This window comes from Pseudonaja textilis, chromosome 2, assembly GCF_049901715.1.
Source record: "Pseudonaja textilis isolate UNSWEBS1 chromosome 2, rPseTex1.2, whole genome shotgun sequence".
NCBI lineage: Eukaryota > Metazoa > Chordata > Lepidosauria > Squamata > Elapidae > Pseudonaja > Pseudonaja textilis.
Genome location: NC_141991.1, coordinates 106,284,093 through 106,533,403, shown reverse-complemented (window position 1 = coordinate 106,533,403; position 249,311 = coordinate 106,284,093). Strand labels below are relative to the sequence as shown.

Genomic DNA, 249,311 nt, shown 5'->3' with positions numbered 1-249,311 from the left:
AACCTGAAGGGGAGATATATTTGTATGAGCTGTCCTAGGCACAGTGTGCCACTAAGTATTTTTTTTTTTGAAGTTCATTTCCTGTTCCAAATTCATGGAACACACACACACACACACACACACACACACACACACACGTTCTATAAAGTTCCATATGTACTAATGAGCTGTCCAAAACTTCAAAACAGATGGGATGAAATGAATGGCCAGTATCTCTCCTGTTATTTTCAATAAAGAGTGAACATTATTTGGATTTTTCTCTTATGTTTGTGATTTTGAAACAGCTAATTAACGTTACTCGTGGCAGTACAAATTTTTGCAATGCATCACATTTTTCACAAATGAGCTGTTTCTTCCAGTTCTTCTGATACTGCAAATCAAATCACGGGATTTTTTTGTTTACAAATTCTTTAATTACCCTTGTCCATCACATTTCAATCCAAATCTTGGGATAAATACTTAATGCTGTTACTACTTTGTACGTATCCTAATTTGTAGAGAATTTTGTTTTGTTATTCACAAAATAATTGTCAGATAAGTGTCAGATAAAAGTGAAACAGCTTATTTTTCAATTTTATGCATATGCTTTTGAAGATAATTATGCTAAATCCATGTCAGAATATTATACAACATGCAACGTTTGCTAGCTTTTTCCTATTTGTCAAGTACTAATGAGCCAATAAAGAATCTTGCCTGCAGTTTTTATTTTAAAAATATATATAGATTTGGGGGATTATGTTTTAGCAGGACAAACCTGCTAATTTCTATGATATAATGCAAAAGCCATATGAAACAGTAAAATGAAACTGTTAAGAAATCTGGGTGTGACAGCAGTGCACCCTAGTGGTAAAATGTATCCAAAATGAAAATAGCAAAATGTTATAATAATCCAGAGCCATGTTTCTTAAATGTTTTTCCCTTAGAACTCTTCCCACGTTTATAAATTATGGACAACCCCCAAAGAAGTTTTTATGGGTTATACGTATCAATATTTACTGTATTAAAAATTAAAATCTTTCAGTGCTGCTAGCATTTCTCACAATTGCTTGATGGGGCTTTAATAATGTATTATTTTTCAACATAAGCTGGCAAATAATTTTTGTTTGTGATAGAATAATTTTCGTTTGGGTGTGTGTTTATAAGTTTAAAAACATACACACTCTCCCACACTGGTGTCCAAAGAGAAACTATAAAGTATGCATAGTGTAAGATACCATCCTGTCTGGCCTCAAAGTCTTGTGGGAATCTGGGGAGATAGTTGTTGCCACTATGAAGTCCAACAAGATTGTTTGATAGAAGAGATCGAGGGCATGACTTCTCCCCTAGAATTTGGTGAGATGGGCAAAAACTGCCTAGAAGAAAGGCAGTCCTGCAAGGAGGAGGGAACAATGTGAAAACTATAGTATAGTCTAAAATATGCTTTTCAGAAAGAAAAGGGGAAAAAACCCTGAAAACTTAACTATGTTCCCCAATCCATCTATTTTCTGGCTTTCAAGAATGTTGTAAGAATACACTTGGACATCTAGTGTTCCTCACTGTATGTATTCTGTGTCTCCAAATTTCATATAGTTTCATATACTTTGGAATTGGTCACTCTTGCTGAGAGACTTCTATAAGCATAATACAGGTAGTCCTCAATGTATGACCACAATTGAGCCCAAAATTTATGTTTTTAAGTGAGACATTTGAGTTTGCTCCATTTTACGACTTTTCTTGCCACAGTTAAGGGAATCACTGCACTTGATTAGTAACATAGTTGTTAAGTGAATCTGGCTTCCCCATTGATTTTGTTGACAAAAGACTGCAAAAGGTGATCACAAGACCTTTGGACACAGCAACTGTTATAAGTTTGAACCAGTTGCCAAGTATCTGAATTTTGATCACATGATAATGGGGATGCGTCAAGGGTCATGTGAAAAATAGCCATGTTACTTTTTTCAGTGCTGTTGTAACTTTGAATGATCATTAAGTGAACTGTTGTAAGTCGAGGACTACCTGTAATAGCCTATTTACCAGTCAGAGAAGTCAGTTTCCTACCACTAAAGCAGATTAAAGGATTAACAGAAGGCTCAACTTGAACTAGATCTTAACTTTTAGCCACAACTGCATTAAAACTTTATCTCTATTTACATGGGGACTTGCCTGGATATTAAGATCATCTCCACTGGATCACTTTAAAGAATTTGAAGCAGAAAATAGGAATACATGGACAATTCTTGCAATGAAGCTTTAAGTACAATACAGCCTTTCAAGAATCTGCACTGAGAATCGTTATGAACATAACGATCATAAATGATGTGGAATTTTCAGTTTGAGGTGCGTTGTTTATTGATGGCACACCTCCTTCACATTCTATACAATTGAATTGAAGACCCGTTGTTGCCTTGCAGGATTAAATAAACCGCGATCGGGCGGGGGGGGGAGACTTTGATGTCACAATAAAAAAGCAAACTTTTATGCTATCACCAGGTTCTTTGTGGGATTTTTTGCAACATATTAACAGAGATGCCCCCACCCCCAGCCCACCCGTGACAAATCTTAAAGAACACGCGCCACTCTAAAAAGAGGAACGTCTGCCGAAGACGAAGCGACCACATTCCTGCAGCGACCCCTACGTTAGAAAGGCCCGCCGCTTTCCAAGGTTTGCAGAACATTTGGTCGAAATACCCCTCCCCGTTGACTGAAGGAGCCACGCGTTTGCCGGGAGTTTTTGGAGTCGCGCGCGAGAGAACGAGACTTCCATTCCGGCACCGGAGGACGTAGAGATCCATTTTGCGCAGGCGCGAGTTCATTTTCTCCCGCTGGAGTGGTTCGGCGTGGCGTGATGGCGGGTGAGGCATTAACTCTGGCTGGATCCAGTGCAATCCTTCGCGGAGTTTTGTTTCTAAGGGGATGCGGGCCCGAAGTGAGGACGGGGGATGGGGAGGGAAGAGAAGAGAGAGAGAGAGAAAGTGAATTGGCTCCGATGGCTCCGTCTGCCTCTTCGTTATTTTTTACGGTTCGAAGAGTTTCGCTTCTAGGAGCTGGAAACCTCGGCCACGCGGGCGTTTTCTGATGGTGGCATGATGCGTTCGGGGTGACAGATCTCGATTGCAAAGATCCCGACGGTCATTAGACGGCAGGAGTCAGAGACGGAATGGCCTTTGCTGCTGCTTCGTAGTCGCCCTGGAACGCGCAGGTCCGGTCCATAATAGCCCCCCTTGGTCTCCAAAAGCGAAATGGAGGGCAGACCTCTGTATTGATAAAATGCAAAGTTAAAGGTTTCTTTAACTTGAAAAAAAACGGTTTCACTGGTTATCTTTTCTGTAACTATGGACTTCCCTTTAACTGAAACCGGTATTGGGGAAACTATCATTCCTCAAAGCTTAAGGAACATGGTTTGTTTGTTTTTGAAGAAAAAGGGAGGAGGAGGATTGATTACACAGCATAGGTGACCGGCTTTTGTTCATCTTGGGAATAGTTTTATAATTTGTACACTTTTCTACATTAATATGTGGATTCTTCAGTTTAACTCTATCCTCACCCCCTTGTGTGATAAGACTAATTCCATAATTTCTATGTACCTGAAGGGAATTAATTTGGAAAAGCCTTGTTGAGGGTATCTGTGTTTCCCAGCATGTCTTGGGTATCTGTTCACAAGTATGAATAATATAATTTATTTCCTAACATTATAGCATTATCATACAACATGGAAACATCTCAAGTCTCTGTGGATTGGAAGACATAACTCCATCAGCTTGCATGCATGAGGTATGTTTAAAATTCACTAGGGGTCAGTATTAGGATTTCTTTGCTGCTCAAAAAAACAGATTGGGGTTGGTTTAGTAACTTTCATCAAAGTTATAAAAAACTGAGCTACTGATGATACAAAGTTATCCCTGTCTGAAAAGAGAAAGTTATTCTTTTTGTGGAATTGTGGATTCTGAAGCTCAGTCCTGGAAAATTTAAAAGCAAATGTTGTCAAAATAAAGCTGTCTCTGATAATATGTCTTAACTGATCCTCAGGTTGCATTTATTTGTCATGGGAGTCAACCCAGGCAGGAATGCAGGACTTAACTTCATTGTAAGCTCTAATCCCAAGAAAATCCTTTTGAAGAAAGGGGTGTTAGTGATGCATCTCTTCTGATCTACATTCCAAGGTAGGTGTGCGCTTGGATGCTCTTGAGGGCTGCAGTTATGAAAGTCGGACACTTAAAGCAAAGAATTGCCATTTTCAAATATTTGAAAAATGTGAGTGATGCTCCATGCTTCTGGTAAAAAAAAATCCAATGGCCAATTGCTCCAAACAAGATTTTCTTTTTGGCCTGACATGTAGAAGTCTAGTCTGAGCTCAGTGGACTTAACTCTGGTCAAGAGAACTCTTGAACTTTTCCACTTAGTCAGTTAGTTACCCAGTAACCTTTCCATTTGTAACACTTGGTAGTCCTTCTGAAGATAACAAATAGTGAAGTATTAATCAGAAGCAAGAAATAGTGTTTTATGTGAGCAAATGTGCTTGAATATTCTTTAAACACATCCAATGTGATGCATTCTTTTTGTTTGGAGAGTCAATAAGGTGTAGATATTACTTTGCTGCTTGAGGATTAAGAGCTCTTAATTTGCTCCTGAATTACACTTGCGTGATTTTGAGTGACTTACTGGCAGCTTGTTCGGGGCCATGTATTTTAGTCGTTAGTTGATCAAATAGAATTGAAGGTTTATACAATCCTTATAAAATCATGATTTGTAAACCAAGTAAGTTGGGTTTAAAAATTACATCGAGACAAAGCAAAAGGCATCCATTTGGGATTTCCTGGTCCCTCATGCAAATATAGGTAGTCCTCATTTAACAACCACTTGTTCAGTGAGTGTTCAAGGTTAACGATGTGCTGAATGAGTGGGACTTAACAACCCATGCTCATAGTCGCAGCAATTCCAGTGTCAGTGTGATCATGTGATTGTGATTCCGGCATTTGGCAACTGGCTTTGCGATTAATGATAAGCACGTGATCATCATTTTTAACATTCACTGCCAGTTTCCAACAAAGTCAAAAGAGTAAGCTGAAAGGAGTTCATAAATGGCAGTCGCGTAACTCAGAGACGCTGTAACTAAATGGAATTCACCCAATAGCAAGTGAACTTGCTGGAGTGGTTATAAATCTGGTCATGTGACATCCTGTTTTATGACCATCTGACTTAGGGAAGTTCCTGGCCCCAGGTACCGTTGGTAGATGTCCTCAGTTGTTTGTACAAAGTAAGTTGACCCTGCCTTAGTTTTTCCGAGATCAGCCAGTGTTAAGAATTCTTATTTCTCCAGCTGGATCTTCACTGCTTTTCAGTTCTCTTGATACTCATTCACTCAAGCCTGTGATGTGATGTTATCCCTGTCTGAAAATTCAGCTGTGAGGGAAAATTAATATCAGCTGAGGCTATCCACCAGGGAGTAGTGTTCTGTAGCAGTTGCTTTGCAAATGATTAAATTGACTTCTCAAGATAAACACAGCAATTATATTTTTTCCCTTTAGAACGATATCAGCATTTAAGGGTAATAAAAGCAGTCCAAACCACCTCTGAAATTTTTCCCTGGAAGCAGAGTTCCATGTATACCTGCTGGGAATGGGAGAGACAAGATTATACCTGGATGTGAGTAGCACTTTGACATGTTTCAAATATTAACTATGCTAAATTGTGGTTGACTAGCTTGAGGACCAGTGTCTTGTGCGATTCAAACAAATAATCCGGTTGTGGGGGTGAGCATGTGATGGTAATACAGGAATAATGTCATAAGATTATACATTACCATTTATTGAAATAAAGGAAGACATTTATACTTAGGGTCCTTCTATTCTACCTAATCCAGTGAAAATGTGGAATTAAATTCAGTAAGTAAGGTTTCAATTATCTGGGTGTCAGCAGCATCACTCTCTAAAACCAGAGCCAAGCCAAATTTGGCCTCTGGATGTGGCAGGCAAAAGAAAAATTGGATTTAACAGTAGATCCAGTCCAGCTAGGGTGTGTGGAGGAAACCAAATGCAACCTTACGGAAGAAATCATTGGAAGCAGCGGCTTGGACTGTTGCCAGCTCTTCCGTTCTAAGCCCTTCCCATCTTGGTCATGTGACCCAGAGAGGAACATAGGTTTCCCAGAGTATCTGTTTGCGCAAACATGTCATTTGATTACACAGAAATTCTCCATAGTTTTTCCTACCTTGGTAATTCGTTCCATCTCAAGGAGACATAGAAAACAAATGTAAAAGGTCTTTCAAGGCTCGGTCTGTTGGTTGAATAGTTCCAAAACAGGGCAGGATCACTTTAGGAGGGATAGTTGAAGCTGGCATCAGAAAAAAACTGGGAATGGGACAAATCTGGGCTAGATCTGTGAAGAAAAACATTCCTAAACCAAGTTTCCTCAATGTATCTCAGTGGCAATAGGGCAGTAGCTCAGAATGCCACTGGCCGCTCCAATTTATGTTGCTCTCGGTGTCAAATGATCAGGGTCAAAATACATGCTGCCAGTTCTGTGCTTCCCAACACACACATACAGGCAAACATAGCGGCAATATAAGGGGAGTACACATACATACCCAGAAGAAGTATTTAGGCAGCCATTTGACTCAGAGGAAGGCAATTACCTCAGTCTGAGGCCAGTTCAATATCATGACAATCTGCCAGTACTGAGCCCTCCAGAGAAAAGGAGCTTAGATGAAACAGACAAAGATGCTGCAATGCACCAGTCAGTCACAGACAATGATAACGATCCAGATTTTGAACTGGGTATGTCTGGTGAGCCTCATCTCATAGCACAGTCAAAATTAAATGATCTGGTCAGAGACTAGATTTGTCAAAACCGAAGCAGAACTACTAAGTTCAAGACTGCAAGGATGGTGTTTGCTATCTCCAGGTGCGATATACACTGAGACGCATTTGATTCAGATTCTTTTGTTGGTGTCTTTTTTCCAGCCATGGTGAAGAAGTGGGGAAAGGGTGAGGAACGCCTTTCTACCACCACAGCTTTTTTTTCTACCCTTCCAAAGAGGAAAAATTGAAAATAAAAACAAGGCAACTAAGGAATGAAGTTAACTCCCTAGGGTTCTCTAGAGGGAGGAGTATTTATTCTCTTTTGTTTTTAAAAGGAATGTTTTAAGAATGTTCCGTGTCTTTCTCTACTTTCCAAAAGTATAGGAAAAGAAGGCATGGTCACTTCCCACCCACCCGAAAAATCAAAAAGCCATTTCCTCAAGCTTTGTATGGAGTATTTTAAAAAATGCATGGCTGGGTGTGCTTCTAATGAATACATTTTCACAGCAAATGTTGTATAAGCAAATTCCATGTTTGATACACGTACCTTACAAGCACCATAATTGCTTTTGTTGCATTACCTGTGTTTTAAAGGCCACAGGCATTTTTCAAGACAAAAATGTAAGGGTTATGCCAGCAAATACAGCTGAACATTTCTTTAGTGTAGGTTCTTAATTTGTGATTCTGAGGTTTGACGATCCTCTGGAGATGAGACGCATTTGGGGTCTGCAAGATCACACGAAAGGGAAACTCCAGTACTAACTGTCCCGAAACTTTTGGCTTTCAAGATTTGATCAGCAACACTTGCCTTGATTTTATATTCCAGGACTGCAGCCTCTCTTTGCATTTTTGTAGTTAGCAGGGGTAGCTTGGTAGTGTTGCAGAGCATCCAGCCACACTGACTTGGTAGCATGTTCTCAGGTTGTCAGAGTGGGCGATGAGTGAAATTCATGTGTTAACTGTATTTTTTACCCCTTAATTTCTTACAGCTTAGGTATAAATTGCCTGTTTAAAGAAAAGCTCTGTGAATATGACTTTGGAGCGGATGACACCAGACATGCACCTGGAAGGCAAAATCGCAAAACTGTGTCTCACTTATTTTGGCCATGGTATCTGGGGGAATTCACTGAAGAAAGTAGTTATGCTTGGAAGAATTAAGAGGTAAAAGGAAATCAAGCCACCCAAGACCACTTGTTGGATACTATCAAGGCTGACACCAGCCAGACCATAAAATAACTCAAGGAAGCAGCCCAGGATTGGATGATGTGGGAGACCTGGCCCACAGAATCACCAAGAATTGAACACGATTGAATGGATAACATCATCATCAACAGATCTATAAGGCTTTAATATGTTTATTAAAAGGTTTAGGGAAAGCTGTTTTTTATGACTAGAATACAGCAGGATACATTTCAGCAATATTTGTTGGTTTTAAAATGCCTGACTCCTTTTCTCTTATTGAAAAAAGGTTTCAAGTCTTTAAGCTAGCTGGAGGCCATTAAAAGATTACACAAGATCTCTCTTGTCCTGTAGTTTGTTACCAATCAGGTCCATCAAGGAAGCCCTCAAGCTCGGCCCACTTCATGTTCTCAGATAACTAGGATTCAAGAGATGCGCTGCCCCTGACCTAGAGGTGAGATAGCCAAGTGAATTAGTGTCACATCCCATTGTTCAGTGTTTTACATAATTAATTGTAGGAGATGGCCATTCTTTCAATAATTCCTTTATTCAGTGCTTGCCATCCATAGGCAGAAAGAATCTGGGCCCTATTTTGCAATGCAATTCTGGAGCACACTGGGCATTAGCCATGTTGATGTTGCTACTCAACTCTACAGCACAGCTTTTCATAAAACAACAGATGTGTCTGCTATTCTACCTAAGCTTTCTGCAAGTTGAATATTTTTGTATTACAGACTGGAGGGGGCAATGAATTATTACTTTCATGAACCAAGGTTGGAACCAGTAATTTTCTCAGTGAAGACTCAGTCTTGTTAGACAATGCCTGAGGGTCTTCCAGACAAGCTTGAGAGCCTTGTGTTTGTGATAATGAGGGCAGTGGCTATGGTATTCTGTGCTGGCTTGAAAGTGCTCTCTTATTGCTTGCTCTTATCTTAGTAGCAGGACTCGCAGAAACAGCTAATGGGCAGGACTGAGTGCCTTTTCTGAGTAGGGTCTGCTCATTCTTTTTACAATAATGAGTGGAAAACAAGTTTTTCTCCTCTTTTCTTCAGCTAGGCCTTTTTTATTTAATTCAGTCAGAAGGACAATTTTCTTCTATTCTCTCCCACCCTCCACCCCATGAAAAGAAAAGCACAAAGATCATTCAACATTTATGCAATTATACAAAGTGGGGAAATGTTTCAGGTTACATCTACCTATTCCCCTTATGTGCTTGCAACCCTGTGCCACTAAGCCATTACTTTTCAGCAGAACAAAGACGTGATTCTGATCTTCTCATTTGCTGTTTACACTTCTCTAACCAAACACCAGCGTGAGGTGTTTGCAAGGTTACTTGTGTCAACAATACCCTTTTCTTTTGCTTCTTGGAACCTAGTGGTTGTTTAATTAGCTAGAGAAGAAATGTTGGCCCATGAGGACAACCGCTAGGTTCCAAAAAGAACAGTGAGAACAAAAGAAAGATTACAGTTGTTTGTTGTATCACAATTATTGGCAATTTGCAATCCCAGCATCCCAATCGCTCATGCGACCTTGGGTCTCCAATTGAGATTGTGTGAAATTGGCAACAGTATTTATTGCCATTTCATGGCAAGGAACATGACTACAGGCAAAAGACACAATCCAAACTCCTGCCAAAAATTTAGAAAATGTAAATCCTAGTCTTGTTAGCAATTCTCATGAGGTGGTTAAGTGCATTATAAGCAGGGCCCCCAACTCCCGCTGTTGGGAACTGGGCTGTGCATGCGGGAGCATGTGAATCTTCATTTGTACTTGGGTGGGATTACATTACATGTATGAAACTATTCCCTCCACTGCCAATATGGAGCCAAAAAGGTTGGGAACAGCTGCATTATAGTATTCCAGAACTGAGCTAGTTGACCCAGCCAACTGACCCTGTCAGACCTGGTCTAAGACAGTAACCCTAGTCAGCCAGCTCCTTCCTACTGTGATCTCCCTTTGAGGGTTCCTATTGGGCTTTCAAAGATTTCCATCTGAGATGGGAGTCCTAGACTGGTCTTATTTTCACCCCTATGAGTGCAAGAAGTGATACGCTGGAACTTGTGTTGTGATGGGCAGTAGGAATAATATTGAGGAATAGGAGAAAAAGCCACTGCCAAGGCCAGTCAGATAAATGAACTCTTGAGTTTAGGGCAGAAAAGTAATTTAAGAAAGTATCTTAGACAACTCTGGTTCTCATTAAGGAGGAATGGGGAGGCACTTCCAGACTTGCAAGATTCTATTACTGTAACCTTATAACACCGTACTAATACAGACATTCCTAACACAGATCAGCTGAAGGGCTGATAGGTGCCAACCTCCAAAGTAAGGAAAAATTAAAGACCAGAAAAGTGAGAAACTTCCGACTTTCTTTACAATATCTGGTAGGGCTAGTTATAATAGCCATTGGCAGAGGGCTAAGATAGCCCTACTCTGGTGCTGCCATCTAAAAAGGCAAGTAGGTTGCTTGGAACAAAGGATAACTAACAGGCCATATTGTGAAAATAACCATGTGCCACAGTCCCACAATGCTTTGCTGTAATACTCTGCCTCCTGATCCTTTAGTCTCTTTGTTTATCCGTTTTTTCTTCCTTGTGTTTTCTCCCAAATGCAGGGTCAATTTTTTTATTTTTAAGATCATTGAGTGTTGATCCATTGATTATGACAGGGATTGACCAGCTTGTTGTCGGAGTCTTGATATTGTGGGCTGAAAGTGACTGGCCCAAGGTCACCCAGCTAGCTTTCGTGATTAAGGTGGAACTAGACCTCACAGCTTTCTGCTTTTAGCCTGGTGCCTTAATCACTAGACTAAACTGGATGTTTTTAATTATTCATTGGAAGGCTAGTTTGCTTTTTGATATTCCAGTGATGTCAAAACATGTGTTCTCCACCTCTTAAAATAAAATTAATCATTTGAGTAACAGTAACACACTCAAATTTATTGCTACTTTATATATATAAATACATTTAATAAGAACACTTGAATTGGTTCGGTTTGCATCTGCAACTATCCCTTTTCCCAAGCCATAATTCATCTTTAGAGAATTCCAGGCTACTGAAACATTTACAGAGGTATTGCCCACAACGTCCTTAGCACAGATTGATTTTGAATTTTATAGTATTTAGTAGTCTTACAACATCCAGTTAGAAGGCTGGTATCTCCTACTGTGGAGATGGAAGAATTACTCAGTACCATGGCAGCTGATTGTGAAAAAAGAAGGGGGCCAATATTTGTACGCCTCAAAGGATCCCCGAGTTCAAATTTGTGATGGATGAGAGATCTATATAGTCCAAGACAGATTGGCGAAGATGTCCCTTCCTACTAAAACAACTATTAGATTCACTTTACTGGAACTTACTCACCTTCAATAAAGCCATTTTCCCTGGATGCAGGCCATGCAGAGTTTGTGAATAGGAGCCCTATTGAGTTTGTGAATAGGAGCCACAACCACCTATCCAATGGTTGTGGACTTCTGCATTTAAGACTGTATAATGATAGTTATGAGCACAGTTCTGTGGTCCTCAGCACTGATTAGCTGGATGCGTCCTAAATGGAGGATAGTGGACTGACGCCCAAATCTGCATAATGTATGCAAGCATAGGAGAATCCTTGCCTACAATAAATAAAACAAAACCGTATTTGAGATGCTCCTGTACAGCAGTAATGTGATTGCATCTCCTGGCTGCACCGTTGTTAACAGCAGATGGATCGGTCTTTACCAAATCCAGTGGGAATGATTCCCAGAGTCCTTTTATGTCCAATGTGCTTGGAGTGTGCTGCTGATCAGTTTCATTTTTGGAGACAAAAAAAGGGGCTCCTCTTCATGAGAAGAGCTCTCACACAAAGAGAGTTAAGGGAAGATGCACCCTTTGTTTCCCCTCACCACAGAACAGCTTATCTTCATCGCTGGAAGAGCTTAATGATGCCAACTCGATTCAAGCTCTTCCATAGCTCGGCTTCTAGTAACATATCATGATTGGCATAGAACACCAAGGGCTTTTTTTCCTGCTCATAGTAATGATCCGAAAACAACTTGTAATTCTCCGTGATGAATCCATAGGCACTGACCTAACGAAGGAGAAGAAGTGAAAGGATGAATGAGGGACAGGCAAGGACCAAGAGATCAAGTCCTTCATGCTGGTTTGCTTTACACGGCCAGGAATTCCCTTGGAGAAACAAAATGTCAGATGAAATGTCAGCCAGCATGAAGCAGATGCCCAAATGGCACAGGATTGGAATAAAAAACAAACAAGCAACTTTCCCATTTCCTCCAAAGCATACAAATGGAATTAGTGCACCTTGTAAGCAAAAGATAGGGCTGCCATTTGTTGTTTCACTGTTTTTCGTAAAGTACCAATTCACCCCACCAGTATTTTTTAAATCCTCACGGTCTGTTAGCTAGCAAAAATTGGAAAAGTTGTCACTATGGGAACTATTACCTGATCACAAGTGTGTAGCGCTGTTAAAAGCATAAGTGCTCCAGTGCTGGGTATGTAGAGATGACCAAACTGAGAATTAATAATTTCTGACTTTAAAAACCTGGGAAGAGAAAGAGGCAGGTTCAGCAGAATTTTTGATTGGAAAAATCAGAATACTTTGATTTTTCCTTGGTTTCCATGTTAGAAACTGGCAAATAGAAAGGTTTCACATATCTCCTTGACATGCTAGGTTTCCAAACTGACAAAATCTGATATGGAGCGCCTTCAAATGCCTGCTTTCATGTTTGTTTTATTGGGGAAACACTCTTCAAATATCATTAGAGTTTCCAGGTCAAAAAGAGTAGGAATGTTGAACAAAACCCAAATATTGGAAACCTAAAGGATGAACTGGTATATAGTATACATGCTTCTATGCTGCTGTTGCTTCTATGCTGTTGTTTGCACCAGTCAACAAAATATTTACATCCCCTTCTCAGCCTTGCCCCTGCCCTAAGTATGTGAAAGGTACCATTCACACATAAATGGCTACTCAGTAAATAATCAACTGCTCTTAACAGCAAGTTTTGTTGCAGGAATAAAAAACTGAAAAACGTCACCTTTCCTTAAGATAATGCATGAATTCTGGGTGCAGCAACTTGAATTTCCCCGCAGATGTCTCAGATCCAAAATATTTCCAAGGGCTATAGAAAGAAACAAAAGGGGGAAAAAGCTTTAGTAACATTTCTGTGATTAAGCTATTCAATTAACCCCATATCTGGAAAGAAATTTGAGCAATTAAACAATAGCACTCTTGGTAAAATCTGAAACAGTAGGTGTTCACATGAAAAGAAAACTATGACTAAATATTCAGGACATGGTTTGCCTAATAGTATCAAAATGTTAAAGGGGACCTCCGATGCTGCCCATGGAGGCCTTCACTCTGACCTATCAGGACACCAAGCTTGCCCAGTCTAGCTAAATTTTTGTCGACATCATCTTCAATAATCACACTTTTTTTCCAGCTCAAGAAAGAGGCACAAAAGAGAGGATAGCATGGCATGCAAGGAGAGTTATCCTCTTGCACCTTTCTTTCTATAAATTGTGCTGTCAGCAAGAAGGTTTATAAGGGATGTAGGGGAGTTGTGCATGTTACATAGGCATGTGTTGTGCTATTATTATATGTGAATCAAAGACAGAAATATCCATTTCAGCAACTGTCTCTGTGATGCACTTTCCAGTTATGTTAGTATATGTGACACTGTTGTATAGAAAACATTCTATCTAAAAAAATGTAGTGGGTTGCCTACAGTTTAATCTGCTTTATAGATGGAAACTTTTTTAATATAGTTGAGGTTTCTGAAAAGGGAGAGGAACATAACACAAGGTGCAGATTAGGATTAGCATAATCCAATCCCCAAATGTGAGAAGGTGTTGTGGGTGAGGGTTTATTTTTTGAGCTTGTGGGTTGGTTTCCAAATGTTTCGTTACCAGGCTAGGTAACATCTTCAGTGGAGTTTAGCGGGTTTCAGTCTTCTTCTGTTTATAGGGGATTTGTGTAGTCAGTAGGTCTTGGTGAGGTCACATGCTGAACCAGAAGTTTAAAAACATTAAAATAACATTGTATGTGGTTCATAACCATGAGGTAGAGGAACAAGAATCACGCAAACAGAATTACTTACATATCACCCTTGTCATAGCCCTCTGGGACAGGACTGCCCAAAATGGCAGATCGAAGCATGATGTAGTCTCGTATGTTTGATGGAATGAATATGTACTGTACATCCTACAACCAACATAGAAGGAAATGTAAGCATGAGGTTTGACAAGGGAAAATATGTTGCAGTTTAAGCATGTATAATTTCAGCCATTTATGTATACCTTTTCCCAGATAAACCATTTTGTATCTCTGTTCCCAGTTCTTACTCCTTCTACAATAAATATTTAGTGGGCACTGTATAGCTATAATCTTGATTGTTTTCGAAAGCTTTAACATATGCTTAAATAGTTGACTTAATTCAGGAAATCTTCGTATTGATGCTGTTTTAGCATCAAACCTACCACTGAAGATCATACAAGATTTTTAAAAGTGAAGCTGGAAAGACTCTTATAAAGCATTTGTTCTGGCTTCAACCTTCCTGAACTGAAAAGTATTCTACGGGCAATAATCTGCAAAACCACCTACTCATGTTAAAGCAAATGTGACTTTAAGTTAATAATATCTTAGTCTAAGCCTGCAATTAAGGAGAATATTTGTAGCTCAGGGTTAAAATTTAGGGGTCCTTGGTGCTCTCTGAGCTTGCTTGTTTTCTTGCAGGTATTTCATTGCAGAAACTAACAAACAGCCATCAGTAAACAGCCCAACCCCCAAATCCCTAAGATCACCCTCACCCACACAGACAGAATATAAACTGACAGCAAACCGCACTCCTTACTAGCACTGATGATGTAACCTAGTTAGGGTTATAAAACGGCTGCAAGAAAACAAGCAAACTCAGAGAGCACCAAGGACTCCTCAATCCTGCAATTGGAAAGAGTGTAGCTGTGCTTTTACTTTTCCCTGTGGGATCTGTGTAAAGCCATATTCCGCATAAGCAACAAGAGAATTCTTCATAGTGTTCACTGTAAAGCCATAGAAGGAAGTCCTAGTCCCAACGTCTTCCTCAAAACCTTTGGTGACTGCCCCGTTAAGCCTGCAAGGAACAACAGAAGCAAAGCCTTAAGAATTGATAGTTGTCAACGAGCCACAACTAAGTAAATAACTCAAATGTCGGAGATTTTATTCTGAAAGTTTAAGAGCATGGATCTTGTGGGTTTTTAAAATCTCTATAACCACCCAGAAATGGTGTCTTTCTACCTTTCAAAGGAAGAGGGTTTCTACCTGAAGACAAAGTCATGAGCATCTATCTTCTTCCCTTGGCGAGACCCGTTCAAAATTCCTCCATTCCCAACCACGGCACAGCAGATGCAACAGTTAAGGAACTTGGTTTCATCGACTAGCTGACTGTGGACAGACTCGGTGAGAAGCTGCAACGTGGATGCAATAACTGCAGATTAAAACAATGCAATGAGGCAAGTTAGGAAAAAGTTCCAGCGAGAGAATGAAAACACTACAGATTCAAGGCAGCAAGAGAAGCAAGCAGAGGGAACACTACACTGAGGTTAATTGTCATGAGACAAGCAAAACACTCAATTTAATAGCTGGGTACAAGCTGTTCAGAGGACTCCATACCTTTCATCTCATTTGGAAATGGGACATTTTAGGCTAAATCTGAAGGAGAGAAAGACCATTTTGTGGTTATGTACTGTACTGAGCTCTATAAGGTAATTCTCAATCTATGATCATTTATCCAGAAACCATTTGAAATTGCAATGGCAGTGAACATTATGACTGGTCCTTGGAGTTCTGTCATGTCAGCATCCTGAATCATATGTTTGTGATCTGTGTGCTTGGCAACTGGTTCCCATGCTGTCGTGTTCTTCAATCACAGTTTGTAACCTTTCCTGCCGGCTTCCCCAGAAAGTCAGTGGGGGAATTAGCAGGGGAGGTTGTGCAAGTCACTGAGATAAGTCTCCCCTCACCTGCATAACCTCCCACAGTCCCTCTATGCTTGCGCACCAGCTAAACAGCCCCATGTACCCTCTCTGGCCTGTGCCACACCTTCACTGACCTAGGATTCTTTTGCACATCCTCTCCGACCCACAATGCACCTCTAGTGCTCCACCATGCTCCCTATCCCACCTCGAAGCAGTCATTTATCTGCCTGCCAGCCAGCCCGGGATTTGAAATGTTCTGCTTGCTTGTCCACTGATTTGGTTGTAAGAAGCCCGCATAAAATTGCCTTACCTAACAACCATAGGATTCAGTTAATGACAACAGCCAAAACTACAGGGATTGCTGTTGTTAAGCAAGGTAGTTGTGCTTTACGACTGCACTGATAAAGCTGTGGTGGTGCAGTGGTTAAAATGCAGTACTGCAGACTAATTGTGCCAACTGCCAGCAGTTCGATTCTCACCGGCTCAAGCTTGACTCAGCATTCCATCCTTCTGAGGTCAGTAAAATGATTGTTGGGGGTAATATGTTGACTCTGTAAACTGTTTATAGAGGGCTGTAAAACACTGTGAAGCAGTATGTAAGTTTAAGTGCTATTACTTAGTCACAGAAATTCCAGTCCCAATTGCCATTATAAACTGAGGACTACTTAGATCAAAGGCAGAACCTTGAACTGAGCCATTGCAACCAATGCAGTGTCTGCAAGATAGAACTATCCCTCTCTGTTTGTAGTTGAGATTGTTGCATGGATCGTCAAAAACTGACCATTGCAATCTTACTGCATTCTTTGACAAAATAACTAAATTAATAGATCAGAGAAATGCTGTGGACAAAGTATACTTGGACTTCAGTAAGCAGATCACAACCTACTTCTTGATAAGATAGAAAATCATGGGATAGACAGCATCACAACCAGATGGATTCATAACTGGCTGACAAACCACACTCAATGTGTAGTCCTTACGGAATTACATCTACATGAAGGGAAATATGCAGAAAAGGTTTACACTTAGGCAAGAAAACACAAATGTCCAGATATGGAATAGATGGTACATGGCTCAACAGCAGTAATGGTGAAAGGGATCCAGGAGTCCTAGTGAACAATCATTTAAATATGAGCCAGCAGTGTGCTATAGCCGCCAAAAAAGCCAATTCATTCCTAGGCTACATCCAGTTTTGGTCACCTTTTTTGTATTGTGGTGACAAAAACTGGATGTAATATTCCAAGTATGGCTTTACCAAGGCATTATAAAGTGGCATTAACACTTCCCGTGATCTTGATTCTATCCCTCTGTTAATGCAGCCTAGGATTCAATTGGCTTTTTTGGCAGCTGCCAAAACTAATCAAGGAGAGAACCAACCTAGAGCTAAGGAGAAATTTCCTGACAAAACAATTAGTCAGTGGAACAGCTTGCCTCTAGAAGTTGTGGGTGCCCCATCGCTGGAGATTTTTAAGAAGAAATTGGGCAGCCATTTGTTTGAAAGAGTATGAGCAGGGTTGGATTAGAAAACCTCCAAGGTCCCTTCCAACTCTGTTATTTTGTTATATTGAAGTAGTTAAGCAACGATGGTGTGAGTAATGGTTGAAATGAACACTTAATTCCGATGTGACCCTTGAAGACATCCATGAATCTATACAATACAGATACATCTATGTTGTAGACTGAACAATACAGTTTGAGCATATTTAATGAAGGTAACACTATTTCTACTAAACAAAAGATATACTGATACTGATGTCCACTATGAACAGCCTTTTTGTGTCAGAAATATTTTTAGGACTGAGTAACAATCTTTGATGAATTATATGTCTCAAAAATGATTAATGGTTTCAGTCCTGCTTCTAAAATGTCAGACGCTGAACTTTAGCTTTACTGCTTTAATAATTCCTTTTGAATTAGCATGAGGTCCTGCAAGGAGTGGTGGTGAAAAGAATTTGTTTTTTTTTTTACTCTTTCTTGGCACTGGAGCTAGCTCTTTTTCTTGTACATCAGTCACAAATAACTTTTACACAAGAAATGTCTGGGAAAGTAGCAACCTTGCAACTGATCCTTTACCAAGTTCTAAGTCCAGACACACTGCGGATTCTCACATGGTCTTCCTAAAACTCTCTACAGCCAGTTTAATCCTACTCTGCTTCACTTCTCCTTCATTCAAAGTATGTCCCTTGCTCACTCCCCTCTAAGAGATGCACGGCATCAGCCAGAGATATTTGACAAGTGACTAAGACTGGGCATGGGGCAGGAAGCAAGATAATTCCCAGAAGTCACTGGGAAGAGGCAACAATAGAGTGGGTTGTGTCAAAGCCTTTTTCTTCAAGCTAGTCATCAGAAAGACACTGGGACCTTTGATACAGGCAAATATCACAAGACATGGATAGTACCAGCATTTCCAATTGTGATATCTCCCCTCCCAGATCTCAGCTTTTAAAGAAAAACAACCAGATTGCATGAACATTATAAAAATGGTGCTAAGCAATCCAATATGTTAAAGCTTTTGGATGCTGCAACTAGATAGATAAAGAGGTTTTTCCAGTCAAATGAATTTACAGAGTAACGTTATAAACAAAATATGTTTCCCCTTGGGCACAGAAACTACAGCGATCACGCTCCAAAGGTACGGTGTATTCCTAACCATAGTGCTCTTCTTATCTATTTGGGTCAAACTGGCACATCAGGATATTCGAAAATGGCTGCAAAACTTGCTCAGTTGGGTACTTCTTTTGTGCATCTTCACAATGGGCTATTGAGGCACTGCAATCCCTCTGTGATATATAGATTTAAAATGTATCAAACGCAATGTGTTTATTTCTTGCCTAAGCCTAATAACTAAATCTATCCACGTGTCAGAGATGTTGAGCACATTATTTTCTCATTTTAGGGAATCATAAATAGATGGTTTGAGAGTCGTCCCCCCACCCCACCCCCCGCAATTTCTTGTCTATGGATGTATAAGTAGCAGCATCCACAGGGAGATTAAAACAGGCAAGGGGATGTCCACATTACCCATCAACACATCAACGTGTACAAAAGGTGCAGAGGTTCAATTGTATGCTACAACCAGCCACCAGCCATCTGATTTGACAAGCTACATTCACCCACCCCAGACAATAATGCCTGCTATTCTACAATTCCCAGAATCCAATGACCAATACATCAACAGAGCATCAGGTCGAGATACACTTGGCCACCTTCTTTTGATCCTTAGTTGGGGGCACAAGCTGTATGAATGCAAGTCTACCTTGCCCCACTACTATTTAATCTACAAGACGTTCCACGGAACATATTTAACTCACTGTTCACAAGTTTTAAAAAGTTGCAAGGTGATTGAATCTGAATTTGTACACCCCAGGATGCTAAACCTTATCCTTTATACTGCAGTCCTTAAGGACTCAAGCTGCAACTTTTATTGAGAGAGGGATTTTTGGTTAAGGGCAATGGGGCCCTTAATACAAAAAGTATTAACCACCTTTTCCTGCTGTCTTAATCATGGACCTTTATGCAGTTCTTCTTGACAACTTTGAGATGTGAATAATGCTGACCGGGAAATTCTGGGAATTGTCATCCACTCAGCTTAAATTTGCCAAGGTTGAGAAACACTGCCCCTATGACTTCTCTTTTGAGAGAAAACTACATCCATATGCAGACACAGATGATGACAGACTTCATCTTTAATACAAAGAGCAATTTAAATCTTTAATGTAGTATCTGATGCATAGTAGGAGTGGAAGTCCACTGTGATCTATCTAATTTCAAATGAAAATATCAGTTCTGATAAGCATCAATTTCTTTTAAAAAAAAAAACACACGGTTGTTCAAGGCAAGGTACTTCTGTGTTAAAATCTGTAAAAGGGAATGGGGGTGCCCTGAAGGAGCCATATTGTAATATGCAACTCCTGGCCCTGTATCTTGTAAGTTTGGAAAGTTTAAAACTCTCAGAACATTTATATGAATCATGAACACTGGTTTGTCTGCTAAGCATTTTGACATCTGTTGCAGCAATAAGGTTAGGCCAACTATCAAACAATTTGGTCCAACTGCATGCATCCAACAAGATGCAACGTTCATCAAAGCCTCATCTTCTACCACTGAAGCGCTATATGATTCTTATACCTGGATATGGCACATCACGCCAACCATATGGAACACTGCGATCCTTCAGTCTCCCCCAAGTCTCAGGAGTGAAGTGCTGCTCCCACATAAACACAGGGATATCAAAATCAAACTGCTTCTCAAAGGTGGGATTGTGTTTCACTCTGGATTTTACTGACGAGAGGCATGATCTAGACTGAGAGAGATTAGAAGTAAGTAAATTTCAAAGGCAGGAAACACTACAATTTACCTATAGTTTTTTTTGGAAAGAATACTTTTCACTGACCATTCAGAGCAATGTGAATCCAACAAACCTAAATATAGCATAGCATATCTATATTACCAAAATACAGGTAGTCCTCAATTTACAACAGTTCATTTAGTGACCGTTTAAAATTACAACGGCATTGAAAAAAGTGACTTGTGACTGCTTTTCACACTTATGACCATTACAGCATCCCCATAGCCATGTAAGCAACATTCAGACACTAGGCAACTGACTCATTTTTATGACGATTGCAGAGTCCCAAGGTCCTGTGATCCCCTTTTGCGACTTTCTGACAAGCAAAGTCATTGGGGAAACCAGATTCCCTTGGCAACTGTGTAATGAATTTAACAATGGCAGTGATTCACTTAACATGTGTCAAGAAAAGTTGTAAAATGGGGCAAAAGGCACTTAGTAAATGTCTCACTTAGCAACATCAATTTGGGGCTCGATTCTGGTTGTTAACTCAAGGATTATCTGTACCCCAAATGTAATTTGTTGTAATTTGTAGAAAATCCAACTCTTGATTCAGAATAAAATAATGCAATATTTGAAAGATAGATTCCATTTCGACACATTCAGAGTATTAGAGATTGTCCAGGAGTTTGTTTCTTAATCTCTGGAAATCTCTTACTGCACTTAAAGTAGAGTACACCAAGTGCTACAGTAGAATATTCCAAATGTGCTTAAATCATGTAAAAATGTACAGGAACAGTGGCACTAGTTTATTAACTGTTTATCTAGATTCACTGTGCTCTAGTTGTTCTGAACCATACTTTTTGAATAAATCAACACTGAAAAAAATCAATTCAACACACTGAGTCATCACCCAATGAACCATTTCACCTTGGTATGAAGTAAGAAGGCAGTACCTACTGCTACTTGGAAAGTTTTCTTATATGTGACAAGTAATCACTGATCTTTACTGTCTGTTAAAATCTAAAGGGCAGTAGTTGTCAAGGCTAGGCCAGGCCTTACCCATACTTAAAGTTAATTAATCTGCTTAATTAATTCATAGATAAGACTGATATTATTCAACTGTAAACAATAAACTTAATCCCAGTTCCTTCAATCTTGAAAGTACTGAATTAACTGTGGCAAAAAAAGACACTTTTTTTCAAGCTTGATACCTCTATTCCCAAGAACTGGGAAATAACCAATGTGACTTTGATTTTTGAAAAGGGATAGCCGTTAAGTAAGCATCTCATCCATGTAAAATGGAGAAGAGTATTGTTAAAGATACTCTTGCCAGCAAAAGTGCGTATAGTCAAGGCTATGGTTTTCCAGTTGCAATGTATGGCTGTGAAAGTTGGACCATAAGGAAGGCTGAGCACCAAAGAATTGAGGCCTTTGAACTATGGTGCTGGAGAAGACTCCTGCGAGTCCCTTGGATGGCAAGGCGATCAAACCGGTCAGTTCTAGAGGAGATCAATCCTGACTGCTGTTCAGAATGCCAGATCCTGAAGCTGAAACTCAAATACTTTGGCCACCTAATGAGAAGGAAGGACTCACTGGAGAAGAGCCTAATGCTGGGAAAGATTAAGGGCAAAAGAAGGGAACGACAGAGAATGAGGTGGCTGGACGGAGTCACTGAAGTAATCGGTGTGAGCTTAAATGGACTCCAGGGGATGGTAGAGGACAGGAAGGAGTGGAGGAATGTTGTTCATGGGGTCGCGATGGGTCGGACATAACTTTGCCACTAATAACAAGAAATCATTAAAGAACATAAGAAAAAGTTACCTGAAAATGAACTCTTGCTTTAAAATATTGTCACATTAAACTTTGGATATTAAAAATAAAGAACTCCTTGACTAATTATTTCATGCAGGGCTCCTGAACAAATTTAGCAGTACAAAGGTACATTCTGTCCCAATGTCTATAGCAAACCTGTGGACTTCAACTCCCAGAATTCTCCAGCCAGATGGAGATTCTCAGTCATCCAGATCATAGTTGTCCCAAAGGTGTTTTTTCAAGAGGCAACTGGATTTCTTGTTTTTTTTCATTGATGTCATTGTGGCCACCTGGAGATTTATCTGTGTCGTCAGGGTCACCTGAGTAGTACAAATGGGCATGGAGCCTTCTTGGAACTGCTGAAAGGACTGTGTTGTAGACTGGAGATAGATATCCCTCTCCACTGTTGAGAGAGAGCTGCTCAGTTTTGACATAGATGGCTTCTTTGACCCCTCTCTCAAACCAGCCATCCTCTCTGTCCAAAATATGGACTTTACTGTCTTCAAAAGAACTGGGCTTTGTCTTTTAAATGCAGATGGACTGCTGAATCTTGTCCTGATACATTTTTCAAAGTACAAGTACATCTGTATGCAGCCCTATACACAAGGGGCTGAGAGGACCTAAGTCCTTCATTTCTTCAATAAGGGTACTTAGTAAAGGAGGTATAGCAGAGAATCCAAAAGTGGTTACTAACGCATCAAAATGGTCATTTGAGCATTATCACTGAAATAATAGGCTGACAAGTAAGATATTTAATATGCATGATATGCTTGTTACCTTCTCCTTTGGGCTAGACACATCTTTGGTTGAATTTCTCCTGAAAATAAAGTAACAAGAAAAAGGAGTAAAACTTGCATTCCATTGTTCAAAAACTATGGATTTTGTATTCATAGACACAATAACATTTTCTTGCTACAATTCAAATCAAGAGACTTGCATGTAAATAGCAATATTAGATTTAACTCTCAGACCTGTTTGTCTCCCCACTGACGCCAGGGTAGTTAAGAGTCTCCCATTTTTATTGTGATATGCTTTCTGAAAGTCTAATTAATTGATTAGCAGAAAGTTCATCTATTTTCTCTGTTTGGTTGGCTGGTTTGTGGTACATATTTTTAGCAATGTCATTCCTTTTATATTAACCCAAATGCATTCATGAAGGTTTTCATCCTTTTTTGCATTTCTATAGAGGTATAGATATCTCTTACATATAATGCAGCTCCCCTTACTCTTTTGTTAAGCCTGTTTCTTTTGAACAATTTAAATCCTTCTAGCAGTACGTTCCAGACATGGGTTTCACCAAGTTTGGGTAATGGCAACAATGTCACATCTGCCCTCATGTACAAGGACTTCAAATTTGCCCTGTTTGTTCCTCATATTTTGAGCGATAATGGATTGGCATATGAGTCCTTTTTGACTGACCCCTATGTTCACTTCCTACATCTCCTGCTTCGTAGTTGAGTTTCCCTTCTTTCTTATCAGTTGGTTGATTGCCATGGGGTTTATGCTTTGGATTAGGTCCTAAAAACTGCCTTTTATCCTCCTCCTCCAGCTTTAATCTGTTAGTTTGTTTAGTTTAATTTAAACTGGAAACTGGTCTGTGGCTTCAGCCTTTAAAAATGTCCAGAGCATTCTGAGAGTAAATATGAAATACAATTGAGTAATTTAGCATAATACTGCAGCTTTCTATCAGATCAGCTACGGGGCACTGAAAGCAGGCCTTGCCTCCATAATGGATGTTGTGTATTTACTTCAGCAGGCACTATTGTTGATCACCAATTTCTAAGGACAAACCTGGGTCACTCTTGGCAACAGAAACAGCAGCAGATAATTGTGTAGGAAGACCACAAAAAAGATCACATGCAATGTTGATTTTAGCTAACAAAATCAGTTAGCTGCAGGCTCCTCTGGAATGATATGGTTGAAACACCAAGGTATTTTATCAGAAGAAAACTACACTTCTATGAGAAGCCTAACCTCTTCATGATGGCTCTTCTGATCAAGTCGTGATTTCTTACATCTTGCAATATTTCTGTATCTTCTAGGTCCCATGTTTCTTGCTGCTGTGTTCTGGAAAATAACAGGCAAGTGGGAAATTTTAAGTAAAGCAAGCTATGATGTATGTTAGTAGTCATTTCACAGTGAAGAATAATGGAGTATAGCTGTACCCCCTTGGAATTGGTGCATGGATTAAATTAAGAGAGGCAGTAATTTTAAAACAAACACTGGATAAGCATATTGTTTAAATTTCTAGAAAAATAGCCATATTATTCTGTGACCTCACATTTTACAATCCCCTTCTCAAATTATGTTTGTCTGTATCTCCTCCCTCCAAACTATCCACCAATGTAATTTAGAATAACAATCTGATAGTGGCTAACAACCCATGAAAGTATACCAAAACTTATTACACTTTGTTTATATCTACCACACCTGACTGTGTCAACTTCACCTTTACCGTGGCTCCCTAAAGACAGTTGATATGGTCTATAAAGTGATTTGGCTAAGAAGGGAAATTGAATTAGCCAGGTCAAAACAAAATACAAGGTGCTTCCATGCCAGTTCTTGTTGCAGTTCTTCAGATCCTCTATTCCAGAGCTGTGTTTCCATGCTACTATCTCTGATTAGCAGCCAAGCTAATTAATTTTGGCTCAGCTATGGGGCAGCTGAAATCACCTCTCTCTTACCAACACACCTTTCCATGTGTAACGAGGCTCTGCAGCATTTGTGAGCTCTTTGTTGTTACCACTGGCAACTTTCCTCATTGCCAACAGATGCAGCATCCTGCAGAAGGCTCTGTAAAGATTGCTTGATAGCTTCACAAGTCTCCCTTCCTGTTAACTTCTTAAAATTTACTTTGGAAAGAACCAGGCAAATGTAGACCATGCTTGCTGGTTTCATATCAAAATGCAGCCAGGATTGATTTTGAGTGCCTGACTCTTTGATGATGATCCTTGCAACTGTTCCTCAATGTGCCATTAGCCTATGTAAAGTTGGAACGAATTTTGCATGGGGTCTTTTTATTCCTTTCTTTGTCTCTGCCAGGAACCTGCTGACTGCACAGTCCCAAGCTGCCTTTAAAAACAAAAAAGCACAACTGCCTCAGAGGTGGTATTCAGCAGGTTCTGACCAGTTCTAAAGAACTGGTAGAGGAAATTTTGAGCAGAGAACCAGCAAATACTGACTGTCCCCAACCCAACTACTCTGTGTCTCCCAAGTCCCAGCTGATTGGCTGGGTCTTCTTTTTTTTTAAAAAAAAACAAGTTTTATTGATTTTACAAACAAACAAAACAAAACAAAACATCATTAAACATTAAAAACATAAAACCTCTTTCCATTGTAAATCTTTACAAGGCAGATAACACATTGCTTTATATCACATACTTATAATTTATCCCATTTCCATATAAACACATAAATTCCCTTTACCAAATTCCACATTGTTTCTCTTTAATCATTATTCAATCATATTTCCTTTCTAATTTATCTGCTATTCAATCATCACATTTATATTTTCCTCTGGCTTGTTTATAATTGTTCTCATCTAGTCTTCCTCCGAGATTTTATTTTTTAATTCTTAATTGAACACACACACATAAGACATAAACATAAAAACATAAAACTTTCTTTTAGAAAGTAACTTGGCCCCAGATTACCTCTTTTTGTATGGACTTCAATTGAATTCATGCTCTTCTTATATACCATTACCTATCTTGTTTACCATTCTATATCTATTATATAACTCCTCTCCACTTTTGCCTCATCTTAATTCTGTTTTATATATTTAATCTTGCTTTAAAGAAAAATATTTTTATATCTTTTGTCCATTTCTCCATTTACATCTGTCTCATTTCCAATATAAAAAGAATAGTTTCCCCTGGAATCACTAATCGGAGTATGATGCCTTTCTATCATTCCCCTAAATTAAAATTTAAAATAACACCTAAATCCCAATCAGATTCTGCTTAGTACATTCTACTATTTCAGAAACCAATACTACAATAATAAATCCATAACAGTCAACACATTAATCCGGGGGACGAGCGGTCTGCCACCTCCAAGTGGTGTCCCTGGATGCGCCGAAGCCGCCAAACGCTGACCGTAACTGAGAGCAGACCCTCCGACGACAGGCCCACGCGACAGGCCGGCTGGAGTACTCAAATGCCGCATCAACATGATGGAAACGCCCACTACAAAACACACGTCCAATGCTACCGCTCGGGGAACCGACGGGCGCAGGAGACCATTGGCCTGCGCCAAAAATCAACGAAATGGTCCACACGGAAAGCACGGCCGTGTGAAAAAACGCAAGTGGGGAACAGAGGACTGCCAGACGCCAAGGTGGCCACCTGGAACGTGGATTCGCTGACTGGACGCCGACCGAGATCGCCAGGGCCATGCGGGACAGGAAGCTGGACATCTGCTGCCTCCAGGAAACTCGCTGGAAGGGCAACAAGGCTACGACTATAGACGGCTACAAGATCATATACACCAGCTGTAAGGAAAACCGCGGCGGTGTAGCTGTGGTTGTCAGTCCAAGCTGGCAAAGTTCCGTCGCAGAAGTTAAGCGCCTCACAGAACGACTGATGATAATCGTCGTAGCGACCGAGAGGCAGCGCCTACACATCTTGTCCGCCACGCCCTCAGACCGGATGTCACGAGGAGGAGAAGGATACCTTCTGGGAACTGCTCGACATCCAACTCAGGCAGATCCCACACGAAGACGACATCATCATCTCGGGTGACCTGAATGGTCATGTAGGGCGGGACAAAAACGGACACCAGTGCCACGGTGGGCACGGCACAGGCGATACGAATGAGAATGGCCAGAGGATCCTGGACTTTGCCGACTCCCATGATATGACCATCACGAATACCTGCTTCATTAGGCGAGAATCTCAACTCCTCACCTACCATAGCAGAAACGGGAGCCACCACACACAGATCGACTACATCATCGCACGACGAAGAGCCGCTAAAAACGTGCTCAACGCCAAGGCGTACCCGCACGAATCGAGCAGTCAGCACAGGCCGCTGATGGCGAAGATCAGGATCAGCAAGCCCAAGACCAGGATTGACAAAAGAAATGCAGACCAGCCACGAATCAAGTGGTGGAACCAGAAGAAGATGGCGGGACCCCTCATCAAACCGGAGCAGTTCCCGCAGATGGTCGACGGGCCACAGGAAGCGTGGTCCATGCTGAAGAGCACTGTTCACACTGCCGGTTGCCAACAGCTTGGTTGCACCAAGCCAGGACGGAGACGCATCGAACGAGATACATGGCTCTGGACACCGGAAGTACAAGATGCCGTACACCTGAAGAAACGGCTCTACAAGGCCTTTCTTCAGGACAAGACCAGCGAGAAGCTCTGCATGGTACAAGGCGGCCAAAAAGGCAGCCAAGAAAGCAGTAGCGACAGCCAGAAGCTCCCACTACGATGACATCTACGAGAAGCTGAACACGCGAGAAGGCGAGAATGAGATCTACCGCCTAGCCAAAAGCAGACACAGGAAGACCCTGGACATTGACCAGTTTCATGGGATCAACGACGAAAGGGGAAATTTGATCGTCAACCCCAGAGACGCTGCGGAGAGGTGGCGGCAATACTTCGAGAAGATCTCCACCGAGGAGTTCCCACACCCACGAACCCCGCGAGGTGACCCAGTTGAAGGCCCAGTCTCAGGCATTTATGCCAGCGAGGTCGCCGACGCCATCAAGGCCATGAAAAACGGTAAGGCAACAGGACCAGACGACATCCCTGCCGACTTCTGGAAAAAGGCACTACCGGGCTCGGCATTGTGGCTGTGCGAGCTGTTCAACAACATCGCTCCACGGAAAAGTGCCACACGACTGGTACCGCAGCACCACTGTTCCGATCTGAAGGGAAAGGGCAGCCCAGCGGACTGCTCCAACTACAGACCGGTCAGGTTACTGTCACACACTATGAAGATCTTTGATCCTTGATAAGCGCATTCGGGACACCGTCGACATCAGCGTCAACCAGGCTGGATTCATCAAGAACTGCGGCACCACCGACGCCATCTTCGGTGTGCGGATGCTGATGGAGGCTCACAGAGAGAAGAAAATCCCGCCCACACCGCCTTCCTAGACTTGGAAAAGGCCTTCGACCGAGTCCCGCACGATCTCATCTGGTACGCACTGCGAGACCACGGCGTGCCTGAGCTGCTCGTACAATGGGTCCAACTCCTATACAGATGTCACAAAAGCCGTGTAAAAGCGGCAGCTGGGATATCAGAGGAGTTTAATATTACCGTCGGCGACACCAGGGCTCTGCTCTCTCACCACTGCTGTTCATTCTGGTGATGGACACAATTACACACGACCTGTACACGCCCGCCCCATGGACGCTGCTCTACGCCGATGATGTGTTCCTGGCCAACCTGTGCAAGGCTGAACTAGAGCACCGAGTCCAACAGTGGCACGACCGCCTCGAGCAGTTCGGGCCCGGCTGAACCTAAAGAAGTCCGAATACCTGACCACTGACAATGAAATGACAGGCTCCATCCACGTGAACGGGCAGGAGCTACCGCGCGCTCCACCTTCAAGTACCTGGGAACTACTCTTGGGGAAGAAGGCCTACTACAAACTGAGGTGGCAGCCAGGATCAATGCAGCGTGGGGCAAATGGAAGTCCGTCACGGGCGTCCTCTGTGACAAGAAGATGCCGATGCGCCTGAAGGCGAAAATCTATAACTCTGTGGTGCGCCCGTGGCCATATACGGCGCAGAGTGCTGGCCGACCACCAAAGAAGTCGAAAGCAGACTCCAGATAATGGAGATGCGAATGCTCCGATGGTCGGTAGGCCTCACCCTACTCGATCGCGTCAGGAACGAAGAAGTGCGAGACGGTTCAACGCCGTGCCCATCCCCACGGTCATGAGGCAGTCCCGGCTACGATGGTTCGCCACGTGAGCCGCGCCAAGGAAGAATCCATCATCAAATCTGTAATGAAGGTGACTGTCGGAGGAGCGAGACCGCGTGGTAGACCTAAACAACGCTGGATGGACACGATCAAGGCCGATCTAGAGATCGCGAAGGCAGACCCGACACACATGGCAGACAGAGAGGTGTGGAGCAGTACTCAAGGACATTAGCGGACCTCGCCCGAGCGCGAGACAAACGCTGAAGAAAAAGAAGAAGAAGAAGTCAACACATTAATCCATTAAACTCTGTATTTAAACTAATATTTTAAACATTCCCTTTAGTATTTTATTAAAACTTAATATCATTCATTATTAAACATTTTAAAGTTATACCTTAATATTTTAGTCTTTTATTAGATCTTAAAAAGTTCTGATTATCTACTTATAATACAAATACCACTATTACAATACTCATGTGTACTTTGCAGAATCCCCCTTTTTTTAAAAACAAACCCATACATTACCCATTATCCCTAAAAAAAATTTTCTTTTCTCCATTTTGTTTAATACCTTTGTAACTTTTTCCCCCTTTTCCCTTTCCTCCTTAGCCCGCCTAAACTTTTTACCCCCTCCTCTCCAAACCTCTGCCTTCTTGGTTTCCCCTTTCTGTTGCATTCCTCTTTCCTTTTGCTTTCTAGCATTCTGTTGTTTTTGCATCTTCTTTTTCTCTTTCATAAATATTTTTTTATTTCTTAAGTCCTTCCTTTTCGCTCCTCTCTTTCTCCTTTCTTTCTTAGTCACACCATTTAGTTCATTAAAAATGGCTTCTTCTTCCTCGGCTTCTTCCAGCTGTTGTTTAATTTGCTGACACATGACAAGCGCCATATCTAGGAAACAAAGGGCTTCTCCCATAACATCTTTGCCTTCTTTCCTTATTTTTAAATATTGTTTTTTTAGTTCATCAAGAGATAGAGCCATTTTAAACTGTTTCTTCTTCTTTTTCTGTATCCTCTTCTTATTATTAAGCCAATCAATTATTTCCAAACTTAAAACAGTTCCCAAAAGTCCCAAAATCCCGCAATCATCAAACAGTCCAGGCAGAGTACAAACTTCTTCTTTTTACAATTTCTCTTCTAGGGGTAAAGTCAAATTAGGGAAAATAAAAGCATCCAGTCTGTGCTTTAAATCTTTTTTAGAATTAATTTCTATTCTCTTTATCTTCAAGGCATCTCCTCCAGCAAAGTCTTAGAGTAAAAAAAATTTTTTTCCCAAGTCTCTCCCTTCTCGCTTATAACAAAGGAGTTTTACCTTCTGTTAAAAGGCAGGTTTCCCTTGTCCATTTGTTAATTCCATGAGGGAGGGAGAGTAACTTTCCCTTTTCATCACTTTTCTTCACCGCTGAAAACATCAATCGGGAACATTGTAACGTCCAGAAAAAAGCCAATACTTTCCCAGGTGTTGAATATGTCCTTAAGGTCCCAGTTCGACCAAGAAAAAACTTTCGTTTTAAAACTCCTTCTTCTTCCTCCTGCACATTCTTTATCCAGTTGCCAGCTTCTTTATGGCAGCCATTAAGACCGCCGCTCCACCGTCTTGAGAGAAGGGGGTTATTGCCGGCTGGGGAGGGGGTTTGCGATACCCCTCAACCCCTGTCCGGATCCCCCCTTTCTTCAGCTGCCCCAACAGGACAGCCTTAGCCTCCAAATCCGTCAGGATCGGAGGCACCAAGGAGGCTAGCACAGCAGGGATCGCGGAGAAAAGTGAATCCCTGCTGTCACCGAAGCCGACAAACTGGAAGAGGCTGGGTCTTCTTTTGTTGCTCTACACAGGAGAACTGAGCTGCAAAGCAGGTTAGTGGGGTGGGGAGGAAATGGGGATTTTATAGTATCCTTTCCCTGCCACACCCACCAAGCCACACCCACAGAACCGGTAGTAAAAAAATTTTGAATCCCATTACTGAACTGCCTCATGTGTGGGGTCCTTCTGTGTGGAGAGGATTTCAGTCTCTCCTAGGCAGTCTCTCCCGCTCCCTAGCAATATTTGGCGCCCTGCCTGTTGACATTATTTAGACCAAGCGCGTCCAACCTACGGCCCACCACATGTTGCCACTGACAGCCAGTAATGAGGCCCCACAAGAATGTAACCTTTAATATTAATATGTGATTTATATACATTAACTATTTTATATGTGGCCCAAGACAATTCCTCTTCATTGTGGCAAGCCGAAAGGCTGCTCATCCCTGATTTAGACTCTTATCTCCACTATAAAAAAAATGCAGCCCCTATTACAGTCACCGGGGAAAGCATTTCATTGTACAATTACCAGCATACTCTCTTTCATCATCACAACTTCCAGTAAGCTTTTAAGTGCAACGAAGGAATGGAAGCTTAACAGCCTCTCATTTATAGCAAGTGAACATAGGACATTTATAGACAAACCCCAAGTAGTACATTTTGGACATATAAGAGCAGCTAATTTATTTTCTTTCTAAATGAAGCAGGGAAAAAGGGATTGTGTTTTTGTAGCTCTGAGAACTGAACAGCTCGGGATGAGACATTCACTGAGTACCTTATTAGTGAGCTAGAAAGAGGCCACAGACAGGCTTGTGGCGTTGCTGGCCTACAGAGAGTCTTCAACTTGGAACAATTCAACAAGAAGGAACAAAGTGACAAGGTAATTGTCTTCACACTTACAACTGTAGCAGCATCTCCATGGGCACGTGATCAAAATATGGGTGCTTAGCAACCGGCATGCATTTATGACAGCTGCACTGTCCCGGGGTCATGTGATGACCATTTGCAACCTTCCCAGTTGGCTTCTGACGAAACCAATGGGGAAGCCAGATTTACGTAACAATTGCAGTGGTTTATTTAACAACCGTGGCAAAAAAAAGGTCATAAAGTCATTTAACAATTGTCTTACCTAAGAACAGAAATATGGGGCTCAATTATGGTCATAAGTCAAAGACTACCTGTAGTCCGTCTTTCTCTGTGTTAGACTAGACATACCCGGTTTCTACAACCATACTTCTTAACTTTTCCAGAAAAGGGGAGGACAGGAGATCGCCTACGAATACTCTGGTTGCTTCTTGCAAGCAGACTACAGGACAGCAGTTTTCTGTAGGTTTGAGTACTGGGAGATGAAGGGGTCAACCATCTTTCTTTATCTGTCTGTCTGTCTATCTATCTATCTATCATCTATCTATCCATCCATCCGTCCATCCATCCAATTTAATGGCTGCCCATCTTACCACAAGGGTAACTCTTTCTCAACATACCTTTCTTGCAAGCACAGCAATGCCCTTTAAAGAACATTAAGTTTACAAGTCTCCCTTTCTAATGTTGATTGGAACCTGCCAAGTACTCCGCAAGTTCACAAAAACTACATGCGCAACTGTTGAGAAACAATCTTAAACACATCCATTTTTTAATCATCTCAACAATTTACATTCAAATGTAAATCTCCCTGATGTTGCAGACATGACAGGAAAGAAGTACGTTACTGTTTTTTTTTTGACAAAAGTATTTATATGCTGCTTCTCATAGCACACATTCCTGAAGCAGTTTATAAAGCAGTATTGTGGAATAATTAAATCCATCTCTTAAAAGACAAGTCGTACAAAAATTAACATGGGAGGCTAACTTATAAGAGAGGTGTAGAATGTCAGTGATCCAGTCACCACAAAAAGACATTCTTTATGCCATCAGCCCTAAGTGAAATTTGCAAATCTATCAAACCATAGCTAACCAAGTTTTTTGTCCTGCACAATCACCTACTAATATGGGATAATACACATAAGTTGCAGAACTAAAAGCCTTGCACAACTTTTCACTCTTCGTCATGCTGAAAAAGGCTGGAAACAAAGGGGAGATGTCTATCCTGATTCAGGCCGTCTTGTACCCCACCACTGCTCTTCATCACCCAAATAATTAATATGCTCAGCTCAGGCATCATCACAGACCTTAGACACAGAACTGACAAAGCCGATAACTCTGTCTGACAGCACTATTGCGACACACAAACACAAAACACAATGAGAAGCAAGTCAGGTTCTCTGGATCTGAGATTTTGCATTCTCCAGAAACAATAAACCACAATGCATGTGAACAGAATTCTTATGTCCAGCTGCGCAACATTTCTAACTCTATAGTATTAGCCTGAAATAGTGTGTGTTAGCATTCAAGTCCTTTTCAGCTTTGGTGAGACCTGATTGCTAATAACAGTGTTAATTTATTATTCAATAGCCCATTCCCTGATTACAGACATCAGAGCCAGGGGCATCAGTAGAGAAAATTGACAGTGTCAAAGTGATTGGTAGAATCAAGAGATCAAAGCCTTTTTTAATGTGTGTTGCATGCATACCATCCAAAGAGGTGAGGCTTTGATAACCCTAGTTATGCCTACCAGTTTGTCATCACTGATTACCCCCTGCCCCCACTGATGACCCTGAACACAGCTGACCGGTCAGCAACAAAGACTACAATCCATATAGACATTCACATATTGCCACACGAAAGCTGTAAAATAATTCCGCTTGACAGATTTGATAAAAAATAAAGGGCATCTTAAAAATATTTTTCTCCACAAATATTTTACACTGTTACAGAATGATGAAATTACAGGTAGTCCTCGACTTACAACCACAATGCACCCAGAATTTATGTTGTTGAGAAATTTGTTAAGTGAGTTTTGCCCCATTTTGTCACTTTTCTTGCCACATTTGTTAAGTGAATCGGTGCAGTTGTTAAAATTAGGAACACAGTGGTTAATTGAATCTGGCTTCCCCACTGACTTTGCTTGTCAGAAAGTCACAAAAGGTGAGCACATGACCCCAGGACACTGCAACCGTCATAAATATAAGCCATTTGCTAAGCATCCGAATGTAAATCATGTGCCATGGGGAAGCTACAACATTCATAAGTATGAAAAATGGTTGTAAGTCACTTTTCTTCAGTGCCATTGTAACTTGGAACAGTCACTAAATGAACTATGTTGAGGACTACCTGTAATGAATAATGAAAATTGTATTTCATTTGATAAACACATAGAAGCTTCTGTCTTTCAAAACCCTGACCAGCGAGAGTTGGCTTCATCTATGATACTAATCCTGCAATTATACAGAGGTGTACTCAGATGTTAAGTCCAGTTATTTTTCAGTAGGGTTAACCCTCCAGAATCTGTAACAGATAACAGCACCTAACTAGTAAAATCTTATGAACATTTTGACTAATTTGCAGTCTTAAGTAGGAGCCAGCAGTAAATGGCTCTAAGAGAACAATTTCTACATCCTAACACAAACAACTGAGATAGTTTATAAACCTGTATGTGCTGGTTAACTGCTTTGGTGTTTTGACCCCAGTGATCTGGCAGCTGCCTTTCACACAAAAAACTTTCATCAATATGGTTCTTTTACAAGATAAGCCATGCCTAGCTGGATAACTGCACAGATTCTTCATATAAAGCTTCAAATATGATTAAGTTAGCATTTCAAGCTTTCAGTGCAGAAGCTAATGCAAATACATTTTTATATATTTGGTTTCTTAATGTACAATAATGTACAGATTTCCATCTGGGCATCAGAAAGGTTTTCTATGGTAGACAACTTGGTCTAGCTCTAGCCACAACATATTGGCATATGGTCAAGTCCTTAAGCTGTAATAGTTAGAATGGATTTCAAGAAACTCATCTCCACAGGTCTAGAGACCAGAAATATAGAAAAATTGAGAATTATTTCAAGTTAAGGATACATTAAAATTTGGTAGAGTCCCCTGGACCTAAGCAAGATAAAGCCAAGTGAATGAAAAATGAAGAATCAGGACTATAAACTAGGCTGCGAAGTTAAAAATATCCCACAGAAAGGCAGTGCCAAATCACATTCATGTGTAACCCACTTAGGCATTTATCTCAGCTAGAGGGAATATTTAAATGTTTTAGCTCTTGAATACAAATTCACTCTATTACCACTTAGATGGTATTTACAACCTCACTACAGCAGCAAAATTTATCCTGGAGATAAGACACAAGACAGACATGCAACCTATTAACAGATAATGGGTGAACCTGCAATAATTTTAGTTGGCTTTTTTACTAGTGAATCCAGCTACCTTGTATGTAACAACAGGCTGTTTATTTGAAAGACAATAAAGAATGCAAAAAACTCATTTTAATACCCAGAAAGAGACAATTAAAAAGGCAACAACAAGCCATTGTTTCTATCTGTATTTTTTTTTAAATCACAGCTTAAGACAATCCAATCAACCATTTCCAGGATTCAGGGGAGATGGGTTCATTAAAAACGGAATGATTAAATCTATTATTGAATCTAGTTGTTGAGTAATTGGCAATGAAATAGAGTAAATGGCAATATATTAAAACATGCTCCCTACAAAGGTTTTCTAATATCTCTGCTTCCAAGTCAGTGTTGTCTTCCCTGTAATTTTCTTGGCAAGGTTCAGGAAATGGTTTGCCCTTGCAAAAGTGACTGGCCCTGTTTCTAGTTTCATAACTTAACTTATTAGATTACACAGGGTCCCTTTTTAGTATCTAGGGCCAACCAAAACTGGCAAAAGGGTAGTTCTCAGCTGGGATTAAGCCTCCAAATTCTGGATTTGGATGAAGGGGGAGCTCTGCATAAATCACAGTGTTCTCAATCCAAAACCCAAGCATGTTTCCAGGCCAGTCATGACTCACAGGTAGTAGCAGCTCTGGAGAACAAGCATACATACACTTTCATTCAAGTTGACTATTACCAGTGTAAGCCACCTCGAGTCGTCATGGGTGAATAGGCGGCAATATTAATTAATTAAATAAATAAATGAATGAATGAATACTAAAAAAGACAGACCAGCTTAGATATCTGAACAGGCTAGAAGGATGGGGGAATTGGGAAGGAGGACAAATGTGAAGAAGGTGGACACACTGTTTAAAATTCTTAGCATCCACAAAATACCCTTTTTAAAACTGCAATATTTTCCCAGCAGGTCATAATTTGGAAGAACATAGGCTAGTGCTAATATAGTGTCAGCAATATAATTTTCAAATTTGTCCATATAAACATAGGATGAGTAATGTGGTATAAAAATTTACAGTAATCATAGATTTGAAGGGGGTGGATTGAAGTCGACTATTGCAGTCAGGAAATGAATAACATTAATCTAGGCTGTCAAATCTGTCAACAGATGAGGAAAAGGAGCAATTAGAAAGTCACACTACCCCAAAGTTTGAACTACTGGAATGAAGACAGTCCAATTATATATATTTTTTAAAAACCAAGATACTCAAAAGGCAGAGAGCAAATGATAAAATTTAACCAACCAGCTAAACTTGGACAGGCTTCCAAGCAAAGACTGTATCAGATACAAATCTGGTCCTTGAAGGAGAGCCCTAAGATTTAAAATGAACTCTCTTAAAGTTGGCAAAAGTGAAACATTGCTCTATCTGGACTCCCTAAAGAAACTGAGCTAGTGATTTAGTCACAAACAACTTTATAGCTGCTAGTAGAAAATCAACTCCTTTCAAGTGGAAAAAGTGCAGAACAGCTGCTGACTTCTCTTTGGCCAACAAGGTCACTTAATTGACTTGAGCTTTCTTGCTTCCTGCAGTATGAAATATTGCACCTGGGAGGTTTAAACATCTAACTAGATCAATAACCTTACCGTTGGTGCTGGGTTTACATATCCTTGGTCTTTTAGCAAAGACCATTATTTTTTACCTTTCGATAACTAATTCAAAGGTGGGTAGCGGCACAGTATTAAGAAACCTTAAGGTTTTCCTAAGGCCTGGAAGATACTGCGAGAGGTCATAACCTCAATAGCATACAATGGGTGGACAGGCATTTCCCAATTAATTGAGGGTTTGTAAAGTCCAAATCTTTAAGATGCTTAATAAATGAAGCACCTGAAAAAGTGTATTAATACACTAACCCGTTTAGCTTTCTTCTATGTGGAAAACTGATTATATAGCTTGTTTTGTGGGTCACATCAGAATTGTTGTATATTTCATATACAAAGTAATACATTTTTCTTCTCATAGGATTTTTCTTAAGATCAAAGCTAAAGTTGTCACTGAAATCAACAAAGTTCTGGGCTTTGTGGAATGTTTTTACCCAGATCCAGTTCCCCAGTCAATGGTGGTGGATTGATCAATTCTAAATCCAGCTTGCTTCTCTTCTATTTTCCTGATTCAATCCTGGAATTTCCAAGTTAATTGTCTAGCATAGAGCTAAATAATTATGTCGAAGAGATTAATGGGTCTATAGCTAGTGCTCAACACTGTCCCTTTTTAAAAAGGGGATAGCCATTTCCCTGAGAACTTGGCATTATTGTCAAAATATGCTAAAAGTAAAACAAGCACTCATCCCCACCAATATGCTTTAGTTTTCACTAATGGTTCTGGGGTATAATTATAACTTTGACATTTACCTCCTTTCAATGGTTCAGTTCTTTCTTTTTCAGAGACTGAAGCTGATAGCAAACAGATAATGAGCCAAAAGTTGTTTTTGTAAAAAAAATCACTATGCTTGTGTTGTGATGATAAATAGGCTTCAACAACTTTCACAGGGAATAAACAGACCACCAGAGGCATGTCTAGGCCAAGATGACCTGTAGTAATTTTCCAAAATTAGCTGTCTCCCTAAGTAGTAACAACCTGTTTTTGTCCTTCAAGAGAGTTTATTGTGTTATTTTAGATTCAGAAGCACCCGACTGGTACAGAGTACTTATAAAAATACATTGTTCTATACGCATGGTACAATAATTTTCCTCCTAGATGCTGGCACATTTTGTAACATTGGTATTCATTTAATTTTATATTTTTGTCAGAGTTGAAAATTCGGTTATTCACATCACGCTTCTCCTTATTATGGTACTTACCAAGTATATTGACCTACAGCTATGACTAACGGATGTGGGCTGCAAAAATCCTGATCATAATTAGAAGAACGTGAAGTAAAACAGGAAAGCCATCTCCCTCTTGCCGTTTAGCAGTCTTCTAGATTTCTGAAGAGCCTGGGGATTCAAAGATACGCTGGCCAATGCAGCTGAATGGCATCTGATTGCAGAAGGATAATATCCTTAATTAAGTTGTGGAATTCTTTAGTATGAGATACAGTGATGGTCACTAAAACTTGGGAGAACCATAAAGGGGACTGAATAAATTCACTGAGGATAAGTCCATCAACGGCAGTCAGTCTTAGAAACAATGGAATCTCCAAATTCCAGTTAAGGGGACATCTCCATCTCCATTGCCTGGAAAGCTCTCAAAAGACATACGATTGTCCCAGGGGAGAAATAAAATGCTACAATAATATAAGCCTTTACCTGATGCAGCAAAGCTATTCTTAATATAATTCATATAACCAATACAAGACTCTGGATAAATTGTTAGGAACAGAAGACTGATTGTTACATGTATCAGATAAATAATGAAATAGTCTGAATTTCCAAGAAACATACTTCTTTTCTAGCAGAGCCTCAATGACTGTGGTACATATTATATCTACAGCCAACTTCTCTGAAGCCTGACAGCCCTATTTCACTTAACTTCATTGTTGTAAATATGTACTTTGAATGTGTTAAAAATCAGTTGGGACCATAATACACCACATAGCAAAATACCAGCCTCTATGATAGCTTTAATTCCAAGAACATTTTTCAGTTCAACATAGGCCGTTAAACTTGATTATAAAATAATAATGGTGCTGGCTGCAGAAACAACTTTAGTTTCTTGTCTCTGAAATTGAGCACTTTTTTCAGATTAATTATACCCACTCTGGCAGCCATCTTCAGAGACTAGCTATAGTATACCGTCAAAACTCCAAATCTATGTTAGCACAAAAATATTCTCTTGATTTTAAGTAAGTAGCTTTCCAAATGGTATTGGCCAGTAATACATACCCATAAGGCTCAAGGTTGTTGGAAGTTTGGAATTCATCATCTGCGAAGTCAGACATTGCTTAGCCCTTCTCTTACGTATTTATATAGTTGCTATCTTATAATCAACTCTGGTTGGTTCCCAATCAATATTAAAGGAAATTATGGATTTTCTCTTATTTCCAAATGAGAACTACTACAAGCACATGTTTCATGCCGAGTTATTCAAAGGTGATGAATGATCCTCTGGCTTCTTGCATATGTGATATAGTTATTTCATGAATGGTACTGAGAGAAAGCCAGCCAAAATAAACAATGAAGTTGTTCCTTGATGTATATTTGCCTTGTTGCTGATTCTTATGAATGTAAGGAACCCTGCAGTATTCCCATTCATTGTCATGGAAAGATTAAAATAGTCTGCAGTAATTATTACAAGGTACACTGAAGTAGTTATTTTCCAATTAAGTATTTTCTAGTAGCTTTTGGTATGGCCAATAACAATGGTGGCTTGGAATCTGGAGAATTCCAGTCCCAAACACCGGACTGAATAAAAGCACCATGTGGCATTGTAGAAACAAATGTACTGTATATATAACCCTGATTTGTCACCAATAACATCCAAGAAAGATTTCATATTTGGAGTTAATAACTTAAATATTCTTGAAACACTGCAGTTATTTCCATCTGTTTCAATGGCATGCATCATTTTTATGCAAGTGTATAAAGAATGTTAATTACAATTAGTTGAAATATATAAATTGGAACACAGCCTCTGGATATTATGTGTTGCCAATGATTCTCAGAGTTGATCAAGTTTTTTCCTGGAAGAAAAAAAGTGAAGTAAATATTACTGCATAAGGGAATGTTTGAGAAATTTATTTAGGCTAGTAAACAGAGTTTAAAACAATTTGACTTGCTCAAGCATCTGCCGCATCATTTCCATGCTTTTAGAGGGAACTTAAAATTAACGAGAACTAAAATATAAGGTTTTAGCAGAATCTCCAGTAAGGAAAAATGTCCACCAATTTCTTATTCTGTTAAAACTTGACTTAGACATATTTCTTGACTGCATGTTGTTCTTAGCCTTCCCCAAAATATTTGCTTTGAATTAATCTTTAATGAGACACATATTCTACTTTAAGCTGCTGACTGATTTTAATGAGCACATTTGCAAAAATCATTCTGTGAATGAACTACTAAACTTTGATATAAATGCTTAGATCAACGTTTATTGTAAAATGAGATCAGAGTCTGGGGCAGATGGAAGGCTGGTATTCCTAATTAGGTTTGCTTAATCACAATCATTCTTAGAATTACACAGCAAATACAGACCAGGGATAAAATCATGGGTGATATACAGTATATCTGAAATCAACTTTTTCATATTTTTTGTAATCAGAAACAGGCTTAGTAGCTTCTAAAATGAGAATGGGGAAGAATGGTAATCTAATTACTTAATTATAGTAGGGCAGCATTTCACAACATGGTACTCTCCACATAATCAGCAACTTCAGCTAGTATATGGAAGCTTTTTCTCTTGCAGTATGGCATAAAAAGAGTCATTTGTGTTGTAAATCACATCCGTTTAATCAGCCAATAAAACCCAAGACATTCAGACAAGAATTACTGAGGAATAAATACAATTTCCAGCCCCTGAAGACAAAGAAAAGGGGGTCAACCTATTTTCCAAAGCACCTGAAGCCGGGACAAGAAGCAATGGATGGAAACTAATCAAGGAAAGAACCAACCTAGAACTATAGGCTAATATAGAGAATAATTAACCAGTGGAATGAAAAAAAAATGTCTGAAATGGTATGGGATTTCCTGCCTGGGCAGGGGTTCGGACTAGAAGACCTCCTAGGTCCCTTTCAATCTATTATTCTGTTACTTCGTCTGCTCCATTGAAGCCTTGGTAGAAATCTTAATCTTCTCCCAAAACATGAGAGTGGAATCTACGGAAATATTTGATTTTTCTCTCTCACTAAATTATTCGTATGCTCTGGGGAACATAGCTACTGTATTTCTCCCTGTAAGCCCAGAGAAAATATAAAACAGGTCTTATAACTATTTGTTTAGTGGCTAAGGATATAATAGCAGTGAAAAAAGTGACTTGGAAGTGAACCAGTCCTTGCATTTATGCCTGGTCTTTGCACTTACAACTGTCATAAGATCCCAGTCACCTGATCAAAATTCGGGCACTTGGCAACCAACATTACTTTACAATGGTTGCTATGTCACATGATCACCATTTGCAATCTTCTCATCCAGCTTCTGAAAAGCAAAATCAATGGGGAGGAAGTTGGGTTTGCTTAACAAATCTGTGATTCTCTTAACAGTGGGGAAAAAAAGTTGTAAAATTGGGTACGACTCATTTAACCACTGCCTTGCTTAGTAACAGATATTCTGGTGCCAACTGTGGTCATAAGTGAAGGACTATGTACAATGCAAGCAGGGGAGAAAGATATTGTATCTCTTCCTCCATGACTTCTTCCTAGATTTCTATGAATGATTTTCTATGAATGAAGGTGAATATGTGTATTCTAGGATAATGTTGCAGGATCCAATCTGGGTCAGTCCCCAGGACCACAGATTTTGTCTTCCAAGCTTTTGGACTCGTGCTGGAGCCCATCCTCTCTCTAGTTTCCAGTTTGGGCTCCAGCATGAGTCCAAACGCTTGGAAGAGAAAACCTCTGGTCCCGATAACTGATCCAGACTGGATTCTTTCTGTATTCTTCAAAGAAGAGTCCCACACCTGCATGTACTGCAAGGTAAACCTGAATGGTGTCTAAGTGAACGAAGGTGGTTGAGCCCTACCTACTAAGAGTTATGGACTTGGGCCACTAAATGATGCATTTCAGGGCACATTAAAACTCTTCATCTGTGCCATGCAGCATGCAATCAGATCTTCTGCAATGTGCTGAAGCGGTCCAACAGATAAGTATGATAGCCAACTAGAACCAATGTGCAAACTTCAGTAATTGCTGGTGAAATACTGTATATAAATAGAGCATCACAGAGACAGAAATTGATATTCACCAAAATGCGTAAAATCTGGTTTCTAGCTGACAGGAAGAAAGAGTGATTTGAAAACCAACAGTTTGGCTTGCAGTAATTGAATTAAGAAGTATAAACATGTGATTCCCAGATTAGGAGGTGTAGACAAAAGTTCCATTTCCAATTTAAATGGACCTCTTATATTGACAGAGTAAGATATCCATTGAAATTAGACTGTGGGAATTCTGTCTATATATTCTAATGGTTGGATGGATGAAAGACATTTTTGAAAATGGTCACTCTTCATGTTGCGTAATCTGGACTAGGGAAAAGACGTTGGAAGGTGAAGGAAAGTAGTAGTCCAAATTATCTGAGGATGTAAGGTTGAAGAATGCTGATATAAGTTACAGCACCAAGAAAAGTGACTTTTAACTCTCTTAAGTACTACAGGGCTTTTATTATTTTGCTGCAAGAGACTAAAGATATACCATGGCCAAAAGGGATTCTACAGTTCTTAACACTCTTCATTTTGGTTGTCAACATTTCAGAGACACATTTAAATGACTCACAAGAAGATAAGAAACACCACATCAAAGGCATTTACAACTTTTAAGAAACATTCTAGCCTCCCTTCTTACTCTCAAGACACTAGAAGCACATTTGTCGATGTTTTAATATTACCCTATTTTAGTTTGAATTCCCTCCAGGAACCTTATGTACCTCAGATCAAAAGATTGCCCTAAAACGTGCACTTCAATTATTACTTTAAAAATGGTTGGGGGGAGCTCTCTTCGTAAGAAGCCATGAGACCAAGAAACAAAAACTACCTCATTCATACACTTAGCATTTGTACAAACACATGCACACACACGCACAGCTTTGCATCCTTAAAAGTTCAGTCTAAACCCTTAACTGTCGTTTTTCTTGAGAACAGATTGTAACACTGCAAGCAGGTAGAAATTGTTAATTTTGGTGATGTCAGATGATAAAATGAAGTTCATGAAATAAATCTGTAAACAAGATGATATGCTAGAGATATTGCCTATTATTCTCTACAAAATATAGTAGCTGAGAAAAATTCCTGATTTCATATTAAAAGGGTCTGGAAGTGTCCATGAGAGCACATTTCCAAATGTGACTGAGTAAAGAGATGCAGGCAGATGTTGCTTTGTTACTTGAAGTACAACTCATTCCCAAATAGATGCAACATGGTGAGTTATTTCAGATAATAAGAATGTTACATGAGTCTGTAAGTTAGCTAGTTTCTGCCATATATCTTCAGCAAAATCAGAAAACCAGTATTTATTCATATTTCATCTAGGAGGGTCTGGATGTTTCATCTTGCAGTCTGCAGCCAATGAACTATGAACTCATCATCTTTCAATCCAAAACTTGAAATCCTTTCATCTCCTTCTCTTCAATGACCACCATTCACAGCCCTACATTTTCTCTGGAAAAAGAATTAAGTTTACTGTGTTCTTGCTGTCATAAAACAGAAATAATTTCTTTTTAAGTGTCTTGTCTTCTTCACTTCTCCAGCACTCTGCATCTTTATCAACAGTTGAGCCAAAGGAAGCAAAACTATACACCTCCTTCATTTCTTCCATTAACAATTAGTTGTGAATTCATTAAGCATCATACACACTTTCTTTTAAAGAATGGTGGCAGGGATGCTTCAAAGTGAAAGGTTGGCATCTAGCCACCTGCTATTTTACTCCCCAGATGAAACTAGGCCATTTTAGAAGCAAAGATGGTAGGTATCTGGAGGCGAGGCTTTGTTCTGAAGCATTTTCAACATGCAAAAAAGAAAGGGAAAGCTGGACAGGCAGATCTCATTACCACTACCTAATAAGGAAAGGTTCTGAGAATGGCAGTGAGGCAAGCAGGAGAGAGGTGGGGATGACTTGAGGCAACAAAAGCTGGGAGACCAAGATAGGGCTGTAATAGCTCAGGGAGTCTGCAAAAGCAATGGATAAGGAATGACATGCCTTGGCAAAGGGCCACGTGCTTGTTTCTGGGCACATGGAAGTTTTAGGAAATTTAAAAGTGGGAGAGAGGGCGGGGAAATCAATGATGGCTGGATCTAGTAAGCTGGGTGTAAGACAGACAAAGAGTGGGAGCCTAAGTAGACACACATAAGTGAGAGAAAGCACCATGTATTTAAAGCAATGAGATGTGTACTTAGCTAAGAGTTTGGGGAAATTGCTTATTAATTTCAGTCACTTATCTTTCTGTGAAAAAGACTTCCACAGGAGTATTTTTCTACTTCAAATCCGCTCTTCCTGTGGCTGCCTTTTGCTTTTGTAAGATTCTTTGTACTTTTATCTACAAAAATCCATGGGGAGGGGGGATGTTCAGAAAAAAATTGAAGTTGATCTTCCTCTCGGTAATTCCTCCAATAATTCAACTGCAGTACAGCAACCCATCTAATCTAGGATTCTGTAACATATAATTGCCAACCAGATGCTTTTAAGAAACTCACAAATAGGGACTGCTACTGAAGACCATTCTTCCTTGATTTGCCCTGCTACTTTTAAAACTATCTTGTCATCTGATAGCAGTGATTTCTATTTTAAGTATGCATTGTACAATGAAAAACACTTCTTTTTAGAACTAAGATGAAAAGCAGACCTTTTGTCAGCAAAGTGAAGAATTACTAATAAATCACTTCTTAGCAGACCTCAGGCAATTCTGAATTTCTGAGCCAAATTTATTTCATCCATCATGAATAGTTATGGTAAAAAAAAGTCATAAGACTTGAATAGGAAAGACCTGAAAGCCCTAGCGAAATCTGTATGGATTCTTCAGTTTAAAAGTTCAGACTAAAAAAAAAAAAGCAAAAAACAATTGACTTTCTTTGTTTTTCTCCCAATTCTTAACTTCACTATAAACTCTTAAACTTCAGTATAACATGTCAAATATATTATTTTACTGTGATCTTTTCAGCAATTGACTTTTTTAATATTACACTGAAAGGTAGAGAGGTGATAAGAGTAATTTATGTTTATATATTCTAATTATTAATTGAAATGACATGGTTGCCACTCACCAAATAACTCAAGGAAATTACAAGAAAGGCTTTAAAAAGGTGGGGTCCTTGGTCTCTCTAAACTCGATTGTTTCCTTGAAGACATTTGAACACCCAACTAAGCAATATCATCAGTACTAATAAGTATGGGATTTTCTCCATTTATATACAGTGGCTTGCCTTGCCACTCACTATTAGTAGGGCTATAGTCTTCTCCTTGGCAGTTCCTTGATTAGGGTATTGTTTTCTGCTTGATTGTCTGTCTGGTGTTAATCCCTGCTTATTTGTCTGCTTATCTATTAACCTGCTTTTTAATATAAGTCCCTTTAGATCAGTGTTTGCCAACTGGTGGGCTACGGCCCACTGGTGGACCATGATAAAATTTTGGTGGGCTGCAGAGAAATGTCACACCCAAAGCATTCCCCCCCAAAGCAATTAATCCAGGCTGCGCAGAAACACAAGGCTGTGCCGCCCACGTGGCCCGTGGGAACCCTCCTCGCCCACTTACTCCTTACCCGGCAAACTTGCTTGCTAAATTGCTATTTTTCTTTTTCCGACCATCATCTGTTCTGCTGTGCCTGGAGATTTAGATTAGCTAGGAAGCGGGAAATGGTTGAATTTCTTGCTTTCTAGCTAGTCTTTAGATCTTCGGCTCTGCTTTTAAGCACAGCTGAACCTCCCTTAGGACTGAAGGTTCTATTATTCAGTGCAGTCTCATGGCAAGCAAATTTTATGTGACAGACTGAGCTAGCCGATGGCAGATAGATCACTGAATGATTCTGTGAGCAACTCAATCTGCCTGCCTGTTTTGCCTGATTTGGGGTAACAGTTGCTCTCTTTTTTTATAAAAAATTCAATGTTTACATACATGATGTGTTGTGAGTTAATTTTGTGAGTTTGCTTGCAAGCAAATTTTATGTGACAGACTGAGCTAGCCAATGACAGATAGACAGATCTCTGAATGAACCTGTGATTCTGTGAGCAACTCAATCTGCCTGCCTGGCCTGATTTTGGGCAAAAGTTGTTCTTTTTTATTAAAAAAATTCAATATTTATATAAATATTTATATTTACACACAAGCCATGCCCAGCCAGTCACATGACCACCAACCCACACCCATAAATTAGGCCACACCCACAGAACCAGTTAGTGGTCCCTGGGATTTAAAATTATGAGTTTGGTGGTCCCTGAGGTCCTGCTTTAGATGAGACTGTTAAATTGATAGACCTGGAACACTCCAACCCTGCCAGATCTTGTAGGATGGGCAGAGATAATTGGAGACAAATGGTCCTGTAAATACATCCAAGTCCTCTGCCATGTAGGATTGGGAATAAGGTGAAGCAGATCCAAGTCCATACTTAACTAGGGAAAGTCAGTGATGAGTTTGAGCCATTCAGCCTGATTTATTTTGCAAGCTGTTTTAGTGGAATTAAGATTGTAATCTAAAAATGACAATTACTATGACCACTAACAAAATGAGAAGACTGTTAAATTAAGAAGGGTTTGAACATGGAATATTTAGCAGGATTTCCACCTATAAAACAACCTGCCTGTGCAACTTGCATTTTACATGACATGTTCCCACTTTAGATCTTGGATTAAGTTGTCCAACCTTGCTCTTAGCTTCAAGTCTTTCATTTTCCTGGAGAAAATAAACAAGCATTAGTCTCGCAGTAGTTCCTAAAAGATCTGCAAACTATCGTTTTCTCTCATTTTCCCATATTTAAAGAAGCATACCTCAAAGCTTAATAAAAGCAGAGTTGCTCACAAATACTGTGTCTGACTTTGCCACACTTCTGAGACATGTAATAAGGCTTCTCTGTAACTTTTTGATAAAGAGATAATGCAATACAGCCTTGAAATCCCATATCTCCTCAATAGTTTGTTTACTACTAAGACTTAAGAATAGTTTTTTAAAATGGAATGGTAGAAGAGTGAACCAAAGGTTCCAATATATTATGAGCTTAAATGACCTTTTAAAATATAAAATTCACTTTACATTGAAAAAAGAATCATGAATTCCTTTTAGTTCTACCAAACTATGATGATCTAGATAAATAATTTAATTATTCCCTTTAGTTTCACAGAGAGTTTATAGTATAGTCAAAAGTACTGATCCACTCAGACAAGATTATAAAGTATTTTTTTCTGATACTATAGCTTCTATATGCAAACATTATCAAAATATTAAGTTTCCCAATATGACTTTGAGTTTTTAAAGAATACACACATCTTTCCTAGATGTAATTGAACAACCAGTAAATCTCCAAAATTCTTCTGGAGTCCTGTAACAGTGCACTTTGTTTTACATTATTAGAATCAGTAATCCATACCCATTAGCATATACAAGAATATAAAAAGTTACATTTATCATAACCAGGGTCACATTATTTGATGACTTCTTGATTGCTGCCACAGAAAATTTGACCACAATTACAGATGCTATCATTAGAATCAGAACATAGAAATTGTGTGTGCCAAAGATCTCGCTGGGATCTGGGATGCTGTTGCAAGAAAGATAAGCATGATAAAGTTTTAAAGTTCAACTGCTCTCAAAGGTAGGTGCTTCCCAGCCTATCTTTAGGCCTACATAAAACTACACTAACTGTTTTTTTCCCATACAGCTCATGCATTTTTCATTCAGAATCCAGTCAGATATACTGTTTTGCAAGTTTATCTAGGATCAGACTGTTTTGTGCTGTTGTGGTTTTTGTAGTTATTCCCCTCCATTAGACAGGTTGAAACCACGTTTATAAGCGATTGGCACAACTGGAGTATAGCCAGGATGGATCTGACATAGGTTATGCTATAAGCATATTTTGTAAGAATGGGAACATTCTTCCCTTTCTGAATGTATTTTCAGGAGCCAGCAAACAGGTGCAGAAAGATTTTCTGAGATCTAGGAAATGAAAGGCTCAATTAAGGTTTACTTGTGGTTTTATTCATTTATGTATATAGTGTGTATCACAGCAAGCAAGAACTTTTCATTCTTAAAAATAACACTGTTCAGAATTATATCCTGCTTTGAAATGTGGTAAGAATCAGAGTGGACACTGCTCCCATACACTATCTTGGCAGGAAAGATTAGTTCATACATCTTTATGTGGATATGATAACATTTTAATCATTTCTTAATTTTACAAAAAATATTTTGAGCATGTGCGATATGGAGAATAGGTAAAGAAATGGCCACTGTCATTTACAAAGTTAAAAAAAAAACAATTGACATGACTTGTCCACAAGGAACCTCCATTCACGCCTCCCCACCCCTTAGTTATCTCTAAATATATTTCATTCATTTTAAAACTCTAAAAGTTCAAAATCTAGGAAGGCATGTATAAGAAGATACACAATGCAAGAATCTTAGAAGAAAGGGGACCTTCCCATATATTTTTTCATTAGCGGAAACTGCTTATCAGAAAATGCTTTTTACCCAATGTAGGCAAAACACTTTAAGGCCATTTAAACATTCATCCCTGTTGTGATTGGTTAATGGGTTTTGTGTGTTATTATCCAAAAGAACATACCTATTTTTACCCAATTTGGGGTAAGGTTTGGGAAGCATTGAACTGAATGTTTAAACTCTCCCTGGTTTATAAAATAGGTACCCTCCCCCCAAAAGTACATGTCTTAAGTAATCAATAATACACTGTGTGATTTCTCCTTTAAAACATAAGTCACATCCTATTAAATTTCTGCATCTTTTTTCCAATACCCAGGTAAAGATTTTTTAGCATTAAGTCTATTTGCAACTTCTCTACCTCCTACATGGATTCTTGATCACAAGCAAAGAAACCATGGAATGTACTACTCGCTCAGAGCTAGACCACAAATATGAAGTAACACAATTCTAACCCTTACAACAGCTTTCTTTTACCTGCTGCTCCTAGATAAGTTGTGATTACAATTGCTAGCGACCATGGGCTATTAGCCATGGTGGATGGGCATTCTGGGAGCTGTGTAGTCCACACAAGTGTGCAGGAGGCAGAGTTAGGGGAAAGCCGATTAGCAACTTACAATGTACTCAAACCCTTCAACTTAAAAGAAAAACACGAAAGAGGTCCTCTGAATTATGGCTCTGACTACTTTGAAACTTTTAACATCTTCCTTGGGAGGCTGGTGAAGAACACTAAGTAGTAGCTCCACCACCTTCCTGGCTGCTTTGAGCACTTTGTTCTTCCACAGGGTTGCAAAGTGCTACTTCAATGGCAAGCTTGTGCATTTGTTGGTTTTCACAAAAGAAAAAGGAAAAAAAGAATTACCACCTTGTTTTCCCACCGTCACTCCTCTTATCCAGCACAAGGGTGGCTGCCCTTGGCTTCCGAGCAAATCCCTATTCCCAACCACCAACAGTATTAAGAGGTTTTGGGTTCCCCCCCCCACTAGCCTTTGATTTTGAAAGATTCCCTTTTGAGCCTCTCCCAAGTCGTCTTACCTGGCTGCAGTCCCGGCGCAGAGGGGAGAATCCGCGGTGTAGTAATGTCCGAGGAAAATGACAGAGAGTCCTAATCCTATCAGGAACAAAAGGCAGAGCCTTTTCCTCCGGGGAGACCCCATTCAGGAAAAGGAGGACGCGCTGAGGGGAAACGCGCCGCCTGCGCCGCGGGGACTCGTCTAACTAGCTAGGCTGGAGCACCCTAACTCTGAGTAGGGAAGAAATCAAGTCACCTCCACCGTCCAGCGACGCCCCCCCCAAGCTTTAAACAGCGGAGGCTTTATCTCCTCCTCCCTCCTTCTCCTTCTCCTCCTCCTCTTCGCTCTTTGGAAAAGTTACGGAGCTCAGCCGAGAAAGCTCTTCCTCCGGAGCCCGGGTGTTGTGCCTTGTCGCCCCGCAATAAAGACTTTGGATTCGCCTAGCCTTTCCATCTGTTGCTCACTGCTTGATGTACCTTCATCCGGTTAGCTAAGAGAGCGAGAAAATGGGGGGCGGAGGTGGGAGAAACGCCGCGCCTGAGTAACTGGTTCGGACTCGCTTGCAATGGTGGAGAGGGGGTGACGCTCCTGTGAGCTGGCTTAAAACGTTCCCTTCGAAGCCCCTTCTCTTCTTTCATGTCGACCTTGAAAAGAAGTATCACACAATAAACCATCTCACGGAGATATACCGGGCGGTTTTTTCTAGAGTCACCTATTTACCCACACTTTGCACGGATCGGTGCAAAATGCAAGACTAGGGTACATCCGGAAAGGAAAAGCTGCGGCGTGAATTCTGCCAACTCCTACGGTGCATAAAAGTGAGATGGGGGGGGGGGGGGAGACAGTGGAGAAACTTCTTTGACAGCGTGCTTCGTGGCAGTCATTTAATAAATGATCCGATACTTCAATGCCGACTTGGCCAAACGAGCAGTCATTAGAAACCGACAAGCGAACGGTGGTCGCATAGGGAAGGCCTAAGGTCGAACGAGCAAATTGAGAGATTTTCTGCCAACTTCAACATGCTTAAAACACCCTATGAACCAATAAGTACCATATGCAGTTGACCAATAAGAGTGCAAAGAACATCATTCAATTTGCGCCAGTTGGGGTTATCACCTGTTTTGGAGAAAGAAAGAAAAGGAAAAAAAAAAAAACCACCCTTGCTCATGTCCTTTTTTTCCAACCCCGGTTTTTATTTCATGGGTGTATTTGGTAGGTTGCAAAAACCAAATTGCTGTCTCAAGTTGGTTTGAGTGGAAACTGGGTTCACAACTTTTATTTCCTTCTGCATTTATAAACGGTTTACAGTCTGCAAGGAAATGAAGGCATGGTAACCATTTTGCGAATGGGTGCATCCTCTACTGCTACAGCTATTGTCCTCATTTCTGAGTTTGGAGAAAGGAAGAATATCTTAGGCCAGGGAGGTGAATCTCAGTAGAAGGAGGTGTTGTCAGATCCAAAAGCAAGAATGAAATGTGGCAATTCTTCCAAGCTGAGTGCTTTATTGTTGACACCTATAGACAAAATTGTCTCAGATTAAAGACTGAATCTACAATATTAAATGAACTATTAAAAGTGGGGCTGCTGTTATCTTCTTAACTCTTATACATAATATATGGACTGGGTTACAGTATTTATTACTTCTCTGGAATGCACCTCTTCTCTCCTGGGGATCCAAATCTTCACTACCTTCTATCACAGGTGTAAATATAATCAATAAATGATTAAAATCCAAGGCTCAAGAGGCAGCATGAAGCCAACAGTTCCCACCAATTAGGAAAATGAGAGATGTGCAAAACACATTTCTGGAGACCTGAGATTCTGCATGTGTTTGGCAGATCATTAGGTGATAATACTATAAATTACAGAAAATCAGCAGAGCCAGCACATTAACAAAGAAAACACCAAATGAACTGTTTCAAATAAACTTCAGTAGATTCCCCACCTTTTAAAAATTGCTGTGTAATTGCACAGGGATAGAGTTGATTCCGAACCTGTGCCAAGGATGTAGTATGGAGGTGTTCTTAATATTGTCTGAGGGGTAGAATCAAACTGGAGCTGAACGCCTGTGTTCTATCCTCAATCAGAAATCAGATTGCTGATGGCATAGCACTCCAGATGATCATTCTTATTTTAGTTCTATCAGTCTTGCATTTAGAACTATTCCAGTAGTATAATAATCATAATTTATTAAACTTTTATGCCGCTTGACTCCCACTCTCTGGGTGGTTCTAATAATAGAACTGATATCATTATAGAGTTGTTTTGTTTCCTTGCTTCTAAATACATTTGCACTTTCCAAAAATTAGGGGAAGATAAAGTGTGTGTGTGTGTACCTATTATACAGGTAAGGTATTTCCTATATATTATGGCAGGGATATCAAACTCACATCACGGCAGCATGTGACATATCCAGACCTCTTTCCCCTTTGCTAAATTGGGCAGTGCTTGAGGCATCCAGCCTGTGGGCAAGGAGTTTGACAGCTCTGTATTATGGGGAGGGAAGCTACCAGTGCTCTAAAGATCAAATCCACCCTTCAATTCATCCTGAGGAAAGACTGAGTGCTTTGCCTTCTATTTGATGGTAAGAATTGCTGATGTTCTCAACTACAGTAAAGCATGGAGTCAGAATATAAAAAGCAGTCTCAGTACATTTGTCAAAAAGTTAATGGCAAAATAGTGTTCTGCAATTTGAAGGAAATAAGCAACTCTAGAGCTAGCTATATCTAGAACATACAAAATTAAGGAAAATACTGATTAAAAGGACTATGAGAGAGTAGAATGAGGGGTATTTTCATATGGGGCAGGCTGCAGGCACCATAGGTCTGAAAATAGGGTGCTCCCATATTTAGCGTTGATATTTTCTGGAATATCCTATACTTTCTAGAGCTGGGTATAAATATAGCAAATAAAGCTGCTATATTTAACATTTAGGTTTTTTTTAAATTTATGATTTTACTGGGCATATTATAGTCTGCTCTTTTTCATGAACTTCAAGGTAGTTTTGATGGAACCATGAAGGAGAGGAAGCCCCAATGTTAAAAGATATTAAAAGATATCTAGGGTTAAAAGGTATTCCAGCTTAAAGGCCATGCAGGGGAGGAAACTTATATCAGGCTTCCCCTAAGGAAGACGGACAATCTGGCCAGATTTTTATAAACTGGCAATCAACAATAAAGAAACCTACCTGATCCATTACGGAAACTGCTCTGGTTGCTTACACCTCTGACAGTAGTTCTGACGTGGCTCTCCCTTAATGTTATCTTTTTAAGATTCTGAGCCCAGCTAAACCTTCATATCTTTATAAGCCTATTAGATCTCCTTGCAAAGTTTATACAGCCTAATTCATGAAAATGTCAACATTAGCAAGAAGTCTGCTACCTGGCTGGATTTAGCTCCATTTGATTTGAGTTCTGCTCCATTCCTGATTCTTTCTCAGTTCATATATTGTTGAGTTACATTTATTGAATAAGCCATGGTTGGTCTTGCATAATGTTGAAATGAGAAAAGAATTTGTCACATTTATTTGGTTGCAGTGGCTCAGGCCTAGACTAGAAACCAGTGAGTTCAAGTCTTCCCTTGGGCATAAAAGTCAGCTGGAAGACTGGACCACTCACTCTGCCCAACCCACCTCACAGGATTGTTGCTATGGGCAAAATAGAAGATGGGCTTTCAGCCTTCAGTTACATAAAACAAAAGTAGGATATAAATCTAATATTAAATAATAGCTGAGTTTACACAATACAAGAAAACCAAACTTTATAAACAGTGTAACTGCTTACCACAGTAAGAGAATCCAGTTTAAGGTCCAGATAGTGAAACATTTTCTGCAGAGCGACAATTAAAATTGAATAATTTCTTTGTGTCTCAAGAGATAATTCTATAAATCTCTAGCGAAGTTAATATTTTGTTCTAGGGCTACTTATTTTAGTAGCTAATATAGAAAGAGGGGAAAACATTTAAGTGGGCAATTCAAATAACAATCTGCTGTATTTTTTACGCATTATGGTGGTTTTTAATTGTATTTTTATAGAATAGAATAGAATAGAATAGAATAGAATAGAATAGAATAGAATAGAATACTTTATTGGCCAAGTGTGATTGGACACACAAGGAATTTGTCTTGGTGCATATGCTCTCAGTGTACATAAAAGATACATTCGTCAAGAGTCAAGAATCATATGATTCTTTATTGTACCATACTTTATTGCTTTGTATTAACTTATATTGTTAGCCATCCAGAATTATTTGCTTAAGATAAGTGGCTTTATTCATTCCCAAATAAATAAAAAACTTTTCTTCATTCCTATCATCAGTTTGTTAGGTAAAAATCTTCATTCCAGGGAAACTTAACTGACCTAAAGTTTCTAGTTCAGAAGCTATCCAATAATTTAGCTTAAACCTCTCATCTGATTTTTATTTTTTATTTTTATGTTTTGCAAAACTGTCCCTCATTTGATTGGTTACAGCAGAATTTTTAGAAAGGTTTTAAAGGCTAATTAGCTCATAAATTAATAGATAGTATAGAAATTACTACCCTGTTTCTCCAACAATACGGCCTCCCCCAATTGGAAGTCCCAGCATGTTTTATAGGCATGAAATGAAATTAAGCCCCTCCCCCAAATTAAGGCCTATATTAAAACATGTGAAATGGGGGGAATGGTGTGGGGGGCTTGCCGTTAGGAAGTACTTTTGTTGCACACCTGGATATGGTGCTGCATGCGTTGACCCCGATACAAAGTGCCCCACCAACGTCGAGGTCAACATCCAAGTTGTCGCCGCCAGCCCGCCCTCCCAAAGATGCAAGGGAGGGGAATTAAGTCACCCCTGAAAAGACGGCCTAGCCATTTTTCTGGGGCTCAAAAAAAAATAAGACCCAGCCTTATTATATGAGAAACACAGTATAAATTGGTCAAAATGTTATTAAAGAGAAAATAACTCCTCAGAGAGATGAGCAATCTTACCAAAATAAAATCCATACTTTTACTATAAAGGAAACCTCTGCCTCAGTCACCATTTAAAGTTCTTGAGAGAGAATGAACCAACATGTGTGCACAACTGTACTTGCAGATGACTACTTCTATTTTCAATAGCCTTTTGGTGAAATTCTACACTAAAGTCACCCTGAAAAAGCCTTGGGAAGAATGAAGAAGCCCTCATATGGACTAGTGACTTTTTCATGAACTGGAAAGAGAAAATGGGCCCTCACAAAGAAATGCAAACAGTGGCATGAAATTAGCACTGAAACCAATTTTGTTAGGGATGACAGATATTCAGGAATACCGACAACACCAAATTATTTAGGAGAAATTAATCAAAATAATTTTGTAAAGAAGAATACAGTATTCTGTCATCTGAATTGAGTGGCAATACAAATCCTCCAAATAATAAAATAAAATAATGTCTTCAGATTTGGTAAGATTAAAATGGCAAACTTGGTGAGTTTAAAACATGTAAGTTTCAGATATATTTTATTTATTTATTGCTTTTAAAATAACAAAAAAAGGAACACAAAGGTAACTGTGATACATACCCTTCAAAGAAAAAGAAATACATAGACGCTGTTTGTGAAGAATTAAAAAGTGAAGAATTAAAATAAAGAAAAAATGGTATGATATAACAGTAAACAGTTACAATGCTATATAAACTTATCCAATGCAAATATTATTCATGTATGTATATATTTATAGTATACCTATACAATTCTTTTTTAACTATCTGTATTTTGTATAAATAAGTTCCATATTTCATTTTACTTTTCCATACAAAGTTTATGTCTATAGGCAATCTGCTCGTAGGTGGCAAATGCAATCAGGTCTTGACTCCATTGAATGAATGGAGCAATACATTTATCTTTCCAATGCTGCAGTATCAGTCTTGGCCATAGTAAGGGCACGTAGAATCCATTAACATTGTCTGGTTGTCAATACTAGATATGTAATTTCAGGAGAATGTTATCCTCTGAAAGTTTTAGCTCTTGTTACACAACCATATTTATATAATCCATTTTTTTCTGACAAAACTTAGTAAGTATAGGACATTGCAAAACATACTACAATATCGCACAGACAGAATTTATGTGGATATATTTATGACAAAGATATTGGGAGAAGAGTGAAAGACCTGGTAAAATTATGGCTAATCACTTAAAGCAAAAATAAATTAAAAAAATAAAAAATAGGGCACTGATTCCACTTATTAGAGATTAAATATATACCGTAAAACTTCACTGCATATAAATTGACAATTTTTATTTAGAATTATATAGCAAAAAAGAGAATACATTGAATAAAAATATATAAAGATCTTTTTTAAATAAGTTAATTTACCTCACTTAATTGATGCACAAAAACAACTTTTATTTGTACCTCTCTCTGAGGTAGAGAGTAAACAAATAATTTTAATCATGGGAAGTGGTAAAATACCAGGATTGGATGCATTCCCTATTCAGTGGTATAAAACATTTATAGATCTTTTGATGCCAAAACTTAGTTAATTGTATGATGAGATATTTGATAAGGGAATTTTATCAGCAGCATTTAACCAGGCTTATATTACAGTTATACCAAAGATCACACTCAGGTAAAGATCACACTTCAAGTGCTAATTATCATCCAATCTTATTGATTAATGTTGATACAAAAATATTAACAGCAGTATTAGCAAATATAACAAGTGATATTGTTTGTTGTTGATCAGGCAGGGTTTATAAAAATTCAGCAAGCAGCAGATAACATGAGGTTAATTATAGTCATAAGAGATTTGAATAAAGGTAAAGAACAACTTGTAATTTTATCATTAGTTGCTGAAAAAGCCTTTGACAAAATATATAAACAATACATGTTTACCATATTAGACAAGTTTGGATTTTCTTTGGAATGAATAAAAGTGGACATCCTTGTCTATTTGCTCTAAATAGTGAGAACATAGGAGAAAACATACCATTAACCTTCACTTTAGATGTAGGCGACTCATATAATATCTTGATCCATTTATGAATTCCAAAGGAAATCCAAACTATATTCAGTAGTTTTAAACTACTAGTAAGAGACTTGTGGAAATGTGGACTTGTAGAAAGAACAGAATAATTTAAGGCATGTGTGGTTCAGATGGGGAACTGGCCACTGAATAATGCTTATTTGTACCTTCAATGTTCAAATTCAAAAATATCTATTTGAGTATTTCAGAAAACTATGCCCTATTTTTCAGATTTCTCCACCTTTCAAGGATGGGGAATCTTCGATGCTCCAGTGTGCTGGTGTATAACAATTAATGGCACCTATTATCTTTGGTCATCCCAACTAAAAACAACTTTTCAAGTAACATCTGGAGAGGTATATTTTTCATTATTGTCATCTACTCGCCATATTGCCATTATATAATTACATCTATTATTAGTAGTAGCATTAAGAGCCTTGACTTTAAATGATAAAAGCCAATTATAGCAACCTTTTGGGTTTCTTTGTTGAGCTTAGCTCTGCTGTCCAGTGGAAATGTCCGTCTTTAGAATCAGAATGTCTTCCTTCCCTGCCTCTCTGTCCAATTTGGTCATGTGTTCTTTGCTATTTATAAAACCTGTTTTTCCTGCATTTTCATAATAAGCACTAGTAAAATACCCAGAATCAGAAAGGTCATCAAAGATCATCTAGAAGATCAAATATACAGTAGTGCAGGCAGTCTGCTGGTATATGCCAGCCTTTTCTTCAAACTCTGATGAGAATTCATCATCTCCCTGTGCAGTGGTCGGATTCATGCATCATGCTGAGGCATGTTGGGTTTAACTATGGTTTGTTCTGTTGCCCATGTTTGAGTTTTAATGGGTGTATGCTTCCTGAAACATGCTGACAAAAATTTAGGATATAGAATCCTTAAGAGGAAAACATGCCAAATATAAGAAAATTTTTCAAACTAGAGAGCACTTCTCCTTAGCTCCCATGCTCTCTGCTCTGAGTCAAGCCCCAAGTGAACAAATGTTCTTGGTCATGCGCTAGACTACCTATAAGTGGGTAATACCTGTATAGATTAGCCTAGAATATAAATAGAATATATTTTTTGCTGATTGTAAAAAAAAAAAAAGAGACCTGGCCTTGAAAGGGAGAAGAGAGCAATGAAACATTAATGGAGAAGAAATCACAAATTTAATAGCAAGAAAAAGCATGAGATAGAAACTCAAAATAACCCCACTCTGATTCTGTTTCATGGGGCAGAGAGAAACTCTGTCAGACTTTAAGATGCTGTCATTATACCCTACAACAATAAAATCCCCACTGCTTGTTTCTTGAGCTTGGCAACCTGGGAGGACTGAAACTGAGTAATGTATCTTCAATAATAAGTGATTTCTGCTGTACTCATTTCTATCTGTGCATTGTTGAAGGCCAGTAAGTATATGCAGTACATCTCAGATACCTGGAACAGGGGCCTTTTACACTAGACTGAAACAGATGAACAACCAATAGGAGGTGCAAAAAAATCCTGATTGAAAATCTCTGTACCCACTGCAGCCATTTGTAAACATGGCATGCAATTACATGTTTGGGTATGACCTCTTGGTAAATTCAGTTCACCTGTAATTATAAAATAAATCCAACTAGTCCTAATATCATCAGACTGTTTCTGATATAAAAATTTCAGAGTTGATCCAATTTCCAATTTTACCATAAGGATAAAATTTAGCTGATATTTTAACTGTTTCTGGATCTTATGAGATCATGATTTCTATTCCACTAGAACTACTATTATTGATCTCAAACCATCCATGTGATATTGTATGAAATAATATAGAGATAGTCTGGGCTATACAAATAATCTTTGCTCATGTTTCTGTATCCTTATTTATTCTAAGATTTGTAAATTACTTTCTAAAGGACTTTTCCACCATCTTCCATGTTGTGAAGGAGACTAAGATTAATGCCCTCTCTGCAACAAAAAAACACAAGGAGAAAGGGGCCTCTATAGAGAAAAACATTTGAAAAACAAAACTTATTGGGAATTGTAAAGGTCCTATTCAGGCTTGAAGAATACCAGGACAGAGTTGTCACTTAGCAACCTGGAGCACTGTGGCATGATTTGGATTCCAGAGTGGGAAGGAGAACAATAACTCCTTGCTACCCTACTGAGAACTCAAAAGCTGAGGCTCTGCTCTTTGAGAGCAAGCAACCGAGTGCGAAGGATGGGGAAACCTCTCTCTAGAGAAATAAATTTTACTTCTCTCTCCTTTCCAACATACCGGTAGGAGGGTCCCTTAATTTAGGTCAACTTGCTCAGTAGTGCCTACTCTGTTAACCAGCAGCTTTACAGGGAGTCATAAGGGAATTTTTCGTGGTCTCCTAAAACTCCAGGGATTCAGTGAGACCCTTTCGTGTGAGGGAGATGAGCGGTTAATAAGTTTGATTTATATATATAAATAAATATAATATCTGCTTTCACCATTTTTTTAGCTTGATTCTAGAGCAAAGAAAGAAAGAACACTCTTCATAATCTACATATGAAAAAAAAAACTTTTTTACTGTTAAACCAAGTCCATTTTCATATTAAAAGGTAATGGCTTCACATTAAAACTAAGTTATCATGATTCTTGTTTCTCTACTGATAAAGAAAAAAATGTTCACATGTATGCAGATAAAATTCAAGACTAGTATTTCAGGTAGGGCAAGTATATTGGGGGCTCCAATTATCGGAAGAGTCACTAGGTAGCACCTAAGAGTTATCTGCTCCTATTTAGTAGTTATTTGGATTCAGGTTTATTAGTTCTAACCTCAATATCAAAAATCTCTTTGTCTGAACATTTGGAAAAAAGTGGTCAGACATCATAAATTGTCTGTGACACTCCCTCTCTCCTTCGTGTAATCTCATACTCAGGATTTAATTATTCCTACATTAAATTATCCTCTTAAATTGAATAATCTTTTTGTATCTTTTTGTCCTAGATGGATAATAATGGTTCCTGGAATGGATATTTTTGGAAATATCTTAAATGTTATGGAATCATTCAGAAAAAAAAATACTAGTGCATCTTAGATAACAGCATGTCCCAATAACACCTCTGTTTTCAAAGTTTCTGCGCTATAGCAAAATAACCCACTCCAGTCGGGAGTTCATAATCTGGTTCCGTCAGGTTCGTTGATAGAGCTTCATAATATTTGCGTCATGAAGTCGTTTCCATACATTCCGTTCCAGATTGAAGTCATGGTTGGTATAAAAGATTAAACGCTTCCATTCTTTATCATAATAGTGATCTGAATACTTTTGGTAGCCTTCGGTGATATATCCATAAGCGCTCACCTGGGAAGGCAAAGGATTATCATTGGGGAGGGAAATAAATGTGGTTGGTTTGGGAAAAAAAACCTAGTTAGATACATGAAAGATACTTAATAAATAAACCCATGAGCTCATTGGATTTACAGACATAGCTTCTTTAATATCGTTATCTACCAATAGCTTCATGGGAAGACTGGGATAGTGGCGATTTGCTCTTTCCTCCGGGGTTAATGATGATGAAAAAGAAAAGGCAAAACTACATTAAATGCTACTCCTATGGGATTATGGGGGAAAGCATCAATCCTCTTCAGAGCACTGACTTCTCAATCTTAAAGGCAGCTCTTATAATACAATGGATAAATTGCAAGAGATGGTGAAGAGACATCAGACCTAACCAAGTATGCCAGACATTATCCACAGACTTTGAGAAAATGGAGAACAGTGCAAATCGATGATAACATACATAAAAGTATGCATGTTTGTTATCTAGATAAAACATGCATTCCTTAGACAATAAGAACTAGGAGCTATGACCAAAACACTGGGACCATTAAGATGTTGAGTTACGTATTCTTATATTTTGTCCAGGACACTGAGTAAATGTCTGTAAAGCTTAGATCTTAGTTGCTCAATGAATAACTAATCCATACCTTGTCTTTCCTCTGGAGAGCATTCCCATGAATAATGTGGAAACAGACAACTTCAAACCAGCTATGTGAAACTAGTGGGGAGAAAAATCTGTGCTAGTACAGCAGCCATTCTTCTGCAACTGAGAATTGTGGCTTTGGAAGATGAGGGGGAATGGTACTTAACAGTTGAAATTTGAATTAGAGAAATGGGAAGAGGAAGAAGGCAAGATTAATTGAAAGCCTTTTGGAAGAATGGGAAATGACTTTGCCCCTCTATGGATATGGTGAATTAACTCTGTGGAGATGTCAAAAGAAATCCAAGAATTTGCAAAGCTGTAGAGGAAGTTGAGGAAAGAAATGAGCTTATCTCATTAAAATCTGCTCTTCGGGAAGCCTTGGGGATGACAGGACTTTCAGAGTTTCTTCAAACATTTTTTTACTGAAATTAACTTCACTAAGAAAGACATGCAATAGAAAAGGTTTAGCCACAAGTTTAGCATTAGAACTGCATTATGTGGCTGGCATGCAGATGTGGCGTTCATGAAGTAAATCAGGGCCAGGATAACTCACTCAGGCAGAAAGGGTTTTAATTTGAGGTTTCTGTTGTTTTAAGTCAAGAAATGAAGGGTTGAAAGAATATGATTAAAGGAACAGCAGCACAGAAATGGTCATGCAAGCGGACAAGGGCTAAAAGCATCTATCCCTGCCCTGAGGCATTTCTCTAGTGAAGTAGAGAAAAAACACCAAATGTTGAAATAGCAGCAGATCCACTGATTGCTAAATAAGTTTTTCCTAAAGGATGGTGCAAGAGACAAATGTCCCTTAACTTTGTGACTCACCTTTAAATTCTATGCAGCATCTTTGAACCCTTACCTGATCACAGAGGTGGAGTGCAGTCAAAAGAAGGAAGGCACCTGTTGTAGGCCTATATATGCGCCAGTAGGGCTTTTCTAGAGTTTTGGACTTCAAAAACCTGGGGTGGGTTGTAAAAGGAGATTTCAAAAGGTAGTACAGGAAGACAATGAAATCTGAGCAGGTCCTCTCCTTGATGCCTTCTCAGAGAATGAGCTGGCGTTCAGCACTCAACAAACAGGTTGAAAGAGGCATTCTTAAAACTAACCATAGACATATGCTCACAATGAATTGTGTCTTGCCTTGGGTTCAATCTGATAAGGGATCCTCTCTACTTTTAAGGCTGTGAAGGAGGAATAGTTTCAGGAGACACACTAGTTTTCACAGCTACATTCCAGGCAAATCTTGCTTAATGCCAGCCTGATTACTCAAACTCCAAGAATCCCATCCTGAATTGAATCTGGAAGCTGGAGATAGCAAAAAGTCCCAACCTTGGAATATGCCAAGCACAAAAGAACTGTTTCAATGTTCTGAGTGTAGGTGCTTTGAGAAATTTATTCTGTGCATGCATGAAATAAAACTCCCACTATTTTATTCCAAGCACGAAAGAAAATTTGAGCAATTTCAAGAGGCCTGGTTTTGAGGATTCTGACTGCTCCAAATCCTGGGATGGAGCTGCTGTTTTGTGTTTGGGCTTCTTCCTTTAATGTTTCCTACTGACTAGTTCAGAAGCTGGAACTACTGCTACTGTTGTCTGAGAGTAGATGGAGCAATGTGGGTATAGAATATTAAGGGGGAAGAAAAAATAATGAAGGTAAATACATGGCAAAAGAAGGTGAAAATAATACAAAGGGAAGATTCAGGACTTTGTGTCATCTCCATAAGAGGTTTCAACTATACTGCTCCTGAGATTCAGATACAAAGATTAATAATAGAGGATTGGCATGCTGAACTATGTGTATGTATATGTCCTGTGTGTGCTCTCATATCTGACCATAACTTTATAGAATTATTCTTTCAGTTAGGAAATATCAACAACCTGCTGGCTCATCCCAGGGTGGAAACAAAACCATCAGAAAATCATAATGTTGCTTTTGTCAGGATTGCACCTGGCAAACAGGCTTAAAAATAAAATAAAGATCTGTGCCTTCAGAAATTTAGCTAAGGAAAGGTAAACCAAAACATAAACAAATTTTAAGAAAACAAATTAGTCACCAAAGACTGTAAGAAATGCTAGAGAGTTTAGTTGCTTTCTTTGTCTCCTAAAGTGTTGCGTAAGTGACCCTGAAGATTTACTTTTAAGAAACATTATCTGTTCTTTCTGTTGAGAATGAGGTAGGGGAATGGAAAAGGAGCTGATAACAGATGCTAATCTAAATATAACTTTCAGGTGTTTTTGAATTTTGTTTCTACTATTTTCAGCAGAGATTTGTTGTAATAGGTTGATGTTTTTAAAGTCACAAATTTGGTCAAATGTTCTTCCATTTGAGCATTGTGGCATTCTCTGTTGCAGCATCTGCCCTGTGGAACAGATTTCCTCAATTTAGTTTGTCGCCCTGATGGCAGAGCAGTTCTTCCCCCACTTGGCCAGGAAGTTAGAGGAGCTTGCTGTGCAACATGAACTATGTATCTGGTTGCTGGTATAGTGTGTTTCACATTAGATTTTAGATTTTATCATTTTCCTTCTCTTAGATATTTGTAATCCTTGTTTAGCCACCCAGAATCATTTAGCAAGAAGGCAACCATATAAATCTGGGTGGTAGTCCTGATTTACAACAGTTGACTTAGTGACCGTTTAAAGTTATAATGGCATTGAAAAAAGGGATTTATGACCGTTTTTCACTTATGACCATTGTAGCATCCCCATGGTCTCATGATCAAAATTCAGACACTTTGCAACTGACTCACATTTATGACCGTTGTAGTGTCATATGATTACTTTTTGCAACCTTCTGACAAACAAAGTCAATAGGAAAACCAGATTAATTTCACAACCATGTTACTAATTTAACATCTGCAGTGATTCACTTAACAACTATGCCAAAAAGAGCATAAAACAGGGCCAGATTCATTTAACAAATGTTTCACTTAGCAGAAAAGAATTGGAGCTCAATTCTGATCATAAGTTGAAGACTACCTGTAATTTAAAAAAATCAATGAAATGCCACCACCATCTAATTCTTATAATCCTAGAATGAAAATAAGGCAATAGCAGCTGGCTTCATGTTCTCATTGTTTCCTACAGTCGGAACAAAAAATATTTTGGGTTTTGTTTTGACCAGTTATTGAATGCTCAACCTGTTTTATGTTTCATTCCAATAGAAAACAGCCAGCTTGTAATAATTTTGATGGAATGTTTTGTACTTTGTTGCAAGTTTGAAACAAGACATTGTTTTGTACATCTATCCATACTGCCAATGCTGCTGATTTAAAATCTTGAAACTGTTCCTGAGGTTTGACCTTCACTTTACTTATGTCTTACCTGTTTTTAGTGTATCTGAGAAAGTCTGGATGAATCACAAAGTATTGATCCAAATTGAAATTGTCAAATTTATCCCGGGGCCTTGGTCTATAAAAACAAAAGTATATCTTTTAGGCAAACTATGTACAGTTCAAACCAAAGCTGGTTTGGCTAGCTTTTCTATAAGTTAGAGTGATGATGAAAGGTCTTATCTTTTTGCACACTGCATCTAAGATCGGAATGGGGAAAACTGAGGAGTCAAAGGTGTGTATATTTTTGAACTGTATTCTTCAGTTAAAGTCACCTTGACATAACAGCTATTATTAAAAGGAAAAGTGAGAAAAAAATAGTGGATCAACAGAGCTTTTTTTTTTTTTTTTTTGAAAAGAGAGAAGGTGGCAAAAATGTTAAGGAATGTGATTGTTTAAAAAGGGGCCAGAGGCATGTGGCAAAATGTGTGTGATATAAGACATATGTCAGGATACATGTACTTAACGGCAGTATTTGAAGGATACCTTTATGCACATTTTGGCTTCCCTCCGATTTGCTTAGAACTCTACCCAGCCTAACTGTGGGTTCATCTACATAGGTCTGAGAAGTTCATTTATCCTTTGTGGAGCACTTTTCTTTCCCTCAGTGTTTCCTCTATATTGCCATCCTGTTCCCGAGGCAGGCTGAAAACAGGTCAAGGAAAGTAACGTTTTCCATCAGAAAACGGAACAAAAGCATCTGTGTAAACATTCTGTATTCCTGGGAAACATTGGCAGCCTTCAGGGCTCCAAATGATAAGACCATGTTCTATCATTGGCAATGGGATTCTGTGCCTCCAAAGTCATCCCTTCTTTGGTTGCAAGAGAAAACAAAAATTCACTAAAATGTTCTCTTTTTTTTTTCAACTCAGGGAATATTGACCTTGTGGAATTCCTTCTCTGAGGTCAGACTTTCTGTTGCTGTAGCATCTTCTACCATGATGAAGGCCTTTGTGAAATGGGCAATGATACAAAAACTTATTTTGCTCGTCCTTCTCCTCTTTGGTCCTCCATCTTAGTCAATCATGGACGGAATATTACAGCAGTGCACAGGAAATATGTCAATCTGTTCAAGCTTTATTTGCAGTGCACAGGAAATACGTCAATCGAAATACGAAATACGTCAATTTGTGTGCTTTCCCCCCTCCTTTTTGGAATTATTAAAATGTTACTGGGATGGTGAATGTTATTTGATGTTAATTGATCTTTGACAGAAGTATGGGGGGCTGAAAATTGTAGACAAAGAAACTGGGCCATTCCGCAAAATAGAAATGGACAATTGAACACTCTACAAGTGTTCATTTCCAAGCATTTCACACCACAAGTCTTTAACAAGAAATGGAGAGGGCCACTGCAATGGTGAAAGTCAGCTGGGCAACCAACTTCAGAATACTCTTAAAATTGTTGGTCAAAGTGCCATGTAAGCCCCCAGTGAGGGAAGGAAAGGGCACTAGAGGGCAAGAAATTGGATGGTAGGTTTCAAAACAACACACTTCACTTCCATTGTAAGAACAGGAGAAAGCATATCATAACAAAGCTGAAGGGATAAGCCCTACGAAAAAGCCAATAGAAATTGTTATACTCAATTTTTTTTAATCTCTTAGCCATTTATTTTCATTAACAGGAAACTGATGGGCCACCAGAGATCCTTGAAAGCAGAACTCACAAAATTAATCTAAATTTTGTCTGGTTCATCACCTGATTATTCATTAAATTATTGAAGGTGGGGGGAATGTTTTCAGAGTTCTTATTTGAGAATGTTATTTTTCTGTTCTGCCAAATGAGATGTGGGCACAGTGTGCCAAAATGTTAATAAATTATGAAAATGCAGCCATTCTTATTCATTAACATTTTACACACTGGAGAAAGATCTTCAAAATATTTTCAAGGGGTCAGAAGTGCAGGATCAAGAAAAACTCTCCACACTGCCAAGGCAGAAAAATTGCAAGATAATAAAGACTGAAAGGCCTACTTTGTCCTGATCCAGATATACTTTGGATAAACCTCAGCATCTGGACCTGCTTTCAGTTGAAGATGTCTATTATGCTACGTTATTTGTATGCATTTCAATGGGCATTTTATGCCCATATTCTATTCATACGTATTTATTTCTGCATTTTCCTCCTCAGCAGTGTCCATAGCAAACCACACAGTGACATGCCAATGTCATCAGGCATATCCAATACCATTATGTACTGGCTTCCCAACACCTGAAGTTATGAGATTATGCAAATTACAACATTTGCATAATGACCTCTTGTCACTGCATATCTTACTATTTGCTCCCTCTTACCTTCCATTGTGGGAGCCCTTATCCAGAAAGCACAGCACTACTCACCCATAGTAGTCCAAAAATCCCTTCCTGACATTGATGTTCAGAAGAAGAGCTTTCAGCCATTCGTAATCTCTTGCCCCTTCCAGGAAGTGTAGATACTTGATCTCCTAGGAAACATGCCACAGATACACTCGGAGGGGGCACAGCAGATGGAGTGCCACAGTATAAAAGATAGGGCTGGGCACTCTCTGCTAGTCTTGAGTAAAAGAGGGATAAATCAGAGTTGGCTTGTGAACTTGAAGGAAAGTTTAGAGTTTTCTAATCTAAGTTGCTCTCACAACTACTGTTCAAAGTAGTAGTAGGAGAAATAAAAGGATATGTGCCTTTAAGTTGCTCTCACAACTAATGTTCAACTAGGAGGAGGAGAAATATAAGGATATCTGCCTTACTTTTCCTGCAGGGATCTTCTTGAATCCACGATTCCCCAGAATCATAATTGAAGTCATTAAGGAGTAAGCTGTGAATCCATAGAAAGAAGTTCTTGTTCCCACATCTTTTTCATAACCTTTGATCACAGCTCCACTCACTCTGGTAAAAGGGACCATATAAAATTACCAAGTTAGCTAAGTGGAGCTTCTTCAGATACATATACATAATTTACAAGATTCCAGGAGAATATTAAGATACATTCCATACATGCATACCCATCGGTTGATGAGTGAGAATTGCTCTCATAATTCCAATTGGACTTAGAGAATGTCTTAGCTTTAAGTTTTTGCAGAGCACCACTGTGGACTATTTTGTGTGTCCAACCACTAGCAACAGTTTTTTCCTACTGTCTAATTTCCACAGCACTGACTTCCAATAAGTCATTCTCTGATGCTTCCAGCTGGCCAACGGGAAAGTATAGAAAAGCAGCTAGACAGTTGTTCTTTCATGTGAAGAAGAAAAAAAAATCAAAGCCAGCCAGTCACTGTGGAGAAGTTGTCTGGGAAGAAGATGTGCCAGAAAATCTTAGGATGCAGGAAGAAGTTATAGGGACCAGGAAGTGGAACAAGATGAAAGTTTCCATCAATGGGAATCCATGTTCCTTGCTGCTCTAGAAGGATATTTGCAAAACTGCCTTCCTCCGGAAGAAGAACCGAGCTGATAGTTAATCAGCTCACTTTCCCAAGTTCCTTGCCCAAGCATAGATATGAAAGAAACCTCAATCTATCAAATGTGATGGTGATGGTGAACCTATGGCAGGCGTGCCACAGATGGCACGCAGAGCCATTTGTGGGGGCACAAGATGAGTCCCAGCCAAACTTACCTGCACTGCATATTTGTGTACCTCCCAGCTGATTTTCAGCCCCTTTGAGGCCATTTTCGCCCTCCCAAGGTTCAAGGGAAGCCTCTGCAGCCTCAGGAGGCCAAACAAATGGGCCTTCTGGAAATACCAGAAGTGCTGAAACAGGCCCGTTTTCAGCCTCCCGAGGCTCCTGAGGCCTCCAGAGGCTGAAAATGGACACTTCTGGTATTTCCGGAAGGTCCGTTTTTCAGCCTCCTTTTTTTAAAAAAATAAAGTTTTATTTGGGTTTTCACACATACAAAATACAAGTAAAACATCTTTTTTGAAAATAGCATGGTCCCAGGTTGAACTTCTTTATACAGACACAAAACTCAATTTCATGCTCGTTTTTGTATTCTATTCCATATCTTATACTATTTTACATTTTCTATATAGTTTTTCCCCTCTTTTAATTTTCTCAATTTTATTTTGATTATCTCATCTCAATTCAGATCATTATATTTATACTTTTGTCTGTTCTGTTTCAATTTCATATTATCTTTTCTCATTAAACAAATTTTCTCCTGTAGTTACTAATTGGAGTATGACACCTTTATATCTTTTAATTACATCCATTCAACTCTTATTTAAACTTCAATATATACCTTATGGTTATGACCTTCAATATAATACATAATACATAACTTCCAATCGAATTCTGCTTGGTACATTCTTATAATACACACTATATTCTTTTTTAAAAAAAATAAAGATTGTAAATATATGTAATTATAAACCCTCATTCCATTCCAGTTCAGTTCTATCATTAATAATCATTAAAATCTTAACATCTTTAACACTTCTTTTCAATTAAATATCATACTTCCTTAAAGACACATATAATCTCCATAATTAATTTTTCCCTTATTTCTCTTCACATATGTTTTATAAATCATTAAATATACCTTCTGTTACATTTTTATTGACAAGCATTCCACTGAATTACGATAGCTATTTTATCAGACATTTTAATCATACATTGTTTCATATTTTCTAAAATTATTTCTGTTTCTAATATAACAATACTATCTTATGTACCTTTGCAGAATTCCTTTTTCCATTAAGTTTTCACCCATTATCTCTAAATAGGCCCTGTTTCTCTATCTTTTGCTTCTGTCCTTTATAACTTCTTTTCCTTTCTTTCTTTCCTCTCATCTTCTCCCTCCCCTTTTTACCCCCTTGTCTCTCTAGTTCTAATTCTCTCTTCTGCATTTCCCTCTTCTATTGCTTTCTGATTTTATACTTATTTTTCACTCTATTTTTTTGAGTTGTTTTTCCCAATCTTAAACTTTCCATTCTCTTTCCCCCCTTTCCTTTTTCCCCCCATCTAAGATTACTTGTTCATTAAAGATGGCTTCTTCTTTGTCACAATCTTCTTGTTCCGCAGGCATTTCTTGTTGTTTCTCATAATTCCAAATCTCCATTTCTAAAAACTGAAATCCAAAGCCAAAAGAACCTCTCCCTTCTTGTGCATCTTCTTTGTATTTTTAAATTCCATTTTCAGTTCTTCTAAAAGTGGAGCCATTTTAAACAGTTTTAAACAACCACCCGATTGATTTTAGTCATTCAAAACAATAACCAAGAATCCAGAAATCATCAAGTAATCCAGATAGTCCTGAGTTATATCTTCTTATTTCTTTTTTGACTTTCTCTTCCTGGGGTTTTCGTTGTGATTTTTCAGTTAGAATGTGTCTTGTGGAAGTCTTGTTGAGATTTTGCTGTAAGTTCTTTTTTAATTCCAGGCAGTCTCCTCCCTTCCAGATCCTACCCTTTTATTCTTTTTCTCTCCTTTCCTGTTTTCAAAAGCTTTTAATTATCCAGAAATCTTTATTATCCCTTTGACTTTTTATTTTCAGCATTAAATGCCTATTGATGTCAAAGTGGATTTTTTTTTTCCAATTTCTTGCTTAAATCTCTTAGCTGTCAGTATAGGAAAAGGAGAAAACCCAAACTTTTCCCTTTTCTCTCTCCTTTGCAGCTTAAAAATCTTCTTAGGGAACAATGTTATTTAATTAATTAATTTTTAGTTTCAATTCCAGGGTACCTTATTTGTTGCTTTTGCTGTTTGACCCGGTCAACCAAAACTTTCTCTTCTTATCTTCCTCCTGCACATTCTTTTCCGGTCGAGTTCTTCTTTGTGGTGGCCATTTCTGACCACCACTGCAACTGCCTTTGGGAAAGGGAGTAATGGCCAGCCGGGGAGGAGAGATGCGGCTCTCCTCAACTCTGCTGGCAGTCTCCCCCCTCTTCACCACCTCTACGGGGTGGCTTAGCCCCGAAACCAGCTGGCTCAGGGCGCTCCAGCGGCGAGCACGGATCAAAGCCTCGCAGAGATGAGAAGAAGCTCAAACCGGAAGTCCTCCATTTTTCAGCCTTCTGAGGCTGCAGAGGCTTCCCTCAAGCCTTGGAAGGGCAAAAACGGCCTCAAGCGGGCCAAAAATCAGCTGGGAGGCATGCACATGCATAGTGCAGGTAAGAGGACAGGGTGGGGGTATTGCGAGCACATGTGCAGGGAGGCAGGGCGCATTGCATTGTGGGTGCCAGCAGGCATGCATGCTTTTGGCTCACCACATTAAAAAGGTTCACCATCACTGAAATATGATAATCAGAGTAATAATCACATTGTTTTCCAATAAACCTTAAGAAAATGTTTTATTAGCAGTATTATATTGGTATTGACAGAATAGAACTAAAGCTGGCTATTCCTGGCTTCTGTTTGGGTAAAATCAAGGAATCATCCAGACATCCTGCTTGCCATGGCATGAGGATATCTCATTGTTTGTGGAGAATGTGAACACACAATATTGTCCTCTATCTATTCTGGTCCACTGCAAAGGCACCCACTGCTTGTCTCTTCTTCAATTGCTTCAAGGTTATATTTTCCAGCTTCTTCCAGTAGTAGCCATGGATCTGGACTGTCACACAGAGCATCAGACTAAGATAAGATTAGAAGCAAGGTTAATTGGCCTACTGAAGCTGCTATAGACCTTTCTCTGATCTTTGATGTCTGATTTTCAGCTCCATCTGCTTTCTGGCACTGGGTGAATGACAGCTTCCACTCTGTGCTAAAAAAAAACAACAACAACCCTCCCCCATCTCTCTCACTTCTCTTAATAAAAAAACCTTTCCCATCTCTTTTAGTAATCAACAGATGACAAGAAAAGTAGCAAGAGGAGGAAGGAAGGAAGCAGCGGTGGGATTCCATTTTTTTTTACTACTGGTTCCGTGGGGGTGGCTTAGTGGGCGGGGCTTGGTGGGCATGGCAGGGGAAGGATACTGCAAAATCCCCATTCCCTCCCCATCCCACTAACCTGCTTTCCAGCTCTGTTCTCCTGGGCAGGGCAACAAAAGAAGACCCAGCCAATTGGTTGGGACTTGGGAGGCAGAGAATAGATTGGCCAGTCAGAGGTAATATTTGCTGGTTCTCTGAACTACTCAAAATTTCCACTACCATTTCTCCAGAACTGGTCAGAATCTGCTGAATACCACCTCTGGAAGTAAGTATATTTGGTACCAGTTCTCCAGATCCCAAAAAAGCTTACTTCTCTCTATGGAGTGGCAGCTGAAGAGTCATTTTCCAGTTCTGTTCCTCCAAATGGATGTAAGAAAAGTGGGGTGGAACTAGCCAGTGTCTGCAAATCTTGCCGTAGCACAGAATACAAAGAGGGCAAATATAGCTGCCTACTCCAGTACTCCAGTTTTTTTTTCCTGCATCCAGCAGTCTTCTGAAAGGTAGACTTACTACCCGGATAAAGAGTCCCTGCTGTAACGTAGATGATGCAGCAACTAAGCTGGAGAAGAGGAGGTAGCTATGCTTCAGGGATGACAGCAGAAGAATTGTGACTGTGCGGGTGGCATTTTAATAGATAACGCTGCATACAACCTCAGACTTTCTGCAGAACTCCTGTTCTTCTTACCGGAACACATAATCATGAGAGTCAATTTCCTTGCCCATTCTGGAATTATTCAGTATCCCTCCATTTCCTACTACTGCACAAGTGATGCACTTGGACGTCTGACTGCTGTTGCGTGCAAAGAGAATGTGCTGGTAGGGTTTATAAGGAAGCATGGATATCACTTCTTTTACCACTGGAAAGAAATGAGACACAATTATTCATAGGAAGAGGCTAGCAGGTTACATAAAATCAGACAAGTCCAAACAGGGTAGGACACAACAAATAATTCAGGCATAGCTGAAAAACTAAATTAGAATATATTACACTGACCATCTTGTCTTTGGCACTGAAAGTTCAGTTGTGCATAGAGCTTGTGATCTTCTCTGATACAAACTGAATCTGGAATTGTCAGTGCCATTACATAACCCTGACCAGGAAATAAAAAGCTAAAATGTTTTCCCGAAATCACTGGAGTATTGGAAGGAGAAAGAGATACCTGAAAGACTCTATTATTATATAGGCAGTCCTCAGTTTACGATTGCTCAAGAGCCATCCAAAGTTACAGTGGTGCTGCATGAGAGATACTTACGACCAGTCCTTTATATTCTGTGGTGATGTGATTATGATCTGAGCAACTGTCAACCAGCTTACACTTAAGATGGTTGCAGTGTCCCATGGTCACAGGATTGTCATTTGGGACCTTCCCTGCCAGCTTTCCACAAGAAAAGTCCATGGGGAAGCTGGCAGAGAAGATCGTAAATCACTCCCACTCCTACCGTTTTTTTCTCCCGAGGAGCCTGGTTATGGTGGACAGGATTCCAAGAGACTTGTACTTCCTAGCATGCATCCCCTTGTAGCAATCCCTCCACCTGCATTCTGTAGTATTTGCCCACAGATGCAATAGCAAAAAGTGAATCATTTGCCTGATATTATAATGTCCATAATTATATCATTACATTGCAATGAAATTTGGTCCCCTGCATGCCAAGTTTATTGCATGGCGGTATTGCTCTACTCTGAATGAAAGCCAATCACGTTCATTGACATGCTTCCTATGGAGCATGTTCCTGTTCCATAGTTCCAAAAGTTTACTTTCTAGCAGCAGGACCATCTTCAGATGATTTTTTTCCCCCAGCTAATCTAAGTAACCTGGTAGGTTCATAGCAGGAGAGGTGCTCCTGCAGATAATTGTGTTCTAAGACATTTATAGAGTTTTAAAAAGTAAATTATACCTAGTAGATAACTTGTAGCCAGGGCAAATCTTTTAGCAGGATTTTATTTATGTCCATCTTTCTCAGTATGAGAGTCTGGGCAACTAACAACAATTTAAAGCAGCAACAATACTGATAATAAATAAAATAACGGTACGGGTAATATCGATCAATACAGCACAATTCATCGGGGTTTAATTGAAAAAACCCTCCCAACGCTGAAATCATTGAGCTGTAGAGGCACAGTGGTTAGAGGGCAGTACTTCTGCTGACTGCTGGCTGACTGCAATTTGGCAGTTCGAATCTCACCGGGCTCAAGGTTGACTCAGCCTTCCATCCTTCCGAGGTTGGTAAAATCAGGATCCATGATTGTTGGGGCAATAAGCTGACTCAGTAAACCGTTCAGAGAGGGCTGTAAAAGCACTGTGAAGCGGTATATAAGTCTTTAAGTGCTATTGCTTTATGAATCATGCTCACTTAAGGTTTAGGGAATAGCCAGATCTTAAAGGCCTAGCGGAAGACCAAGAGAGTCTTTGGGGGTAGAGGTGGGGTGTTTTCATAAAGTAGAGACCACGAGAGAGAACACATGCTTTTGGGATCCCATTCCTCTGTTTCATAGAAGAGATGGGGAGCATGCCTGCTGTGTCAGATCAGGTGGGATGGGCAGAAATAATTGGAGATAAGGGGTCCCACAAATAACTTGGCTCTGTGCCATGATCATATGACCCTGTGGCTTGCTTTAGTCATCAAAGGAGAGGCTACCAGGGGTGGGATTCTACCAGTTTGCACCTATTCGCTAGAACCGGTTGTTAACATTCAAAGCAGTTCAAAGAACTGGCTGTTAGGAGAAATTACTGGCCTAATCCTGTAAGGAAGGCAGGAAGGAAACATTCTGGTGTTGCTTACAGAAACTGCCTCTCCGTTAACCCTTATTACATTCTTGGCAGGACTAGACTTCCTGTCTCAGGAACGTCTCTGGAGTTTTTTTTTCCCCCTCCTTTGCTGGTACTTTGCTTGTGTGGAATGACCATTCAAACTTACAATGGCGCTGGAAAAAGTGTCTTATGACCATTTTTCACGCTTACGACTGTTGCAGCATCCCCACAGTCTTGAGAGGCCAGGCGAGGAGATGCATGCCTCGATGTGAGTGATATTGAGTTGGCCATGCCCAGCTAATAACATGACTACCAAGCCACGCCCACCTAGTCACATGACCACCAAGTGACGCTCACGACCAAGCCACTCCCACAGAACCGGTTGTTAAAAATTTGAATCCCACCCCTGGAGGCTACTATTGGTTCTCATTGGCTTTCCTCACAATTTTTCTGTATGAAGGATCTATTTTCACTCATGTGTTTAATGGCATTGTATTTAGCCCTGTTTAAATTGCACCCAGGTTTTGAAGCAGAACACCACTGGGAGATAAGACAATTTAAGCCATAAAGGCTATAATTGTCGACATCGTCCTGTATAATTGTTGGCATCATCTTATGGTTACTATGGTAAACCAACCCTATTACTGCCAATAAATTTTGTAATAAATATTAATGCAATCACATGTCAATAATCTTATGACTATGCTTCTTCTTTTCTTAGGATCACGCTGAGAATATGGACTTTTCCCTTATCGCAAGATGGGGAAACATGAAGCAGGTTTTGGGTGGATGGACTGATAACTGGCTCAATATATGACTTCTAATACCTTCTACCAGAAGAGGTAGTGTTGCTTTTAACCCATACTATGTACCCCATGCTCACATGAGAAGTTTAGCTCCATGAAGCCAAACGGTGGAGCAAAATGGTCCATACGCTTCCATTCACTGTCACTGAAGTGACTCCTGTCCATGAAGACTGTGATGTTGGGTAGGAAAATATCACGTAACCAATCAGATTTGGCAGCCTTGTTCCTCAAAGAATCTGGGCAGGTCTAAGAAGTGGAAAAAGAAGGGAAGAAAAGTTACAAGACAACTGTTTAAAAAAACAGTATTGGCCAGTCACAGCAGCTTTCCAACCTTGTTGACTATCTTACAGGGTTCTGACAATAATTGATATGAATGTGATCTCAGAGTAAATATGATCTGCATGTTGTCAGGTATTCTAATAAATAGTCCAAAGGCTGTGTGGGTGTGTGTTTTTTTAAAGTAAACATACTCTTGCTGATTTTTCTCCTCTATGGAGTGTTCCTTTTCTTTTTCTTTTTGGTGATGGATGTATCCTTCCCCTACCACTCCCACCAAGCCATGCTCACAGAACTGGTAGTAAAAAAATTTGAAATCCTACCACTGTGCAATCTTATCCATTTAGCTAGATGGGCAGTGCCTAAATGTGATAAGTAAATAAAATAAATTCAGATTATGTGATTGAAGAGTTCAATCCCAAAGTTGGAACAACCATGCAGGCAAGCATGACATTTACTCTCACTGAATTCTGCTAGAAGCGAAGTTAAGCAGAAGTTGCCGCCAAGGACGGGCCTTCATAACATATGGTTTCCGAGAAAAATGAAGTGAAATGAAGTGAAGAGAACAGGAAGCATCAGGCATTGTAATAAAACCCACCCCTTGTTTTATTATATCATAAAATATAATTATTATGTATGTATATGTTGCAGCAAGCATATTTGGGGGGGGGGAAATTTATGGTAAAATCGCGCTATGGTACTTACTGACGGTGGCGTTGAATTATCCAAGAGGTAAATGTCATCAAACTCCCAGCGGGGTTCAGATTTAAAGTCAGCTGCTTTTAACCTTTTAGGGGTTGTTGCTAAAGGAGCCGGATGTGTGACCTGTTGAACATCAGATACAGATGCCTTGGCAGAGTGTTCTTTAATGAGGTTTGTTTTGTTGGATTGCTTTCTCCAGTGAGTTTGATTAGCTCTAGAGGGCAGTGTGGCATTTTTACCAAGAAGCTGTTGTTGTTTGGCTGCTTTTCCTACAGTCTGCTTTTTTATGGGTAGTGGTATCACCCGTTTAGCCTTTGCTTTCTCCTTTTCTTCATTTCCTGGTGCCATACTTTTATTTGTTTCTTCCTTTTTGTTGGAGGCCGGTGAATTATTCTTCCCATCTTTATTAAATGATCGTGTTTCAACCAAAATTTTGGCATGGTTTTGGCTTGCTGCAGGTATCTCCTTCCTCTCTTTAGCTTGCGTTTTGTTGAATGAAGGCCTTTCTTTCTTCTTGGCTGATTTTTGACCCGTTTCCACTATGACAAGCCTACTCCTGGTTTGCTTTTGAAGTGATATGGATGCATCTTGGACCTCTGCATGCTTCCCATGGCCATTGTTTCCCGATCTCTTCACAGGATCATTCTGCAGCGAAGAACTGCCTGGTCCCACTCTTGTATCTGGGAGCTCTAATGGCTTTGGGTTGGTAGCTACAACTTCTTGTACATCGTTTTGTATGTCAAACAGAGGCACTATTTTGACATACTGAAAACTAAAGAAATGGCTGAAATGCAGTTAAAAAGATAATTGCATTCAAAATGTATTTATTTAAAGATGTCCATATGTAAGACATTTAGAACGCAGATGCCTACATATGATAAAATAAAAAACCTAAGTAAGTCTCCTCAACCCACCTGGATCCTATTCAATTAAACTTCAGGAGTATTTTGGAATTGAAAGGTTTGTCTTTTAAACCATCTCCTTTTATCTTTTTAAAATGCTACACCTGATTACAAATTGCTATAGGTATATTTTTACTATCTAGTTAATTCGAGAAAAATTATTTAAGAAAAAATACTGATGAGTGGCATATAAAGCAAACTATCTTGGCTGATACATTTTACATTCTCTATTTAGGTCACTTGGAAGCACTTGGGTATCTCCTAAAGAGGCAGAATTATCTTGGCATTTATTGATCAAATATTAATTGTTCTCCCATTTTTTGTTCTGACTTCACCTATTCTTTCCTGGCCGTGCTCATATTTTGAGTAGTTGTACCTACCTCAACATGTTTCATAAGACTAAACATGGCCCCACAATAAGGAAAAAAAAATATCCAACTGTCAGCCCTTTGAGGCAATCCAGACAAAAATCACCAACAATGACCACCTACTCTACCTTTATTGTAAGGTTCCATTAATAGAATCTTCTAAGTCTGAAAGTACCTGTCTCTTATCTTACTTCTACTCTCCTGAAATCTAAGGAGGATTCCTTTCTGACATGTCTTTTCCACCCTTTCTTCAGGCTCAGATTTCATTTATCAGACCATTCTGTCTGCTGCTGCTCTTCCTTTCTCCTGATCATTCCCACATACCAGCCTTGTTACATGGCAGCTATATAAGTAATAGTTACTAGTAGCGATAGCACTTAAACGTATATGCTTTACTGCAATCTATGACAATTTACAATGTCAGCATATTACCCCCAAACAATCTGGGGCCTCATTTTACTGACTTCGAAGGGATTGGAAGGCTGAATCAACTTTGAGCCAGTCAGTATTGAACTCCAGGCAGTGGGCAGAGTCAGCCTGCAATATTGCATTCTAATTAGGAAGGGTTTAATTTCCCTAAGAACTCTGTGTGTGTGTGTGTGTGTGTGTGTGTCAGATAGTAAAGATGAGACAAGAAGAGGATTACAAAAGCTTTTCTTCATTCTTATTCTGACCCTTTCTTCAACTATCAGAATTTCAGTTTCATCCCTATTAACATTGCCCTCTAGACTTGACATATGAGTTGGATGAAATGAATTGTACCTCATTTTGTCTGTCTTAAGATATACCGTAAGACCTATTTAAGCTGGAGTGTATTGCAGAGGAATATTGTTGTGTGTATCTGCCACATTGACTTTATACCACACATCTACTGCTGAACATGTTCCCATTTCTCACACCACAGCAGAAGGAACTAGGGCCAGTAAAATGGCTAGCAGCCCAAAGCCCTGTTATGGACACACCAATTCATTCTCAGTCAGAAGTTGTAATTTGTTGAAAGCATTTACAAACCAGATGAATAAGGATAACAATGAAGAAAATCGGACTACACTTTCTGTTCATTGAAAATATCCAAACTGTTGCAATGAATGTCTTCTTAAGATTCCTTCCCTTCCATAAAGTTCTTTCCTTTCTAATCAGGAGGCTAGACCTATAAAGGAATTGAGAACTCACCTTGGGGAGATGGAAGATACGAGCAAGCGGTTACGGGAGAACTTTTAAAACATATTACACAGAAAAAAGGAAGTATGAGGGGGAACGCCCCACCCCCAACAAAATAACCTAACCTCGATTTTAGTATAGGATGGGGAGAAAGCAATATGAGGAGGCTTTCAATATCCTGTTATTCTACTGCCCTACAACAAATAGCAATTCCCCTGAACACATTACACACAGACCTACTTCTCTGGAGAAGGCTCTAATACTGGGGAAGATAGGAGGATTACCAGCAACAAGGTGGATTGATTCAATTACAGTGATAGCAATAGCACTTAGACTGCCTTATAGTGCTTTACAGCCCTCTCCAAGCAGTTTACAGAGTCAGCCTATTGCCCCCAACAATCTGGGCCCTCATTTTATCCACCTTGGAAGGATGGAAGGCTGAGTCAACCTTGAGCCGGGTGGGATTCGATCTGCCAAATTGCAGACAGCCAGCTGGCTGTCACAGTAGTAGTTTGCAGTACTGCACTCTAACCACTGCCCCAGTGAGGCTCTGGTGAATGTACCATTGGAAGGCTTGAAGGACCAAGTCAGGGACAGATCATCAGAGAGAAAAACTACCTATGTGGTCACTAAGTCCATAACATAATGATCGCATATAATTAATCACAAACAGCAATGAACATTCTTGGAATCCCTACAGTGCCTATTTTTTGACATGGCCAACCTCAAAGAGTTCACAAGACCACCCAATACTGCATTTTGTACTTGGCTTTAGGGTGCAAAGGTGAGGAGTATACCAAAAAGTGTGATAATGAGGACCCAAATTGTTGGGGACAATATGCTGACTCTGTAAACTGCTTAAAGAGGGCTGTAAAGCCCCTGTGAAGCGGTATATAAGTCTAAGTGCTATTGCTATTGCTGTAATGATAACTATCTTTTTTGGGTTCTCCACCATATTTTTAGACTGGATTTTCATTTAATTTTAAAAGTGGGAAAGAGAAGCAAAACTTCTATTTCTTTATAGTGACTATAAATTTGGTGCATCAGTATCTTGGCTGGTAGGAAAACATAATCAGTCCACCTCTCCAGATCCGTTTATATAAATATATTTAGATATAACGCAGTAAATTAATAAAAATAAATTTAAAAAAATCCCTGGTGTACAGATACTATACAGTGGATGGTTGAAAATGATTTATAAAAGCAGTTTTCCCTTCTTTTATAATTATCTAGGGTTGCTATTGCAGCTCATAAATTACATTTGAAAATATTTATTAGGTAGGCAAAAGGACAAAACCAGATCTTGGTGGAAAATAGTCTGCAATGATTGACATATTGATATGAAGTTAAAGAAAATCCAGTCTACAACAAACATGCATCAACTACCATGGTTTTGAAAAACGGGGTTATGATGATATACCCATTTATCATTCACAGAAGTCCAATGGAAATACTGAAAGGCTGAGGTGGCAGCCTTTTAAAAAGGATTGTTGGCTTCTCTCTGATTCACAACCCTGTGCTGGCCTACCATGGTTTTTTTTTTTTTTAACCTCCATTGCTTTGCTGCAGAAAAGCTATCTTGATAATACAAGAATCTAATGCTATGGGACAGACAAATCCATTCATGGTAGTTTTAGCTTTCACTGAACAGAAGAGTAGTGAATTTACAAGTAGACTTATAGAACCTAAAATATGCAAAACAGGAATTTTTCATGTGACAGTTTCCTCCTACATCTGCAAGAAATGGATGGAAATTGACTGCTGGGACCACAGCTTCAGTTTTTCTTTTCTTGGCAATTTGCTTCTGAGTTCAGAAATGCCACCCCATTTTTTCCTAAAAGAAAAGTATTCTGAAAGCAACGTTATTGCTTTCTTTTTTTAATTCTTCCTGTACATGTTCCATCTCAACCCCAAGATTAATACTAGAGAGAGAGCTATTTTCATGCCAAAATAGTACAGTAATAGTGGAAATGCTACTTTGATCCAAGAGCATTTCCTTTGTATTTTGTGGCAAATTCTCTAGAGGCTAGACTCTAGAACAGTGTTCCCCAACATTGCCAAATTTAAGGCGTATGGACTCCAACTTCCAGAATTCCCCAAACCAGCATGCTGAGTGGGGAATTCTGGGAGCTGAAATCCACATGTCTTAAAGTTGACAAAATTGGGAAACACTGCTGTAAATAACAATCAAGCTGTAGACATAAGAGTTTGAAAGAAGTATTATTTCTTTGCTCTTGAAGATTGTTCCAGCCTTCTTATGCCTTAAGAACACACATTTCAATCGCATACAAAGCCTTTCTAAATGAATGGAGAATCTTAGACATATTATTAACCAACTTCAACTTAGACATATTATTAACCAATTTCAAACTGAGATGCAGTGATTAGAATGCAGTACTGCAGGCTACTTCTAATGATCACTGGCTGCCAGCAGTTTGGCAGTTCGGGTCTCACTGGCTCAAGGTTGACTCAGCCTTCCATCCTTCCGAAGTCGGTAAAATGAAGATCCAGATTGTCGGAGGCAATAAACTGCTTGGAGAGGGCTGTGAAGCACTGTGAAATGGTATATAAGTCTAAGTGCTGTTGCTAGTGCCATTGCTAAAAGATGCCAACTTTTAAAAACAGGAAACAGGATACAGTTATAAAAGCTACTAGTTACACAGTTATATAGGCATGCCATTAATTGTTAAACACATCTGGAACATTGAGTACTGGTAAATATTGAAGCATCATTTAAGTAACACAAAAAGATTCAAGGAGGAGACAATGTATTCTTTGTGGCAGTCAGGTGAAAGAGCAAGTATTTCAGTCAAACTTTGCAAGAAATAACAGGCATGAATAACACTTCTTCCTCCTGTGAAGGCTAAAAAATAGACTGTTGTTTTCTTACAACAGTGGAAAAAGAACCGAAAGGAGTAGGAAAAGATTTTCTGTACATTTTAAGCCCTGTTTTATCTGGCATCACTGGGGGCAATATCTCTATCTCACACTTTTACCCCTCACATCCTGGACATAAACTGTTTCAACTACTCCCCTCAGGATGCCACTACAGGGCATTGTATGCCAAAACAACTAGACAAAAAAGACAGTTTTCCCCCCATGCCATCACTCTGCTAAACATCTAATTCCCACAGCATTGTCTTATGCTTAAGGATATGTAACCATCTAGTAGGGCTGTATTACTATTATTCTTCTCATCTTTTCTATTACCTACTCCTGTTGATACCTTATGACTATCACTTTGTTGTTATATCTTATGATTTATGACTTTGTTGCTTGTATGTACGTGGAGAGCTTATGCACCGAAGACAAATTCCTTGTGTGTCCAATCACACTTGCCAATAAATTATATTTCTATTCTTATTCTTATTATTTCTATTACTACAAATAACTCCAGGCAGTGAACATATCCAACACTACTTCCTCCTCCTATTTTTCCCACAACAACCCTATGAAAGTGGTTACTAGAGAGAGAATGACTAGAGCCAGACAGGTTACATGGCTAAAGCAGGACTAGAATTACGCCCAGGTTCATAATTCTTGACCTAATAGGAACATCAAAACATTTTCCTACTTTTTATCTAACAATCAAACCCCAGCTCATAACTTGGAAGAGTTAAACTTGTGCTCATTACTAGTTTCTGACTGAAAATAGTCACATCTGAAAGTGCTACACTTTTATTGTTAGGAAATGGCATCTTTTGGGGGGTGACTTAATACTATTTTAAAAAAATATTGGGATGTAACTAGAGTTCACTACCAACAGTCTATGAAAATTAAATGATCTTTCACTTCATCACTGCAAAACATATTTTTGGTAAATTATACTTGTTGCACTCCATTATCCATTCTTTTTTTGAAACAAAACTTACATCAGTTATTTACCTCAGCAGTCTGGTAAGGTACATAAATTATACCCTGTCACTATTGTTTAAGGAATATGTTACAAATAGATGAAAACTTTTCAATAAAACATGCATACACGCACACAGAACAGAGAGTGATATGTTTCTAGACCTAATCATTCATATACAAATTGGTAGGTATTTGTATACCCATACACAATTTTAATAAGTTTTTAGATTTCTGCTTTCTCTAGAATCATAATCGCTTTGCTTTTATATCTGTCCCAATAAAAAAAATTTCAGGCAGAACATAGAAGAGCAAAGCAAGAACTGAATTTCTCCAATCCCCCTTAAAAATGATCAAAAAATATGAATAATTGGAAGATGCCCACATTCAGTCTATGGGCAAAACAACATGATTTTTAGGGACTTACATGGGCTGAAAAAGACAAGGATGAGGTTGAAGCATACCTCTGGGAGAAGCATTATTTGTATTGATGTTTTATCTATAGTTATAATGCAGATTTGGGGAAAGGATTGCAAAAATTGGTTTTTAACCTTGGGAGCAAAATTAGTCACGTTGCTGGGACCAATCTTGATAATGCAAGAAACGTATCTTGCAAACAAAACAAAACTAAACCCTGACCCCATCCCAAAGCTATGGGAATGCTAATAATGGAACATATTTTCTAACTTGACATGTCACAAGTACTTGTCTGGAGAACATATTGCCATATCCACAAAGGAAAAGATATAGATAAGTACAACATATAGAGCATCTCAGTACTCAATCAAAGACCAGCTGATCATGTTAGAGCAAACAGTATCTAATTTTCATTTGAGAAGATGAATTTCTTCTTACCTGTATGGATATTTTTCAACAAAGCCAATGTAAGCAGCAAATGACAGGATGAGGAGCAAAAAGCCTAGGAGAAAGAGATGGGATGATGTAGGAAACTTTCTCCTTAATCTCATGGTGTTATTCTGAACATTCAGGATACCTCTACCTGTCCTGGCCCCAGATAAAGTGCAGATTGGCTCATCCCACAGCGTTATTCCTCTGATATCGCCTGCCTAGGGAGGGGGGGGGAGGGAGGGAGGGCAGGGCAGGAGCTCCTTGCAGAATTTCTAAACTCCATTCCTTTGCCAGAAAGTAGAGACTACTTCCTCCTGTTAAAATTACTGTTCTTGGAGGAAGACTGCCCAAATGGAAAGACTCCCACAAGTTAAACAAGTAAGTGCAAATACTTTCTGAATTCACAAATGTGTGTGGTTAAGATAAATGAGTTGTGAAAGGAACAGGGTTCCTTTATAAAGTTGCAGGAGGTACATTTTTTTTCCAAATCTGCTTAAATAAGAGGCACCTGCCCAAGTCCCCTCCCTTTTTCTGTTATAAGCAATGATTCCTTTCTGATTGCTAGATAAAATATGGGAAACTCAATTAAGGAGCTCATCAAGGCAATTGCCACAAGCCTGGAAGCTACTGAAACCCTCAATTATGCTGAAAACTACGAGCCATGTGTGTGGTTAAGGTAATCTTCTTGATGGCATAACACAACGCTATGTGTGGTGGTCTCTCATGAAAAGAAGACACTTCGCAAAGTTGTCTTGGGATGAGAGCACAGAGAGAACTCCAAAACCCTCTTTTATTAGAAGCAATCTTTGTTAACGTAGCAATTTTGTTAATGTCCTATCACAAACGCATTACATCACACAACATGCACTGATCATTCGCATAAAGCATACAAGGCTGCAGAGTTTAAGTTTGCTACAGTTCTGGTTAGGAAATGGTAACAATTTGTCTTTGCTCCTTGCTTCGTGTTCCAGCCAACTACCAGAAGGCTCTGTTGTCCTAGCACGTACACAAAGAACAAAGAATCATAGTTCCCACAGCTATGGAGGCAACAGCCAATTTCTTAGTTGTCACAGAAGAAAGAAGAGAAATTTTTGCCTATTGCTTCTTGCAAAATTTGGATGCAATTTTTGGCCATTCTGCTGATTTGCCCCAAGTACTGACTCCAAATGAGTATGTGAAAGAGGAGGAGGAAGACTACAGATTAACATTTAACCAAATATGCATAGGATTTTATTGCACATGCTATGACGCCATGCATATTCTTGTGGGGAATACTCTTTGACTCTTTCGAAGTAAACACAAACAGAAAGAACCAGGGAACACTTTCTACTTTTATGGAAAGAAATAACTTTCTATAAAATAACATATTGCCATTTTAATTAACAAAGATTATTTCCTGGGTTCATATTGTACACTGACTAATAAATGCATAAATGGATTGGGTTCATATAAATATGGCAGGTGCATTCAGTGTGTTCCAAGCTTCGTTTGCACTGAAGATAACTAGTTTTGAGATCGGGTTCATCACACAGAAGTTTCATATTAATGTACACTAGGGAAGCTTCCGTACACAGGCATGATAAGGAACAGATTTTACTTAAAAACATTCTTTAGTCTCATCATGATAAAACAAAACTATTACATCATTCAAAAAAGAAATTATAATGTAGACTTCAAGATGAGAAAAGCCAGTGAAGCTTCAGAACACTGATGAAAAGTGTAATGACAAGGCAAAACCAAGTCCCTGGCCATTTGCACGAATTTGTAGGTTTCCCACCCCTAACCACAGTCAATCTTAAATTCAGTGAGACACGGTATCTTCAAAGGTCTGGAGGAGACTATTGTTTTTCCTCCTGTAATGGAGCAAAGAACTAATAGGATTGCAATCCAAGCAAAATAAATCCAGGAGTGTGGGGGGGGGGGAATACAAATATTAAGGGAAAGATGTTAGCCGCATAAAAATCCCCAAAGCTGGCAATATCTATAGTAGATGGTGTTTGTAATTCCTATATCTATACAAAAGTGGTATTGAAGGAGAATGTATGAATAATATGAGATTGTAGGTTTCATGTTGATTGCTAAGTTATATTATTCATGTTAGTGTAATTAAAGGTGTTGGCCTACCAGTTTATTAATATATTATGGTAGCCCAGAACAGCTGATTTAAATGAAGTGCAACTTTTACAACAGTTTGCTCAAGTCACAAAACTTCCTGGGGATGCTCTCCTCAATTTTTCTTGGACATTCAGTTTGTACTTGCCTGACATGGTTACTCAGAGGCAATGTCCTGATTAAGGTATTGGGGCTAGGAGCAAAGTTCTACTGTTCCTTCAGCCATGGGAGCTCATTGGCTGATTCTGGACAAGCCCCTCTTTCACAGCCCCACCACATAGAGTTGTTAATATGGGAGAAAATTGAGGACTGTGTTCTAAATAAGCCCAGAGGTGGAATTCAGCAGGTTCTGACCAGTTCTGGAGAACCGGTAGCAGACATTTTTAGTAGTTCAGAGAACTGGCAAATACCACCTGTGACTGGCCCCGCCCCATCTATTCTCTGCCTCCCAAGTCCCAGTTGATGGGCTGGGTCTTCTTTGGTTGCCCTGCACAGGAGAACAGAGCTGGAAAGCAGGTTAGTAGGGTGGGGAGGGAATAGGGATTTTGCAGTAACCTTCTCCCAGGAGTGGGAAGGGAAAGGATTTTTTACAGTATCCTTCCCCTGTCACGCCCACCAAGCCACACCCACAGAACCAATAGTAAAAAAAAATTGAATCCCACCACTGAATAAGCCATTCTGAATTCCTGGACAAAAGGTGAGATCTAATGAAGATGTAAATAGTTAGTAAATATCTTCTGGATTTGCACACTACATTAAACCATATATTGACCATATGGGCTAAGGTTGTACAACCACTTAGGCCAAAATATGGCTGCTGACCAGTTCAGTTTCTGGCATGTCACTCAGACAGAAAGATTACGAGTTAAGAAGAGAGAGAGGGAACATTCTCTATGGAGGAAATCCATCTCCACTGAAGTGCAGTAGGGACTAATTTCATACTGTTTTCCACCCCAGATTAAAGCTTTATTTAACTGATCATAGTTAGTTAATCTTTTTGATTTTACTTCTTCCTAAATTACACACAGTAACTGTTCAGGGTTTTTTTTTGTTACTGTATTTTAGAAGAATCATAAAATGTCAGTGGAAATACGTTTATCAGTTGATAATTTTTGGATTAAAGCAGGGGAATAGAATTTAGAATAGAATAGAATAGAATAGAATAGAATAGAATAGAATAGAATAGAATAGAATAGAATAGAATACTTTATTGGCCAAGTGTGATTGGACACACAAGGAATTTGTCTTGGTGTAAATCTCTATTATTATTATTATTATTATTATTATTATTATTATTATTATTATTATTATTATTAAATAATCTAATAAGAATAGCACAGAAGCTGGAAGCTGGTTGAAAAAGGGATCATTTCTGTTTTTGCAAAGAATATATTTGGCTCCTTTCAAAATTACATTTTGCACCTTATTTTCTTTCAGTTTGGACAATAGATGTTCTACAGTGTTTTAGCAGGATGCATACATAAAAATGTTTACAGGGGAGCAGAGCAGGGCCAATGTTATTATTGAGTTGTTTTGTCCCAATTGCCATAAAGATGCTGTAGTCTTCGTAGTAGGAAATTGTTTTTCCTGCAGCAATTTGTTCCCCACTTTCTCTTTGCATAACTGGCTTCATTCCTAAAATTCTTTTGCTCTTCAGAAGTAATTCTTTTTATGAGCCTGAAAAATAAATTATGTCTCTGTCAAAGCAATCGAGCAGCATCCTTCCTTCTCCTGTGTGGAGATGTTCTCCCTATCTAAAGCTCTTGAACTGTGTTTGTCTTGTTGTGAAATGCTCTTGCTGAGCATGGTGGGCAGGATCAACAGCCTTCAGTAAGCTTGGCTGGTGATCAAAACTTGACAAGACAGACTTCACAGATTTCAGGAAGATCGCATGTCTGGGCTACTCATCCAGAAGGGTGTTGTTGACACCTGCAAGCATTATGAATTGGTCTTCATGCAACAACATCTCCTAGGTCTATATCAGAGGTGATATTCAGCAGGTTCTGACCAGTTCTGGAGAGCCGGTAGCAGAAACTTTGAGTAGTTCGGAGTACCGGCAAATACCACCTCTGACTGGAGATTTTACAGTATCCTTCCCCCTGCCACGCCCACCAAGCCACATCCACCAAGCCACGCCCACAGAACCAGTAGTAAAAAAATCTGAATCCCACTACTGGTCTATATTCAGAACTTTACCTACAGGCTGAGAGTAAAATAAGTGAGATGCTATGGGAATGTTGATTTTTCATCCATTTAAAAGGATGGAGATAAAATAAGGAGCTGTTCATGTCCATGGCAATTCCAGAAGGAACATTTTATCCATTGTTTTTATGCACGTCTTTGTGTTTCATTTCACAATCTAAAGAGCAACTTGGAATTATATGGTGTGCTTGTTTTGAAATACTTTAATACTTTTTTTAAATAATTTTTTTTATTAATTTTCTATAAACAAACATTCACAAACAAAACACAAAACATAAAAGCATAAAACTTCTTTTTGGAAAGCGGCTTAGTCCCGGATTACATCTTTTTATACAGACATAAATCAAATTCATGCTCACATTATATACCATTTCATATCTTATGTATCATTCTACATTTTCTATATAGCTTCTCCCCTCTTTTTACTCTCTTAATTCTATCTTATTTATTTCATCTCAATTTAAATCATTATGCTTGTATCATTTGTCTGTTCTATTTCAATTATCTATTATCTTTTCTCATTAACACAAAATTTCTCCTGTAATCACTGATTGAAATATGACGCCTTTATATTTTTCCCCTAAATTTAACACTTAAAATAATATATAGTTTCCATTCTGATTCTGCTTAGTACATTTTAAAGCTACATACTATATTTTAAAATAGGAAAATGATAAGTTTATAATATAATTAAAACAATAATCCATAGCAAACTAAACTCTATCATTAAATGTTAAGCATTTTACACATTTCTTTTAATATTTTATCCCATTTTATAATCATATAGTGTTCCAGTTTTCTAACATTATTTCAAATACAAATACAACAATACAGTCTTATGTACTTTTGCAGAATCTCTTTTAAAATTATATTTTTACCCATTATCTCTGAATAAATCCTGTTTCTTTACATCTTGTTTCAAACTTTTGTAACTTCTCTTCCTTTTTTCCCCTCCTTTCTTCTCGAATCTAGCTTTTTTACCCCCCCATCTCTTGATCTCCACTCTCTTAATCTCCCCTCTTCTGTATTCCTCTTTTCTGTTGCTTTCTGACATTGTATTGATTTTTCATCTTATTTTTCCCTTTTTTGGTTGTTTTTTTAAGTCTTAAATTCTCCATTCTCTTTCCCCACTTTCCCTTTTCTTCGCCAACTAAAGTTGTTTGTTCATTAAAGATGGCTTCTTCTTCTTCATCACAGCCTTCTTGTTCTTGTAATTGCTGATAGGTAGAAATCGCCATTTCTAAAAAATGAAAAACAGATCCAGAAGAGCCCTTCCCTTCTTGTTCCTCTTCTTTTAGCTTTTTGAATTCCATTTTCAATTCATCAACAAGCAATGCCATAATGAAAAAGTTTTTAAAACTACTCAAAAGTTTTTAGTCTTTCAAATAATAACTTCTAAAGGTCCCAAAGTCACCAAGCAGTCCAAATAGACACAAACTGTTTCATTTAGCACTTTCTTCTTTTTATACTTTCTCTTCCTGGGGTACAGTTCAATTGTAAAGTTCCAAAATGTATCTTTTAGAAGTCTTGTTACAATTTAACTCTAGTCTTATAAGTTCCAAGCAGCCTTCTCCAGCAAAAAATCTTAATGTTAATTCTTTTCCTCTCCCTTCCCACTTATAGCAAAGATTAAAAAAGAAATTTCTTTTTCAATGTTCAGAAATCTTTAATGTCCCCTTGGCTTTAACTTTCAAATGTAATTACCTGCTGGTGCCAGAACGGGTTTTTCCAATTTCCATCTGCTATCACCGTAAAGAAGGAGAGTGAGAAAAAACAAACTTTCCCTTTTAACTTTCATCCGCCACTTTTCCCAATCTTCTTTGGGAACGATGTATTTTTGACAAAATTAAAATTCCAGGATATTTAAATGGTATTTATTATCCAGTCAGCCAGAACTTTCACTTTTTCAGCTTCCTCCTGCACATTCTTATCTGGATGCAAGCTTCTTTGCTGACCGCCACTCCACCACCTTCGGAAAAGGGAGTTAAGCCAGCTGAGGAGGGGGGTTGCAATTCCCCTGGACCCCTGCTGCTTCTCCCCCTCGCTAACTGCTCCCGTCGCCCCATTGGCTCACCTTTAATCATCTTTGCATGTCTTGGAGCCTTCTTTTATGCACTCAGCTTTGCCACATGATCGGAGAGGTGGTTGGGACTTCCTGTTTGAGGTCAGGGAGGGGAGGGAGAGGGATTCTCACCTCTCTCTCTCTCTTTCCCCCCCCTCTCCCTTCCTCTCTCTCTCTCTCTCTTTCTCTTTCACTCCTTGCTCCCTCCCCCTTGCCCCGTTGTGGTCTCGCGCTGCCTGCCTGCCGGGGCTCTTGTCAGTTATTAACAAAATGGCTGCGGTGGCAGCAGCTCTGCTCCTGAAGCAGAGGACATAAGCGGTGGAGGCGACAGCGGCTGTTGCTGCTGCTGCTGCTGCTACTACTACTGCAAGGAGGGGTCTTCCAGTTTGTAAGGCTTCGGAGGTGACAGGAATCCACGATTGTGCGCGGTTTCTGCTGCGCTTGCCGCTGGAGTGCCCCTGATCCAGCCGGATGTGGGAGCTAATAGTTACCCTGTAGAGGTAACTGAAGATACGGGAGAACCAATACTTTAATACTTTTGTTGGAAGGAAAATCCATCTGGTTCAGGTCCAAGCCTGGAATGAAATAAAATAGAGGCTGATTGAAAAGAAAGTGTAATGATGAACAGAACCAACAGCAGTTCTGGGTCAACAGAACAATTGGTTTGATGGGTACATGGCTTTTTATAGGTTTCAGGGGTGCTGCAATGTAGTGAGTTCTGAATCTTCTGCTAAAATAAATGGTGGTGGGTTAATCCTAAAGTTCATGTCCTGTTCTTAGAATTTGGGTGGAGAAGAATGTAACTTTTAATCCCATCCTTGGAGGTGAAGTTCTTTTGTTTTATGAATAGGCTGGCCCAATCTTTCTTAATGGGCACAAAATATCTGCTGGGGCTATTGAGAAAGATTGAATCTGTTTTCTGCGTCTACAAACATGCCTCTCCATTTCTCCTTTAGGGAAATATAATATTCTACCTTTTTTTTAATACTATTTCCCAAAATATTTCATCCTTCAGGGGAGGGGAGCTTCCCACACTTTCTTGTTCACACATTGATACGATGTATCTGAAAAATAAATACTCCACATTTTAAAGGCTGAACCTCTGTGCTCTACATGTCATGATGTACCTCAGATACACAGAGTTTATTATTCACTCCATTCCCAGCGTCTGCTTTGGAAATTAATTCAGAGCACACAGCCATTTGTGTCAACTATTTGCTTTGTTATAATGTTTGATTAAGAGTCCCTGAGGCTTATAAGCAAGGATTCCAAACAATTGCAATTACAATTATAATCCAAACTCTCTTGTGTTACAGCTAATTGCACTGCCCATTTGTCTCCAGCTTTTCTTGTTTGCTTGCCTGTTTGCTGTTACATTGAATAAAAATAATTTAGCAGGGCATCCTTGACCCAGGAGAGAAAAAGGAGAGCGCTGCTGGTGGAAGCTTAAGAAAAACACGTTTCAATGCTCCAGAAACTGCTTAAAAAAGCTTTCCACGTTCTTCCTCTATGCCAGCAATGAGAGGCCCCTTTTGCTTGCTAAGCTCCTATAGATAGCAAGCTGATCCGAGAGCTCATAGATTATCCGATAATTCACATGCTAGAACAGGAGTCTATCACTTTGGGGGAGGGGTTGAGGAGTTGCACTTAGAAGAGTGAGGCCACAGCGAAAAAGGGGCTGGCAAGGATAAAAACTAGGCCTGTTTTAATTCAAATGTTTAGCTCAGTTAACATCAAATTGATCAAGTACTACTAATATAAGGATACCTAGCCCAGTTATTTCAAACTCAAATTCTTTATTACAGGCCAACAATCCAGACTAACCAGAACTTAACTAAATAAAACCAACAAAAGGGAACATACAAATAAGGCATAGAAGATAAAAATCTTTGCTATCATGTTTGCACTATTTTGCCAACAGCAATATATAAGTTTTACAAGTCCTTATCAGTTGCTAAACACTGAACATAAAATTCTCCAGTCAGTCCCAGAAATGGTATTGGAAGGGATTTTAGGAAGTCTTTGCATGCATCTCAATAAAAATGTTATATATAGCAGAATATGAATTTGTGTTTCAATGTCACTATCTTTAAAATAACCAAGCCTTCGGGATTTTGAATTTTACAGCTCTGCTGATTAACAATTGTAATATAATACTCCCTGAGATATGTTGTGTGCATAAGTAAATACACATTGGAAGGGTTTTGTTTTATTGATTAAAGCTAGCTGTGTCACACCTTGCGGTTGGAAGGTTGGAAACTTTAGCTGCTACTTAAATACACATAAACCATGTTGTGGTTTCAACTTTTGTTAACCCTGCCTTGTACTGCAAGGCAATATTTGGCATATGCCTTGTTACTTAGAATAGGGTTTTTTTTAGGAAATGTGACCATATCGTTTCAATGTCTGACAATTAATTCCTGCATTTAGTTGGGCTCTGTGACTTGGATAATGTCTTGGCTCTGAAAAGCTTGAAAGCAATTAGTATGCACTGGTCACTTCTTTAGGACACGAAAAAATGGATTGCTGTGGAACTCCTCTGGGTATTTGAGGCAACCTGAGCAGTGTCCATATGATGCTTCCCAGATATTTGAAATCAGCCTGCTCTATTTTCTGTCCTCCAAGAGTCCGATGCAATTTTTTAAAAAGCCTGTGTAAAATGCACAAACTTTATGTCTATGCAGATCCAGTCAAAACTGAAGAAACTTCTTTGATGACGTCTTTAAAAAAAAAAATTCCAGTTGCCTTTTGAAAAAGCGCCCTTGGGGCACAATCTTTGTTTCTTCATAATTGATCAGATAATAATAATAATAATAATAATAATAATAATAATAATAATAATAATAATAATAATAGTAGTAGTAGTAGTAGTAGTAGTAGTAATATCTGTAACACCATCAAACATCCAGATTTGCCTATTCTAGATCTTTGGTAAAGACTTGATAGGTAGACAAAAATGCCAAACCCAGTCTGAACATCTGGCTGACTGAGCGATTGATGATGATGATGATGATGATAGAAACAGCTAGAAAAAACAACAAAATATCATAATTTGTAAATTGAAGTTGAGCGATTGTGGAGGAAGAAATCAATGGTTGTACTAATAGTAATAGGGGGCCTTGGAGCAATACCCAAAGGGCTGCCTCGGTACATAGACATTTTGAATTTTATTAGACCTGAATATTTGGACTTTGCCAAAAAAACCCAACAACAACCATATTTGGAACTGCCTATGTACTCAGATGTTACCTTAATAGTTCTTAAGTCCTTGGTTAGGATTTGAACTGTTAATTTTTTACCAGTCCCAGACTGTGAATCGAATGGAAGATTAACCAATAATAATAATAATACTTTTACCAGCATAGAACTGCACTGTCTGCATAAAGCAGTACACATACAGATCTTTTGTCCAGTTTGGGAAGGATGAAAGTTGTCCTTGCAAAGGATACTAATCGTTGCATTCAGTGGCGGTATTCTATCGGTTCGGACCGGTTCCACCGAACCAGTAATAAAAAAAGCTGACAATCAGCTGAGAAAAGGAAAAAAACCCTCAATCAGCTGAGGGGAAAAAGAAGAGAAAAGCGTAGGATCGGCCTTCCCACCCACCCCTGTGCTTTTCTCTTCTTTCTCTTCTTAGCTGATTGCCACCGCAGGTCTTAGCTGGTATGGGGAAAGCTGCACACTGGCGTTAGGCAAAGCACGCCCACCAAGCCACACCCACCAAACTGATGGGAAAACAATTTGAATGCCTCCACTGGTTGTATTGATATAATAATTAAAGAGTAATGGGGTGAGAATAGACTCTTGTTCATTTCCCTTGGGATATCACTGAGTTTGAAAAATGCCTAACTGTGCTACATCCCACCTGATGATTGATGATAGGAGATTTCAATTTCACCCAGAGAATTTTCCTGGATATAGAATTAAATGTTTACTTAAAAACAACAAGTAGGCCATAAAGAACCACTTTTGTTGGCCAAATGTATTTCTCAGTCAAGTAGGAATAAGTCCTTGATCTCTTCCAGAGCAGCCTGCTTAGACTATTGTCTCTTCTTCAATCAGTCTAGAATTTCTAGTAGGAGAGTCTGGCATAGATCTACTTATTTACTGCTTGTAAAATAATGACAAAAAAGGAAAAACAAAACAAACCACACAGGCAATTATGGCATACACACACACACACACACACACACACACACACACACACATTTTATTCCTTTGACAATTTGTGTCTGGCATATATCTTACTGCTTAGACATAGAAGGCTCACTGGGTGATAATTTGTTGGTATATCCTTTCCAGATAGAGACAATAATGTCTTCGCTCCAGTCATTAGGAATAATTGCTATTTATTGATATGAATAAAGAGAGAGGCCAGCACCAGGGTCAATCAGTCAGAATATTCATCCCAGAGGTACTAAATCCCTACACTAGGCTTAATTGCCTAATTAATGTATGCATTTCTGACATAAAAAATGGGAAACAGTCTGGTAAATGTGTCTCTCTCACACACACCCCCCAAAAAACGCCACGTGACTTTTATGGCTTTCTTTCCGGTAATACAAAGCCCCCAAAATAAGATTCACAAATCATAGCAGTGATAAATGTTCAGGCATTTAAACTTTGGGCCTCCCCCAATTAAATGCAAAAATTTGGCAGAATTTGTCACTCCGACTTGTGCTATCAAATGTGTTCAGACTCCATGAGCAGCCTTTTTCTTTTTGAGAGAAATTATGACTTTGCAAAAATTTTCTGGAAAAATTATCCTTGCATACAGTAAATATACTCAAACAGCAGTTGTGAATTATTGGCCGGGGACAACATTAGCTTGCCATTTCTAATGGGACAGTAGGCGTACAGAGCACAAAGCAGAATTGTTCATTGAAAAAAATAATAATTAATAGTTACATTGGTTGAGCTAAGAAATATCTAGCAAAGCCTCCATTCAGCTGAGTTTATCTCCTGTCCACTTCATATACAGATACACATTCCTTTTTCTTTCTTAGTAACAGCAAAGAAATGATTTGATCTGATTCCCACACCCACCCACCCAATTTTCTTTTCAACACCCCAGTGCCTGTTTGATGTTGTGGTTAAGGTACAAAGTAGAAACCAGGAGGCTGTGAATCCTGCCTTAGGCACAAAGCCAGCTGGATGACCTTGGGCTAGTCCCTCTGTTTCTCAGCAATGGCAAATTACTTCTGAAATCTTGCCAAAAAGACTGCAGAGATTAGTGCAGATAATCCACCAGGAGTCAACAATGGCTTAAAGGCGCACATGCACAAAGACACACAAGCCTAGTTTACACAAACATAAGTGTGAGATTTCCTAGGGCTCTCTTGTCTATGTACTTACTAGGCCCAACTCTATTTAGCTTTTCTGGATATTAGCCAAAATTGGGTAGGAAATGTCTTGCGCTGTATTATGACACACACAAAAAATCATAGCATGTTCCCTCCCCTGATAATCATGGGCTAATTTTTGTCCTTGTATGCACACTTATTTTCTGGAGACAAGAGCAAAGGACTTTTTAACTCCACTCTGATTGTGAATAGGGCAGCCAGTTGTGCATAACTGATAAAATAGGTTTCCCCAACTTTTTATACAGTATACTAATTGATACAGATATATTCTTGAAAAATATTTCCCATACTTTAATACAGACACTGTTCATTTTGTGATGGAGGAAGCTGTGATCTGTGCACCTACTTATATTGAAGGGCTTCTTCAGATGTCTGATTCTTCATTCAAACGGCTATGAAAGAGGACCATTGTTGGAGACCCACTAGTAATAGATGCTTTCAGGTATAGTTGCAGCTCTTCAACAGAAAATGCTCTTCCTTAAATTGTATCCTGGCTATGGGATGCTCCTTTCCCAACAGATGCAGGGAAATCAGTAAGAAAACAGTTTGCTTTCGTCATTCCAGTTGCTGGCCTCTTTGTTCCTGCTATGCCTTCCTGTTTCTCCTATTGGGAGAATTTGCCTATGTTGCCTTGAGTCTGCCAGTAAGAGTAGAAACAATGCCCAGATGGTTATCATATTCAACAAAATGGTACAATGTTCAGCATTTAAAGTTTAATGAATTATTTAAAAAAAATCCAGGCAATGCTGGTGGAACTGCTATTAAAAAATAGTGTCTCTTCTTTCAAATCTCCTGTTAGCATCTGGGTGGCCACCGTTCACATGAACTGACATTTCACAGAAGTATTTAGAAATAAAGTATATGGCAACAAACTAATTTGGACATTAGAGTGCAAGTAACTAAGCCCAGCTTTACCTGTTTAGCTAAGACTATCTTGATGTACAAGTCCAAGCTGGTTTAAAAAAACATCCTTAGTACATTCTCTCTGTTACCATCTATGGTTTTGGATATTCAGTTAAAAATACTTATAAGCTATGTCTTTGGGACAGAAAACCCATCCAGAATCAGGTTCATATACCTGCTCTTTAGACATCCTCCCTGCCTGTTAGAATTATGTCTTATCAGAAGTTAATTTTTCTTATTTGTTCCAAAATTTTACCTATGCATTGGGCAGGTTTTGTACAATCTTCCTAGGATCACAGCTGGAAAACTCTTATGTTATCAACAATTGATGACAATGTTGCTTACCTTTTAGATCAGGGATCTTCAAACTTGACAGCTTTAAGACTTGTGGACTTCCAGTCATGTTAGCTCAGGAATTCTGGGAGTTAAAGTCCACAAGTCTTAAACTTGCCAGGTTTGAAGACCCTTGTTCTAGATGAATGGTTTCCATACCTTTGGAAGAGCATGAGGAAACTATAACAAAATAAAGCTGCTTGGGCAGGTGGGATGGAAAGATGACCCAATGAAAGTACTGTTGAGAGTTTTTACTCTACACAGGTCATTATAACTTTTCAATCGGAGCAGCCAATTCTTTTATTTCCATAAAACAAACATGAGCCTAGACTGGCATAAGATCTTTCCCCACCATAAGCTAAATTGCTATTCACCCATCTTTGAGCTGATAGAAAGAGGTACCCGCATAACCTTTTCTGTTGATCTATATCTTGCCTCTATTTAGTATGCTTTGAATGTTCATCTTTCATGTGTGCAGGGCATGACTAGTCAAGTGACTGGTTTAAACCTCTGCTTTCGTTGCCATCCCTAGTTTTGAGGGTCACCAGCTAGCAAGAAAGAGCCACCAATCCAGACAATGGAAGGATGGAGTTGGGTTTGGGGTAGGAAAGAGGTTTGACCTTAAGCTGTTTTGTGCTTTAGCAAGCAGTCTAAACAGTGTTCGGTGAGCAGAGGGATATGACAGGTTGTTTTTTTTTTACAAGAAGAAGAAGAAGAAGAAGAAGAAGAAGAAGAAGAAGAGGAAGAGGAAGAAGAAGAGGAAGAAGAAGAAGAAGAAGAAGAAGAAGAAGAAGAAGAAGAAGAAGAAGAAGAAGAAGAAGAAGAAGAAGAAGAAGAAGAAGTAGTTTATTGTCATTGTACAACGAAACTGTGGATGCACCCCAGCAACTGTTCACAATACAATAAAACCAGAGCACTTAAAAATGAAGATAGAAAAATAAAGTACCTACGTCTCCATTTGTAATTAGAGAGTACAATATCTACGAATATACACAAAATCTACATCCAACACTGACTTTGATGCTTTGCCAAGTGTATTACACAAGAGATGGATTTACAGGTGATTTAATCTGCATATCCTTGCGAAACAAGACAGCATCCATCTACCTGACAGCTGTTCAGTGGACATGTGATGCTGGAGTTCCTTGCTAAAAAAAATGTTTTACTTGCTTTCAAAACTCAGCACCCACCCACTCTCCCCCGCAAAAAGCCTAACAGAAAAGTGGTATACTTTAATATAATCTGCCTCTTCAAGGGAATTGGGAGGTTCAGAAACCTGAAAAACAAATAAAGGAGTTTCTGGGACTGGAAGGAAGAAGGTGTGCCAGAACCATCCTGAGGAGCTAATAAGTACAGGACTGTTCCTGACCTCAGTGGGTCACTTGACTGGACTGACACCATGGGCAGCTAAGTATACCTGTCCCATTGACGTACTTTAAAATAATGACAACACTTAATACAGTAGTGACAAATATGGCCAAAACAATTGTAGTTTTCAGAACAGAACAATGCTGCAGTGCTATTCATTAGAAAGCCCAATAAGCATTGTATGCTAAGAAAAAAATTGTACTTATACTCTATGCCAAATACAGATTATTAAACATCGGGTGTCATGTACTGCTCAGGATCTCAGGACCTTTGCCCTTGTAACAAGCCAACAGAAGAAAATTCCCTAAACAATGTAGTATTCAATGCGTCAAAGTTATTAATTGAACACAATGTAAACAGCTTGTCTTGTGCTCTGAAGCACACTTAACAAAGAAGAGAGTTATGAATAATTTTTACTGCAACAAAAGATTTCTGCTCAGATCAGGAAATTCCAAGACTGCAGTCATACCTAATCAGGGGAAAAGGAGATTTATTTCCCTACCCTTCTATTTGCAAGGAAGGACCCAGGGTATCTTGTGAAGAGATCTGTTTGGGCTTGGTGCAGTATTCTGTGGGCCATAAGTGAGCGTCAGTGCTCTACATATTTGCAAAGTGAACCAAACCCTACTTCTGGCTTACAATCACTATCTAAAATATACACTTACCCATCTAATACATGCTGATTCTGTAAAGACCATTCATTGTGTCATAGGTGCTGGCAGCTGGCTCCCAATCACTGTGGAATTAGCCATTTCCTCCTCCTCCTCCTAATACTGAGATTTATTGACTTCTGTTTGAATCTAAAAGTAGCCCTCGACTTACAACAGTTCATTTTAGTGACCATTCTAAGTTACAACGGCCCTGAAAAAAGTGACTTATGACCATTTTTCACACTTATGACCATTGCAGCATCCCCAGACTCATGTGATCAAAATTCAGATACTTGGCAACTGATTTGTATTTATGACAATTGCAGTGTCCTGGGGTCCTGTGATCACCTTTTGTGACTTTCTGACAAGCAAAGTCAATGGAGAAGCCAGATTCACTTAACAACTGTGTTACTACCTTAACTGCGGTTATTCACTTAACAACTGTGGCAAGAAAGTTCATAACATAGGGCAAAATTCACTTAACAACTGTCTCATTTAGCAACAGAAATTTTGGGCTCAATTATGGTCATAAGTTAGAATAGAATAGAATACTTTATTGGCCAAGTGTGATTGGACACACAAGGAATTTGTCTTGGTGTAAATACTCTTAGTATACATAAAGAAAAGGTACATTCGTTAAGAATCAAGAATCATAAGTGTTGAGGTAATTCCCCGTTAGGAGAATGAGCGCATACAGGGAGATGTATTTGAGAGAAGTGTTGGAATAGTACACACACAGAACACAGATACACTGTACAGTAAATGTAGGTTTTTTACTTCCAGAAATGTTTAAGCGGAGTTCAGAATAGGCAGTCCAAAGTCATTCACAGGTAAGGCAGTCCGTTTTTAGTCCAGGGATAATCCAATAATAAATTCCAGAGTCAAAAACAGTTCAGTATCAGACTTACATCAAATCCAGAAATAGCAGTCAATTAGGAAAAATGGAACGGCAAAACTCTCCAACAGAAGGAAACAGAGATCTCACTCAGACACCCTCTCTTCTGAGACTAAGCCTAAGACAAACCAGGTTTCTGGCTCCATCTTATGGCTATTTGAGAAACCACGCCTAATTACAGTTTTGCATTTTCTTAAAGATATAGTTTTAAAATGTTTATCCTGGTTTATATATTTCTAACCCAAATAGCTGTTAGGTGACTCATATTCCTAACAATAACGTACAACACTTAATGATAGTCATAGGGTACAATCAACAATCAAATCATACTAGGAAACTGTCAATATAAATTGTAAGGATACAAGCAGCAAAGTTACAGTCCTACAATCACAAGTGGGAGGGGATGGGTGATAAGGAGTGACAAGAAGATTAACAGTAATAGCAGTGTACACTTTGTAAATAGTTGAACAGTGTTGAGGGAATTATTTGTTTAGCAGAGTGATGAAACATTCTTTGTTGTGCTTTTTTGATGATGTTTTTGATGTTAGGTGTCCATTTTAGGTCATGTAATATAGTAGAACCTAGAAATTTGAAGTTCTCTACTGTTGATACTGTGTGGTCTAGTATTGTAAGAGGTGGTAGTATGGGAGGGTTTCTTCTAAAGTCTACCACCATTTCTACGGTTTTGAGCGTGTTCAGTTCAAGATTGTTCCAGTTACACCACGAGGCAAGTTGTATAACCTCCTGTCTGTATGCAGATTCATCATTGTCTCGAATGAGACCAATCACTGTTGTGTCATCAGCAAACTTCAGTATTTTAACAGATGGCTCGTTTGAGATGCAGTCATTGGTATATAGGGACAAGAGAAGTGGAGATAGCACACAGCCTTGGGGGGCCCCTGTGCTGATTGTACAGGTATCAGATGTGATTCTGCCTAGCTTCATCTGCTGCTTCCTGTCTGTTATGATCCACTTACAAGTGTGTTCAGATACCACTAATTGGTTTCATTTACTTAGAAGAGTGTCTGGAATGATGGTATTGAATGCTGAACTGAAGTCTACAAAGAGGACCCTTGCATAGGTATTTGGAGATTCAAGGTGTTGTAGGATGAACCATGTTAACTGCATCATCTGTCGATCTATTTGCTCAGTATGCAAACTGCACGGGATCTAACAGCGGATCCATGATAGTTTTCAGGTGGGACAGCACAAGCCTTTCAAAGATTTTCATAACTACAGATGTTAGAACAACTGGTCTGTAGTCATTCAGTTCCTTGATGGAGGCTTCTTTGAAGCAGGAAGGAACATAGCACATCTCTAGTGATCTATTGAAGAATCGGGTGAAGATGGGGGCCAATTAGTCAGCACAGACTTTTAAGCAAGAAGGAGTTATCTTGTCTGGCCCTGGTGCTTTTCCTGGCTTCTGTCTGTGTAATAGATCTTGCACTTCTTTTTCTGTGATCACCAGAGGTTGGGAGCCCAACGGATTGGGGCCAGTTGTAGGAGACTTGGCTGTTTTTGGTATGTTTGAGATGTGGGTTGTGGAGATAGGTGGCTGTAGTTTCTTTTCAAACCTGCAGTAAAACACATTCAGGTCATCTGCTAGTTGTTGATTTCCTTCTGCCTGGGAAGGTTTGCTGAAGCCAATGATGTTTTTAAGAGTTTTCCACATATTTGAATTGATTCTTTAACTTTTCAGAGTAGCTTCTTTTTGCTGCTCTGATCTCTCTTGTTAATATGTTTCTGGCCTGGTTGTATAGCATTCTGTCATCTTTTCTGTAAGCTTCCTCTTTGGAATGATGTAGCTGCTTAAATTTAGCTGTGAACCAAGGTTTATTGTTACTATATATTTGCAGGTTCCTTGTTGGTACACATAAGTCTTCGCAGAAGTTAACATATGATGTTACAGTAGCTGTGAGGTCATCTAGGTCTGCAGAGGCATCTTCAAAAACATTCCAACCAGTGCAATCAAGGCAGGTCTGGAGTTTCAGCTTTGCCTCGTCCAACCAAGTCTTCACTGATTTAATTGTTGGTTTAATAGTTTTAAGTCTTTGTCTGTAGGCAGGTACAAGGTGAATCATGCAATGGTCAGTGTCCCACAGCTGCTCATGGTAAAGACCTATAAGCATCTTTTACTGTTGTGTAGCTGTGGTCTAAAGTATTTTTGCCTCTGGTGGGACAATTTACATGCTGGAAATATTTTGGAAGCTCTTTCCTTAAATTTGCTTGATTGAAATTTCCTAAAATGATGGGAAGGGAACTTGGGTGTTTGGTTTCAGCCTCCATAACTTGATCAGCAAGAGTTTGTAATGCCTTATTTATACAGGCTTCTGGAGGAACATACACAGCTATTAGGAGAAATGAGGAGAACTCACGTGGAGAGTAAAATGGCTTGCAGTTGATGTGTAAAGACTCTAAGTTTTCATCACAAAACTTATATATTATAGTTATATTCTGAGACCAGCTGTTGTTGATATATAAACATAATCCTCCACCCTTTGTTTTACCTGATGTCTCTTCAATTCTGTCTGATCTAAATGGTTGAAATTCTGGGATGTATATAGTGTTGTCCCCATGAATTTGTGGATTAAGCCAGGTTTCAGTAAAATGAAGAACAGCTGAATTATCAAAATCAGAATTCCATCTATTGAAGAGATGAATTTCATCCATCTTGTTAGCCAGAGAGTGTAAATTAGTCAGAAAGATTGAAGGGAGAGGGTTTTCCCCCGCATTCTTTTCTCTGTTTAAAATTCCCGCTTGTTTACCTCATCTCCTCTTCCAGCATGGTCACTTCTTTGCTTTCTTTGTTGTAATCCATAGCACAGGGAAATTGGTTAGAATCTCCTCCACGTTTGCAAAGACAGGTGGGGGTAGGGAATCAGAGAGCTGCTCCTTAAGGAAACATTGCTTAATTCTTAGCAGATGGTCTCGTGAGAATGAAATCCGTAGTGAATTGCAGATAATAAGGAATAAAAAAAACCATTAGAGAGCATTTCACTGAGGCAGCCATCATCGGCACCATCTTGGCAGTTTCTTTGGTAGTTGAGGACTACTCATATAAACCCTAAACAGTGCTAACATGATCACCATCTGATTTTCATAAGATTATGTCTTCCAGATGATATATATCAGCAGTTGCCAACCAGTGGGCTGTGGCCCACTGGTGGACCGTTGAAAAATTTTGGTGGGCCACAGAAGAAATGGCCCCCAAAAGCAATTAATCTGAGCCGTGAAGTTTTTGCACCTCTCGGCTGTCCGAGGGATCCCGGAGTCAGGACCCTGAGATGCACCAACCAGCTCCTACACCCGGTGGTGGCTGCAACAGCAGTCCCCTCCCCCAGCGCCCACTATCAGCTCTTCCCCATTAGTTCTCTAGCTTTGAATTGCTCCTAGTTCTCTCTCTTTCCTCCCCCCCGCCCATGTGCAGGCAGGAAAGGAAGGAAGGAGCCATGCACAGCTCTCACCTTTTTCCAGCACTTGCTGCATCTCCCAACATTGAAGCCTTGGAAACGCAGGCAAAGCCACCGCAGCGGTAGCATCCTGAGTTGCCTTTGCATACTTGGTTAGTTAAGAATCGCCCTACCCAGAGAAAGAAGTGGTGCTGGAGGAGGAGGAGGAGGAGGAGGAGGAGGAGGAGGAGGAGGCGGCGGAGGCAGTAGTGGAGAAGCAAGCAACTCAGGGCGCTACTGCTGTGGAGGCTTTGCCTGCATTTCCAAGGCTTCGATGTTGGGAGAGGCAGCAAGGGCTGGAAAAGGGGAGGGCTGTGCACGGCTCCATCTCCCTTTCCTTTCCTGTCTGCATGTGGGTGGGGGGAGGAAAGAGAGAGAGCCAGGAGCAATTCAAAGTTAGTAAACTAATGGGGAAGAGCTGACAGCAGGTGCTGGGGGAGGGGACTGTTGTTGCCTCCGCCGCCGTCATATGTGGGAGTGTGCATCTCAGGGACCGGAGCCGGGAGGCACGGAAACTGCAAGTGGGAGCGTTTGATGATTTCAAAGAACTCCTGGAACACGGTAGATTGGCATTTTGTAGGTCTCAGTGAAAGAGTGAGCTTTGTTTCATCTCCTTTCCTCCCCTGGTAATGTGAGAGATGCTTTCTCTCTCCCCCCCCCCAACCCCCAAATAATCACTGGCTGTGGCTGGGTTTGGCAGCGAAGTGCTAAAGTGAGCAAAGTGCCCCCAGGGACACCTTTCCTTGCCTGTCTCCAGGTGATGCTGGAAGAGCCCCCCACCCGCTTTTCCTTGGCTGCAGATCTGAGCCTCTCAATCCTCCACCAGGGATCTGAAAGGAGCTCCCACTTTCTCCCCCTCCCCCCCCCCAATTAATCACCAAGAGCGGCAATCCTTCTGCAGGCAGATGCCTGCTGAGAAAGCCCCTGGTGTGATAGCCAAGGGGCGCTGCCCCCCAAGGAGAGAAAACCCCCTTTCTGCCTCTGCTTCTCCCAGCGGCAGTTGCCCTGAGACCCCTTGGCTGAGACACACACACACACACACCGCCCGCTCTTCTGTCTCTTTGGAGGGTGCCAGGTGGGGGGAGGCTTCCAGACTGGAACTTTTATTTTGTTATCATTAAGCATTTACATTTTAGTTATAATTAAATAAGTGTGTGTATGTGTGTGTATCATGTATGTGAATCATGTATGTATGCGTGTGTATATATGTATGTATGTGTATATATATATATATATATGTATGTGTTCTGTCTCACCTTTCTTCTTTCCAAAAGATGAAAGAGTACAAACTCACACCAACACAGGCAGGCAAGCTGGCTCAGACTTCACAGAGTTAATTCTTCGGAAATGATAATGTCCTTGGCATTCCAACACGCTCTGCCTGCCAAGTCCGAACTATTAACAAGTAAAAAGCTACTTCCAGAAAATTACAAGGCAGACCACAAAAATCATTCACAAAGAAAACCTGAAGCAAGATTAAACTTTGTCCCATACAAAGTTCCAGCTGACAACACACCCACTTTTATCCCCTGTGGGGTGTGGCTCAATGACTCAGCTCACTCTCTGACCCTCCCACGCCTCCTATGTTGCTGCTCACATTTCTCCCTACAACGCTGCTTAGGATCAAGCCAACATTCTTCCTCTTGACTCTCTGTCAGGGGCTGTTCCGATATGCCTTCTTCCTGATTAATCTCAGGCTGTTCCTCTTGGTTGTCTGATGAAGCCTGAGGCTTTATCAGGGAGGAAGGCATTGCCAGAGAGGAAGGTCCTGGGGAGGAAGGCATTCCCAGTTCCTCCTCCTCATCTTCTGAGTCCTCTTCCTCTGACAGCACAGGCTCGGGAATTGGAGCCACAACATGTATGTATGTATGTATATATATAAAAAAGTTATATTTAACATAAAAAATTATATTAAAGATATTAGCTTTTTTTAAAAAAATCGTATTAGTGGTCCTCGGGATTTAAAAGTATCAGTTTGGTGGTCCTTGAGATCCAAAAGGTTGGTGACCCCAATCTAAAGCACAAAATATCAAATTTATGGAGTCTGGTTTGTCAGGCTTCAGAGGCGGCAGGAATTCGCATTTGTGCGCGATCCCTGCCGTGCTCGCTGCCGGAATGCCTTCGATCCAATTGGATTGGGAGGCTATAGTTATCCTATAGGGATAACTAAAGAGAGGGGAGATCCGGGCAGGGGTCTGGGGATATCGCACCCCACTTCCCTGGCTGGCTTAAGTCCCTTTTCCAAAGGTGGTGGAGCGGTGGTCAGCAATGGCTGCCACAAAGAACCTTTCAGCCAGACAAGTTTTGTGCAGGAGGAAGTGAAGAAAGTGAAAGCTTTTGGCTGAACAGGGACGACAATCAACATCTGAATACCCTGGAACTTTGGCTCTTTAAGTGATACATTGTTTCCCAGAAAATCGTAAAGCTGCCAGTGAAAGTGAAAGCTTTTTTTTCTCCTCACTCTCCTTCCCTACAGAGATAGCAGATGGAAATCGGAAATACCCACTTTGGCAGCAGAAGGTACTAACTTTGAAAATTAAAGCCAAGGGGACATTGGATTTCTAAACACTGACATTTAAAAATTAAAATCTTTTTGCTTTAAGTGGGAGGGAAGAGAGGTAAATGATTTATACCAAGATTTGTTGAAGGAGATTGCTTGGAGTTTTATAAGATCAGAGATTAAATCGCAATAAAACTTCCAAAAAATACCTTGGAATTGTGTAATTAAACTCTACTCCAGGAAGAGAAAGTAGAAGAAAGTGCTAAATGAAACAGACTGTGCTGATTGTGCTGACTTTGATTGCTTGATGACTTTGGGACTTTTGTGAACTATCTTTTGAAAGACTAAGAAAACATTTGGATTGTTTAAAATTTTTTTCACAATGGTATCTGTTGAAGAACTGAAAATGCAATTTGAAAAGTTAAAAGAAGAGGAAGAAGAAGGCAAGGGCTCCTTTGGATCTATTTTTCGCTTCTTAGAAATGGCGATTTCTATGTATCAGGAAATGCAACAACAAGAAGGCTAGGATGATGAAGAAGAAGCCATCTTTAATGGACATATGATTTTAATTGAGAAAGAAAAGGGTAAAAAGGAAAAGAAAATGGAGAATGTAAGTTCTAAAAAAACAACCCAGAAAGGGAAAAATAAGGTGAAAAATCGATATAATGTCAGAAAGCAAAAGAAAAGAGGAATACAACAGAGAGGGTAGACTAAAAGGCTGGAGATTGAGAGAGGGAGAGGTTAAAAGGCTAGATTTGACAAGGAAGGAAGGGAAAAAGTAAAGGGAAGTTATAAAGGCTTAAAACAAGATGTTAATAAACAGGTTTTTTTCAGAGATAAAGGGTAAAATATAATCTAAAAAGAGATTCTGCAAAAGTACATAAGATTGTATTGTAGTATTTGCATTTGAAATAGAGTTAGAAAATTGGAATAACATATGTGTTAATAGAATATTGTAGGAAATGTGTAAAATGTCTAAGATTTAATTAATAGAGTTTAATTAATTAATTTGTTATGGAACATTATTTTTAATATACTATAAGCTCATTATGTTTTATATTTTAAAATGTTATGTAGAATGTACTAAGCAGAATCAGAATAGAAACTATGTATTATTTTAAGTGTTAAATTTGGGGGAAAGATAGAGAGGTGTCATACTTCAACCAGTGATTACAGGAAAAAGTCTGTGTTAAAGAGAAAAGATAAATAGATAATTGAAAAAGAACAAACAAAAGATACAAGTATAATGATTTAAATTGAGATTAAATAAATAAAATAGAATTAAGAGAGTGAAAAGAGGGGAGAAGACATATGGAAAATATAGAATGTTAAATAAGATATGAAATAGTATATAAGGTGAGCATGAATTTGATTTATGTCTGTACAAAAAGTTGTAACCCGGAGTTAAGCCGCTTTCTAAAAAGAAGTTTTATGTTTTTATGTTATGTATTTTGTTTGTTTATGTTTGTTTATTGAGGATTAATGATGTTGGATAAGAACATATGAAACAGTAATAATAATATGAAATAGATGAAAGTATAAGTTTAATGAATAAAATTGAACAGAAATAAAGGAAGAAACAGTGAGAAGTTGGAAAAGAGTAATAAGATATGAAGTTGAATATATAAGATGCATATTAAATTGTGTGTGGAAACACGATAATTTAGAATTATGTTGTACTTAAAAGATGTTTTATTTGTTTTGTTAAGCAGTTTTTAGAAAAGATGTTCTATCTTTTATGTTTTGTTTGTCTGTGCATTGTCTTTGAAAATTAATAAAATTTGTTTAAAAATATATATATCAAATTTATATGTTGCACTGTATTTAAGCTATTTTAATAGGGTTGTTGATCTGAGTTGCTAACTGTTTTACACTATCTTGGTAAGAAAAACCCTTCATGCTGTATTTTTACTATTCATTTTAATTACTGTTTTTTGTTTTTAATATTGTATTTTAAGACAGCTGAAGCAATCCTTTATTTTAAAATAATCAATGCTTTTATATGACTTCTCCACTCAATGAAGAGAGAAGGTGTATGCTTTTCTTTGTCAGAAAACTCCCAACCCCTTTTAAAAACAGTATTAAAATATATATTAAAAAAAACACTTTAAAAACATACAATTCTTTAAAACCAAGGAGTCCTCTCAAATCAAGTAGTTTTGAAAAGCTATCTGGAAAAAGAAGCTTTATTAGCATCTAAAAGCCAATGTTCTGACCTAGGCTTTCCCCAAAAGCACTAAGCAGGCTCTTTGTCCCAGCAAAACCCCTTTTATTAAACGAAGGTGAATTTCTTGCATTGACATTCAGCCAAAGGCCTGGCAAACAGTCTTTCAAGGGTGTAATTAAGAGCAGAGACCTTATCTAGCTTGGAGAGCTGCCAAGTAAATATTTTCAGCTGCAGTGCTGACAAGGAAGGACTCAGCAGAGTCTTTGAGATGCACAGATCTTCACACTGCTGCAATGAATAAATTGTTTCCTGCAAAAGCCCCTTCCCCTTTTGCTCTTTTAATCTCTATGGGAGGGGCCATTCACTGTCCATCTGTGGCTTTACTCCCACATCGACCATTAGTGGTAATTGTTCTTTCCTTTTGGCAGCTCTGCGCATGCACAGGCTGGGAACTGGTTTCAGCTGCTCCCCCGCCTCACTGCTGTCTGACTCCGAAGGCAGCTGGTAACTGCCAAGCTGCCCTGGCCCCATCTCTGTCTCTGATGCAGAGCCCTCGTCCAAGCCTTCCTCAGCCCCCAGGACTGGCCCATGTTCCTCCCCAACCTCCTCATGGTCTGGCTCTGCTGCCAGCTCTGCTAGCCGTTGGCAGGCCACAACAACCAACATGTTTCCCTGTAAACCCAATTCAAACGCATCTATGGAGATTCTCAGTCATCCAGGTCATGCTGTCACAAAGATGCTTTTTCAAGAGGCAATTGAACTTTCTTTGTTTTCCCAGATGTTTCGCTTCTCATCCTGAACTGAATAACTTTTTGGATGAGAAGCAAAACATCTTCAAGGAAAAACAAGAAAGTCCTTTTGAAAAAGTATCTTTTGGACCACATCAAACTCATTACAAAGTTGTTGGTTTGTTTTTTTTTTAAAAAAGTGAGATTCCAGCAGTGTATCTAAAAGAGAGATGATATTTCAGATTAGTAAAATATTTATCTTTGCAGTAATAAGCAACAATTGGCTCAGAAACAAATGAAGATGTTTCAGAGTCTATATAAAGCATTCCAGACAAATTTACACAAACCATGGTTTCCAAAAACATTTCAAGATTTTCTTATATAGACCTTGTTACCATAATAATATCAGGAAGTAATTAAATAGATTATAAAAGCAATGCATATAACTTTTTGATATTAACAAGATGTATCAGGAGCAAATAATGCAAAATGCATTTATTTAGAATTAGCACCATCCAGTGGACTAGGAAAGTCACACCAACTTAAAATTTCTATCATCAAAACCACTTAGGAGTTACAAATCTTAGAAAGCTTATTCTGCACATAAAAGTTTTTACTACTTGGGGCTGCTTAGGCCTAATACAATGTATATTAGTGAAAGCTACTTCCTAATATGAGGATATTAGATTTTTGTTCCAACCTCAGTATACTCAGCATTATTACTAAGTGAAAATTATAAGACAACAACTGTGGGAGGTGAGAAGAGAGATGCCTTTTTATGAAGTCACTAGAGGCGCTAATAATGATAAGTTGAGGGATAGACACAAGGACTGAGGATAGCATATCTGCTTGCTTATTCTAAGGAAATCTGCAGTCTTTCCTGATGAAATGGTGGGAAGGTTGTGGAGAGGCCAACAGTTCCCAGTTCAAGCCGCTTGCCCAGTGAAAGTAGCTCTGAGTAGATCCTTGAGGCCTTGTTAGTACTTGCTCACAAGAAGCCACATCCATTGTTTTTTTGTTCAAAGTCCATTTCCTTCTTCCTGGAGCTAGTACAAGGGTGTTTATTACCGCCTTTCTTTTTTATGCATCATAAAATCAACACCAAGTAGGGGGCGTACATAAGCGCACCAATCGTGCCTACCGTCCCTGTCCTATTGTTTTTTATTTTTCTTATAAGTATCTATCTCATGTATTCAAAACTATATTTATTCTTATACCTGTATCTTGTAAGCGATTGACAAATCAAATAAATACTAAATACTGAACCCAAAATAGATGGTGGGAGAGACAACTACCATCATCATCTCACAAACCATCTTGCTACCTGCAGAGGCACAGACCTGAGCACAGGCTAAGCACTGAATAGTTCTGTAGTCATATTAAGAGCCGATGTGTTTAACTAACTACGGTACATATGATGGCCTTGTCCCATTCTCTCTCAATACCATTGAGCAACTACTCAACCATGCTATCCCGATATGTTTGTTAAAGTCTGTGCCTATCAAATTAAACTCTGCTTTATAAGTTTTGGATAATGGGATGGTGTGTAAAGTTTTAGACCAAAGCAACTGGCTAGGATGATGAAATTCATCAACCCATGGCATCAATAAAGTGGAAAGTACATAACCATAGGGAAAAAAAACTTTAGCAGATACAAAATGTATGCTTAATTTAATGGCTTGTTATTTTGAACCTGAAAATATTGTTGTGGGGAACCATTATTTGGAGGACTGCATGTGGCAAGTTTGAAGCCCGTGTTAGAGGCTAGTAAGTTCTTCTATGTTTAATTTACTTTAAAACAATTTTTTAAAAATGTTTACCTATAGAGTTGGAAACTTTCTGCATTCTGCAATCTCCACTGACTTTTTAGCTGGACAATTTGGAAATTGTTGTGCAGCCCTTTTCTCATTCCTCCTCTTTCAGCCTTAAGAGGTGAAGTATTTTCTAATATATATTGCAATAAGAGTTGTGAAGCAGTCTGGATGAAATTTTCAAGGGTTATCTTCTCATGAGATACTAGCTTGATTTTAAAAAAATGTAACATTTGCATGGATTTTGATTCCCATTAAAGCCTATAGATGAATGTGTTATCTATTTTTGAACCAATTCAAACAAGAGATTGTTGCCTTCAAATCATGCCTTATTTAATCTCAAATTTTGTTTGGACTTCTTGGAAGCACAAATGACAGTATCTTCAGCATCTCATAATCCACAATCAGATGGAGGCACTACTTACTGTAGTATATAGACCAGACCTGGACAATTTTGAGCCCAAGGGCCACACCCAGCCTGTGGGTGGTTCCAGCTGGCTAGCGGCAGCAGGGGTGAGGTATTAGCAGCAGCCCTCCACAGCAGTTCCATTTCTCATGCGGCTCCTTTGCAAAATTAATTCCACCCACCCACCCAATACAGACAAGAAAAGATTTACTGTGTATCAGTCTTTTTGTCTATCGTTACACTTTGTTTTAGAGATTGCTAATTGAGATCATTTTCTTCTGCTTTCTTCTACACACATAGAGACCATGGTCCTAGACTCTCTTTCTAGTAAGATATAGTTAGTTAGGTGCTGGGCTTTGTTTGTCCATGTATTTCTTGTAAATAAATCCATTGTTACACATGCATAGGATCCAGGATCCTAGCTGATTAAACTCCCCTACTCCTAGTAATTATGCTTATGATGAGAGAGAGAGGGAGGGAGGGAAGGAGGGAGGGAGAGAGAATCTTACCAGTTAACTAGGACGAAGATGTCAAACAAAGCTCTGATTGAAAAAGTATATCTTTGCAGGCACTGAAACACAATGATTCTTTTGTGCAATAAAAATACATTCTTTATTCCCAGAAAAATGCATGTGGTAGATAAATGTTCAAATAATTCCATTGAAGACATTAAGAGGGAAGTACTAACATAAGCCTAAACATTAGTGTTTTTCAAAAATCTATCAAGATATATTACTGTGAAAAATCATTGTGTGTTATTCTACAAAATGCCTATTGCTATGAAAATAATAATCATGTCCTACTACTGAGTTGGGATATTGCAATTTAAACTATTCAAGATTCATTTCAGCTAGATACACCAAAATTATCTACCTTTTTCCAGTCCTTTAAACTGCTTATTTTTTTTATTCCAAATCATATAGTATGGCGCCATGCCACTTATTAATTCCCCAATGTACTTGTTAGCAATAACTCCCTTGAAAGTTGTCATAAATTGTATTATGATTTCAATAATGATCATGTTACTAATGGACACTTAGCTAATTCAAAGAGTTAGACCTACTAACAAATTAAGATGCAGATTGGTGGCATTAGCGATCAATAAGTAACCGCACTGATCTATCCCCAAGGCAGGTAAGTGGAACTTCAAACAGACCATTCAGTTTTCTGGAAGCAGTTTGAATTTGAAAGCAGCTTTCTGAGCCTTGAATCTGCTCTAGTAGTAGCCTGATGGAGTTATGCATGTTGTAGTCAGAATCAAACATGATCAAGGGGCATTACAACTTGTTCAGAAACAAACTGCTGTACTTCTGGAATGCTCAAAACAACTTGTTCCAAAAACAGAATCACTCATTTTGAAAGCTAAATGTTCCATGGCAAAATTTTTGCACATCTTAATTACAAACTTAGTTGGAAAGTCAAAATGTGTATACACCTTTTATAGAAAAGTTAAAGATGTAATAGTATTTGGATGTTGCTGGAACTTCTGTTTACATTTCATAGTCTTCCTCACACATATCCATATTCCTCACAGATTATCATAATCAAATACCTATAGTAATATTAGTACAGTATTAAAACTGTACAAATGTTAGGAAACATCAATTCACGGACAGGTGAATTTATTATAATGTAAATCTGCTTCATTTCCTTTGAATAATGCCATGACTGCCAAAGATTTAGAAGTGATGGCTTTTGCTTAACTCCTGTTGTCTCACATACATACCGACAGGTGGCATATTAAAGTTTCATAATCTTTCTGGAATATTTTCCCCCAGTGTTTGAAATATGCATGGGATCATCCTCAGTCTAAATAAATGCTATTATGGTTATTATGTAATGTACAGTATAATCCAAATCCTCCCAATAAAATAGTAATTTGTAGATTTATAATGAAACAGTAAAAAAGGGTATAAATAACCTGATGATTATTCTTATAAAAACTACGAACAAAAGGATGATTTTTCTATCATTTTCAACTAACAATGGAAATAACAACTAGCTTTGAATGTTATCAGATAAAATTCGCAAGATGGGGTGGAGGAAGAAACAATGCAGTCCCCCTTTAAGACTATTGCGCTTTATTCTTACTTTATACTTTTACCAGCAACATTTTTCTCTTTTTCCCTTTTCTCTTTTCCCCAGCTTAAGGAACAATTATATGAAATCTGAAAGCTAAGTCACTACTGCTAAATTCATAGGTAGCTATTTGTATTTTCTCTGACAGGCCAACTAATCCACTTGAATTTCTTTTACTTGTTATGGGTGTTATAGCTAGCTTTTTTTTAACCACTATTATTGAGAAATACTGCTTATACAGAAAATTCCTAATATTAAGTATTAATATTAAGAAAATAGAATCCATACTGTTAAAAGTATTTAATCTTATAAGCGTCCAAAAATAAATGAAGGAAAAAAAACATATACAGGGCAATATGCTGCCAAACGCCATAATAATTTTCTGAATGTGCCATGCTAGAAAACAACTTTTGTTTGGTGTCATGGCTATTGATCCAAGTCACCTCTTTGACACAATGCTTTTGGACAGAACCTTACAAATTCCTAAATGTCTTACTAGGTAATAGCCTTCAATGGCACTAGGTTCTTGGATTAAACTATTTGTCAACTGTGGTTTGACAGCCATATTAAATATACAGTATTTTGATAACTGTTATTTACAAAATACTCTTTCATGTCCAACCTCAGCCATTTCTTTCAGATATTATTATAAGAAAAAAACCCTATTCAATATGTTTCTACATATATATAATATTATATATATTAAATATAATAGAAACTGCTTCTTTAAAGAGTAAGATAGAAAAAAAACAAGGCACAAGCAGGTATGTCTACTTAACAAGTTTGTGATGTTATGATGTTATTTTACAATAACCCTCCAAGGGAGTAAACACCCAGTTTCATTAACAATTGTTACAGAAGACCAAAAGTTAACTATAGGAACACATCTGTTAATCTGTAATGTATCTGTGAGAGAAAACTTTGAGCTATATTGTATAGATATAGTCAGCTCATGTCTCCTTTTTTTCAGGTAATAATAAAACCAATCTTCCCAAACATTATACAGACTGCTTTTCAAAAACTCTTTCCCAGCTACTGCAAAATCTGATACAATCTTAAGACCTTCTTCAGATTTGCTATGAAGATATCAACTCCCTCATCAGACAGATCACTGACATCTGGCAAGAAGAGATGTGATTTATCAGAGGTAATCAAATTATGTGACAGAAAGTGCACACCAATTTTATTGCAATAGTTTACCATTATCTTGTTAACCACAATTTGAGCATTTTCTGTAGATCTATGCTTTGGATCATTTTTCCAAATACGTATTGGTAACAGTGAAGACCAAACTATAACAGTATCTGGGAATGCTCTTTTAAGAATACCTAAATCATTTTTCATTGAGATAATGACTGAAGTATTATTTTCGGGAAACAGATCATCTTCACCAAGATGAATTATTATTACTGATGGAGGAGATCGAAGATGATAAATTTCATGCAAAAGAGGTATAAGCTGTGTCCACATCATGCTCTGTATCCCATGCCAATACACATTTGCCCGTGAAGTTGAGATGCCTAATTGCAATCCTTGTGGGCGACTTTGCGCTCTTTCTTTTGATGCCAAGATCACAGAATTCCCACATATCCATATTTCCTTTGGTGCAGGTTGCAGATTTCCGACACCTAAAAGCAAAATACCACATTAACTCCTTTGATTCAAGTTCTACATAAGTTTACTATTCTGACGTCAGAACAGCAACAATACCCCTTGAAAGTATAATATAAAAATGTTCCTATGATGGACAAATTATATCAAGACTTAAAAACAAAATCAAGAAATGCAGGTTAATTATATCTTCAAGAATGTGCCATAGTTAAATTTCAGAATATTGTTAAGACAATGGATTATGCAAAATAGAATGAACAGAACAGGGGATGACAAGAAATCAGTTCAACTATGAGGTTGAAGATGAACTGGCACAAAAAGAATTCATTCTTAAAAGATATGTGCTGATTAACAGATGAAAGGACTTTTCACTTCATATTTTGCCACCACTATACCAGGACAAAGCAAGAGTTTGGCTTACACCAGTGGTTCTTAGCCTTTTCTTCATCATGGGCATCCTTTATATACCTTTTGTGGCCACAAACCATGGCCAAGGATTACCAAGACTTAACTCAAAGTCTTAACTTAAATCATAACATTTCTTCAAACCTTTGTGGACCCCCCAGGGATCAGCGGACCATAAGTTGAAAAACACTATCACCGCCATTAATTCTCTCCCACTCCAAAGTAGCAGCAGTAATACATAAGCAAGAAAAATCATAGGAGCAGTGCTATTCATACATTTGTGATCTCTTAGCCTTTCAGAAGATTGGGCTTTTCCACAGACATTAAGAGCAGGGCCCCAAAATATGTGTATTCTTGTACAATTGTTATATAATGTCTTAATGGTTTTTCTATGAATTTGTTTATTTTTAATTTTGATCAGTTTTTATAACAGCTTTGTACCATATATCAAACTTGTTAACTGTCCAGATTTCCCCTATGTATTCAAATGGGACTGTAATTAATATAGGTTTTGTAACTTGGTATTTTAGTGGTATTGCTGTTATTATATTATCCTTGGGATGGTGACGTTATTCGGCAGGTGGCATTTCGTTCTTTTGAGAGCGGTACATTAGAATGTCATGTTAATATGTGCCATTGTGTATACGGGTAAAGGACAATAAAGGCTACCTTATCTTACTGCTTTTGCTCTGACTGCTTGCCACCTAGAGTTATGTATTTAATATGGGTAGTCATTTTGAGATCACCATGTGTGTAAATGTAGAAAAAACTGTTTAATCTGATCTGGAGAGAACATACACCTGTATTTGTGGCATCCCTCTGGGGCTCAAGAATCTGAAATACCCAGCTGTTTTCATCTGAGCTTAAGCTATTGTAAGAATCACAGAATTTCCATAAACATGTAAGAATCACACAATTCTGAATGGGGAAAAATGTGAAAAGTTGAAGATGAAGGAACAGGATTAAAGCTTGAAAAATGGGGAAAAGACAAAATAGCAAAGATCCAGTCTAGCATGAGTATCTAGGAAGATTCCAGAGCAGATCACAAAATATCTGATTTACAAGGAGTTTGAAAACTACAAGAATTATCATAAGTCAGCAAGAATTGATCAAGAACAAATCTTGCCAGAATAACCATATTTCACCAAACGCTACTGCTTTGCATCTCATTCTTGAAAAAAGGATTTTGAGATATCAGGAGAGGTTCAGAGAAGGGTGACAAAGATTATCAAGGGACTGGACTCTAAGCTTATGAAGAGATTGAAGGAGCCGAAAAAAGATGACCGAGGTCAGTATGGCAGTACTCTTCAACTAAAACACCTGAACAGATGCTACACAGAAAAAGGTCACCACCTTTCTTGCAACGAGGTACAGGAATAATAGATTTAAGTGATAAGACAGGTTCTGATTAGAAAAATTAGATATTTGGGGGGGGGGATCATAATATTTGGAGAAGTGGGTATATGTGCTCCCATTCCTTGGCTACATGAAAGCCAAAGCGAAACAGCCATTTGTGGGAAATGGATTTGAGGGCCAAAATAGCCCTTTCTAAATCAATGATTCTAACGCTCTGTGTTTCCTAATATTGATAATTTAAATTAAAGCTGCAAATATGATGGGAGCACACAACTTACCATGAAACATGCAGTTATAGAATAGAACAAAACAGAATTAGGAATAGAATTAGGAATAGAAGCAGAGGGAGGGGGAATGGGCAGGGCTGGAAGGGACCATGGAGGTCTTCTAGTCCAGCCCCCTGCTCAAGCAGGAAAACCTATACCATTTTAGATAAGTGACTGTCTCTAGACTCTTCTTAAAAGCATCCGGTGTTGGATTTCTGGAGGCAAGCTGTTCCACTGGTTATCATAATCCAGTCACACATTACCTTACCTTTTCAATCGCTATCGGGACGAGACAAAGATCGGTCCCGTCACATTGGGTATACCTATGGATGGAGAGTTTGTCTATCCCACTCATTGGCGCTAATTTTTCTGGCAGAAGCATAAAGCCAACAAGAGGTTTTTGCACATATGATGGCAGGGTATACAGAGAAGTTTCCGTTCAAGAGAAAAGCAAACATTTCCAGATTTCCAGCCTTACTTAACTTACCTGCTGCTGCGGAGGGCACCACCGTGATTACAGCGGTACGTTTCTCATTGACTGCCTTCTTCCTTTTGTCGACTCTCGCCACTAGCGGAATAGGGTTCAAGTTTCCCCCAGAAGCTGCTACTCCGTTGCAACCCTCCAAGTTCACGGCGGGAACACTTTCAGGGGCTCCCATGGCCGCCGGACCCAGCAAGCCACGTCTCCCCGCTGCTATAACTGCGTCCAGGGCTTTCATGAGAGAGGAGTTGGGCGGGTTGCCCTCGGGATCGGGGGGCTGGGCATCTTTATTTCCCATAGCCTTATAGAGACCCGGGCTACCGTCGTTGGGCTTAACGGGTACCATGGCAGAAAAACGCAGTTTTGTTTGGGGGGGGGACGATTTCACTTTAGGGCAGAAACGAGGGACTCTCTGTTCACTGAAGCTGCCTCCACCGTCCAAGGACCGTCCTTAAGAGAAAGACCACGTTAGGCCAGAGGGGCCGGGTGAGTGGACAATGCTCCACGAAAGAGAAGGAACCGAGAACTTTTTTCTGCGGAGCCACGAAAGGCAGAAGAGGCTGAGAGCAAGGGAAGACTACCTTCATATGGGCTGACGCGGCCCTGAGGCCTACCCTTGCCTGTCCACGCCCGCGGGTGCGGGGTGGCGCCCACAGCCAAGCACAGCGGTCCGTTACCCTGAAAACCACTTCCCGGTCACGTTCCCTCTTCTAATCCCGACCGAGATTTAATCGAGAGCATCAAAAGAGAAACCGCGAGATTGTACGGAAAACGGCTCTACCCGGCCGCCATAGGTTTAAAAAAAAACCCAAAAAACATTGCCCGATGGCTCAGGAATCCGCATGCGTATTAGATTCGGTAGGGATTCTGTAGTTGTGTAAAATTTAGACGCGCACGGCGCGCTCACTTCCAAGTTCCTTTGGACTCGCTTTTTTGTCTCCGGGGAAGATTGTAATAGAAAAAGCGCGGGCTAATCCAGAATTTTATTTTGTTGTTATTACAAAGCAAATGGTCCCGCTTGCATTATGTGAAAAAGTTATTTACCACAGCAAGGTTAGCTATTGTGTTTTGAATTTTTAGTCTCAGAAGACATATAAGCAAGGAAAAAAACGATAGTTGAACGTTGCCCAAAGCCACAAGCGCAACAGCAGCAAACCGTATCTTCCGCAAAGAGTATTATTACTTGCGAGGTTTAAATATGTTTAAATATTTCTAACATTTTAAAGAAACCCAAACACCCCAAACAAAACCCTAGTTAGAAATGCGGTCAACTCTTCCACTTTTCTTTGCTAGTTTATGGTTTGTTTTTCCCGTGCCTTAAGAGCGGATCTCACTTCCGTTAAAAAAGAGGAAAATGATAAACAACCATCTTAAGCCGGAAGTTGTACTATCTTAAACAGGAAGTCGTACTGGGTGAGTAATTCTTCATTTTCTTAGATCTACATTGCTCTTTCTGTGAACTCCGCAAACTGTTGCTGCAGGAGTGGGAAGACGACAAGGAGCATGCGCATAAGGAAAGGTTGTTTCAAAGAGCGGACACTGCCTTCTATGTATTGACCTGCGTGGGGTCTTGTTGGAGTTTAGGCTAGCCGACTTTTTTTTTAAAATGATACCGTCACTTAAACCATATCTGCCTGGTTCACAAAGGCACTGTGACTGTGTTTGCCTGGGCATCTTATTCTGGATTAACTAATCTCGATCTGGTTTTGATTGAACGGGAAAAAATTATTTTCATTACATAACAATAAAATGTAACTGGCTACTTTATGGCTCTGTATTGGCGCAAAGTAGTTGTGACTTCAGCCTTCCTTGAAATTAATTGGGACCATATGGTTGACATTAATGCTTATGCTATCTCAAAGGCTAGTCCCCTTTGTAAAAGTGTAACGCTTGATTTGACTGTTGCCTTCAAAAGGGATTTGTCAAGCCGAAAAAAAAAAAAAAAACTTTAAACAAATATTTATGCAACTAAAAATTGTTAGTAAATTCCACGCTGGATGTAGCATAACAATAAACTTCAAACTAACCCGGCCGACATTTGGCCTATTTTGTTGGGCAACTCATTCTTTTATGATTGATTATTCTGTATGTTGTGTGAACACAGCTAAAAAGTGGCATTTTTTGAAAATCAACTTTACATAAATTTATGTGGGAAAAAAAGCAAAATTGAAGATGTGTTGTGATGGAAGCCACATTGAAGTTGACACATGTAAAAAAGTAAGGTAACCAACTTTTTTACAGTGAAAAGGAGCACACAAATTGAAAAAAAAAACCAAAGCCACTTGTGCGTGGCGCACTCTCTCAAAACAATTCTCCTGTGTGGAGTGCATGCATCTCATAATCGCGTCTCGCTGCACTGTACCAAGCCTTGACGAATCATCATGTCAAATACAAATACGTCATCACACACAATGGATCTGCTCGGCATCGATCAAATATGGAGATTTACAGATTAGTCTTCAAATATCAAAAAGGAGAACATGGAGGAGGATATTTTTTGAGGGAGGACAGAACTTTCAAAAGGAGGATTGTCCTCCCTAAAGAAGGACAGTTGGTCACCTTAAAAAAAGGAGTAGACTGTGCATCGTAACATTGTAAATCTTGCCTTTTTTTATCCTTCCCCTCACTCTCAATAGACACCATTTTCTTACCATAATATATAAACTCATTTACATTGAATCATAATTTTGTCTTTGTGAACAAAGACTAAGATATAGAATATACTAAAAAGGCATGCAGACAGACACACACACATAATTTAGAGGTATTAGCCATTTTGAGAATAATTCTCACAGATAAAATAACCATTCAGAGCAAATGGTGATTGTGGTTTTTTTTTCTTTTTTCTCATCTTTTCTCTTGCAGTGTTCCTCTTCTTTCTTTCCTAGTGCAGTCAGTGGCTAGGCAAGTGATTAGGCTTAGCAATGTGCCATTTCTTCATGAACATGTCTATTTACTGACAAGTGCAATGTATGTCTTACAGATAATAATTGAGTGGGGTAGTTTATAACCCAGGAGACAAAAATACAATTCAAGATTATTTTAATATATTTGGCAGATGGTCTAACATAATACTAAGAAATTTAACAAATACAAAATTCTGTATTTTACATGCAGAAAGCAAATGCACAGGGTCAGAATGGGAAATACTGTACATGGCTTGGTAATACTACTTGTGAAAAAGATCCTGAATCAGAGGTGGTATTCAGCAGGTTCTGACCAGTTCTGGAGAACCAGTAGCAGAAATTTTGAGTAATTTGGAGAATCGGCAAATATCACCTCTGACTGGAGATTCTGCAATTTCCTTCCCCTGCCACGCCCACCAAGCCACGCCCACAGAACTGGTAGTAAAAGAATTTGAATCCCACCACTGAATTAATATTTCATTGCAAACAAAATAGCAATCAATACTGTGAAAGGGCTGCAACAATGTAAAATGCAATTTTGGACATCAGCAAAAGCATAGTTTCACTTTATTCACTTTATTTATCATACCCACTTCAATTCAATGTCTAGTTCTGAGCATCACATTTTAAGAAAAAAATCAAATAAACACCAAATGATTCATAAAATATTGAACATGTTTTGTAATGATCATGATTAGGGGAATAGAAAAATGTTAGGAAAATTTGAACAGCTTAACAAAAAATAGTGTAGTCCATTAGATCTGTCCAAGCAGAGCTCAGATATTTGTTGTGGTGTTTTAATTTAGATTTTTGCATAGAGCGGGCAACTGGTTTTAGGGCCACAGAACTTCTTCTGACTTCGTAGCAGTGGTGGGATTAATTTTTTTTTACTACAGTTCTGTGGGTGTGGCTTGGTGGGCGTGGCAAGAGAAGGATATTGTAAACTCTCAATTCCCACCCCACTCCAGGGGAAAGTTACTGCAAAATCCCATTCCCTCCCTACCCTACTCACCTGCTTTCTAGCTCTGTTCTCCTGTGCAGGGCAACAAAAGACCCAGCTGATCAGCTGGGACTTGGGAGGCAGAGAATAGATGAGGGCGGGGCCAGTCAGAGGTGGTATTTGCTGCTACACCGGACTACTCAAAATTTCTGATACCGGTTCTCCAGAACTGGTCAGAACCTGCTGAATACCACCTCTGCTCTGTAGTTCCTAGATTTCATAATATGATTTACATTATTTGAGTCCCACCATTGTGATTTTATAAGTCATGGTTTATGTCTTAGTCTACTAGGTGAATTAAGTTGGTTATGGCTTCATGTGATTTGTAAACTCAGCCAGTTTATGGAGGATGGAACTTATAATGCCAACCTTACTAGGTGTGGAACTTACACACCAATGACCGGTGTAGTTTCGAGCCAAAATGTTGATTTACTCCAAAGAGATAGGTTTAGGGTAATTTCTGTGTCTGTGCAGTTTTCAGTTTCTCTTTTCTTACCTCAAACAGCATAAACACAAATACCAAGCTTTCAAGTAGCTGATTAGTTGAGCACATATACATTTTGCCACTAGTCCTGAAGTATGTGGAACATGAATTCTTTTATTTAAGAAAATAAAAAGTTCCAGAAATAATTAAAAGAACCAAACTACCATACCCACTCTCCATTATAGTATAAATTGTTGGAGAAATACTCCCAGAGAAACCCGTAGGCCTCCTATGTCTTCTCTGCCACCTGGGTGATGAGGTTTCAGTGTATTCTTCTACTGCCAGGATACAGCTCAAAATCTCCCAAACTTTATTAAGAATCTGCAGTCTTAGACAAACAGAGGCTTATTAGGTAAGGTTCCCAGGTGAAAGTCCCTGAATATACTACATACAAGCAAACTTATATAGTAAATTTCATACAAAGCATTTCAAATGGTGCCATAGCACTGGCTAATCTACATTTGATCATTTACACATTTCTAAGGAAGTAATAAATCCATCAAAATGTTACTTTTGACAATCTATCATAATTGTGGCATTTCCAGAGGAATCTTCTAGAGGAGTTATTCCATTATCAATAGCAGCCATTTTGTGGTACAATTTGCATCTCCACTGCAACCTTGAAACTGCATAGCCAGAGTTCCTGTTCACATCCTAATAACAAAGTCATTTTGGCCTCTTTATTAGGACTAAATTCCACATGAAACCCAACCACAATTCCTCTGGGTCCATCCATCTATTACAAAAACCAGTCTCTAAATTATCTCTTTAAAAATAAAATAAAAATGAATTTGCTCTAGGTATTTGTAGGTATCTGTTGTTCTACCTCAGCAGATGGCAGCACCAAATCAATTTTGCTGACCATGGATGTTAAGTAGGTTTGTGGGGCGAGGGAGTGCCTTCCAGTTAGGGTTGACTTCTAGTGACTTCCTGGACTAACTCTGCTGTTTTCCTGGCATGTTTTTAAGAAGTAGTTTGCCTTGCTCCTTCCTAGGACTGAGAAACAGTAACAAGATCGCCTGGGTTGATTTTACACCTAAGGTGGGACTAGAACTTATGATGCCTTTAACCACTACACCAAACTGGCTTTCAAGTAGATTTGGCCCTGGATTTTACTTTAATTGCCCAAAATGAGAAGGAGCCTGGTAGTAGCACCTTTTCAGAATAACAGATTTTATAAAAGGACCTGAGCTTTTGTGAATTACAGCCTACTTTAACTCAAGTCAATAACAGAATCAGTAAAGGGCCTTTTGTGGCTAAGAAGCTTAAAAAAAACCCATCCTACACTAAGGCAATGCCACTTCTGTAATGTTGCTTTAAAACACTGTGGATTCAGTAATCAGAAATCTAACAATCCACACATTTATTATCCATAGTTCCTATCAAAACATTTAATCAAAAATTTATACAAGTGTCTACAGTTTGACACTTTTTATCTTAAATATTTACAGAGTTAATCTAAAACACAAGCTTCTTTGAAAACAAAGTTTAGTATAAAGTGACAGATGCTATTTACTTGTTTTTAGATTTACAGTAGTGTTTCTGATTTATTAGCTCCATTTATCAGACTCACTGGTTACTTATATTTATCAAGAAAGTTCTTTTTGAAAGTGTCTCCATTGTGTTACAGATAAGTTCAAAAACAGCTTGTCTAATATCATTCACTGCCTGTAACATATCTGCATGTAGCAATGGAATATTTGCATTCAAAAACAGTATAAGATCATTGTAAGAAATTACAACAGCATTTGGTATATTTTAGCGCCTTAAATATTGATTTGACAAATATTGATTTGACAACTAAATGACTTTTATTCTTTCTCAAAAATCATTTTTAAAAGATAAAATACAATACAAAAACTATTCATTGCATTTTCATATACAATATATTCTAACCATGTTGAAAACTACAGCGTTTACAGTACACCTTTAGTATACTGAAAAAAAGAAAAACTTACATCTACATGTCATAAAGCTTAAGTTGTTCTTTGATATCAGATTCAGACATATCACCAAAAGTGTCTGATTTTTCCTTTAGAAGGGTGAAGATGGCAGCCAGCTGCTCTCTCTGAACCCTGCCAAGAAGAGAACAACAAAAAGGGAAAAAAATGGGGATACTTTTGTTTTGAGAAAAACTGTGGAGTTTGACAAGATAGCCTGCAATATGGGATGTTTCCTGTCTGAAATTTTTAAAAATGCATGATGGAGATGTGTGAATAAAAGCTTTTTTTAAAACCCTAAGAATAAAAGACTGCACATATTTGACCTGAAATGCTGGGAATCTTGGTTTTGAATCTCCCGTCAAGATGCTTTTTTATGTGGGATGACCCCACATACTTCACATTTTCACTTTTAGCAAGCTATCCCTTGCATGAATTCCCTGATATCATGAATTCCAATGTATATTATGGGTTGTGAACAAATTACACAAGGCACTAGGATTATTCACCTACAAATTAAATAATTTAAATGGGTGAACAGTCTCTTATTGTTCACCCATTTAAATAACAGCACATGTTGTAAGGATCATTTTTAAGAACAAGCGATAGCTAAGAAATCCAGTGCACTTTACAAATGTACTATCATTGTACAGCCACATCATCACTATTTTCTGATACTATGAATAAGGAATCCACCAACTAATCAGTTGAAATGTGGACACAAATGAGGATGCTTGTACAGTACTGTCATTCATTGAATAGGCTGGAGTATGACATTAGAATGGATCTCAGTCTGGATTGATTATCTTACCTACCCTCTTAAGAGACTGGTGTCTCAATCCATCTTCTTCTAACAGGTAGCCCTCAACATCACCACAACTGAGATCAGAATTTCCATCACTAACTTATGGAGTCGTAAAGCATAATGTCACATGATGCAACTGCAATACCAGCAATCCTGGTTGCTGGCATAACTCCAGATGTATGGGTTGTTAAGTGGGAAGCAGACGGGTCCATAAGGAGCATGGGGGTAGTACAAAGGAGTGAGGGAGGCCTGACATAGGCAAGCCATGCGTGAGTTCAGGGGTGTTGGGGAAAGAAGGTATGGGATGTGTGAACACATACGTGCAAGCACAGGGAGGCTAGGGAAGAACTATGCTGCGGCTCGGGGCCTTCTTGGTACACAGAGACTCTGGGACTGCAAGAAGTCCCTGAGCCACAGTGCAAAGCCGCAGCCACCCCTGGAAGCCTCAGCTGCCCCAACCCAGTAGTGCTATACAAAACCATTATGCTATGGAAAGTGCCAACAGCATGGCGCAAAGCCACAGAATTCCAGGAAGTATCAACAGCATGGGGCAAAGCTACTGTGCCCCAGATAGTCCCCAACCCCTGCCACAGTTGCTTTTGCCCTTCTGCATTCTGAGCCCACCCCACCCTCCATTCTGCTGCACCACACAAAGTGTTAACAGCATGGCACAAAGCCAAAGCATCCCAGAAATTGCCCCAGCTACACAGCTGCCACCCATGAAAAGAACTAGATAGGTAGGGGGAAGGTGAAGCACCCTTGAGGTTGTAAATGTGGGCAGGCTGCCAAGTCCAATTTGGATGTGGTCTGACTGTGAAGTGCTGCAACAGCCATAACTTTGGGGACTGGTTGTGTAAGTCACTTTTTCAGTGCTTCTGTAACTTCAAACAGGTACTGAATGGTTGTAGGTTAAGGACTGCCTGTGGTATTTGAACATTAAATGAAACATTTTTTAGGAAGTATTTCCCTTATCTTAGTTTAACAGGAGGATTCTCAGCTTCTTCCATTTTCCCAAAGTTTCCTTGCTTCTGGGCTATCTGCTGAGTATAAGTATGGCAGGTTTGCTGCTAATGCTGCCATAATTCTTGAATAGGCTGTGGCCTGAGTCCTTTTTTGCATTCACTAATGCTTGTAGGATGCATAGATCTGTCTCTTATTCTGCTTCTGCCATCATCTGCCAGAACTCCATATAACTAAGAGGGCATTTTTAAAGTTTCTAAAGTCTCTCTGGGATGTTTGGGCTAATTTTTAGATGGCCACTGCTCCCTTTCAAGCTCTTAAAAAGCAGAGCCGTCAAGTTGCAGATGCTCTTAGGACTTTTTTTAAAAATCTAAATGCCTATGTGCCTATAGCACCACACCTGTCAGTCCGCCAAGAAAGGGGAGGAAAAAATCCTCAAAAAAATCATGCCAAGTCATAATGTGGCATGTTGGTTTTTAACACAGTGTACAGCAGGCTTGTCCAACCCGCGGCCCATGGGCCGCATGCGGCCCAGGTCGCCTCGTAATGCGGCCCAGTGCCCACCCCAACCTTCATGCCAGAGCCAGCAAGGAGGAGGAGGAGGAGAGGCAGGCGCGGGGCGAGGCGAGCGCCAGGCCAAGCAGCAAGAGAAAAGGCAGGCGCCGTCAGAGCGCCACCTCCTGCTGTTGCCCCTGCCGCCACCGCCGCCGCTTCTGCCCCCCCGTCGCTGCCGCTGCTGCCCCGCCACTTCTGCCCCGCTGCCGCTTCTGCCCCGCCACCGCTGCCCCGCCGCCGCTTCTGCCCTCGCTGCGCCGCTTCTTCCCCACCACCGCTACTGCCCCACCACGCTGTTGCCCCCGCACCCCGCCACCGCTTCTTCCTGCCACCGCCATCGCTACTGCCCCTGCCACGGGGCAGCGGGGCAGAAGCGGCGCGGGGGCAGCAGCAGCGGGGCAGAAGCGATGGCAGGGGCAGAAGCGGCAGCTGCGGCAGGGCAGAAGCAGCGGCGGGGGCAGAAGTGGTGGCGGGCAGAGCGGCGGTGGGGGCAGAAGCGGAGGCGGGGGCAGAAGCAGCAGCAGTGGCGGGGAAGGCTTCTGCCCTCACCGCTGCTGCTGCTTCTGCCTTCCAGTCCTGCCTCATCCAGCCGGGCCATTTGCAGGAGGAGAGGTAGGCGCAAGGCGGATGAGCTTTCTCCCGCTCCCCCAAAAAAATTTGGCTGGAAAATAAACCATGATAAAAACTGTGATAAAAACCATGATAAAAATAAATATTTTTAATAAATAATTAATAATAAATAATAAAAACATCTCACTAACTTCATTTCAAAATAAATTTAATATGTTAACTATGTTTTCTATGGTTTTTTTGGATGATCAGGTATCGTTACTGTTATTTTATTTTATGTGTGGCCCAAACCAAATTTTCATCCTCTAATGTGGCCCAGGGAAGGTGAAAGGTTGGACACCCCTGGTGTACAGCATCAATCCAGTTGCCCAGATATGTAGGCAATTTTTCCCCTTGATGTCTTCTTTAGTAATTACAGTGGTACAAATTATAGCCCTGCCATACATACAGGCAAACTGTGGTAGAAAAAGTATTCACCATATGTATATTGGGCCAAACATTTAGGAACTGACATTGGGGGGAACCCTCTTCCTTTTATTGCACTTCTAAAAAGACATGGATTTACAACAAGCTTGGATCAAAATCATTACCAGCTGTGAAAAATGGTTAGCAAGTTTACTTGTATGCAGACATTCTTAGTTAGGACAGTAATTGGTTTTACATCTCTACAGTTGTGTGCAAAAGTTTAGCACTCTTGTTCAAAGTGTGTTTCAATGAATCCCTAAGTTAACAGAACCTTTGCCTAGTACAAAATTAATTTTTCTCTGCAAATTTGAATGCATACTTACTATTTATGTGTACTGTTAATAAGATTCAAAATAAAACAATGGTGAATATTGCAGGTGTAAAACATGTGTGGATACGTTGCAAATCAGTATTTGTAACATCTCCTTTAGAAAAAATAACCACTTCCAACTATTTCTTGTAACCACCTAGAAAGTGTCTTTCTATTCTTGCTTTTGAAATTTTCCTTGCTTTTCCTTGTAGAATATTTCTAGCTCATGGATTTCTTTGCATGCTATGCATGATTGGGATCTCTTTATAGATTTTCAGTAATATTCAAGTCTGGCGACTGTGAAGGACATTCTTATAGTAATTTAAACTATGGTTTTGTTTTCTAAAGGCAATCAATCATAACTTTCCCAAGTTCCAATTCAAATCTGAATTTATTGGAAGCAAGAGCTGTGTGCATACTGTGCATATTTACAAACACAATGACCAGTCAGGAAAACTATTTAAATGTTTATTGGTCTGAAAAATGGCAATATACATTTTGAAACTGCTAGAAATTATAGTCCTTTGTACAAGATCTACTTTCATATTTAGAAAAACAAAAACAAAACAAAAAACCCACTCAGACAGCAATATGTCATTACTGAAGAGATAGCTTTGCTCATTGCCACTAGTCATTTTCCTTATATATGTATTGCTGCATACTGAAAGATTATATTGTATATAAGGCATTATTTGCATAGTTAATGGTGTTTTGAGTCTATCAATGTGAATTGGAGGCAAAGTGGTTGCTAACAAATATCTCAAAGCGGAGTGTCCTTATATGAATGGGATTTGGTTGCAAACTGTACTATATTAGAGAAAATAGGTATAGGAATGGAAGCTTATCTTTTGCAAATTAATTATGGTCAAAGATTCTGCTGTTTCTTAAATAAGCCTGGGGGACAGGGAATTAGTCTAGAGGAAAACAGTTCTTAAACCTATGTGTCCCAAAGAATGATTGACTAATTAATTTCAAGTATTTCCAAATAATTAAGGTTTTGTTTCAAAAAGTAACAGGGGATAGATTATGAAGCTTTCCCTCAAAACACAGGAGAGCAACATTTTTTAAAAAAATCCAATCTATCAAACAGGAACTGATTATCAGTAACATAAAAAATGATGCGATGCCAGAATAGTGACACAACATAAAAGGATATATCTTTAGTCTTATTTAGGAACTGGTAAAAACTGTTCCTAAACTGGTGAAATTGGTAACCAAAGGGCCATTTTACATTCCATAGCTCACATTTTCAGATTCTATTCTTGGGAACAGGCTTGAAGTGTCAAGTAAACAAAAGCATTAGCTAATGAAGCACTCTTAATCCTTGCAATTAAAATTAGTCACAAATTGTTATACTAAGGCTGCAATCCTATACTCTTATTTAGGAGTACACCCCACTAATGGGACAAACTTCTAAATAAAAAGATAAATCTTTTGTTTCTTAGGACTTCCTTCTATCCAAGATGAAATACTGTCTCATTTCCAAGAGGTCACAGTCTGTATCATGCAACCAACCTTCCATCTGTGGATGGAAGGAGCCTTTAGATTTAGAAGGTTTCATATATTACAGCTGTCTTCAAATTCATCTAAGAAGGTTTTTGTGGTCCAGGACAGAGTGGTGAAAAGGGCTTGTTCTAGCTTGTTCTACCATCTAGACAGGAAACAGGTCCATTGTACAATAATTTATCAGTTTTCTCCAGGTTATCTAGTTAATTGTTTTTGTTTTGTTTGGGGGGAGGCTGCAGATATGGAGTACTGAACACAACAAAGTGTGCTTGTTTATTCCCCCAGAGATCTTACTTTACATCCAAGAACAGAACCTGCACAGTGTAGTCTGTTATTTTCTCTAGCCATATAATTATCCAGACCAGACCCCAACTTGTTCCAATCTTGATATTACAAGGATTGATTCTGAGGAACTCAGCTTCAGCCAAACGGAAAGTCTTATATTTTGAGGGATATTTTTCGGTTGTGTTTGGGGTTTTGCCCTTTTTTTTCTCCTCAAGCCTTTAAAAATGCCAAAAGGTAAGTCTTAGGAAGAGTCTAGGGATAACTTCATATAGTCTTCAGTTCTGCAAAGAGAAACAAGAAGAAAATAAAGAGAATGCATTTTAATTGTGTCACCTTGGGTCAGTTATATATTACTAATGCTTTTATTTTTGTAATAAGAGGAGAACAACTCAGTGCAGGAAAGGAGTCTTAAGGAAAGTTTCTAGACCTTTTGGGCATACACAAATAACATAAAGATGCCTCAGGTTTGAAGAGGTTACTTCATCATTTGCAGCAGGATAGCCTAGGCCCAAGAACATGAGTATCTAATGCAGCATCTCTCTTTTCCCATCAGGAACATTTTACATTTCTCTCTAGCCCTATAAAGTGAAAACTGACAAGGATCTCTTGGACATTTGGGGAAAGGAGAAATACAGAACTGTGTCTGTACTAAGTACTACCTTCTTTTGCAATCCCATGATTTGTTGCTCAGATTCATGAATAAGCCCTATGGCTTCAGGTGTGAGGATTCAATATGAGCTGCTCTATTTGTCAGAAGCCAGATTTGCGAGCCCAGAATTGGAACTTGCAATCAAGGGAACTGCCATACTGCATAGCTGCGGTATCAACAAGCTCCTTTTTTTGTACTGGAAGTTCATCCAACTTCCTTCAAAATTCTGTGAATGAAGCAAGATGATAAAAGTTTTCATTCATATAGTCCCATGGCAGATACTAGTTTTCAAATGTCCAAAAAAGTATAATCATTCTATGAATGCTACTTTCATTTTCAGTTGTGTGTTTTTGTAAGTCAAATACTGGGTTCATAAATTTTAAGAAAGCACAGGCTTGGTTAGGGTCATTGTTATGATGAGGTGGATACTTGAAAATCATTCATCATAGATTGTTACAGAAAAGGCTATTGATTTTACATATTTTACATCCACTTCTTGAATACTAGGCAAAGAGTTTGTATAAAACGTAAATGCTGTACTTTTTAAGCTGAAAGTCTTACTGTTGTACGAACATTTTTCTCTTTTAAGTTGAGGACAGTTAAAGCAATATTTATGAATTAATGACCATCTACAGGAGGGCTCCCCAAACTTTGCAACTTTAAGAGTTGTGGATTTCAAATTCTAGAATTCTGGGAATAGAAGTCCACAAGTCTTAAAGTTGCCAACTTTGGAGACCTCTGATCTATAGTTATGCAGATCATCTGTGGTTAATGCAATTAAAACCTAGAATGAACAATCTGAAGCTCCAGGAACAGATGAAACCTTCAAATCTCTCTTCTCCCCACCCACCCCACCTCCCCAGAGATTTCCTTTGTCTATAGTTGCTGAAAAACTGACGTCCCTTAATATATTGAGATAGGGAACATATGGACATGAAAGTATAAGCTCTAAAATACAGGGGGGAAAAGCCAAGAGACCCAGGGAGAAGACTGGTCTACATGGATGACAAGTCACTTCTGAGCTCCTTGGTCTTTTCCTTTGCTTCCCAAGAAGCACCATTTCAGCAGTTGGAACTGAAGAAGCTTCTTGGTGAGAAGCAAAAGGTTTTCAAAGGAAAAAAAAACTCCAAGAAAGTCTAGTTTCCTTTTGGAAAAAGCACCTTTGGGATATTGCAATAGACAACAGCTAGTTGCTAAGTTTCATTTTAACAGACAATATTAAGATATTAAAAGATGGGCCACCCCAGGCTTCCAGCTGCAGGTAATCACAGATTAGCTCTGTAAAAAAGTGGTCAACAAGCTCTTCTATATTATATTATAGTGTTTGCCTGTGCTTATGCTTTATTTTTAAGTGACATATAGTGCACTTTTTTTACAGTTATAATCTACATGGCCCATTTTGTAAAGTAACTTTGGGGCAAACAGATTGAGTAACATTTGGAAGTCATTTTTTTAAGATGCGCAATTATACAGCAGTTGTCACCACAACATTAATAGCATTTCTTTAACAACGTTAAAGCATTTCTAACTCTATTTCAGCTGAAATATTTCTTCTAAGCAGACATTATAGCCAGGGGTAGGATTCAAATTTTTTAACAACTGGTTCTGTGGGTGTGGCTAAGTTGGTGGGTGTGGCTTGGTGGTCATGTTATTGGCTGGGCATGGCCAACTCAATATCACTCACATCGAGACACACATCTCCTCGCCTGGCCTCTTATGACTGTGGGGATGCTGCAACAGTTGTGTGAAAAATGGTCATAAGTCACTTTTTCCAGTGCCATTGTAACTTTGGATGGTCAATCCACACAAGCAAAGTACCAGCAAAGGAGGGGAAAAAAACTCCAGAGACATTCCTGAGACAGGAAGTCTAGTCCTGCCAACAATGTAATAAGGGTTAACAGAGAGGCAGTTTCTATAAGCAACACCAGAATGTTTCCTTCCTGCCTTCCTTACAGGATTAGGCCAGTAATTTCTTCTAACAACCAGTTCTCCAAACTGCTTAGAATGTTAACAACCAGTTCTAGCGAATAGGTGCAAACTGGTAGAATCCCACCCCTGGTTATAGCATCAGTTGAAAATGCAGGCAGAAGGAGCTCACTTGCTTTCATATGTTAATTCAACAACACAGCAAGTCATTGGTATTGTCAGGTTGATATCCTAATACTTTAGTGCAAAGCTACAGAAATTTTGGAAGCTTCAGGACATTATTGTTTACTATTATTGCAACAATAGTAAAGGCAGCAGAATTCTCTGAATGATTTTGAGCTGGGAGAGGAGGAATATTTTCCTTGGGCATGTAAAGCTTATTTCAGATTTGAATTTACCAATTTCCCCCCTATGTTTTGCTGTTAATTTGCTGCTGAATTACCTCAATAATCTGAAAACCTTCAGGACTGCAAAAGTTAGGGGATCATGCATAGTTTGAAGTTTAAACCCCATCTACTAGCATTTTGTTAATATACTAACAATTATTATTTAAATCAATGGCTTTACGTTTTACCTGAGAAACCCTAAAATTGCCTGGAGTAATTCTTTGCTATAGAACTGTTTAATTTGATGGATTATTATCTAATTATCTCTTTTATGAGGATATACTTGCAAAATACAGGTCAAAACTGAGAGCTGACTTTCAAACCAAGAGTTTCGAAGGAAAGCAAATTCATCCAACTTCCTTCAAAATTCTGTGAAAGGAAGCAAGATGATAAAACTTTCATTCATACAGTCCCATAGCAGATGTTAATTTTCAAACATCCTGGTAGTTTACTGGTTTTGACTCGCCTTTTATCGCTTGCTGAAGCAGAAACTGTACCCACAACATCTAATAGGTTTTCAGGCAGAAAATGTCTGACTGTGACAGGGTCAGAAATATGAACAAGGAGGCCAATTCCTCGTGTGTCCAATCACACTTGGCCAATAAAGAATTCTATTCTATGAAGTATAGAAGACTATATTATGGAGACTGCAGACAGGCTCATGAGAACTAGAAGCTGAACAGAAATGGAAAACAATCAAGGGGCCAAAGCAGCTTTTCTTTTCGTACCCCCACCCCCATCTTCTCTCTCTCTGCAGTTGTAAAGAAAAAAAGAATACAGTTCATCGATTAAATTTCCTGTGGAGACAATTCCTATAGAGACTTATGGTCTTGCGGGAAATATTCAGCAGCTCTCTCTCACACCCAGAAAAAAAGGACAGAAGCAATCTTTAAAACATGGCAAAAAAAGATAATACTGTATTTGGAAGACATTCAGGCTGGCTCCTCTTTGACTAAGTGGGAGGAGGGGAAAAATACAATCAGATTTGCAAGTGTCTGTTAATGTAGTTTATCTCTATAAAGCTGACTTCTAATTTTATTGTGGTATCTGTTTCCTGATCTAGTAGTCCATAAGGCTGGAATTTTCCCAAGTGTGATTTATTTCTTAATACAAATCAAAATAATAGTAACAATAATAATGCAAGATCAATTCTGTGCCAGGAATATTTAGGAAATGTGCCACAAAAGAGAATCGGATAAAGGTATAAAAAAAAAAACCCATCAATTTTTTAAATGTCAAAATTCAAAATCGGACACTATAGTTTTTAAGAAAACTTACTGCATTTGAAAATAACAATTTTAAAAGCATAGAGCAGCCAGCTACTCTATAGTCCAAAGCATATTTTTGATTTTCCAGTTCTTTCCATACTTCGTTGCTGCATTTTTAACAAGGTGCTTCTTCTGGTGCCCCAAACCAGATAACTGCTAGCAGAAATAGGTCTTGCTGCCGAAAAATATTGGGCGCGCCAGATTGCTGATGTTTGGGAGATTATAACTGATCTACTTTTAGAATCCCACTTCTTTAGTAAATAAAATTTACAAAATGTGTATTAGGTTATTTTCACAAATAATACCTGCAGCAATATCCGGGTCTTTCTGCTGGTTGGATCAGGTCATAGCTAAAGTTACTCAGAATCACAATCCAGATGAAATAGGTTAACTGAAGCCTTAGTGAACCCATTGGACAATGCACGGGATTTCAATATGATGGCTAGAAACCACCCAGGTGAAAGAGCTGACCTATTAAAAACTGGTCTGGTGTGGAAATCTTTCTGGCTTAACAGATTGAACAGCATTTAAACTTAATTTGAAGAGTAACATTCCCTACCCTTATACCCTGCAGAGGACAAGAGCAATAACTGAAATTTGACAACACCTGTTACCCCTAGTCTGGTTTAACTGGGAATTAATAGTAACTGTAGTCCAAGATGTCCAGAAGCCCCAGGCTAGGGAAAGAAACACTTGGCAGTTTTATTGAGGGCACTAACAACCTCAAAGTGCTTGCCCATCCTTCTTCCCCAACCTTCTATCGTGCTGCAGAAGATGAAATGAAAAAATAATAATAAAAGGAGCAGAAACTTACCAGCCTCTCTATCCCAAAGAAGCACCATGCTGGACAGGAAGGCAAAGCTGCTAGTAAAGGAGTGGGAGGAGGAGGAGGAGGAGGAGGAGGCAAATAGAGAGGAAGCAAATGACAAGAAGAGGTGAAGATATTCACCATCCTAAGGCAACATATCAACACATAGGGTTTCAGCAAGCAAAAATTATGGGGAAATTAGCAGAAAAGCATGCACTGAAGAGCAGGGTTGGCAGGTGCCAAGGGATAACTGTTCCAAGAGATCCCCACCCTTATGAAGGCTGGTGTTTGGGGAAAGGGAAACTGGAAAAATGTTTAGATGCCTTGATTAAGCTTCTGCTCCTTTGGCTTATATACAGGAGCAGTTACGAATCGTCCAGTCCAAATTTAAATATAGCTTATTGACTTTTTTGTTGTTATAAGAAGACAATCTGTCTGTTTTTTGTTTTTGTTTTTTAAGAAAAGAAGAAGCAAATGGAAAACGCTGCCCCCTCTTGCTGTACCTTCTTGGATTTCAGCAAGGGATTGTGGTGGCCAAATAGCTTTTTAGCATCAGATGTTCTTTCATTTAGGTGATTTGAGATTCGGATTGTGGTATCCAATTTGCTGCAAGCTTTTCTCATCACTGAAGTTTAGATGAAAGGCATAGGACAACTGGAAGAGCACTCTTGTCTTATTTTATCTCACTCCATTCCTCATCTGATAAATGAATGCCTACTGGTAAGCAAGTATTTGTACATCTTCTCTCACCCAAGTAGCTAACAGAACATGTGATACTGCTATAACAATCTTCATTCCATATTCCCCATCCCTAGTGGAATGGAAATAGGAAAGTATGATGACAAAGGAAGTTCCTTAATGCATTATCGAAGGGGACCTACATATGAAATTATATCTCCAAGAAGCACCTAAGCAGGACTTGAGGGTTTTAGCCTCTCCCACTGTTAATTCCCAGCATCCACTCTTCAGAGGTATAAATCTCTCTCCTGGAGGCAGAGGTGATATTCAGCAGGTTCTCACCAGTTCTGGAGAACCAGTAGTGGAAATTTTGAGTAGTTTGGAGAACTGGCAAATACCATCTCTGACTGGAGATTTTACAGTATCCTTCCCCTGCGAGGCCCAGCAAGCCATGCCCACAGAACCGGTAGTAAAAAAAAATTGAATCCCACCACTGTCTGGAGGTAATATGCAAACATTATAATTAGCAACCCTTGTTCACTTTTTTTTTTTTTGCTGTAACTGGGAGAAACAGTTTTCTGTGCTTAGCACAGATCTTTTGCCTCTTTTAACCTTCAAAACAAACCTCAGATTCTCAATTTCACTCATCTACCCCACTGAAAGAAATGTGATAAAAGAGGTTTTACAGCAAATGACCAGAAGTACACATTCGGTTTGTAAAAAAACAAGTTTCCCTTTCTAAATCTGCTGTGCTATTGTTATTTTAGCAACAGATAGATAGCATTTACAAGGCAGGGAACCTTCAGTTCTATAAATGTTGCTGAATTACAACTCCCAATATGTTCTCTTCTCCCATTTGCCCTAGGTAGGTCTCATGAAAATGTTTTTTTTTAAAAAAAGCACTTAAGAGGACCACAGGTTCCCCTTCCCCTAGAATAAATATGTACACATCTGTTATGTTCTGAACTTCAGGAACGAAGTGCGGTTGAGGGGATCTATCTTCCCTCTTGCTTAATACTAGACACCCTATATTAATAACAATAGCACTTAAGACTTATCTACTACTTCATAGGGCTTTACAGCCCATTCAAAGGGGTTTACAGAGTCAGCATATTGCCCCCAGCAATCTGGGTCCTCACTTTATCGGCCTTGGAAGGAGGGAAGGCTGAGTCAACCTTGAGCAGGTGAGGATCGAACTCCTTGTGGTGAGTTGAATTAGCCTGCAATATTGATTTCTAAACACTGCACCACCATTTAATACCCATTTTTGGTATTCAATAATTCTCCAAAGATGCTAGGAAATACAGGTTTGAGAAATGTTATGAAAATTACATCTCAAGATTCCTCCAGAAAATACCAGTTACTAAAAACTGAAGGAGATATGCCCAAATAATACAATTTAGCAAAAGGGATTTTGTTGGTAATTTCAAATAAGAAAACATCTTAACTTCATCTTTTGATAGCATGCCACTATTAGGCCTTCATAGTGTCAGCTTTCAAGGAAAAATGAAAAATACAACATAATAATTAAGAGATCAGAATTGCAGATATGCAGGAAACCATTGTTCAAGTTTCAAAACTTGCATTAAAATTGTTTTATAAATAAATACATAATACAGGTCCTATTGGAATTAACTGGATGTACATTTATAGGCATGGAACTCACTTGAATTTAGCCCATTTGCAATGCATTAAATATCTGCCATTTAATGAAAAACTGCAGCTCCTGCCTACAATCTACATATTATTTATAGACTTGACTGAATAGCCTGAAGCTGGTGCCTCAGTAGGGAGCTATGACTAATCCTTGGAGCCTCTTTGACTGATTGCTCTCCTTCCCTGTTGTTTTTCTGCCTCTTCAGGTTGCCTGATTCCTGAAGAAGTACAAGCAAGCTCAGAGAGCAGCAAAAAGGAACAGCAATACCCTCACTTTTTCTGGAAGACCTGCAACTCAACTCAAAGAGCTTTTTCTGTAAGTAGGTAGGGGCAGCATGCTGAGGAAGCAGAACAATTTATTCTGATACCTATACTAAGGACTATTATTCTCTGGTGTCTGCAAAGCCCCTGTAAATAGGCTTATAAAAACCAGAGCAAACATGGGGGACACTGTATCTTGTAAGGCAAAATATCAAAGATTCTATAGCACCGTCCATAGTGTGCAACTGATGCCGATTTATTAAACAAAAGAGATTGAAGCATGTTCTTTGATTGATTGTGCCACCGATATCTCACAGTAGCTAAGAGCAGGAGCTTTACATTGAAAAACAAAACCTTTCTGCTGATATCAACGTACTGACTCTCTCGGCCTTAATCTCCTCCATAGAAACAGCTACATATGACTGATTCGGACAGACGGTTCCTCCAGCCCCAAAAGTACAGAACTGTCATCCAGAACTCATTGAACTGGCCAAGTTGCCCAAAGTTCAGACTTCAAATTGGAAGGACATGTTCCTCCTCTTAGCTAAAGACTGTGGGTGAGGTAATAGATGGGAAAGGCCAGCAGCATATGTTCCACTAGGCAAAAGGACACCTCTTTTGTTCCGCTGAAGTGTGGTGCTCCTGATAAATGAAACGGGGCACAGAAGAGAGGGAGACTATTTTATTAGTTATGAATAGGGAGAAGGGAAGGAGGTGCAGGGGGAGGGGAAAATACATGGTCAATTTTAGTTTCCAGTCACATTAGCAGAGGTTATAGGTGGAACCACTACTTCTAAGAAGTATCATCTCCTTACCAAAAAGATTTGCTAGAATGTTTGTGGCCGAGGACCTAAGGTACTTGCTACAGGGATGTGAGGTCAGAGGTCAGTTCAATCCTGCAATATAATAAAGGCAGCAAACCTGGGTCACATCAAAATGGCAGCAATGCCAGGCAATGCCCAACAGGAGGAAAAAAAAAAAAGGAAGAAAGCCAGGGAGGATCAGGGTGCACACGCAGGCACATGGCATGAAGAACCAAAGGCTCGAAGGGCGGATGGCATGGCTTTCCTCAGCTGATTCAGTGTAGTTCCTTACCTGAGGGCAACCCTGTCCAAAGAAACCACAACAAAGGAGGAGGGTTTGGAAAAGCCTGAAATAGAAAAATGCTGATGCCACCACCAGCTCTCCGAGGGGGGTGGGGAATGGGACAAAAAACAAAACAAAACAAAAAAAGCTGGGAGAAACAAACACAGACAGACAGACAAGGTCACAGTGACAAGAAACAGAAACCATTAGAAGAAATGCAACAGTCTGCCAGATGCCCATTAGCAGAAGAGGTGTGGGGGGGAGGAGTTTGCAAATAGCTCTGCACAGACCAAGGCAGCAAGCATTAAGTAGGGCAGGTGAATTTGGAAAGTAGATAAAGGACACAGGAAACCCTGGTTGGTGTAGCTGCGATCAGGGTTTAGGTGGAAAAGGTCCTTAACAAACCCTTTTTTTTTCGTTAGGAAAGAGCTGTCCTAGGGAGTTACTCAGGTTTGTGTCAGGTAAAAGATCAGTTTTGGTTATCTTTAAACACTTCCGTAACAAAGGTCAGGGAATCCCGCTTCGTTATTGTCCCAAAGGTGCTTTTTTCAAGAGGCTTTGTTATGGTTGCATTTGTTATTTTAGTTTACAAAGCTGCTCCAAGTGCAACCTATTCTGAGTGACATAGGATTCCTGAGAATGTGCCTGAGAAATTAATATTTACACTTGACTTCTCCAGTGTGTAATTCTATAGATGCGTGGGACGCAAACCCTTAACATTTCCAACCAAGGTGGCAGATGGAATACATTTGGAGGGCACCACATCAGAGAAGGCTGATCTGCACAATTGTCAAAGCAGGCCTGACTAACACAGAGTGTCTGGAACTGATGCAGCGTTTGCATTTAGTTCCAAAGGGCTCAAAGTGCATCTGCTGGTTGAATAATGAGATGAAGTATGTAATTCTATTAATAGTTGTATTTGGTCAGCTGCCTATGGTGCACAACTGGTATGGCAAGTTTTGGCACACGGGAGCATGGTATGCGTGACTGACTGCTATAGAGCCACAGCATTATCGATAGCTTCTAAAGGCCTATTGACGCTACTTTTCTCATAGTGCCCAAGAGAATCAAATAAGTAATCTAAGGCCCAGGAAGACAGCATCTAGTCATAACTAGTCAAACTAGATTCATCAATAGGCAGAGGAAATAGAGGAAATAAATATGAGTCACACCATTCACAAAGCAAAAATGAACGCAGCAATGGGATAGTTATCTAGAGCCTCTTTTGCCTGCCAGCGATGCCTCAGTAAAAAACTAGCTAATAATTTTGGAAATTTTGATACCGTATTGGTATCAGTAGACATGATAGGAGTCCAGCAAATCAGACTTGGGAGTGTTGAATATTTGATAATGGAGGAATGCTCCAGGAACCTTGATTTGTTGGACAGTGCTGCCTATAATTCCATTATTTAAAAAAAGTATAATTAAAGGAATGCAACTCATTTGCACTTTTGGGATTTGTACATGAATGCAAATATGCAATGTGCCCTGAATGTTTTGAGTGCAATGGAAGAATGGGAGATAAATAATACTTATAGTCTGAGATGGCTCAGAGTACTGATGATGATATACAATAGCCTTAAATAAAATGTATACCAAAAAAAAAACCCTTTTGATTGTTCAGAGATGAACCTCAGCAAATAATCAAAGTTTGTGGATTTGTATCTTTGCTGTATTGTTAAATTATTATAAAATTCTCTCCCAAAGAACCATTGCACTAACAATATTTGAAGACATTTCAACAGAACAGGGAATGAGTATCTCTTCAATCAATGAGACCATTTATAAGACATCTAATGAGCTACAGGTCTCTTCCTGACCTACAATTCAGCAGATAAATGTACTATACCTGATACTTTAGGAAAGGCTATTCTTCTTCCAACAATATATATGATTAGAATGTCATTTGTTTCAGTGGTATACCCTTCTCCAAATTAGGACTGATAAAAGGATTACCTATATATTTAAACTGAATATATACACGTTTAAAGAAAAAGGCTTCCCCTGCCCAGTTGTTTCCAACTCTAGGGGACCAGTGCCCATCTCTGTTTCCTAACTGAGGGAGCATTATCCAAGGATGGTTCCGTGGTCATGTGGCCAGCATGGCTACAGGCCAAGATTCATGGAATACTGCTACCTTTCCATTAAAGTGGTACCTATATATCTACTTGCATTTTCATGCTTTTGAACTGCTAGGTTGGCAGAAGCTGGGCCAAGAATGGGAGTTCACTCCATCATGTGGTGTTTGGGTGGTCTCAAACTACCAGCCTTCTGGTCAACAAGCCCAACATCTGGACTGCTAGGGCACTGCGCCTCCTATATACACATTTAAAACCTGTTCAGTTCACTCACAGAATCAGTGGTCTTCTCTACATGGTTACATAATTGCTCGGCTCCACCAAAAAATCCACAGTAGAAATGACTTAACCGCTAGTTAAGAATTATTTTGTTTGTTGGTGTACATCTTAGATCAAGAACTGGATAATAGGAGGCACACATGCATTGACAACCTGACATTCCTAGTTAAACAGGAGGAACATTGGTATAGGCAACTTCTCATGCTGCGTTACTGAAGGGTTGACATAGCATTGCCTGAAATTCTACACAGCTGTTCAGCAGAAAAGAAAACTCATCCATTGGATTTGATCCTTCCTATGAACTTGAATTTAGTGGCTCATCTAAGCCTCAATCAAATGGTCTAGTAGAGGTATGCACAACTCATGCCCCAGATTTACAAGTAATCCACCCCCAAATAAGACTAAGACCCCAATTTCTCCCCAGTTTTGACAAATACAATAATTGTTAATTTAGTATATAAAATTAAATACACAGAAATAATCATACTATAGCTTTGTTTAACTAACTATATTTAATTTCAATTAACTTCCAATTAAACCAAATTCAGTTTTGCATTTCATGCACCCAATTTTTTTTACCATGCCCCTTTCCCTCCCACACTGTATTACTCAAAAAATGTGCAGCTTTCTGAACAAAAGAAAAGGTCCACATAAAGGAACCAAATTTGTACTGAAAGCAACCAAATGAACTTGAATTTAGCGGCTCACCTAAGCCTCAACCAAATGGTCTGATAAAAATGTATCTCTTTAAATGTTCTATGGGAATTTTGTTTGCAACTGTCACATTAGGTTTGATTACCTATTTTAATTATGAGTTTATGTGTTATTTCAGCTTTTTTTCCCTTATCAGAATATTCTATTCCAAAACATACAATTTTTGTAGTTTTAGTAGATTTTCAATTGAACGCTGATAGATGAAAGAACAATATTTTTACTTTTGTGTATCCTAATAGTTTATAATTTTTATTACTGAATAAATAATAATGAAACAATGGAATTGTTGTGAAGAATGTATTTTTAAAGTAAAGGTCAGACTTTATGGGGTTGATTAAATTTGCAAGAATATGAACCTCATCAAGTCAGATCATTAATGGATCAAACTTTGGATCTCGATTTAGAAACACATTTTTTTCTAAGGCTCACAGTAAACATAATGGAGCAAAATTTGTAATCAAATTTTAGCAAAAAACTAAGTACCAATATAAGCTAGAATTGCAAGACCTTTAGCAAAAGGGAATACAGTATTGATCTATTTTTAAACCAGGAAAACAATGTTCTAAACACACTCTATCAGTATATACTTATTCCCAGATGCATCTGTGCTGCAATTGTTCTACCATACTATTCCTAAACAATTTCTGAGATAGCAAGTCATTTATTGAATTTATTTCTGAATAGCCATATGTCAGGGAGTTAGGTAATCACTTCAATTTTCTTAATGCTAAACTGAAATATTTGACCCAGATATTCTTTTGGCATTTATGGTGAATAAAAACAAGTTTTTGTAAAATGTTAGAATTGGAAGAATTTTTTTAGGGGGGATATGAAGACTTGTTCTCTCATCACTTTAATGTGCTTGGTAATCATAATAATGACCAAGGTATGGAACCACAAGATTTATGTGGAGTTTTGTTTAAACTGAGCTTTTACTTGGTGGTTTTGGCACCAGAACATCCCCTATAAATCCTGCTACTTTGACAAATGCTCCGGGAAATGAGAAGCAGCTAACAGATCCATTTCCAAGGAAGTGGGCCAGGTTCTTCATGACTGAGACATCACCCAAGAATTAATCTTTGATCCTAAAAAGACTATACTGATTCAACTGGAAAAAGCTAAATATACCTAAGACCAGTTATATTTGATGGGAGACAGCAACTTAGAGGAAACGAGAGGGGTCAGAATCTTGAGTTATTTTGTTGAATTTAAAGAAAATCCAACTTACCTTTGTTCCTCTTCAAGCTCTTCTTTGGTCATCATTGTTTTATACTGGTTTCCTCTCAGTTTTCCAGGACTATATTTAAAAGAGAACTTTTCATCTGCTACAAGAGAATGAGAGAAAGAAGAGAAAGGCTATTTGCTGTGGTGAAGTTATTAACATACTGAAACATGTTATTTTTAAAATCACATTCTGGTCAATCTCCTTGTTCTTTTCTTCCTTTATGTTCATATATATTGTAGAATCTGGTCACTGAAAAGAATTGCTGGATCCTGCCAACTTACTTTGTTATTTAGGTGTGTTTGATTTATAAGGAGGATTCCACCCCCCTCCAATTTGGTTCAATGCTGAACCAGATTTGGGGATGTAGTAGTGGAAAAGAGAAAGAACTGGAATTGTAGAAAGGTTCCCAATAATGAAAATTATTTGTATTAAAAACAGAGTATGCCCTGAATCATTGTATATATCATGATTACATAAATTGTAGCATGTAATGCAATGTCTGAATCTAATTTCTGTATTAATATGGACCACTGTTAATGCCACTAGCTGGTCACAAATCGATGGAAATCATCCATTCTTCTTTTCCATCATCTGATAAGAACAGAATTTTTATGCTGTGGGTTGGGATTTTGCCCTTCATGTAATAACAACAAATTATGTTTCCTGATCCCCCTAAATTGGAAATCTGCTCTCATTTAAGTGTTATAATAAACCAAAACCCAGCCAGAGATTTTACCTCTTTTTTATATTCTAAATCATTGCTTCACAGTAAGATTGGATTCACTTATTATTATTTATTAGATTTATTTGCTGCTCCTCTGGACCTCGAGATGAAGACCCTAAAGCAAGGAGATGTAGCTGTGCCTTTTTTTAGTGGAAAGACAGTGGTGGTGAATGTCATTCTTAAAACTTTTATTTGCAACAACAGTATTGATACCATGATTGTCAAAGTGGTTCAGTGCTGTTTTCACCATTAGAGTCTGAATAATGTAGCTAATCTGAGTACATAAATATGCCATAACATTAGCAGCATTAATGATATAACTGTCAGCAATTTGCAACTCATTTGAAAAAATACAGAGCCATCAAATAGGATTTTGCTCCTAATCTAATAAGCTTTAGCCAGAAATGACATGTAATTTTCATGAAAGGTCCAAGCCCTGGGATCACTAGGATGCAGATGGGAAGGAAGCACTTTGTGCAGTATTTACTTAGCACTTAGCAAGGTTATCTTGCCACAATATCTAGAAATTGTAGGGACCCTGGGAACTGAAAGGAAAAAGCCAATTTTAACCATCCAAATTTAATTTGATGTTACGGTTGTGAGCATCAAGGTTTACACAGACAAATGGCACCTTCAACACAGAGGGTAATATCAGCAGACTTGGGGATAAGCCCAATGAAATATACTATTTTTTAAAAAATTAAAAAGCCAACATTGGGCATATTCAAGTGCCATGAAAAACTAACTGTTGGGAGAGAAATGGGTGAGAAGACATGGAAGGCGGCATGGCTGATCTAGTGCGAACAAGAGCAAACACCATTCCTATGTTTTGTTGTACTGTAGGTCCCATATACGTACATACAAAATGTACAGAGTGGACATTATGGTTATCCTATTAGGCATCGCCTCTTGAGAAATTTATAATCTCTGGAGAAAATTGCTAATGCTAGGAAAGATATAAAGAAAGAAAGGAAAAGGATGATCAATTATAGCAGATAGATGTAGTGATGAATGGGATAGACATTTTTTTTTTAAGAAGACCTGTCTATGTGGTAGCTAAGAGTTGATAGCAATTTGATGGCACTTAATCCCACTCTCATCACCATAATATAAAAAAGATGATGAGACTCTGGAAAGAGTGCAGAGAAGAGCAATAACAATGATTAAGGGACTGGAGGCTAAAACATACAGAGAACAGTTACAGCATTTGGGTATGTCTAGTCTAATGAAAAGAAGGACTAGGGAGGCATGATAGCAGTGTTTCAGTATTTGAGGAGCTCCTACAAATGAGGGGGATGGAGTGTCAAACTATTTTCCAAAGTACCAAAAAGCAAGACAAGAAACAATGGGTGGAAACTACCCTAGAGAAGAAGCAACCTAGTACTAAGGAGAAATTTCCTAACGGTGAGAGCAATCAAACAATGGAACAACTTGCCTTTAGATGTTGTGGGTGCTCCATCACTGCAGGTTTTTAAAAAGAGACTGGACAATCATTTGTCTGAAATGGTACTGGGTCTCCTATTCAAGCAGGGGGCTGGACTAGAAGACCTCCAAGGTCCTTTCAACTCTACTATTCAATGTTCTATGTTCTAATTAATCAACAAGTTCAGTCATCTGCAAGGCTGTACCATCTCACCCCAGATTGTCAGAATAAAGTTAGGATTTACTCTTTATTATTGACTATTTACCAAGTTTCTGATTCACCTAGCAACATTTTGTAGAATTTGATTCATATTAGACATCAAGTGAAAGTCCATTAATATGCCTCTTTATAGTAGGGTGTTAGGGTGTAAATGATGCAATATGAGTCATTCCCATTGATTCTCATAGGCCTCAGTACTGAATTTACTTGGATTTTTATACTCTGTAAATGGCTTCCACAATTATTATTTTAATATCACTGTTCTACATTGTTTGAATTTCTAATTGGTAGCTTTGTTTAAGAATGCTGCAGAAATAGCAATAAGAAGTTTGTGGTGTCTTAAAAATAAGGGTGTGAAAAACATTCTGAGTTTGAGCTACCTCGTAGTACAAAACAGGCTGTTCCAACTTCACTGGAAGGGTTCCAATCTTAAAAATAACTTTTAGAATAATGGTTAGTCAGAACACATCTAGTGAGACAGCAACTATTTGATTCGAGCTTAGAACAGAGCTGAAACATAATGTACACCTGTCCTGAAAAACAAACTTTATTAGAGCATTATAGCCCATACAAATGGGGAACTACATATAAATATCCTATTGTGTAAACAGAGATTGTTAATCTGAGTTTAGGATTTAGCCCAGAACAACCAGCAATTTCTTAGCTTTTTTTTTTTTTTTGGTGGCCTTTAGAGCTGAAGGACTACTGTGAAAGAAGATGGCTATAACTAGCAGTCAGCATGGGTTTGTTAAAAACAAATCATGCCAAACCAATCTTATTTTATTCTTCAACAAGTGACTGAATTAGTAGACATAATATACTTAGACTTCAGCAAGGCATTCAACAAAGTAGACCACAACCTTAGCCTCTTCTTAGCCTACTTCTTGGTAAGCTAGAAAAAAGTGGGATAGATAACATCACCACCAGATGGATTCGCAACTGGCTGACAAACCGTACTCAACGAGTAGTCCGTAATGGGTCTAAGTCCACATGAAGGGAAGTAAGCAGTGGGGGTGCCACAAGGTTCTGTCTTAGGCCCAGTACTCCCCAATATCTTCATAAATGACTTAGATGAGGAAATAGAAGGGGAACTTACCAAATTTGCAGGTGATACTAAGCTGGTAAGAATAGCTAACACCCTAGAACAGCAGTTGCCAACCAGTGGGCCACAGCCCACTGGTGGTCCGCGAGAATATTTTGGTGGTCTGCAAAAAAATGCCACCCTAAAGCAACCTCCCAAAGCAATTAATCCAGGCTGTGGGGAACACAAGGCTGCGCCGCCCACATGGCCTGCAGAAACACAAGGCTTCCATGCTTGCATTAGGAACAACATGAGGTAGTGAGAGGAGGGGGGAAAGGGTGGAGGGAGAGAACTTGCCTGGCCACTGGGTTGCTTCTTCAGCTTCTTTCTTCTGTTTTTGGCTGCACACAAGGAAAGCAGCCAAAGTCTTTCTTTCTCTGCCCCAAACTCCACCAGAAATGAGTGTTTGGGACCCTGCAAGGCATCCTGCTCCAAGAGGCTGCACCAGCGAAGACTCATTTCTGGTGGAGTTTGAGGGAGAGAAAGACAGACTTTGGTTGCTTTCCTTGTGTGAAGCCTGCAATGTATGGCTGTGAAAGTTGGACCATAGGAAAGGCTGAGTGCCAAAAATTGAGGCCTTTGAACTATGGTTCTGGAGAAGACTCCTGCAAGTCCCTTAACTGCAAGGCGATCAAACCGGACAGTCCTACAGGAGATCAACCCTGACTGCTCTTTAGAAGGCCAAATCCTGAAGGTGAAACTCAGATACTTTGGCCACCTAATGAGAAGGAAGGACTCACTGGAGAAGAGCCTAATGCTGGGAAAGATTGAGGGTAATAGAAGGAGGGGACAGCAGAGAATGAGGTGGCTGGATGGAGTCACTGAAGCAGGAGACGTGAGCTTAAATGGACTCCAGAAGATGGTAGAGGACAGGAAGGCATGGAGGAACATTGTCCATGGGGTCGCAATGGATTGGATATGACTTTGCGACTAACAACAACAACAAAAATGTCAGTTTCCCAATTGAAAGCATGGTTGAGTTTGTCCAGTGTTGTGAGGTTAAAGAGTTTTTCATCATGTCTTCTGAATTTTAATTGATGTCCATGGATGCTTCATGCTAGTCTCCTCCTTATCTGTTCTACTAAGAGGATATTACAGTCTTTACCCTGTATGTTATAGATTACTCTTTCTTCTTCTTCTTGGACTACTGGATCTTTTGATTTCCTCAAGATGTTTTAGCGGCCTTTAACTTGGTTTGCATGCTATGATGATGCCATGTGTTTGTAACAGTCTGCTGGTTGTTTCTGATATGTTTTTGATTTATGTCATGTTAACTTTTTCATAGCTTGTGTTGATTGCACTGTAGTGGGCTGAATGGTCAGGCATTTTTGAAAGTTGCCTGAGTTACCAATTTTGTTGGAATATGTTGTATAGGTGGTCTATTATCTTTTTATAGAGTTCCTGAAAGCAGGGATTAACATCAAACAAACAATCACGTAGAAACATTACCCTGATCAAGGAACTACCAGAGAAAATCATATCCCAGCAACACTGGCAGGGCAAGCTACTGCATATAAACAGGGATCAAAGTCTATAGACACCTGCATTGATATTGTTACCTAGTCAGCTAATGAAACATCTGCAAGCAAATAATCAGGCTCAAAGAATACCAGGGACTCCACAGAAGTGGAAAATTTTGAGAAACTGAAATTCTCACATCTGCAGGAGAGGGATCACTAGACCAATCAGCTCCCCAGTTCTGGAATCTACCATGAATGTGCTGAACTACTGAGTTCTGACTCTCCCCCCCCTCCCGCCCCATTAAAGGTTGAGAAGGTGGAATTCAGTAAGTGTGGTTTTTCTTGGGAAAAGAATGTGCCTCAGTCGTACAGCAAATGTTTTGCATGAATGGCTGAATATCCTGTTGTATCTGCCAAGTTATTAGAAAGGCTGGATTTCATACCAGACAACAGAAATGCCTTTGCTGAAAACCCTGGAATTAGCCAATGGAAACAATTCTGGGCCACAAGATAAGCGATTGATTTCTTCCAAATGCCATATGGCTTCTTATCTCTTATTTAGATACATGATTTTTTCTTGCTACATATGAACACTTTCCTGGCTTGGAAATGAGAAATATTACTTTGCTGCTGTGTATCAGAATGAGAATTAAGATATATGAAGATGGTCAATGAGCAATATGGCAATTTTTTCTTCTCTAAAAGATGGTCTTGCTATATGAACTGTAGCATATAGAGGAGGTTCCTCCTCCTCTATAAAACAGAATATGTGGATGAAGTGTTAGAACTGTAATCTGCCAATAGCTTTATAGCCGTAAAATATTGCAGGAAAATGGGGCAAGGAAGCATAGTTCCTGTCTGTATTCTTCCACCCTTTCAGGGAAAAAAAAAACCCCACATTTACAATATAATAATTTACAATATAGTAATTTATCAATCTTTTCAGCTAGGACTTAGAAATCTGTTTCAAATGATTGGCTTGCCCTGAGGATTTTTGGTTCATAGCATAAAGCTTACTAACAGAATGTATCATTCTGCAAAGAGTTAAGTCCTCAGGGTAAGTTTATCTATACTGTATTGCTAACCATAATACTTTTAACGAAGTCACCAAGATTGTTTGTTCTGTTGGATGTGCCCTATTGGAGTCAGCAAACACATGGTTTGGGTCAGAAAGCCCTTGTACAAATTTCCTAAACTGAGCTTTCTGGCCCAAACCACAATTATTTGTTGTTTGTAGGAAACACAACTGAATGTATTTCAGTTGGCAAAATATCTTGAGTCAGCCCTAGAAATAACCTTGAACACTATCTCTCACTCTTACCTACAAGGCTGGAGATTATGATAAGAAAATTAGCAGCCTCTAGATGTAGCCTTCTGAACTCTGCAGAGAAAATATGTTTGGCTAGTGCAGCCTTCCTCAATGTGTGCGGGATGACAAATCTACAATTCCTAGCTAGAATAGCTATTGGTATCAGTTGGCCAAACTTACTACTTTATTATTATTACCTTTATTGTCAGAGTACAACATGTGTACAATGAGATTGGCTGAACCTCCCTTTGTGCAACCCCCACCCCAACATAACTCACAGTGAGGACAGAAGTCCCTAACCCAGTCCCAATCTTATTACACTATGTGACCTTGTTGCACAATGCGCCTTTAGTCAAAACTTGCCCTAACAATTAGCTGAAGGACAAGTGAAGCTATTACTTTCCTTTACTTGTTCCACGTTAAAAGTGTAAGGAGAGCATCACTCTTTGATCTTTTCATTGAGGCAGGGTTGGAATCAGCATCAAGGACTATGCAGTTTATGCCAGCATACTCTTCCACCAGATCAAGGGCTGGAGGAAGCACTTTAACATTTCTTTCAAGAAAAAAGTCTATAGTGTTGTATTTTTCTTAAGATTGAGAATGTATCTGCTCCTAAGTTCATATGACATAATTTAGGTCTAAGTATTAATACTTGTTTTTCTAGCAGTTTTCTTTCCTATCGTGCATTTTCTAAATGAATGGATGAATAAATGACAAAAAAATAACTCTTCTTCCATTTTCATAAATAGTATTAAATATTAGGGCTTAAACTGACCTTGTTTGTGTTAATTGGGATCTCCCATGTCTAACAACATTCCAGATATTTAAAAACCCAAAACTTACCATCTTCAGTCTCAGGTTCCTTTACTACTAGTTTCTCATTTTCTGATTCTTGATCTTCCTCCTGAAACAGAAACATTAAACATAAAACTATTGCTTAACTATTAGCAACAAAATCTCCCTGCAAACCAATCCAAACCATGTATATCAACTGAAATTATGGACAGAATTTTAGCTGGAACTCAGGAAAAGATGCTATAATAATTCTTGCTTAAAGAAACTCTGAATTTGCCTATATTTTCCCCCAGATGTTCTTGTAGATTTGCAATATCTATTAGAATTTTTGTCTTTTTTGAACCCATCATCATTTTTTTTCAAAACAAGAGGACTCTAAGGGTAAACATTTAGTTCTGTATCTGCACATACTTATTTTCACACATTTGTTGGCTGACATGTACATTTTTTCTCTCAAATTGTCCTGCTTCCCATCTGTTACTATATAAGACACATATCCATCTTTACTCTTAGATTCTTAATCCTACCTTTTCTACTATGGGTTGTTTTGACCAGCCTTTCCCACTTAAATGTATATACATTCCCACTCCCCACATAATACTGTACATACACTGTACTCACATGCTTCAGGAACTTAGGGTTACTTCCATTTTTTCCCCTCAAGAATAACAATTTTTTAGATCACAGTAGCATTGTATCATGGAAGCATTGTGAACACTCAGCTGCTTGTGGGCATAAACTCAAGAAGCACTTCCTTATGGCAGGGAACTATGGCTCCTTTATGACCTGTGGACTTCAACTCCCAGAATTCCTGAGCCAGCCATGTCTCAAAAGAGACATAAATTCTAATAGTCTGAGCCAATTCTGGGAGTTGAAGTCCACAGGTCTCAAAGGGGCCATAGGTCTGTTGTGGTACACCAGCAGCCAGTGCAGATGGCAGTGGAATCGGATAGTGGGAAAGAAAGGGGACCAGTCAGGGGTCAAGGGGCCAAGACCATCTGGGAGTGAGGTGCTGCCTTCAGAGCCTTTGGAGTCTGGCAGCAATGAAGCAGAGGACCCAGGGGAGCCTGTTCCAGTGTGCGTGTGCGCAGAGCTGCTAGAAGGCGAGAGCAGCTGAAACAAAAGGGGCGAGTCGGGAGTAAGGCTGGGAGGTGACGGCCCCTCACATAAGGGATAAAAGTGAGACCTCAATGAAGAAACCTTTGCAGGAAGCAAAGTAGTTCGATTGGTTACGAGTCATCCCTAAGCTCTGAGTACTTTGGTTAATTTTTTCTTGTACTTCGGTTGGTTTCTTTTATAGTTAATTGGATACTTCTGTTTTAGGCCACATTCCACAGAACTGAAAGGGGTGTGCTTATCTTGGGGGACTGTTTTAAGATTAGTTTTGGCTGGGAATGAAAACAATTCCCAGCGTTGCAAAAAATTACGTTTTGCTTTTAAAACACATTTGTGATTAATTATGTTTGATGAAGCCTGGGTCAGAACAAGGTCCCCACCCCTGGTCTATACTGATAGGAAAGGCAGTGCATTAGGATCAGGCTGGGGTTCAAAACTCAAGGACCACTTTGTTAAAGCTGGTCACAATCTGGTCAGCTCTTGCACGAAAAGAGCCCAGACAGCCCTTATGTTATTTTTGGAATTCCGTAGAATAATTGTAAGCAAGTGATAATAATCTGATTAAGCCTTCTCCAACTTGTCCTCCTCCAGCTGTTTGGGTCCAAGCCTCTCAGAGCTGGAGCCAGCTAACAAGCTAGGCAATCAATAATACTTAATGCCTACTAAACTACTCCATTGGTTGGATTTGCTTGGCTCTAAACTACCATCACTAGATGCTTATTTCTGCAACCTGAAAAAAAATACTTTAAAATTATATGGGCATGATGAATAATTTCAAAAAGAATGAAATCAGAAAAGAAAAAGTCAGCTTTTGACCAACCTGAAAACAGAGGCCCTCTGCAATTTTGTACTTAGGCTGCAATGCACATTTACATTGATTTTTTTTAAAATTCCCTTTCTTGTTTTTGGTTATTCTGGTTATTTCACATTACACAGGGGCAAGATAGCTATGAAGGGAAGGGCCATAATTAGGGTTGGGTCAAATGAAGAGTGCATGCTGAAGATGGAGGTTTAATAACTGCCGGGAAATGTTCTTCTCTGACATTCTGGAATGTAGCAATAGTTTCTTTCCCTCATGGTATAAATCAACTTCCATCATCCTGTGAAGAGCTGGGTCTCTATTATGAAGCATCTCTTCCATCCCCTAGTTCAGTGATCAAAGACGATATGCCACAATGTTTTAGGTGACATGCCCTATTCACTAGCACCTGACAACTATTCTTGAAAGCATGCCCTTTTTTGAATGATTTTTGGAGGCTCTGGAGGCCGTGTGAGAATGGGATATATTCTCATATGGTATCCAAACCCTCTGGAACTCATACAAGACGGCTGCACAAAGAGCACAGGAGCGCCCAAAAATCATGCAAGAACAGAGTTTGCTTTCATAGGGTGTTTGGAGGCTGCAGATGCCACAGAAGAGCATTCTCTGAAGCTGCTTCAAGAGGTTCAATGAAGTCCTTGTGCAATCCAGAGGCATCTTGGGTAGGCCTCAGGGGCCTGTCAACAGAAAGAGGACACCGTCTGAAGGTAAGTGGTACATGACAGATCCTGGCGATCACACACGATTGGATTGAATTTTTTAAAATAAATATGCAAAGAATTGTTTCTCTTTTGTTTGACGGTATGTGTGAGACATACCAGCAGAGTCAAGTTAGGCATTTTCTGAATTGTTGGTACATCAAGCAAAGAGGTTCACTATCACTGTCTTAGGAATTTCCAAGCCTGGAGAGATTTCTTCTTTCCTGTTTGATATCTATGGTTATTAGAGCAAGCAAATAAATGCACAAAAGTTCCTCAAGTATTGGGTGGTTTGAAGAAAAAAAGTAAAAGAGAAAGGGGAACAGAGCCCCTCAAGCTGATGTTGAACCGAGAAAGAAAAAGCAGAAATTATCTCTTTCCTTCCTCTTATTTGATTGATTATTTTAGATATGCCCCCAAACTATCAGGATAAGAAATATATTTTTGAGCTGGGTACAGCTTCATATATTTTTAAAGCTGAAGAGACCGTCTCTTTGTTCTTAGTGATCCCTAAGAAATGAGAGCTATATGAGAACTATGTAGGCATGAGAGGGAAACTAGATATCACAGAATTCTTTAGGGAATGCTTCAACCATTTTAATTCAAGGTGTATTTGCACATAGTCTGGCTCCAAATTTACAATTAGAGAGATGACTTTAAATAGTAGCATCTCAGTGCACCAATCTATTCATTTTTTTCATACTCAACACAAACACATAAGTAGGGGTATGTATACACACATATGCATTCGCTTTTTCATTGATACTTAGGTGCCAGATTGCAAAATAACAAGGCAGCGTTGTATTTATTTTTCCTGTCACCATGGAAAAGAGCGAAACAGTCAGATTCCAGATGATGGGTGGGCCTGCTTCTTTCTCAGAACCTTGAATTTCCCTGGTTGGATTCAGTGGTGGCTTGACAGCTTCCACCATTTCCTAGATTTGCACAGGAGGGTGTACACAGAGAGGGCCACCAGAGGAGACTGTCACTTCCAGTTAAGAGGACAAAATCAAAATGGAAAAGAAGCCAAGAGCAGAAGGGAAGAGCCCTAGGCTGTTATCAAGATGTGATAAAACAGACATATTCTTTGCACCAAATGTCTTGGGAATTTAAAAAGCAGTTTTATAAAAATCAGGGATTTCTACTGTTATTTCTAGCTCAGAAATCAGGGTAAAGGGTGTCCACCAGGGAAAAATGTATATTATTCACTAGCCTTCTTCATTGCAGTTTGCATTCAGTGCTCTTTAACTCACCCAACCTAGCATCACTACTACCTATACCAGGGGTAGTCAACCTTTTTATACCTACCACCCACTTTTTTATCTCTGTTAGTAGTAAACTTTTCTCTAACCACCCACCCATTCCAGAGTAATGGTGATTTATAAAGTAGGGGACAAAATCCCTACTGCCCGCCATGAAAGCTGGAACGCCCACTAGTGGGTGGTAGGGACCAGGTTGACTACCACTGACCTATACAATCATATCTATTTTAATTAACATTTCCAAAAACAAGCTCCTTTTGCCTCTTCGTTCACTTCTTATGAAGCCCATATTTGGGGAAAACAAAGTTGTGACCTACCCTGAGTATCCTTTGTTCAGAAGAGCTGCATTACAACTCCTATGGTTTCTCCTCACTATAGTCAATGCTTTTTCTGGGAGCAATCATTAGGGAGTGAGTCCACATTGGGAAATGTGGATTGCTTTATACCAGAGGTCTCCAAACTTGGCAACTTTTAAGACTTGTGGACTTCAACTCCCAGAATCCAGCTATGGAGAATTCTGGGAGTTGAAGTCCACAAGTTTTAAAAGTTGCCAAGTTTGGAAACCTCTGGTTTATACTGAGCTGAATTGACACTTCTGTCTGTAGTTTCTCTAGTTCAAGTCTACAGCTTTTCCATCCTTACCTGGAGATGGCAACAACTGATGGTGGGTTTCTGCATATTTAGAGCTAGAATGAAAATTGTCTTGGGAGAAGGTTCAGATGGGTCCTTGTTTTTATGCGTACCTATCTATTATTTATTTATTTAGATAATGTATATGGCTGCCCACACACATTCAGTGGTTCTAGGTGGTTTACAAACAATAAAAACTTGGTATACAAAGGGTAAAAAAAGTACCTAGGTCATGGAAAAAAGACCTCCAAATCACATTTTTTGATGTCTATTAATGGTATAATAAATATCATTTGCCTTATGCATTTGTAAAACTAATGGTCTTTTATTAATTTTGATGAGTTATGAAACTTTTAAAAAAAGAAAATGGTTGGGCTAGCTAGCTGAACTAGCCATCCTTGTCTGGCAGGGCCATAAACAGAGTTTTATGGTTAATGGGTCTGTTATTAGAAGCCACCTAATAGATATAATAAGAATTTGGGTTCACTAACTAAATTTGAACCCCTTTAACCCTTTTTGAGCATGTTGGTTCCAGCCGGTCCCCAAATGGATGCTAACACCTCAGTAGCCACATTGTTAAGCTTTTCTTTGTGGATTGAGCTTAGCAACATTCATACTGGACGCCTGAGTCATCTGCTTATAATTTTCTGTTTTGCAACGAGTCATAGCTATTGCTGCAGAACTGCCAGCTGAGTGTATTTGAGTAGTTATCTACTTCTCTAAAGTATTATCTATTTTCTAAAAGTGTTTTAATCCACTTATCTCCTCTTCACTCCTAGTTCAGTCAGTTTAACCTGAAATATGTGCTAAATCACACCAGATTTTCTTACAAAAGCTTTAATTATGTTTCAAATTCCATTGCAACAAACAAGTTATGTTGGAGAGCATAAAAGAAATTCAGTGCTCCTAATACACAAATTCAAAGTCTTGTTAGTAAATACAGAATGGGGGGGAGGAGAGAGGGTCCTGCATATAAAACCTAATTGACCTTGAAATTCAGTGCTGCAAAAGATGATGATGGCCTCTAAGTTGGAAAGTTTAAAGGCAGATTGGATGCACATAGAGATCACTAAGGGTGATTTCTCTTGAGATTCAATGTTACTTGGACTAGGGGGTAGCTGGCCTTCAAATCCTGAGTTCACAGAATTTCAGAAGGACAGAAGGCTACATTTGGATCTCCTGCTTGCAAGGACGTCAAATAGACCAATGTGAGAAATAGTAGATTACGATGGACTTTTCTCACATTCTTATAGCATAATTGACCATGACATTCATAGGAATGTGATGTGGAAGAAGATAGTGGCGGCAGGGGGAACTTCCAACTGTTGCTTTACTTGTCAGGGATGGTTTTGGAATTGGATTGGAACCTATTTAAACTTTAATTTCTAAATGAAGAAACTCACAAGAGTCCCCTTGCTTATTTCCTGAAGGGGATTCTGCAAGGTAAGGTAATATAAATGTATTTGAAGTAATAGTAATTTGTGGTGATGTATAAAAAATATAAACTTTAAAAATGAAAAGATTGGAACTGATGTTTTTTTTGTTATTGGACTATTTGTTATTGTTAAATTACACCAGAGGTGGTATTCAGCAGGTTCTGACCAGCTCTGGAGAACCGGTAGTGGAAATTTTGAGTAGTTCGGAGAACTGGCAAATACCACCTCTGACTAGAGATTTTATAGTATCCTTCCCCTGCCGCGCCCACCAAGCCATAGAACCGGTAGTAAAACATTTGAATCTCACCACTGAATTACACATAGATATAATTGGTAAAATGTGAAATTAGGAAGTTATGATAAATATATTAAATAAATTTAATAAAATTAAGAATATAGTTAAAATGAACTATGAGGATTGTTATAAAAAGATTAACATCAGTTTTTATGATTAATTGAATAGATTAATGTATTTGCAATAATAAACGTAATAGAAAGTAATTAAGGGGGGAAATACCATGTGGAATCCAGCTTAAAATGTATATCTGTTATGTAGTAATTAGGAGATTCTTGTTACTAACTTACAAAGGGATAACTAAAAAGTGATATTATGATAAATCATTATGAATTAAAGGGGAATTGAATGATGTATAAGACAAAGGGGTGGTACACTCAAATTAGTAATTAAGGGGGGAGTTTTTTTCTTTTTGATATTAGAATTAGGATGGAATGTTTTGAATAATGAAATAAGAGTATGCGATGAAATTGCAAATGTGACAGATAAAGTATAAAAGTATAATGAATAAAAAGAAGAAGAATTTTAAAAATTATATAAAGATACGATAATATTAAAAGAAAAATGAAATAAGCTAAGATATGAATAGAAAATATATACAATAAGTGTGAAGTATATAAGGATAATTGAGAAAATGTATAGAAATTCTGTAATGTAATGATGTGAATTGAAACTAAATGTGAAAGATGAATATGTAACTAAGATCATGTTTGTATGGAAATGTAAAAGCCTAGAACCACGCTGTTCACCAAAAGAGATGTTTTTGAAATATAAAAATAAAAAACTTTTTATAAAAAAAAAGAGTCCCCTTGTTTATTTCCTACAAGCTTCATCCTATTGCTGACAGATCCATGGCTTCATTTTGCAGCAAGTGGTAAAGCTTCTCTAAATTCATTGCAGAAGGAAAAGACACGAGGGAGATGAAATCTTGCTATGATAAACTGCTTTTTTATGAACTTAAAAAAATGAAGTTGCAACGCCAAATACAGATATAGGTTGGAGGAAGAATCTTGCAAGCTCTTTATCCCAGAGAAGGAGTGTGAAAGGAATTTAAACCCTGAGTTTGGCAGGAGAATTAAAAAAAAAAACCTACAGGATGGAAAATAACTCTTGACTATCATTTCTAAAGCGTGTCACATGTTGCCATTTAAGGCTTTGCTTTTTTATCCACGCCTGATGCAAGACACTGCAAGAGGAAAAGAATTCAGCTTGAAATAAAGGCCCTGCTTCACAAAGTCAGTGACATCATTTGCTGCTCCTTTTCAACCAAATCCTGCTTCTTGATCTCTTCATCATTGTAACGAAGGAAACAGCTGCTAAAGCAAACAACTTCTCAGACTATTGGAATAATCAGTGCTAATCTGGGGGTGGCTTGAGGCTGGGTGTGCCTTTGAAAAGGGATAAAGTCTTCTGCCTGCCAAGAAGTCGAGACTGTTATGTACACAGACAGCAATATGAAATGGTGAATTCAAGTGACAGCCATTTGCAAGTTGGTGTGTTACATGCCTCATGCCTCAGTGGACACAGTGAAGGAGGAACCCCGTGGAAATGAGAAGAGAGATTTGGGTATAAACTCATTGCTATAAATTAATCAGCTATATTCATTGGTACAAGAAATAACTAGTAATCAATTGGATATTGGGGACTTTTTTTCTTAAAAACAAGGGTATAAAAACACTCTTGTTTTTAACTTTTTATAAAATATTAGCTTAGAACATTAGGGAAAACAAGAATAGTCAAGTATTCAATATAAAAACAGCATTGTACACACTTCTTCAGATAATACAGGATGTTCATTTTTAAAGAAATCCAAATAATGTCAATTTCATTGTGAACTTAAAAAAGTATTGCAGTGGCTGTTTTAAGGAAATCTGTTGTGTTAACTAACATTGATAAAGAATTCCAGACTAAGCTTCAGTAAGTTACTGGACTTCATATCAGCCTAAGTGGAATAATCATGATACCCTGAAAGGAACCTTAATTATGAAGTGAATCAAAACATAGGAAAACAACAATGGTGACAACATCCAGCCCAAAAAAAGAGAGAGAGATTCCATAAAATAATTGAAGTGTTCAAGTAAAATGGTAACTTAAGGCAAAATGACTTTAAAAAATGTTCGATAATCCCTGTAACAGTGAGAATTTGTACTCCCTAAAAATAGTTGCCCGTTCATACTAGTTGGGGCCATTATTAAGAGCTCTGACCTTATATTTATAGTTGCCATTGCACAAAGCTTTTAACAACAGCAAAAGTTGAGATGATGGCTGAAACCTAATGAGTAAAGTCACATCAACTTTGTAATGTGTACTGTGACCCACATAAAAATGAGCAGGACAGCAACTGCAAAACTATGGACACTTTCTTGAGTTTGTCCCTCCACCAGCCTTTTATAGTAGGCTGCTGCTGGAATGTAGAGCAATGTGACTAGGGTATTAGAATCACAAAAGCACATGAAAAGTTCTATTTTAATGGGAGTGGTTTTGCACATTTTTTTGTCATGCTTTCTACTTTCCCAGGACTGATATATCATATTTCCAAAGGCTCCATATTTTCCTGTCATGCAGCACCATCATCCCAACAATGCCATCTGCAAATGTTACTGCTGCTGTCTGAGCTTCCCCAGTAAGGACAGAATCCCAGAAAATTCCTAGATTGTGCACAAAGTCCTGCAGGATGTATACAAATCTCCATCCAGACTAGTTGAGCTCCCTGACATTTATTCTCTAAACCAGTGGCCCCCAACCTTTTTTGTGCCACGGCCCGGTACTGGCATCACAAAATGATCCACGGCCCGGTACCGGCATCAGCACGCATGACAAGGCAAGGCGAGCCGAGCGACTAGCCAGCCAGCTGTTCCCCGCTTCTCCCCGCCACCTTCAACTCCTCCTTTGTGCCTTTTTTGTGTTTTCTTAATCTCCTCCACCATCGGGACGGCTCTTCATTCGAAGCCGCCCCCCCCTTCGATGAAAATAAGGCGCGAGGATTCCTTCAGGACCCAAACGCTGCTTTCCAACAGGAAAAGCTCACCCGGAAGCACTTTCTCATCTAAACAAGATGGCGGCGCCCAGCAAACCGGTGGCCTGGTAGAAAATGATCCACGGACCGGTACCGGTCCGGGGCCCGATGGTTGGGGACCCCTACTCTAAACTACTTCTAAGCACGAGCCAAAGATCTTGCATCAGAAAGAGGCAAGCAAACAAATGTATTTTAAGAATGTGTTCTGTATTCTATACAGTGGTAGATAGATAAACTCAACAAAACATTCATACGAAGTCTTTATTATTGGTTCATCATGTATTCTCATAACTCAAATTTGTGACAAAGTTCTTCTTTAATGACCAATCCTTTGCATATCTGTCTTGGAGGTAAAAAGATGGTTATCTCCTATCCCTTTTCTCCCATCTCGTAGCCGTAGAACAGTTATCACGAGTCTGTGAGTTCAGCCAAGAGTGAGGAAACCACCCCCAACCCATCAAGGGTCAATTTAGTGACCAATCAGGATTACAGATGTGGTCACATGACATGGACTACATTTTCCAGGATACCTTAACTACATTTACCATGATTACCTTTAGGCTCACAATTGCTAACTAACTATCCAACTCCCATACACTGGCTGGACAGCACAGAACGTTTTCATTTCTAAATCTTTTTTTCTTTGTCTATCTGACGAGCTCCAGCCTAGTACTGCTTCTCCTGTCCCTGGAGTTTGAAACATTTCTCCCATCCTAAAATGTTATTCTAGAATCCAAGGTAGACAGGGACCTTGGAGAAATTGTGAAGAAATGGTTACAAAACATGAGGAGAGGAAGGGAAGGGAAGACATTGTTAGGCTTTCAGGATTATATAACTACAACCTATATATCATTAATAAAGTATGATTATAGTCAAACTTGTAGAATCTGTTTCCTGGCATTTCTTGAAGGGCTGACAGGTGAGGAAAGACTTTTTCCACAGGCATCCTGTAGCCTCAGTGCCCAATGTCTATACAATAACTTTTTGACAAACAGATCTTTTTCCAATCTTTTGCAAAAAAATTAATGGCTCAGAAAGCCCACACTCCTTCCCTTCTCTGCACAGCTGATTTAAATAAAGGCTTATTTCATTGTCATGCTATATCAAGGAATGAGGGCCTTTTCAATGTTGTTCACTCAACAGTTTTTTGCAAACAGATAACTGAAATACTACTTCTCCCAGTAACTATTATCTATAATTACATCAAGGTGCCAGCATTCCCATCTGGGTAATTAGAACCAATTCTGGATAAATCCTTTGTTATCAAACTACTATTTCTTCCCTTTCTATATTAGTCTCAACTCTCTATGCAGTAATAAGGAAAGGAGCTGACTTCTAGGCCTCGTACCCAGCCTATCCTCTTGAGACTCTTTGCAAGCTTGTTTGAGTCTGCTGTTTTTAGCTCATTTCTAATCTAGTTCATTAACAGTAGACCTCCAACTGCATTTGCCTAATGATAAACATCATTTCACCTGGGCATTGATAGCATAGATTCCACATCAGCTTAGAAACCAGGAATTGTTGGATTCAGTGGTAACCACTCAGGATTGTGAGTCCAAAGAACCTACCTTCAACTTCTAGATTGACTGCTTGAGGATTGATTGTGTAGCCTTGAAGATGTCCCACTAATATTCTTTGCCTTTATTACTTGTAACTGAGAAAGGTTTTCTGCAGATATCAACTGCTAAATCTAATTTGACTTGAAGAATCTGTTTCTTTTATACTATAGTGTTTATGTTTATAAGTACCAGCAGTTCAATATCATGCATTTCTCTCTTTAACATTTTAATTAAGTTTAATCATCAAATAATTTCTTTGTCATCATGGTCTTTGTAGAACCACAAGTATTTCCTTTTTATACTCAGAAAAATACAGCTTGTTCACACATATCATAGGATGGGCTGCAATTTTACTTTATAAAGTCAAATATTTTGATTAGGATTCTATGATAGGATATTCCTATTATAGCCTTGTCAGAGTTTAGTGTTTGGTCACTTTAAAAAGCCCTCCCCTTACCACTTGCAAAGCTCGGTTGAGTGAGTCACTTGTCAGTTCCAAAGGCATAAAAATGGTTTCTGAACAATGCTGCCATTTTGAAGATGAGATGAAGAATCATCTACATGAACCAGTATTTTCGGCAAGTCTCTCTTAAATGATTAAACTTGGATTTAAGGGAATCCACCAGGGGCCTTGGGTGAGCCAACTCCGTCAAAAGATGTTTTAACATTAGGATAAAAATCCCTAAATTGGGTCCGAGTTTGGCTGGAAGACATATAATGTGCCCCTTGCTGATATTAAAGGGGACTGGATTTAGTTGGCATGTGGATAAAAGACCAAACAAGACCTGCCCCTATTTCTTCTTGAGCTTCATCATGGAAGAAAGGCAGAAACATACTACAGAAGGTGCCCTTTACAACAACAAAGGTGTGTATATGTGTAACAGCTGGCTTATATGAAGCTCCAAGTGTACTTCCACAACCCATGAAACCCTTTCATTATTGGCTTTGCTTCGTAATATAAAAGCTGGCCTGCATTTTCCCAATGTATTAAAATGTGTAATATTTTAGAACAGTGTTTCTCAACCTTGGCAACTTGAAGATGTGTGGCTGGGGGACATGCTGGCTGGGGAATTCTGGGAATTCAACTGAACACATCTCCAAGTTGCCAAGGCTGAGAAACTCTGCTTTAGAAGAACTGCATGTCTTGCTTTCAGGTGATAGGATTTCGAGAGACAAGTTAATTTGGCAGTGCGGACCCTGGGATGCTAATTTGGAATGAAAGTTACTTAGGAAGTCGAGCTATAAGATGAAACACAGTAGTCAGATACTTGGTTCCATTTATTATTTTTATTAGATACAAGTCCTATCACCTTCAGCAGCAAGACGGCAATTATAGTCAACTATATTAAAAATGGCTGCTTAGTTGAAAAAGACTGCCTTAAATCTCTACTACAGCCATGTTAATTTTGTAAAATGCTTGCAGGAACATGTGGCTTGTTTCCCAGAGATGTTGTGTTAGGAGGAAATCAACCATTATTTCCTATGTACACAGGGACCAGGTTTGCTGAATTCCCAGCCCCTAAGAGAGAATGGACAATAGCTTATTAAGGCCCCCTCTAATTGGACTCACTGCTGGCATCTGGCATCCATCCTAGCTGTTCTAACAAAGGAAGGCATTAAAACAGCCTGGATGTGTGGCCTGATCTCATCGTTTTATACTTGGGAGGGGTGAAATACTGAGTCTAGCCTCATTTGCTATTAGAGATTTTAAAATCTTTTTCAGAAGTATGCAAGAGCCTACAAAAACTATCATGAAGGTAAGAGGAAAAAGAAAATAAAGTAATTCCATAATTTACTAGAATTGGAATGGTGCTGAGGAGGAGACTAATTCAGGTTATCCACTATCAAAGTTGCTGAAATGCAGTTCTCTTTTGCCATACCTTTTATATAAAAACTAAACAATTCTGCATGTTGAAAGATGAGTTTTCTGTCTGTCAGCCTTTAAGATTTTCTTCCTTTGTTTTGCATCTTTCGGCTGTCATAAGTAACGGAGGAGGGGGGACATGGTTATCGGAAGCGAGCTGGAGGTGTTACAAAACAGAACTGTATAAGTTGTGGGGGAGTTTCTTGCTTAGGCTTCTATCCTATGCGCAGCCACAACTCTTTATCGAAATATGTCAAGGTCAACTGACAGAGGCCTCACCACCTGGAGATGCCCACATGATACTATACACAACTTTTAATTGGATGGGCCAATTGAACTATTGGGGGGTGGGAACCTTGCCATCACTTTGTATATGTGATTTATGCGCTCATTTTCTCAGATTCAGAATTCACTGACACTGTGTTTTGTAAATATTCCCTGTACATTTTCATTGAAATCACATAAGCTCTATTTTCTTAGACGGAATATGCACATCCAACATTACCACAATTCTGGATTTCTCTCAGCTAAATTATTTGATTATTTCAATCTTATTTCTTCCTCTAATCCATGTCTAGTTTAATGTTCAGTAATAATTCCCAAAGTTCTCCCTATTAGAATGCAAGTGAAAAAAGGGCTGTGTGGAATTTTTTCCCTTTTATGCAAATTTCAGGCTGGCTGGCTATTGTGATTACATGTAGGCAGGAATTTTAAGAATCAGAGATATCAATAATCCTTTTATATATATAGAAGAAAGGATTATCCTAATATCTCTGATTCTTAAAACCTGCCTACTCCAAGAAGAAATTCCTTCAGAACAGCTGGAATAATATCTTCCCTTTGCTCATTAATCAGAACCTTGTCTCCTTGAAAAACAAGGCGTGTGCTTGCAGACAGCTGACTCTGCAGGGGGAAATGTCAGTTTATTGGAAAATAGGACTGCTGTTGTCTAGTACAATTCATTTTCCACATGGCTGTGCTTGTAAGAGGTGGTCTCTGCCTCTGAGGGACTAAGGCTGCCGGCTGCCCTGCATTTGGACATCTTTGCTTGGTTCCAGATCACTTTTTAAAATGGACCCTCGGAGAGGCAGAAAGCTAACTAATGAACAGTTCCCTCCCTCACACATGCATACAGCATGCACACATGCATAATTTCCTCCTGGGGCAAAGTGACACCTGCCTGTAAAATTTGAGATAATGAACTGCCCGTGTACAAGCTGTCACTGGATATTACGGTCCCATGTATGAATTAATCTAAAGTCACATTGATCTTAGCCATTTAAAAACCTCCTTTGATTTCAGTGGTTTATTCAGTAAACCATAAAGCAAAACCATGACTCAGTAAGCTGTAGGTACTTAGCTAAACCCAGAATGAGACACAATGCTTAGACACAGAATTCTTCTGCAGTCTACAAAAGAACTACTGAAATGTGAAAGATGGAAAATGGTAAAAAAAAAATAATGTTACTATGACAAACAGAACAACATGAAGGGAAGACCAATTGTTTCATTAGTAAGACAAAATAATGGATCCAACAAGGGAAGTACCTGAGAAACAATCAGTGAAATTTTATTTTCATTCACACATTCTATGAACTATGTAAAACGTTTCTCTCAGACTACAGTACCCCCAAATATTTAGTCTATAACTCCCATCACCTGAGATCCTGACAAAGTCAGGTGATGGAAATTGAAATATCCAATCTTTGGAGAGATCTAGGTTAATGAGAGTGTCATTCTCTGGAAAGTGTATTAATGAAAATCTCCCTTCCTGGTTTCCTATTTTCTTTTCTCTGTTCTCATGTGTCATTCAATTTTGGGGAAAGCTTTGAGGGAAGGAGGAACAAAAACAACGTGAGGAACAAGTCTCTCCTGGGATATACTAGGCTAGTTGAAGAACATTTCAAAACTGAGCAGAAGGACAACATAGCATTTCCTTCCCATAGTCATTTTTATTTCAGTGCATGTGATGAAACATCTGTGTCAGAGGGCAGCAGGACAAGCCATGCCATGTACACAGCTCTCTCCCTCGGCACTTCTGATGCCCTCTTATTCTTCTGACTGTTGCACTGCCCTCATTCTAAACAGCAGGCAGCTGTCTCACCTTGCTTAATTGCAGAGCCAGAACCTTCCCTCTTCTGCTTCGATGGGTATATAGCTGCATAAAATCAACCAGCAGTTCCAATGATTGAGGGAAGTTGCCACACTTCTTAAACTTGGCATACTGTACATATACAGAGCTTGTCTAGGTACAAATACCAACTTATATCATTTCTTGGAGGCCTTGGGCTCCAAGAAGCAAGTCCATTCAGTTCATATTAGTTCATTTAGTACCCTTTCTACCTGCCTCCATATTCACATCCTATCTTAAACTACATTTGATATCTCATTGAGATAAAGTTTCATCCTTGCTCTTTTTTTAATGATCCTGATAAAGGATAGTGTTTTCCTGTTGCTGCTAATAGCTTCTCCCTTTTCACTGGGAAAAATTCAGTGACACTAGAGCAAAATTACTGGAACAGTTAGATTGAGCAGAATTGTGCAGACTAGATATGGAGCCTCATCCAAATCTAACTGTTCCAGTAATCTTGCTCTCGGGTCACTGAAATTCAGCAGGGAGATGCCTGCCAATTTTCTGCGCTCTGCTACAAGCTGACAAACTCGACAGCTGAGATATGCTTCCCGGGGTCACTGTCTGCCAAAAAAGGGTTTATACAATCAGAATCACTAGTTTGAGATGGGTGGCTATTCAAATAATAAAACCTAAGTTTGGATCTTGGAGCATATCTTGGTAAATATCTTTTACTCCAATGCTCCAGCTGTTTCCTCTCTCTGAAAAAGACAATCGGTCCAATTCCTTCATAAGGAAGCAATGAAAGAGAAGGCTTTGTGTACTAGTATATTTTAGGATTTACATAATTTATGTTGATTTCAAACATATAACAATCTATGGCCTCATTTATTATGCTCTATTTCTACAGCAATATTTAAGGTCACCAGATGGCAAGCAAAGTTTTCACATTCAAGGCAGAGCGGAATGGCTAAATAGTTGAGCTGGGCAGGCCTTGTAGAATACTGCATATTCTGTCCTTGCTCTGGAGCTAATTCCTGTTCTGTTTTTAAGAAAAACGGCAACCTTTGGTTAATAAGTACCAAATGCAAAAATCCCAGCACAAATGTATCCTGTCTGAAATTACTTTCAGTTCACAGAAACACAATGTTCTTATGTTTAATAAGTTGGAACAAGTTGAAAGCATTTATGTCTAGCAGGGCTACTTTCTGTATGAGTATGTGTAGGTATAACAGAGCTTAGAATGAGCAAGAATTTCTCCAGGGCATAATGAGGAAGGTAGGGCTCATGAGATTCTGCTGCTTGAGGCAAAACACAAAATTGACCCTTCCATGTTCTATGTATAACAGTTGAACAAAACTTATTTCATCTCTAGCAATGGGGAAGTATCTTCAGTAGCTGTTTTAATCAGGTATGACATCCAGCTCCCCACCTTATCACAACTGTCAGGGTTCAGGTTCATAGTGTCTGCTGTCTTAGGCAGCCACTGAGCTGAGTGTGTGGAGAAAATAACAAGTGAAGAAATACATAGTATGAAATACAGATGGGCTTCTGAGGATCTCTTACTGGGAAGTCAATGGCCAATCTGTTCCCTTCCATGAAGTTTAGCTCAAATAGGACATTTCATAGGCACAGGAGGTATCATGAAATGGCAGGAGCCCTTAAGATACAAAGCTGCATTTTTGCTTGAGCTCAAGCTTCTGGGTCAGAATGGCAGTAGCTTTCAGTAGGATAGCAGGCCCTTCTCGAAATTGCTTCTTCAACAGAGCTTTATAAGCTTGAAGAGCACATAAGAAGCATTGGGGAGAAATATGACCCAGCTCATAGAACAAGAGAAGGATGTAAGGATTTTAATTGCTAATTGCAGCTCCATCTGCACCATGTGTATACTGTAAACTGCTCACTTTCCCTTCCATCAAAGAGCGATGGCCAACTTCACAAGTTGCCATCATGTTATTTCATGAAAAAATTGCTCAGGCAATCTCTGTGACCAAGAAATCAAGCTTCAAGATCAGCAGAGACCTTCTGGTCTTCCAGTAATCCTACCAGATGACAAAAGGATGAGTAAATCTGGTTTAATAGAGCTGGCCAGAACCTAGATAAAATGGACCACAATCTATCTTTCCTGTTAACAAGGGAAACATTTTGCTCTCAGTGAGATGGAAAGAAAATACCTGTGGCTGTACCAAAATCTGAAGGAAATTATTGTATATTTTGCATCATCAGACACTGATTCAGACTCAGTCAGTGTGTCCCTGTCCCCCCCTCTCTCAATAAGCCATTTTTTTACTGGCAGGAGTCTAGAATGTATTATTCATGCCTTTCATTTGGTAATATACAGGTAGTTCGTGATTTACAATAGTTCATGTAGTGACTGTTTGAAGTTACAATGGCATAGAAAAAAAGTGACACGACTATTTTTAACACTCACAACTATTGCAGCAACCCCTGATCATGCAATCAAAATTCAGATGCTTAGCAACTGATTCATATTTATGACAAATTGCAGTGCCTTGGGGTTATCAGTGCCCAGTGATCACCATTTGCACCCTTCTGACAAGCAAAGTAAACGGGGAAGCCAGAGTCACTTAACAACCATGTTTCTAACTTAACTGTGGTGATTCACTTAACAACTGTGGCAGGACAGGTCATAAGATTGGGGAAAAACTCACTTAACAACTATCTGACCAACAGAAATGCTGGGCCCAATTGTGGTCATAAGTTGAGGACTACCTGTATTGCCAATGATTCTGAAGAGGAAAAAATAATATCGGTAAAGCATTGCAGATACTTTCCACCAAGGTGACCTGCTGCATTAAGTAAGAGTAGTAACCCTCCTGGTAGACAAAATTATGAATAATCTTCTGTCTCAAGAGGAAATTCAGAATCTCTTCCTAACCTGATGCTTGCTTCAGCTAGGCTGCACTTTGCTTCCCTTTACCCCTAGTCACCACTGCCACCATCACATGGTACTTTTCATGGAATTTTGATCAAAATTCAAGGATTAGTTTATCCACTCCATGAGCATATATGGTCCATTCAAGGAATTGTGTCTATGCATATTATGTGAATGGGCCACCACAGTTCAAACACCATAAATAGAGCTTAAACACAGTATTTTACAATAAAGCCGACTGATTTACCAGTGAGTCATCTACTGTGAGTCACTTGATGAGTTTTAGGCAACAAAGAATGTGAAGTTGCACACTGGTGTATAAATTCAGCCAGAATGAATCATACACATGATAAACTTGCAAGTATGTTGGAATTTGTCCTGAATACCAAAGCTAGGCTTTGGTATATCCTGCATTCACTTATTTTTATTCTCACAGGTCATTCTTCCCTCACTCTAAATCATCCTGATTTACTCAAATGCCTGCCTTAAAATTATGAACTGACTCATTTGAAAAATATTACCTGTATTGAACTCAGATAACAAAAGTTCATTTGTAGCACCAGGCTTTTAATTGGGTTGTGTGATCACACACATGTGATGAAGTCAGACTTAAGTACTTCACATGATACACTTGTTTCGATGCCACCATGCCTTGTTACAGGTTCCAAAGCTGGTGGTAACTTATTCATGCAGACCATTATTTTCTGTTGCTGAACATGGCAACATCTAGGCATGGCCTGTTCTTCTTGCACATGTATTATCTACATTACAAAGTTCTGCATTTACAACATTATCAGGTACAGTACAGGTAGTTCTTGACTTACAACATTTCATTTAGTGACTGTTCAACACTACAATGCCACTGAAAAAAGTGATTTATGACCGTTTTTACGGTTGCAGCATCCCCATGGTCACATGATACTTGGCAACTGGTTAATATTAATGACAGTTGCTGTGTTTTGGGATCATGTGATCACCTTTTGTAGCCTTCTGACAAGCAAAGCCAGATTCACTTAACAACCATGTTACTCCCCACTATCCTGTCAGAGCTGAAGAAGCTTCTTGGATGAGAAGCTAAATATCTTCAAAAGAAAAAACAAGCCCAGTTGCCTCCTGAAAGAGCACCTTTGGGATAACCATGACCTGGATGACTGAGAATCTCTACAGACTTTTAACCATGTTACTAACTTAACAATTGTAATGATTCATTTAACAATGAGGCAAGAAAACTCATAAAATGGGGCAAAATTCACTTAACAAACGTTTCACTTAGCAACATAAATTTTGGGCTCAATTGTAATCGTAAGTTGAGGGCTACCTGTAAAATTATAAAAATATGCATGGATACCCTCAACTCCCTATATGTGAAGAAGGATGAGATTAAGGCTCTAAATGTATACATATGAGCAAACAACCTTATCCATAAATGTTGGATATTTAGCAACTATATTTTAACTAACTACCATAGTTAATATCTGTACTGGATTCACACACAATAAAAGATACCCCCAGACTGTTAAAAAGGAAAAAAAAAGCTATCACTGTTTTGTCTATGTCTCCTGCTGTAACAATCCAATTAAGAGAGACCATCTGCCTATTTAGAAAAGCACTGATATTGCTGGAGAAAGGACGTTGACCTTATGGCACTCAGGTATCTAAAGAGTAATAAATTAATGTAGAATATTCCTGATTAGATAAAGTTCTTTTTAATACAAATCATGCCAGCCTAGATTACAAATTGGCAAGGAGACATGCAATGTCATTATACTTGGAAAATGTCCTGTAAATCCTTCTCCAATCCTTTCGTGGCCTTCAGTAGTAGTTATGTGGTCATATTTCTTCCCAGGTAAGATCTAGATGACAGAAATTTACATTCCTCCTTTGGGAGCAACTATTCTGTCCCACCTGCCCCCCACCCAACACACACATTGCAGTATCTGACTTGCTTGCTTATGTACCATATTCCCTAACTTGTCCTCCCAATATGATTTTCCTCCTCATTTTTATTACCTTTGTTGCTACTTATTTATTCCGAATAAATATGTATTTTTAAAATTGTAGAAGCCATTTTGTAATATTTTAATCTTTGGCACGAAGCAGGCAGTTTGGGCAAGGATTTTAGGTCTGTTTTCCATTTCCTCTCCTTTGACAACGTGTTAAATGCTCAGCTATTATTTTAGAGGAGCCTAATTTTCAGTGTGTAACTATAAAGTCCTTGCACTATTTTGCATGTGTTTATTAAACTTTGGAACAAATTGAACAAACTGTGACATGCCACCTTCTATTCTTAGATGTTTGTAATATGAAGTATAGTCCTTTACGAAACAAAAGCCGAACATCTTTCTGAACGTAAACCTTCAGATTGTGTAGAAAGTCTAAGTTCAGAGAGATTCAATCCCGATCCATCTCTCGTTTCTCAAGAATCAATGAACACTTAATTCTTTTCATTACTTTCTCTTAACAATTATTTGACTTGACCTGGCAAGAAATATCTTTTTTGTGGAAACAGAAACAAGGAGGTCCACATGAGCAAATATGAGGTCCTCCCTTTCAAATACAATTAACTTGGAATACGTCTGTCTGCATTCCTAACATGCTCCTTATATGTATTTATTCAAAAATCATCCCCACTGGTTTCAATTGCGATTTATCCTCAGATGCATGAGAATAGGACTGCAGTGTAATATCTTTCCAGAGGCTATTGACCTTACAATGGTAACAATAACTTTATCGAATATATTCAACATGATATAACTGCACAATGAAACTATGCCTGAAAGGAAGAATGAAGATCATCATTCAGTAGTTCTGCATGCATAAGATCCTAAATTTAACCTTTTGCATGCTAAAAGAAGAAAAAGCTGCCAGAGATTGGAACACAACTACCAACATTGACTAGATTTGTCTCCTCCTCCAAGATGACAAATTCCTGAGATCATGCAAATAGATTTTGAGGAAATTGGGCTGAGATAGGCTGCATTAGAAGGACTGGTACAAAGTAATACATTTCACGTTTAAAAAAATTCTTCTGAGGACTGAACATTAGCTTGTGTTCAAAGATTATGACATGAAATCACTATCTGTTCTGAGACTTCAACAGTTCAACTATTGGTTTTTTTAAAAAACAAGCTTACTTTAAGCCCTAGCTAGAAACATTCAAGATGTCCAAGAGTTTCCAAAGGCTAAAGGGCAGCTCCACTCTACAGTATTTCGACCAGTGCCACCAAGCTTGAGCTCACTTTAGAGAGAGCTAAACAAATAACTTGCTCAAGAAGTCGCTTGGCACGTGCCGGCCCAAACCTTTCAAGCACTTAAGTCAATACAGAAAAATGTCTCTCCCTCTGGATGCTGGTCAGGCACAGCCTCCCTCTAAAGGCAGCCAAGAAAAGCCAGGCAGACGAAAGGAATTTAAATAGGGCTATTATTCCTACCACTCTCTCTGTGTGTGTTTGTGTGTGTGTGTGTGTGTGTGTGTGGCAGAGAAGGAATACATCCATTTTTCTCTCCTCCCCCCATCTGCTTTTGAATGAATATCTAATGGAGTGGGACAGAGTCAGAAGGGGAGACTAATGTGTAAAACCATCTCCTGCTATTTCAATCTAAGTTGTTAAAAAAATATTTAGCAACCAAATTCTAGCGGCAGTAGCAAAGGGAAACACACCCCAGCCTCTAACAAACCAGCAGGTTTTTAAGCCAGGACATTCCTTTTTTTTTTTTTTTAGACCTTTGATCAACAGCCTTGAAAAATTCCAAAGAATGTAGGCTGAAAACTTCAGAAAGGAGGAGGTCTGGTTTAGCTATATGTTGCATTCTTTTGGAGTGCAATTTCTAAAATCGTAACATAGCCTTCATAGCCCAGGATTTTTTTCCCCTCCAGACCTCTGTTCTTTTAATATGTTTGATTTAATATTCTTTAAAATGCATTTTGAGCAGTTTGGATGAAACAGGGACAACGCCAACCAGTTAAACCAATGACCTAAATAGGACTGGATTAGCCTAAATCAAAATGTTCTGATCCCGATTCCAGCCAAGCTCATTGCACATTCATCACCCACGGGGCCTTCACTCTGATACACGCTGTTCCTCTGATTCTTCCTATCATAAGGCTGCATTGATTTTCTCCCTGAAGTGATAAGGATGCTGCACTTCCAGATCTGGATTTTCTTTGAGCTGTTCTGAGTCACATGCCCTTGCAGATTAACTGTTGAGGCCAGCCTGTGAATTGCTGAGTTTATCCAAATATAGTGATAGGGACAGATAACATTTTCTTTTTTCTCCCTTTCCCCCAAAGCAATGTATGGGCAGTGATTTCTTGCCAAAAAGTCTTTAATGAACTCCTGAACATTAAATAGGAGGATGCATAAAGACTGTAGGCTTTCCAAACCAATCAGCTTCCAGATGTACTGGAATACCACAGAAATGGAATCCCTAACTAGCAATCTTTTTCATTCCCATTAAGATCCCTTGGGAGCCCCTAAACCAGCCCATGAGGTCCATTTGATCTAGCAAAGGGATGGGAAGCTTATAGGACTGCTCACCAAACCTAGTCCTATATTGGTGCAGTCCCCATTGCTGCATAAAGTACAATTGACTGCATTAAAACAACAGATGTATTTGTATTAAAAATAAAAGGAATTGTCATGCCCCTGGTGGAGTCTGACTCTGAGGAAGAGGAGGAACAGCCAACAGGGAGTGGGAGTGTGGCTCCAGAGGTGGTGGAGGAGGCTGGGGAAGGGCAGAGTCTGGCTAAGCAGTCAGAGGAGGATCCAGGCCCATCCCCTATCCATCCTAGGGCACGCAGGGAGGAGAGGATCAGGGAAAAGCGAGGTCTACTCAAAAGATTACCATGATCCTCCTCATGGCTTGCAGGTGGGAGCTATGTATATAAGTTTTTCAGCTACATAGTTAGAATTGCTGGAGTCAGTGTTTACCTTGAAAGAGGTTTATCTTCGTTGGCGTTCTTCCCATGGACTTTTCTCCTGGAGTTCTTTTCCTGGAGTTTATGATTAGTTACCTCGGCTTGCTTCGGAACTCTCATCAATGCAGTTTGTTTTGGTTTTCTGTTTGCCTCATTATTTATTTTTAGGACTTTAAACTGTGCCTAATAAAACAGTGAAGTTAAGTTGAAGGCCTTACCGGACCTTTAATATATGTTTTGGGTTTGGGGTTATTTTGAGAGACTATGAGTCATCACAGGAATAGCTGAAGGTTTTGTGGATTTCTTTTTCCTCCTGGCCTGTTCCAGTGCCCAGCTTTATTAAATAGGGTCGATAACCAACAAACAAGGCTCACAACCTGCAACTGGCTCCAAGTCCCAGACTCAACTCTCCTTATATGGGCACCTTTTGAAGGCTGGTTTCATGCTTTGGCTGATGGCAGACAACTGCATTGATGCTTATTCTTTAGGGGAACAACTGGAGGAAGAAGACAGTAGCATCCTGAGGTCTCACATAACTATTGGTGGGGGCATTTCATCGCTAGGATTGATTCTTTTTAGGCTTTAGCTAATAGCCTTCTCCAGTTTGGTCCCTTCCAAACAATTTTAAGTATAACCCATTATTGATAGCTAATGGACATCCTGGCTGGAGAAGATAGGAACCATCTGAGATATTTGGAGGCAACCAAACCAAGGAAAGCTGTCCTAGAGTGACTGGTCCCTGTGCCCTCAATGAGGGAGTCATCTGGTAGAATCCTGTTTCCACACCTTTAAGGATGTGGCTTTTTGGTACATGGATAAGTCCTTGCAGTTTTCTTGGCTAGATTTCAGAAGTGTTTCACCATTGCCTTCCTCCTGGCCAGACAGGGAATGACTGACCCAACTGGCTTTGTGAAATGTCAGAAATGAACAGATAGCTTTACTTTATAAAACACAAAATTTCTCAAAGAAATCTTAGTCATAACGATAAGAACATCTTTTGGGAGGGGTTAGGAAAAGAGAAATGAGAGTACAGCCACGCTTTACTTAATGAACCCAAGTTCCTTAATCTACTCAACATTATGAACCTTAAATTAATCATGGGATTGGATGCCTAATGTGCTAGGCTATAATTTAATGAGTTAGTTTGCAGGTGTGTACACAATTCAAACTCAGACAAAGATCACAAAACAGTCATTTCCACTTCAGTCTTGCTTGTGAAGAGAAACTCAGTAGGTTAAGAGACAAGGTAAATATTCTTTTAGTCTGCATCAATAATCATATAACAAGACATACCAGCAACCTACCAATATTTTCATCAAGAGGTGGTAAATATTAGCCAGGATCAATGCTAATAGAAAGTCTGGAGGAGGAGGAGGAAGCAAGAAGAAAAAGAACAGCAATTCTTTTAAAAGGAACATAAATTACTTCTGCTTCTCTGAGAGATTTTTGCAGTCCTTGTAGGACTTCTGCTTCCATCCAAGCATTTTTACCTTACGGGCTTCTGGTTAATGTTGTGTGTTACAGGCTCAGCTGTGAGTTTCCACCTGGGGAGTCTGGCCCATGCTCTGCATCTTGCTGGTAGCTTCAAGCAGTGCTAAGAAGCCCAGCTGGCTAATGGACATCTTGACCAGGAGACTTGCTTTGGGGCAACATTTCCATGTCACCAATGTTTCTCCTGGGAAATTATGCAAAGATAAACAGATCCCTGAGGCAGAAGCACAAGGCTGGAGTATAAAAAATAATCATTTGGGTTATTTTTGAGATGGAGCAATTAAGGGAAAGGAATTTCATTTTCTCGCACAATGGTGTCTGGACCCAAACAACATATATTTGATACAACTAGCTAGATACTAATTTTATTGTTTGCTTTGAAAAGCAAAATTAAGTCTTGAAAAGCAAAATTAAGTCTTAATCTGAGCTAAAAACCATTGCTTAAGTAGATTGCTTAAATAGATAACTTTGTCAGGACTATATTAAACTGGTTTGGGCCTGGTTATTAGTTGGATGGGGAAACTTGTATGGATTTCCAGGATTGTAGGCTAGATGGAATAGTTAATAAACACCTTACAGTGGTGTTTTCCAATCTTGGAATCTTTAAGCTGTGTGGACTTCAATTCCCAGAATTCCCCAGGCAACATTCCCTAGCTGGGGAATTTTGAAAATGGAAGTCCACACAGCTTAAAGTTGCCAAGGATGAAAACTATGGCCCTGGAGTACGGCAAATGACAAATCACTTCCAAGTTTTGCTAAGAGAGATCAGTAAGCTTCCACATTAACAAAGCAGATGCTGAATTCAACTGGAAATAATTTTAACTTTATGTCAGGCTTTTTCAAGCATTTCCTTAACATCTTTTCAGTTCTTTCCGACTCTACAATGCTATGATTCCAGATCTCAAGCCATCAAACTCTTATTCTGGAACAGGCTAACCAGCAGACGTCTCACAAACACGTTTGGCTAATATAGTTTCTTTACTGCAACAAGAATGAAGGCCCAGGCATACAAAAGATCTGCCTAATTCAGAAAACAAATCAAAGTCAAAATATATCTTTGCTTCAGAATTTAAATTCTAAGCATTTTTCTTCCAACTTTCTGAGTTGGATATTTATTTACTGATATTCAGTCTTTTCATGGCCTTAAGACTAGGAGCTCCTGCTGAGTTCTGGCATACAATTCTGTCTGTCTGGCTTGTGAATCACTGCTTCCCTTCTCATCAGCCTCATTTCTGGTAGATTAAAACAGGGGACCTCAATCTCCAGGCTGTGGAATGATAGCAGGCTGTGGTCTGTTAGGAACTGGGCCATGCAAGCAAACAAAGCTTCATCTGCACATGCTCAGGATCTAGGTAGTGCACGAAATGCCCTCCCTTGCAAGGAATCCCCCCCAGGACCGGTCCCCTGGTGCCCAAAAGGTTGGGGACTGCTGAATTAAAAGATGCTGAAGAGGCAAGGAAGAGAAGTGGATGAATCAGAAACAAAATGAAAATAGCAAAATGGATGCAAGATTCACTGCCAATAGACTATTCTTAACATTGCAGTCCAAATGGACTTTGGATCTCTGCAGATCTTTTGCATTAAGTAAGATCCCCTCACTCTTATTACTGATTAAGTTGGCATGCATTTTAGAGCAAAAAAAAAAAAGCCAGAGATTTCAACTGAATCAAAATATTTTGGGATATGTCTCAACATGCAGATTTTCAGCCCCTGCTAATAAAGATAATTTGGTATAGGTGAAATATAATATGGAACTCACATTGTCTATAATCCAATGCTTCTGGCAACACCATTATTTCCATATAGTTGAACAATCATCTTGACGATTACTTTTATACAGTACAGATACAATTTCACACTTTGTGAGGGCAGAGTTCAGGTGACAGAACCTGACACTCAGGCTATCCCTTGTAATGGCACCATTTCTATATAGGTATATAACTATGCATAAGTATCCTTTAGAAAGTATAGAGATGATCAATCTCCTACAAATGAAAGGACACATGTCACAACTCTTTAATAGAAGTGAACTCTCTGCCATCTTCTGGATCTTTTTATCGCTGGTTTCTGATAATCTGGCTAAAAGCAAAATTGGCTATGAAGTTCCTTCACTGAGCTTAAAGTCTAACAGAGCTAATTAAGTTTATATCTATCTCAAGAAGTTTGTTCCATCTATGTCGTAGCAGACTAAGACATTAATTGTGGCATAAGAGCTTAGATGGTTAAAAATATGCTTAAGATGGTGTTCCCATCCTATGCCAAGCTTTCACCATTGGCAGAATTGCCATTTTTAAAGGCCGCATTGGGTAGGACTCAGGGGTGGGATTCAAATTTTTTAACAACTGGTTCTGTGGGTGTGGCTTAGTTGGTGGGCATGACTTGGTGGTCATGTTATTGGCTTGTCATGGCCAACTCAATATCACACGCATCTCCTTGCCTGGCCTCTCATGACTGTGGGGAAGCTGCAACAGTCGTAAGTGTGAAAAATGGTCATAAGTCACTTTTTTCAGTGCCATTGTAACTTTGAATGGTCATTCCACACAAGCAAAGTACCAGCAAAGGAGGGAAAAATAACTCCAGAGAGGTTCCTGAGACAGGAAGTCTAGTCCTGCCAAGAATGTAATAAGGGTTAACGGAGAGGCAGTTTCTGTAAGCAACACCAGAATGAGAATTCATACAAACTTGTAGAAAGAAGCCTATTTAAATTGATCAATACCACATCTGAGACCAATCTGAGGGATTATACTTCTAGAATGCTTGAGCTCCTGAAACATCTATTTAAGTGCCTAGAATTGTTAATATTGAAACCCATAAATACATTAGCTCCTCTTAAAATGAAAGTCCATCCTTTTTTAGAAATACAAAGAACTGAACTTTTCAAGTCACCCAACATGGAAACATCATGGGAAGATAAATGTGTTGTTGTGTGGTGGGAAACAAATCTGGCACTATCTTATCTGACTAGCAAATTTAAATTTAAACTCCAGCATCAGTCTATCTGCTTTATGTTTCTAACGAATTTTAGTAAATACATCTTTTATTAAAATTTGTTAGAAAACTGCTACCAAATTCCTGTGCCACACAAACACATTTAGGGTAGAAATGGCAAACACCTATTTGTTGTTTTCTGGAACTGGCCAAATATAACTAACTTCTATCTAGCAAGGCACTCTTTCTCCTTTTAAGGATTACTAGTTTCTTTTTAAGTGGTTACAATTCAGAGCTACTTGTGAATGCAGTTGCTAAGCCAGGGCACATTTCTGAGAAAAGAGGAATCCCTGGATTGTCAGGCACTTCCTCAACTATGAGGGGGGAAAAAAAACCCAACTCCAGCAATTTCTCAGGCCAGAAAGGGGCCATGAGGGGGGGGGGTGTTATTAAAACTATGCCAAAGGCAGAAAGGAGATTGGCAAGTCCTTTTTCCCCCTCTTTGTAATTTATATTGAAGAGAGAAAAACTCCAGGCTATTCCTAAAGCAGGATTCGCTGAAATTAGCCCAAAGCAAAAAAAACCTTACTAGGTATGCATAGTTCTTCCACGACTCTATACGCCCCAAGCCTTATGATAAGGCTTATCAACCTAAGTTGCACGTCTTTGTAGTTGTTCAGAGGGAGGAAGGTGGGCGACAATGAGGACTTCACAATCCAACCACTTTTAAGAGCACTCCCTGTTCCCATTTTCGGGGAGCAACAGGTGGCTTCTCTTCAGCCAGTTACAGCAAATGGTGTCGGGGGAAGAGGCTAATAACGGATACATTTTAGGGGAATGTTTTGGTGGTTAGCGTCTAACCGAGACAGAGCAAGTCAGCAGGCGAGGCTGGAATTAAAACCGATCAAATCCAGCCTCCCCTCCCGCTATGACGCAGGAGGCACGTGCGACCCAAAATCCTAAAGGCAATTAAATTAAGAAAGGGAAGATCTATAGAGGACCGTCGAAGGAAGAAAAAAAGAATTAAAGCCAATTTAATTTCTCCGCCAATTATCCTCCCCCCTCCCGCCCAAAATCCCAGGGTTTTTCATCACGGCTGGCTGGCTTACAGAATTTGCCTGAGACAACTCGAGCATGCTTGTCCTCTCCCTCCTCGCGTGCCTCTACACGGATGGGCGCACATCCCCACGCCGCGTGGCCTAAGGCAGCAGCGCCTTTGCTCGTGGCACGGCATCCTTACCTTGCTCTCCTCCTCGTCGTCTTCCTCCTCCTCGTCCTCCTCCTCCTCTTGCTCTTCTAAAGCCACCGGAGCAGCAACGACCGCGTCCCACTCCGCTTGATCGGGCACCTTCCGCTCCACTTGAACGTGACTCCGCTGTTCTGCTTTCACCGGCTCCGGGGCAGCCTTGTCCTCGACCTCCTCCTCTTTTCCCTTCTCCCGAAGCCGTTCTTCCTTTCCTTCGTTCGTCCCCACCTCTTCAGCCCCAATTTCTTCCACGGCGTCTCTTCCAGCTTCTCTGCTTATTACCGCCTCCTTCTCCTCCTCCTCCTCCTCTCCTCTCTCCTTCCGAGGCTCCACTCCGGCCGCCTCCGGTTCCTTCTCATCCTTCTGGAGTGCTTCGCCGTCCGTCCGGTCTACCGCAGCAGCGCTCGCCTTGGCCTCCCCTTCTTCCTTTGCCGCCGCTGGCTCGGTAGCTTTGTCCTCTTCCGAGGATCTTAGCTTGACAAAGACCGACGCTAGAATAACAGCCAGGACCGTGAAAAGCAGCGGGACTGCAATGTATAAGTCCACCGCTACATCCATTTCTCCGGCGGCTGTGCGATCCGACAGCACTGAGGAGCTGAGATGGCGAGTCGTCGCCCTCTCGCGCTTTTCCCCTCCTCCTCTTTTTGCCGCCGCCGGGCAACTGAGCAGCTGGGCTGAATTCAGCTGCCTGAAAGCGGCGGTCGGTTAAATCCCTTCTCTTCTGAAGCCGAAAGCGGGATAGGTTTTCACAACACCCGCGTCATTTGGCCGGAGCCCGCCCCCCTCTGCTTCTGGTGCCACTCCCGGCAAGCCGAGGCTGCCGGGATGGCCATTCCCTTTTATGAGTCTTAACACGGGGAAAAGGAAGGAGAGAGACCAAAGGAAGGAAGGAAGGAAGGAAAGGAGGGAGGGAAGAAAAGGCAGCGCTGTTTTCAGAGGAGTAGCCCTTTTCATCGAATATTGGATCGTGTAAACTTCCCAGCAAAATATTGAGAGTTGGATTGCGCTTGGTGCTAGACCATAAACCGTGGTTTATATATCACTCTGCAGCAAACCAAACCAAACTTTTTTTTTTTTTGGCTCAGGGTAATCCAGCCTCCCTGATCATTGTATTAGAAAGTAAACTCTCGTTTCTCTTCCTTTATATTTCAAATGTATAAGCCATCCAATTCATAGCAGCAATCAATACAACATAGATAATCCTAGAAATCAATATACCAATTAATACAATTCCCATAATAGACATATCTTAAATTAGCACCTCGGGCAAATATTTGTTCTTTAGGACGGCAGGATGGGGTGACCCAAACTTCAGTGTGGGGCGTGTCCTTTTCCAGAGGATAGACTCCATGACGGAGAAGGAATGACATCCAAGTCCCATCAGATGACCTTATTTTAAGAATAAGATTTATCAATAGTGCAGTTTGAGCAGCATAGGCATTGAGATACGCTCGTGTTTGTGCTGCTACAATCTGGATCAGCTCTAGCTCGAATAATTGTCAAAGGCAGCCACATATGGAATACATTTCAACTGTTGTTGATGTGAGGTAATTGAAGCATGAGTGACTGTGGGAAGAATCATCCAATGTAGGAATGGCTCCAGTTGGCACAGTTGGAACCTTTCTGCTCATAGTTGCCACCTGCTTATGGAGCTTGCATGCTGTATCTGTCTGGGGGAGAACAAACTCATCCAGAGATGAAAGTGGAAAGTCCTTGGTGTTGGGAGAATCCAAAATACATAATCACCCAGTCTTGTCAGGGTTGTCCTTTAACTGTTCCTCCCCAGTCAGGCCCCACCCTCTTCAAGAGAAGATTTTGAAGGCATTAATTGGTTAGCCTGTTATTCAGTTGAGTATCATCAGCATGTTATTTGACCCCTGGCCAGTGGATGAATTCACCCAGTAGCTTCATATAGATGTTCTCTCAACAGCATCAAGCCTTTGAAATCTCATACATCAGGAAACTTCTTTCCCCAGCAATACCAGTTGGAACCAGCCATGAAGGGGAACCACTGTGCCTCCTAATCCTTGCTTTGGTCTAGACCAGGGCTGTCAAACTCCCAGCTGTGGGCCAGATGCATCACATGCTGACCATGCAGAGTTTAGCGAAGGGGGTGGTGGTCCCAATGCATCACGTGATGCTGCCATGATGATGGGGATTTGACAGCCCTGGTCTAGGCAGATAGCATGATTGATGGTACTGAAGGCTGCTGAGAAGAACCAGAAAACTGATGATCAGTGCCACTTCTGTGCTGTATCCTGGCCTGAAATCCAACCCAAAAGGATTCAAATAATCCACTTCCCCTAAGGCCTTTTGAAGCTCAACCTCACATCCTAAAAAGGATGGACATTGGAGACTGGATGAGTATTATCCCGCACTGTTGGGTCTAGTGATGGTTTAAGAGGGTGTGAGCCACTTGTTTCCCCGTTAGGGCAGGCACTCATGGATGCACTAATCACAGCATCCAGGATCTGGTGCAAAAGAGGAAGATATCAAGGTGACTGGGATTTGCTTCTTTTGTTTAGTACCAGGGGTGCAATTCAACCGGTGTAACAACCAGTTCAGTGAGTGTGCGTTTTGCACTTGGGCAGAGTTTGCAAAATGCTGCTTCTTCAGCTCTAAAACTTACCTTCTGCTGCATTCCCTGTGAGTTAATCAGCTGAGCATCAATCCGCTGTGCTGTACCAAACAGCTAAGCTGAAAACCCCAGAAATAAAAGGACAGAATAGGGGCAGGTGGGTGGGGCCAAATTGTCACTGCAACTACTGGTTCACCTGAATCAGGCCGAACTGGTAGAATTCCCCCCCCCCAGTACCTGTTTTCTACTTAAAATAATGTGGTGCTTTATGCTGCAGCTGCAGAGGCAGCTTATGGAACTTGCTGATTCACTAATATAATTGATGACAAGGGCTAAAATCATGAACTTTTAGAGAATTACTAGGCAGGTTGGAATGTTAGAAGTCTTCGCCACTGAGTGCTTGAAGGTATATAATGTATATTTTGTGAGATTATTTTGTATGATTGTTAGCCAAGGGGAAAGACCATCATCAGTAATATGGAGTGAGGTAAGCAAGCTATCTGGTAGTGCAGCTACTGCATTTTATTAAGAGTCAAACACACCTGAACTACATTCTTAATCACAAGTTTGAAGGCACAAATTGTGTTTTCTAAGCTCAGTTGTTAAAGATGCTGAGCTGGAAAGCTGACAGCCCGAGTTTGAGACTTGAGCACTGTGCAAATGTGAACTCACATTGCTTGCCCCACCTTCTGCCAACCTAGCAGTTCAAAAGCATGCAAACGACTAGCTATCACTATCACGTACCTATTTCCCTGTGCCTAAGTATATATAGGCACATGATCACATAAGCATCTTTGGACAATGCTGGCTTCCGCTGCGAAGAGGCTGAGATGAGCATCGCCTTCCAGTCAGACACAGCTGGACAGGGGAAACCTTTACTTTTAAAACAAGACTTAATTCTCAATAACCACAAGCACCAGCAATGATTTCACAAAGGTCACTTTTAAAATATTGGTTCTGGACTACATTTCATTTTCTGAAACTGAACTACATTTCATTTTCAGCTGATTTTAATTTAGCAAGGTCTCAGGTTAGAAACTTAATTAATGTTGCTTGAAGTAGATGTTGGCAATTTTTCTCTTTGAAAAAACTTTTTTCTTGCATTATTGTGTTTTATTCAAACTAAAGCTTCCTGTAATCCAGATTTCTCCATTTCTGAATTTTAAGATGTTCTTTTTAGATACTGCATTTCCACCTCTTGTAACATACCACAGAACCCTTCAAAGTTTCTCTCTATTGCATCTTGAGTAGCTGATATTCACAGGATATTACTAACAGGTATTATCCTGTTGTTTACTAGATTATAGCTAAGCATGTACTGTATTTAGCAGTGTCCATGCCTATTCTGAAGTAGTTGTTCACCTTCACATATGAAATTCAGCACATTCTGAACTTCTATATTAGTAACAAAAGGCTCCCTTCCTCATATTGCAGCTTATCTAGTATTCCAGTTTCTTAAATTTTTTTGACTACTTATCATATAAAATGAAATTTAAATCAAAATATGTTAAATAATAGAAGACTTTTATTTTCTTTAATCATCAAACAAATAAAATTCAGAGCATTGCTGGCTCCACGCTTAGGATGGATTTCAATACAAATCAGTTAGTTGGGCTTCATTTTTAGAAGTGCCAAAAAGATTTATGTCTTGGTAAAATATGAATTAAGATCTATGGAAAAGTCTAGGGTAAATTGACTCAATATAACAAACTAGTTGCTCAGAACATGTATTCTTTAAAAGAGAAAATAAAGTGGCATTAATGATCAACTAGAAATCAACTTAACATTACAAAAGCTACTGTTCAAAAGAAGACAACAAAAGCTCATCTTAGTGTTTAGTTGAAATACATTGTTCAGAAGACCTCCTTATAACTTGGTAAACTGGCTTTAGGTTTAATAGGAGAAAAATATAGAAGAAAAAGCACAAGTAAACCAAAGTAATCACTACATAAAGTTATTATTGTTAGTACTGGAGGTAAATTCTAATTTAAGTTTCATGTTCAAAAGTATGTCCAATTTTATAAATAAAATTTAATTCTTTTTTAAAAGAATGAATAACCAAGTTTATCAATTGGGAATCTGAAATATAAAATGTAACAAGAAGCAAATAGCTGTTATAAATAAACCATTATTATTAAAAATATTTAAACTTATGCCATTCCACTACTGTCTATGGCTACTGTTGCTAAGAATGCCATTATTAGTAACTTTTCGTGCAAACGGAACAAAAAAGCTTCAGGTTTATTTCTGTTTTGAAAAATCAGATTCCATCATATAGGAAACACCACAAATGGAGGCTTCTTTTCTATCAGTCAATGCTCATTTCCTTCTTTCATATTAACTTCCTGATTAAAACCAAAATAGTCTATGACTGAATAGATTTATCTGATTCCTTTTGTCACAAATATACCAGATTTCTAGTCAAAGGAAGTGTTCCTGCTTGCCTGTGTGCAAGGAACCTGCAAATTGAACATTTAATGAATCCAAGCCATCGTTCATTGTATCAAGGTCTACTCAAACAAGATTTAATTGTATTCAGAAACATAATGGGCTGTTCCAGAATGTCCTGTCTAAAAAGTAAATTCCGTTTGCAGAGTGAAACAAGGTTTTAAAATGTGGTTCCTACTAACTAGAGGGAAAGTACGAGAGAGAAGGAAGCAATTTTTGAAAATTTTGTAAACTACTCCTTACTACAGTAGCATTTGAAATATCTCTTCATAGGGAACATTCAACTATAATTGGCACTCCTCCCACATCCTAACTCTGGACAGGAGTCAGTTAATAAATGGCCATGCATGAGCTGATTTCACATTCCACCATCCACTAAATATGGATTTTCTTAGGCATCTTCATTTTTATGTAGAATAGAATTAAATAACCTCCACTACATACCTTGAAATGTAAGAAAATTTCAACAATCACTTATTGCATTCTTAAGGATGATCAGTGTACAGAATATTTTCATTATGCCGTCTCTAAACTTTTTAATTTGGAATGGGATTATCTTCATAAATGGAGATATAAGCTCACCTCAGAACAGAATACCAGTCTGTTACCAACAAAAGTGCCATTGAAACAGCAGCACATCCTGAAATAATCCAGCTGTCATGACAGACATACAACCACATTATTCAGGACAGAATACACACACCTTAAATATCTACACCACCAGAATAGTAGATAACAGTATAAAGTTTGTAGGCTCCCAAAAAGCAGTTCCTCGTTAAATAGATATTTTATTTATATTTATTCAGATTCTACCCACTCCTTTTAGGAAAAAAAATCTTTCTACCTTCATGTTTCCAGAAATTCCCACAGGGAGAGATAAATGAGGCAGCTAGTTTCTCCCATCTCCATTTGTTTTGGGCTTATATTTCCAAAGTGGCTGCAAGTATCTGCAGTTTTTTTTTAATTAAAATATAAAAAAACAAAGCAATGATGATGAACTACTGGTTCAAACAATACTTTTGTAAGAGTCTCATTTAGTCCATGGTAGGCTTGATGTTACCGATATATTCAGAATTATAAAAGGTGCTTTTACATGTAATAATTTATACAATAGGAGAATCATCTTGGTTCACTTGTGCTATAATGAAGGAGCTGCTGGCCAATTGCAGACTAACGGTTGTATGTCTGACCCCAGTTGTTAATGCACTAGAATTCATCTTGTAAACATATGACAATATTGGAGCAGGGTTTGTTTTAAAAGACAGTTTTGTTAATAGAAATTTGCCATTTCCTTTGTTGACTGTACAGTGTTGGAAACCATAGTATGACTTTACAGATATCAGCAATGCCTTCCATTTATTACCGTTGTCTGGGGAAAAGTTTGAACAAATAGAAATCTTGAGTGTTCTCCTTTAGTTAGCAAGACGTCAGACTTTGATAACAGGGAACAGAAGTTAAAAGTTTAGATTTAAAATTAAAAATGGAGAGGGGAAGTCCTCAAAAAGCTTCAAGTATACAGCTGGTGGGAGGAACAGAAGACATCTGGCTGGTTGCAACTATCTGCAGAAGGTCTTGTTATCTTTCATGGATGAGCACGACTTCCACAAGATTCCCTAATTCTGTCAAACATAAAAATAAAAATATTTGTCATGGCAAGTTTCTTGTAACTTATGCAAGTAACAATACAGACTTTCCTTGGAAAACTATGCATCTTAGATTTCTTGTATATAATCCTATTTTCTTTAACATCAAAGGAATCTCTTTCACTGTGACAACAAATGAAATTAGAAGGAACTAGGGAAAGAGCCTTTGATCATTCAATATTTGGTGAGAATTTAGATGCAAAAAATTAAGAGAGGTGAGATATTTACCGAGATTTTGTCCACAGAATATAAGGTCTATATAAATTCAGGATTTTCTCTTAAGCAAAAGCTAGTGGGCCTAGTGTTCATTAACCATATTTGATTTATTTGATTTATAAAGAATGATCTAAAAAAAAAGACGGTGCTACTTTCCTATGTGATCTTGTCAGCTGCTTTCAGTCATTTAGTAACCCAACCATGAACTCCCAGAAATATCAACATATACAGTTTTAAAAAGGAAGATCTAATATAAACAATAATCTTTGATAGAATATAGTTACCCTGGAGGTATTTAAGGTAACAACAATACAGACAATTAACTATAGAAGACATTACATTATATAATTGCACACTAAATTCTTATTCCTCCATTGCTAATTGTAGCATTTACAAGTGCAACATTTGATCCAATACCTCAACATCAGCATTTTCAATTGTGGGCATTCTGTTTATGTGAAGAGAATAGTTTGACAAAAGACTTAGAATTAATGAGTGAAGAAGAGTCCTCCTGGGGACATTTGATAAATAGAAAAAAATCAGTTTAGAGCATTAGAAATGGGATATCTGGTTACATATAAGGGGATAAGCTTTGTTCTTTATGGATATTCCTGATTATTCTCTGACTGCAATCTACTTTAGTTCACAGCTATAGATTTCAGTAACTTTTATCACTGGTTGGTAAGAATGAGTATTTTGATTTAATACCTGGAGGAGCTACGCTCTTTGCTCACACAGTCATCATGAGAGGTAGTATCACCGTTTCCCATCATGCTGCACGTTCTTCGCTTTTTTCTTCGATGCACCATTCCTTCAGTTTCAGAGCTAGAATCGCACTAAACAAGAAATAAGTGGTGAATTTCAAAACTGCAATTTCTATAAGGCTTCATCGGAAAAAGAAGCTATGACATTTGAGTTCTAGTACAACTAGTCCTCACTTTAACAGTCCATAATTGGGATAAGCAACTGTCATTAAATGAAGTGTCATGTGACTGTTCCACTTAGTAATGGCAGTTTTGGCAATCCCAGATGCTGTTATCCAATGAATCCCATAGTCATTAAGTGAGGACTCACCAGATCCAAACCATTCTTGGAAAAGGGTTAGGGATGGCCTCCACTTAAACTCTCCCAATCCACCTATCTCCCCTCTCATCTCTGTCTATTTGGCTGCCCATCCACCCTACTGTCACTAGCCCCACCTGGCCACACTGCACATCGCTACTCTACATGAACAGAGGTTCTGGCAAAGGCTCTGGAGCAAAAGAAGGCCCTGACTGGTACAGCAGTGGCACATGGTGCGGTGGTGAGCAGAGCCAGGTGGTGGTAGTTAAGTTGGCAGGCAGCCAAAAGACAGTCGTGGTTGGCATTGCAATGGCTAGAATTTTAAGGACCAATTGTTTCTTTGTTCAGCACCACTGTAACTTTGAGGATTGCTGAACAAATGGATGTTAAGCAAGGACTATTTGTATGTTCTACCCTATCCAGAAACAAAACAGGGATGGTAGAAAATCCTTCATGGATAATCAGTAGCTTTCTCTTGCTAGGGTTTAGTTTGTGCCTGTTCTCTTCCATCCAAAATCACACAATCTTCAGGCTATGAGAGGACTTCAACAGAGTCTCTGACCTGGAATTACAATATTCAGTTAAGTATCATCATCGTACTGATAATTCTGGACTCCAAATCGTTGGATGATTTCACCCAGCAGCTTCATGCAGATGTTAAATAACAGGAGAAAAATTACCTGAGTGGCACTCCACAAGAGAGCAACCACAGTGCTATTCTCTCCTTTGCAACTACCATCAATTGCAACTACAAAGGAAGCAGCAGAACTACTGCAAAACAATGCCTCCAATCCCCATACTCCATCTACACCATGGACAATTAAACTGAAGGCTGTTAAAAGATCCAAAAGGACCAGAACCAGCAAACTATCCATGTGCAGGTACTGATGTAATTCATCAACAGAGCAACCAATGCCAACTCTACCCATTGCCAGAGTGTGAACCCTGAAACCAAGTCCATTTATTCTTCAGTACTCAGTAGTTGATCCCAAACACCTTTGGGATCAACTGTCTCAACACCTTTCGCCACAAAAAGAAGGTTGGAGATCGAAGATAATTATCTAAGACCACTAGATCCAGAGAAGACCCCCTAAGGAGGAGATGACTAATGCCTCCTTAAAGGCTGCTGGCATCAAAGCTCCTGCAAAGAGATGTTCACAGTTTCCCAGGTCTACAGAATTAACCATTATCAGTATGATGATGATACTTAACTGAATATTGTGACTCCAGGTCAGAGACTCTGTTGAATTCCTGCCATAGCCTGAAGGTTGTGTGATTTTGGATGGAAGAGAACAGGCACAAACTAAACCCTAGCAAGAGAAAGCTACTGATTATCCATGAAGGATTTTCTACCATCCCTGTTTTGTTTCTGGATGGGATAGAACATACAAATAGTCCTTGCTTAACATCCATTTGTTCAGCAATCCTCAAAGTTACAGTGGTGCTGAACAAAGAAACCGATACACAAAGAGCCAGGATAAGCAAGCATTCAGTTCACAATGGTTCAGGACATTATAGAGAGAATTCTATTCACTTTGTTGGAAGTAATAGGATGAAAAGAAACCCAGGCAACTTGCCAAGATAGTCCAGATTAGAGGGAATTTGAGGCAACTATGCTGCAAAGTGCAAGCAACCTAGTCACAACAAACAGCAGAATGGCCTTTACCTAAAAGGGAGGTGGACATCTGGAAAAGGGTTGTTGAATGTAAACAGCAATGCAGTAAGAGAGGAGACAGTATCAACTCGTAAATCATTCCTATGCCTGTTTCTGAGTTGCCATGAGGAAGAAGGAGGGAAAGGGCCTGAGGGAGCAGTGTGACAGATGAAGGCCAGAAGCACACTCCACACTTATCTTGTGGAGATTGTAGCCTAGGCTACTGGAATCTTCTGCCCAAGAAAATCCTTTACTGGAGAGTGTGATTGATGACACCCAGCCCAAACGTTTCCTTGGAGAATCTGATGTATGATACACCCAAGGGAATGGGGGGAAACAGGGTCATAGATGATAGTAAATTTTGTGTCTCAGAGTTGGCTTCATACAGGTTGATGCTGGACATGTTGCTCCTAATATATCTTTTGGATTCTTTTGAAGCTTGGCTCCAGGATGATTTAATTAGGGCAATCTCCCAGAATCCTGACAGCAAGCCAATTATATTATGCCTGTCCATAACCAAGTTGTAGATGTCTTCTTATAAAAGAGCTGGCCTTAACCGTACCAATTTAAAACCAGCTGCCTCAATTAAGCCCCCAAGTAGAAGCAGCCAAAATGAAATAAAGGCTCACCAACATACTGTAAGCCTCTTTTCCCAACTTTAATTATAATACACAATCACTCTTTTGTGGTCTGTCAATGGTTTACTATAGGGGGGATGAAACACACCACTTGGAGGGGGTCATAACAGAAGTATGAATGCCATTCAGTTTGTCTCCCTAATGTTTCTTCTGAATATGCTAATTGGCAGTACCATTGGCAGAAGCAGTGTTTGCAACATCATTTGAAATGGACAACATAGATCTTTCAAGGTACTGTCTTCCAGTACCACATGGGACGGGAAGATCCTTCTCAGGATTTTCTTAGATTCAATTAATAATGTCATTGATTTTGGTTGAGAACCTTACCTCTCCTCTCTTATGGACAGTTTTGATTTTTGTTGTTTTTATTTACATCTATAGCTTGGGTTAAGTAGCAGGTGTCAATTAGTTCTCATGTAGGTGTTATCTGCAGCAGCCCAGCCCTTACCTCTGAATCAGAATCTGAAGAACTGGAGCTGGAAGAACTAGATGAATCACTAGAACTGTCTGAAGCAATGCCCGTTGATTCTTGTAAGTCAACAGAATCAGCTAGTACAGCTAGTTCAGGATGTTCCTGCTTGAGGACCCTTGGGGTGTGTAAATAAAAAGGATAAAAGCGTTATGTTTTAAAGAGATGAAAGAGTACAACATATCTTACTCTTTCTCCATAGGCCACTCAAAACATTTTTTCAACATAACAATATATAAGTAAAATATGCCCTGCTCTTCTCTTCAAGCAATAAATTAAAAAGTAGTGACTTAGTAAAAGCTAATAAACTGGGGCATAAAATCTTTGTTATCCAAGAAAAGAAGAAACAGTTGTCTCAAAAATGTTTGCTTTAGCAGATCATCATCCATCTCAGGGCAGTTTTGCTTGAGACTTTCCCAAGTCTTCTTCCCAGACATCTGCCCAGTTAGATGGCAGGTTACTCTGCTCTCTCAAAATTCAGCTTTTACTGTCCATTTTTATTGATTTAGGAAGCAAAATATTTCACTGGTGAAATCAGCTAGGTTTTTGTTTTTCATATCATCCTCATTTCAGGTCATTTTTAAAGGGTTTTCCTACGTGTTTAACTGGCATTAAGCCCACCCATACCCACCCAGGAATTGGCATTTGCACACAACATATAGAATATCAAACTACTACAGCTATAAAATATTATGTATCTCAGGTAGCTAAGTGAAATCAGTAGTGGGATGTACAAATTCTCTGTTCTTAAAATGTGATCCAAATTAATCCAACAGCAAAATAGGCTATTTATTCTTAAAAGTAGGAAACTGCTTACCAAAAATATAACAAGAGTGGGCTATTGCCTGCATGGACTTATTGGATCTGTTGGTTTCCCAAAGACCAGGTGACAAATTGTTATGGGACTATAATACCTAAACCTTTGGTTTGATCCAGCAATGCTTAGTAGGATACGAAAAACTATTCCTCTGCGAAAGTTTAGAAATCCTGGAGCTGGGATGCATTTATATTCACAGTAAAGTTAAATTAATTTTATTAATTTAACTAAAACATTAAAATAACTTTAATCAGTAGTCACTTTAATATTACTTTTGTGCTTAATAATTGAGTGATCAAACAGTCTCAGCCTTAAAACTATAACTTTTAAATATATAGTTGAGTCACCTTAATGAATCTTGAAATCCAGAAGCCTAATTCTTCTTCTGGACTCCATGGACCATGTTGCTATTACAAGCCAGACTGTCCAGAAAGTCTTTCCAAAATGCAAAAAACTTAATTAGATTTACATTTCACATATTACATTAAGCATTATTCCAGGTGTCTGCATTGCTCTAGGAAGCAACAACTGGCTTATCCAACCAGCACCTGGGAAATCATTGAAGTAACATTGATGTCTCTCACCTGTACCATTTTCTGGATAACTTTGGTCTTCCCCTTACTGTCTTGTGCCACACCACAGGGAAGTTTGTACAGCTGGCAAAATTCTGAGTGACAGCAATAGTCGTGTCAAGATTGAGAACAACATGCCACCAGCCACCTACAAATGCAACACTGTAGAAGCTTATGATCATCAACAGAAGAAAATATGTAAATCATTGTTTTAACTGTAACTGTGCAATCAATAAATAGCTTGTTTGCTTTACATGTTTTCTTTGTAATACATCCCAAAGGTCTGATTATCAATAGCAACTAATTGTTTCTTAAATTTCCAATACAAGTTCACAAATTTTCCATATATTGTAGAGAATGTAGAATTGGGCGGAGAATGGAAAGGGGGGGGGAGTCTTTTTTTGCAAAAGCTGTCAAGTTTGTGCAAAACTAATAGACCCAGGCTGAAATTATCTGCATAGAAAGGGGACTATATGATACAACTTTTTCCACCTGTGCTTATCAGGTGACTGAATTCTCTAGACAGTGGGACTTGGGAATTGAGACTAGGGAATATATATATAAATACAGGTTGAGTCCCCCAGTCCCCTTAAGGATTTTAGCTCAGGAAGCAGGTCATAGAAAAGAAACAGCAGACAAGAACAAATGGTTGAAATATCAGAAATTATTGGAAAATCAAGGGGAGTGAAAGAAGATTATGATGTAAATTTAGAGAGAGAGAAGTTAAAATATAGTTGTGCTTGTAACTACAGTGAAGACTATAGGAAGCCACTTTGTCTCTTTGATTTTTCTTTGTCTCCTTATTTCTTATTCTTAATAATTATTTCTTATTATTATATTAGTTTGCATAATTTATATCTTTTTTAAAAAAGTTTCAGTAAAAATTACATACAAATTACTTTTCTAAACAGTAGATCAAAATATTCATAGGGTATATTACACTTTTGTCTGATGAAATTGGTTAAAATCACATATCACTAAATTTTCCAGCTTTTAAGTATCTCTAACAGATAATGCCAGTGAAAAATTTGGTGCTGGAATAGTCTGAGTTTAAATAAAGGTGGAATATTTCTGAGCAGGCAACATAATTTCATTTTTAATATGAGCCAGTGTGTTCACAGTAAAAAAAAGACAATAAAAGTTATCTTATTTTATTAAAGCACTATTAAAATATAAATATAAGGTAAGCAAGCAGCTAACATAGAACCCGATTGAAATGCACAGTTTCTTGTGAAATGAAAATATCATGCATCACTCTAGACATTATTAAACCACGACAAATCATTCAGTTTTAAGCTGAAAATGTGTGCCTGCCCAAAATTGCTCAATGAACTGTCCTGGGTAAGAGTGGATTTGAGCCTGAGTCTCCCTGGTATCATACCAACATCATGATGATTACAGCATGTTTTAGTAAGTACATTTATTTAATCAGATTGACCATAGGGACTTTATTTCCATTTCATGAAACTCTGAAATGACAAGGAAATTACTTCTCCCAACTATGTAAAAGACATCCTAAAATGAACATCTACTTTGTACATGTAGCTGTATTGAGGCATTGAAGTAACTGATTTTAAGAAGTTATTTAAAAACGATCACCCTGTCAATCCTCTGATTGCACTAATTAAGGTGTCTGTCACTCAGAAGACATTATTCATGGATTCATTCACCATAACTTCTATAACATTCTCATTTAGAGCAGGGGTGTCCAACCTTGGCAACTTTAAGACTTGTGGACTTCAACTCCCAGAATTCCTCAGCCAGCTTTGCTTTGCTGGCTGAGGAATTCTGGGAGTTGAAGTCCACAAGTCTTAAAGTTGCCAAGGTTGGACACCCCTGGTTTAGAGCATGGGTGTCAAACTCACAGCCCAGATGCATCACACGCACCCCCACTTTAGCAAAGGGGAAACATCACGTGGCAACGTAACGATGCAAGTTTGACACCCCTGGTTTAGAGCATCCCTATTTCAGTTTCTTTTCTGAACAACTCGCTTTATATTAGGTTTCCTTTATGTTCATTATACTATTGGATATATAAAGAGAAGCCTTTGTAGCTTTTCTAGACTGTTTGATTTTAAGGAATGACAGGTGTGTTCAAAGGCTTAGGGATCTTCATAAAAAGATTATCTATTCTACAGGAGAGGTAGACAATCTTTGATCACTTCTTGTGAATTAAATTAGAGAAGAAATCCTAAGGTTTACAGTAAGCAATGATTAATATATAGCTTGCCTCCTAAGACAATGGTGCTCTTAAGCTTATGGTCTTCCAAAGGCTAATGAAATCCTGGGTCTTTTAGAAGGGCTTTGGAGATTAAGTGTACACATTTTTTGTCACCAGACTGATCTCTGATGCATTATGATACCATATTATATGAGCTTGTTAGAGACATAGTAAAAAAATGAAAAAAAAATTATAGTCCTCCAGGATACCCTCGTTAGTAAATCTACAAAAGAGGGGGTCATTCCACACGTTCATAAACCTTCACTTGTCTCCCCCCCTCCTCAAAAAATATTTGTTTTGTGAGTATTAGGATTTTTATCCTTTTCCCCTCTAAAACATAATTTGGAGCTTTGACATTATCAAAGTGCAATGACAAAAATGAAGGAGGAAGTGAAGCCCCCCCCCCCATTCCAAAAGAAGACCCCAGACTGACCATCCCTACTGTAGAATAAAATGGACTTCAACAGAGTTTAACTTAGACGCATACCTGGCACAAACACAGTCTCTCCAGGTTTTTGTACTACTTCCAAAGGTTTGAACTCTGAAGGCCAAGTGGGAAGTTGTGTTCGGGGATATATTACTCTGAACCAAGTGATGGCTTCATCTTGCTGATTGCCTCCTTCTTCACGAGTCACTTTGATCAGTTCTCTGGGAGTGCTGGTAGGGAAGAGACACCAGCGCTTATGTCCATGGACTAAGGCATTCCACGCACTGGTTCCCAGAGGGTCAATGTGAATACCTGTTCCTGAACGAGGTGGGCCCATCACAAACCACCTGCATTGTTAGAAAATTTTGATTATTTTTCTGAAAAGTTTTCAGGAAGATTATTTCCATATTTCCGAATAAAAAATAGAAATCTAACTTTGTAATCCCCTTCATAATGGAAAATAAAATATCATTTATTTCCAAACATTTTATTAGGTTATAAAATATTATAAAATGCAAAACACAAAAGTAAATAAAAGACCAGTGAAAGGGGAAGGGGGAGAGAGGAAAGGTAGGGAAAAGAAAAAGCATTGATTTTTGATTCTCTGTTGTAGAAGAATAGGGCATTGACATCAAATCACAGCTTTTTGTTTTTACATAATAACAAGAAGTCATTTCTGTAAAGATTTATCAATCTAATCTGTAAAACCCAAAATTATACTCTTTTCCACATCAACCACATTTCAAGACAGCTACATAGGTCTGGGCAGTTTATTTTACAAAATGAATCCTGACCATGTGAGGAATGATTTTCAGAATGTCCCATGAACATTCTACTCGCTGAAGAAAAGATTTCAAAATCTGACAATTTTTAATGTAGGAGAATAAAAAAGAAAATGCAAAGCATCATTACTAAAAAGAACAATGTCAAGAATGGGTAGAAAATATTATCCTACATTCTTTTTTAACATTTCAACAATCTAACACAATCATCCAAGAGTATGCCCTAGCAGTTACCTCAAAGTTAAAGATGAATAAAATGTTTTATTTCCCCAATGATACTAGAACCCAACTATGGACATTGTTGTCAAAACAATTTAATCTAGAACTGCACAATAGATGCATTTCAATAGTAGAGCAATCATTATCAATCCAGTGCTAGTCATGTATTGACTGCATTTTCCAGAATCTGTACTCAGTATTGCCTTTTGATCCACTCAGAGAGTGCTAAGACCAACATTGGTATGAAAAGTGGAAAAAAAAAACACTGACTGCACTAGTTCATTTTTCTAAAAGCCCTTAAGATCTTTTTAAAAACCTAACTTTGTGGGCTTTAAGTGACTTATGAGTTATAACTTAAATGTAGCTGATATTTGGAAAGCCATCCTGTTTTACTGTTTACACCAAAAAGTCTTAAATCTTAGTTTTAGTGTGCCTGGACTGAATGCACAGGACAAATGAGACCAATGGAAATTCACTGGACTATAAGCCAAACTTTTGGTGCTTGAAGTTAGCTAGTTTATACCTGTAAGGTGGCCTTCTCTTCTCTCCTGCATATTTGAACAGATCGTCAGTGAAGAATTTGGGTACCCTATAGTCCTCCAAAAGTTTTTTGCGCTTTGGATGTTCCCCATAACTGCTGTCAAATATATAGAGAGGACTATCATCTCGTGTAGTCTCCATGTATTCAATGTAATACTTCATCTTCATTTTCACAGAATAACCGTCATTGTCCTCCCCGCACTTGAATTTCTGGTTCCTGTATTTGCGCTTCAGGCGTTCCAGAGTCCACTTCTCTTGAGCTGACCATCCTGCCTCGGCATTTAACAGGACAACAGGCTTATAAGGTTTCTCATATCTTTCAATGAATTCTTCCACTGACAAATGGAGGGCATCTGCTCTTTCTACATTATCCTACAAGAATGGAAGAAGAACTACCTTTAAAACAAAGTAACAAAGAATGTGATACAGTAGAACACTAATAATACTATTAGCCCCACAGAATGAGACTCACAAAGTCAAGAAAAATGCTTTAAAATTATGTTAAACTCTTGTTTTCCGTATAAATTGCATAAATTTATCCGGGTACTGCTAGATGAAGTGGATTTTATTTTTTAATTTTGAAACAGAAACATTCGTAAAAAGATCTACTTTTTATAATTCACCTTTTCTTCACATTCTATATTTTGTCTAAACTAATCTCTACCTACATATATTCTTGTATGAAATCTGCTTTACATAAATATGTCTTCTCAGCATATCATAAACATCTTAAAATAATTACTTTATTTTATTGTAAGATTTCTTTTCCCTCCTTTTATTATCCCATCCATACCTATAATTCTGGTGATTAAAAAGTTGAAAAATACACAAGTGTAGGTTCTCTGACAAACATCAATTCTAGTTCAGAAAGTTTCCACGTTTGCCCAGCAATTTAAGTCCCACTGACTTCAACTAGGTATCCTCTACACACCATCAGAATCAGAATAGAGCTGGAAGGGACCTTGGAGGTCTTCTAGTCTAACCCCCTGCTCAAGCAGGAAACCCTATATCATTTCAGACTGGTGGCTGTCCAGTCTTTGGTTAAAACCTCCAGTAATGAACTACACACAACTTCTGAAGGCAAAGCTGTTCAAATGATTAATTGTCCTCCGTTAGGAAGTTTCTCCTTAATCAAACTCCTCCTTGATCAGTTTCCATCCACTGTTTCTTGTCTTGCCTTCTGGTGCTTTGGAAAATAAATGGACCCCCTCCTCTTTGTGGCCACATAATTTACTCCCAGTTCCTTTTCCACCACTTTAATGGAAGCCCAAACCATACAAAACACAACCCACAAGAGGGGTTTTAGCCAACGTGCTAAGCACCCTCCTCACTTTTTGAGATGTTATCTTGTCCCAAACTCTTCCATCTCCGCGAGCCCGTCGCTGAACCTTCAGATTGTTTATCGACCGCCAAACATTCCATATTAAAAAGCAACTTAATCATTGCTACTTTAACTAAGAATAACCATGGCAATAATAAAGGATAACAGCCCCATCGATCTTTCGGGATGCATCCTGAATCCCAGAGCCGACACAATCCCCACAGAGACCTGGGGGTGGGTGAAGCCCCTCACGTCTCTCGGGGCCCAACCTACCAAGCGGGGTGGATGTCGGATCAGCCGAAGAAAGAGACAGGTCTCTACTTAACCCGCCTCGAGGTCCGGAGAAAGGGGTGACAAAAGCTGACCGAGCAAGCCGAGGTACCCCTCTCACGATGTTCCCCCACACTCCCGGGAAGGGATTTGACGCACCCTCCCGCCTCGGCCCGGATAAAGAGAGCCTGTCGGGCTGCGGCTTCCGACTGCCGCCCTTTCCCCGCCGCAGCTTCCTTCTTTAGACTGCCCTCCCGCTCACCTTGCAGCCCGCCGGGTTCAGCGGGAAGCTCTCGCAGTAGTTGTGCCGAGTCCAATCGAGGGAGTCCTTGAGCTCGGGACGCGCGCTCCGCTTCGCCTCACGGATGCGCTTCTTGCTTTTGTGGTTCATGCTCCCCACGCGGCTCTGCCTTCCCCGCCCGACTCTTCCGGCTACGGATTCCGAGACGGCACCCACCCGAACAACAGCGCCACGCCGCTCCCAGAAATTTCACCACCGCGCCGACTCAGCTACCAACTCGCGGCCTCGACGCCACCCGCCTCGCTTGCCTTCAACTTCCGCTTCCTCCCATTGGTTGGCGCCGCCGGGGTTGGGGTGGGGTCTCGCGGACGGGACAAGCTCTCATTGGGTCTTTCGAGCAGCGGAAATAGAGGCGGGCGGCGCCAGAGTGGAGGTGGAACCGCTTCGGCGCCATCTTGGGGCGTCACGCCCCACCGAGAGGCGTCGCTGTTGCGCAGCGCGAAGGGCGGAGGAGGGGGTCGCGCGCTCTTGGCAGGGCACGGACTTAGGCGGCGCTGATTTGCGAGGTGGGTGGGAAGGTGCTTTATAGTCCAGGAAGGCCGGTTGAAGAGCGGAGAAATAAATGCTGAAGCGAGGATCGGATTGTTGCAGTGGCTGCACTTGGGTGGAAGCTGCCCATTGGGCACGACTCTTTCAGGCAATGAGATTTCCGTTCACTTTCCTTAGGAACCTGGATGGGTTCGACCCGAAGCATATTTAACCTAATATTAAATCCTCCTCTGTTCCGCGGGGTATATAATCCCAAACTCGCGTGTGTAAACAGCAGCTTGATTGGCATATTGGATTTTTTATTTCGGATTAGCAGCCCACGCTGAAGGACACGGTGGTTTTAAACTGCACAGGGGAATCGTTCATTGTACAACTAGGGAGGCGCAATTTGATTCTAGATATCGGCGCAGTTTTTTTAAAAACTAATGTTTATTGGTCCAATGGGACTTTGATCCTTAAAAGACTATGACACTCACACTAGGTGCAGTTACTCCACAAGTGGCCGCTCTATAGAGTCCCAAATCCTTCCGGGAATAGTGATACCAGGCGAAATTAAGCTCTTATTAGCATTTCTCCATAGGATAGAATTAGCCTGCAAGAATAAACCGCCTGTCTTCAGTGGGAGAGAAGTAAAAACAGCCTGCCGACTCAAGAGAAAAAAAAATGGGAAAGGGAGGTAACTGTTAAATGCCATTCTTGGTGGGTTTTTCATAATTTTCCCCCTTCATAGAAATGGGCATGATTGGCTGCCTCATCCAGAGACGTGCTGGAAGAGCCTGACTGCAGATGGCCAATCGGGCCTTATTGATCCTTTCGCAAAAGCTGGCATGTGCGAGGTAGCGTCCAATATGACTGTGAAGGAATACCGGTTTGGAAAAGATCAGGAAAAGGAGGATGGGGATGACCGGCCTAGGGAGTTGGTGGTGCTGATTCCCGAGGTATTGTTATGATTATGGTTTATCACGCCGTCGGCCAATATGCTCACACTGAATTTGGCATGACCCACCTATCAGAGTTCTTATTATCTGCTAAATGAGAATCAAGAGGTTTTAACTTCAGGACCTTGGAAAATAATCTAACACCTTTGCATTTCACATAAATTGCTCTTGCTTAATTTTGAAATACTTTTTTTTCTAGGTACAGATGCTGTACTGAAAATTGGTTTAAGATAGTTTGATAGGCATTGTTTCTTTCGGTTTTCATCCCACAATTTTTCTAAAGTGGGTCCATATTCCAGTGGGGTTTTGGTTTTTCAAATTAGTTTGATGAAGAGCTTAAATTAAAACTTAAATGGCAAATTTAAAATGTCAGTTAAAGATTATTTGTATAAAAACAAATCTAACAGAAACAGTTAATATGACACCCTGTACCAGGACTCTCCAACCTTGACAACTTTTAAGACTTGTGACCTCTACTCCCAGAATTCCTCAGCTAGCTTTGTTGTCTGAGGAAGTCTGGGAGTTGAAATCTACAAGTCTTTAAAGTTGTCACGGTTGGAAACCACTGCTCTATACAGTATGTTTTTTCAATGCAAAGCTTTTAGAATGATCTTGATAGCCTTTATTTATGAATTACTGAAGTAAGGATCAACAAATCAATGAATGAAGAATGATTTTAGTAATGAAAACACTTTCTTAGATTTAATAATTTAAAAATTCTTAATGCTCAAATTTATTTTTGTATACACAAGCACGTCATATTTCAGTAATATGCCTAATTGGGTTAAAACTTCACAACATTTTGACATTTGACATTTTTAATAAGATAGGAAATACGTGCCAGTTTGTGTGCATGAAACAATGCATCTATGTTACTATCTTAAATGCTTTATAATTTAACTTCCTCACTTTATAGATTAATCCCTGAATATAACAGGTGTTTCTGTAATCATTTTTTTCTTTTGAAATTAGCTGTAAGTACTGAGAGAAGAAGGCTTATCTCAATACATTTAAACTCATGTTGAAGCTGCAATGTCAGTTCCACAATTTGTATTAAAACAGGCATTCCTGTAACTATGTTATATACTCCCTAAACTAAATCAAATCTATCATAGTCATATTCTGAACTGGCATCTGTTTTTGTAACCTGTAAAATTAGGCAGACAGAAAAATATAATTTATTTGATTCTAAGTAGAAGCCATTAGTGTAAATTTAGTGTAAATTTCTTTGTAAATTGTTAGGCAATACAAACTCAAAAAACGGTAACTTTGGTGTCCTTTCTGGGTGAACTTGTTACCATACACTAAGATTTGAAGGAGTTACAACCATCTTCATTTTTTTAGTAGGCTCACATGCTGGATTTGATTTGATTTCATTGAACTTAACATATGTAGTTGCATAGTCACAATTGATCCTAAAAAGATTGATTACAAAATGCATGTGTTGTAATGAATAATACTTTCTATACCTAGAGGAAAATATACAGCATTACATTCATTATTCCAAATATATTAGCTTTTTCCTTGACCTGTGATTTGTATGCAGTTCTAGCACATTGTAGAACAGAGTTAATAGAAGTATTTTACAAACTCCTTAAAAGACCAAGAAAACAGGAAAAAGTTATATCTAATTTAAATATCTTTAATATGGTACAGGGTGTCATATTAACTGTGGTACAGGGTGTCATATTAACTGTTTCTGTTAGATTTGTTTTTATACAAATAATCTTTAACTGACATTTTAAATTTGCCATTTAAGTTTTAATTAAAATTATTTTAATGCTATCTTATTTTGCAATACAAACTTTTGTTTTAGGTTCTTGATCCTCGATATGGTATGTATGTTTGGCCTTGCGCTGTGGTTTTGGCCCAGTATATCTGGTTTCATAGAAGACTTCTCTTTGGCAAAAGAATACTAGAGGTAATGTCACATTATTTTCATTCAGATGTCATGGAATTAGAGTGTTAAAGAAAAAAAGTTGGATTAGTTTGGGGTGAATATTGCACATAAACCCACAGATCTTTTGGGGGGAGGAAGCAGAGAGATAAAGATCCTAAATTAGATAAAATGTGAATGGTGTAGATGAAAATTCTATGTAATAATTATTAATCAATACATTTGTATTTACAGCAAAATATATAATGCAAACAATTTACTACTGGTAATCCTTGTTTAGCAACCACAAATGGGATTGCCAACATAGTCAATAAGCAAAGCAGTCACTAAGTGAAACTGCACTTCTGCTTTCCTTTGTTTGCAGATCTGTAAAGTTCCTGAACTGAAGAACAGATCAAAATTATTATTGCTGTTGTAACTGAATGATTACTGTATGAGATAGTCACTAAATGAGAACTACGTGCAGTTGTACTGGGAAACTGCATCAAATCTGTTATGAATTTGAACGCTATTATAGGCAAGCCAAAATTCTGTAGTAAGATAATTTTTGTGTTAGAAATATTGAAGAAATCTCATAGAATATATTTTAGTCATTCATGGGTCTACATATATAGGAAGTCAATTTACACATCTGGATCAAAATTTCAGTCATTAAGCAAAGTGGTCATTGATAGTCATTGACTGACTGAACCTGATTTTACAACCATTTTTACAGCCATTGTTAAGCAAATCACCATGGTTGTTAAGTGACATAGGGTCATTAAGCAAATATGGCTTCCTCCAATGATTTTGCTTGTTAGATCAGAAATTGCAAAAATGTCACAACAGGATATTGCAACTGTCATGATCTTGTGACCAACAAGATGCTGCATCCTTCATAAATGCTAGCTAGTTGCTGATAGCCCCAAATGCTTGACTAGGTTGGTCCAGTCACTTGTTTCAACTCCTTCCCTTGGAAGGGTAACGTATGCCAAAACTAGACTCAGGACATTTTTTGCCCTTGTGCCATCACTCTTTACTCTCGCTTTTATCGGTATTATTCTGTAACTTTGCATGTAGAGTGCTTCTGTATCTGAGACAAATTTCTTGAGTGTCTAATCACTTGGCCAAATGAAGTATGCCATTCAATTAAACTCAACCATTGTATCTCCAAGTTAAACAAATGGTTGTGTGTATTGCTGTAGGAGAAACAATAGTATCCCATACATATTCACAAGCATACATACGGGTATATAAGTATACAAAACTTCTGTTTTAAAATAAGATCATACTTAACTGTTTTAGCTGTTTTTAAGCAACTTCTTCAATCTACAATATTAATTGGAACAAATTACTTTCCCATGCAATTAAGGCACGGGAATCCATTTCTGTTGTCCAGCTATCACTTTCTATGGTGGCAGGTATAAAGTTCAAAAGAACATGGGGATCTGAAAATATATGAAATTTGGAGTGTCCATCTCAACCATGATTTGCTTAATCCACCACTTAATCCATTTTGACGTTCCTCTCTACTCGGATACCACTCATGCAGATCCAAAATGACTCGGATAGATTAATCTAGGTATCAAATATAAAGTTGCATTTTCTAAGTTTTTCTTTTGAATAAAGCAATTTGACCCCTCTCTTATTATTCATCAGCAGGGTATTATTTCTGGTTGTCTTTTACATTTTTTTTAAAGAATCCAAACCTTTGATAAAAAATGTCAAACTTGGTAGTCATTAGTCAATTCTTAATAAATGGAAGGTGGGTGGGGAATCAATTTGTATACATTCTATGGATGTTTTTTTTATAATTGCTGTCACAAATTAGGTTTTATTCTGTTCAGATTGGAGCAGGTGTGAGCCTACCTGGAATAGTGGCAGCAAAATGTGGAGCAGAAGTAATATTATCAGATAATGCAGATTTCTCAGAGTGTTTGGACAACTGCCGAAGAAGCTGCCAGATGAATAATCTCTCTGGGATATGTGTTATAGGACTTACCTGGGGTCATGTATCACCCTGTTTGTTGAGTTTAGCCCCAGTTGACTTTATTTTGGGAGCGGATGTACTTTTTGAACCAGAAGGCAAGTGGTCTCTCTTAATATTCATTTTTAGAACTACCCAAGTATGTGAATGGCAATGATTTTTTTTTGTAAACTCAAGACTTTGTAAGTCCTACTTATACCAACTACTAAAATAATGGGGAAACAAATCGCTCAGTTTTAAAAAGGTATGCAATTCTAAAAGGATGAAAGGATTATTACAAATCTTTGTGCTCAGTTATAACTTCAATTACTTTTTTATTCAAGGATTCACAGTATAAATTGTGTCCTGTTACTACTGGTAAAATTTGACAAATGGGATAACTTGCAATTCAAATTTTAGGAAGTCAATTCTTACTTACTCTGCTTTAGTTATATAGGGTACACATACTTTCCTCCACTTATTCCATAATAGTTCATCTGGCTTTAATATCCCAATGAGCCAAAGATGGACCTTCAGTAAATTATTTCAAATACTTTAATCCAGCACTTTTACCATGACACCAAGCTAGTTTCTAAAGCCATACGATAATGATGGAAAATGCAATTTTATCATCTCCGGCTATATTGGAGTTAAGACGGTAAATGTAAATAAATATTTGGCAGACATCATGGATTATTTTGATGATCAATAGTTACCGGATTGATTTTTTAAAAAGTGCTTGTTCATGATGGTACTTTTGGGTATGTTATTTTGCAGTTAGAATATAAGTGCTTTGTAATTAAAAAAAAAACTTGCCCCAAATTTTTAATGTTTTCAAACTGACATGTATTTGAAAATCCTTTTTGAATGTAGTGTTAGTTCAGGGTAATAAACAAGGAACAGTAACTGGAAAGTTGACTACAATTAAAAATGCTAAGTCAGAAATCAAAGGATTGAAGAAATGTAAAAGCAATATATAATTTAACTATTTCTAATCATAGCAAAAATGTTAACGTTTTTTTTTTTTTTTTTTTTAGACTTTGAAGATGTTGTAAGTACAGTGCACTATTTAATGGAAAAGAATACTAATGCTCAATTTTGGACTACTTACCAAGTCAGAAGGTATATAGTTACTCTCATTTTCCCATTAATTTCATATTTATATACTTTGGCACTTAAAAGCAGCTCATTCAAAAGGTATCAAGTTGCCCACTATTAATTTTTAAGAATTTTCAGTTTCTAAGTGTTATTGGCCATCCAACGTTGTCCCAAAGCTTTTAATATTTGCTCTTCCCCCTCCAGTGCCAACTGGTCTATTGAAGGATTACTATATAAATGGGAGATGGAAAGCACACACGTGCCATTGCAGTCATTTGAAGCCACCAAGGAACAACTTGCAGGATCTTCTCTTCCAGGGATGCACACTATTCAAATGATGGTTATCAGTAGAAAAAAAAATAAAGGACTGAAAACTTAAGAAACATTCCTAATGGATTTTAATGAAAATGCATCAATTGCTTATCTGAGTTCCATATCACCTGACCACCATTGCATACAAATCAGTTTATTCTCAGCATTTTTAAAAAGTAATTTTATTCATTGTTCATGCCGACACTAATTCTGCTGCATGTTTCCTTTGAATTAAGAATATATACACATTTCACAGGAATACCAAAAATGTGACTTGAGCCTACAATGTTTTAAAAACAATCTTTGTTATATAGGAGTTAAGTCCCATTAACTAGGACTTATAGGAATGAATTTGCTGGATGAGTTTTCCTTAAATTGCAAACTAATATGATCTGTCCTAGTCTAACAGACAAAACTGACTCAAACCATCAGTTTAAAAAAAAAACCTGAACACAAAAAAAGTGTTGCTTTTATTAAACTACAGACACAGTGGTTATAATACAGAATGTTTTTAAGAGATACTCCAAATCAATACTTAAAAAGGAATGAATCAAACGCTTTAACATTACATTTTCATATGCAAGTTCACATATGTAGATGGTCTAATTTACCATTTGGAAAAATAAGGTGTGTATATCACCAGCTAGATGTGCTCACTGTATGCTCCATTATTTTAATGCAAGGCCCGGGTGACTGGAAGTGCAGTTGTCAGGCAATTACAATTAACTGGACAGCCATTTGTTTCTGCACGACAAGGCATCTTTACAGGAGCAATCAGGAGAAAACAGGAAACAGCCAAGCACTCTGCACTGCAACACGCCACCTTAACAGCTAACCAGCATTACTCAACTGCTACACAACTGCGCCTAGTGCACAAAAATACATAAGAGAAGAGATTAGAATTTTGTCTGATAAAAACAAATCTGTCAAATTAATTTGTGAGCTGTAAAGTTTGTTTGACTTGAAGTATTTGCATATGTGCTTGAATTTTTAAAATTCAAAATTGGGAGAACAAAGGCAAGAATTGAACATCTGGACAGCATAAAGCTTTTCAGCATACTATAGCTGCATATTTAATATTAAAGTTGAGGCTGCATGTTAATTATCAGTTTAATTTGCAAACAAGTCAGCACTATATGAACAAAAATGAAGTTTTTACCTCAAATATCCAAGCCAATAATGAAATCTGTAGTCGTTCACATCACTAAATTACAAGAAATTTGAATAATAGCAACAAAATGGCACATAAAAAGTAAAAGTCTGCCATTTGAGGCTCAAAAACGTAAAGTAAAAAGTTAGACAAAGTGTTACAAAATAACCTTTTCAACAGCCTGTTGGTTGTGCAGGAGTCTCTAAAGGACTGGCAATTCAGATGATCATTTCTCCTCCAAAGGCATCCTTTATGTAGATTTCTCATCCACTTGCAGTATCTAAATTTGAAAAAGATAATACTTAGGGCATACTTTGTATGCATTCAGTTGTTTATGGATACTTTTAAATACCTACTTGTATTGATGTTTTAACATGTTTGCAAGCAAGTACAACATCTCCCTCCCACTATTGCATTGATACCACCGTAGCAGTCTTGAGTTTTGGAAAAATTTGTCCATCTCTGTACTAATCACATCATGTTGTTTATCAACCACCCCTAATCTAAATCCAACCTTATTAATTATGCCTTTATCCTTATTCAAAACCTTGATGTGTTATTAGTCATTATCCTTAACAGTTCTACTAGGCCTTCATTTGAAAAAAAACAGGACCAAACAATTTGAGGGAGGTTAAAGACACACTATCCATTTTCCCACCCAGCATATTCTTATAAGCCCACAATTGCACCAAGGACACTGGTTTCCATCAACTTTTGCATTTCACTTCTAAAAGTGTTTGCTGCTCTTGAGAACTGTATCCACAGAACAGATTTTTAACAGGATAGTGTATCTTTAACATTTAAAGACAAACCTGCTCCAATACACGCCCACAGAAACTGGTCCCTGGAGGATCAGCCAAATCAGTTAAAATCTGCAATACTGGCCAATATTCTTTAAGCAAACAGGAGACCGCAGCTTTAAAGGGGAAAATGCAGATGTTGGATAAGAACAGTAAGAAAATAGTCAATTCAGAAATAGGTTGCGTCTCAAACAATAGATATTAAAAAGCAAGCTATTAATTGCAACAAAACATGAAGATGCCTTTTATTAGCTGTAAATTAAAACACCCTTTTCAGAAATAAACATGCCCCATTTTCTTACACCAGAATGCTTAAGATCCCAGTGCCTACTAATTTCCTACAATAAAGCATGCAAGTTCAGGAGAATACCTGATACTTTACCGTTTTTTTAAGATGACACAGCACCTTCCTCTTCAGGAGATTTAGGAGGGCTCTTAGAACGGGATCTCGATTTCGATTCCCTCTTAGAGATAGGTGGAGGGCTTCTGGATTTGGACCTGGATCTTGATCGGGAACGAGATCTGGACACCGACGAAGACTTGGACTTCGACCTCCTGGCCGATCTGGACTTCGAAGTGGAACGAGAGCGGGATCGCGTGCGGGACCTTGATTTGGAACGGCTGTAGCGCGATCTGCTACGAGATCGGGATCGGCTCCTGCTTCGGGATCGGCTGCGACGCCTCCTCCTGGGACTGGGTGGAAGAGAGAGACGGGCGGTTGGAAGGCATCCAGGAAGTCGAGCACTCGTTTATCTTTCGGGAGTTCGCTCACTGAGCCAACGGCTGAAGCCGCTCGCCGCCCATTCAGAATCACGTGGCTCTCCCTTTCCCGCCGACCTTCCCCCACTTCCCTCCCCCCACACCATTACGCTAACCTATTACACGGCAGGGCCTTTTTTTTTTTCTGCCTCTCCCTTATACCACATATCCCGTTTAAATACTTTTCTAAGAGACGACTTTTCTTTTGCCCGGCGGGACTTCTCCCCCACAATCTCACCTTCTGCTGCGACGTCCATAACCGCCGCTTCCGTACCGGCGCGGAGGAGGCCCACGTCGGCTGTGGTGCGAATCCGGAGGTCGGCCGTAACGGGCCATCTGGACCCGCAATTCGCGGCCATCGAGCACGGCTCCGTCCATGGCGTCCATAGCGTCCTCCGCGTCGCGCTTGTCGTGGAAACGCACAAAAGCGAATCCACGACTCTCCTTGGTGTAGCGATCGCGGGGAATGTAGACATCCCCCACGCGGCCGTACTTCTCGAAGACGCGGCGGAGTGTGTCCGGAGAAGTACGGTATGTCAGGTTGTCCACCTTCAGAGAGGTCATGCCTTCCACGTCCGGCGGCGGTCGCCCGTAACTCATAGTAACGGGCAGAAAAACACGGAAAGAAGCGTACCGTACAAACTATCTTTGAGGATATGTAAACGGCTGCTGTGTTGGGCTCGCGTTACTACGAGCTGGCCGTCGAATCAACAGCTCAATCGCAAGCCACCATCTCCGACCGCTGCCACGAGCAAGTGAACGAGGTGCCGCCCTTCCTCAAGTATTTAAGCGCCATAAAATGGCCGCCGATGGCCCGGAAGTACTTCTCGATTCTACTCGCGCCCCTCCGTTGTACCCTAAGCCATTCAATTTTAAATTCGACTTTTGTTGCTCCAAAGGGAAAACACGATATTAAAAGGCACTGATATCCACCCAAAAAGAAAAAGGGAAAGATAAACTCTTCATCGACTGCGAAAGTTCACCAGCCCCTCAGTGCTGAAACCCGGAAGCGATTGTTTACGCTTCTCACGCGGAAGGCTGCAGAGCATTTAATTCCCAATTCCAAATTACAACTCTGAAAAAGGTATAACCGCCTTTGTTTGTTATAATTTAGTCGGCGTGTCGATTGTACAAACCGTTAAGTAATTGGCGTGGTATACGCTTATTAAAAGACAAGAAGCTCAATGTTTAAAATGGCGGCCAAGGCTGCGAGGAAGCTGACTAATAATACACGGGAGCGCGCACGTAACATGCCACAGGCACGCCAAAAGAAGCAAGCAAAGATAGAAGTGCGAGGCCAAGAGGGGAGGTGTGGCTGAGACGGACTGGTTAAGGCTGATTTTTTTACTGCGTCTTCGCGCTGAATGAGAGCCTGGGATTGGGGGCGGGGAAGGTTTGCTGTCTTTTCAAGGGAGATATTTGTCTCAATTTGGGGTAGTTAGTTCAGTTTGGGGCAGCGGTTCTGGCTATTGAACTGTATTAGGCGTAGGTAAACGAAAGAATAACCACACTAGTAGCAGCACCATGTTAACATTTTCAAAGCCCACTATCAGGCCTGATTATCAGACACCCTGTAAGGGTCAGGAAAACTTATTTAAAATGGGAAAAAAGGATATTCTGCTGTACAGTATTTTGCACCTTTACTCCAAGGAGGAGGACTATGCAATGTTTTTTGAGGTATAAAAAGATGGCAAGTTTGTCTCATTTTCTAGGTATGATACAAAACAGTTTGCCCTTCTAGGTGGTTCCCCCCCAATTGTCCTATTTAAATACCAAGGTGGATTGGATTCCCCCCTCCCCCAAAGACTTGCTGGTATCACTTGCTGTGGGCCGACTTTAACAAGAAATTTGTGCCTCAAAAGTTGAGGCCTGAGCTTTTTATTCTACAGGCTTGATATATGAAATATTTCTTGCCACCTTGATTTCTTTGCTAGTAAGGAAGACAATTTCTCCTCTTAATCTCCAATCCTTTGCAACGTAAATGGCCTCTTTTATCCCTCTTTCAAACCAATGTCCTGTTTATCCAAAATGTGAATTTTGCTGTCTTAGAAAGAGTGGCTTTGTCTTTCAAATGCAGATGGACCTTGTCCTGATCTCCATCTTATTTGAGAGACAAAAGTTGCTACCAACAGACCACTACAACCACATGGAATTAGCATAGCACACAAGCCAACTAATGTCCTTCAAAACATCCTAAGCAAATCAAAAGATTCAGCAACCCCAGAGGAAAAAACAGGAGTCATCTACAACATATGACTGCAACAATTGCTATGTAGGACAAACAGGCAGAAGACTGGCAGAATGCATCTGTGAATATCAACTGGCAGTCAGAAGACATGAAAACACTTTAATTTCACAATCTATAGACAGACTTAACCATAGTTTTAATTGAAAAAATGTGACCATCCTAGACCAAGCTATGTTCAAAAACACCTGGGAAATTCTAGCCATCATTAGACACAAAGACATTAACAGACTATGCAAAAGAGACAAGAAATCAGTCAAAAAGGGTACAAAAAGACCCAAGCACCTCTCCACCAGCAATTAGCACCCAGATCCGCATATATTAACTCCAAGATTAACAGACCAACAATCAGGTAAGCATTGATGTTACCTAGTTTGGGTAATGAAACATCTGCAAGAAAACAAGCAAGCTGAGAGAGCAGCAAGGATCTCTTAATATATATACAATATATGTACACCGAGAGCATATGCACCAAGACCAATTCCTTGTGTCTCCAATGACACTTGGCCAATAAAGAGTTCTATTCTATATTGAGACTAACTTTTGCACACACTCATTTTTACATAAAACATGAGGTTTCTTAAGTGTTGTTTGTAGCCATCAAAATGGTTATCACCATGTATGAGGTTGGCTGATGTTTCTTAGCAATTTTATTTCCAGTTTCTATTTCTTTTAGTCCAGTATCCTTCCGAGGTGGGTAAAATGAGGACCCAGATTGTTGGGTGCAATATGCTGACTCTGTCAACCGCTTTGAGAGGGCTGTAAAGCATTATAAAGCGGTATATAAGTCTAAGTGCTATTGCTATTTCATATATTTTAGAGCAGTGGTTCCCAAAGAGGGCGGTACCGCCCCCTGGGGTGGTGGTGGGATGCCTTAGGGGGGCGCTGAGAGGCAAGGGGGCTGGCAGGGGGTACTAAGAGGTGGCAGGGGGGGTGCTGGAGGTGAGCGGCAGGGCACAATTCAGGGATGAGAAAAAATCCCACCGCCGCGTTCGAGGCAAGGATCTGCAGGATCATCCCATTGACTTGCATGCTCTGGTGCAAGGAGCTCCGCCCCGAACGCAGCGTTGGGAAAGAAGAGCAAAGCCAGAGTGGCTTTGCTCGCCTTTTCAAACATCCCCCTGCAGCGGCATTCCACCCCATTTGAGCCCCTTGCACCAGAGGCACCTGCCAAAGCAAGTCCGAACAGAGCGGTGCATGAAGTCGATGGGGTGAGCCTGAGAGGAGGAAAGAGAGAGAGAGAAAAAGAGAGAAGGAAGAAGAGAAAGAGAAAAGGGAAACAAAGAAAGGGGGATGGAAGGAAGGGACAGAAAGAAAAAGAAATAAAGAAGGAGGGTGGGAGGGAGGAGAAAGATAATGAGATATCTATTCTAGTCCAATCACCTGCTCCAGCAGGGTTAGAAGGGAGTGTGTGTGTGTGTGTGTGTGTTCTCCTTGTAATTTACCAATGCATTTTGGTTTTGCCTTCTTCAGAATTGGCACTGTAATACATTGGGGAAAAGTAATTTTTTAGGGTGGAGATCTGCTCCAATGGATCCTGTTTAAAGCCAAACAAAATGTGACAGCTTGCCCTCGGAAGCTGTGGGAGTGCCATCAGTTGAGACCTTCAAGAAGAGATTGGACTGCCATTTGTCAGAAATGGTGTAGGGTCTCCCGCTTGGGCGGGAGGTTGGACTAGATGACCTACAAGGTCCCTTCCAACTCTGATTATCTGTATCTGTATCTGATAGTCTTGGCCATGTTTCGTCCATAAAACCTTTAATTAATAGAAGCCAAAGATGTTTCAATGTGCTAGCAAAGATGTTGGCAAAGATGTTTCAATGTGGGAAAGGGCCTCTAAACTAGGCGTCATTTCAATCTGATGCATCAGGTCTCTCTCTCTCTCTCTCTCTCTCTCTCTCTCTCTCCCCTCCATCCCTCCATGCCCCCCCTTTCTTTGTCCCTTTTTCTTTCTTTCCCTTTTCTCTTTCTTTTCTTCCTTCTCTCTTTCTCTCTTTTCTCTCTCTCTCTCTCTTCCTCTCCCAGGCTCACCCCATTGATTTGGTGCACCACTCTGCTCGGACTTGCTTGGGCAGGTCCCTCCAGGGCAGCGGGCTCAATGGGGTGGACCTGCGGGGCCGGCACCTAGAACGCGGGCAGTGCCGGCATGTTTGAAAAGTAGAGCAAATCCAGAGGTCAGTAATTTTTGCTGCAAAGAATCACAAAAGCTTCTGGGTTGTGCACAAGAAGGGACACAATTCAGGCAACATAAAATAAAGAAATACAAATAAAACAAATCAACAAGAATTGGCAAAGCATCTCTGATTAGATTTTATTCACTACTAGAATCTAATCAGAGATGCTTTGCTGATTCTAGTCCAATGACCTGCTCCAGCAGGGTTGGAAGGGAGTATGTGTATATGTGTGTGCATGTCTGTCAAAACTCCCAAAACAGGTCAAGTAGTTCTGGGGAGGCCAGTCATAAATTAGAATACTTGCTAAGCAATTGGCCATTAAGTAAGGACCACTTGCATTTGATTTGCCAGTCACCAAACCACGCTCATCCAGTCACGTGACCTGCAAGCCATGCCACCAGCCACGTGACCAGCAAACCATGCCCACCCAGTCATGTGACCAGCAAGCCACGCCCACCCAATCATGTGACCAGCAAACCACACCCTCAAATTAGGCCATGCCCACAGAAATTTCAATCCTGCACCTGGGTGGGGGGCATTGAGGATGAGTTTGTAGCACCAAGGGGGCAGTGGACTGAAAAGGTTTGGGAACCACTGTTTTAGAGTCTTGGTACACTTCTCTCCCAATTTGGAATAATTAAATGGCTTCTAGTCTAACTGTACCTCCCTATTCAATTTTTTAAAGAGAAATCCAAAAGATCAAAAGCTTTTGTATAATTAATTAAACTAAAAATAAATGTATTTCCCATTATCCACGGGATGTTAAGATTATGATTTTCATTGTTTGCCTCTTGATTTTAACTTGTATATCTAGCAACTCTAAATATTGAACTCTGGATTGTTAAATATTGATAATTGGCTTTCCTGTATGTGAGAAGTGCTAGTTTGAGCATTTTTAAGCAATTATTTTTCTTCCTGTTGGAATATAAATCAATTATTTCCAGTCCTTTGGCCACAAAATTGATGTTAAAATGTTTACCACTACACTAAACTAATGTGGTGATTAGAATTAAAGTAATGTTAAAATATTTTTGCAGATATTTAATGAATTAAATCATTTTTTTTAAAGTCAGAGCAAAGTAAGATATTTGAAAATAGTATTGAATGAATTTTTCTCAGTGAATACTAGGAAATATTTTTCTGATGAATTAATACAACAAAACAAATACTAAACTTATGTACCATAATAATTATGAACTAGAATAGGAAAAATACATAAAAATGAGGGACATGATTTAAAAGAATGGTCCCCAGACTGATAACATTCTGTTAATTCACTGAATCAAAGTATATTCTTATTCAGCAGTTCTATTGTCACCAAAATTTTTGTGGGAGATATAGTTTTAGTCTATTTGAACCAATGTTTAGTTCAAAAGTTGATAATAAAGTAATTTCTAATTCAGTGGGAGTGTACAGCAATAGTGCACATTATCCAAGCAACTAAACATGAAAAATTTATAGTCCATAATATAGAAATAAATAAGGAGACGAAAGTCTATTTTATTTTCTTGAAAATACCTCATACTATGTTCAGTTTAATACATATTTCAGAATTCTAAAAACAGTATAGGAGATACTCAGAATACTGGGAAAGCTGCCCTTGTTTTGATTTTAGTCTACAACATTGATTAATAAATTTTGAATGCCAACCTAAAAATACCTTATAAGTGTAGGTGTTATCTTATACTGTTAATGTTAACTAACTACAGGTAACCCTTGATCTATGACCACAATGGAGCTCAGATTTTTCATGGTAAGGCATGATGATTTTAAGTTGACCAGCCCAGATTTTATGACTTTATGGCAGTCATTAAGTAACCATGGCAGTTCTTAAATTAATTCAGCAATTGTTAAGTGAATCTATGAATGTTTTTTTTTTGCCAGAAATCTACTAAAATAGCTGAAAACTGGCAAAAAAAGTTATAAATTGTGGCCACAAGACTGTAAATGTGAGTTGGTTTATTTATTTATATTTCCTATATTTTAATCTTCCCATCTCCCTCAGAGGTTGCCAAACACCCAAATGCACTTGTGACCATGAGTATGTACATGTGCAGCCATCAGAACTATGGAACTAGCTTGTAGTTATCTTGGTTATTTGGAGGGGTGTGTGTGTCGTAATTTAGAAAAGTTGCTAAGTGTCAGGCCCTAGCACCTAGCTGAAAGATGATATAGCGAGATACAATAAAGTCCAATACTTTATTTGCTTACATCTAGTGGACAGAATGTTACCATTTAAAACTATAACTTTTAATCTGTTAGATATGAGAGATTCTAGGCTGTGGGTATCCTGAATCTCTTCCCCCCCTCCCCCTTTGCAGCCCAGAAATCTGCAGTCTGTTCACCTGGGCCTCTCTCTGGGAAAGCTCTGTGCTGCCAAGGCCGCCCGCCCCCCCCCCCCCTTCTCCAGATGCACATTCAATATTGAATCTAGCATTTGGATGTCAAAATTTGAAATGAGGGAAACCACAAATGCATTGATATGATTGGATTTAGTTCTCATGAGGTTTGTCTTACATACTACAATTATATATTTATTTGGGGTGTTACCTTTTTTCTTGAACTGCATTATTTTAATGACTATGATAGTAACATTTTGATTGGGAAGGTTACATTCATTATTATATAATTTTTAGTATTTATAATAAAACAATTTGTTCTCATAGATACAGGTTACAAGTGCTATCATAAATAATAATGAGGTTTATAGAGTCCGTTGATTTAAGTGGGACTTAAAAGAAGCATTAATTTGTGACGTACTCTTTTCAGACAAGCTTAGCGACAAACTGACACTTAGGTTCAGTAACGATTCAAATCATTTCAAGGTTTCCCTTTATCATATACCAGATTATTCAGAATTGGCTTTTATCAAAATTTCCTGACAAATGAGAAAAACAAAATGTACAGTCATTATTATCTAAAAGGTATTTTGTTCATGCTTACACATATCACTGAGTTTTTATTCTGTAGCATTGCTTAGAAATGCTTTCTTTTCCTTAGTATATAGCTCTTTGAACTGCATTTCCCAGAATTCATGAGTGCTTTCCCACCCTCATTTGATCAGCTGACTTAATTTGTAAACTGTTCTCTATTTCCTGTCTGGCATGAATGGAAATAATTGCCGTAGCTGTTCCTTTTATCAGATAATTGGTGTCCAAGTCAAAATCTGATTCCATTACATGGAAGATAAGTGAAGATCTGAGTCAGAATGTGTCTTCTTTGCTTCTTTGCATCTGCTGCTGTTCTGCATTTTAAAGGTAGAGACTCTTGATATTTTTTCATTCCTGTTAGTTGGTATTTTCTTCATACTTTGTTTTTTCAGAAAACAATTATTAATTCAGTAATGCAGAGTTTGTGTTCTTTGTTCCTTTCTCAGAAACTTAAAAAAAGGAAGAAGCTTGAAAGACAGATGTTAACCTATGTTTTAGTCTGACAATATTCTGATAAAACACAATATGAATTCTGAATTAAAAAAACAGTTGAACATCATTGTTTTAGGAATAGCGTTCATGTTTATGTTCACTGCTTTCCAAACATGTGGAAATATAGCGGTAAGAGCAAATGTTTCTTTTCCCTATATCTATGAGCATTGACTGTCTTCTTAATGAAACAAAAATATATATTTCAGAATGTAATATTCTCTTGATGTTTGCAGTCCTTTTCTTGCCATTTCTTTTATCTGTTATTATAACGTATGGAATTTCTTGATTGCTCAAAAAGCATAATTTTAAAAATGGAATCCTCTTTCCTCTTTGCTGGCAGAAATGATAATTCAGACTGCCTGGAAGATCCTTTCTTGGGTTACTTCTAAAGCATGTCATGATCAGTTGTCACTAGCCGTGTTAAACACCCTGACACACCCATCAAACATTTCCATTCTAGAGACTTTGATCATTCTGCCAAAGGCTTCATCATTCAGTCTAGTTCTAGAAAAATAAAAATGGTGCTTGTGATTGTCCAACTTTTCACCCAGAGATTCAATCTTATGCCAATCCTGAAACACAGGAGTTAATTGTACAGTATTTCATATGGGGTAATTTTTAATGAGAAATTATCTTATTAAAATAAGGAACCCATATCTCTAGATATAAAACTTTATTAGGAAAAAGGGAACAACGAGTAAATGTAATTGGAAAGAGAATACCTCTTGCTTAAATGTAGTTAGGCAGCCTTCTGTTCTTCCTTCTTTTCCTTTTTGTCTTGAGCAATATGGAGGATAAGGCCAGCCTTGGCTTTGCATAGGCAAGCTAAATGTGCCATCTCTGGTGTCCTGGGTCTAGCCAATAAATCAGAACATTATCTAGAAGCTGGAGTTGCCTTCTTTTTGACTCTTATGATGGAATGATAGAGACTTGTCTAGTTTTACCATTGTACAAAAAGATTTTTGGTAAGAATTTTTGTGGGGAGGGGAGTATGGAAACAGTGATTTTTGTCAGTCAGGCCTCTAAGCATGATGATTTAAGGGTACTACAATGCTGTAGCAAAAACTAAGGATTTATTACTTGCCACATCATGGTTGCTGCTACAGATGCTCCTCATTTTATCTCCTATAGGCAAATGCAGATTTGGGCACACTTCTTTATCAAGCAATATGATGTTTTCCCCTTAACAGAAGAAAAGTAGATATTAAAACTAGTTAGATTTTTTACTTTTGTTTACTTCCTAATGTAACATTCTTTGATGCAAATTTAATTTAAAACAACTTGATTTACTTAGGATATTAATTGCAAATACTTTGACCAAGTAATTGTAAACAGGCATATTTAATATTTGTATTTATAGTGACTTCCGGGTGTGTTTTGTATTTTAAAACTTAAATACATTTTAAAAACAATCTGGATAATAGTTCATATTGTTAATCATTTTAATGTATCTTAATGTATTACAGCAAACTGTTATTACAAATTTAAATCATACTGATTTTCATGGAAGTGGCTACACAAGGTACTTTATGCTTGTCTTATTATTATTTATTTAAAGTAATTTATATGCCAGCCTAACTCAACACAGGTAGCTTACAACTTTAAAAATCAAGAATATAAAAACCCAGACCTCTCCCATTCCTGGAGCAGCAACATTCCTGGAGCAGTAATTTATTGAACATTTTAACTTGTTGCTTTTCAGGTACATTTTATGACTAGGTTCAGGCATAATGGAACAGGATAAATTCATTTTATGAGAATGAGAAATGATAGACATGTCAGTTCTTTCTCATTATCCTTTTTTGTGTGCCAGTGTTCAGAAATTCTGGCTTTCAGTTGTAAATTAAAGATCCCAGTGAAGTTCAAACTATGATTTGAATAAGACAGGCTAATAATATATTAATTTTGGCTTGTTTTCACTAAACCTAGTTTAAAAGAACTTCCATTTAAAGATCTAGGGGAATTACAATTAATTTTACTAAGATCAAAAATATTACTATTATTTGTGACCTCACCCTAGATATGCTGTACTTAATCATTTTTCCTTTATTGTTTTTGTTAAGCCTAAAAACAGGTAGAATTCTAATTTGTCTCTGAAATCTCATCGCCAGAGGAAGATCATTTAAAATAAACATGATACACAAACAGTCCAATTCCCATGGATAAAATTTGTGTATGGGTTGGGGAGAGATGTAAAAGAAGGTAGCTTGCATCTTCATGTAAAATAATTTTAGATACAGCACCTATGTGAATTAGTGTAGCAATGTGGTAGTACCATGGTGCTTGAAAAAAATTGATGTGGTTGTGTATATAAAGTGTGTATATTGACAGATTTACCAACTTTATCCATTTCCCCCCAAAAAACAGAAATTCCTCCTTACTGCTCTCTTAGCTTTCAACTACATGTTAACGATTTACTAATCATTGTTATTCCTTTGTACAGTATGGCTGTTATTTATGGAGTGTTTTCTGCATCAAATATAATTTCACCTTCAGTGGTTGCAGTCATAGGACCACAACTTTCCATGTTCATTAGTGGTATCTTCTATAGGTAAGTAAAATTGCCTCAATTCCGGATATATAATTTATGCTGATTTTCATTTACTTAGCTGCATCTAGAAGACCTGTTCTTGTTTTGTATATAATTGACTAAATGGGAAATGTATGATATATGGTAACTATTACTGTTTTAGTAGTTGGTGTTAGAATAGAATCATAAGGCTGGAAGGGATGTTGGAGCAGTTCTAGTACAATTCCCTACCCATGCCAGGAGATCTTATATCATCCCAGACAAATGTTTGTTCAATCTTTTCTTGAAAACTTCAAAAAAAAGGGGGGGGGGAGGGGAGCAGATCCAGGAAACTGCAGACCAATCAAATCAGCCTGCCATCAATACCTGGAAAAATCCTGGAAAAGATAACCAAGCAACAGATCTACAAACACTTAGAAGTAAGCAAAGTTATAATCAGAAGCCAATATGGATTTGTCAAAAACACACCATACCAAACAAATCTTATTTCATTCTTTGACAAAGTGACTATATTAATGGACATAGTGTACTTGGATTTCAATAAGCTAGAAAAATGTGGGATAAACAGCATCAGTAGTAGATGTATGCTGCCAAATCACACTCAACGTGTAATCTCCAATGGAACTACATCCATATGGAAGAAAGGAAGCAGTGGCGTACCCCCAGGTTCCTTTTTTAGGCCCAGTACTTTTCAATATCTTCACAAATGAGTGAAGATATCTCCCACAAGATGAGGGAATAGGAGGGGAACTTATCAAATTTGCAGATGACACTAAGCTGGCAGAATAGCCAGCACCTCAGATGACAGACTCAGGATCCACATGGATCTCGAAAGACTTGAACACTGGGCCCTATCCAACAAAAAGAAATTCAGTGTAGAGAAAAGTAAGGTCTTATACTTAGGCAGGAAAAACCAAAGGTACAGGTACAGATTAGGTGAAACCTGGCTCAATAGCATTAAGTGTGAAAGGGAGTCTTGGAGTCCTAGTGAACAATCACTTAAATATGAACCAGCCCTTTGTGGTAGCAGTCAAAAAAGCCAAAGCCATCCTGGGTTGCATTAAAAGGATAGAACCAAGAACACATGAAGTACTAGTACTGCCTTATAAAGCCTTAGTAAGACCACACTTAGAATACTGCATCCAGTTTTGGTCACCACGTTATAAAAAGATGTTGAGGCTTTAGAAAGAGTGCAGAGAAGAGCAGCAATCCCTGCATACCGGTTAGGGGCCTGGAGGCTAAATCATACCAAGAATGGTTACAGGAATTGGGTACAGCTAGTCTAGTGAAAAGAAGGACTAGGAGTGACATGATAGCAGTATTCCAATATTTGAGGAGCTGCCACAAAGAAGAAGTGGTACAATCTATTTTCCAAAGCACCAGAAGTTAAGAGAAGAAACAATGGATGAAAACTAATCAAGGAAAGAAGCAACCTGGATTTAAGAAATAATTTTCTAACCAGTGGAACAGCTTGCCTTCAGAAATTATGGATGCCCCATACTGGAGGCTTTTAAGAAGAGACTGGACAGCCACTTGTCTGAAATGATATGCTTGAGCAGAGGGTTAGACTAGAAGACCTCCAAGGTCCTTTCCAATTCTGCTATTAAATATGTTAAATATCTAGTTAAGCAGGTAAAGATAGGACTTAGAATTAATTGGGAGAGGTAAAAACAACTGAAAATTAATCAAGTACAGATTATTCCCAACTAGCGATAAAAGTTATTTTACAAAGAACTGTGAGCATCGCATTATGCATATTAAAACTATTTTCTTTTCAGCTTATATATTGCCATCTTTATCCAGCCTATTACCTGGAGTTTCTACACAGCTTCAGTTTTCCTTGGAATAGCAGCTGCTGGTAAGCTCTTCCTCTCAAGATGCTCTCCATTTTATGAAGGAATTTATTTTGCTTTTGGTGGAATTATGAGATTTGGGTGGATTCTGAGTAATATGGACCATTTTATAATTTGTTTCCCACACTTTTCTCATTTTCCATTGAGTGGAATGCACGCAATGCTAACAAGGTAGTAAAATTGTTCTTAACCATTAGAAACATTACATAAAAGGTAAAGGAATCTCTAACCCCAACCCACCCCCGACACAAGCAGTGGTGCTTGGAATTACATTTTCCCCCTCTTAAGGCACAGCACATTAGGCAAGAAATTGGTACTATGGAATTCAGATTTGCTAAGCACCTCTTTAACTTGTCTTTGTTCCCAAGATTACAATGATATTCCAGCTAAAGTTGCAATCACTTTGAACAATACTCTCTGTAGTTTATAAAGTATGCATTATATAGGTTTGTTGTTGAAAATGCAAAATAAGTATCAAAGAGATTCATATTCCTTAAAAGTTTGTCAATTATTGGAGCTTCAATTATTGGAACACTGGCTAGAATACCTTAATATAATTTTAATACTTAATAGGGTTAGCTGTAAGCATTTGTGAAGCAACCTTGAGATGCATCCAAATACATGATGTTACTGAAAACATTTTCAGATACCAATATAAATGAACTTTAGAAGATTTCTTTTCTGTTTACATTAATTCTTCTTACATTTGCAGTATTATGGACTGCTCAAGGAAATTGCCTAACAATAAATTCAAATGAAAACACAATTGGCAGGAACAGTGGAATTTTCTGGGCATTATTGCAGTTCAGGTAAATAATTAAACTCTTGCTTTTGGTTAAATCATATGCTATGAAATGAAATCAAAATTCACAGACTGCAATGGAGTCCTCTCCCTTTTGCATCTCCCAATTGACCCCTAATTTATTCTGGAGGCTTGGGAACCCACTAAATCATTTTTTAGGCAAATAAAAGCTAAGGGAAGAAGAAATCACCCAATACCAGAAAGTGCACTGCTGGTGCTAATATAAAAAACCCTTTTCTGGGAAACAAATATGTGATTAGGCTGTCTTTAGATATTTAAAGCAAGATTGTGGAAGTACAACTTATAAACTGAACTGTCAGTTTTGGAGCTTACACAGAAAAAATGTGCTTTCTGGAATTACAGTTCGCTTCAGGTTCTGCTTTCTGTTATAATTATCATTTAAAGAGTCCTAAATGGGAACAAGAGTCACTGTGTCTCATCTGTGTCATAGGAAAATATTTGAGGGCATTCAGAATTTTCCATGATTTTATTATAAAGTAAGTTAGTGAGTATGAATAGTATGTTCAATTTAGAACATATTTTGTGCCTGGATCGCTTAGATTGCTTTGACCTAGACCAGGAAAATTGAAATCCAGCTTCTACTTTAGCCAATGAACTTTGGTCAAGCGTGGGACTAGTCCCTTGTTCTCTACCTCTTTTACATGATTCTAATGAGGATGTTCTTGGGTTGGAGTTGCAAATTGTGTATGATATCTGGTGCTTCCTGAAAGGAAATTGATAATTGATACTTATTAAGCAAAATAGGCAAGATGGACAGCAAGCAAATTTAAATAAAATAATCAAAGGAGCTTAGAATAAAGATGAAACCATCTTTCAAATCGGATAAAATAATTCAAAAGCAATACATCAGTTAAAATAAAGAGTTGCTAAACAAAAAAGCAGGGGTCTGTGTTCAGCACAGCATCGCCCTGACAGGTGGGCAGTGTCCAGCAGCACCACTAGGAGCAGCAGACCTCACCACCCAGCAGTTAACAAGATAAAAAATGATCACAGAGTATGCGCCATCCAAAATAAAATGTTCTTTATCTGTTTGTATAGATAGAAACAAAAGGGTTTATTATCAATGACCACTGCCATTACTGCCTTGGGAAGAGTGTACTGGCAAAACAAGGGTGTAGTGCCTAGAGTTCAGATTTTAAAACCCTATGAATTTCCAAAATAGGATTCTAAAGATACTGTAGTTAAACAATGTTTCTTTAAATTGAGATCAATTGGTAACTTCATAGACACGTTTCGGTAGTTTTCTGAGGAATAATTCCAATTTATTTCCCATTATTTCTTTAAAGAGATATTTTGATTTTCCCAGTATAGCTTGCAGCCATCTGGTAGTTTCTGCCCAATACTTAAAGATTAAAGTAGTTTCTGCCCAATACTTAAAGTTTCTGCCCAATACTTAAACTAAGCTTACTTAGTTTTTCCAGGTTAACCAAAGTCAGCTAAGTTCTGCTGCTCTGGTTCATGGATAAATTGGTAGCTTAACCTAGCACTTTAAACTGATTCCAGAAACAAGTGGTTTTTTTAAAAAAAAAATCAACTAGATCTAAAGGTGGGAAGGAGGGAGCCACAATTTCAAAGGTTGCAGGAGGAAAGTTGTGTTCATTCCTACTTTTAATTTTTAAATCAAATGCAGAATTTCCTCTTCAATTATTTTAAACTTTGCAGTTATGTCCTGCTTCCATATATTGGAATTTTTGTTTCCATCATTGGGATCAAATTCCTAGGCTGCTTCTTATTGAGCCAAAATATCCATCTACTTTAACATTTATGCTGTGAATTTTCCATGATTGTCATGGAAACTTCTCTTTGTGTTGCACTTCAGTTCTCATAGTTGCTAGCTGTTCTGACCAAAAGTCCTACTGACAGGGACTATGGGAATTGAAATCTAAGTCACCAGTGGGCATTAGTCTGAAGAAGGCTGATGTAATAAAAGAAAAACCTGCATATCTTGGGAAGATCAGCTCTTACTGTTTGGAATCTACTTGCAATGCCAATATAATTTACATTTTACATATAAATCCCTGAGATTATTTGAGGTTTATTAAGATTTCAATTTTGATTTGAACTATAATTCACCTCTTTCTTATATAAAAATAATGCATTAACCACTAGTTATCTTCTGTTTATAGCTTGTTTTTTGGAAATCTCTACATATATTTTGCCTGGCAAGGGAAAACTTACATATCAGGTTGGTATTGTTCATGAAATCCTTTGAAGCCTGTGTATTTAGCCTACTGTCTCCATCACTGATTTTTTACAATATCTCACTGAATACTGTACAAATCCCATTTTAAAATATGTTGTGTTCCTTGATATTTCATCACCTACACCCAGACAAGCAAAATAATTCACTGTCTCAGCAGTTAGATAAGAAGAGGAAAAATTTGTGTGGAAGCATTGTTTTGCCTGAAATGGACAAGCAAATACTCTCCCACTCTTCTCATCTTTTCCATTTCCATTTCCATTCTATCTTGGTCCAGCCAACTACCTATAAAGACAGCTGGGTGACTTTGGGCCAGTTACTCTCTCTCAGCCCAGCCACCTCACAGGGCCGTTGTTTGGGGAAAAATAGGAGGAAGTTGTGTTGAATATACTTGCCACCTTCAATTATTTGTAAAAATAATAAAGGCAGGATACAAATAAAATAAAAATTTAAGCTACATCAGTGCAGTTTTGTTCACATTTTGGATGGGGTAGGAGAGACAAACAATTGTCTCATGCTATGATGTTACCTGTGCATTGCACAATGATTTAAGATATTCAACTTATCTACAGTTTGCTAAGCATTTATTTGAACAAGGTTTTGTGATTTTCATATTAAAAATTAATCTATATTGACCCTGGATAATGTATGAAGACTAATGCCAATTCTTATAATTCATAATAAAACATTAAAAAGGAATCCTTATTTTTTTCTCATTCCCTAATCTTCATTTTCTGCCTTGTGACGGTTCTTTGTGTTTCAAGGACTGAACACAGTTCAGTGAAGCAAAACTGTACACAATGCTTTATTGCACACATGCATTCCCCATCACAGATTATTGCTATGGATAAACTCTATCCTAGGATTTGCAAGGTGATGTTGCCATGTAAATACATTTTTAATACTCAGGCCGTTATACTCAGTCTTTTAATACTCAGATCACATAGAAGTCTCAAATTCTTTTAAATAGCATACAACTTTTGCCTTTCCACCCAAGTTCCTGCGTTAGTTAAGATGGAGTGCTATTTTTGTGTAGTTGCTTCTTTCCTAGTTGGTATTGAACTCTTTCCTAGTTGGTATTGTCTAAAGTTCCAGGTTCCAGGCAGGACTCCCACCAGGATTGCTTATCATTTTCTCCTATTCACTCTTCCCACTCTGTCTTAGTATTTGCTTTCTTAAGCTCAAAAGACTGGATGAAATGAGGCTGCCTCTAGATATCAGCATGTCCTTGAAAACACCAGGGTGTGGTTCAATTAATCAGGCATTTGGAACATAGACTTATATGCCTGTGCGTACTATACTTGAGGAAAGTGTGTGTGTATTAGTGTGGGCTTATCTGTATGACTGCAGCTACTTTTGAAAAGAGCAGAGACTTCATTCTCTCAGGGGCCTGATTTTTATCTCAATGACTACACTGTATTGTAATTAAAAATGTGTATCTATTTTGCGGTGCCATTCAATTCATCTAGGGCAGGGGAGTCAAACTCAAGGCCCGCTGCCTGGATCCGGCCCACGAGGTGTTTAAATCTAGCCTCTGGGGCCAGCCTGGAAGTATCAAAGGACCAGCCCGCGGTGCCCCCGCACCTTGTTTTCACTCTCCAGGGTCTCCTGCAGCACTCTGCTGGCCAAAAATGGCCAGAAAAATGGCCAGAAAAATGGCCAGAAAACAGCCCAAACACCGCCTGAAAAGGGCCTGAAAATGGGCCAAAAAAGGGTGAAAAATGGGCTGAAACAGGCCTGAAAACAGCCAGCAGAGTGCTGCAGGAGTCTATGGAGTGTGAAAACGAGGCGCAGGGGGCGCTGCGCACAGACCCCCTGCACCCTGTTTTGGCTGGCAGGGTGCTGCAGGAGGCATCCGCCCCTTCCTTCCTATCTTTCTTTCTTTCTTTCTTTCTTTCTTTCTTTCTTTCTTTCTTTCTTTCTTTCTTTCTTTCTTTCTTTCTTATCTATTTATTTATCTATTTATTTCCTAGTAATTGCCTATTAAAGTGATTAACTCCATGATCATATAAAACAATGTTAATATACATAGTTATTTTCAAATACAGAATCTTAGTTTGATTTGTGAAAAATTACTGACATTTGTTACGAATGTAAATTTTTTTCTGTACTTTATATTTTGTTTCATCTGAAAAATATCCTGAATATTTTGGTAATTTTGAATGATTACACAGTTCGTTGAAGAAGGTATAATACACTATTTTACTTCTTCACAGAAAGCGACCGTAGGACTGTCTTCATCTCTTTGACAGTGATCAGTCTAGTGGGCACCGTTTTGTTTTTTCTCATTAGAACTCCAGAAGAAACAATTTCAGAAGAAGAGGAAAGCACTGCTGAAACCATTGCAGATAACATGTAGGTGCTAATGGCTTTGTCAACTATTTCTATTCTTTTTTGAATAAGAAATGATGCTTGTATTTAATGCAGAGAGGCATTGTAACTAGAAAACAATCCATTTGCCCCAGTTACTCAGGGTAGGAAGAATGCTTAAATTTAAACTACAACTGCAAGATAATTTACATGAAACTACATACCTAATTTATGTAGGAAAATTAATTTGCATTGATATATTTTTATGTTGCACGATACTGGGCAGTTTGATAGGGGGAATTCATGAAAAAAAAAAGTGATGTCAAAAGTTTAATGCACATATAATTTAGGTTAATGGCTTATTTCTGAATCAGTATTTCCTATGTTGATATTTTAACTTTTTTAATGACAAATGGTATTGAGTAAAGGAAAACATTGATAATGATGCAAAATAATGATTTTCTTAATATATTACATATTTTTTCACTTTAAATAAATACTTGTTTTATCAGGTCTGGCCAAAGTAAAACATCAAGGGCCATGGATGCAATAAGTAAGTAAAAGTTCCCAGGGCATTTTGATAAGTTCAGCAAGAGTCAAGTACAAATGGTTACAAATCCTTCTTTCTTAAGATTTCCCTCCTCAAGGAAGCAGAGACATAATGTTAGTAGCTATAAATCTTGTAACATTGACTGTTTTAGGTGCAGCTGGGCTAATTGTTTATCCTGCTTTGGCTCGCAAAGTTGGTATAGTCCACTGATTTGTTAAGCTCCATAGTGTACTTATGTTCAAAACTGTGAGTACCACCAGAGAAGAGCTCAGTATCATTGAGGGAGAAAGGGGTATTGAAATCAAGCTCAGTTTCCCATTTTTGAATGACAAATCAATGAAGATTCTCATCACATCAAGTTTAATTAAATATTTTCATTTTGCATTCTCTGTAGAAAGATCGTTCAAGTTGTGTGCAACAAAAAGGATTTTGCTACTTAGTGTCACAACAGCCTATACAGGTAATGTGTGCAACAAGAGTGAAAATACCAATCTTGAAAGTTTATGCAGTACATACATTTGTTATATCTCTTATGTTTTTCTAAATGTTTTCAATCCTGTTCAGTCTTTGGTTTCTTCATGAAAATCAATTAATGACATTCCTTTTTGAAATTATTGCATGAATTTATGTCACTGTAATTCATGGGGCTGTGAGGAAACTATGGATAGTCCTTGACTTATGACTGGTCGTTTAGTGACTGTTTGAAGTTATGGCAGACCTTTCCAAAAGCTACTTTTTAAAAAAAGTTTTATTGTACAGTTTTCCTTAATTTACGTAACTGTTCACAGTTATACAATGCCGTTGTGTATTGGTTTCATAAAGTCCCTTTTTTCCCTTCCCATCATGTTATACATCCTAATTAAAATTATCCTGTAATATAATTTCTCCATCATATCATACATCCAAATTATCTCTATAAGCTACTCATGACTTGGTTCTGAAGTTATAGCCACTACAACTCCACCACAGCTGCAGCACCCCTGCCTATCTCTCCCACCAGATTCCTCCAGGTGTTGCTTGCTTCCCACCCCACTGGGCTTCACACTCTTCTCCTCACTTACCTTTGGAAGATCTCTGTAGCTCAGGTTAGGGAAGGAGGCAGGCTGTTATTGTGGGGCCACATGATACAATTCTAGAAGTGGCCACCATTTTTCAAGTAGCTGTATTGAATTACGTCAACTTGGAAAATGGTGGCCTCTTCCAGGATTGCACCATGTGGCCCAGCAACAGATCAACTTGCTTTGCTGCTCTAACCTGAGCTCCAGAGAGCCTCAAAAGGTATGTGCATGATGGGTGATTCAAGGTGAAGATGATGATGTTGGACCTAGTGGGGTGGGAAGCAGCCAAGGACTGTAGCAACCCCAAAGGGTGGGAAGTGGAGTTTGGAGTATCTTGGGTAGGGGGGAAGACCTTGGGAGCCCATAGGAGCGCCTGCACTAAGTCTTCCAGGGCCCCCCTCGGTATACCTGAAGCACCCCATGCTGTCTTCATTGGGGGCAGCAGGGCTGGAGGATTGTAAGTGAGGTAGTCATGTGGGTGTATTACTTAATGACCATCATGACTTCCAACCATAATTGGCATATTCCATTACGGTCATGCATCAAGGACTACACACCTGTATAGAGAATGTTCCTAAGAATTCTTTGCAGCTAAAAACTATTTTTAAAATGAAGTGCTAATTGTTAAAGGGCCTTCTTTTGGACAAAACTCCCCCAAAATCAAAGTAATTTTCTGATTCCTTTGTATTAAAACCCTATAAGTCAACTTGACAATCCGAGCACCAATACTTCCTTACTATCTACTGCTTCTTTCTTTAAAGTGCTATACTGTTCGATTTCGCATACACTGTGGCATAAATTAATAAAACATTTTTATACTGTGATCAGTTTGAAATGTGATATCTACCCAGTTTGTTCCATTTTTACAATTTTATTTTAAACTGAATTATAATATGTTTTTATCTAGGATCTTTTTACATTGCTGAAATAAATCTTTGAAGTTAAAGGAACATCTTAATTTTAGAAAGGCATAATCTAGCTTTTGATAATTCATGGATATTTTATACTTACAAAGATATTGAATTAAGAAAAGTGTTATAATTGATCTCAATAAGTAGCAGCATCTACTTAATGGTTGATTTCAAAAATGCCAAGCTGTATTAAATCTGTTGAGCTTGGATAAGAGTCTCTAGGAAATCACAGTTCTATCTTTCACTGGGAAATTGAAAAAGAAACATCCTATATTATTGCCAAGAAAACTTCATGGACATGTCCAAGTAGTCAGCATGTCAAGTTTAACTTGTGGAAGTCTTTAATTTATTTTGGAATTGAGGTGTTGAATTTGGGGAATATTTATGGTAAAAATGCAATTAATTCAGGCCCTCATGATCTGTCAGTTAGCAAACAGCAGGGATAGCCATTTTCTTTATTCAAAGAGGCCTATCCTATTCTGAAGACTGTAATTTGGGAACCATAGTATTGTGATCCACCTATACAAAGACAGTTAATGCTCTACCATCAGGTGGTATAAAGACATTGCATATATTGAATGTTCTTGAATGTACTAATATGTTACTTATCTGCGAATTACACTGTTTTATTTATTTATTTATTTGTTTGTTTATTCATTTATTTGATTTGATATAAGAAAGAAAAATAAAAGAAACAATAGGACAGGGATGGTAGGCACGTTGGTTATGCACGACCCCTACAGACCTCTTAGGAAAGGGGTGAGGTCAGTAGTAGACAGTCTAAGGTTAAAGTTTTTGGGGTTTGGGGAAGAAACTACAGAGTCAGGCAGAGTATTCCAGACATTGATCACTCTGTTGCTGAAGTCGTATTTCCTGAAATCAAGTTTGGTGCGATTTACCTTGAGTATCTATTGTGTCTATTGTGTGCTCTTGTATTGTTTTGGTTGAAGCTAAAGTATTCATTGACAGGTAGGACATTGCAATGTATGATTTTATATACTATACTTATGATTTTATATACTATACCATCTATATATCTATATATCTCTATATATCTAAGTTCTGTTTGGTTTTTTTAATTGAGTCTTGCGAGGACTCATAGGGATATGGGAATTTTGCTAAACAATTATCATTGAAATATTTATTGAAAGTTCCCCTGAAAGTGTTTTACTTAAGGATAAATACTTGCATATAATAATGCCTGAAATAATGTTGTTTTTCAAGGGCTGGAATTAACATTCTTCTCTGGAGTATATGGAACTTGTATAGGTGCTATAAAGAAATTTGGTGTTGAAGAAAAAAGTCTTATTGGACTCTCTGGTATTTTCATTGGCATTGGAGAAATATTAGGTGAGTTCAAACAGCCTAAAATAATAGAAAATATTTTCTGATATTTAAATAAATAAATTTGATAAATAAATGTAATCAATGAATACATTTATATAATATGCATGTAGATAAAGTAATTCAGCAAAGAACTAGATAGTCCAAAATTAATTGTTAAATTTCCATTGTAGAGGAATGACCAAGTAGGCAGGTTTCACTCTAAGTAAGTTTTCCTCACAACTTTACCATTGCAAAACAAATGAACAAAGGCTAAACAAGACCCTCCCAAAGCATTTTCAGAGGATTTCTTGTTTTGATTTATTTTTGCTTTAAATTCATGAACAAAATTGTCTGACATACTTATTCTTTGCCTTCATCCTTTTGTGTCACTATAGAATATGTGAGTTCAGTACATTGTTCAATATAAAAAGCAGACATATTGTTTTGATAGAATGACATGGTTCAGTTATTCCAGTGTAATGCTACCATTAATGTAGTGCTGTTCCAGTTTGCTATGACACCAATCCATTTGTTGGCCAATACTCTTAATTCATTGTAACACCAGTCAACCTATAACCCAACACTGACAGGGCAAGGCACTATATATAAACAGAGAGCAAACCCTACCCCCTTTTAGCACTGATGACGTTACCTAGTTGGATAATGAAACATCTGCTAGAGAACAATCAAGCTCAGAGTGTTTTAGAGATCTTACTTGACATGTACTAGTATGCACTTACTGAGTCTCCTTAAAGAGACAGTGCCACCAGCAGATTACGACAGCTGAAAATATCTTCCTTATGGATGATGGTTGGTAATAAAGTGACAGCTACTGGAATTTTATAATACTATACTGTTAAGATAGGTTCTAACTGTTCCAGTTAAGATACTTCCTTATTGGCAGGAATCCTAAGAAACCAGTCTTCAAGAGAACACTTTTCTTTTAACATTTTTGGTAAAAAGCTTGTTCCTTAATTTACAACGAGCATCTGCAGTAAAGAAAGCAATTTTCTGTATGGATAATAATTATATATTTACTGTTACAGGTGGAGGAATCTTTGGCCTCCTAAGTAAGAACAACAGATTTGGCAGGAATCCAGTGGTGATGTTAGGCATTGTTGTCCATTTCATAGCTTTCTATTTGATCTTTTGTAATATACCAAATGATGCACCTATTGCTTCCATGGAAGGAACAGATAGCATTGCATTCATGAAACCAAGGTATATATTTTTACATCTTCCATTCATATTATTCTTAAAAGACAATTTGTATGTGTGTGTGTTTACAGAAGTAGTAAATAAAAATGTAGCTAATTCACTGAATTTGGAATTATTGCCCATATGTGGCAGTTTTTTCTTCTTGGTCACAATCATTTTACTATAATGAACTACCAGCATTTGAAGATCATTTTGTTATGTTTTCATTGTCAGAATGAAAGATCTAAGTTTGAGATTCCTGTATTGTGCTACTTTTTTGCATTTGTGTTTCCCTATTATAGACTAGAACTAGAAATTTTATAGACTTTTATAACTGGAAATTCTTAAATCATATAAGTTCTGTTTGAAGACAGGGTTGGGGGTTAAACTTTTCTCAGGTGAAACTATTGCTAAACAACTGGAATTCAGATACCTTAAGCTAATTTCTCCAGTCTATTCTGAGATGAATTATGAATTTTGATTAATATTCAGTATATGGTTTAATGGTCACAAACTGCAATTTAATCAAAGTGATAATAGAAACAAAATATAGTGTCTATATCACATGCACAAACCCTGAAATGGCACAGGATAATTCAAGAAAGATTTGCACTTCTCTGCTGCAAAATGGATGGATCAGAACCCATTTGATTCAAATACTGGAACTCCATAAAGTTAGACTGATCAAAAGGCACCATAGCAAAACAACAGCAATCTTTTTCTGTTTGAGATAAAATTCGTGACAGTGTTATGAGAAAGAGGCATATTAAGTTTGATTATTATTGGGTCTTACCTGAAATCAGCATCTTTAAAAGAGAACACAATTAATAGTCCCAATCAAAGCATATTGAAGGCTGGAAGAATTACAGGAATCTAATTCCATTGTTGTCCACTATTTTCAATTATAATTTTGAGTTTATTGTTTATTGCTTCTTTATTTTAGCAAAGAAGTGGCCATTTTTTGCAGTTTCTTACTGGGCTTTGGAGATAGCTGTTTCAACACTCAACTTCTTAGTATTTTGGGATTCTTATATTCTGAAGACAGTGCACCTGCCTTTGCTATATTTAAATTCATTCAGGTAATATCTATTTCCAAGTGGCAGAATCAGATGGTAATGATGTTTGGCGCCTTTTCGTCAGTTTTGGACTGACTCCCAGCAACTGCCTGGACCACAGATAGCCCTTGGCTTACAACAGTTTGTTTAACATTTGTTCGTTTATTTGTTCAAAGTTACAACAGCACTGAAAAAAGTGACTTATAAACAGTGCTCACACTTACAACTATCATAGCATCCCCCCTCAGGGTCACTGGCACTTAGCAACTGGCATGCATTATTACATAAATTTGGGCATGACTCCCTTAGTAACTCCAGCAATGGAAATTCTAGTCCCAATTGTGGTTGTGAGTTGAGGACTATTGTAATAATTGCAGTTCTTGGCAAGATTTTTTGGAAGTGATTTTCCTGATTTGTAGGGCTGAAAAAGAATAACTGGTCCATGGTCACCCAACAGGCTTTGTACCTAAAGTGGGGCTAGAAGTCATAGCTTCCCAGTCTCTAGCCTGATACTACTAAACCCAACTTTAATTATCTTCTTTCATTGGGTAAAATGTCTCAGCAGGTCATTGCATTTAGCCAACCTTGTCTCATTTGCTTACTAAGTACAATTAGACCTGCTAATATTGTCAAGGAACTACCAGAAATCCCTAGACTGGGCTAACCCCCACCCACTATTACCATATTCTGAAAGTAGTACCATACTATATTGCTATATAGTTGCCAAAGAATTTTATGGATCTATTTAATCATTAGAAATTGAGCATGGCTTAAAGGAAACTTTGCCTTTTGTGCTAAGAAAAAAGGACAGTAGAATTAATTTTTTAGAAAAGTTCCTGTGATATTATCAAGCAAAACTATAAAATAACAGTTGGGTTGTGGCAGCAAAGAATGCATACGCAATAGTATATTTTATTTGTTGTTCGATATGTATCCTGCCTTTCCTCCATCAAAATTATCCTGGACTTCAAGGTGGCATGTTTATATAAAAAAATTATTTTAGTATTTTTGCAACACTGTCTCGTATTTATTTGGAAGTAATTGCTATTGATCTCACTTACTCCAAATTAGACATGATCCATTAATACTTTAAATGATATTTATTTAATGAAATGCAAAATTGATGTATATCAATAATGTTAGACCATTCAATCTACAATTTGAAATACTGGAATACTGGAAATGCTGCATTTTGTGTACACAAACAACACTATCGCAAGAAGCAGTCTGTATATTGGACATGTCCAGTTTGGAATAAGTGTATTTGCTTCTACAAAGAAACATGATTAGGAAAGCTTATGTTCCAGTAATTAAAAGTGGAGGTGGAATGGCATTAAAAATCAATGTCTATAACTCAAGTTGACTTGTCATTAAGATTGCATTTACAACATGTTTTTTTTTCTTTTCAGTCTGTCTGTGCAGCTGTTGCTTTCTTCTACAGCAACTATTTGTTTCTTCAGTGGCAACTTCTAATAATGGCAGTTGTTGGATTTTTTGGGACAATTACGTTTTTCACAGTGGAATGGGAAGCAGCAGCCAGAAGTACAGGTTATCGCAACATTTCATAAATTCAGTGTGGTCATCCTGAAGCACCTTTCCAAACCACAAGTTGATTGGAAAGACTATGGAATACAGATGTATTTAACACCACAGTTCTAAAAGGTTTTATTCCCTTATCAATCAGTAGTGATGGACTACAATGTGGAGACTACAATGTGGAGAAAAAACCCTGTAGAGGGGACAGAGAGGCACTCTTTTTTAATCAGGTCTACTTGAGCTTAAGAATAGCCATTATGGAAATTCTACTATTGCTTTTCTTTTAATGCACACGTGGTTATCAATCAAATTCATTAATCAAATTCACTGAGACTTGAAACTAGATATAGGATTGCAATCTTACCATATGTATTTTTTTTCTGTAAAATTCATCATTGTGCATTTCTAGTAAGAGCATATGGAAAATGGAAAGTGAATTTCCAATTGAAATAAACACACTGTATTTTACATGTTCTGACAAACAGTTCTGCATAGATTACAGTTCGGTGGAATTGAAACCTAGAACATTTTGATTGTTCTGGGTTTGCGTTGAAACAATTCTGGAAGAGTCTTAGAATCTCAAACACTTTGCCCAGGAATATTTTTCTTTTTCTCTGCAAAGATTGTATATTAGCCTGCCTGCTGATTTCCTCAGGGTATTTCTTTTCCTACTCCCCCTTAGGTGCCATTGATTTCTTTTTCAAGGGTGACATATCTATCCTGGTTTTTCATAGGACCTTTCTTTGATAACCTCCCCTAAATTGAAGCCACTGATTTCCCTGCCTGATTTCCCTACACTTGCTGATGTCCTTAGCATTTTCCTGTCGCCTGTATCTGAAACATTTCTGCTAGAGCATACATGCTCCAGGCCTGGATGTGGGCCACCCAAAACAGAACACTTCATATATGGAATGTTTTGTATCTACTGTACTTACTTTGTATTGGTTTGCTGAACATCATCAGAGGAGCCAAAGTATAGCACTAAAATGCAAAATAAGGATGCATTGCCTTTTGGTAGTTGGTGTTGCACTGAATGTTGATGGTCATATATAGAGGTAAGGTTGGATTTCTGTGGAGTGTTTTTATTGTTATATACATATTTTAGAACTTCCTAATGTATTTCTGAACTCAAAATGGTGAGAAACTCTCATTGGTCTTCAGAAACCACAAGAAGAAAAGACTAAGTCACAAAAAGAGTTCACTTAAAGGCCTAGTAGGGCCGTTTATTGCCCATCCAGAACAGGGACAAGTATGATTCTTAAACATTAATTAGATTAGCAGTTTATAGCTTCAGTTCATTATACACTCATTTTAGTGCATATTTTCACTGGAGGGGCAAGCACTCAAATGTTATGAATGTATATCTATTCTACAATATCTACAAATATTTTGTCAGGTGCTAAGCTGTGTAGCAATTCTAAAATGTTTGATTGATTAGTTAAATCAAGATGATTTTTCTTGTTTTAATTCATACTTGAATCTGTGTATATTCAAACTGCAATCAATATTCACCTGGGACTGGGAGCAAACTTTAGTGAATGGAGAGGAGCTCCTTAAGTCAATTGCACGTAGGATTGGCACTGTAATCAGTTAAAACGTATGGTGGATTTAGACGTTCTTTGATTAAATAATAGACATAAATTCAATTTAGCTTTTTGTATGGAGTGCACTTTGCTTCCAAAGAGTTGTCCAATCCCTGGGAAACTTTCACAAAGAATAAAGGACAACCATATGATTGAATCTTCTCCCCCCTCCCCGCATTGCTTTAATTGAGGAATATCACAATCTTATCTAATTATAGAACTCAGTAAGTCAGGGTTTGGCATTCTCAATGCAGAACATGTCTGAAGTCAGCTATAAGGGAATACAAAAATTGTGATCAGTTCTAGAAAAATGTGGACATAGAACTGTATCTCAGTTTTGAAAATAGCATGCTTCAAAACCTCGTTACTGCTACTTTGTGTATAAAATAATATTTTTGCTTACCATTCTGTTGAAACAGTACTATGTGGAGAAATAGTACTACATAAAAACAGTGAATGGTTTCTGTGTTTAGTATATGCTTTCTTATTTGTATATATAAGATCATGGCAAAATTGATACTGAATGTAATTTATTTAGTAGTCTAGCCATAACAGCTATTCACTTTTAAGAGAGACATATCTGTCAATGCTAAGTGCTAGGGGAAAGTTTTGCCACTTAGCAAGGCAATTTTTATTAACAGATTTCAAAGTGGTAGCTTGTATGCAGGAAAAAGAATTACAGAATTGATTTTACTTCATAAAGCCAGGAACATTAAAATCTTTCCAATTCTGACTCCAGGTGAAGATTGCAGATGACAGGGTAAATTGATTTGTTCCTTAGATCCAAACAAATAATTGCCAAAAAAACCCTAAAGTAATTTTAAGCCAAACTATTTTCTTGTAAGCATCTCTTTAAGTTTGTAATCCAGCATCATATTTGTGGATTTGAGAGCTAAAGATGGTCAGAAAAAATTAGGAGGATATAGAAATTTAGGAAAAGATATGTAATTGAATTAGAAAGGAATGAGACAATTATAATATAAGACTGACGAAATTAAAGGAAGGAAAAATTAATGAGAAATTGATAAAACAGTGATGAGATATGAAATTGAATACAAAAGATGAGTATGTAAATGAGATTATATCTGTATGGAGGTGTGATAACCTGGAATCATGCTGTTCTCTAAAAAAAGATGTTCTACTTTTATTATGTTTTATAAAAACTCAGATAAAATTTTTACAAAAAAAAAGAAAGAAATTATCCTGATTAAAAAACAAAACAGTTTACCTGTAGCTTGACCTAGAAGTGGTTATTTGTGTCCTTGAGATACAGTTTTGATTCTGAACATTGGTAGAAAGCAAAACTACCAAGAACCTAATGATGCTCAGCCTTTGTAAAGATAGGAAATTAGTGCCAATATTAATTCCATCTATTCAGGTGATGTAGAAGCTCATTAATAGAGGCTGGGATATTTAAAAAACTCCAGTTGATTGAAAAATGACTAGGTTGAGCAATTAGATAGTAATATACTGTATATATTTAGTTGTTCCAAATGGTTATGTCCAACTAAATGATTTCACATTTTGATTTTGTTGATATAGTTGTGTTATCTCTAGATGTTCATTTTTTTAAAAAAATATGAAACTATCAGTTACATGATATGGCTTGAAATACTTCTTATAAATTAATATTGCTTATTTTTATGATTACAGAAATAAAACAGATCAATAAATAAATTTTGCAAAAAACTTCAGAGGCTTTTAATGTAAATGTACTGTATGCGATGATTACGCACATTTTAAAAATGTGTGGTTATTAAAAAATAGCTATGGAGCTGTATTGTTCTACTAACCTGTTTCACTTTCTTATTTGATAATGGCCTTAATTGCCCTTAATTTTATGCTGGTTTTAAACCATTTTATAAATAGTGCTAATGATAAATGGAATTCTAACACAGTGGCATTTTAAAAACTCATAAAATTTATTTTTCTAAATTTCAAAGTTGCTTATAAAACAAACAATAAAAATTGTCCTGATGTCTAAAGTGAAGTCAATATGCTATCCCTCCCTACCAGAAGAAGCTATAGAATCTGACCGTTTCCCCCCCAAGGTATGAAACTAACACAATACAAACTCTACCCTTTATGCATACTGCAGCTCCATTTTATTCCTATCCCATGAGTGAAATAGGTTTAAACCATAGTTAACACTTCCAGTATTAAAAGTTGTATGGGGGTTGTTGTTGTTTTAATCTTTTTATTGGTGGCTCTTAAGGGCAGCTCCTAGTAGTAACAGCTACATTGGGAATTTTTTTAGAGTTTAAAAAAGAAACACTTGGTTTGGAATTATTTTGAGGTTACATGATTTTTATTTATATCTTCTGAGCTAGCAGGGAATAGAAGAGATAATACAAACACACACATCCAAGACAAATAGACTTTCACTTCCCTTTTCCTGTTCACTCAAACTAATCCAGACTAAGTCTGGGATTGCTATTAGCTGATAAAATACAGCAACAGCTGCCAGGTGCATAAAATCTATTGTGTTTTGCTACCCATCTCACACAGGTAGCTGAGGGACTAGGGGTGGAATCAGGGTGTTGATAGCATCTGTTCCAGGCCAACGTAAACACCCCACCCCAATGGACCATGACAGCCTTGCTACCACTCTGCTACTTTAAAAAAGCTGGACGCAGCAATACTATGCAAGTTGTCTATTACAACTGCAATAGCAGTGGCTAAATACTTTATTAGAAATCCTCTAAATCCTACTAAATTAGAGCAGGGCTGGAATAGAATATTGAGCAATCTGGAAGTTGGCATTTGTTGCCTACAAAAAGAGAACTCTTAGTAAAAGTGTTGCTTCTTTCATTTGTAACTAAAAGAGCATACTGTTAAGTTATGAATAAAGAGGGTTTAAGTACAGAGATACCAGCAGGAGCTTAGAAAAGTCAGAATAGTACAACTACGCCCGTTCCTTTTTTAGCATTGTGATCAGTGGACATTTTTCTTGTGATCTGGTGATTCAGAGAGGGAAAATAGCAAAGCCAGGGATCTCAAGCAATTGCTTTGCCAACGCATGCTACACATACAAAATTGGGGAATGGCAGCATTTAGAAAAAAATCAAAGTAGACAATATGGATTGGCAACAGGATCAACAAATTGCATGTTAGCATATATTTTTGTGAACTGAAAGGATGGATGACATTTTAATTCTAGGGAACAATTTCTTGGGAGAAAACCTGTGTAGTGTCCTTTTTAATTTGGCCATACTTCCAGCTTTATCAAACCTTACATTCACTAGCACTGATTATATTGCCTAGTTGAGTCTAGAGAGCACTGGATAGGGGATGGCTAAAATATTAGGAGAGGACTTGGTGGTATTTCATCCTAAAATATGTTTCACACAGTCATGTCTTTAATAGAAGAGAATATTTGTAGCTCATGGCTGAACTGTGAAGTTCTTGGTACTTTCTGAATTTGGTTGTTCGGTTGCAGCCATTTCATTTCTCACCTAGGTAACATAAGAAAACTCTCTTGCACTGATGATATTATCTAGTTGGGTAATAAAACTTCTGCAAATCACCAAGCTCAGAGAGCACCAAGAATTTTGCCTATCCACTTGCTAAATAAACAGATAATTTTTGTTAAAGTAGCCTCTTGGTCTAGGTTAAAATAAGCTACTATGCAGGAAAGGAGCAGCAATTTATTATACGCAGAAACCACAACTTTTGACATTTGTTCAGAGATCTATAAAGACTTCAGGAGTAAATATAAATGGTTGAATCAGGGAGATGAGGCAAAAAAGGTTAGGATTTTTCTTGACCTTCTACACAAATCAATTAATGGATAGGGTTTCCTTGAATGTTGGATCAGCAAATGCATGAACAGAGGAAAAGCCTATTTTCATTATTTTACTGAAAGCAGTTCAAATCCAAAGTGTAAGAAAGCCATAATTGGCTGGTTTGCAGTGTATTCATTCCCAACTTTAAAAAACAAGCACATTTATTATGGCAGAAACTTTTGTCAGTGCATAGAGTTTAAAACTGAATAAGGAGTAAGTGCACAAATAGTAGTGGAAAAAGGTGAAGGTTAAAATAGGGAAGTAAGGCAATCAGAGAACAATAAACTGGGAGATCTAGACTGTTAATTCTGTATTATGGTAATTCAGATCAAGCTGTTCGGGTCAACTTGAAATGATAATGCCATTGACCTTGATGAGTTCTGTAGCAGCTATTTTGAGAACAATAAACCTCTTTCACTGAGCTAAATGGTACAACCCTTGTGGAATTAAAATGACCCTCCATTTGGGCTCCCATGTCACATCCTGGCCATTTGGCAAATCCTCTTCCTTTCCCCCCATATGTAATAATGCTGACTTTCCCTATTTTTTATGTAATTCAGTTGTTTGCTGTATTTGGTGGGGGAGAAGATGGAATATTTCCTGATTTATGCTTTTATAATTCCTTCGAATGTATACCGGTGGGTGCACTGCTAGTCCATATTATAATTTTAAAAATCTTGTATAATTTTATGCTTTCCCATCTCTTTCTTCTCTATTACTTCAGTTAATCTCTTTGGCAAGTGGAAAGTCCCTTAATATTTTAAAGTAGTCAAGAAACAAGATCTTTTTTGTTAAGGGAATTGTTAATATTTCTGTTTGTTTTTCAGTCTCATTCATTTCCCCCAAATGTTGAAGTAATGAGAAAATTGAGAGCCAATTTGGTTTAGTGATGAAGATGCTGGCCTAGACACCAGGAGACAGCGAGTTTTTGTCCTGCCTTAGGCTTGAAAAACTGACTGGGAGACTTTGGGCCAGTCATTCTCTCTCAGCCCAACCTACCTCACAGGGATGTTGTTGTGGGGAAAATAGGAGGAGTGAGGAGTATTAGCTGTGTTCACCACCTTCAGTTTTTAAATAATAAAAAAGACCAGATAAAAAATCTTGAGGAAAAAAACAAGTTATAGAAATGAGATCCCTCAACTGCCCTAGTTGAAAGTTTTTAAGTCTCATCCACACATGTTCTTTGGCCCAGTGCTGAGATGGTCTGCTTACCATTTGAGGATATATCATCACAACAGAGCCTCCATGCTGATGTCAGTTGAAGCAGGGTGAAGCTGGATCAAAGAGGTCCAGTAGGGAAACAGTATTTCTCATCAATAAATAAATAAATCTTCACATGCCAGCATCCAGATGTTTATGGAAATCAAATCAGAGAGATATCAACATGTCTCTTTTTGTCTCCTTCCCACCTGCTTTCATGCCTTCTTTCATCTTACCTCTCTTCTCAATTACCATATTTTTTGCACTATAAGACACACTTTTTCCCACCAAAAGGTGGGTGGAAATGTCTGTGCGTCTTATAGAATGAATGTTGCTGAAGTCCCAACCACCTGCCGGCCCCTGCCTCCCAGCAATTTGCCTCCTTGTAGCAAGCAGTAAACAGCCTGGTCAGCTTCAGCACAGCCTAATTTAGCATGAGCTGGCGATTGGCGGTTGGATCGGCCTCCCAGAATACTGCCAATCAGCTGTTCCAGGCTGCGGGGATCGCCACTGCCTATCACCGCCTCTGCACACCCCATTTTCAGCCTCAGCGCATCCCATTTTTGGCCTGTTCCAGGTGGTGGGGATCGCTGCCACCACCACCTATCACGGCAATTGGCGGTGGTGGCGATCCCTGATGCCTGGAATGGGCCAAAAACAAGATTTGCGGAGGCCAAAATTGGGGTACATGGAGGCCAAAAATGGGACACACAGAGGCCAAATATGGGGTGCATGGAGGCGGCAATAGGTGGCAGCGATGGGCAGCTGCGATCCCCGCAGCCTGGAATAGCTGATAGGTGGTATTCCGGGAAGCTGATCCAACCGCCAATTACCTGCTCGTGCTAAATCAGGCTGTTCTGAAGCTGACCAGGTGTTTGCTGCTTGCTGCAAGGAGGCAAATTGCTAGGAGGCAGAGGCAGATTTTTTTTTTCCTGTTTTCCTCTCCAAAAGCTAGGTACATCTTATGGTCTGGACTGGAGCGTCTGATAGTGCAAAAAATACGGTATATCTCTGGTCTCCTTTTCAACTGCCTCATCTGTGTTTTCCATCAATCAAAATCACCTCTGACTTGATTTCAATTATATTAATGCTTTTACATGATTCAACAGGAAACCAGTGTGATCAGGGCCAGTTATTCTTTTTACAATGCAACTGAGCATTTCTGATTGATAACTGCATCCAGTTCCATATATCTTTCAACCAGGTGACAAGTGATGTTGTAGGCAATATTATGCATTCTCTCCATTTAATCTATTTGCAGTATTTTGTGACTGGGAAAAATGCCATTCCAGCTGAAATACCTTTTTGCTACCATTCTGAAACTGATTTTATATAATCAACTCCATGGAAAAACAAAAATAGAACGTGTAAAAGCTCCAGTCTTGCTCATATATCTTCATATGACCAGAGAAATGCCAGCTGGGCCCTTCCCTCTTTCCTTGCCAGTTGAAAAGTTTCCTCTAACATTACTAATGCTCACCAACACTAACAGGGCAAGCCACCAAAATATAAACTGACAGCAAACTGCACTCCTTACTAGCAGGTGAAGATTTGTTCTCAGAGCTTGTGTGTTGGTTTCCAAACATTTCGTTACCAGGCTAGGTTACATCTTCAGCGGAGTTTAGGGGATGTGAGTGTCATAGTTCTTCTGTTTTAAGGGATAAACCTTTATAATTTGGGTACCCTAATTTGGGTAATGAAACGTCTGCAAGAAAACAAGCAAGCTGAGAGAACAGCAAGGACCTCTCAGTTTCCTCTAAGTCTGAAAAAGCATTAGGAACAGGCTACCATTGGATTATCTTTCTGTTTTAATTCATGAATTGGCAAATGATTCTGCCTTCTTTTGTTTCTATTTTAACATTTTAATGTATATTTTAAAAATCGTTGTATTTTAATCACTAAATTGAAGCCATTTTACTAGCCAAAAGGAAGATCGTGAATGGTACAACAAACCTTCCTACATAATGCTCCGAAAATATTGTCAAGGGAACCCTTAAAGGGCATCTGCCAATGGACTATGCTACACTAATTTGTGGAATTTCTCCCCATGGAGCAAGTGTTCCTCAGGGACATCCTTGTTGAGGAGGAGCTGTAGTTCAAAGCAGTTGTAAGATTCAAAAAAATTTACTACGGTTCTGCAGGCATGGCTTGGTGGGCATGGCAGGGGAAGGATGCTGTAAAATCTCCATTCCTACACCACTGTGGGGGAAGGTTACTGCAAAATCCCATTCCCACCCCATCCCACTAACCCACTTTCCAGCTCCATTCTCCTGTGCAGGGAAACAAAAGAAGACCCAGCCGCACAGCTGGGACTCAGGAAGCAGAGAATAGATGGGGGCTGGGCCAGTCAGAGGTGGTATTTGTCAGTTCTCCAAACTACTCAAAATTTCCACTACAGGTTCTCCAGTACTGGTCAGAACCTGCTGAATACCACCCCTGATTCAAAAGCAAAGACATGTCCTAGGTCAATCCTTGACACTTTTGCTCCAGTTTGAAAAATATCAGGTAACTTTATGCCAATGACTCTGGAGTGGATTGATGCACTAATATTCTGAGTTGTTATTAGGTTCCCACTTCCTTAGGGTTAATTCTGCAAGAACCTACTATCCACAGTTCCATTTCATGCAAATATCAAATTCAAATTAAATGATTTCAAGACAACAATAGACCCCAAAGGAACCAAGAAAAATAACCATACTATGAACAAGCAATAAAGCCATGATGCATGGCACGTAGAGCAGGAGAACCAATCAAGTGTAGCAGTTAAGGCATTAGGCAAGAAACTAGGAGACTGTGAGATCTTAGGCACAAAGCCATCTGAGTGACCTTCGGCTAGTCCCTTTCTCTCTCTCTCAGCTCTAGGAAGCAGACAAAAGCTAACCATTTCCATATTCTTAGTTTAGTTTATAGTCCTAGTGATAATCACTGCAAGCAGAACAACTATTTCTTCATAAAATCTGGTTGTCTTGTCTGATGAGAATAATGCAGTGTTCATAGTTGTACTCACTATATAACGGGAAGCAATCAGGCTGTGGGCATAATCTGGGTTATATTGGAAGAGACATTGCTTGAATGATACACTACAGCAGCAGAGCAGAATTCTGTTTTACCAGCTGAGCAGCAGTCTCTTATCAGTTCACCAAGGGAAAGGAGGACTCAGTCTAGGCTGACCTGACCTTCATTCCTTCCCCTGATACCATGGAAATTTTCCAATAAGTCCAGAGGCATAGACACAGTCAATTTATGTACAAATGTAATTGTTCTCCCTACATAGTTGGAAGAGGAACTACTGTATATATATGATTCAGTTTTCTTTAAAGTTTAAGTTTTGATATTGTGCCATATATCTGTAATTATTTATGAAAATGGCTGCTGTGGATAATTGTAACTTGTAAGTCACAATCACATGGGTCCAAATCATGAATTTCTATGGGACTTCTTGATTTTCATGTTAGCTACCCATATTTTCATGAAAGATCCTTTGCTGCTTTTATTGTAAAGTATGGGATGTTGAATTCTATATGGGTATGTGTTTTTGTTTTAACAAGTCCTAATGGGTGTATTCTCTCGTACAATGCCATGAACTGAAATCTACAAATCATGCTGTGTAGATTCAGCAACGTGCTAAATCAAAACCTAACAAATACCATAGTGGTGATCCCAATTTTTTCTCACTATTCTATCAGTGGTACCATCAATCAGCAGTGTTCATAAGAAACCCATAGTAATGTGAAAATGACAACAGGCAGCAATTACATCACCACAACTACCATAAACCTGTGTTATATGTCTTGTGTAAATACGCAAGACACCTCACTTATATGATGATATCATCATGTTTGCATCATCATTTCCCTCCCCTCCCTGCTCCTCTGAAGGCAACCAATGGCTTCTATGGAACCATCTGAAGCAGTATTTCTTTAAAGTGTGGTTCCCTCAAGATCCTTTCAGGGCTCCTCAAAATCAAAATGATATCCCAGCCTATACTGAAAAATAATTCAATACTAAAATCTCACTCAACAATCGTGAGAAGTGGCTGCAATGGCGAATGTATCCATTTAAAATTTTAATACAGTAAGTATCAATAAATATAACACATACAAAGAAAAGCTATTCTGGAATCTCCCACATGGAGAGTAAGCACTTTTTTTGTGTAAAGGAATTTTGGGGTAAACTGCCTTGCAGAGCAATAACAATAGAAATGTCACTTACTTACCGGTACTTACTTTATAGTGCTTTACAGCTCTAAGTGGTTTACAGAGTCAGCATATTGCCCCCAACAATTTGGGTCCTCATTTTACCCACCTCGGAAGGATGGAAGGCTGAGTCAACCTTGAATCTGGCGGGATTTGAACAGCCGATAGTCAGCAGAAGTGGCCTACAGTACAATACAATACATTGTGCCACCGAGATATTAGTAAGTCCCAGCAGTAAATTGGGATAGTGGGTAGAGTCAGGAAGCCTTGGAAAACATGCTTTGATAGCAGGGGTACCATGCATAATTCCACATGTTGGGCATCTTAGTTTGAAGTAAGGTAATAATATAAGCCAGTTTGGTCTAGTGGTCAGGCTAGGAACCAGGAGATTGTGAGTTCTAGTCCAATTTAGGAATGAAAGCCAGCTGAGTGACTTTGAATCAGTCACTTTCTCTCAGCCCAATTCACCTCACAGGATTGTTGTGAGGAAAATATGCAGACAAAGGAGTATTAAATATGTTTGCCACCATGAGTTATTTATAAAAATAATGATGTGAAATAAATAAAATTTTAAAAAGTAGCTAAATATACTTGGTGTCTCAAAAAAACCCCTCAAACAATTTTTTGTCATGCTAGCATTGTGAACCTGATGGAACCTGGAGTAGTAAGAGTAATGTGATTTTTATGAGCAAAATGGATTATTTGTGGTTGAGAAAATGGTGAAATAAGGACCCACAAACATAAGACTGAAGACAACATGATGGCAACATGTCACTGATATTTCCCTACCAAATGTATTTCCATACACATTTTGTCTAGAAAGGCCTGTAAATTTGAAATCTAATCGATTTTTCATCTAACCACGGCAGATGGCACTGTTTCACATTTCTCAACTCCTTCTCGCACTGTGCAATTGTACATGAAAATCAGTTTCAGGAGTGAAGTGGATTTCCTTGAGCAGAAGGTTTGGTTGTGATTAAGATACAAGATGGAAGAGAATCATTTGAAATGTAATAAGCTTTTCTAAGTCCCTAGGTTTATTTAAAACTTAAATAAAACTAAGGAAAATACAAAACTTAATTTTCTCCCAGTTTTGAACAGGAATTCTTCTTGGGTTATTGTATGTGTTGTTTATAGCATTAGAAATAGAAATAGCATTTACGCTTATATACCACCTCATAGTTCTCTGCAGCACTCTCTGGGTGGTTTACAATGAAAAAGCATTATTTGTATATAGCTCTCAACAATTTCCGTCCTCATTTTACCTTAGATCTTAGAATAGTGGAAGACTAAGTCAACCTTGAGCCCTGTCAAGATCAAACTCCAGGCTGTGGGCAGAGGTAGCCTGCCATACTGCACTTTAACCACTGTGCCACCAGGAGTTATAATTATCAGGAAGAAGAGTAGCATTGCTGTTGAAGGAACCTGGACCTGGACCAGAGGTGGTATTCAGCACGTTCTGACCAGTTCTGGAGAACCGGTAGCAGAAATTTTGAGTAATTCATAGAACCAGCAAATATCACCTCTGATTGGCCCCGCCCCCATCTATTCTCTGCCTCCCGAATCCCAGCTGATTGGCTGGGTCTTCTTTCATTGCCCTTCACAGGAAAACAGAGCTGGAAATCAGGTTAGTCAGGTGGGGAGGGATTGGGGATTTTGCAGTAACCTTCCCCTGGAGTGGAGATTTTGCAGTATCCTTCCCCTGCCATGCCCACAAAGCCATTCTCACCAAGTCACACCCACAGAACTGGTAGTAAATTTTTTTGAATCCCACCACTGGCCTGGACTTTGTCCTCTTCAGTGTACTGACAAAGTTTGTCCATGGAGGAATACCACAAAGACCCATTCAAATGGAAACCTGTGGGCAAACAGCAGCTTTGCTATAGGGTTTTTCCACACTACAACCCTTCTGCCCTTTTCTGCCCTCCCCACTCCCCCGGTCCTTTGAAGAACATCCTCCTGAGACCAGGATACCCCCAAATCCTCCCGACTTTTACAAAATAAAGCCCTATTAAAAAAAAAAGGCCTGGGATGCTTTGTGACCATGCAGATGAAATGGGATGTACGAATTTGAGTGGGATGGGATGGACATTTTCCTTGGTATGTTGTTTCTTTTCTTTTTTTAAAATAAATTTTATTAAGTTTCCAAATTTTAAAAACATAAAATAAAACTTTATACATTGTTATCAACATCAAGACATCTTTTGCATCTCCCCACATTTTTCAGTATATGTATTTACTTATTCCTTTACCATTACATTTTACTCTTACTATACATCAATATCTTTTATCCTTACATCTCAATCTTTTCCATGGTATATTTACATATCTACATATTTCCTCATTCTTTTCCTAATTGCCAATTTATTTTCTTTTTATTTCTAAACCACTCATACCAGGCCCTATAATAAATTGACTCTTCTCTGTCTTTTATTTCCATTGTTAGCCTGACTGGTATGTTGTTTCATTCTGCTGTCATGATCATTCATTTTCTTGTTTAGTTGTTTAATGTGGGTCAGCTTTAGAGAAAACCCATCTCCAAGGTGCCACCAAATTATCTGGAGCTTGTTAGTCCTGGCACATTATCTTATGGGCAGGAATAGAATAGAATAGAATAGAATAGAATAGAATAACAGAGTTGGAAGGGACCTTTGAGGTCTTCTAGTCCAACCCCCTGATCAAGCAGGAAACCCTACACCACTTCAGACAAATGGTTATCCAACATCTCTTTAAAAACTTCTATTGTTGGAGCATTCACAACTTCTGGAGGCAAGTTGTTCCACTGATTAATTAATTAATTGGTTAATTGTTTTGTCAGGAAATTTCTTCTTAGTTGAAGAAAGTCAGTCTTAAAGATACTCAGGCCTTGAGCCATGAACTGGTTTGTATGTTTATAATGGTGGTGAGCTGCTGAGTTGCTTTTCCTGCTATATCGTTGACTCCTTTATTCAAGCAGGTTTCCTTCTCCCCACTTTTGCTGTTTCTGCCATGAGAGTTCCTGCTTGCAGCTGGTCGTCTCCTCTTTCATGGAAACCTTGAAACTGCAAGAAGAAGCTGAAAAGTGTCTCAGTGTTAAATCCTTGACAATTGCATTATGTGATTGCTGCCCAGAGAATAGGTCAGCTGAAAAGATGATGAGATCTTCTCCCCTGTCGAGAAATGCCAAACAGTCACCCTGCAATTCAGTTACCTGCTTGCCTTTTGGTGTTGTAGATATTATTCAGCTTTCATCACAGTGAAGAAATGCCTGTTCTTTCCAAGGTTGCTTTTGGAAAAATTGCCTTTGGAGAGGCGGGATCAATGAGGCTGTACTTTGATGGATCACATTTCTTTTCAAACGTTGACACGTTTATTAGAGTTTTATTTCTTTACAGGATTGGCTTGAATGGTGTCAAAACTAAAAATGTGCCAGAATATGCAGATAAATCACAATAAAATGATTGCCTGAGGAGACAACCAGAAAAGAAAAAATTTATGAAGAAGAAAAGGCATAAAAATGTCTTAAGATGAAGGGGAGATTACATATGTTCCTTTTGTAAATCAGAGGTGAGAATTTTTGGTGCATCGAAGTTGCTGACATACTGTCTTTCATAAGATGAAATTAAGTAAAGAGAATGATAAATACTGTCTTCTTAGATCAGGCAAGTTCATCTCTTTTATTTTCATTTTTTTCTACGTACGGGAATCAGATTAAATTATGTATTGCTTAGTCATGGGTTATTACATAATGTATTATTGGTTTCATTCACTTAATTTACCAAGACAAACTATAGTTAACCTGCCACCCCGAGAGGATTCATCAGGCAAGCTACCTTGTTGCTTCTCATGGTGTATGAGCCACATCAGTGTTACTAAAGGTCTGAATTGGGAACTTTGCTGCTTGGAGCTTGAAACTTCATTAATAAGGCATTTTTGCTCCAGATGCACATTTAGTGATGTTGTGCAGATTTTGGTTCCTAAAATTGGTGGTGGTGGTATGAAACAAATTTGGATCCTTTGTCCAAACTTCTATGTTCAACAGAGGTTGTATTTTTTCCTATCTCTGTGGTCCATTGACAGAAGAACATACTCTGGACTTAGCTTTGTGGTTGACCTATTGCTAACTTGAAGACCATCTACCAATGGCCTTTTTGGACAGCAGAAAACTCTACAGACTTGAAATCAGCTGTCCCATTGCTGGTCCCTTTTTGCTTCAATTTCAGAGGTGGTATTCAGCAGGTTCTGACCAGTTCTGGAGAACCGGTAGTGGAAATTTTGAGTAGTTCAGAGAACCAGCAAATACCACCTCTGACTGGAGATTTTACAGTATCCTTTCCTTCCACGCCCACCAATCCACACTTACAGAGCCGGTAGTAAAATTTTTTTGAATCCCACCACTGTTCAATTTCCTGCCAATGCCAGCCCTCCAAAGCGTTCCTCTAAGGCAGGGGTCCGCAAACTTGGCAACTTTAGGACTTGTGGACTTCAACTCCCAGAATTCTCCAACCAGAATAGCTGAAGTGCACAACTCTTAAAGTTGCCAAGTTTGGGGACCCCCTGCTCTAAGGTAATAAAGAACAACAGATTTTATATATCTTGGAAGTGTTCTTGGACTTTGTAAAAATCAGGTAGCTGGGTGAGAATCTAGACCTGATTATTTCTCAGGAACATCCACTATGGGCCAGTAGAAATTAGAAATGTTCTTAATAACTCTTTAAGATCATGGGGATTATAATGACTGAGTTGATTGATGAAGGTGGGGAGGGAAAAATGAATATATCTAATAATCAGAATCTGAGATTGTGGTTTTTGCCTATGTAACTAAGATTAACTCAGGAATCCAACAAAGGTCAGATGTTAAAGGTGACATCATGTGATGGGGTCAAATTATGTTTTGATTTGGTTCAGTAGCAGCTCCTGCTAATAGAAAACAAGGAAACTCCCACATCTATCAAGCAGTTTTAACTGGGGTGGGAAGCAAAATCAGAAATCTTTCCTCTCCTAGTAACTAAGATCTATTGGATTCCTTTGATGCACCGCTGGATGCAACTCCTTGCTCCAAAATAGACCATTTTGTCACCATTCCCCTTTCCCACTGTTGTTTAAAGGCTAAATTTTCAGGCTGATATCAACAGTCATCAGTCCCCTTTCACAGGAATTTGAGGTGCACAGGGCTTGTTTAGATACCGATTGCTCCTCTTCTCAAGGAGGAAACCGAGAAGAAAGCCAGGTCAGAGGAGAACTAGGCACAGCTCTGTGAGTTAAGAGGCGGTTCAGCCCCAGAATTCTCCCACTAATTCAAACCACCAGAAGGCAAGACAAGAAGCAATGGATGGAAACTAATCAAAGAGGGAAGCAACCTGGAATTAAAGGAGAAACTTCCTAATAATGAAGGCAATTAACCAGTGGAACAGCTTGCCTTCAAAAATTGTGGGTGCTTCATCACTGGAAGATTCTAAAAAGAGACTGGACAGCCATTTGTCTGAAATGGTGTAGGGTCTCCTGCTTGAGCAAGGGTCAAGACCCCTTCCAACTCTGTTGTTCAGTCCTGTTGTTCTGTTCTGTTCTGTTTTTGGTGTGGGACTGAGCCTGGCCTGAAATATCAAGGAATGGCAGTGCTCATAAGATGACACCCCTTGTGGAGAGGGATGTGTGCGTGTCACAGAATGGAAAAAGCAGTCCATGAACAACAAGAACAAGATCCCCCAAGGTGCGGTGTCATAATTATCTCTCTCCACTCCTTTTTATTTGCATCCTGGCCAAGCGGTGATCTCTGTTTACCGAAGCTGACCAGCAGAGGGTGCTCTTCCCTCGCTTCTGCTTCATATTGCTCTATCTCGGTGTAATATATCCAGTCCTTCTCCAGCTTCACAAGTCACTTTGTGCTACGCCGCCACCGCTGTCCTACAAAGGTGCCCTTTCCAATATCTCACTCCCACTGCCAACAGGAGACTTTCAATTAAACCTAGCTCAGGTCGGCTCTGACAAGAAGCCTGCCTCTTAAATTGTGAAGGTTATCTATCAGCTAGTGTAGTCTGAAATGCAGCTAAAGGAAGATAGGGGTGAGAAAGCCTTGTGGCATGATGTGATTCACACGCTCTCTTGCTTTCTCTCTCTTAGTTGATTGCTTTCTCATCATCCTTACGTGCACATGTAACGTATTGATTACCACCGGTACGTCAAATGAACGCTTCAGACTGTCTTTTGTAAGTGTCTCATTCATCATTATTAGGGAATTTCCAGAAAGGCTGTTAAGGCATTCGGTATTTAATTATATGAAGAAATTGCAATTTTTCTCTCTTCCAACTTACAAAATAAAGGAATTGAGGATCATTTTAAACATTGTCCCTTTCCTTCATACCTACAGAATAAGACACAAGAAACAGCCAAATGAAGACCGCAGTGATAAAAAATATTATTTGATTTAGGAAACAAGTCATATCTCATCCTATTGTGTTTTTTTGCTCTACCACCTAATTTGCATGCAGCCAGCCCCTAAAAGTTTTTATATATATATATATATATATATATATATATATATATATATATGTATATGTATATGTATATGTATAAAGTTTTCGTGGGTACTTACATGTATGGCATTCATCTTTGTTTGGGTATTTTCCCATGTCATTGTAGTTGTGCTTTTAAAGATGTAGCAACGTTTCAGCAGAATCTCATCTGCCATCAGATGAGATCCGGCTTCTGTATAGTGTTCGTCTGAATCCAGATGAACACTATACAGAAGCCTGATGATGGCAGATGAGATTCTGCCGAAACGTTGCTACAACTTTAAAAGCACAACTACAGTGACGTGGGAAAATATCCAAACAAAGCTGAATGCCATACATACATACATACATACATACATACATACATATTCTGAGGTTCTCGCGGGTATTAGTATGTGGATCTTTGGTTATTCGGGTTTTCTCCCGCGTAAGATTGGAAGTATCTAGGCTATAAAATCCTTAGAGTCAAGTTTGATTTTTTGTTATGTCCTGCAAACAATTTAGAAGCTGCTTTCCATTTTGTACCTCCAAGACTTTTTTGGGGTGTGTATGTCTATGTGTGTGTGTAAATTTCCAGCTTACTAGACCTCAGGAAGGACACTGGGTTCAAAGTTTCCTGTTTCTGAGCTGCATAAATCCAGACACACACTAAATGGTAGCAAAGACATTAAACCTTTGCTGCCATCTAGTGGCAAATCTAGTAGATTTACCTCTGTCTGTCCCTTTCCCGTTGTGCAGGTTTTCTTCTGAAGTCACTGGGAAATGATTTGGATTAAGGTTTTAGCTATGAAGTTCCTTGTGTAGTGGGCAATTTTTGAACTAGTATCCATAGTGCCCTAAGTTATGATATGCTTAACCATGGTTTCATGAAGAAACCACAGTTGGTTTGGTTTGAATTATACAGTAAGCCACAGTTTATGATTCATTGACAAATTACAATCCCTAGCTTCAAACAACACTGTCAATCAAAACCAACAGCATTATGGGCCACATCTGAAGTATCAGCTGTAGTTGGCATTTGAAGTCCACGAATGAAGTCAGCTCTAGATGCATCGAGGTAATTTTGTCTCTTAATATGTCATGAAATCGAGCAGATCAGGGCCTCATTTGCTGCACAGGGTAGTCCTTGAATTACAGCCATTTGGTTAGTAACCATTTGAAGTTACAGTGGTACTGCAAAAAGCGATGTAGGACTGTTTTTCACACTTAGGACTATTGCAGCACCCCTGGGGTCAAAACTCCGGGGACTTGGCAACTGGCATGTATTTATGATAGTTGTGCACTGTCCTGGGGTTATGTGATCACCATTTGTAACCTTCCCAGCCAGTTCCAACAAGCAGAATCAATGGAGGAAACCAGATTTGCTTAATGACTGCAGGATTCACTTAACAATTGCAGTGATTCGTTTTAACAACAGTGGCAAAAGGTTGTAAAAATGGAAAAATGCCTTTTCACTCCTTTCCTCAGCTCAGCACCAGATTCTACCACAGCAAGTGTTGATTGTTGACATAACTGTCCTCTTTGCCCTGAGAAATTCTTGACTCTCAGCAGTCACAGTTTATATGGGGAATTAGCTGAGGTCACACAATCTGTCCCACCTCGCCCCATAGCCTGGCGGATATTTTTGTGTGTGTGGAGGAACTTTGCTGGTGGCCATCTCCTGTACAGACGCAGCTGCTAGCCTGTATCAGCCAGATGGCTTATTTAACATGGACAAAAGTCGTTAATGAGCTCAGTTTGCCAGGACAGAATAAAAAAGTCCAAAGTCTGTGATGTGATCCTTCATTTAAAAGGTTGAAAAGATTATGAAGTGATTGTGAGGGTATCTTGTCTATAGTCAGAGAGAACAATGGAATTGAATGGAGTACAGCATCATCATTGGGTTTGCTTATTTTCTGCTCAAGTGTTTGCTTTTTAAAAACCGATTGGGTTGTGAACTGAACATTTCTACTGTTCGTATTTCAAAGCAGCCTCCTCCAACTGCAATCTGGATACATCTTATCAGGCTGGGAAAGTCTGTTCCACAGGGTGCATTGAAAGATCTGAACTAAGCACGCTTGGTTAGGAATGGAAAAGTTGAACGTGCTGTAGCTGTCCAGTTAGTTTGGCACAAGTGGCATCTTCAAGGAATTCTGGAAATATAATTTTGTAAGCTAGGCATCCTAATGGAACTACAGCTCCCAGAAGTCTTCCCAAGAGGCCATGGTAGTTAATTAAACTGGCCTCCAATCACGCTTGATCCTAGAAAGACTATTCAAGGGCTTTTCCAAATGAGCAATCTAGAAATTATCTACAAGTATTCCAGACAGTTGATTTAGTCCACTTACTGACAATTTTTATGATGCACAAGACTTCCTGTGAATAACTGATGCATCTTTCTCTCTCTCTTGGCATTTCCCCCAGTAATAGAGTGCCAATGTTCTCTTTAAAATTGGCAAAGTTGCCAGTGTTGTTATTGCCCTGGGATCCTCTGTTATCCTGCTGCAGTCCACACAGTGATGGTCCATTTTCCACAGAATGAGCTTCTTACCACCACCTCTGCTTACCCAGCTGTCTATCCAGCTTTCACTGACACCCGAAACTGGGGCAATACAGCAACTGCAATCAACCTTCTTTTATCCCACCCCATAGGGGTCTGGCAGTTGAGCTTCTACAGATAGTCCTCAACTTATAAGAGTTCACTTCGTGACCGTTTGAAGTTACAATGGCATTGAAAAAAAGGGACTTATGGCCATTTTTCACACCTACGACCTTTGCAGCATCCCCATAGTCACCTGATCAAAATTCAGACGCTTGGCAACTGACTCATATTTATGACAGTTGCCGGGTCCTGAGGTCATGTGGATCCCCTTTGGTGACCTTCTGACAAGCAAAGTCAATGGGGAAGCCAGATTCACTTAATAACCGTGTTACTGTTCTGACCCACGCCCTTTCCCAACAAATCAAACACAATCCAAAGGGAACAGAAACTTTGTAATGTTTCTGCAAAATAATTAGCTGTGATAAGCACAAGCCTTTCCAAACTGTGCGAGACTTGCCAAAAGATAACAGACAAGAAATAATTTGCAGTACAAGAATCTTCAAATACAAACTCAAGATACTGGAATATCCACAAGGCTGGAGTTTCAAAACATCTTTGCCTTCTGCAAAGAACGTTCATTTCACAGCTTGCTTTTATCTTCTTGAAGGAGGGGCCATTACCTTGCAACCTGAGTCACCTGTGCTGCTGCAGCTGCTCTTTCCTATGAGCAGCCCTGCATGCACACACACTTGGCACAGGCTCCTTGGGAACCTCCTCATCACTGCTGCCAGCCCCCACAATCTCTGAAGGCAGCAGTCCACTCTTTTAATAGTCCTGGCCCCTCATCTAAGTCCTCTCTCTCCTCAGCCATCCGCACCTGCTGCTGGCTAACCACAACAGTTACGAACTCAACAACTGCAGTGATTCACTTAACAACCCTGGCAAGAAAAGTCATAAAATGGGACAAAAGTAACTTAACAACTGTTATTTCTTAGCAACAGAAATTGGGGAGTCAATTGAGGTCATGGACTACCTGTATTTAAAACATTTGCAGCATCCTGGGGTCCTTTGTTTTATCGACTTCATAGGATAGCCTCTCAGAAGATTAAAAATTACGGTTAACGCTAGACAAACATAGCCAAATATACATATGGGGAAGTATTTAGGTGTGAAGAAGGATTAGTAAGGATTTTTTTCAGTCCATGAAGGGGAATGATGGGATCTTTATTATTTCAGTCTGCTGTTGTAGTGGCAGAGAGCTCAATTTTCAGCTAGTTTGCAGGTAGCTACCGATAGGGCAAACAATGATTTTTGGCATTTACTGCAAAGCCACAAGACTGTCAAAATGGTATGTGCATCATGACGTATCCAATAAAACAAACAAAATCTTAAAAAGTTACAATGTTTATGTAGTTACTTAGCAGGGCACATCTAAATTATATTAAAATAAGCCAAAATACCTTTACAGTTCCAAGGCATGCCACAACTTTTGAGTAACCCTAAGGTTCGGAAATTGAAAGTTGAAAAAATTGACACACCCTAAGATATAATTATATTTGTGTGATGACATGGTGATGCACGTGCCATTTCCCATCAACCCCCTCTCCCCCAACAAGCCCCCTCCCTTCCCCTCCCTGCTGTGGTAGAAGCC

The 249,311-nt window shown here is 38.8% G+C and overlaps 8 protein-coding genes, 1 long non-coding RNA gene and 1 other non-coding gene across 19 annotated transcripts; 4 read left to right on the top strand and 6 right to left on the bottom strand.

Annotated features, from left to right (window-relative positions):
* The first annotated feature begins 2,734 nt into the window (after positions 1–2,734).
* Positions 2,735–8,292, top strand: LOC113437178 (uncharacterized). Its single transcript, XR_015741801.1, has 5 exons — positions 2,735–2,831; positions 3,675–3,750; positions 4,006–4,139; positions 5,505–5,622; positions 7,766–8,292. It is a non-coding gene; the product is annotated as an uncharacterized LOC113437178 (long non-coding RNA).
* Positions 3,851–3,933, top strand: LOC113437262 (small nucleolar RNA R38). Its single transcript, XR_003374204.1, has one exon. It is a non-coding gene; the product is annotated as a small nucleolar RNA R38 (small nucleolar RNA).
* Positions 8,293–10,870: 2,578 nt separating the features above from the next.
* On the bottom strand, positions 10,871–49,990 carry ST6GALNAC2 (ST6 N-acetylgalactosaminide alpha-2,6-sialyltransferase 2). 2 transcript variants are annotated; one of them, XM_026702054.2, is made up of 10 exons: positions 49,216–49,990; positions 23,983–24,075; positions 22,786–22,825; positions 20,034–20,208; positions 15,250–15,415; positions 14,923–15,061; positions 14,051–14,154; positions 12,989–13,072; positions 12,393–12,492; positions 10,871–12,021 (listed from the first exon to the last, which is right to left on the bottom strand). In XM_026702054.2, exons 1-10 carry the CDS (start codon positions 49,335–49,337, stop codon positions 11,854–11,856), a joined length of 1,191 nt encoding a protein of 396 aa, XP_026557839.2. In that variant the 5' UTR covers positions 49,338–49,990; the 3' UTR covers positions 10,871–11,853. The 2 variants fall into 2 exon arrangements, with proteins under 2 accessions (XP_026557839.2, XP_087780920.1); XM_087924794.1 differs by having other exon boundaries at positions 20,034–20,203; positions 49,216–49,240.
* A 4,767-nt stretch (positions 49,991–54,757) lies between these two features.
* Positions 54,758–82,100, bottom strand: ST6GALNAC1 (ST6 N-acetylgalactosaminide alpha-2,6-sialyltransferase 1). The gene is made up of 9 exons (XM_026701703.2): positions 81,931–82,100; positions 74,796–75,576; positions 73,892–74,060; positions 70,944–71,115; positions 66,146–66,284; positions 65,760–65,863; positions 63,414–63,500; positions 60,953–61,052; positions 54,758–59,474 (listed from the first exon to the last, which is right to left on the bottom strand). The coding sequence occupies exons 1-9, from the start codon at positions 82,041–82,043 to the stop codon at positions 59,304–59,306; spliced, it is 1,836 nt and encodes a 611-aa protein (XP_026557488.1). The 5' UTR covers positions 82,044–82,100; the 3' UTR covers positions 54,758–59,303.
* A 29,139-nt stretch (positions 82,101–111,239) lies between these two features.
* On the bottom strand, positions 111,240–115,895 carry LOC113437179 (uncharacterized). Its single transcript, XM_026702057.2, has 2 exons — positions 115,078–115,895; positions 111,240–112,580 (listed from the first exon to the last, which is right to left on the bottom strand). The coding sequence occupies exons 1-2, from the start codon at positions 115,415–115,417 to the stop codon at positions 111,985–111,987; spliced, it is 936 nt and encodes a 311-aa protein (XP_026557842.1). The 5' UTR covers positions 115,418–115,895; the 3' UTR covers positions 111,240–111,984.
* A 3,857-nt stretch (positions 115,896–119,752) lies between these two features.
* MXRA7 (matrix remodeling associated 7) lies at positions 119,753–175,915 on the bottom strand. Of its 3 annotated transcripts, XM_087924793.1 has the most exons (5): positions 175,123–175,890; positions 146,931–146,991; positions 139,875–139,971; positions 135,305–135,385; positions 125,521–127,138 (listed from the first exon to the last, which is right to left on the bottom strand). In XM_087924793.1, exons 1-4 carry the CDS (start codon positions 175,684–175,686, stop codon positions 135,352–135,354), a joined length of 756 nt encoding a protein of 251 aa, XP_087780919.1. In that variant the 5' UTR covers positions 175,687–175,890; the 3' UTR covers positions 125,521–127,138; positions 135,305–135,351. The 3 variants fall into 3 exon arrangements, with proteins under 3 accessions (XP_087780916.1, XP_087780919.1, XP_087780917.1); XM_087924790.1 differs by lacking the exons at positions 125,521–127,138; positions 135,305–135,385 and adding an exon at positions 119,753–121,536 and having other exon boundaries at positions 175,123–175,881; XM_087924791.1 differs by lacking the exon at positions 135,305–135,385 and having other exon boundaries at positions 175,123–175,915.
* Positions 175,916–179,213: 3,298 nt separating this feature from the next.
* On the bottom strand, positions 179,214–193,573 carry JMJD6 (jumonji domain containing 6, arginine demethylase and lysine hydroxylase). The gene is made up of 7 exons (XM_026702172.2): positions 193,268–193,573; positions 191,398–191,786; positions 189,934–190,220; positions 187,238–187,373; positions 185,816–185,954; positions 182,722–182,849; positions 179,214–181,773 (listed from the first exon to the last, which is right to left on the bottom strand). The coding sequence occupies exons 1-7, from the start codon at positions 193,394–193,396 to the stop codon at positions 181,737–181,739; spliced, it is 1,245 nt and encodes a 414-aa protein (XP_026557957.2). The 5' UTR covers positions 193,397–193,573; the 3' UTR covers positions 179,214–181,736.
* A 91-nt stretch (positions 193,574–193,664) lies between these two features.
* METTL23 (methyltransferase 23, arginine) lies at positions 193,665–200,994 on the top strand. Of its 2 annotated transcripts, none has more exons than XM_026702058.2 (6): positions 193,665–193,812; positions 194,526–194,733; positions 196,550–196,654; positions 198,457–198,694; positions 199,613–199,697; positions 199,878–200,994. In XM_026702058.2, the coding sequence occupies exons 2-6, from the start codon at positions 194,623–194,625 to the stop codon at positions 200,050–200,052; spliced, it is 714 nt and encodes a 237-aa protein (XP_026557843.1). In that variant the 5' UTR covers positions 193,665–193,812; positions 194,526–194,622; the 3' UTR covers positions 200,053–200,994. The 2 variants fall into 2 exon arrangements, with proteins under 2 accessions (XP_026557843.1, XP_026557845.1); XM_026702060.2 differs by having other exon boundaries at positions 193,704–193,943.
* Positions 200,055–203,452, bottom strand: SRSF2 (serine and arginine rich splicing factor 2). 6 transcript variants are annotated; one of them, XR_015741800.1, is made up of 5 exons: positions 202,933–203,452; positions 202,318–202,628; positions 201,948–202,051; positions 201,305–201,415; positions 200,055–200,851 (listed from the first exon to the last, which is right to left on the bottom strand). XR_015741800.1 is itself a non-coding variant. In XM_026702064.2 (3 exons), the coding sequence occupies exons 1-2, from the start codon at positions 203,292–203,294 to the stop codon at positions 202,325–202,327; spliced, it is 666 nt and encodes a 221-aa protein (XP_026557849.1). In that variant the 5' UTR covers positions 203,295–203,452; the 3' UTR covers positions 200,055–201,415; positions 202,318–202,324. The 6 variants fall into 6 exon arrangements, 2 of the variants coding, with proteins under 2 accessions (XP_026557849.1, XP_026557847.1); XR_003374190.2 differs by having other exon boundaries at positions 200,055–201,415; XR_003374188.2 differs by lacking the exon at positions 201,948–202,051.
* A 96-nt stretch (positions 203,453–203,548) lies between these two features.
* MFSD11 (major facilitator superfamily domain containing 11) lies at positions 203,549–229,601 on the top strand. The gene is made up of 15 exons (XM_026702065.2): positions 203,549–203,778; positions 210,257–210,370; positions 210,490–210,664; positions 212,002–212,057; positions 212,979–213,086; positions 214,844–214,923; positions 215,631–215,727; positions 217,868–217,926; positions 220,158–220,296; positions 220,764–220,804; positions 221,196–221,261; positions 223,995–224,120; positions 225,143–225,317; positions 226,237–226,372; positions 227,758–229,601. Exons 3-15 carry the CDS (start codon positions 210,569–210,571, stop codon positions 227,914–227,916), a joined length of 1,338 nt encoding a protein of 445 aa, XP_026557850.1. The 5' UTR covers positions 203,549–203,778; positions 210,257–210,370; positions 210,490–210,568; the 3' UTR covers positions 227,917–229,601.
* The last annotated feature ends 19,710 nt before the right edge of the window (positions 229,602–249,311 follow it).

Excerpts from the sequence above, each read along its gene's own strand:
- ST6GALNAC2 (XM_026702054.2), bottom strand. The coding sequence starts at position 49,337 with ATGGGGTCTCCCCGGAGGAAAAGGCTCTGCCTTTTGTTCCTGATAGGA. Across the intron at positions 14,155-14,922 it reads CACAGATCCCACAGGGAAAA|GATGTACAGTACATATTCAT; the intron begins GTAAAAGCACAG and ends TGTTGGTTGTAG. Across the intron at positions 13,073-14,050 it reads GGCTATGACAAGGGTGATAT|CCCTTGGAAATATTTTGGAT; the intron begins GTAAGTAATTCT and ends TTCTTTCTATAG.
- ST6GALNAC1 (XM_026701703.2), bottom strand. The coding sequence starts at position 82,043 with ATGAGATTAAGGAGAAAGTTTCCTACATCATCCCATCTCTTTCTCCTA. Across the intron at positions 66,285-70,943 it reads TCTCATGATTATGTGTTCCG|AGTGAGTGGAGCTGTGATCA; the intron begins GTAAGAAGAACA and ends CCCTTTTACCAG. Across the intron at positions 65,864-66,145 it reads AGAAGATCCCTGCAGGAAAA|GAGATCAAGTATCTACACTT; the intron begins GTAAGGCAGATA and ends CATGTTTCCTAG.
- LOC113437179 (XM_026702057.2), bottom strand. The coding sequence starts at position 115,417 with ATGGTACCCGTTAAGCCCAACGACGGTAGCCCGGGTCTCTATAAGGCT. Across the intron at positions 112,581-115,077 it reads GGTGCCCTCCGCAGCAGCAG|GTGTCGGAAATCTGCAACCT; the intron begins GTAAGTTAAGTA and ends TTTTGCTTTTAG.
- MXRA7 (XM_087924790.1), bottom strand. The coding sequence starts at position 175,686 with ATGGATGTAGCGGTGGACTTATACATTGCAGTCCCGCTGCTTTTCACG. Across the intron at positions 146,992-175,122 it reads ACGACGAGGAGGAGAGCAAG|GAGGAAGATCAAGAATCAGA; the intron begins GTAAGGATGCCG and ends TTTCTGTTTCAG. Across the intron at positions 121,537-139,874 it reads GAGCTTGAAGAGGAACAAAG|GGTTCAGAGAGAGCAGCTGG; the intron begins GTAAGTTGGATT and ends TCTTCTTGGCAG.
- JMJD6 (XM_026702172.2), bottom strand. The coding sequence starts at position 193,396 with ATGAACCACAAAAGCAAGAAGCGCATCCGTGAGGCGAAGCGGAGCGCG. Across the intron at positions 191,787-193,267 it reads TGAACCCGGCGGGCTGCAAG|GATAATGTAGAAAGAGCAGA; the intron begins GTGAGCGGGAGG and ends CCATTCTTGTAG. Across the intron at positions 190,221-191,397 it reads AAGAGAAGGCCACCTTACAG|GTGGTTTGTGATGGGCCCAC; the intron begins GTATAAACTAGC and ends CTAACAATGCAG.
- METTL23 (XM_026702058.2), top strand. The coding sequence starts at position 194,623 with ATGTGCGAGGTAGCGTCCAATATGACTGTGAAGGAATACCGGTTTGGA. Across the intron at positions 198,695-199,612 it reads TGTACTTTTTGAACCAGAAG|ACTTTGAAGATGTTGTAAGT; the intron begins GCAAGTGGTCTC and ends TTTTTTTTTTAG. Across the intron at positions 199,698-199,877 it reads ACTACTTACCAAGTCAGAAG|TGCCAACTGGTCTATTGAAG; the intron begins GTATATAGTTAC and ends TTCCCCCTCCAG.
- SRSF2 (XM_026702062.2), bottom strand. The coding sequence starts at position 203,294 with ATGAGTTACGGGCGACCGCCGCCGGACGTGGAAGGCATGACCTCTCTG. Across the intron at positions 202,629-202,932 it reads TATGGACGTCGCAGCAGAAG|TCCCAGGAGGAGGCGTCGCA; the intron begins GTGAGATTGTGG and ends TCTTCCACCCAG.
- MFSD11 (XM_026702065.2), top strand. The coding sequence starts at position 210,569 with ATGAATTCTGAATTAAAAAAACAGTTGAACATCATTGTTTTAGGAATA. Across the intron at positions 215,728-217,867 it reads TGGGCATTATTGCAGTTCAG|CTTGTTTTTTGGAAATCTCT; the intron begins GTAAATAATTAA and ends TTCTGTTTATAG. Across the intron at positions 217,927-220,157 it reads AGGGAAAACTTACATATCAG|AAAGCGACCGTAGGACTGTC; the intron begins GTTGGTATTGTT and ends ACTTCTTCACAG.